The following is a 240466-nucleotide window of genomic DNA, read 5'->3' as shown; positions in this document are numbered from 1 at the left end:
TTTAGAAATTTAGAAAATTAAACAAATTATTCATAAACAATTTAAATTAACCTAATTAACCATATGAGGAATTATTAATAATTAAATGTAGAAAATCGACCAAATTATCAATAATTAATTTTAGCAAATTGAACAAATTAATAATTGATAATTAATAATTCTGCAAAAATTGAATGAAAAAAAGTGAATTTAATAATTGAATTGTAAATTAAAATGAATCATTAATAATTGTTAATTAGCTAATTACTGGAAAAAACAAAAGCAAAGAATGATAAAAAGTGCAAAAAGTAAAAAAGAATAAAAATTGAAATTTAAAACTTGAAAAATGCAATGAAAAAGTTGAAAAAAGAAATAAAGAAAGAAAAAAGCGCAAAAGAAATCCGGAAATAAAGGGAAAATAGAGCGAAAAAATTTGGAAAAAAAGGAAAAAAAAAATTTGCGCATCAATTAAAGTATTAAGATCAACGTTTAATTGACAAAACGTTTTCAAAGGCACAAATCGTGATCGTAAAATTTAAGCTACAATACAAAATTATAATTAGAATATCATCACAATATATAAACTCCAGTTATTTTCACAAACATTTTGTATTGGAAGATCAAAAATTACAACAATTGGAACATTTTCTTTTCTGTAATTATATGGAAAGTTTTTGTTTTTTGGTTTCTTTCATTTTTTTGTTTCCCTCACTATTCTATCATTCTCTCACTCTATCCTCGCTCCTCTCTCTCTCTCACACATTCTCTCTCCCTCTCTTCTTCTCTTTTCCTCTCTCTCTCTCCCTTAACTCCCTTTTCAATCATTTTTCTTTCACGACAAATTTATTTTCATTATTTTTCTACTTTTAAAAAAAAGGAACTTTTTTCAATTTTTTTTTCTTCAGGTCACATCGAGCAGTATGTTCAGTTTTCTCTTCTCTTGGCATTAAACTTCTTCAAAGCAGGTTGGATAAGCGCGATATCGCGTCAAAGGTAGAAACTGCGCGTAACAACAAACAATTAATAATAATAATAATAGTAATAATTTCTAATAATAAGAATAATTCTACTATAATTCGAATTTGAGGCGTAAAAAAAAATAATCACAGAATATCGAATCACAATCGAAACTACGATTGTGACTCGACAAGGAAACACAGCTTTGTCTCTTTTTTTTATGAAAAAATCATGGAGTGAAAATAAAAAAAAATTTGAAGAAATTTCCGCTCGCATGTAAAATTATTTTTTAGGGGGTTTAAGAAAAAAAAAATTGTCCTCGGCACGCAAAGTGATGGAGCGGCGAGAGTTTAGTTTCTTGTACAATTGAGTGAAAAAAAAACCTTTTCTTTCGATTTGTCGTCGTCAATGGAGATTCTCGGTTGGTTTTCATTGAGAATCGAATTAAAAGAAATGTATATAGATACGTAATATATGGTATATAAAATTGTTGGTGTGATTATATATAAAATATATTTGTATTTATATACATGGGGGGGGGGGGTAGTAAAAAAAATTGGATTGTAGCGGTAGATCGCGATTTGTTAGACCACGGTGCCCTCGCGCTCCTTCTCTTGCTGCCGGACAGCGACGGCGGCCTCTACGAGAAGATAGAGACACTTGAATTTGTCCTTGTCTTCCTCGGGTGGTGTTGGAGGCGGCGTTTCGTCGCTGTGAGGACTACATGCGTGAGTGCTATACACCTCAGTTTCCTGTTGAACGTCCGGAGTTGCTGCAAGATGTTGTCTCGGCGCACTCCAATAGGCGGCTTCGCTCACAGTCGATTGGTCCTCGTCCCTGTGTTGACGCAAATTTTTTTTTTATTTTCTTTTCGGTTTAAAAACTGTTTTTTCTTCAAATCGACATTTTTCGATTTTTTTTCTTCTATTCTTCTATTTTTATTATTTTCTATTTCTACTTCTTTTCCATTTTTTTCTATTTCTATTCTTTTTTATTTGAAAAATAAAACCGATTTCTATTTTTTTTTATTTAAAAAATAAAACCGATTTCTATATTTTTTTTATTTAGAAAAAATAAAACCGATTTTTAATCTTTTTTAGTTAAAAAATTAAACCGATTTCTATTCTTTTTTATTTAAAAAAAATAAAACCGATTTCTATTTTTTTCTGCAAGTGAACTGCTTTTTTCATAAAAAAAATTCCCGGTCATGAATTAATTTTCCCGATCATAAAGAAAAAAACTCAAAAATTATTTTCAAGATTTCGATTCAATTATTTTTTTAGAAATTTTTACTAAAATTGTTCTCTAATTCAATTATTTTCAATATTTTATGAGAAAATTCCTTAAACATTCAATTATTTCAAAGAAAAGTTCACCAAAAACTATAATATTTCCAAAATTCACTTGTTTACAAGACAATTTCATAACATTTCGATTAGTTTGAAAATTTTTCAATTAAATATGCATTTAAAAATATAACTAATTGCAAAAAAATGTTACAAAAAACAAACTTATTCAGAATTTGTATTTAACATTTTTTTTAGATTTAACTTTTCTAAAATTTTAATTTTAAACTTTCTGAAATTCATTCCATATTAATAATATTAATTTAACATTCTAAAATATAAAAATAGTTGCTTATAAATTATTATAGGAAAACGAATTGCTATTAATGCAAAATACGGTTTTTTTAAAATTTATTTTCCAAGAAAAACAGAATTTTATTTATTTTAATGTCTCGTTTTATTCAGAATTAAAAAATTAATTTTTGCTTAGAATTTTATTAAAAGTTTTAAAAATAATTTAATTGTTTTGAAGAATTTTATGGAAATTTTCTGAAAATAATTAAATTTACTTGAGGATTTCAATTTAAATTGTATTAAAAATAATTAAATTCTTATAATATTGAATTGTTTCAAGGAATTTTATTAAAATAATAAAATTGAAAATAATTGCATTCTTGTGAAGAATTTTATTATATGTATTAAAATAATTGAATTCTTGCAAATTTTTTCGACGAATTTAATTAAAACTGTATTGAAAATAATTTAATATCGTGCGAAGAATTTTATTAAATTTAAGAATAGAATTGAATTATTTTTAAGAATTTTATGAAAATTTTGTGAAAATAATTAAATTCTTTTGAGGATTTCAATCTAAATTGTATAAAAATAATTAAATTCTTATAATGGAATTCTTTCGTGAAATTTTATTAAAATTATATTGAAAATAATTGAATTGTTTTAAAGTATTTTATTAAAGTGGAATTTTTTAAAATTTTGTTTCTGAGATTATTCAAAATTGAAGACGATTTTTGAATTGTAAAGTTCAATTATTGTCAGAAATAGAAAGAATTTAAAATTTTTGAATATTTTCATTTTTTAAAAGGCTGTTGCGTTTTTTCTTCTATTTAAAAAATAAAACCGATTTTTTCAATTTTCTTATAAAAATTTCGCAGTGTCTTTATTCGAAATCCCAGGGATTTACAATCTTTCATGTTTCACGCTAAAAATCGCGTTTTCGCGATTGAAATTTTAATTTTCGACAAAATTTTGAACTTAAGCGTCGTTTTTAAATTTCGATTTTTGTAATTAACGTTGTTTTTCTTAAAATATAAATTATAAATATTGCAAATGCAAATTAAAATACAAAATCTCGTGGAGAAAATCGTTCGACAAAGAAAAAATAATAAAAAATAATAATTTTCGAGTTTGTAAATTTGTAAATTGACAGAAAGGGTGATGATTGAAGCGCAAATTTTTAAATGATCATTACAATAAATTGCAAAGTTTGCTAAACGTTGCATTTATTTAAAAAAAAAAAAATTTTTAACTCAAAATAGAATTAAAAAACAGATAATTAAAAAAATATATAGAAAATTCATCAAAATAAAAAAAAAAAAAAAATAATAATAGAAATAAAAAAGTGAATAAAAATACAGAAAAGTAATAGAAATAAAGAAAAAAACGGAAAATTATAATAAAAATAAAAAAAGTTGTTAAAAATTATTTGGTTGTAAGTTTTTTTTTCCTGGTATAAAAACTGTTTTTTTTTAATTTCCTTTTTAAAAATGAATTATTTATGCAAAATGAATAACTCACCCTCGTCGGGCAGGATGAGCGATCGCTTCAGCATAACTCGGCTGATTGTTCTGCTCGACTTTGGTCTCAGAATACGGATAGACAATCACGCTGGACCATTGGGATGCTGGACGTTCCTCCTCGCTGTGGGAGCTGCTCTCGTAATCATTCGGACTATCCTCTTCACTTCTGTGATAATTCGATAAATCAATTGTTAATCATTAAAATTCATTTGCATTTTAATGGTAATTTTAATAATTAAATAGTAGATAAATAAAAAATAAATAATAATTAATAAGTAGAAAATTAAATTATTTGTTTAATTGATAAATAAGGGAAAAAAAATTAAATAAATAGAAAAATAAATTATTTGTTTATAATTGATAAATAAATAAAAAATGGGTAAATAAATAATTAAATAAATAGAAAAATAAATAATTTGTTTAATTGATAAATAAATAAAAAAATGGGTAAATAAATAAATTAAAAAATGGGAAAAAATGATTACTAACCGATAGATGAGACCAGTTGCATCTTCGTAATCATGATCGCGGCTACGTTTCGGAGCACTCATTCCAGCGAGAGGATCCCATTCAGGAGTGGCGCGAGGACTGAGACTCGAGGCTTGTTGATGACTTCCTCCTGGCATTTTTTTTCCTCGTCGCGAGATAGTGTATTGAAGAGGATCGTGTCCCTCTCTGCGAATCATTTCCGGCAAAATGCGTCTTCTTGCATTGATAAACCAATTGCATACCTGAAATTCAATTATTTATTTAGTTCATTGCAAAATCAAATCTAAACAATAATAATTAACAATTATTTCTATTTTTTTATTTTTTTAGCTCGTTTATACGAATAAATGAATAAATAAATAAATTTCTTAACATTTACAATAATTTTTTATTTATTTATTTATTTATACATATGAAATTAATTAATATTTCAATAAAATTTAATATTTTTTTTCCACCTAAACTAAAACTAAATACTTCTTTACCACTAAAAACTAGATCCTACTAAAATTATTTAATATTGTTTAATAAATTGTAAAAATTAATATAATCATTTTCTTACTTCTATAAGGCAACACTTTACAAAATAAATAGAAAATGCAAAAATTGTGAAAGTATTTCGAAAAATTTTTTTTTCGAACTAGAAAAAAACTATAAAATATAATGATTTCTAAATTAACAATAAATTATCAGAAAAAAAACAGTTCATAAAAATAAATTTTCAATATTTTTATTATTTTAATTTATATGAATTTTCTAATAATTGTTAATAATTATTAATACATTAAATAATTTCCATTCAAATAATATATAAATATAACAATAATACAAATTGTAAAATAATAATGAAAATAAACAAATAATGTCAAAAATAATATTAATAACAGTAGTAATTATAATTAATTATATTAAATATTAATAATATAATAATAATAATAATTATGATTATTATTATTATTAAATTATTTAATATCATTTATAACTTAGTACGATTGGGCATTAAAAGCCCGTGTATTTTGAATAAATAAATAAATAAATAATGTTTATTGCATCCTATTCAAGGAGAAAATTAAAAGAAAATGGTCGTTATTCCTCGAATTTGCATAAATGCTAAAAAGGAGAGTGGGGACAAAATTTAATGCAAAAGAAATTATTAGAATAAAGAAAGGATAGAAGTCGAGAATATAAATGACCTTTTGACACTTGCAACAGAAAACGACATGTATAATTATAAGTACAGTCGAACCTGGATAAGAGAGAACTGGATAAGCGAGAAACCTCTATAAGCGAGAGAAAATTGCCGGTCCCTTGAACTCTCGCTTATCCAGGTTCGACTGTATATTCTTGCTGGACCATGACGAAATTATTTGCTCCCAATGTTTATCACAAATTTTTATTTATATTTAATTTCAAGAGAACGTTTTCTTTGCCACAACAATATTCACATGTTTCTTATTTCGAGAGAAATTAATTTTTTAAAAAATTTTTTTCGTTTTTAAGTTAAAATTACAACAATTTTTATTTTAAAAATATATTTTTTAAATTATAATTACAGATTTCAAAGCTTAATATTACAATTTTTAAGTTTATTTTACAATTTTGAAGTTCAAATAAAAAATTTTTAAATAAAAACTACAATTTTTGAGTTAAAACTAAATTTTTTAGTTAAAATTAAATGTTTTAGATGAGACCACAATTTTTAAATGTACATAATTTACAACTTTTTTTAGTAAAAATTATTAATTTTAAGCTAAAATTACATGTTTTAAGTTGAAACAAAAATTTGTAAATGTAAATTACTATTTTTAAGTTAAATTTAAAATTTGTATGTTAAAAATATAATTTTTAAGTTAAAATTACCGATTTAAAGTTTCAATTAACATTTTTAAATTAAATTTACAATTTTAAAGCTGAAACTTAAATTAATAAATGAAATGTACAATATTTAAGTTAAAACTATATTTTTTAAGTTAAACACAACAATTTTAAAGATAAGGAGATTAATTTTAAACTTAAAATGTTTATTTTAATCTGTATGTACATGTTGTAAGTTAAAATTAATTTTTTTAAGTGTAATTTGCAATTTTTAAGTAAACTACAATATTTTTATGTTAAATCTACAATTTTTAAGTTAAAAAACATTTTTAAAATTTTAATTACAAATTTTATGGTAGAACTTAAAATTTTAAATTAAATCTACAATTTTCAATTTAAAAATACTTTTTTTAAATAAAAAACTTACAGATTTGAAGCTAAAATTACAATTTTGAAGTTAGATTTGCAAATTTTAAGTCAAATCTACAATTTTTAAGTTAAAAATACATTTTTAAATCCTAAAATGATAAATTTAAAGCTAACATTACAATTTTTAAGTCAAATTTACAATTTTTAAGTTAAAAATATATTTAAAAAATTTTAAATAATAAATTTTAACTTAAAATTACAATTTTTAAGTCAAATTTACAAATATTAAGTTAAAAAAATATTTTGAAAAATTTGAAATAACACATTTGAAGCTGAAGTTATAACTTTTAAGTCAAATTTGCAAATTTTAATGTAAAATTAAATTTTTAACTCAAATCTACAATTTTTAAGTTGAAAATACATTTAAATAATTTTCGACTGTTTGATAAATATTAAAGTTCAAAATAGAAAAAAATATATATTATAGAAAATTTTATACGAAAACAAAAGAGATATATATTATTATTATTCACCTTCGTTCTATCATCGTAATCATCCTCAGAGATAAAGGATAAAAACTTGGCTTTGCACAATGAGCAAATCCTTCCCTGCATTGGTAACAGATCCGACTTGTACCTCAATTTCCGATGGATCTTGTAAAGATCATAAGTTCTTCTCGAATGATGATTCAAAAAGAATGGATCCGAACACAACTTAGACATTTTCTTTTGTAATCTTTGTATTTTTAGAATATTATTTAATCTTTGGTTTCTTATACTATTACTTATTTTCTGCATTCTAAGAGCATTATTCATTTTTAGTTTTTTTTTGTATTTTTCAAAGTTTTTTGTTTAAAATTGTTTTTGTTTTTAAAAATGTCAAAGTATTAAAAATCACGATTTTGTTTATTTAAAAAATATATTTATTTATTTGATTTTAAAATTACACTTAAAAAAGTTTTTTTCTATTTCTCTTGTGTCTATTAGTTGGTTAACTGGCGAAATAAATTCTTCTTCACACTTTCATTAAGCGAGTCAAACAGCAACTAATGATTAACTTCGACAAAAGTTGTTATGACATAGAGAAGAACACTGATTTTTGGTTTTGGTATTCAATAATATTCACAAACACACACACACAGCGAGTATAGCGAGTATTATTTGAACAAAGAATGATAGAACAGTACTGAGGAATATTTTGCGAAAACATCTCTATTTAATGGCATCAAGGGCCAATCGCAGGGCGAGAATTTTTCCAGGTGGTAGGGACATTATTAAAATCAAAGGGTTCTCTTTACCTCCCACTATTTATTTCCCAAAAATTTTCTTGGCGGGGATGAATTTTCAATGACATCAAATGGCAATTAGGCCAAACCTACCGATTTTTCAAAGACACACCCCCCTTAAGAAAATTTATTTATTTATTTACTTTACTTAATTTATGCATTTGTTTATTTTATTTATTTCAGTTGTATGCAAGAAGAATAAATAAAAAGTAAACAAAACATTATAAAAAATAAAATGTTTCTGTTTCTTCAAAGCAGAAATTAGAAGTTTTATTATTATACATTTAACAATTATATACTTTTTCTTAAATAATTAAACAATTTAAATGAATAATTAAATGAGGATATGAAATAAACCATACAAAAAATAAACAAATAATAATAAAGAAAATAAACAAATAATAAAATAAATAATTAGTGCTAAATCATAACTAACAAATAGTAATTTTAGCTTATAACCAATCATGTTAGCTCAAAATTGTAGTTTTAACTCTAATACTGTAGATTTAAGTTAAAAATTTAAGTTTTACATTAAAATTTGTAAATTTGACTTAAAAATTATAATTTCAGCTTCAAATCTGTTATTTAAAATATTTTTTAAATATATTTTTAACTTAAAATTTGTAAATTTGACTTAAAAATTGTAATTTTAAATTCAAATCTATTATTTAAAATTTTTTAAATGTATTTTTAACTCAAAAATTGTAGATTTTACTTAAAATTTGTAAAGTTGACTTAAAAATTGTAATTCTAGGATCAAATCTGTATTTTTTTTTATTGAAAAAATATATTTTTAAATTAAAAATAGTAAATTTAATTTAAAATTATAAAAAGATAAATGGATACGAAATAATATAATTTCAAAAATAAGAAAATAATAAATAAATACTATTAAATAATAATTCTAAAGTCTGAAATAACTTTGAATTCTTTGAAAAAATTAATTTTGAAGACTAAAAGTTGAAGGGCTGGCTGCAATAAGGGGACGAACGCGAGACTTGGAAGGGATACTACCAGTCGGGTAGCAGTGACAAGCCTTGAGCCGCTCGCTGCTACCTGACTGGTATTATCCCTTTCAACTACGCGCTCGTCCCCTTATTGCAGCCAGCCCTTCAATTGTTATTAAATTTTAAATTCTTGAGTGATTTTAAAGTCTAAAAATTAAATTTAATTCTGAAATGAATTTTAAAACAACTTTTTGAAACAATAATTTGTGAAGTAACTTTAAAAAATAAAAGATTTTCAAAAAACTGTACTTTGTATCCTTAAATGATTTTAATGTTCAAAAATCACATTATTTTGTAAAATAACTAAAATGTCTAAAAAAATTTAATTATTTATCATTTAAAATTAATTTTAAAGTCTTAAACTGCATTGAATTGTCAAAAGGTCTGAAATAACTATAAACTTTAAAATGATTGTAGAGTGTAAAATAATTTTTACGCATCCTTAAATGATTTTAAAGTTTAAAATTACATTCAAATTTAAAGCTAGATTATTTAAAAATATAAATCAATGAAAAAGTTTAAAAAATTACTCTAAATTATAAAAGAACTTAAAATCTTAAAATTACTTTAAGTTTTAAGTATAAAATTACTGAAAATAGTAAAATGACTAAAGTATTGATATTTACTTTTGGAATTTAAAAAAAAATCTATAATTTGAAATTTGTTTAAGGTGCAAAATTACTTAAAAGTGCAATATTACTTTAGTTTAAAATTACTCTAAAGTCTAAAACTACTTAAAAGACTAAAATTACTTTAATTTGAAATTCCAAAAACTACTTTAGATTGAAATTACTTTCAAGATATTTTTACAAATATTTGAAATTACTTTGTGAAAAATAAAATTACTTTAAAGCTCAAAATTGTTTCAAGGCACGAAATTACTTTAAAGCACAAAATTACTTTAAAGCACAGAATTGCTTTAAGGCACGAAATTACTTTAAAGCACAAAATTGCTTTAAGGCACGAAATTACTTTGAAGTAAAAAATTATTTTAAAGCAAAACATTTCTTTAGAGTACAAAATTACTTTATATTGTTGAAACATTTAAAATCTTTTGAAAAATTAAAAAGCCCATAGAATTTTTTTTCATATTTCTTATTTCTCTTGAAACAAAAATATTTTTGAAAAAATTTCAAGAATTTAAAAAATTTTAAATCCAGTTCGCAAAACAGTAATTTTTAACAGTTTTATTTAAATATAATATACACTATGTTGCCTGTTTGCGCATTATTATAAATATACAGTAGTGCTCTCATCTCAATTCAACACCAGGTGCAGGTAATCTGTTTCAGGGGTTTTACCTAACCATTAAGTTGAACGGCGCCGCATGGATTAACTAATTTACTTATTCGTTACATTATTCTAATTCTAAAGGAACATTTTCCTACCTGTATTATATATTTTCAAGTCTTAAGGAGACGTTTATTGAGACAAGCAATAAATTTCCAGAATCAAAAGACTTAATTACATATTCTTTCAAAGTTTCAATTTTTTCAAGTCTGCAATTATTTTTAGTTCCGATTTGATTTCTTTTTCATGAATTTGGCTATTTTTCTTCTATTTCAATTTTTTCATTTCTATTTTTTCATTCTACTTTTTTTATTTATTCAGTTATTTATTTATTTCTACACTTAAGAGCATTTTTTGAAAATAATTTATCTACTTATTCAGGGTGATCGCTTTTTTCATAAAAAAAATATTCCTGGTCATGAATTATTTTTCCCGGTCATAAAGAAAAACTCTCAAAAATTATTATCAAAATTTTAATTCAATTATTTTCTAGAAATTTTAACTAAAATTCTTCTTTAATTCAATATTATTTTTAATATTTTTTGAGAAAGTTCCTTAAAATTCAATTATTTCAAAAAAAGTTCATCAAAAACTAAAATATTTTTAAAATTCACTTAATAACATCACTTTTTTGTTGTAATTAGTTCAAATATTTATTAATTCAAATTGAGATAATAAGTTTTGTGATAATATTATTGCAAAAGAAATTTATAAATTAATTTATTTTTCACTATTTTATATGTGGAAATTTTTCTATTTTAAAATATAACATTTTTAATAAAATTTTATATTATTTTTTTTACTTTTTTTATTTTTTTAACTTTATAATTTTGAATCTGCAATGTAAAATTTATTTTTTCCTTAGAATTTTATTAACATTTTTGAAAATAATTTTAGTGTTTTGAAGAATTTTTATGGATATTTTGTGAAAATAATTAAATTCTTTTGAGGAATTCAATAATTCAAATTGTATTGAAAATAATTAAATTCTTATAATTGATTTTTTTTAAATTTATTAAGATTATATTAAAAATAATTGAATTCGACGAATTTAATTAAAATTGTATTGAATATAATTGAATGTCGTGCGAAGATTGCTATTAAATTTTTTGAAAATAATTGAATTGTGTAAAGAATTTTATTAAAGTTGAATTTTTTAAAATTTTTTTAAGCGAAATTATTCAAAAATTGAAGATGATTTTTGAAAATAAAAAATTTTGTAATTTACATAATTATAATAAAGTAAATAGCAATTAAATTTTAATTAAAAATCTGTAAATTTAAATTATTGTTAGAAATGGAAAGAATTTATTTATTTATTTAAACACTGGAATTTAAAATTAAATTGAATATTTTTTTAAAGGCTGTTGCGTTGGTCAACAAAATTCACAATTTTCTTATGAATTCTAGAATTTTATTTATTTATTTACTTTTCCATTCCTTTGTTTTTATTTATTTAATTTTTTACTTCAGTTTGTTTATCAACTTTTTTTGCTATTTATTTATTTAGCTTTACATTATACAAAATTTGTTTATTTATTAATTATTTATTTATTTTTTATACTTATTATTTGACTATTTGTTTATTAATTAACATAATTAATTTATTATTTTCATATTAATTTTACAATATTTTTTTGATTATTTCCCGTGTAGAAATTGCCATATTTAGGCCATAACATGGCATGAAACACCTTCCCATGTTATGGCCTACACAATGATCAAAAGATCTGGCCCCTATTTGGGCCATGGTTAAATTTCTACACGGGTTAGGTCGTAAATATTTTACTGTTCGTTTATTTATTTGTATTTCTCCTTTTATTTATTTACCTAGTTATTTTACTATTTATTTATTGACCTACTTTTTTATTTATTTTCCTCCTTAATTAAAAATCACTTTTTATGTTTATTTAACCATTAGTTTGTTAATGTAATTATTAAAAAACTTTTTTTTTTAATTTTCTTTTATCTTTGATTATTAATTTATGGATTCAACTATAAATAAAAAAATAATAATTTACCTAATTGTTTCACTATTTGTTGAGTAGTTCACCTATTTAAAGAAAAGGAAACTATATAAAAGAATAAGAAAATAGATAAAAATTATAATAAAAGAAATGAAAAATAGAAAATAGAAGAAGAAGATTAAGAAAATATAATAATCATAAAAATCCCTTCTTGGAAATACCCAATAATAAACTTTTGAAGGAGACTGTAGGTCGAGATAATGATCTCTTTTATGACAATTGCGAATTGAAATTAGTAAATGCGTCTCTCTATTATGCAGACAAATTTTTGAAACAAGTGGGCGGGAAAGTGGCATCTTTTTCTTCGAAATCTACTTGTATATGTGTGGAGAAAAAGAGTAAAATGAGTTTTCATTGTACTTAATTTACAATTGAAGGTGTGTTTTAGAAAATTCCTTTTTTACCCTCAAAGATTTGTATGTACTCTCAATAGCCAATCATAAATAATATCAGTGGCTAGACATACCTTTTTGTTTCATTCTGACCATAAATAAAAAGGCATTGAATACATTTTGCTTGTACCTTATCTTCTGTAATACTTGACTTCCTTTTTAAAAATGAATAACTGTGTGTATTATATACCTGGTAGTCATTTTAAAGTCAACTTTGTTAAAAGTTCAGATTATGTAAGTTCTAAATATTGCCGCCTTTGGTTGGTAAATTTGTAAAAATTAATTTAATAAGAACATTTTTCAAAATTTGTGTTCCCTAAGAATTTTTAAAGAAATTTAATAAAGAAGAAGATTATTCTAAAGTAATTTTGTACTTTTAAATTAAGTGTGTGCTTTCAAGTAATTTCGCTCCTTAAAGCATTTTTATGCTTTAAAGTAATTTTATTCTTCACAAAGTAATTTCAATTTAAAGTAGTGTTTGAAATTCCAAATAACTTTTGCTTAAAAGAGTAATTTGAGATTAAGTTATTTTTAGAAATTTTAAATAATTTTTATAATTTAAAGTAATTATAATTTACAGTCAGGTCCCCATACTGTTAGATTCCAAACTGTTATGTCCTCAGTAGTGTTATGTTTTTGCATAACCTCCAAATTCAGAAGTGTTAGGTGACGTCACGTTACGTCACCAATTTTCAGGGCCGTATTCTTAAGCCCAAAGAAAAGGAGGCATATACTTCTAGGCCAAACTTGAGGTGTATATATTTACGTTCCTGAAAGGTGCGCAGTAGGCATACTTTGAGCACATAACAGAGCTGAGTCTGGAGGAGTGGGAAATTTCTGGAAATGTAACAGTATGGGGACCCGACTGTATTAAGTACCTAATATTAAACTTTAGATTAATTTTATTTTTCACAAAGTAATATCAAATATTAATGTAAAAATATTTCGAAAGTAATTTCAAATTAAAGTAGTTCTTGGAATTTCAAATAACTTTCACTTGAAAAAGTAATTTCAGATTAAAGTTATTTTTAGAAATTTTAAATGATTTTCATAATTTAAAGTAATTTTAGTCTTTCAAGTAATTTTAGATTTTTGAGTAATTATGTACTTTAAGGTAGTACGCTCGCAATCGCACTTTTCTATAGAATTTCATGAAATTTGAAATCAGAATAGTTAATAACAAGATCTATGTATTTGCAAAATATTAAAAAAATTGACCGTTTCTAAAACAAGATATTTAAGTTCAAAGTTTGTTATTTAACATGGTTAACCTATGAAAAGTGCATGTAAACGGCACATTTCTTCTAATAACTTCTAAAATTTTCTATAGATTGTTTTAAAAAACTAATATATTATAAATGAATGTTTGAGAAATTTATAACAAAAAGATTTAACAATATTAACCGTTTCAGTTAAAAGTTATAATTTAATATAATATTCTAATCTGACTAGTATACTTGTGTGTGAGTGTGTCTGTACATAGGGCTGACTATGTATTCAGTACAGTCCAAGCAAAAATATGCTACAGTAACTGCACCATACTATAGCATTTTATTAAAATTTACTTTTGAGAGTGACTGTCGCGAGCGTACTACCTTAAAGTAATTTTGTACCTAAAAGCAATTTTGTGCTTTCAAGTAATTTTATTTTTCACAAAGTAATTTATAATATTAATCTAAAAAGATCCAGAAAGTAATTTCAAATTAAAGTAGTTTTTGGAATTTCAAATAACTTTCACTTAAAAAAGTAATTTCAGATTAAAGTTATTTTTAGAAACTTTAAATGATTTTTATAATTTAAAGTAATTTTAGTCTTTTATGTATTTTTAGACTTTACAGTATTTTTATATTTTAAAGTAATTTCAGAATAAAGTTATTTTAGATTTTAAGTAATTTTTAGAAATTTTAAATGATTTAAAAATTTTACAGTAAATTTAGTCTCATAAGTAATTTTAGACTCCAGAGTAATTTTATACTTTAAAGTAATTTTAGACTTTAAAATAATTTATTTCTATTTTATAGTAATTTGGACATTAAAGTAATGTTGCACTTTTAAGTAACTTTGCACCTTGAACAAATTTCAAATTATAATTTTTTTTTTAAATTCCAAAAAGAAATAGGGTATAAGTGCGTCGCTACGCGTTCGTGAAATGTGTAATTATTTATCACTTAAGAAAATATTAATATTTAAAAAACATTGAAAAAATTATTTTGAACAATATTTGATACAATTATTGTCTAAAAAGATATACATTTAACATAAAATTACTTTAATTATTTAACTTTGAATTCTGCTTACCGCAGAATCTGAAACATACGTATGTGAAATGCATGTGCTACCCTACTTATAAAAATTCAAAAAAATTCGGTAATTTCATTTTTAAAATTACATACCTACTTAATTAAAAAATTAAATTCACATTTAAATAACAGTGGCGTGCAGTTTACAAAAAAAGTATATAATTATATTATTCTTTGTGACGTTGTGCAAAATGTATAAATTTACAACGTACTTATTTATAAATTTTTACCAAACTATTATGGTAATTAAAAACACAAAAATATTGTAAATTCTCCGCCAAATTAAATTTATCAGGAGAAAATTTAAATAAATTCCATTCGCCAATATTGCGAAATTTGAAAAATTAGTTTTTGAGGTTATCAAATATGCTTTTTCTCTTTATCCTGAAATAATAGTCTTAAAATGAAACTTAAATCGTATAGTTTAAGATCCATGTGCGCAAGACAACAACAAAAAATTTTTTTTGAACAAAGTGGGGGTGAAAAACCAAAAAAATTTTTTTTTTCTTATTATTGACATCGGATTTGTTTTTAATGTATTTTCGTTCGCTGAACACGATCCCGGGTCCAAAAATTTTGTAGAAAGTCAGAATTTTGAGAAAAGTGGGGGTAAGGACACAAAAAACGTGTTTTTCAGGCTTTTCAATACAATTTTTCTCTTTAAACTGAAGTGCTAGTCTAGTGTTGCCGCGATAATGGCGAGAGGCGAGACGAGACGAGAGAACTTTGACTCGAGACGAGACGAGACAGTATTTTTTTAATTATCGCTAAAACGATACAAGACGAGAGAGGTGTCACGAGAGACGAGAATTCTCGACGAGAATTACGAGAATTCTCGATGAGAATTTTTTTTAAATTGCAAAGTTTTATTCTGAAAATATATAGTTACGGTTAACATATATATATAAAATATGATAGATATATGTATACTAAAATCTTTTATTGTTTACGTTGCATTTAATAGTCTTTTTAAACAAAATATAAGAAATTATAAATATTTTATATAAATTATATTTTTTTTATACATAATATTTAGTAAATAAATTCTTTCTTAACTAAAAGTTGAAATTTAATTCTTTTTTCAGTGTTTTTTTTAATGAGCAATATTTAACGGAAAAATAAATTTAAAAAAATTGTGAAAAAAAAATTTGGGTTTGGATCATAAATTCAGTTTCTTTGCTTATTTTTAAATATTATTGTGAAAATGGGTTCTATATTTAGCTAAAAAAGTTAGCAACTTTTCTCTCTAAATCTGAATTAGTAGAATTCTACTAAGGAATAGTAAAATTTGACTAATTTTTAGTAGTTTTCATGGACGACTTTTCCCCTTTTAAATTAGTAGAATATTACTAATTCTTAGTAAAATTTTACTAATGTTTTAGTAGAAATTCACTAATTAAAAGTCACTCATTTCACTAAATGAATTAGTAAAACTGTTTTATCGACTATTAATAAAACAGTTCTACTAATTGTTAGTAGAAATCTACTAATCAATTAGTAAAATTCACTATTTGTTAGTAATATATTACTAAATCATTTGGTGGACGACTTTTCGCCATTTCATTAGTAACTTTCTACTAATTCAGATTTAGAGAGTTATATTTATCTTTTTAAAAATTATTTGATTTGAATCAAATAAGAAAGTATTCACTTGAACTTGAATGAAATAATTTTTATTTTACTGAAATAAATTATTTTTGAACCAATGAATTCAGAATTTGAAGCAAATAAAATTTATTTGATAATAAACAAAACAAGTAATCAGTTATTGGAGACAAAAACATTTTTTTAATGCAAAAAATAAAAAAAATTGCATTTTTGATTATTTGAAAATAAATTGTAACTATTATTCAGCTTAACATTTTTTATTCCAATATAGCTAAAATTTTAAACCAGACTAATACCTGAGAGACTACCAAGTCTCACCTTAATCGTCAAGTCATTTTTTCGTAATGTGCGAACAAAATTTTACAGACATATATGTATATCTAAGATAAATATTAACATTAAAAAAAATTAACACGTCAAATTTTTTACAATACTATACTTCTATAAAGAAAGCTGAAAAAGACGAGAGAAAACTAGAATGTGTAGCATTCTCGACGCTCGAGACGAGACGAGACGATAATGTGTAGCATTCTCGACACTCGAGACGAGACGAGACGATAATATGTAATATTTTCGAAACACGAGACGAGACGATAAATTGCCCTATAATAACGAGACAAGACGAGACAGTTAAAATTATCGCCTCGTCTCGTATCGCGGCAACACTATGCTAGTCTTAATATAAAAGTTGAAATATGCAATTTAAGATCAATGTGCGCAAGACAAAATAGAAGTTTTTGAAAAAAGTGGGGGTAAAGATCCAAAAAAATTATTTTTTTTTATTTTTGATATGGGAATCGTTTTCTGTGTATTTTTGTTCGCTGAACACGATTCCAAGTTTCGAAATTACCTTACACGTCATGATTTTAAGAAAAGTAAGACTAAATAAAATTATTTTTTGATAATTTTTCAATATGGGAACGGTTTTTAATGTATTTTTGTTCGCTAAACACGATCGCTGGTCCCAAAATTGCCTAACACGTCAGGATACTTTATTGAAAAATTATACCAAGAAGAAAAGTATTAAAAAATTCTACTTTAGAGTATTGTAAATTCAAAACTACTCGCAATTGTAAAGGAATTTCTACATTACCGACTGGTGATAATAATAATAATAATAATAAAATGATAATAATAATAATAACAGTAATAATTGAAATTTTTCCTTTTGTCTTTTATTTACCTGTAGAACTGTGAGATTTGCTTCTTGACTGAGGGTGAGTTTCTCACTATCACTGGGATAAGCGTTGTACCTGTGCTCATAGAGCCATCTTTTTAAAATTTTTACCGAATGTTTCGGTAAATTTCCTCGACGTTTTCGTACGGAATGCGTTCCCGAATGATGTAAAATTCCTGAGTGACCTTTGCCACGAATCGTCGACGAATCATGTTCAGCGTCTGATCCACTTTGATCGTCATCAGTGCTGCTCGACGATGGAAAGCGTTCCCTCGCTAAAACAAAATAAATGCATAATTCAATTAATTTCCATTTCTTAAACAATATACAAAAATTTCCTTTTTATTAGATTATTTTCAATTCATGGGTAATTTTATTAATGAATAATTAACTTAATCTACATTATTAATTAATATAGATTTGAAACTTTACTCTCCGCATTTTAGGTTATGTTTTCAAACATTGTAATGCTTCCCACTTCTTTTTTTAAATTGTAATGTTTGAAAACATAACCTAAAAAGAGGGAAGCAAAGTTCCAATGGTCAGTTATCGATATTTTTCGTTTTCATTACCGACCGAAGTACATAATTACCGACCGTCGATAATAAATTACTGTTATTTATATCACTATTTATTTCCATTTTTTTACTAATATCTACAATAAAGTAAATAACAAAAAAGACAAATTCAAATAATATCTGCAAAATTATGCAATATAGAAAAAAAGTAAAATTAATAATTCATAAATAAGCCGTTAAATTGCAAAAACCGGGAAATTTAAAGAAAATTGCAACTAATTTCCCATTATATCTTAATACAGTATAAATTTACATTTCCTTAAACGCTATGTATTGGAAATTTTCTTATATAAAAGATTATAGTTTGATTAATAATTAAAAATACGGAGGAACAAAAAAATTTATAATCGTTTAATATAGAAAATTTATATTTTTAATTTATTTACGATAATTCTGTATTTCTCTCATAATATTATAAACGGATAAAATGATTCAGCAATATTACCATTGATTGTTTATATCGAAGGTCTTAATTTTCTATCTCTTCGCCTGTAATGAAGTCTTGAGATAAATAACTTTGTAAACACATATATAATAAAAATAATAACACTACTAGTAATTATTAATAATTTATAAGAACAAAAAAATACAACAATAAATAAACAAATTAATTAATTAAAAACAATAGAAATAAAAAGTAAACAAATAAACTATAAAAATGAAATAAAAACTAAAATTATAATTTTTATACAATTATCATTATAATAAACAATAATTATTACACGGTGACCACTTTTTTCAAAAAAGAAAAATTTCCTAGTCTTTGAATTATTTTTCCCGGTATAATAAAAAAAAATTCTCAAAAATTATATTTTCAAGATTTCAATTCAATTATCTTCTAGAAATTTTAACTAAAATTTCTCTCTAATTCAATTATTTTTAATATTTTTTAAGAAAGTTTCTTAAAATTCAATGATTTCAAAAAAAGTTACCCAAAAACTAAAATATTTCTAAATCCAATTATGTTTACAAAACAATTTCATGACATTTGGAATAATTTGAAAATTCTTCAATTAAAAATAAATTAAAAAATATAACTATAATTTCATAAAAATGTGAGTAAAAATGTTTCAGAAAACTAAATTATTCAGAATTTATAATTTCAGTTTTTTTCAATTAAACTTTTCTAAAACTTTAATTTGAAACTTTTTAAAATTTTAAAAATTTATTTTTTAAGAAAAGCAGAATTACATTTATTTTAATGACTCGTTCTATTTAGAAGTTAAAAATTAATTTTTAGAAATTTCGTATCACTTTGGTTCTAATTTGTTCAAATATTTACTAATTCAAATTTAGAGAATAAGTTTTGTGATAATATTATTGCAAAAAAAAATTTATTAATTAATTTATTTTTCACTATTTTATAAGTGGAATTTTTTCTATTTTAAAATAGGTATAACATTTTTAATAAAATTTTACATTATTTTTTTCTACTTTTTGTATTTTTTTAACTGTATAATTTTGAATCTGAAATGTAAAATTTAATTTTTGTTTTGAATTTTATTAAAATTCTTTACAGGATTTCAATTTAAATTGTATTAAAAATAATTTAATTCTTATAATTGAATTGTTTCAAGGAATTTTATTAAAATAATTGAAAATAATTGAATTCTTCTGAAGAATTTAATTTTATATATATAAAAATAATTGAATTCATGACAATTATTCGACGAATTTTATTAAAATTGTATTGAAAAGAATTAAATCTCGTGCGAAGAATTTTATTAAATTTTTTTTTAAATAATTTAATTGTTTTGAAGAAGTTTATTAAAGTTGAATTTTTTAAAATTTTGGCTATCGAAGAAACATTTGAAAAGTTGAATGAAAAGAAAAATCTTCCGGAACTGGATTCGAACCCCGAACTTTTACCACAAAAGTTGAAAGCCCTACTCATTTTTTTTATTTGTTTATTGATACCAGATAAAATATACATGTTTATATACTCATCAGGCTATAACACAACTACTTTCAAAATTGACAATTTCGTTCCTTTTGCTCAAATATAATCGCATTATTGTAACTATATTGCGATTTTAATATTTCAAATCAAGGTCTAAAAAAATATTCTTCAAATATAAATTTAAAAACCTAATAAAACAAAAATAAAATTGAGAACAGTTTATTTCGAACAGAATCTAAAAAAAATAAAAAAGTGCCTGAGAAATGAAATAAAAATCGCTTTTTTTGTTTGACAGCTTTTCAGAAAAGTTTATGACAATCGCGTGTGCGAGTAACAATATTAGATGTTTATATATATATATATATATAAATATACACGCGAATAGATGCCAGTTAATTTGTTTTCATCGATCTATCGTCATTGACCACGTTCAATCGAGTATTTGGGTTAAAATTCGCGCTCAAATAGGTCGTTCAGGGCTCAAAGGGGAGAGGGGGCTACTTGACCCGACCGAGAAACAATCATGCCATAGACTACGAATCATCTCTTTCCATTTATGAATTCACAGAGCCGATAAAATACAAATAGAAATATTATCCAGTTTCCCGAAAATAATAAACAAACACTACGGGGAAAAAAATAATTTCCTCATTTTATTCTCATTTTAAATAATTTTAAACCATTGAAAATAGTATTTTTAAAAATGTTTCAATTGCTAATTAAGTCAATTGTTAATTAACAAAAAAATTAAATTGCAAAAGAAATTATTAATAACATTTCGAGAAAAATAACAAAGAAAAAAAAAAAATAAAAAGAACAGAAGAGTACTCATTAAAAATATATATGGAATAATATATTTATTTTCAGTTGTATTTTTAGTTGATTTCCTTTGTAGTAATATTATGTAATAATAAAAGATAGCAGAATTAATTTGCTTTAAAATAAACTAAGAATTTAGTAAAAAAAAAGAAAAAAAATTTTTATGAAGAATCGAATCCTAGCTTCGAATTTCAGCAGTCAGGTGCTTTAACAATCAAGGCCAGCGCCATAAATACAAAAAAAAATTTATATTCAATTTAAAACAGCAAAGATGAAAAAAAACGCCGGGTACTACAAATGACAATTTTTTTTGAATTATTATAAAAAATTAAATTTTATAAAATAGGAAATAAAAAAACAATATTTTTGAAATTAGAACAAAAAAATTAATCTTATTAAAAAAAACCTAATGAATTTAATCAAAAATCAATAATAAAAAAAATCCTCTGAGAAGAATCGAACCTCCGAAGTTTTAGTCAGGACACTAAATGACTGAGACCAACGCAACATTACAAATAAAAAAAAAAGTCCAAAAATTTTCAATTTACATCTAAAACACTCCAAAAAATGATGCAAAACACAAACCACGCAAGATACTAAAAACAACAACCTCTTCAAAGCGAAATTGTTGTCAAGAACATATAAATTAAATTGAGCGTGAAGTTTCATGATTTGTCGTGTCATGAAATAGAGAAAGAGAAGAGGAGAGAAAGACAAGAGGAAAATTGGCAAAATTCCCAAGTGTCATTACACTCTTGATGCGTTTCCGTATCACAGAATGAGGAATAAACCCCTCCCCCGTATTTATTTTTCACGCACCATAACGGAAATTCATTTCTAGAAAAGTAATTAAGCTGACTAAGTAAGAACGAGAAATTTTTCAAAAAGAAAATACAAATTTTTTTTTTGTAATTGGAAAAAAAGGGGGAGGGGGTAAAATTGTGATTAGTTTTCCCTGACCCCCCTCGACAGGTATTCGATACAATTGCAATGCGTTTATACGTAAGAGTAGATAATAATATTGAAGGAAGAAGAGAGATTCGCTCGTTCTGAAAATAAACGTGCCGGCAGCTGTCGTCTTTCCGTATTTAGCTTGGATATGTGGGACTGACTCAAGAGACTCAGAAAGACGTCACAGGTCATTTGACATTTAATACTCCACGTGCGTTCTCAACTCTCGTCCAGTTGATGGATTTCGCTATTTCATTGTGTAATCCTCAAAAAAAAAAAAAAAATAGTCAACCAAAATCAATTGCAAAATTTTTTTTCAAACTCAACACGAAGACAAAAATTTTTGACCCTAACACTCAAAATTTGTCTGAAAGAACCAAATTGATTGGTATTGAAGCGACCAAATTATTTAGTTTTTGACAACAAAATTTTTTTTGGGCAAAATAAATTATTCAGTTGAGAAAATAATAAACAAACTATCAATTCATTTTAATTTATATTCTCCACTATTTTTCTCATCGCCCTTAGGGAGCTTTCACAAATGATGTCACGCAATTTTTCGGGATTTTAGACACCCCCCCCCTCCGCCTGTCACGCAATTTCATGCAATTTCACATGTAAAAATACATTGTGTCACGTTTGGTAAAGACCCCCCTCCCCCCAAAAACGTGACATCATTTATGAACGCTCCCTTAGAGCAGAAGAAACAAAATTTTAGTGCTGTATTGATGGCCGCAAGGATTAAACCCTGATTTCGCAATTTTTAAGTTAGGGTTCGATTCCTAAGGGAAATTCCATGCTTAGATTTTTTTTCAACTATATTCTCACTAATTATTAATATTATTATTTATTTCTATTAATATTTAATATTTTAATTATAAATATCATTTATTTACTTAACTATTAAATTAACACTGAAATTTATTAAGTAAATTATTAAATTAATATTGTAAGTAAAAGTAAGTATCAAATTATTATTGTAATTCATTTAATAATTAGCAGGTAAAAAAACTACAAATTTATTTATTTAATCTACAACATTTTTCTCATCGCTTTTTATCTACTATTTATTTATTATTAAATTTTTATCAATTTAAAAATTTTTTTCATTTGGAAAAAATTTACCTCGCATAGGAATCGAAGCTTAGTCTTAAAATTACCTAGCACTTTGGAATTTTGAGAAAAGTGGGGGTAAAAAACCTAAACCGCTGCCAAGTTGTTCATTTTTATAATTTGGTCGTTTTCTATATTATGTATTTTTATTCGCTGAACACGATTCCAAGTTTTGAATTAGCCTAACACTTTTGGATTTTGAGAAAAATGGGGGTATAAAGTCCCAAAAAATAGAAGACTTTGAAAAAAGTGGGGAAAAAAAAAAATTACGTATTTTTTTGTTAGTAGGTTAATTGAGATAAATAACCGATAAGTACTTGTGGCATAATAAAAAAAATGTGTATGTCTGAAATGTGTCTCTATCTCTCTTTCTTTCTCTGTTATCGTTCTCGCCAAAAATTATCTCTCCTATATCGCAGGAATTATTCGCATTTTGTACGAAAAAGAAATGAATCGGCAAATAATGAAGAATCTATTTCCTGATATGTCGTTTATGCAATCATCATCACGATAACAAAATAAGTAGTTGAAAATGTCTTACTTTTTATTTCATACACAATTTGTCAATTTATTGGGAAAATGATTTTTTTCAGTTAAATTATTATTTTCAAAAATTCGTCTATGGGGCCATTCAAGTATTACGTAAGCATATTTTTCAGGTTTTTAGACCCCCCCCTCCCCCATGTAAGATTTTTTATATGCATTAGCGCCATTTTTTCTAATGGAAATAAGCAATAGCTAGACCCCCCCTCCCCCTTAAATGCTTACGTAATATTTGAATGGTCCCTATTTTTCCAAATTTAATTTAATATTTTGTCAAGAAGGTAAAATAATCTAAAATTTTTTTAAAAGTTTTAAACAATAACTTCAATAACTATAAGTAAATAGGCAAACAAAAATGTTATATTTGGTTAAAAGTTAAACAGGATTTTTGAATTTTGGTCTATACTATTTAAAAAAACGAACTTAATTTTAAAATTTAGGTTGAAGTACATGTTTTTTAAAAACATGTGACCGTGGACACCCTGCAAGAGGCAAACTTAACCTCAAAGTTACAAAAAATAAAAAAGAGAATAATTACTATACAGTTCTTTTTTTTGTATATAAAAAGCATGGAAAATTATTAGGAAAGAAAGCAATAATTAATTCCATTTCCACAGAGAAAGATTTCATCACAATGAAGCAGTTGATTATTCAAAATTGTAAATGTCGCCGTTTGAAAGCGTGAATGGCGGAAACCGAAACTGTTCGACAGCGAAGAATTTCCATTCGGCAGGTTCGGAGGTTAATGTAGAGAAAGAGATATTCCACCTTTTTTTCTGTCGAAGGTGAAGGCGGCAGGTAGCGGTTTTTATCGTAAAGCAGAGAAAAAAAATAGAAAAAGAAGAAAAAAAATATTGCAAAAACTTGAAACCGGTTCGACATATTCTGAATATTGATCTCTTTAGCAATAAAACGCAGTCAAAGACTACGATTATATTAATACAGAGACAAATGTTGCAGACATTTTTTCTTCTCTACTTCTCTTTCTTTTCTTTCTTTCTATATTTTTTACGTTTATTTTTTTTCTTTTTGTTGCTTCCTTTGTGTGTGTTTTACATTTCTGATAGTTATTGCTTTTTCATTCAAAGTGAGAAAGTTCCTAGCAATGCTAATAAGACAAAAGTCTTAAGGTCAACGAGTTTATATACTCTTCATGTGTTTTTTCATTTTCTTCTTCTTCTTCTTCTTTTCGCTCCCGACTTCTTAATCAAGTCACTTCACTTTTTTACTCAATTATTTCGTAATTTATAATCCACTTAATAGAATTTCAATTCTCTTTTTAATTTTACCGCTTTTATTTATTGTCGTTGAAATACAACTTTCGATTTTATTTTTTTTTTACTCTATATTTAATAAATTAATATTTACATACAAATTTTTTTCAATTGCTGCGACTATAATTATCGAATTGCTATTTTAATTTATTCAGTAAGTTATTAAATTACCATTGAAATTTATTTATTAAATTAATATTCAACTTTATTCATTATAATTGTTAATAAAAATAAATATTGTGAGCAGTAGAAGACAAAATTTTCAACCAATTGGCAAAACCTTAAATGCTGCGTCGATAGCCGCAGGGATTAAACCCTGACTTCGCAACTTTGAAGCTAGGGTTCGATTCTTAGGGGAAATTCCTTGCTTCAATTTTTTTCAACTATATTTCTACCAATATTTGATATTTTATTTATTATTATTTATTAGTAATAATTAGTTAACATGTAGTTCATAGAAATTGAAAAAATAACAGAATTTTCCGATCGAAGAATTCGCGTTTATTACGTTGACAGGAGAGGAAGCAAGAGAATGAGACGGCATTTATATAAATGTTAGAAAGAAGATGTCTGTCAGTTAATGATCGGAGTAAAACGAAGAGACGAGCCTTTGCGCACCGATTGGCTGATTGCACAACGGTACGCAATGTCTGAACTAAAAGTACTCCTTTTACATATACGACGTTTTTCATTCAGAGAATAAATTATGTCACGTGTGGGAAAAAATGTATATATGCCTATCTACGTCGTACAAAACGGAAACAAATCCACATTTTCCGCGACTATTAAAACGTTAAAATCATTCTTCACTATTTCCACACATAATTTCGAAACGTTAGAAAAAAATAATAAAACCAAAAAAAAAAATCATTTTTTTAATCAATTTTTTTGAATTTTAGTAATAAAAATAAATTTTTCTTTAATAAATAAATTTAAAAAAAATTCACGCAATTTCACATGTAAAAATATATTGTGCCACGTTTAGTAGAGACCCTCCCCCCCAAAAAAAAACGTGACATCATTTGTGAACGCTCCCTTATTAAGCACATAAATAATTTGGTTTTTTTTGGCAAAAACCTTTTTTTTAAATTTTATAATAATAATAATAATAATAAAAATAGGTGAAATGTGGGAAAAGAATTTGATTGAAAATAGAAAAGAAAAAAAAACAAATTGTAAATCATTCAGTTACATATATACAAATATATAATAGTCCATAATTGGAAAAGTGTCCTTGCTCCTAAAAAAAATTTTTTTCTAAACTAAAGCCTAAGTCTCTTTCGAGTTGCCAGATCGTGAATCAATTTAATAATGCAACCATTCGCTACGGCTCGTCTCTCCTGGCACTCCTGACAGACCTTGAGTCCTCATCTTGTACTCTAACTTTAAATTTACTCTCTCGCGCGCGCGGAGAAATCCCTCAATTCAATTTGCGTGGAATAGTGCCGACGAAAACCAGTCAATTCGACTAAATATTACAATTTATCACCACTCGTAAATGTTGTTATATTAATATCATCACAACGCATCTCGGATCACGAAAATAGGCGCTGATTTCGACATATGTAACTTTTAAACATCCCCCCTCCCTCCCCCACCCTTCTCCTTAATAAATTAATTACATTTTTTTTATTTTCTTTTTTTACATTTTTTTTAACTATAATCATTTCTATTCTATTTTATTATTAGGTAATATTTAAAAATATATTTAATTGAAAAAATGACTTTTAACCCCCCCTCCCCCTTAATACTCTTTGAATTTGAATTAGTAAAAATGTTTACTAATATGAATTATAGTGACTGACTTTTTGCTTTTGAATTTGGAAATTTTACTAATAAATTAGTAGAAATTACTATATATTATTTAGTAACAAATTAGTAAATTTTACTAATAAATTAGTAGATACTATTATTTATTATTTAGTAGCAAATTAATAAATTTTACTAATAAATTAGTAGAAATTACTATTTATTAGTATTTATGCTACGACGATAGCTGCAGGGATTAAACTCTGACTTCGCAATTTTGAAGCTAGGGTTCGATTCCTAGAGAAAATTCTTGCTTCAATTTTTTTTCTACTATATTTTTACTTGTTAAAAAAAACTATTTGTTTTTATAATATTTTTCATGTTTATATTTAATAATTATAATTATTAGGGTAAGTCCGGGGGAGGTGGCCATAGTTTTTTTAAAGTACTGTAAAAATTAAAAAAAAACGATTTATGTCTAAACTTTTATTGATAATTAAACATTGAACACTTAACTTTAAAGCAATGAAAAATAAAATAAAATATTTTCATAGGAACAATCTCAAAATTTACATTTTGTAAAAAGTGCATTTGGCCATTTCTCCCGGAATGTCCGGGTGAGATGGCCAATACTTATTAGTTTATTAAGCAACAAGAGGATAAAGGCAGCCATTTCTTTACATTTATTAGTAGTCACAAAAGGTTGAAGAATAACCCATAACAAGTGATATTTTTTTAACAAATTCTGTAAAATATTTCAACTGGCCATCTCCCCCGGACTTACCCTATTTATTGTTATTATTGTTATTATTAATAATATTTATTACTACTAATTCAATTCTTAAATAGAAAATTACTCTTAATAATAAAGAAATATTTTTTTTCAAATATTACTATGATAATTAACCAAAAACATAACCTAAAAACTCCCTCCACTTGAAATTTTTAAATTCATCTTATTTCTAATATAGAAAAAAAAATTTCAAATTAGAATTTTTTCACTCGAAAGTAAAAAATGGCAGGAATTTTATACTCAAATACAAATTTCTATAAATATAGTAACTTACATAGTGAAAGCGTTTCTTCAATATTGTATCACATATATGTATGTATATATACACCAATGTCATAGCTGTTATCAAACGGAAAATATGAATAATTATATCGATGACTTGACAAATTTTGAATAACTGATTCTATTAACTCGAGTCTCGAGATTTAATATATAAAACGGTTGGGCTTAGAACGTGAAAGAGGGGGGAGAAAATAGTAAAGTTTCATGCCAAAGAAAATAAACTCAGTGTTGATAGTAACATTAAAGTGCATAGTTCAAATAAAGATATCAATATTAAATCCAAATGTTTAATTATTCAATACTGTTAATGAGCTATTGCAGTATTAATTTCCCCCCCCCCACTCGTTAAAGGATTTTATTTTAAAAATAAATTATTTTTTTTACTTTACTCTTTAACGAGATAGTTAGTAAAATAAAAATATTTAACTTAATAATAATAATAATAATAATAATAATAATAATAATAATAATAATAATAATAATAATAATAATAATAATAATAAAATATTTAATAATAATAAAAATAATTAATAATAATAATGTATATCAAGAGGATTCGAACCCTCACTTCGAATATATACTGTGGGCACCTAACGATCTCAGCCATAGACGCGTAAATCCATTAAAAAAAATTTAATTCTTAATTTTTCCAATTATAAAGGCAAAAAAATGAAAAAACGTCTCAGAAAAAACTTGATTACAAAAATTACAAAGCGACAATTTACAAAAATTATTTATTCAGAAATTAAAAAATAATTAAAAGATGAAATTTCAATTCACGAGATGAAAAATATTAAACATTATCAGTAACACAATAATTAAGATATATACGTATATAAAAATATATAATATACATAAGAGATAAAATTATTACGATATCTGTGATAAAATATACACACATAACTCGCATGAAAAAAAGAATGAAATAATATTAACATACATGAGATAAAATATGAATAAAAACTAAAATTGACAATTAAGATAATTATAAATTAAAACTCAAGAGAAACGAGATAAAACTATTTTCTTTTTTCTAAATCAAATCAAGTTTCAAGTTGGAGATAGTTTTCTTTTTTTTTGTTTTATAAAAAAGAAATGAATTTTCAATACAAAATAATGCTGACCTATATAGAATTGAAGGGCTACATAAAATAAGGGGACGAACGCGTTGCTTGGAAGGGATATTACCAGTCGGGTAGCAGTGACAAGCCTTGAGCCGCTCACTGCTACCTGACTGGTATTATCCCTTTCAACCACGCGTTCCTCTCCTTATTTTATGTTGACCTTCAATTTACATTGGAGAAAATTGAGAAAAAATAAATTTGTAAAAAAGATTCGAATTAAAAAAAATTTAAAGTGAATAAAAAAACAAAAGAAAAAAAATATTGATCGACAAAAATCAAAATTCGAAAAAAATAGAACGAGAGAGATAGAAAATAGGTCAAAAGAAAGAAAAAATAAGTCAGAAATAAAAAAAAAGTGAAAAACAAAATCGGTAGCCAATTAAAATCCAAAGTCAAACAAAAAATCTAAAACAAAAAGAGTCGTTCCAAGAAAATAAAAATTTTGATGAGAGGTCAAAAGTAAGAGAAAATATGTCAATCGTAGGAGAAAAAAGGTCAAAAATATTAAAATCAAAAACAGGTCAAAATGTAGTGTAAAAGAAATCCAAAACACAAAAAATCGTTCAACGAAAAATAAAATTTTCAAAAGAAAATTTTAAAAGTAGAAGAAATTAGGTCAAAAATAAAAGAAAACAGGTCAAAAATGAAATAAAATAAGTCAAAACTAATATTAAAGTCAAAAACAAGTAAAAAATTAAAGATGAATAAAAAATATAAAAGAATAAAAGGTTGATTGACACAAATGAAAATTGTGATAAAATAGGTGAAAAATAAGCGATATCAGGCCAAAAAAAGTGAAAATTATAATCAAAAGTTGGTCAGAATTGAAAGTAAAAAAAAAGTAAAAAAAATAGGTCACAACAAGGTGAAAATAGGAAAAAACTAGAAGAAAATTGGTTATAAATAAAAAATAGGTCAAAAATAAAAAAGATGTTAAAATCCAATTTAAATAAAAAATTCCAATTAAAAATTAAAAAACAAAATAGTTCGATCACCAAAAATCAAAATTCTGATAAAATAGGTCAAGACTAGGTCAAAATAAAAAAAAAACAGGTCAAAATCCAATTTAAATTAAAAATTCCGATTAAAAATCCAAAAACAAAAAGGTCAAGAAAATAAAAATAGAAAAAAGTCGAAAATTCTTGAAAAGAAAAATATAAAATAATGCATTATACGATAAATGAAAAGGAAAAGACGAATGTTTGTTGGGTAAGAAAAGACGAAGTTAAGTATTTGTTTGGTCCCGCATATGTGTCTCAAGATAATGCACACATATATATATATATATATATACACACACTACATACTTGTAAAGCAATTGAACTCAGTTGACTTTAAAATCGCGTTGACTGGTTCGCATTCTGAACTGTGTCTAACGTTTCGTTCCGTCGCGTCGAGTCGCGTCGTGAGCGGGCAATAATTCTCAACAACTCAAGTTCACCTTCGAGAGAAACTCGACGATGCGAAAAACGAACGAGGACGATACGAACAGAAACAAGGATCGTGTGCGTGTATTCCTGCAATTATACCCTCAGGGCTGTTCAATATTCCTATAACAATTTTCCATACAAATATAAATCAACTTCTAAACTATCTCAAGGAATTTATCAAAATAGACTAATTAAAATTCTACGATAAAATGTTACACTATATATTTGAGAATATTAAATGAATATTTCAATTTGGAAAGAAAAATCTCGTCCCCTATTGAAGAATTGGAAAAATTTGTTCTTTTTTACTTTTAATAAATAATTATTTATTAATTAATAATTGACAAATTTAACTCGTCAGTTGATCTAATTATGTATTTAGCTAATCTTACATATATGTAACTACTCTCTACATTTGAATTAGGTGATAAAAAGTTGTTTCTACTATAATTTACTACTAAATAGAAATTTCTACTAATTTATTAGTAAAATTTATTAATTTTAAAAATTTTTAAAAAAATGTTTACTATTTTCAATTAGTGACTGATCTTTTGTTTTTGGTATAGTAAATTTTACTAATAAATAGTAATTTTTACTAACTTATTAATAAAATTTTATAATTCAAATGCAAAAATTAAAAATTAGTTTTAGTATCCCAGGTAGAAATATTGACGATAGGCTTTTAAGGATTTAGTCTGTAATTTGATATTAGTATATTATTATTATTATTACAAGAATAATTATAATTATTCTTGTTAACTAATATCAAATTACAGACTAAATACATATATGTATTCACATGAACTTGAAATGTGTTATATGGGATGGGGATGGCCATAGTTTTTTTAAAGATTGTAAAAATTTAAAAAAAGCGTTTTTTGTCTTAACTTTTATTGATAATTAAACATTGAACACTTAACTTTAAAATGACGAAAAATAAAATAAAATATTTTCATAGAAACAATCTTAAAATTTACATTTTTGAAAAAGTGCATTTGGGTATCTCTCCCGGAATGCCCGGGTGAGATGGCCACATATGTGCGGGAGAGATGGCCAATACTTATAATTTACTTATAATTTTTGGCTTTTAGCTTAAACTTAATTTTTAATCGTTCACATTTCCTCTTTTTCTGGTCACATTTTGAACATTTATCATGGGATTGAATGCAGTTTTCATGTAGCCAAAAATTTAAAATCCAATCTTTGAAAGTCACTTATGGCCATTTTACCCAATAATACATGACAGAAGTAATTAAAATTTTTGCAATTGAATTATTATTATTATCATAAAAGAATTGGTTAATTTCAAAAATTTTAATTTCAATGTTTAACATGTGTAACTATTTTTGACACTGCTACTGTAAAGAAATAAATAATTTTTTATGAAAATTTAATAAGTATTTATGCTTAAAATTTCTAAATTAAAAAAAAAATTTATACAGCAAATAATGATTAACATTTTGATTAGGCTTGGGATTAAGAAAAGGTTACCGATTTCTGAATTAAGGGGAGACCCCACCTTAATTTTGACCCCTTTAAAATAAAATTATTAAACGAGGTAATATTTTTTTTCTTGCATCATTTTTAACCTGAAAACATATAAGATGGTCAAAAATATTTAATTTTAATTTTTGAAGAGGTTAGAATTTTTTTCTTCTGACCTATTGCATATTATTGCAAATTCATGCGAGAAGTTGTTTAGAATGGTAAAATATGCATGGAAAAAAATTTTCGTTAAAAAATATTAAAAACTGTAAGAGAAGATCGATTTTTAATATTCAAATCTTTAAATTTTTCCGAAATTTCGGAAGTCCTGAACCTTTATTTTTTTCCAATTTGATGCTTTGAGTCGAAAAAACAGCGTTAAAATTGACGATTAGCTCATTTTCATGGTAAAAACTATTAAAATCATGGCCTTTTGCATTTATTTCGGTATATATAAAGTATACAATAAAAGCTTCGGACTATGATTTTTATGGAATTTACCACGAAAATGAGCTAAATGTCAATTTTAACAATGTTTTTTGAATAATAGCATCAAATTACGTAAATATACACAATTTGGAAAAAAATTAAAGATTTAAGGCTTTCGAAATTTCGGAAAAATTTAAAGATTTGAATATTAAAAATCGATCTTCTCTTACAGGTTTTAATATTTTTTAACGAAAATTTATATTTTATAATATAATATATAATATATATACATATATAATATAATATAATATTTTATAATTATATTCGTCAAAAGAAACGACATAGGAATAATTTTTTAATTCGCGAAATAAAGTTTTGGCAGGTGAGGTTATGTTCATTCTAGCACTGCGAGCAGAATGCGAGAAAGGCGCTAGACTACAAAAGTGTTTCAAATGCTCTCAGCGCCACTTAATTTTTCTACTAGGGTAATTAGTTATATTATAATGAAGTATGAATATTGTTTATTAAAGTTTTAATGTGTGCAATTTAAATATACTTTTTAGCAATAGACATAAACATGATCCTTGTTAGAGAAAAAAAAGAATGATTAGAGAGGTTAATTTAAAGCATTTGCATAGACCGCAAGTATACTATTTAGAAAGAATGTTCATTTTTTGTTATTTCTATTATTATTGTTATTATAAATGACAGACTTAAATCCATCATTGAACTGATCCCACAATCGTTAACTACAACTGACGAGCAACAATATTGCATATATATATATATATATTTCTATATTTATGCGCGTTATATGTATAATCGACTTGTATTCAATGCAAAACAAGGAGGCGCCGTGTGCGCAAGCAGATGTCAAGGAGGTTATTGCATTACGGCGAATGCTATACTACAATTTTAATAAACATTTTATTAATTTATTATTTTATTTATTATAATATAATAATATTTGACGCTCCACGGTGAAAGTGACCTTCTCAAAAAAAAAATGTTAGGTTATGTTTACAATCGTTTTACCGTCATGCCATTAGTGGAACTTTTTTTAATTTTACAAAATATGAAATTAAAATTTATTGAATATTTTGGATAAGGATTTAAACATCATTAGTTTGCACTAAAAAAAAGTTAATCGTCTTTATGTATTATCACTTTGAAGTTAACAAACATAACCTATAATTTTTTTGAGTTAGGTCTCTTCGGCCTCTTTCAGCGTGGAGCGTCACATATGTATTATTATATTATCCGTTTTTCGCCAATTTTTTTTTAAGGTAAGAATTTTTTTGAATGAAATAAAACATTTACACCATGTTGTTCATATATTTAACTGCAAATCATATTTTTTTAAGCGTTTATATAAAAAATCTTCCAAATTGGGAGCTATTGCATATATAGAGCTGCTCCGCCGGAGTTCATGACTGCCGTGCAGTCCTGAGCCCACAAATTTTGTCCGAAAGCAAAAAATCAAGTTTATTCACATTTTATAAATGATCCTCCGGAAAGTATAACCACACATAAAATTCTGACGCCCATTGAATTAGCATGGCGGTCAGAATTTTATGTGTGGTTATACTTTCCGGAGGCTCAAATATTTTATTATTAAGTGAACTAACTTTTAAGTGAAAATATTGAAAATTGAAAAATTGATACTACTTTTAAAAAATCTTCGATTTTTTGCCTACTTTTTTGCATTTTGGCATTTTTGAAAAAACATGGGGTGAGGCGGCCAACTATTTTAATAGTTAAAAAAACATAACTTAAAGTTAAAATTAGTGAAACATAACAAATAGTTATCCTTAACTTACTTTTATTTTGTTAGTAAACTTCAAAAATTTACATTTGAATAATATTATAAGGGGCCGTACACATAATACGTCACGCGAACAGGGGGAGGGGGGGGTCAAGACATTTGTGACGACCTATAGAAAAAATGGCGCTAATGTATGGGACAGTGTGTGACATGGGGGGAGGGGGGGGTCTAAAATGGTTAAAAATCGCGTGACGTATTATGTGTACGGCCCCTAATAATAACATTAATTAAATTCAATTTAACATTTTAAGGAAATATAAATTTGTTATTCTTAAAAAATGGTTTATAAAATTCAATGTTAAGTTTAAAATGTATTGGAGTAGGAAAAAAAGAGAAAACCTTTAGAAGAACCAATAAAATCTACACAAAAAGACGAAAAATTTAGTGTTGGCTGCCTAACCCCACGAGTACTTTTTTAAGAAAACATCCACAAAACCCGTAATATTAAAAATATTGCAATTCTATTAACACCATCGTCTTCAGCACTAAATTCTGCATTAAAAATCACTTTACAAGAATTTTATTCGTGTAACTCTATTAACTAAAATCACGAAAATAACTCTTAGAAAAGTTACATCCAAAAAGTCTGTTTTCATAAATGATACTGTCATTGCTAAACTGCTGCAGCAATAATGCCCATCTGTCAGCAACTAAAGTAAACTACCATAAGCAGTCTAAATTATCAATAGCGCACGATTTGGAAAAATTATGCAGAAATAAGAAGCAATTGGCTGCCTCACCTTGTTGGCTGCCTCGCCCCGTTCTCCTCTACTAAAAATTTTTCTTTCTTTTCAAGTTTAGTTCACTTAATAATAAATTTAATGACGAACAATTTCCAATTTTTCATTTTAAAATCGGTCAATAACTTTTTGAGCTACACTGCACGGCAATTTCAAAAATCCTGTTTAGAGAAAAACGCATTTGAAAAAAAGTATCAAAAAATTGATATTTATACAAAAAAAAAATTTTTAAAGTGATTACATTTTAATCGGTTATTTCAGTTAATCGGCATGTAAGTCTAATAATTTCTCTTTTCGTGCCTTTCTGCTCTCCTTAGTCTCAAAAGTGCTACGCCTATTTTACTAATCTACGGTAACCTGGAGCCTCAGCCTATTTGTGAATACTTTAACTAACAATTTATGCAAAAAAGAAAAAATCCATTTTTTCAGACGTCAAATGTGATTTCCCCCCTTAACTTCATTAAAATAATAAAAAATACTAAAATAAAATTATAAAATATATGTTTTACATATATACCTATATGTAAACAATAGTTAGTGTTCGAAAGAAATAAAAAAATTTTTTATTCCTTTTTACGACGCACTAAAATTGAAATAATTTTTAGTAAGAAAAAAAATCATTTGTCTTTGACTTTTACAACAACAACAGCTGCTGCTGCTGGTTCGTTCTTCAGGCAAGATGAGAAAGAAAAGAATGAAGAAACAAAACAAAAAGAAGAGAGGGACAGGTGTTCTTCGTTACAGAGAGTTAATTATGCGTCATGTGCCTTTTATACAAAAAAAAAACCGAAAAGAGAAACAAAAAAAAATCGTGCGAATCACTATATCTGCTGATAAATGCCAAAAAAATTCTTCTCTCATTAATTACCATCAGTGATAATCGAAAAATAATTTTGAACAGCAGGTAACAAATGAGAGATATACAATACAAAATAGAAGTATTTTGATATTTCAACCAATTTTTCTATGAGTGTATTTAAATTCATATTAATATTACTAAAACTATTATGTTTCAATAACATTTAATTTACGCTAACTTATTGTTGGCATTTAAATAAATTATTACTATTATATTTTTAATATTAATATTTAAATTACCATTAAAATAATTAAAGGATTATAAGAAAGAAAGGGCTAAACTAAGTCAGTCATATAAAGTTGGCACTACTTTCTTGAAAAATCAAAAATTTTACAAGAGTTCTGGGCACTTTACCAATAGTTCTAGAGTTCCTAACGATTATTTAAATAGCTAGATTTAAAAAAAAAACAAGAGTTCTGCAAAATTTCAAAAGTTATTAACAAATTAAAAAAAGTTATGAAAATAATATTTTGCGAGTTCTGAATAGAGTTCTGGCATCGTTGCGAAGAGTTCTATGAGTATTTCTCATGACCTTTTGTTTTAAATCCAAAATCAAAAAAGTTACAGGACTTTGAAGTTTTCAAGAAATTTCAAAATTTCAAAATTCAGAGTTCTGAGAGTTCTGATTAGAGTTCTGGCATCATTGCGAAGAATTCTAGAAGTAATTCTAATGACATTTTTCTCTAAGCCCAAAATCCAAAAAATTACAGGACTTTATAAATTTCTAAAATTTTAAAAATTTTAAAATTCAGAGTTCTGAGAGTTCTGTAAAGAGTTCTGACATCGTCATAAAGAGTTCTATAAGTATTTCTAATGACCTTTTGTTTTAAATCCAAAATCAAAAAAGTTACAGGACTTTGAAGTTTTCAAGAAATTTCAAAATTTTAAAATTCAGAGTTCTGAGAGTTCTGAAAAGAGTTGTAGCACCGTTATAAAGAGTTCTATAAATATTTCTAATGCTATTTTACTCTGAACGCAAAATACAAAGTTACAGGACTTTGAAGATTTCAAGAAATTTAAAAAATTCAGAATTCTGAAAGTTTAATAATATATATAATTTAATTATATATATTTATAAACTTACATATTATCATGTTTCTAGAAAATTGTTATTTTATTGTATTAATTAAAAAAATTGTTATATAAAATCCAATTTTTCAGAACTCTGAATTTTTAATTCCTAAAATTTTTGATTTTTCAAAAAAATAGTGCCAACTTTACATGACTGCTAAACTATGATCTACATAATTCTTTTCTATCCCTTTATATATAAAGAAAAAAGAAGACGATTGCGACCAGCATATATATTTATGAAGAAGGTTTTATATAGATATATAAAACAAATTCAATTCTAGGAATGTTTTAAGTGGGTCGTCGAAAATTTAATCGGATATAATATAGCCAAGAACCGCGACTAAATTCGTTGAGAATTCTAATGAACACCAAACCTAGACCCACACGATTATATTATATATTATAATGCATACAGATGTTCATCATTATAACAATGTTGGCATTTAACGATCTCTTAAATAATTTATCGGTCATCATAATTGATAGTTCTTGTAAATTTAAGCCAAAAAAAGAGAAAAAAATTCCCACAATGTATTTAAACAGAAAAAGGAGAGACGTAATTTTAAACTTGTCATCATACTATTTAATATGCTGTTGGAATGATCATCATAACTAATTATGTAAAAATCTTACGGAAATTGTTTGTAGTAATGATCATTAAGGAGGTTCTATCGCAAATAGAATTATTAAGAATTTAATGAAACTTGGACCACTGTTAGATAAAGGTTTGAAAAATATGTAGTTAAATTTTGGAGACTTGAGGGTACTTGTGCAAAAAGTTATAAGCGTTTTCGTTTTTTAACTTTTAACATTGAGTCTTATGGGAATTGAGTACTTTTTCATACATATTTATTTACAACGAAGTATTTAACATTAAGAAATTGATGAAACATTTTTTAATACGAAACAGATATCTAATGATTAAATATCTGTTAAAAAAAGTATCATTAGATATCTGTGAGAGTTGCAATAATTTAATTTGTAAAAATGTTTCATGTTTTATATAGTGTATTAAACAGCTGTCTGCAACATTGCACAGAATTTGCTACTTAAAACTAAATGTAAACAAGTCGTACCAACCTTTTGCAACACAAACATAAAGAAATGCGGTGTTGCCAGACGTTTCAAAGTACCAAACAAGTCAAATCACAAAATAATAGTTTCTGTTTTTATTAGTTAAATCAAGCAATACAACCTCCTTAATTTATAGACTTAGGGCTATTTATAAATAGCGCTTTTTTAATCTCTCCCCCACCCTTCATGATACTTCTGTAACGCATAGCCACATACGATGGAGCTAATTATTCTGCTAATAGTATCTTCTGCTAATATTACATTGCTAATAGTAACGTCTAACAATACCCTATAGTGTGATGTCAAACAATATTCTAAAGTAATGCTAAAGAATACTCCAATATAATGCTGCAAAATATCTGAAAGTAATGCTGAAGAATACTCCAAAATAATGCTGTAGAATATCATAAAGTAATACTAAAGGAAATCCAAAAGTAATGCTAATGTACATGACAAAATAATGCAAAACAATACTTGAAAGTAATGCTAGAGAATATTCTCAAGTAATGCTCAAGAATATACTAAAGTAATGCTGAGGAATATTCCAAAATAATGATAAATCATATCTTTAACTAATGCTAAATACGAACCTAAAGTAATGCTACACAAAATCACAAAGTAATACTAAATAATAATTCGAAATAATATTAAATAATATTCTAACGTAATACGAAACAGTATTCTGAAGCAATGCTAAACAAGAACCTGAAGCATTGCTAGACAATATTCTGACGCAATGCTAAACAATATCTTAAAGAAATGCTAAAAAATATCCTTTTATGCTAAATAATATTCTAAATTAATCATGAATAATATCATAAAGTAAAAACAAAACTATAACCTAAAGTAATGATAGAGAACACTTCAAAATAATGCTACATAATACTTCAAAATATTACTGAACAATGTACCAAAGAAATACTAAAGAATATCCTAAAGTAATGCTGAAGTATATCATAAATTAATTGTTAATAATAACCTAAACTGATTATTTTAGGCAGTTTTAATAACTAAACATTATTTTAGGCTATTAGTGTTAGATAGCATTTAAAATTATTTTAAGCTATATACTTCAGCATATATATATATATTTAACATCACTTTGGGGTATTATTCAACAATTATTTGGAGTATTATTCAGCACTACTTTCGGATATCAGTTAGCATTACTCTGGAGTATTAGTCAGCACTACTTTGAGGCATCAATTACCACTAATTCAGGGGTCTTTGTTCCAAATTTTCAAAAACTAACAATTTTTCTAAATAAATAAAATCAAATTGTTCTAAACTTTATAAAAAACAAACATAAATATTTCCAACTTGTGCTATAAAATTTTATAGTTACACAATAACTAATAACATTTGTTAATGCATCCAATTGCCAATAAACCCACACGATAATTACACTTCAACCTTTTTCACGTTTTTTCCGACTTTTTTAAAACTTTTTTCACTTTTCGATTTAAATATGGATAATATTTTAAATATAAACATTATACACCCAGACAGAGAGAGAGAGAGAGAGAGGGACGAAGCTTTTGACATAAACATTTTCGTTTTAAATCACTTTTCTCTAATGGCAAGTCGTGACTCGAAAGCAATTTAAATAAATGATCCATCGTCGCACTAAAAAAGTAAAAATATACTTTAGTCTCAGTATTATAAATATAAATACAATATTTCAATGGTCATAAGAAATGTCAACAAACTTGACGTCTTTTAATTTTACCAAAAAAAGTGGAGTATTAAAATTTGATGTTTATTTGACGATTGCAGAGAGAAAAAGAAATATATATTCTTTTTCATTTTTGTCACTCTTGCGGTTATTTGAGATAGGTTTTCCGCTTCTTAACGTGATCCAAAGGCCAACGGAAGTTCAGACGGACCTTTGTTCTCCATCGCTATAAGGTTCATTTAACGATCTCCTTTTCTTTTTTTATAGGTCATCGTTACATGTATATTCTTTATTTTTAAATCTTCCGATCTCGAGAATTTTTATTTTAAAAATTATTTTATTATTTTTGGTAACAATAGTATTTCAATAAGTCTACTTTATTTATTTTTTAATTTAATATATTTTTAATGAGAATAAGATTTTGCTAAAATTGATTGTATGCTGAATTTTCAATTAAAAAAAAATTTTTTTTTTTTTATATTGGAGAGAAAATTTCTATATGGCGGAAAGTTTTTATCGTTTTCATTTATAGATATATACATATTTTTCTCAATGAAATTGTTGTGTCGCGGTGGGAAAAACGTGCTCGATACGCACGAGTCTGCCTTGTGGAAAGACATGTGGACCCCGTATACAGAAATCCAGCCGCTCGCCACGTGGTTGCTAAATGTTAACTGCTGTTGGTTTAAAAGAATAGAGAAAAGATTCTGTTCAATTTTTTTTTTTTACTGTCAAAATTCTCTTTCGTTGTTTGTGTTTTTCTTTAAAAATTCCTTTTTCTTCTTTGCTTTCTTTTATAATTTAAGTTGACTATTTGCTAAAACAGAGTTTTACTGCAGATATTAAATTGAGACAAAAAAAAAAGAATCAAAAGTCTTGCTTCGCAACACTTTTGATTCTTTTTTTGTCTCAATTTTATATCTGCAGAAAAATGCTGCTTCGCAAGTATTTTGATGCGTTTTTTGTCTCAATTTAATATCCTTAGAGACACAGATTTTGTACAAAGAATTTCGAACAGGATGAAGTTATTTTTACTATGTACTTTTATTGAATTTTTTTTGTCATTAGTGCTGTCACTATATCAAATCTTTTACTACTAAAGAATGCATAAAAAATACGTCGAGAAATTCGATGAGTCCTCCAAAGGAATATATAAATACAATTCTAAACAATATCATAAAATAATGCTAAACAATATTCTTAAATGTCATTAAAGAGGGAATAAATTTTAAGCGTGTCATCACAATTTAATGCTGTAACAACTTCATCACTAATTATCTAAATACTTAAGGAAGTTGTTGGAGAAATAGTAATTAATTTATAGACATGGTAGCACAATTATATGGCAATATAATTCAAAGTAATTTCAAGTGATCTATAAAACAAATGTTTGATCAATCTTTTATTTTTTTTACAATGTCCTTAAAATAGCAAATTAGGGCAACATAAGTAGTATACTAAAATTACAAATATAAATTTATAATGTACAACTTCTGCTAATATTTGTAACACTGATGTCATTTAAAGCACAAACAATGCGCACAAACAATTCCAGAAATACTAATGTTGCAGAATTTCCTAAAGTAATGCTGAAGAATTTTCTAAAGTAATGCTAAATAATACTTGAAAGAAATGCTGGAGAATATTTCAAGTAATGCTGAAGAATATCTTAAAGTAATGCAATAGAACACTACAAAATAATGTTAAACAATACTTGAAAATAATGCTGCAGAATATTCTAAAGCAATGCTGAAGAATATACTAAAGTAATGCTGAGGAATATCCCAAAATAATGATAAATCATATCTTTAACTAATGCTAAATACGAACCTAAAGTAATGCTAAATAATATCTAAAACTAATGCTAAATACGAACCTAAATAATGTTTCACAAAATCCCAAAGTAATACTAAATAATAATTCGAAATAATATTAAATAATATTCTAACGTAATACGAAACAGTATTCTAAAGCAATGCTAAACAAGAACCTGAAGCATTGCTAGACAATATTCTGACGCAATGCTAAACAATATCTTAAAGAAATGGTAAAAAATATCCTAAATTTATGCTAAATAATATTCTAAATTAATAATGCATAATATCATAAAGTAAAAACAAAACTATAACCTAAAGTAATGATAGAGAACACTTCAAAATAATGCTACATAATACTTCAAAATATTACTGAACAATGTACCAAAGAAATACTAAAGAATATCCTAAAGTAATGCTGAAGAATATCATAAATTAATGTTAAAAAGTATCCTAAACTAATGCTAAATAGTATCCTAAATTAATGCTAAATTCGAAACTAGATTAATGCTATTACACAAAATCACAAAGACTTGTTAAATAACACTCTGAAGTAATGCTAAATAACATTCCAAAGTATTGTTCTAAATTAATACCAAATATGATCCTAAAGTAAAAAGAAAACCTAATTGTAATATTTAGTTATTTCTAACAAATTCAGATCTATAGACAGAACTATGTGTATAAAAGAAATTTATAACAAGTTTTCAAAAAAAAATTTTCAAAACTATTCAAAATGGTTCAAAATTGCTCGAAATAATCTCAAATTGACACAAGTTACATGTGAAAAAAAGTAGGTCACAAACAAAAATCATCGACTCAAATATAATAAAAGGCGGGAATTTACGAGAAGATTCGTGGACAATGTATATTCTAAGGGTAAACAACCCTCGGCTTTAAGAGAAGAAAAAGAAAAAAGAGAAAGAAAGGAAGGGGATTGACAGCTGCAGAGAACATGCTTTGGCTATACCTGCGGCGAAAGATTCAAGTATATATAGCTATATATATTTCCGAACAACACTCTCATCTCTCTCTGGATATATATGTTGCATGCTTCACAATGTAAAGTATAGAGATAATGACATTTGAAACAATAAAAGTCAACGAGTACGATTCACTTGATAAGTGGAATTACACTAAATGATGACAATCATATGAGCATTATTATTTCAACTGCTGCTAGCTGCTACGTACCTGTACGATCGCCATTCATTCTCTGCTCCAGATGCATTTCTGCTAATTGACGACTGTCACTCGCCGATTGATTACGCTCTTCCGGTTCCACAATCATTTTTCTTTCGGCAAATTTTAATCGTTTTTCGTCGAATTTTGTTTATTTCAGGTCTATTTTAATTTTTTACTTTTCGTTTTTTTATTTACTTTTTTTCATTAGTAGTCTTCTTCTTTAGTGGATTTTTTCTTTTTTAGTCTTCTTCTTTAGCAGGTTTTTTTAGTAAACTTCTGCTTTAATAGGTTTTTCCTTAAGACGTTCGCCTCTTTTTTATCTCTATTCTTTAAGATGTTCACTGATATTTAAAGCATTTTAAAAATAGGCTTTGTTTTAGGTAGTTTGGTGTATTTATTATGAATACTATTCCTCAAGATAGTACTCTTTAAAGATTTATCATTCCTTAGGAGCCTCTTAAGAAGACCAATTATTCTTGATTCTTAAGTTTTTCAGAAGTCAAAGTGGTCACTTTTATTTTAAAGTCACTGTTTTTGAAGGAAGTTATTATTTTTAAAAAAGTGGATGCTATTTTTAAAGATGGTTACTACTTTTAAAGGTGGTTACTATTCTTAAAGATGGTTACTATTTTTAGTAACGAGCAGTCACTGTTTCTAGTAATCAGAATCTTTAAAGGCAATCACTATTTTCAAAGGTGGTCACAATTTTTAAAGATGATCACTATTTTTTAGATAGTGGCTATTTTTCAAAGTAGTCACTATTTTCGATGTTCTTTACTCTTACGGATGTTTATCACTTTTTTCGACGTTCACTTCTAGTTTGAATATTCACTTTGTCCAAAGTATTAACACTTCCTCGAGACGATCGCTGCTCAAGGTGACCAGTATTTTAACACAATTTTTTATGACACTTTCCTTTTAACAACACTTTCTGAAGACACTTTTTAAAATCACTACTTTTAAATGCTGCTTTAAAAAACTTTTCGGAACAAACAAAAACTTTTTTCTTTGATTTAAAGATGTGACGATCTAAAGATTTGATGATCTACAGATGTAGTGATCCAAAGATGTAATGTTCCAAAGTTTTAATGATCCAAATTTGTAATAATCCAAAGATACAATAGTCCAAAGATGTAATGTTCCAAAGTTTTAATGATCCAAATTTGTAATAATTCAAAGATACAATAATCCAAAAATGTAATGTTCCAAAGTTTTAATGATCAAAATTTGTAATAATCCAAAAATGTAACGTTCCAAAAGCATAAGATGTGTCTCACAACATTTCCGAAATGTTGTCTGGCTCTTAATGTCCACTACTACTGCCACAAACTACTCTTCTATTTCCACTAATTCCGGTACCACTTAGAACACTGAATTTCGAACTAACGAATGTCAATTCCTTTTGCTACCAATTTCGATGACAAAATTGATGGATCACACGGATCGACTTTGAAAAACAATTCCTTTAGCCTCAAGTCGTACAGCAAAGATCGTCGACAATAGTCGCAGACTGTCACTGTCGGGAATGACAAGAAAATTCAATAGCACTCGTCAACTGTCACTCCACTTCCAACTGGTTGCATTTCGTCAAAAAAAGAAGAAAACTAGACACAAGATCTTCTACAACGACCAAAAATATACCTAGAGTATTGTCGACAAACATCTTTACAACGTTTGTACTTTCCTCCTCGAAAATACACCAAATACATCCTTGTCATTTCTTATCGTTGTCATTTCACACTCGACTTTTCGATACATTCCCAAAAAATTAGAATTACGTCCAATTGACATAATTCTCCAAATATTCTTTCAGTTCTCCTTCTTCTATTTTACCAAAGAACTTTTATTCACTCCGTGCGCCACGAGGAACATGACATTTCACGCACACTCGAACAAAACACAAAATCTTTTTGTTTCGTATTCCTCCTGTGATGATAAATAACACATTGAACCTTGTCTACGAGGATTATGCGGAAGCATTGAGATTTTTTTTGATTTTAGATAAAGCATTGGAGTTGTATGGGGAGGAATTTGATTTGATTGGAGATTAAGGGAAAAAAACTTTTTTTATATAATTTTTTCTTTGGGAAATTTTGAGTTTGAGGAAAATTTTGAGTATGAGAAGAGAGTGGAGATGTGATTTTTTTTAATAGAGAAAAAGAGAGCGCGTATATTTGCAAGAATACAAAACAGATGCCAGAGCAAGACTGAGAAGGAATTGCTCTCTACGAAAAGTTTCAACACGCCAACGCCGGCTTGACAGCCCGGGGTCTCGAGGCAACTCGACGAGAGACCCTCTTTTACCCGCTTTGTACCAAGACATCTATCCCCAACACTTGGCCTCCATACCGGTTGGCGGGAAAACGTATCTTATGACAGCTGCCGCCGGCCGGCCGGTCTCGCCCTTCTTTGCGAGCTTCTTGTTCTTCTTTGCTTCCTCTTCTTCTTCTTCTTCTTCATTCTTTCTTCTTTTTCTTCTTCTGCTTTTGCTACTTTTGCTATTTTTGCTACTTTTACTTATTTTTTCACCTTTTTCTTTTCTAGCTTTTGTTTATCTATATCCATTTTTTGTCTACCTTTTGCCTTTTATTACTTCTTGTTTATCTACCCTTTTCTCTTTTACTACCTTTCTCTTTTGACTACCGCTTATTCTTTTAGTATCTTTCTGCGTTTATTACCTTTTCTTCTTTTACATCCTCTCTCCTTTTACTACCGTTTCTTCATATCTTCTAACTTCTAAGATTTAACTTTATTTGTTTTCTACCTTTTCTTCCTATTCAGCTTTGTTTTTTTTCATTTACTATAGCATTAGAATTTTTCGACCTCTTTGTCGGCTAGAAAGTACCAGGAAACTAAAGCTATGCTGAATAATAACCAAAAGTAATGTCAAGCAATATAGTATAAAGTAATGCTAAATAATACTGACAATTAACCTAAAGAAAATCATATAATAATTGTAAAAAAATATTTGAATACAAAACCAAACAGTAGTCTAAAGCAAAATTATCAAAACAATAACTTGAAAAGTACTCCAAAATATTGCTGAATTATAGCCCAAATACGAATATAAAGTAATGGTACACAATATACCACCCAAAGGTGACGCTTTACAATATCCCAAAGTAATGCTAAAGAATACTCTAAGATAATGCTATACAATACTTCAAAATAATACTAAAGAATTAAAGAAATATTGTAGAATATCCTAAAGTAATGCTAAATACGAACCTAAATATTAATGATACAGTAATCATATATACCGAAAGTATACCGAAAATAATGCTGAAGAATAATATTCTAAAGTAATGCTGAAGAATATCCTAAAGTTAAGCTAAACAGTACTTGAAAATAATGCTACAGAATATCTTAAAATAATGCTTAAGAATACTACAAAACAATGCTGCAGAATATCCTACAGTAATGCTGAAAAATATTCGAAAATAATGCTGAAGAATGTCCTAAAGTAATGCTGAATCATATCCTAGAGTAATGTTGAAGATTATCTTAAATTAATGCTAAATAATATCCAGAACTAATGCTAAATACAAAGTTCAAGTAATGCTGCACAAAATCGTAAAGTGATGATAAATAATATTCAATAATAATGCTAAAAATTTTTTTATTTAATTCTAAATACTGTATTTGAAGATAGTGGTAAATAACACTCTGGAATGATGCTCAGCGAACACCAAAAGTAATGATAAACAATATTCACAAATAATACCGAAAAATTTTTTTACGTAATTCTAATTACTGTCTAAAAATAATGCTATACATAATATTCCAAAGTAATACTAAAAAAATATCCAATAATAATGCTAAAAACATCTTTAAACAATTCTGAATACTGTCTAAAAATAATGCTGAACATCTTCTTAAAGTAATGCTAAATTAATTTCTAAAGAAATGCTAAATAAATTCCTAAAATAATGGTAATTACTTACAAAGTAATGCTGAACAATATTCTAAAGTATATATGATGCTAAACAATATCCTAAAGTGATTTCTATATACCTTTTCCCTTTTTTTGCAGCATCAGAATTTTCCCGTCCTCTTTGTCGCATAGAAAGTATACCGAGATCAATTTCTGCATACTTTTTATTGTCTCGTTATCGACAAGTCGTTGATTGAAAGTTAGGACAAGATGATTGGAGGATGTGTGGCGTTTGTTTTAATCATGTGGCAACTGTGCTTCAATGATATTACGATTGACAGTAACTTCCGCAGATTAAGGGGCAGATTATTCTAGTTTCGGATTATTGAAATAGGGGGACGAATCGAGAGTTAGACTAGGTAAAAGGTAAAGGGAATTTACATTTTACGACGTTTAGCTTTAGGTAAAAAAGGTGACAATTAGTGTGCAGTAAAAAAGTCTATACAATCTTTCTTTATTTTTAGGCTGATCTTAGCTTTCTTCTATATTACTGGAAAAACAACCTTAAGGCAAATGTCAACACAACACTTTTTTCAGTAGTAGGTAAATTATTACCAGAATGAGTTGCACTTTTGTCAGTATTATTGTACTATTAGTCATATTATGATATTAGTTACACTTTTACTAGTAGTAGTTGTATTATTACCAATATTACTTACGAAATAGACTCGACACCAAAAATATGTTGTTTAACTCACCTGAAACAAAAAGAGAAGAAAATTTATTAGAATTGTCAAAAAAATTTAAATGAAAGTAAATAATAATTTAAATTAAATAATTCTTTTACAATTTCAATTAAATAATAACAAAGATTTATATATATATATATATATATATATATATATATATATATATATATAAATCTTGCACAAAATAAAATTTTAAGGAATGAGGAATAAAAACGAACAGATTCTATATTTAGAAAGCTAAAAGAAATTCTATTTTTAAACTTGAGAAGAAAATGCAGTAAAATTCTATTTTTTTGAAGAAGAAAAAAGAAGATGATTGAGAGTGAGAGTGAAGAGAAGAAAATAAATTAATAAAGAGGGAAAGAAACAAAGTGCTAAGTCGAGAGATGCGATATCTGTTAAACCGCACACACTTCGTTGAAAAGATAAAAGACCTATCGTTCGTTAAACCGCAGACTTTTGATCTTCACTTGATTACTGTTTAAAGTGGTTTTTCACACCGATATATGGATATGAATAAATTTCAAAAGCTATATGTATTTAAAGGATCGTAAATGTCGTGTCACAAGGAACTGTAATTTAGAATTTGATTTGACTTCTGTAAAGTATGGAAGATGTAGGTAAATGCGCTTGCACTTAAAATTCGAGGTTGCATTCTTTTAATGATGGTTGCAAAGGTTGTCTTTGTAATCATAAGTTTGCAAACTTTGTCTTTGTGTACATGTTGGTGGTTCTTTAGATGTGGTGGTAAAAACCAAAGAAGGAGGGAAAGTAAAAATTTGTTGCTGAATTTTCTATTCAACTAATTTCAATTCCTAAGAGGAAGTTTACAGATGCTTTGGAAAATATGAACCTGAGAAGTAATGCTACACAAAATCCCAAAGTAATGCTAAAAAACAGTCCAAAATAATACTGCAGAATATCCTAATGTAATGCTGGAGAATAACCTAAAGCAATGCTGAAGAATATCCCTAAAGTAATGCTGAAAAATAATAAAAACATTAATCCTAAATAAAACTCCAAAATTATGATAAACAGTAGGGGAGAGTCGGGTAAGTTCGCACAAAAAAAGTTTAAATAAAAAAAATAAGTTACACAATGTTAGTTTGTAAGCAAACAAAGCATTTTATACTAAAAAGACAACCTTTTTGAAAATAAAATGAGATAGTTGTTTGAATCAGTTACTAGTAAAAACGATGAAACTGAAGTTACCAACGTTTGTTCGACGAAAAATATAATACGTAACAATTTCTATTTCCCCGCCTCAGATCCAATTTTTTTCCACATTTATTAAAAATACTAATGTCAGGAATCATAAGAAATTATTTTCAAGTGGAACCAGGTCGGGGAGGGCAACGATTTTGATTTTTTGTCGCGGATTTTTCGAAAAATCCGTGCCAAAAATAAAAAATTTAGGGGTTAGGTTGCCATATTTATTCATTTCGCGCCGGATAAGGAAGGGATTTCTCAAGATGGTCCCTCTGTTATAAACTCATTTTCCCTCCAAGAGAAATGGCACGAATAACTGTCAATGGTGTATTTGAACATTTAGATTGTTATCCAATAGCTAACTCTCAAATATCAACGATTTGTCCCTCCAGATGTTTTTTAATTTTTGAAAATAATTGAATTTATGAAAAGAATTTTCCAACTCTTGAAAATAATTTTATTCTCGTGATTAATATTGTTATTTATTAAAATAATTGAATTTTGCAAAGAATTTTATTAAAATTCTTGAAAACAATTGAATTTCTGGGAAGAATTTTGATATTTATTTAGATAATAATTGATTTCTTTCTAAGAATTGCGTTAAAATTTTGGAAATAATATTAAATACAATATTAAAAAATTCAACAAATTTCAACAGAATTAAAATTAAAATTGTATTAAAAATAATTTGAAATTCTGCGATGAGTTTTATTATTTATATGAAAATAATTGAATTATTGAGAAGAAATTAATAAAAAATTATAAATATAATTGAATTACTGCGAAATTTTAATTATTTATGTAAATAATAAAAAGGTTTGCTTAGAATTTTATTAAGATTTTTTTAAATTATTGAATTCTTTTGGAAAATTTTATTAAAATAGTAGATATTTAAAATCATTATAAATTGAGGAAAATTTTTGAAAATAATTAAAATTTTCCCAAAAATTTCATTAAAATTTTGAAAATAATTTTATTATTCATAGGTAAAGAATACTTGAAATTTTGACGAGAATTTTTAATAATTTTTTAACATAATTGAATTTGTGTGAAGAACTTTATTACTTTTGAAAATAATTGAATTTCCGCAATTATTATATTTTTAACTTCTTCAAAATTCAATTTTTTTTTTAGTGTTTTTAACTAAAATTCTTCTATAAGTCCATAATTTTTAATAATTCTTTAAATATGTATTAAACAATGTAACTAATTTCAGAAGAATTTGAATTAGTAAAATTTTTTAAAAAACTAAGTTCTTTAAAATTATTAATTAAATTCATTCAAAATTGAGTTTTCTTATGAATTTTAAAAATTCAATTTTTTCCAGTACTTTTACTAAAAATCCCTGACTTTTCCCTGAATTCTCTGACCTATGTCAACCCTGATCCTAAAATAATGCTGCAGAATATCCTAAAGTTATCCTATAAACTAATGCTAAATACAAAGTTCAAGTAATGCTGCACAAAATCTTAAAGTGATGATAAAACTATTAATACTAAGTAGTATCCTCAAACAATGCTTATAAAAATCTAATAATTCAAAATACTGTCTTAAAAAATACGAATCAGTATTACAATTACAATGTAATGCTGAACAGTATTTTAAAGTATTCGAGGCTAAACTATATTACAAAGTGATGATTTAGTACTGAATTTACATCTTCTAATACTAACAGAAACTGAAAGGAATTTTAGTATCTTATGGCTTTTTTTGCCATTCAGTCAAAAACGGTTTTAGTCAAAAGTGGTCTTTGGAACTGGTTATCGATTGTGTTGCAAGAAAATTGTTAATATTTTCTATATTTAAAGTTTGCGCCCATTTATATTTATTCGTTTAAGAATTCGAATTCCTTGTATGTAAAACAATTTCTGTACGAGACAGCTTGGAAATAAACACACTTGTAAAGCATCCATATAATGCCCTCGATGTAGAGAATTTTAATCGACTTCCGTTAACCCGACACAAGTTTATTAATGCCGTGAAACTTGACAATAAATTAAAAAAAGCCACGATTGCATAAATGTATAGTTGATAAAATTGAAATTAGTCCAAGAGTTCAAGAATAAAATACAAAAGAAGAAAGGAAAATAGAAAACATTTATTACTGAATAGTCCCTTTATCTAAAACTAAATTCCTTTTTGTTTCACTCCATACATACCATAAGGTGTGCGCATATATAATAATAATATCCAAGAGGCATAATATCACCACTTGTGTTAGAAAAGTATTGACTAAACATTTCGGTCAATAATTTTCCTCCCCTATACATCTTGTATGTACACAATACTCTAATATTCTAAATTTTCTACATAATTTAAAAAAAAAATTTTATTGTCCACTCACTACTTATTTAAATATATTCTCTATTTCTTCTTTTTGCCAAAAAGAACCCAAAAATTATGATAATTCACGCGAGACCTTTCACTCCTCACTTGTAAAATTTCCAAGAAAACAAACCTGTCTATTTTTCTTCACGTCCCTTTTTCTACGAAAATAAAAAATTCAAGGGTTTCAACACCTTTTAATATGTATATAAACGGAACGAAAATGGAATAAATCTTAAAGATATTATCTTTCAGGTAAACTTTGTACTAAATAGAGAGAAATATTTATCTCGTAGATTATGGCGAAACAGTAGGGAACTTTAAAAATAATAATGTTTTACGATTTCGACCTCTCTGTTCTAAAGGAAGTAGTTTATGATGAAAAATATGTCATTGAGAGAGAGGCAGGAGAGAGAATATTGAAAAAGTTTTTATATTACTCATTTTTAAATGGTTAATAGCAGTTTCCCTCTGGTTAGTACTCAATTTTTTTTCTTTCTTCTTTTTGCTCTCTTTCTTTTGGATTACATATAGAGCTTTTTTGCGAAATTTGGCAAAAGTATGAATAGAGCATATAAATTGTCATTGGGGAATTCCTCGAAAAAATGGAATTTTTCCTCACAATTCTCAACAAGATTTATTCTCATTTTTATAGTAAAAAGTACTATATACAGGGTTGCCACAAAAATTTAATTTTGTTTTTCCCTAACTTTTTCCTGATTTCCAAACAAAATTTTGACTTTCTCCCTGACCCTAAAGAATATTCTGACTCACTTTAAAAATTATTAGCAGATTTTATTAATTCTCAAAATAATTGAATTCTTGTGATGAATATTGTTATTTATGGAAATAATTGAATTATACAATGAATTTTATAAAAATTCCTGAATATAATTGAATTTCGGCGAAGAATATTGCTATTTATAAAAATAATTAAAATGTTGGAGAGACCTTTTTTAAAATTTTTGAAAGTAATTGAATTTCTGGAAAGAATTTTAATATTTATTAAGATAGTTGAATTCTTTCAAAGAATTGCGTTAAAATTTTTAAAATTGAAATTAATTTCAACAGAATTGAAATGAAAATTTTTCAAAAAAAATACTTCGTTAAATGATTTATATAAGTAATAACTTTATGGCAGTTGTTCAATAGAATTAAGTTATTTAAAATAAATTATTGTTAGAAATAAAAAAAAAAATTTAAGGTTTTTTTGGAATTCGTGGTAATTTTATTTATAGTTTATGAGGCAAACGAAAAAAACACCAAAATTTAGAATTTTCTTATAAATTCTAAACGTTTAATTTTCTCCAGTACTTTTAATAAAAATCCCTGACTTCTTACTTATTTCCCTGACCTGTGACAACTCTGTAATAAATATTATCCTTTTGAAATTATTATTTAGAAAAATAGAAAAATTTACAAGTTCGAATATTTTTATTCGTCGCGTGAATCCGAGTGGTAAAAAGAAGGAGATTTAAAGAGATGATGATAGTAATGTGTATATATATATAGTAGAGGAAAGTTTCACATGTCTTGAACTATATAGTGCGTAGAATCTTTGTGACAACAATTTTCGCTAATTTTACCGAGACAAACGGGATTCCGTCCGTACTTGTCATAGTCGCGAGAGTAAGACTTGTATGTCATCGCGTCTCCGTTGACTCGGTAAGAAAATGTTGTCACGCGTTCCTTTTATTTTCCTCCTTCCTTATTCTTCGAGTGTTTTTCTTCTTTTCATTTCGCTTCATTCTTTCTCTTTTCTTTTTTTTTTTTTTACTTTTTTCACTATTACATTCTCATGGTATACGATTTACTTTTTGCAATTTAATCAAACTATAAATATATATTGTTTAATTTCATTTAGACAAACTGTAAATATTTAATTCAATTTAATATATACAAATAACTATTTTGATTAATATTTTTCTTTTATTTCTTGTTCCTTTATTTTATTTATTATTTTTTTTTTTGCATCAAACATTTGTTTGGTTCAATTAGAAATTTACCTCGAATGCAAAATTTGATTAAAAAATAATTTTTTTCTAAGTGTAGGTACTTGAATTTCTTTTTCTTGAAGAAAAATTCAAGTACACTCGGCAACAGATTTATATTATACATTTTCTAGCGTATACACCGCATACGATAGATCACAAATACTACAGAACAACAATTAATTACGAAAAAAATCAATTGTACCGGCGCGATAGATGAAAGAAATCGATAATAATCCAACATCATGTATGTAGTAATAATAAATGGAAAATGAAAATGACAGGTTTGCCTTGGCCGCAGAAATTAGGCGCCATCGAAAGATATAGTTCTATTTGTTCAAGTATATTATGTGCATTTGATAACGAAGATGGTGTGGAAGCGAAGGGGAAGGGGAGCGAAGAGAGAAGAAAGAATAACGAAAGAACAAAAATAACTATATGTATGTATGTATACTTATAAGAAATGATGAAGAGATGTGAAGAAGAGAGAGGAAGGAGAGGGAATGATAGAAGAAGGAAAAAAAAGAGGGAGTTTAACTGAAAGAGATTACGCAACCAACACGCTTACATAATCACACACAAGCGTCTCCTTGGTTCCCCCCTCTGCAATTATACAAGAATTCTCCCTCCCCTTCTTTCTGAGGATATTGTACAGTTGTCAGTGACATTTACGACCTCGTTTTGCAGTATTTGTCAAAACACTGACAACATTCTCTTCTTCTGGTCTGTCAAAATCGTGACAGATATTTTTGGTTAAAAAGAATTTTTCGAATTTGTAATAACTACCACTATTGCTAACTAATTATTGATAACTATTACCAACACTGATTACTACCATCACTGTTAACTACCATAACTGATAACTATTATTATTGATAACAACCACTATTGATTGTATAATCAATAATAATTATTCTTGAACAATTAACTACCTTCACTGCTAACTACCATTAATGATAACTATCGTCATTTGCACTATTGCTAACTACAATAATTATTACTACCATTATTGATAACTAGGTTCTTTGAAGAAGATCCTAAAATAATGCTGCAGAATATCCTAAACTAATGTTAAAGAATACATTAAAATAATGCTGCAAAATATCCTAAAGTAATGCTGAAGAATGTCCTAATGTAATGTTGAAGAATATCATAAATTAATGTTAAATAATATCCTAAGCCAATGCTGCAGAATATCATAAAGTAATGCTGAAGAATATCATAATGTAATGTTGAAGAATATCATAAATTAATGCTAAATAATATCCTAAACTAATGCTGCAGAATATCCTAAAGTAAATAATAATGTAAAATAAATAATCCTAATGCTAAATAATATTCAATAATAATATAACAATAATAACTAACTATAACTATTATAACTACGAAATTGCAGGTATACAGAATCATTGACGCCACGATAAAAGTAAACTTGGAACAAATACTGATTTCAAGATTTTGTATCAACTGTAACATGATGCTGCAACTAGTCATGAGCTTAATTTTTGCCAACCAGAAGCAAATTTTGGTTGACAAAAAACAATCCTCGATAAAAAAAAATAGGAAGCATAAAAAAAGAAGCATAGAAAAACAACGAGCATAAATAATAAGCAGCATTAAAAAATAAGAAGCATAGAAAAATAAAGAAATAATGAGCATGAATAATAGAAGCGTATAAAATAATGAGCATAAAATAATAAGCATAAACAATAAAAAGCACACGGAGAAAAGATTTCTGTTAATGATTACAATAGTCGAACAGTACTGCTCGGATATGTGACCACTTTTCGTAATGCCTAAAGTAGCTTCGTTGTAACAATTCTGTAAGTCGAACGTACTCATTAAAAATTTATTTGAAATAAATACGAACTAAATATGAGTTAGCACAAAGTCTATGTGACTGATTACAATAGTTTACGTTAAAAGGAAATCTTGGATTCTATCCACATTTGCAGCAATCTAAGGGAATCAGTGATACAGTCTGTAGTAGTCTTTACAACAGGACTATTGTAAAATAAGGTGATCGCGGCTGCCTTGCCTTCTTATTTTACTATAGTTCTTCGTAAAGACTACTATTGCTATATTTCTGATTACAAATGACTGTTGTAAAGTTAAAAAAGAAAATTTTCAACTAAAATAAAATTTTTTTGTAATTCATGACTTCTAATCATGTATTGCACATTAATTTCACTCTTCCAAGACTACCCACTTCAAGATTAATTATATTATCAAACTAGACAATTTCACTAAACCCTAAGTACATAAATCTAACTTAAATACTAAACGCATAACATAATACCCAACGGGAAGTTGCCAATGTTAACGATTGGTTCAATAATGGGCCATGCTTGGTGCCCAATGGTTTTTTCTTGGCAAAACAATTGGCAACCATCATTGGACCACCAATGGTTTAAACTTGGGATGATCACGCTACTGCCAATGATCGGTAGCCAAGCATCGGGCCAATATTAGTTGCCAAGGAATTGCCAAGGAGACAAAATCGATTTTCAAAAGCTTGATTTTTTATTGGCAGCCAACAAAAAACCAAGGTTTTAAAAATTGGTTTTTTTTAATTATTAATTAAAATTTATTTTTAAAAAATATATTTTTCAAAAATTTATTTTTTAAAAATATATATTTTTTTAAATTAATAGAACATATTAATTTAATTTGTCACCTCTGGTAAAACAAAGATGAAAGACTGATAAATTCCCTCACTTTATATCTTACAGTGGAGGGATAACTGTGAATGTCTTTGCGAGAGAGGAGCAGGTACTTATATAGAGCCAGTGAGAAAGGTCACAAGCGAGAACAAATCACTAGCATGCACTCTGGCGGCGCTTGTCGGAACTGTTTTCTGGCGCGCATGCATATCCTGACGTTATCGACACAGCGCTTGGCAACCAACGTTGCGCCACTTCCGACAAGCGCCGCCAGAGTGCATGCTAGTGATTTCTTCTCGCTTGTGACCTGTTTCACTGGCTCTATATAAGTACCTGCTCCTCTCTCGCAAAGACATTCACAGTTATCCCTCCACTGTAAGATATAAAGTGAGGGAATTTATCAGTCTTTCATCTTTGTTTTACCAGAGGTGACAAATTAAATTAATATGTTCTATTAATTTAAAAAAATATATATTTTTGAAAAATATATTTTTTTAAAATTAATTTTTGAAAAATATATTTTTTAAAAATAAATTTTAATTAATAATTAAAAAAATAAATTTTCAAAACCTTGTTTTTTTGTTGGCTGCCAATAAAAAATTAAGCTTTTGAAAATCGATTTTGTTTTCTTGGCAATTCCTTGGCAACTAATATTGGCCCGATGCTTGGCTACCGATCATTGGCAGTAGCGTGATCATCCCAAGTTTAAACCATTGGTGGTCCAATGATGGTTGCCATTAATGTTCCAATAATGGAACGGAGTTCGCCAAGCATGGCCCATTATTGAACCAATCGTTTACTTCCCATTGGGTAACGATCGCTATTTACACATATTTATACATGACTTAAACTTCCTTATATACTAACTGCTATGAAAGTTCACCGCTTGCGAGAAAGACTTATACACTTTAAATGTAAAAAAATCACTTCGTTCTCAATAATTAATACAATTATTGTTCATTGTTAGTCTTTAATATTGTAAGGTCTATTTTTTATTACATTTTCATAGTGAAATTTTTTTTTTCTAACACACGCACCGAAGGTACAAGATTTCTTGCCTGTATAAATTGTTACATAACTTACGCAAGTTACGTAAATAACAAAAGTAAGTCACACAAATAAGTAAGTTAACTTACGTAAATTACGTAAGTTACGTAAATATAAGTTACGTAAATAATGTATGATACGTAAAAATATAAGTTACGTAAATAATGTAAGTTACGTAAATAACGTAAGTTGCACTTACGTAAATAACTTAAGTTACGTAATGGACGAATTATTGTAAATTGCACTAATTAGGTAACTTACGTACTTTACGCAAGTCATGAATTACAAAAAAATTTTATTTTAGTTGAAAATTTTCTTTTTTAACTTTACAACAGTCATTTGTAATCAGAAATATAGCAATAGTAGTCTTTACGAAGAACTATAGTAAAATAAGAAGACAAGGCAGCCGCGGTCACCTTATTTTACAATAGTCCTGTTGTAAAGGCTACTACAGTCTGTATCACTGATTTCCTTAGACCGCTACAAATGTGAACAGAATCCAAGATTTCCTTTTAACGTAGACTATTGTAATTATAACAAGTCTCTGCGTGAATGCCTACAGTACTCTTTCTGAACCTGTACATCTAAACTATTAATGATTTCAAAAAATAAATTTCAACACGATTAATACAGTGTTTGGATTCATTAAAGTAACTATAGTAATCGCTCCTACTAAATTCTTAATAAATTACATAGTTTTCGTATTCATTACCAAAAGTGGTCACATATCCGAGCTGTAATATAGACTATTGTAATCATTACGCAAGAAATTTTCTCCGTGCATAAACAATAAGATGCATAAAAGAATAAGAAACAAAGTAATAATATAAGGAGCATAAAATAATAAGAAGCATTGTACATAGACACCTAACCAAAAGGAACCCAACTTTTCAGAAAGCATCTATAAATAAACTCATGGTTTGAAAATTTAATCTTCCACTATCAGCAGAATGTTTGCCTTATCGGTTAGTACTTCATAAGATAACTAGCATCCGTATGGTTATATATATACGGATGCTAACAATCTACTAGAACAAAAACTAAATATAATGAAAGAAAAAAAACCCTTTCATGTATTTTTTCTATTCTTTATCCTCCTTCTCCTCTCTTTGTTCCTTTTTCTCCATTTTTCATATAGAACAATAAAAAGAAATGTTGACCTCCTTTTTTCATGGCAAATCATCGTTACGGATAGTTGGTGTTCTCGCGAAACGTCATGGCCAATATAGAAAACAAGTGGCTTCCGCTTTATCCTGAGGCGTAGGCGTTTCATTCATAAAACTCTCTAGTCCAACCATATGCGAGAGAGATCGAACCGCTGCGTGTACTTTATGTATACAAATGTGTATGTGTGCTATAATGTGCCTCGTGAGTAAACGATTCTAGGATACGTCTTACGTTTGAGTACAATAAGTACGTTTAGATCCATTTTTCACTGAATTTAAACCTTGAGATTTATTCACCCAAGGGAATTATTCTCCCAAGGTGAAAATTAAGTTTTAAGTTCTAATTGTTGACTGAATCTAGTTCCTATAGCTGAAAGATAGGCTACTTTTCAAAAATGATACTTTTTTCAAGATCATTTTAATTTTAAGATGTAAAATTGTTTGTTTGTTTCTATGGGTGAGTTCTTCAAAGAATATCAAATTGAGACGACAATAAACGAATCAAAAATTTTGCAACATTTTTGATTCGTTTTTTAACTCAATTTGATATCCTTTGAAGAACTGTGTGTATGTAGTGTTTACTTGTATGATCGTATATGTGACCTGGACAGTGAAAAGGGACCTTACGTGCGAAAACAAGTTTTCGAAAAAACAGCAGTTAAAGTTTAACTTAGAGAAACCCTTGTAACTTTTTTAAATATTAATATTTTTCAATCAATTTAGGCTTATTTTCTTCACCATGGATCACAGTATCAAAATAAAAAACATACAAGTAGTGAAATTTTTTTTAATAATTGTTTATATAAATTAATAACAAACTCCCCAAATATAAGAAAAATAATCAAAAAGTTTTCTAAATAGCAACAATAAGTATAAATAAGTGACACATGTTTGTAAGGGTTTTCGAGGCCACTGATTACGAATATGATGTTAAATTGACAATTTGACAATTGTCAACTTCTCTAAAAAGTGGTCGTTTTTATAAAAAAGACAGTAGTAAGCTTTTTGAGGTCGTTGATTACGAATATGATATCAAATTTGAATTTTAACTGTTGACAGTTGTCAAAGAAACTGTCAACTTTTCAAAATAATAAAAAATTATCGTCTTCGTTATTTTAATTTGTATAATAACAAAAAATTAATTTTTTTCGTATTTTTACTCTTGTTTCTTTTGACTTTAAAAAAAATTTTAACACTTCTAATCAACTTATGACTTTTTGGTTTTCACCATCTTAAAGAGCGTTTCAAACTCTATCCGAATCAACAAAAAAGTAAAAAATGATTTTTTGACACATAAGGTCCTTTTTCATAGACCAGGTCACATATAGTGTTTACTTGTATGTTAGTATATATAGTATTTGCTTGTACGTTCGTAGGTATGTATATATACTCTCTCGGCAAGGACATTACACTGAGGCCATTAAGAGAGAGAGACTGTTAATCGCCGATGGCGCTTTGAAAATGCCTCTCGCGTTTACGTCCGCCTCTATGACTTTCAAGCAAGAAAAGCCAGCCTGTCAATATTCTTTAAATATCAAACTAATCCCTTCCCTCTCCTACTCTCCCATCTGAATTGAGATTTTTTTCTTTAGAAAAATTGTAATTTTTCCATGGCTTATGACAAACTTGTTAACTGCGAGACTTCATCCGTACTTCACAGCTAATTTAACCGCATTAGCATTCAGGTAATTCAGTAAAATTATTACTGTTATTGCTTTGATGTGTACTAATTTTACTGGAGCATCTACTATGGTTTGCCCAATAATAGTGCATGTTGTACTATTATTGCCTCGAAGTACCAATTTTAGTGGAGCAATATGCAGTATAATAGTATATGTTGTATTATTAATAGTTCAGTAGTGATAATATTGGGTATATTTGCTTAATAATGTGATAATTTTACTGGAGAAACATATGGGCAAATCCACGGAGTTAGTCGACATTTACTTATAAAAATGAAAATTTTTAAATTGAAAGCACACCACTCATTTAGGTACGGTTCATTTTTTTCAAAATTTATTTTGGAACAATTATCTTATTATCTTATTATTATTATCTTATTATATTATTATCTTATTATTATTATTATTATCTTATTATTTATTATTATTATTATTATTATTCTTATTATCTTATTATTATTATCTTATTATCTTATTATCTTATTATCTTTTCAATTATCTTCTTGCGTGATTCATTTTAATTTAATGCCGTGCAAAATAAAAATAAAAAACGAAAATATGAGTTTTTTCAGAAAATACAATTAAAAATGTGTATTTCTTTCTTCTTTTGTTTTCTATATTAATATGTGAAAAACATGAATAATTTTATTATTTCTGTTTATTATTCATTATAATTATTTATTTGTGTAAGACAATTAATATTAAAATATATTTATGATTAATATAATAATTTATTAATAACATCATTTTGGCATCTATTTTTTAATTCTGTTAGTTAAATTATCTTAATTTTGACGAAAGTCAAAATAAAAAATAACAGATGAAAAGTTATTCAATTTTTCACATTGACTGATACGTTCATAATGAACTAAATGAATAAATAATGTAAAATTTTATTGTAATTCTTAATTTTCTGTCATTATAAATTAGAGATAAAATTTGGCATTTGAATATAAGAATTATAAAAATGCTTTCTAATAATCACGCACGTTTTCAATTTATTTTATTTCAATCTGTAGATGTGCTCCTAGAAAGAGGCTAAGTTTAGAGTTGTTCACGCTCAAGTCTAAGGTGATAGTTATTGTAATATTTTCTTTAATTCTAAGGGCACATTATTTTAAAATACTCAGATTTATTCGTCTGTTTAAAACGAATAAGTGCGGTTGTCAAAAATTTTAATTGAACAATCGCCACGAAATTTATAATACAAATTTTCCATAAATTTTGTTATTAAAAAATAATGAGTAACGCTATTTTCAAGTATTACAATTTCTTTATAATTAAGAGCACATCTTTTTTTTATCTTTCAATACATTCTACAAAAAGTGAAGTTCAATTCACCATCGTTTAGAATTGTTTCGTTGTATGCCAAAAAAGTTATGCCCATAAAAACAGAAACTTGTACCTAGGGTAACACTGCAAATTTCATGATTTAGATTAATTTACTCTGTTTTATTATTTATATAAGGCAAGTAGGCTAACATTTATTTAATTTTCTTAGTTCAATAGATTCTTAGATCTTCTCTAAAGTAGTAAAAACATGAAAATAATCAGTAGAATACTTTGAAAATATAAAGATTTGCCAGTAACATGAAATCGAACGGTTCGGTGGATTTACCCATATACCCTAGTAGAAATTTGTCATGGAGCTACTCGATTGTTCAAGTTACTGGACAGTTTTTGTCACGGACGCTGATTCTAGACGGACTGGTAAATAACTGTAAAGTTACTGACCAACGCTCTTCGTCAAAGATTCAAGTTGAATTTGATACCGTGTTTCACATGTGCACTGTAAAAAAATTTTTCTGTAGATTTACAGTTTTTTACAGGAATTTGTAAAATACCACCTTTGAAAGTAGCGAATTTACAATCCCTTTAATAAAATAATACTACTTTCAGCGTGTCAATTTTACAATTTTCTGTAAATTTACTACTATGAAAGTAAGTAATAATCAGTAATAATTTTGTCCTTTTATTACCTACTTTCATAGTAGTAAATTTACAGAAAATTGTAAAATTGACGCGCTGAAAGTAGTAATTTTACTAAAGGGATTGAAATTCGCTACTTTTAAAGATGTTATTTTACAAATTCCTGTTAAAAACTGTGAATCTACAGAGAATTTTTTTTACAGTGTGTATGATATGATTTTAATTTGAGGTTAACTTTAAAGTGCAATCGAGACACAATGTGTGTCATAACGGATATAATAGAAATAATGTGAGTGATTATTAAATTAAGTGTTATTCAAATAATTAAAAATTCCGAAAACGTGCTGTGTGAAAAGTTGTAACAAGAAGAAAGATAAACACAGCACTATGACTATTACTTTTTGTTAACTTTTAATACACTTCATGCTACAGTTTCCACATTTTTTTGGTTTAAAAACTTTTTTTTTAATAACTAAAAGATGTTTGAAAATATAAACACTTATATTTCATATAGTATTTGTATAGAATATATTTTCTTGTGTTTACGTGTGTAGCTGCGCAGAAGTCCGTGTGGTCTATTGCGGCGAAAACTTTTTTTGAAAGTAAACCCCCACTACCGATGTTTTACCTCCTGTCTCTAGTCTTCTTGACCAATGCTTAAAATCTCTACACGGAAAAAGTATCGGCACGTTAGATGTACAGGTTGTGTCAAATTTTCTTCTACATTTATTTTGCACGCCATCTGTGCCAGTTTGGCGTATCTGACGTGCATTATGTACGTCTGATATCTCGAAATGGCACCTCAGACGTGCAAAATGAAATGTACTGCTGTTGACACTGTCCTCGGCGCATCTAATGTCCAGGAATTTTTTCCGTGTAGTTACGGCACTGAACTGAAACATATGTGCAGTGGTTATTAATTCTCAGTATCCATTGCGTTGAACGGCCGAGTGCGTTAAGCGCACCGACTTTAGTCCAGCTGGACCCAGGTTCGCTCCCCGTTACCCCCCAAGATTTTTTCGGTGAAATTGCGTTATCGTTTTAAGGTTTATATAGATTATAATTGTTTATACTAATAAAAAATATTTGTTTCAGTGTTATTGTTAATAATAGTGCATTAAAAAAATGGAAGTTGTTTGAAAACAGTAAATATTTAGGATATTCGAATTTAGAATTTTTTTTAATTGAATTAAAAATCAAAAAGTAATGTAGAAAATTACATGTAATAATTTACTATTTACATTATTTTTATATAATAATTCAACTAATTAATTAAAAATATAAAATATTATATAATTTTTTATTCTATTCCATTTATTATATGTATATATTATAATGGATACAGAAATTTTCCAAAAATATTTTTTATTGAATTTCTTTGGTGCTAAATAGAAATTTTATATTAATTGCATGAAATAAATGTGTTAACTACAGTAAATCTTAATATTAAACAAATTTTCAGTATTTTAAAAGAATTAATTTGTCTTGTTTTTCTACAGAACCGTTGACCAGAATTTATAAAGTTGGGCTAGATAATAACGGGACGCATGAATATTCCCCACATTGAACTTGCAACAATTTTTGTGTATCGAAATAAAAAACTTAAAATATCTACTTATTAGAACTGCAATAATTCGAGTTTTCTTTTAAACAAATTTTTGTCACAAGAAATTAGTATTTGAAGAAATATTTATTAACTAATTTTTTCATTTGACTAAATTTTAATTTATAAAAATATCCATGTAGGGAAATATGAAAGAATAGAACATTTAGTTGTTCAGAGTTTTTTTTTAGTATGTATTTTAAAAAATAAAAATTTTGCTTAAATAAAATTTTAAGTGCATAAAAGTTTATTTAAAATGATTATAACCTAAAAAATTTGTCAATTATCAGAATTTTTATATCGTAGTATTTCTATATTATCGAATTTTTATGTAACTAAACTAATTAACCTTTTTTAACGTATGACCCATCATTTGAAAGGTATTTCCAAGCTCTATAACTTTCAATAACAACTTTTTCCCCTAAAAATTAACCGGAAGCAACGAGCATCGAAAAACCATGTTTTCCAAACTTTGGCGATTGTTTACACTGTTTTTCGCACCCGGAAATCGAGAGCAAACTGTGGGGCTCTTATAAGGAGCCCCCAAACTACCAGAAACCGTTGAGACTTTGTTGTTTGTATTTTTGGGCAGTTTTTGCACTCACCGACTGGCCTAATTCTACTATTTAGTTTTGGACAACACTGCTTCCTCTACAGCTAAAGCAGTTAATTCTCCAGAAAATTATTACATTTAGTCACTATATTTTAGAACATGTTACTCTTCATATCTTTGGAGCATACTTCTGCTACTATTTCTACTGTTTTTTACAATTCAGTCACTTTCAGTTAAACTCAATACTTTCCTCCTTAGCAAAAAAATCTTCAAATAGAACACATCTACAAATGTCACTATTTACCATTCTCCCTAAAAAAATAGAGCAATAGTTAAAAGAGCAATTAAAAGTAGAAACAAACCAAAAAAAAAGAATCCCAGTCACATTAGTCAATTAGAGAAGTGTAAATAGATTCCTTTTCACATATTTTCACAGTTTTACCAATTTTGGTGTGCGTCAATATATTATAAATAAACATATACTCGCACGATATATTCTTAATTAGGAAAAGAATTTACCGTTTAAAACTGGTTCCTCACGAGTCAAGGTAATCGAATCGATTACATAATCTATACCGCGTGTGGATACTCTCACATATCTATAGTTATAATAGTTAAATTTAAATCCTAATTCGAATGCAAGGACTCTTCCTTTGTGGTCCTCAACTTTCTTGAGGGTCAATTCTTCTCTTCTCTTTCACTGTCGTTTAAAAATATACATGTATTTTGTACATAAAAAAAGATCAAATCAAGAAAAAAATAACCAATTAAAAAAATGGAACAAAGGATTATAGTATTCATATAATTTTACGGCTAGTTGAAGATTATTAACAAGAGAGAGAGGGAAAAAATAACAACAAAACAAAATTGAAAAGTCAGAGACAAATTATGAAAAAAATACAAATTTACGAACGCTGACAGTAATTTTTCAATTAAAAAAAACTCTTTTCATGACAATTATTTTACAAAGTATTTTTCATAGTGATTTCTTGTTTTAAATAGGTACTAATTACTAATTATTATTAATTATATGAAGTGTTTCCAACTAATAAATACTATTAATTAATTTCTACTAATTATAAAGTAACACTGGCTATTAAATGCGGCTAATTATGAATTACTGCTAATTAATAATTGTTACTAATTATTAATTCTTACTAATTAGTAATTACTATGTCCTACTAATTAAAAATGATTATTAAAGGGGCTGTCCATAAATTACGTAAGACATTTTTTTTGGAAAATTTGACCCCCCCCCTCCCCCTTGTAAGATATTTTACATACCCCAAATATAAAGCATCCCAAAGTGTTCAGCTATGAAAGTTCTAATACTATAGTGTGTCACATATTATTCTATAAAGGAGTACTACACTGACTGCATAAATCATTTTTCCATTTTTCTCCGTGTACATATAAACTTGGCAGTGTAAATCGAAAACAGGTAAACTTAACATAATATTCCATTTTCCTTGCTAAAAGCTCTTTAAAATTTATTAAAATATTTTAAAAATAAGATTATTTGTCATATATAAATAAAGGAAAACTATAAAAATACCAAAATTAATAACATATTTTGCTAAAATCGCGAGGTGGCTTTTTCCCCCCACCAGGTGGTACAAAAAAGCCACTTGCAGTGCTTTCGTAAAACTCTTATAACTTAGTCCTTTCATGGAATAAAAAATATTTCCGTCAAGAATATTCAAGCTTATAATAACTAAACTTTCAATGCCAATTGGAAATTTGAGAAAAAAATATTAAATTCAGATTTTATAGCGTCAAATGTAAAAATGTGTCTTTTTCACCCCATTCTATTTTATTCAGAATTTTTAATTAAAATTTTTTAAAATTCAATTTTTCTAAAACTTTAATAATTTAAAACTTTTTGAAATTCAATCTATATTATAATATTAGTTATATTAATTCAAAATTCTAAAATATAAAAATAGTTGATCGTAAATTATTGCAGAAAAACGAATCGATATTACTCAAAATACAGTTTTTTATTTTTTAATGTCTCGTTCTATTTAAAATTAAAAAATTAATTTCTAGAAATTTCGTATCACATTAGTTCTAATTATTTCAAATATTTACTAATTCAAATTTAGTGAATAAGCTTTGTGATAATATTATTGCAAAAAAAATTTATAAATTAATTTATTTTTCACTATTTTTAATGTGAAATTTTTTCTATTTTAAAATATAACATTTTTAATAACTGAGCTGTTCGCTCGAATAACGGCTTAAGTCGATTTAAGCCGTTTTTCAAAAGACGCTTACCATCGTATTAATCAACATCTAAATTATAATATTTGATTGAAATTGTTTAAACCAAAACCTATTAAGTTAAATAATAATGCTTTAAATGACTCATAATTTATAAATGAATGTTAATTTTAAGATTTTCCAAAATCCCTCAAAAACACTTAAGCCGTTTTTTGAGCGAACGGCTCAACTAATTGTATTAATTTTTAAATTACTTTTTGGCATTTTTGTAACTTTTTAAAATTTTGAATCTGAAATATGTAATTTAATGTTTGCTTAAAATTGTATTAAAAATTTTTTTAAAATAATTTTAAAATAATTAATGGAAATTTTATGAAAATAATTAAATTCTTATGAGGATGTCAATTTAAATTGTATTGAAAATAATTAAATTCCTATAAAATTGAATATTTTATGCTAAAATTTTGACGCGGATAAAAACAATTTTTTGGTTTTTTTTGCAATCTTTTAAGAATAAACTTGAAGAAAATGTCAAAACATGATTTTAGAAAGAAAAAGAAAATTTTTAGTTTTGAAAAAAAAAATAAAAAAGAGGAAGGAAAATTGTTGGCATTTTTAAAATAAGTCAAATATAGTGATACTATATTACTATACATCGTGCGAATTGCGGATTTTTGCATACTCATCCTTGAATCGTGTTCCATTGAGTAAGCAGAAGATGAGACTTTACGCGATATCTTTTTTCTTCCTTTTTTTTATTCAAGAACGCCGACTTAACGAGCTCTATTATTTATATTTCTCTGAGACAAAAGTCAATTGTCAATTATTTATTTTTTAACTATTAATTAACTATTTACTTTTAATAACTATTGTTTTCCAATTTTATGGAGAGTATATAAGCATATAAATATATATATAATCTCGTTAATATTCAAATAAATAAATGAATATCCGAACAAAGAAGCGCGCTTTTTATTTTATAAATATTCATTCTAGATGCATATTATATATTAATTATTACTTTTATAATAAATAATAATTAATATATAATATGCATCTAACTAGTTATTAATTAGTCATAAATTTTAGTTAATTAGTAAATTAACAAGTATTTAGTCATTAATTATAATTATAATAATTATCATAATACAGTGAGTTCCCGCGTGTCGTTCAATTCTCGAAAATTTTCAAGATCATAAAACTCACGAGTCGTTCAACACATAAGCCACGCCTCCAGGTCGATTTCAGGGACGTGTAAAGCATTATAGTCCGGGAGCTAGCGACCAAAACAACTATCTCATTTTATACCGGCTGAAAATTTGAGTATAGATTACTGAAGACATGTAAATAACAGAAACCCACGTCTGGCAGGCCGACGCTGGGGCAAGGAGCGGCGGCAGGGGGGCGAATAGGTGAAAAATAATGTAAAATTTTCTCATTTCATACCGATTAAAACCTTTATAACTCGAAAGTTTACATCTACACGAGTGTAAAACTGTACGTCTGTCAGTTCCGGGGTGGGGCAAAGTTCGTCTGGCAAAGGGTTAAACACGTAAAAAATCTAAAAAATTTTTCTCATTTCAAACCGATTAAAACCTTTAGAAATCGAAAGTTTACATTCAAACAAGTGTAAAAATTCACGTCTGGCTGTCGTGGGGTGGGGCAAAGTACGTCTGGCAGCCCTTCGAAGATGTAGATTTTTACATTTGTTTAAATGTAAGCTTTCGATATATGATGGTTTTAATCGGTATGAAATGAGAAAAAAATTTCGATTTTTTTTACGTGTTTGACCCTTTGCCAGACGTACTTTGCCCCACCCCAGAACTGCCAGACGCACATGTTTACACTCGTGTAGGTGTAAACTTTCAAGTTATAAAGGTTTTAATTGGTATGAAATGAGAAAATTTTACATTATTTTTCACCTATTCGCCCCCCTGCCGCCGCCCCTTGCCCCAGCGCCGGCCTGCCAGACGTGGGTTTCTGTTATTTACATGTCTTCAGTAATCTATACTCAAATTTTCAGCCGGTATGAAATGAGATAGTTGTTTTGGTCGCTAGCTTCCGGACTATTATTGTCGGCCCGAAGAAAAGACAAAGCCCGAAGCTTTGTTCCGTTTAAATTGTACAGCACTGAGTACTGGCGCGCGCATACTAAGAATTGAACGACTCGTGAATCGAATACTGATCAGCTGTTGAACGACTCGCGAGAACTCACTATAATTATAATTTTAATAATTACTCTCTAAATCTGAATCAGTTGGAAATAACTAATTTATTAGTAAAATCGTGAGTGACTTTTTGCTTCAGCAATTCGTAAAAAAAGAAACTTCTTATTACTGGAAAATTATTAAGTAATAGTAAATAAACAACTAAAAAAATAGTTAAAATTCACTAATTGAATCAGTAACGAAACATTTAAGTTATTTTGACATAACCTAAAAATCACTTAAGAATGAACATTTTTATGGTATATACCTTTTCATAAAGGTTGCCACTTGTCAGGGTACTCGTGTATAAATATATATATGATATGTCTTATCGAAAAATACAAACGTTCATATGCGAGAGGAACTCTAAATTAAAATTAATATTATGATCTAGCAACAAGCCCTCGACACCACGACTGATAAGATAACTCTGAACTTCTTATACGACTTGTATCAAGAGACTTGTCATTATTTCGTGTCACAAGAATTTCTGCAAAAACCTCTTTATATGCTGTGTATATACGCACCAGTATGCATTACATTTAACTGACACATTTTGCCATTAAACAAAATAGTACATTTCGCCTACAACTCGTTTCAAAAACGCCATCAGTTCACACTTATTACGAAATATACTATTTTATATACTGAGCATCGATGCCAACATTCAGGAACTTAATTGCATTGTAGAATCAACTTAAACGTCTTAAATTTTTAGGTTATTTTCTTCTTTTAATATATGAATTTTATTGTGAGTTAGTCACAGTTTTGAGTTTATTTTCGCCTTTTAAAATTAATTATATTGTGAAATTACAAATTTGAGGTTATTATCGTCTTTTTAAAATTAATCATATGTAAAAACACAGAATTTTGAGGTTATGTTCGCCCTACGACGATATTAATTCTAGGAAAATGGAGAGAAGAAAAAAGATTTATTTGACCTAATTTTTGAGGTTATGTTTGACTCTTGACCAAAATTTACACTCAATAATTAAAAGAAGCAGAGATGAAGAGTTATTTTTTACAACAGAAGTATAAAAAGAGCAAGGCTTCGGAGATAAAATTGAATTTTTACTCGGGCCAATAAGTAAAATTTGATTATTTATAAAAGCAATAATTCTTCTCCTTTTCACAATTAATATACTTATGGGCAAATTAAACGTCAGACTCTCAACTTTATTTTAGTGTGCATTAAAATTTTGTTTAGAATAGTTTTAATGTGTAAAAATATCATTAATCATCGTGAGGTAATTTTAACCTAAAACTGAAGACAAAGTTTTAACATTTTTATCATATATAAAACGGAGGTCTAAGAAATTTTAAAAAGCACATAATGATAGAAAAAACATTGCACTTTCTGACACTATTTTTAAAAAATTTCTAAGGGTTTCAAAAAAAGCATAAAAATTTAGTTTTCTTATATAAGACCTATTGGAGACATGCTAAAAAGGCTTCGGAGATGAAATTATTTTAGCTATTGCATAAATTCAGTAAAATAAAATTGTTTAATTTCTTTTTTTTAATGATAAGTATAAGTGCTAAATTTTTACTATGAAAATGGTTAACAAATAAAATCATCCATATATACATATAGATAAATATCTATACAAATGTATATATAGGAAAGAAAAAAATTCCTTTTCAAACAGCTATTCAACTCTTTTGTTCTATCCAGATTCTCTTACATACCAATCCAATCATATGGAATCCAATTTTTGACAAAGACATTGATGCTATCGAGAAGATTCAAAACAGATTTCTGAAATATTTGGTTTTCAAAAGAACTGGAATGTACCCATTAACAGGCTCTGACTATATTGAACTTTGCAAAAAATTTAACTTCTTAACAGTTGCCGAACATCGTTTTTTATCTCAATCAACATTACTATTTAAATTAATTAATAATAATATAGATTGTTCAAAATTACTAGCACTAATATATTTCAGAGTTCCTCGTGAGTCTTCCAGATATTATCAACCTTTCACAGTACCTATGCCTAATTCGGCAATTGGTTTTTCTGCCCCTATCTATAATATGTGCAACGCCATAAATGTAATGTGTGTTCATCACAACATAGATCTAGATTTCTCTTACTTGTCCTTACTCTCATATAAAGATAAATTCACAGAGTATATTGTATCTACGAGATAATTTCAATTTAACATAACATAATAATGTTTTCTTTTTTCGTTATGATTTATATTCCTCGATTCTATTGTAATTCGCAGTTGTTTTATAACAACGTCATTATAAGGTTATGCGTCTTCGATACCAAAATAGTTATACCCAATGGGAAATTTACAACTGGCGTAGTATAACATTTAAAAATTAAATAATAAACAATTACAGTAAGTGTGCATTAGATTTTCATATTTTAGTACCTAACGATTGGAATCTAGAAATATCGCAAACCTATGAAAATAAACAAAATTGCTGACGAGGGGAATCGAACCTACGACCTACGGACTAACAGACTAACGCTCTAACCACTATGCTAACGACACATGTGCACAGTAAATTATTAATATCTCAGTATCATTCAGACATACAATTATTGAGTCAAAGATGAGAAAAAAATAGGGATACGTTAGAAATAATAAATAGAAATAAAATAAATTTTTTATTCATAGTAAGAAGTATAATAGTATTTTAATAGGAACCAAATTATTATTGAGATTAAAGTTTAAATTTTGTTTATAATTTTAATTTGTTTAAATAATTTATTATTTACAAAATTAGACAATTATTTTAAATTATTATTATTAAATTTAATAAAAAGAAAAAATGAACAACTGAAAAGTAAAATATTAATTTTTTGCAATAAATTTATATTTATAAACATTTATAAACTTTTTTTATAATTTTTTTCAAGTTTATGTCAAAAAAGCAATGTTGGCAAAGAGCGTTGTGAACAATTTTTCAATACTCAGCCAGCACTTGCTGCCGTGGCTTGTCCAAGTTTTGGCGAAACAAAAATTCTGTACTGCGCCAGCACTAATTGTCGAGGCTCGGCTAGACTACGCCAAACAATCGTCTGAGTATTAAGCCATTGGTGAACATCGGCACTACACTGGCATTTCCCATTAGGTATAAGTTTATTTCTCAATTTTTGTTTTTTTTCTTTCTAATTATATAAGTAAATTACAAAGTTTTGTTTTCCTTTTAGTTCTTATTACACTTAAGTAACCTTACAACTTTTGTAATTTTTTTTCTGTATTGCCCTTTGATGGTTTTTACCGTGGGCTTGTTAATCATGCAAATAAAAAAAAAAATTTGTCCTGCTCCATTATATAGATTTTGCTTATTACACAGTATTTTTCTTCGGCAAATAATATATATTTCGCTTATATAATTCATTTTATGATTTTAAAAAATACTAATATGTAAATATGACTATAAATCTTTTGTACAATAATAAATTATTATGAGTAATTTAATTCCAATAAAAAAAATTATAAAGAAGAGAGAAGCTATCAATAATCCGAATCAAATTTATACAAACAAATTAAATATCTTAAATAAATCTCTATAAGCTCTTAGATTTCATATGTATCGACAGCACAGCTGCCCGAATACAGAAACCTGCTTAATCTGAAAAATGTTTTCGAAATTAATTAATAATTTCAAAATGATCAAAGAATCCAGAAAAAAACGGTAGCATGGTGGGATACGAGCCCACGACCTTTCTATTGCCGGTAGACTGCTCTGACCACTGAGCTACATGCACCCCGAGATTCTCCGAATTCCTTGACATATACTATCCCTTCCTACGTTATTTTAATGATAACGCAGGAAGTTTCTTAAAGATGGTAAGCCTAGTATTTCAATTCATAGGCAACTATAATTATAGAAAGTGAATTTATCATTCGGCAGTTAAATATTAAGAAGAGAGAAGCTATCAATAGCTATCTCTTCTTAATATTTAACTGCCGAATGATAAATTCACTTTCTATAATTAAAAAAAATTATAATTTTTTTTAGATAGATCTTAAACCTTTATAAATGTTTTTATTATTAAACAACCAACTTAAAACACTGTATTATTGAAAATACAATTAATATTTTTAAATTTGACAAAAAGTTTCTAAACATATGTAGGGGAGAGTGGGGCAAAGGCGCTAGGTTTACATTTATCGATGTATATTTTTTAAATTAAGCAATTAATTTATGCGGTCTTTGTTTTTCATTATTTTAAAACTAATCAACAAGAAATTTTAATAGTTGTTATTTAGTATATTATAATTATAAATACATTATTTAATGAAATTTAAAAACAATGCAAAAAATGCCTTTGCCCCACACGCTGGGGCAGCGACGTTTTCGCTTATATTTCTAAAAGAAAGCATTTATGGCCTTAAAAAAATTAACAAGTGACATTTATTAGTATAATATTTACGAAACATAAGGTTAACAACATATTATTAAAAGAATTAAACTATTTAAATAAAAAATAAAAACTTTTAATGATTTTAACCTTATATTGTGAATTAATACATAGAAACTTAGAATCCCAAGTGCGAAAACCAACGCGGCCCAACACTGGCCCAGTATTGGCAAAGCTGGCATCGAGACTTGGCAGACAATATTGGCCCGACTTTGCGCCGACTCTTGTGGTGTTAACCGCGGTTGGACGTCGGCAGCCAGATCTCGGCAGACATTACTGTCCCAATATTGGCACCAAATCTCGGCAGACATTAATGGCCCATTATTGGCAGCCAGATCTCAGCAGACATTAATGGCCCAATATTGGCTGCCATTACTCCCCCAGTGTTGACAAAATTAGAAAAAAATAAAAATAATTTTTTTTTATTCAATTAACTAATTAATTTATAACATTTATACGGCTTATTTCCCTAATTTAAACGCAAACTTACAAATATTTGAAAAATTCTTACCTCTCGCGGGGATCGATACCTGAACCTGACGCTCCACAGCCTAACACTCTGACCACTCTGCTACTCTGACTTGAAGTCGAGGAAGCAAAAGGGTTCTTATAAGCTACACTACACTGGCCAATACTGTGCCATTATTCGGCCGAGCTACGTCCCAATATTGGCAATTATAATTTGCCATCATAGATACAAAATGATAGACATTAATGTGCCATTCTTGGGCCAAGCTACATCCCAATTCTGGCAATTATAATTTGCCATGAAAGATACAAATTTTTTGCCATTAAAGTGCCAATAATGAGCCATTAATGAGCCGATCTTCGTCACATCACTGGCAATTGAATTTTGACATTAAAGATTGATCAACTTTGCCGTGAATGTGCCATTATTGATCCAAGCAACGCCCCAATTCTGGCAATTATATTTTGCCATCAAAGATACAAAATGTTTGCCATTAAAGTGCCAACAATGAGCCATTAATGGACCGATCTTCGTCACATCACTGGCAATTGAATTTTGCCATTAAAGATTGATCAACTTTGCCGTGAATGTGCCGTTATTGGGACAAGCTACGCCCCAATACTGTCAATTATAATTTGCCATGAAAGATACAAATTTTTTGCCATTAAAGTGCCAATAATGAGCCGATCTTCGTCACAACACTGGCAGTTGTCTTTTACCATTAAAGATTGATCAACTTTGTCGTGAATGTGCCATTATTGGGCCAAGCAACGCCCCAATTCTGGCAATTATATTTTGCCATTAAAGATACAAAATTTTTGCCATTAAAGTGCCATTAATGTGCCTTTAATAGGCCAATCTTTGTCACATCATTGGCGATTGAATTTAAAAAAATTTTAATATCATAATTCATGGTATATTTTTAACATTTAATTATTATCTGAAAATTTGACTAGAATCCATTTTGAAATCAATTTTTACTACAAAATTCTACGAGAATTTAATTATTTAAATGCAAAAATAAATAATTTATTGAATAACTAAATGTTTCTTAAAATTGAATTATGAGAATTAAATTTTAAAAAACATTCATTTATTCAATAAATTTTCTTAAGGAAATAATTTGCATCATTTCTATTTCTTAATTACAATTGCTTTAAGAAAAATTCAAAGATTTTTAAAAAATGAAGGAAAAAAATGTTTATAAATTCTATTTGTCAATTGCAAATATTAATTGAAAGTGAAATTGAAAATTTCTTAATTTTTAGATAATAAAGGAAAAATTTTACTCAAAAAAAGGTTTCTGTAATATTTATTTACGAATTTCTTTAATTGTAAAATTATATGAAAACATTAATAACTTCTTTTTTAAATTAATACTTAATTAAACTTTTTCAAAAAAATTAATTCTTTAAAATTGACAGTTAAAAATATAGAAAATTCAAAGTTTCAAATATTTTAATTTGAATCCTTTTCAAGCTTATTCAATTATTTAAATACAAAATAAATAATTTATTGAATACCTGAATGTTTCTTAAATTTCAATTCTTATAAAAAATTATAGGGTAAATGCACTAGTAGTCGGACACTTAAGGATACAATCTTAAATTATGCTTTTTTTCTTGAAATAGCAAATATCTACTGTGTTTATAAGCACATTATCAATTAAATGAGTTCTTCAGGATTAAAAATCGTGTAAATTTGTTACAAATACTTGAGTATTTAATAAAATATAAACATTTTAATGAAAAATTACGAATGCTTTAGTAGTCGGACACTTTTTCCCTTTGTTTCTATAGTCGGACATCTGTCAGATATTTTGGATTTATAAAGTAAAACAGATAATTTTTTAATTGCTATCGGCTGGAAAATGGAATTAAACCATATTAGAAGTTATTAATATAATATTTAAATCGTATAAGTTTTAAAATTTATGATTAATTATCAACAAAACTTTGTGCCACTCATCGCGCTACTCGAAAATGGTTGTATCTATAGTCGGACACCATGATTTTTAAAGCATTAAATAAAATATTTCTTGTTTAATTATTTTCGAAAATAACACTATTTTAATAAAATATAAACTTCACACATTCGTCTAGTATACTTTTTAAAGTAATTATCACAATGCATTATTATTTATTTGCGAAAAAACACGAAAGTGTCCGACTACTAGTACTGTCCGACAATACCCGCACTTACCCTACCAAATTAAAATGGCATTAATGTGCCTTTAATGGGCCGATCTTCGTCACATCACTGGCAATTGAATTTTCCTATTAAAGATTGATCAACTTTGACAATAACGTGCCGTTATTGGGCCAAGCTACGCCCCAATACTGGCAATTATAATTTGCCATCAAAGATACAAAATGTTTGCCATTAAAGTGCCACTAATGTGCCATTAATGGGCCGATCTTCGTGACATCACTGGCAATTGAATTTTGCCATTAAAGATTGATCAACTTTGCCAATATTATGCCGTTACTGAGCCAAGCTACTCCCCAATACTGGTAATTATAATTTGCCATGAACGATACAAATTTTTTGCCATTAAAGTGCCAATAATGAGCCATTACTGGGCCGATGGTCGGCACATCACTGGCAATTGTCTTTTGACATTAAACATTGATAAACTTTGCCATGAATGTGCCGTTATTGGGCCGAGAGCTGGCCCAGTCTTAAAAAATTTGAAATTTTGACCATCGGCACCATCATTGGCCCAGTAATGGGACGTTTTGGTTACCAATAATGGCCCAGTAACTACTGCCAATTCTCGGCAGACATTACTGCACCAATGATGGGCCGTTTTTGCAGTCTTGGCATTTCGCACTTGGGAATATTCAATTGTTTTTAACCAAATTATGTTCGATATTGCCTTTGCCCCACATAACAAACTTTTTTTTTACTTTAAATTTAAAATATTTAGATACAAAATTTAAATTTAATTTTAAATTTAAATGTAAATTTAATTTATTTACATGTTACGTTCTTAAAAATTAAATACTTAAACTTATGTTTTAAAAAATAAAAGTTTGTTCAGTAAAATTATTATTTTATTTTTGCAAAACAATTTTTTTGTTATATTTATTAAAATATTTGATATTCTTAGGTTTTTCTTTTTTTAATCAATTAGTCTGATTGCATTGCAACTTAATTTTTAATACCAATTGGAATCGACAGAAAATAAAGGAGATATTTTAAAAAACGTCTTTGCCCCACTCTTCCCTGTAATAAATAGTCACGTTAAATAAATATTACTTTTGATTTTTAATCAAACAATTTATATAACCAAAAGTTAGTTTTTAATTTTTTTAAGAAGCTTAAAGAATAATAAAATTAGATACGAAAAATTCGAAACGTTAAAAAGTTGTAATTTAATAAACATCCGCTATTAGTAATTATTATAATATATTATAATCATGCATCCAATAAAAAATTTAATTCACTTGGCGGGCTTTTTAAAATCTACGAAATTCACCAAAAAGACCAACATTCTTGAATTATGTCAATTTTTTTTTACTTTTTTTTGGAAAAAAGTAGCATTTAGTAGCTTTTTGACAAAATAAGTAGCAAAAAGTAGGCTTGACCAAAAAAAAATAGAAACGTGTGTCATTTCGAAGCCTGCGATAATAATTCTTTTTTTTACTGTATATACAAAAGTTATGACAAGCTATGATCATGATAGTTTATTTGAAAACGCTAAATATTTTTCTATATTCTTTACAAATAACAATATTATATGAATATTATTATTAATTTTTTTAAACAAAATAATAATAATATATTAATAATAACTATGTTTAATTTTTTACGAAACTTGGCTTTTGGGTACGTTAATACTTATTAATTAAGGGTTCAAATAAAATTTTTAAATAATTATAATAATAATAAAATAGTAATAAGACTATAAAAATATAATAATAATTTATAATCCTTTTCCAACGGGAAGTTGCCAATGGTATTGGCAATTGGTTCAATAGTGGGCCATGCTTGGTGCCCAATGGTTATTTCTTGGCAAAACAATTGACAAACATCATTAGACCACCATTGGTTTTAACGTGGGATGATCACCCTACTTTCAATGATCGGTAGCCAAACATCGGGCCAATATTAGTTGCCAAGGAATTGCCAAGGAAACAAAATCGATTTTCAAAAGCTTGATTTTTTATTGGCAGCCAACAAAAAACCAAGGTATTGAAAATTGATTTTTTTAATTATTAATTAAAATATATTTTTCAAAAATATATATTTTTTTAAATTAATAGAACATATTAATTTAATTTTTTACCTCTGGTAAGACAAAGGTGAAAGACTGATAAAAATTCCCTCACCGTATATCTCACAGTGGAGGGATGTCTGTGAATGCCTTTGCGGGAGAGGAGCAGGTACTTATAGAGCCAGTGAGCGCACTCTGGCGGCGCTTGTCTGAAGTCAAGTGGCGCAACGTTGGTTGCCAAGCGCTGTGTCGATAATGTCAGGATATGCATGCGCGCCAGAAAACAGTTCCGACAAGCGCCGCCAGAGTGCATGCTAGTGATTTCTTCTCGCTTGTGACCTGTTTCACTGACTCTATAAGTACCTGCTCCTCTCTCGCAAAGACATTCACAGTCATCCCTTCACTGTGAGATATACGGTGAGGGAATTTTTATCAGTCTTTCACCTTTGTTTTACCCAAGAAGACTAGAGACAGGAGGTAAAACTTCGGTAGTGGGGGTATGGCAATGCTGAGTCGCTCAGCTGATGTATGGTCAGGCGTTTACTTTTAAAAAAGTTTTCGCCGCAATAGACCACATGGACTTCTGCGCATCTAAACACGTAAACACGGGAATAGTACATTGTACAACTAGTGGCGAAAGTGTGATTTTTCGAGAGTGAAGTTTGCTGCTCTCGCTACGCTCGAGCCGCAAACTTCACTCTCGAAAAATCATTCTTTCACCACGAGTTGTGCACTACGTTTTCTCCAACGCCTTGCGAGGAAAGGTTTCTTCGTGAGTTTCGTATAATTTTAATTTAACGTGTGCTTATGTTTAATATAATAAAAGACGAATGTTTTGAGTGGGGAAGAAGTTAGATACAAAATAAATCTCGGTCAAAGAACAAAAAAAAAGAATAAATTCATGATTTACTTTCGCCACGCCAAATTTACTTTCGCCACGCTAAAAATTACTTTCGCTACGCTGAATTTACTTTCGCCACGCTCTTCAGAGCAGTTGAGAAAAGTTCTACTTTCGCCACACTTTTCTACCAAGAAAAGTACTCCTTTCAGAGCAAGTGTTGGAGAAAATATATTCTACACAAATACAATATGAAATATAAGTGTTTATATTTACAAACATCTTTTAGTTATTAAAAAAAAAGTTTTGAAAACAAAAAAATGTGTAAACTGTAGCATGAAGTGCATTAAAAGTTAACAAAAAGTAATAGTCATATAGTGATGTGTTTATCTTTCTTCTTGTTACAACTTTCCACACAGCACGTTTTCGGAATTTTTAACTATTTGAATAACACTTAATTTAATAATCACTCACATTATTTCTATATATCCGTTATGACAAACATTGTCAATTGTGTCTCGATTGCACTGATTGCACTTTAAAGTTAACCTCAAATTAAAATCATATCATACACATATGTAAAACATATGGTATACAAGAATTTGAATGTGTGAGTGATGTGCAGAAGCACCGCGCCGGCGACTTTTCGAAACGAAAAACTCCTGGTTAAAGAAAGGTTCTTGACTCATCCCCACTACCGAAGTTTCACCTCCTGTCTCTTGCCTTCTTGGTTTTACCAAAGGTGAAAAAATTAAATTAATGTGTTCTATTAATTAAAAAAAATAAATTTTTGAAAAATATATTTTTTAAAAATAAATTTTAATTAATAATTAAAAAAAATAAATTTTCAAAACCTTGGTTTTTTGTTGGCTGCCAATAAAAAATCAAGCTTTTGAAAATCAATTTTGTTTCCTTGGCAATTCCTTGGCAATTAATATTGGCCCGATGCTTGGCTACCGATCATTGGCAGTAGCGTGATCATCCCAAGCTAAAACCAATGGTGGTCCAATGATGGTTGCCATTAATGTTCCAATAATGGAACGGAGTTCGCCAAGCATGGCCCATTATTGAAACAATCGTTTACTTTCCATTGGGTTCCATTGCATAAGAATAATATAAATAATTTATAGTGAAATAGTGTAAACAAATATAAAAAAGTTTTAAAAAAGAAAAAAGTTAGTACACCAAATAAATAATAGTAATAAATTTATTAAGTGCTTTTTTTAAATTTATGATATTTAGTATATAAATAAAGGCGCGAGTTGAAGTAGAAAAAATAATAAAAATAAAAAAAAGAAGTAAAGATTTTTGCAGAAATCAAATATATATCCCAGTTAAATATTGAGTTAAGCCACTGATCGCGTTTTAATCTGTGGCTTTTATCGTGAGACCTTTTGCGATAGGGCTCTACTTCCGGTTGATTACACAAGTAACTTGGTGTAGTCATCAGCGCAAAGAAAGAGAAAGAAAAAGAAAGATTTAAAAAAAGGTGTGTATCTCTAAATTGACATATCAATATTATTACTACTTTTTTTATTAGTAATATTATTTATTATTACTATTTTTATTACTACTATTATTTATTTTTACTATTTTTGTTATTATTATTATTATTTTATTATTTTTGTTATTATAATTATTTTATTATTATTATTATTATTACTTATAATCATTTTCTTAATTATTATTATATAACGGTTATGAATGTTAATATTATTGTTATTTTTCTTATTATTATTAATATTATTATTAACCAGCTAAAATATCGAGCGCGTCTAGTTCTCGTAGGAATCGAACTCGAAACCTGCAGCACTGTAGACTTGGACACAAGTCACTATCCTAAGGACACATAAGCACTTCTAGTTGCTAATTTCAATTGCAATAGTTATTTAACAATAAATGTCTATTAACAATTATAATTCTTTTATAAAATAAAACAAAATTCAATTTTTTTGAATTGTTTCTTTAACACGAAACAAAAAACAGAAAGTTACTCAGTATTCTTCGACAATATTCAAAGTACAAAAATTTAATAAAAATATGAATAGTAAACTATGGTTAATGGTAGATAACTATGGTCAATGTTTAATAGTATTTAACTATGGTTAATAGTATTTAACTACAGTTAATGGTAATTAACTATGGTTACTGGTAGCTAACTGTGGTCACTGGTTAATAGTATTTAACTATAGTTAATGGTAGCTAACTATGGTCACTGGTAGCTACCCAATGGGAAGTAAACGATTGGTTCAATAATGGGCCATGCTTGGCGAACTCCGTTCCATTATTGGAACATTAATGGCAACCATCATTGGACCACCAATGGTTTAAACTTGGGATGATCACGCTACTGCCAATGATCGGTAGCCAAGCATCGGGTCAATATTAGTTGCCAAGGAATTGCCAAGAAAACAAAATCGATTTTTAAAAGCTTGATTTTTTATTGGCAGCCAACAAAAAACCAAGGTTTTGAAAATTGATTTTTTTTAATTATTAATTAAAATTTATTTCCAAAAAATATATTTTTCAAAAATTAATTTTAAAAAAATATATTTTTCAAAAATATATATTTTTTTAAATTAATAGAACATATTAATTTAATTTGTCACCTCTGGTAAAACAAAGATGAAAGACTGATAAATTCCCTCACTTTATATCTTACAGTGGAGGGATAACTGTGAATGTCTTTGCGAGAGAGGAGCAGGTACTTATATAGAGCCAGTGAAACAGGTCACAAGCGAGAACAAATCACTAGCATGCACTCTGGCGGCGCTTGTCGGAAGTGGCGCAACGTTGGTTGCCAAGCGCTGTGTCGATAACGTCAGGATATGCATGCGCGCCAGAAAACAGTTCCGACAAGCGCCGCCAGAGTGCATGCTAGTGATTTCTTCTCGCTTGTGACCTGTTTCACTGGCTCTATATAAGTACCTGCTCCTCTCTCGCAAAGACATTCACAGTTATCCCTCCACTGTAAAATATAAAGTGAGGGAATTTATCAGTCTTTCATCTTTGTTTTACCAGAGGTGACAAATTAAATTAATATGTTCTATTAATTTAAAAAAATATATTTTTTTAAAATAATTTTTTGAAAAATATATTTTTTTAAAATAAATTTTAATTAATAATTAAGAAAAATCAATTTTCAAAACCTTTGTTTTTTGTTGGCTGCCAATAAAAAATCAAGCTTTTGAAAATCGATTTTGTTTCCTTGGCAATTCCTTGGCAACTAATATTGGCCCGATGCTTGGCTACCGATCATTGGCAGTAGCGTGATCATCCCAAGTTTAAACCATTGGTGGTCCAATGATGGTTGCCAATTGTTTTGCCAAGAAAAAACCATTGGGCACCAAGCATGGCCCATTATTGAACCAATCGTTAACATTGGCAACTTCCCGTTGGGTAACTATGGTCACTGGTAAATAGTTTTTAACTACAGTTAATGGTCAATGGTTAATAGTATTTAAATATAGTCAACACTGAGAAAACTGGAGAGTCAAATTCAGAGGTTCAAAAAGTGTATGTTTCCTTTGCTTATGAAGAGAGTTAAATAGTTCTTCTAAAATAAATTTTGAATTGGTAATGGAAATCTACTTATATATTCTCTCCCATTATATCTGAGGGTTAAAAGTTGCGCAGAAAATGTGTACGATCTGATGCGCGCGAAATTATTTTTCTGACATTTTATGTATTTAATTTAGGGGTTAGGTTGCCATATTTATTCATTTCGCGCCGGATAAGGAAGGGATTTCTCAAGATGGTTAATTTGTCTCTCTGTTATAAACTCATTTTCCCTCCAAGAGAAATGGCACGAATATCTGTCAATGGTGTATTTGAACATTTAGATTGTTATCCAATAGCTAACTCTCAAATATCAACAATTTGTCCCTCCAGATGTTTAGTCCAATACTCCAGTTTTCTCAGTGAATAGTTGTTAACTATGGTTAATGATAGATAAGTGTGGTTAATGGTTGCCATATATATATAATAATATATATATATATAATAAATAAAATATAAATTCTCAATCAACGAAAAGTCAAAATAAAAATCCCGTTTGCAATCACGGGGTCTGTATTAAAAAATTGTAATTGTGCAACACCTGCTGGAAAAGAGCTACTTTTCTTTAACATAAATGCAGCACAAAGTGGTTAATTTCTGCACATTTAAAAGTGTGCAGGAAAGTGTACTTTCCTGCACACTTTTGATTACTTTTCCGCACACTGTGCAGGAAAATGTACTTTCCTGTACACTTTTCTGTAAACAGTATAATATACACTATAATCAACATAAATACTATATTTATTGATTAGAAAAGTATAAAAATTACTTTTTTCGGTAAACAGGTGTTGCACAAAGTATTGTGTGCAACACGTACGAAAGAAGATTTTCCAACTTCGTGCAAATTACTGCCCTCGCTTCGCTCGGAGAAGCAAACTTTGCACTCGTCGGAAAACAGCTTCTTTCTGTACTTGTTGCATAATATACTATTTCACAAATGTTTATTCCTGATGAGCTATTTTTTCCTTTATTTTGTTTTTGGTCCCGGAGCTAGAATTGAATTTAGATGAAAGAAATGAGTTAGAACTGTTTGCTGATTGGTCAAGGAGTGTAATGAGTGTCGGCATGTGTCAGTGCTGGGAATAGAACTGTAACTGTCTTAGGGGCAATGGAGCGTCGTTTTCGTGCATCGGCGTTGGCGGCGCGGCGTCGGAACGCTTCAGAGCGCCGCATCACAATGTTCTTCAGAAAGAGAGGAAGAGAGAGAATTGCAAAAGCGCAGTAGCCAAAAGGTATTCGCAATGAGGAGGAAGAAGAGTTGCGTTTGGTCTAATTTTGGTTACGGTTATGAATAATCGCGTTCAACGTAACCGGTTTCTTGTTGTTTCGTCTCGAGACGCGCGACGACGAAGACGTCGTAGTCGTCATCGTGGTAATATTAACTTTCCTTAAAGTCAACTATTTCACCATTATTCTTTTCTATTTTTTTAATTACATTTTCGAACAAAACACCTTTTTTTCTTATCTTAATTTTAGACCTTTTCTAAGGAAAATTTTGAGAATTTTAAAAAATTGTTCTTTTTTCTCGAAATTCAAAAAGTAGAAAATAAATAATACAGAATAAAATTAAAAATGTAAATTTAAATATAATAATAATAAATTTATTTTAATATTAATAATAATAATAATAATAATAATAATAATAATAATAATAATAATTAAAAAATACTAATAATATGGTAGACTAGTTAGAGTCACTTATGACATGAAAGAGAAAAATGTGCTAAGTGTAGAAAGGTTTGAAGACTAATACACAACTTAAGGAAGAATCCGACGAACAATCGGACCAAACGTTAATCCAACTCCAATAATTTAGTATTTTTAATAAAAAAAACAAATCAAATTAAAAAAATTCATATAGAAGAATAAAGAATTTTTTTTATTTTTACTTTTAAAATAGGTACGAAATTTTTGCATTAGACTATAACTTTTGTTTATAATTTTGTTTATAATTGCTATTTTTATTTACTTATAAAATAGTGTGAAAGAAAAGAAAACAAATCAAAACAAAATGTTTCTTATCGCAATTATCAATATTCTATTACTTTTTTATTTATTTTCCATATCTTCAAAGTATCTCAAACTTTTCTTTTCTTTTTTTTATTTGCACATTCAAAACTATCCATCAAGTTTTTGATAAAAATAAAAGAACTTTTTGATTAAATTGACAAAATGTAATTTTTGGTTTACATAATTTATTAAATTTCAATTAATTTTTATAATTAATTGATAACTTAATTCGAATTAATAATTATTATTATATTATTTATTACAAATATTAATATTATTATTTAGAAAATAAACTAATTTTAACCTAGTTAAAAAATAGAATTCAAGTTCAGAGAATAGATGTTTGGTATATAATTATAATAGTGCCGATAGTGAAACAGCAATTTCGCAGATATAGGCACATCTATACATACATCTCTGTTTATCAATTCGTAACTTGTCGCTCACATGTGAGATTCCAGACGCATGTGGAACAGGTTCGAATGAAGAGCGAGGAGGTATTCCTAAGTTTACAACTTCACACGTGCTAAACTCTAGACTTATAGGTGAAACTATTTATTCTTTTTTTTTCATTTTGCAATATTTGTTGTTTGTTTTTACAGGGTGACCGCTTTTTTTCATTAATAGTATATTATGTGGAAAGCACGTAAAGCAATACTTTTTAGGTGAGGATGTAATTTTCAGTATATGAGCTGTCGTTAGTACGACGTAGGTGAGACGAAGGCGTGCCAAGTCGAGCCGAAGTCACAGACAGCGAGTATTGAAATCATCCAAACCTAAGAATTGCTACGTGGCGAGCCGCATATGCTATTTTTTTCGCCATTGACATGAAAAAGTGAAACATTTTGAAAATGTACTATACTGTACTGTACTATATAATACTGGACTATACTGTAATATACTGTACTGAAAAGTACTGCACTATACTCTATTATATAGTACTGTACTATACTGTACTGAAAAGTACTGCGCTATACTATACTATTTAGTACTGTACTATACCGTCTAAGCATAACAGCAACTAACTATCCCTACCCCATCCTCCTCTAATATTGAAAATATCATATTTTAACCAAATATTTAAGGAAAAGTATTATTAATAATAAATTAGTAAAATTAATCAACAAAAATTAATAATTCTTTTTAATATTATTACTATTATTATTGTTATAATCATTATTATTTTGAATTAATTTATTATTATTATTATTATTATTATTATATACAGTAACGAGAGGGCGTGTTTATCAAGTAGGTGTGATGCTGTAGTTCCGGTTGTAAGTCACCGTCCTTTAGGGACAAACGGGTAAGGAAGGGGAGGGGGTACACACAGGATTGAACAACCTGTTGCTGACTGGAATGCAGCTTCTGTTTCACAAGTGATTTGGTTTTAAAGAGACATAAAATATCTTTTGGCATTAAATTTCAAACGTACTTATTGAAAAAAATCTCTTTTTTCTAAAGAAAAGAAAAATTTCCATCTCTCAAATTTTTTTTCTATTTTAAACTAAAAGAAGAAAGAAAGAAATTTCAATGTATAGTAAATATCATCATAGGATCGAAAAATATACGAAATACAAAGTTGGAAAAAAAATTCACTTTAGAAAGAAGAAAAAAATTGAAAATAATCAAGTGGTTATGTATATGTACGTGCTTGGCTTCGAACCCGGGTTCGATTCTTTCCAAATGGGAAATTTTTTTTTCTCTAAATTCCCAAGTAAATTTACTTTATGCACAAACTCGAAAAGTAAGTTAGGGGCCGTCCGTATATTACGTAACGCTAATTTTTGAAAATTTCGACCCACCCCCCCTCCCCCCAAAAAGTGTTACGTAATATATGGACGATCCCTTAAGGTGATTCTACAATGGAACTAACTGTTATTATAGGGCGAATATAACGTCAAAATTAAAAAAATTTAGGTTGACTCTAGAATGGAAATAACTTATACGTTGAATATAACCTCAAAATTCAGGAAAAGGGTGATTTTACCATGGAAATAACTGTTATCAAAGGGGGAATATAACCTCGAAGTTTATAACATTTAGGGTGATTCTACAATGGAAATAACTGTTATAAGGCGAATATAACCTCAAAATTCAGAAAAATGGTAATTTTACAATGAAAATAACTGTTATCAAAGGAGGAATGTAACGTCGAAATTTAGAAAATTTAGGGTGATTCTACAATGTAAATAACTTTTATGAAAGGGCAAATATTAATTAAAAGGGAAAAATTATTTATTCCCCTGAAACGCTAAATGATCAGAGAAGAGGGAGGGAAGGGGTAAAAAGAAAAAAAATACAACTGTCAGTTAATGCAGTACTAGTATAAGGTAATGTTAGTTCGTTGATCTAAGTTTGAAGACGCGCGTCGTATGTTTTAAAGTAGAATCTAATATCTAAGTTTAGCCCATGTCGCGCGCGTATATTCGAAAGAGAGAAGCATTGCACTCTCGAGAGTACTGTCATTTTGTTTATTCTCCTTTTGCATCGTCGGTAACCGCGACCTGCATTACGCACTTGCATTCGTATGTGGCGCTCTCTCCCCACTCTCTTTCTCTCTCTCGCAAGTACAATAACACCGGGACAAAAATAGTTCCAAGTTAGTTATATAAAGAAACATAAATATGTGCAATGCAAATGTTACTACACGGCAGAGAGAAAGAGAGAGGGAGATCGAATTTTTTTTCAAAATTGAAACGGTAAAAATAAAAATTGTATTCTTTAAATTTATTAGGATAACTATTCAATAAATGGCTCATTTCATTTAAAATGTAAAATCTATGTCTCTTGGTAAAAAAAAAAGTTTTTTGCTAGCAAATGAATATTGTTTGGTTTATTTGATTAATATCTAACATACTCTAATCCTTTATCCTTTACACGGAAAAAAAAAGTTCCCAGATATTTCAGGAATTATTTCCTAACTCTTGGATACGTGGTAACAGCTCTGAACTAGCGTCGAACATTCAATGGTAATCAATGAATGTTTGAAAGAAATTCGGGAACTGTATTAGAAAACGCTGTAAATAGTCCAATAGTCTTTTTTTCATTTCTTTCTCATGTAAAGTCCATGGCACTGGCCGCAACTGTTTCTGAAATTTTCGGGAACTCGTCAAGGAATCTTGGTGCGCAGAAACTGTGCGCACCAGTCTCAACGTCAGTAAGACTTGCGTGCCTTATATATTTATTTTATGCTGAGGTATTTAACGCTCCTGTTTAGCTCACGTGGATAAGACGCCGGACTTCTATTCTTCGGGTACGCGAGTTCTGTTCCAGCCGCCGTCGATTTTTCTCTCATATGGTTTTTTCTATTTCAGAAACTTAATAAAAAATAAAAATTGTATGTGATCTTCAAGGATAAATGTGTGTGTGTGTGTGTGCGGACGTGTCAAGGAGGGGAAGTGGGAGGGGGGAAGCAGAATCCATTTTTTCTTGCATTCGCCTAACTTTTCGATTTTCTTGAACAGTTCCCGACTTTTTCAAGAACAGTATCCAAGAGTTAAGAACGAAGTTCCCGAATAATCTTCGAACTTTTTTTTCCGTGTAGCGCTATTTGATTCTACACTAAAAACCACTACGAAAACATACATAATTTTTTAAAAAAGACCTATTGGTGTAAAAATGTTATAAACAATTAGCCTGCATTCATACTGTATGAGGTATAAGGATCGTTTTTGAAGTTAAAGATTTTTTTAAACAAAATTAGCTTAATCAGGAGAGTTTTTGACGTTAAAAATTTTTTAAACAAAATTTTTACCTCAAAAACTATTTATGTATAAGTGGAAATAAATAAGTAAAATGTCTTCCGAGCGAGCGAGGAATATGACGCTATAGTATTTATTAATTCAAATTTAGAGAATAAGTTTTGTGATAATATTACTGTAAAGAAAATTTATAAATCAATTTATTTTTCACTATTTTATATGTGAAATTTTTTTCTATTTTTAATAACATTTTATATTAATTTTTATATTACATTTTGTAATTTTTGTAACTTTTCATAATTTTGAATCTGAAATACATAATTTAATTTTTGCTTAGAATTTTATTAAAATTTTTGAAAATAATTTAATTGTTTTGAATAATTTAATGACAATTTTGTAAAAAAAAATTAAGTCTTTTGAGGATTTCAATTTAAATTGTCTTTGAAAATAAATTTTTTTAAAAATAATTTATTAAAATCATTACCTTCCGTATGTGTAAGATCTGGTGAGTGTGGTCTATTTTCGCAGTGTTCACGTGAAACACAATCAATTGTTGCATCTGTTAATCGTGCATCCATTAAATTCGATTGTCCATTGATAGTGAATGAGTCAATGTGCAACACTTCTCCTGTAAAAAAAAGATGCAACTACATTCAATTCAAATCACATACATTCGTTACTTATTATAGTGAAGGAGAATAAAACGAAAACTTTCGGACAAATAGTTTTTAAAAATTAGTTTACTCCAACGTTTCGAAATCTAAATGATTTCCTCTTCAGGGAGTCTATAAAAATATAAAATAATATACAAAAAATATAAGATAATATACGAATGCTAAGCTTAATTTTTTTGATTGACGAATGTTAAGTATATATTTTTTTGTATATTACACTGAAAGAATTTTGGGCAGGCTGCAGGCTTTACATAAGTGCCGCTGGAGCTCGCAGTTAACCTTAAAAAGGCGAGAATCTACTCCCGAAAGGTAAGCAGCAACTCCTCAGGGGCAGCTGCTCACCTTTCGGGAGTAGATGCTCGCTTTTTTGAGGTGAGCTGCGAGCCCTGCGCAAGGGGCACTAATTTCGGAAATGAAAGCCAGCATAGCCTGTCTAAAATTCTTTCAGTGTATTTTATTTTATTTTTTGTATATTAATTTATATTTTTTTGTATATTATTTGCATATTATTTTTATATTTTATGTTGTATATTATTTATACTTTTTGTATATTATCTTATATTTTTTGTATATTATTTTATATTTTTATAGACTCCCTGAAGAGGAAATCATTTAGATTTCGAAACGTTGGAGTAAACTAATTTTTAAAAACTATTTGTCCGAAAGTTTTCGTTTTTTTCTCCACTATAATTGCTATTTCTCGGACATAAAAGATTGATTAATAATTCGTTACTTATAAAAAATTTTCTTTCTAGTAAACTTTCTGTTCATTACAATAATACAATTTTCGAAATAAATTTAAATAAAAATTTTAATTTGTACCATAAAGTTTATTGAATTTTTAAATCAAAATTGTAAATTAATTTAGAAGCCATTAAAAAACACAACGCTTTCAGGAGAGAGAGGCGGGAGGTAAATTGTTACTATCAGAAGAAAAGGAGAAAGGGAAGGGGTAAAATTCCAAAAAAAAACTTAGGTATTTTTTAAATGAACCTCTTTTAAAAAAATTAAATTTAATATCAAAATTGAATATTGAATTTAAAAATAAAAATTTTAAATCCAATGTAGAATCAGAATTTTCACATTAAATATGAAGACCAAAATTAAAAAATTAAATCAAAAAATCGCGACATAAAAAATATGAGGCAAAAATAAAAATTAAAAACACCATCTCGTTTTCTATTCTTTCCATTTTTTTTTCTTACATTTTATGTACATATATATGTATTCTCTCTTCGTAAGCGTTTTCATAATGTGTAGTTTTGTCGCGCAATAAAAAAAAAGATGCGAGTGCAGACAAACAAACGGAAATGCATTCTAAAAGCGGTTTCCTGCAGTAAAGATTTTTTTACCATAAGAAGGTCATCATATAATCCACTTTTTTTTACCTACAGTTGACAGCTTCGAAGGGGTTATAGTTGAGGCTTTCAGCAAAATATTATATATGTCTTTCGAGTTTTTTTGCGCGGTTTTTTTGGCATCTCTCTTTATTGTCAATACACACTCGGTTCATAAAAAAGATATCATAACTAAAATTTCCCCCCGAAATAAGTAAACAAAATTTATTTATTTATTTTCGATAATACATACTATTTATGAACTAAAAACATAAATTATAATTTATAATATAAAAATGATAATTACAATAATTAATTCTATAAATTCTAATTCTATTAATTAATAAAAATAATTAATAATTCATGTTATAAATTGTAATATTATTAATTATAATTATAATTGTTATTTAAAATGGATTTTAAATTTCCATCCAGTTATGTATTATATTATAAATATAATTTATATTTTTTTATATTATAAATATAAAAATTTACATATTTTTCTTCGATATCGCAAGAACGGGGGATCGAACCCTAGACCTTGAGAGCGCAAGACGGATACACACACCGCACAGCCTGCAAAATGACCAAGTACCAATGTTTTTATTTTGTCAACCGCAATATTGTATACGACATTTCAAATTTTAAACACTGGCCTCATATTCGTATTGAGCTGTCTCAAAACCCACGAGTAACAAATTTTATATAAATCCAATTCAGTTTTACGTTTGTCAAAAACCATGAGAACTCCGTAGGAGGAAACAAATTTTCTTGATGATGCTAAAGAGGAATTGACTTTTACGTTTGTCAAAAAGTATGAGAACTTCAGGTAGGGCTGCGCACGTGACGAGAAAAGACGATATTCTTAAGAGTCTCGTCTCGGTCTCGTTAAACTTAAAAATTTGTAATCTCGTCTCGGTCTCAGTATCATCTCGGTCTCGAGAAAAATTTGTAAAGAATTTAAAATAATTAATATTTAAAGAGTAATCATTTAATAAACATAAAAATTTATAAATTACATGTTAATATTAACAAGGTAAGGATTAAATAATTTATAATTCTGCTTTTAAGTCAGATGAAGCCCAAGAATTATTATTTTTTAACTTTACTAAAAAAATTTACGTCCCTGAAGTTGGTATCGACGCTCATCGTCGAAAATTATTATTTGAGAGATTTAAAGATTCAATTGTCACTAATAATTACAGCTCTTATTTACCCAAGAAGTTGAAAAATTTTGAAAAGTACATTTTTAATCTACAACATTTGTAAAAATTGTTTAATTCTTTTCGGTTTCATGAAATAAATGGTCTTCGACGCTCAGCGTCGACAACATCTTTCCAGGAACCTCAAAGTTTTGTATTTTTGGATTAGTTAAAATATAAGAAATAACTTCGTTTTTGTTTAGAAATTTGTAAAAATAGAAATTAACGAGCAGTCATTATGAAATACATTTCTGATTTAGGAAAATTCTAGATTAATTTAAATCTTAGTAGTGACTATATCGATGAAAATTCGCGACGAGACTAATACAATTCTCGATCTCGCCTCGAATTTTTTTCTGTCATCTCGTCTCGAGATGCAAGGAACATTACTTCTGCAACTCGAAAAAAAATTTAAACTAAAAAAAAAAATCGTAATAATAATAATATAATATGCAAATAGAAATTTTGAAATTTGAAAAAATTGAATTTTCAAAATTTTGAAACTACTGTAGTTTTTGGCGAAAATGTCTGGCTAACGAACTTAGCCTTCATTTTTACACCAACTTTAAGTGTGTTAAATTTAGAAACGATCAGATAAGTTTTACAAAAGTTATCGTGCGCACAAAATTTTGTGTCTACAGACAGACAGACAGACACAGGGACACACATACCTACAGACGGACGTAAATGCCGGACCATGTTTTTTTTGGTTCAGGGTACCTTAAAACGTAAAGATTTCATAAAATTAGCAAAAGTCAAAATTCGCATAAAACTAATTTAATACCTTCTCATGTGATGAGAATGTAAAAAATTATACTAAAACAGAGAAAAGAAAATAGAAAGAAACTATTTTAGCGATTAACGTTTATATTCAAAACAATTAGAATAAAATGATTACAAACACTAATTGGGAATAGGACTATTAGAGGTCATTTTCCACGGAGACTACTTTTTTTATTATATTAGTACAACGATTCTAAACGTACTGTCTGATTTTGGTCATAACGATTTAAATCAATTCTAGAGAGTGTTGAGAACATTTGCACTCTCATTAGCCTGAACGTGTCAATTGGTTTCTTTGAAAGTATTCGACTCGGCCTAATTATTATTACAACATGAACAAATAGTATAGAAGAAAAGATCAAAGAAAGAAATAACAAAAATAACAAATTTCGATAATAGAGTCTTATTAACTTCTTTTTGTTTTGATTTCATTAAAACTTAAGAAAAAATATTGAGAAAAAAATTCAAAGAAATATAAGAAAAATAATAATATAAAAATAAATAAATAGGTATATATGCTAATAAACATATAAAATAATAAAATAAAATCTAGACAAAAGAGTAAAAATTCTTTGATAGGTTTAATTTGATTATATTTAATTAAAATAATTATATTAGTTTTTTCAGTATTAGGGGCATTCCATTTCAAGCCTTTTCACCGACAAAAAACAAACGCACGGAGAGCGATTTTCTAATAAATTTTATTATTTAAAAATTTAATTACCTATTTATAGTATATTATGCACTGATTCGAAAGAATCACACCTTGTGTGTTTCCATCATTCAATCATTCGAGCGGGGTTGAATTTAATTTTTAATATTTTAAGCAGCACACGGAGAGAAAAAAAAGTAAACGGCTCTACCTGTCGGTAGAGCGGTTGCGTTAAATGCGAAACAGCCGTTCAACTTGAGGTTAAGCACGCTGCTTACCCTCAAGGGGAGAACGGTTCTCCTTTTTGGGGAAAGCGGGTACACTTTTTGGAAAGTAAGCGGCTCTATTTGTGTGGAGAAGAGAACCGATACTCCTCAAAAAGTATAACCGTTCGACGTTTGCGGCGCTACTGCTGTGCTTTATAAAGGGAAAACAGCTCTCTTTTTTTCTCTCCGTGCATAATTACTATACTTTGGACAGTTTTAAGTTTATCTATAATTTGAATTAATTTTATTAAAAATAAAGTATTATTCTTGTGTTTATACATTGAGAGAAATTTCCAATAAAAATTACTGTGCTTGTCACCTGAAAGTATGTGCAAAATGTTTTTACTGAACTATTTGTATCGGAAGAATAGAAATATTGACTTGCGCACAATTTTATTTCATATGGAAAACAGTTTAATTTCCAAAATGGCCTCGGAATATTTCTTTGAAAGCACCTTAAAAATTGCTGAACCAGGACTTTTTAATTTGGTCCAAAGCAAAATATATTAACCGTACCATGAAATAGTCATGCGCAGGTTAATAAAATAGACTGCCTGCATAAAGTCAAGTTGAAGAAGGCCGATGATACCCGAAGTATCACGAACATCAATTTAATATTGCTACGATTGTTACTATCGTACTTTCCTCACCTGTCGGCAAGGTAAATTTTTGCAAAGTTTTCATCGTTTTTATGTTTTAATTTATTGTGATATAAAGATATATTGAAAATGAAATAATTGAAATAATTTTTCCTGTCCATGATTTCACTTAACCTAAAAATTTTCAAATCAAACTTGTGTGCCTTGTACATGCAATACGTTTACGGGAATTTCAACTTAACCTCAAATATTGATTTGATAATATGATATACATGGAATATAATAATCGCGTCACATGTAAAACAAATAAATATTAACAGTAATTAATTAACAAACATTATTTAATTTATGTTAATTCATTACATGAATTGTAAAAAAAGAATGTAACATACACAAATAGCTTATGTCAAATTATTTTTCTGTGTTTTTTCTTTGCTGAGGTAGCACAGTAATTTTTGTAGTTAAAGAGACAGCAAATATTTTCGTTTTTTTAAGTATAAACTGTGTTGGTTAATGGTACATTCTACTTTGCCAACAAAACGAACCTATTTTATACGGAAGCACAGTAATTTTTTCCATAATTTCCTTACAAAAATTAACAGAAATTTCTCTCCGTGTACATTTATTGAAAATAATAAAATATATTCAAATTAATAACTATAGCAACAATAAATAATAAATAAAGGTAAAAAAAATTTCAAATTGAAGTAATGCAAGTAAGCTTCACAATTATATTTAATATACGTTATTTCATTGAGTAAATAATATATCATTTACGTTCAACTTGGGGGAAAATATTCTCAATTATGCTTCACACTTACATATTTATTAAAATACCTCAAGAACAAACATTCTATTAATAATGTCAAAACGGACGTAAGTTCTTTTTTAGAACCAATAAGAATATTCAAAAAATATTTTAATACAAATTCTTTCAGTTCATTTCTAAAAGTGGTGTAAGGTGTTTCTGCATAATGAAGTTTACTGGCATTTACTTTTTAAGTTTCATTTTTTGGAAAGAAATATTAACATTGTCTTCAACAAGTAATTACTTTGATGGATTGATAAAGTATCTGAACGAAGCATCTAAATTGCATTAGGTACTGTTTATCTTGGACGATTCAGTGAACAATACGGATCCAATAATGAATTCTCTCATGACAACAGTGAATTCGCCTTTCCCGTCTTTCAGTAACCGATACAATGACATGAAATACAACAATCTTGACAAATTGTACAAGAAGTTACTTAGACGACCAAGAAGAACAACACTATTTATTTTACAATGCAGAGATAAGTTTGCCTTTACTGAATTTAACAAATTTTTTAAATTTAATAATTTTTGATGCAATTATCAAAACTAAGATGTCTAGTATTAAACTCTTTTGCAACGACTCAACATGTTATCAACAAAACATTGCACAATTTATGGAGAAATGACTATTTGGACGTTACTTTCTTGTCATACAACTATCAACAATTACAAACAAGAATTGAACAAAGTTCTCCAGTGTTATCAGTGTTTAATCAATTGAACCTATTTCTCAAAAAATTTACCTCTGAAGTGGTATCAAAATTTCAATGATTTCCAAATAAACTTCTTGATATGAATGGTCACAAATTGAACTTTTTCTGCTAACCAGACAATGATTCATCGGAATACGAATATAAACTTGCAACGAAATTTCTTAACATTTTAGCACATTGTATGAATTTTGAACCCAATCTAATATAATGTTGTTACAACCTTAGGGCAGAATAAATGTGACGCGATCTGAAGAAAGGGACCTTAGAAGCAAATCACTTTAAGGTTATGTTAGTTGTACTATTTTGTTGATTGAAAGTTTATTTTTACTTATTGCAAATTAAAATCAGTGTTTATTAAATAATTTAGTTGTAATGAAGACTTAAATATCAATGATTTATATTAACAGTTGATCCTTTGTTTGTATTTTCATTTTAAAAATTGCAAACATAACCTATAATTTTTTGCTTCTAAGGTCCCTTTCTTCAGATCGCGTAATAAATGTTGACAAAAATAATGGGGATCGAAGACGAATCAGTTCAAAATTCGTAGATGACATAATGAAAATAAATTCAGAGATTTAGATACAATATAACTTTTTTACTGACAGATTAGCTCAGTCGGATAGATGCCTCGCTTGGCGGTCGTTTAAGGACCAAGGGTATAAGTACCCTTGGTTCGCGCCTATTTGGCTTGGTATTTTTCCGGCACGTGAGACAATCTGAACGGGAGGTTTGACGTCGAGGTATAATGATGTGCTCCGTCGATTATTGTCCGGTACACACCATTAGAACTCGACTGTCGATAAACCGGTTGTACTCAGGAGAGGTTTTCTATAGTTTCCCTCTCCACTGGCGAGAAAACCCATTAGACGGGTGGTCCAGGCAAATGCGAGTACTCCTAATTTTCAAGTCGCTCTGTAGGCGCAAAACTTAGTATTAGGAAATGTATAATAAGAAATATTTGTAAAGTGAAATTGTAAGAGAAACACTTGTATAGCCAAGTATGTAAGGCTGAAGACAGGTGTATAAACCAATAAATAAAAAAATATAATTTTGTTATTAATTGTGAGGACTGTAATTATAATTATCTCTCAATTCGAATTTTTAAACTACTTAGTCTACAAGCTGTTGTTCCCAAAGAAGCAAAACCTATCAATGATATTGTAATTTCAACAGAACTCTTTTACATGATGTTGGCAACAATTGGTATGATTAGCATCATACGACTGATGGCATACTTTTTAAAATTTAGAAGAAGTACATGGCAAACGTTAAATATCAGTCAAATTGTAATAGGGATGTTCAGTCCCAAAGTACCTGATAATTTAGGAGAAAGAATAATATTTGGCTCACTATTGATTGCACGCATTGTATATTCAAGTTACTTTTATTCAGCAATTTTCGACATTGGTTTACGAGCACCTGAAGAAATCTCATCTCTTACGGAACTTATCCAATCATCATTAACGCTAATGATAACAATGAATCTGCAATCTGTATTACCAAACAGTGAAAGTTTTGATATTCGACGCTGGTTAAAAAAATCATCTCAGTATCCAACCAGACAAGAAGATTATTGTTTGAAAACTTTGGCCGAAAATCGGCACCATGCTATAGCGCCACCAAATTTTTCTACTAGGGTGTTAAGTTTGGAAATTTACATTGTTAAGGGGACATTCCAGTTCAAAACAGACAAAAAGAAGGCTTTTTTAGTATATGGGTGATTCTCCGCGTAGCGCACAATTCAATGTCCCTCATGTTTTTTAAGAAATCAGTTTCATATATTCTAATAAATTCAACGTGGATAACTTATTTCCATCATAACAAATAGAAGTCTATATAGTCGTTTTCATTTAAAAGTTTATAATTTTACTTAAAAATCTGTTTTAAGGTGCCAAAACGTCATGGTGTAATCAGTCCCCACTACCATTTCATATATAAAATGTTATTTTTTTGGTAAAATATAATAATAAATATAATGAATATTGACATTTTCTTATTGTCTAAATTAGTAGAATTGAGAGAAACAAAACACTTATGGAAAACAAAATTTATTTTTAAATATCTTTGTAGATATTTCTTGTCCCCCGTTTTCGCGTCATGGTATCATCACTTTGTAAAATTGCCTAATTTACCTAAAAAATCAAATCGAAAAATTACTGAACATTAATAAAAAGCATTAATAAACTCTTCTAAGTAAATTACTAAAAAAGAAATTAATAGAAAAATTTATTTTTCTGTTTTATATGTGTTACAAGCATGAAAGTTGCATAGGGAATCACAGAATCGTCATGGTCGAATCATAATATATTTGCAATAAAATGAATAATTATTTAAATTTTACCTTAAAACAAGTTTAGTAGTATAAAGGAAGTGAAAACAAAAGACGTGGAAAAAAAAGAATTTTTGAAATCGATAATAATTTGCTTAAAAAATTAGTTTTTCTTGTGCGTCATGGTCGAATCAGACCGTCATGGTGTAATCAACTTTATTCTATATATCGACTTTTACTTAATTTGAAAAAAAAATTTCAAAAACTGTAAAATCCAAATTGTGCGCTAGGGTAACTGTACCAATTGTCGAGGGTTTTAGGCAACATGTGACTTTGACATTTTTTTTCTCGGAAGTAAATGCACTTTAAAATTTGATTTTTGTATATTTGGACGAAGGATCTAATAATGTTTAATATTCATATTTATTTTTTTAATATAAACTAAATTGTTAAGCAAAAAATATATTTAAAAGTCAATCGAACAAAAGCACCATTTGTCGATGGTCTTGTGCTAATTTCTCGAGGGTCTGTTCCAATTGTCGAGGGTATGACATTTTTAAACATATAACCCAATATAACCTAACAATTAACCTGTACAGATATTAGAAAATCGAGTAGATATTTATTTTTTCGATAAAAATATTATAGAACATTACCAGAAAACAAATATATTTATTTAACTATAATTGAATAATTTATAATATCGATATAAAACATTTTTATAGTAGATGATACAGGACAGAAAATTATTTAACTGTTTTTTAAACTTTTATAAATATAAGTTAATTAAATTTAATCAATTTTGTTAATCAGACATTAATTGAAAAAATAAATTAATTTAAGTCACATTAAATTTGTAAACGAATAAAATAAACTTTTATTACGAACTGTAAATATAATGGTTAATTATAATTAAACTATAGTACAAAATTTTTTAGTTTTAAATAATGCATTTTTTTATTAATTTTTTTTCGGTCTTCCTCGTTTTTTTGGTTGATTATTTTCTGTTGGTTGTAAATTTTTGGAGCATTTTTTTTCTTTTTCTCTGTACCTATAAATGTTTGGCATTTATGTTTGACGTTTAGTAAATAAACACTTAACCATCGATAAATGGTGCATCAGCGAAAAAAGTGACTACACCAATTCTCGAGTCATTACCTCGAAAAATGGAACTGTCAAAAAAAAGGAACCAAATACCGATGATTTGCTTTTAAAAAATATTAAATATTTTTTTTAACAAAAAAACATGCATACAAAATTAATTTAGTTCGTGTACAAAATTATAATAATAATTTTGTACACAAAAAGTCATTATAAATACGTTTAATTTTCATTTCTAAAAATCTGTTTTAATCAGCCTGAAGTATTAAGAAAATGGAGATTCGTGTAAATTTCACAGCAGTGAATTATAATATTAATTAAATAATTATTTTAGTAGAATCGCTACGAAATTTGTATATATAAATATACAGTTGAAAATACAAAGATTATTTAGAAATTTTTTTTGTTCTTAAATATTATATATTATACTATTTATCTAAAAAAGAAAATTATTATCCTCGACAATTGGAGCACCCTCGGCAATTGGTGCAGTTACCCTACGCGGAGAAAATCACCCATATATTATTAAAGTAACTATGACATTTATTTAAAAAATTTTTTTTACATGTAATAAATAATTTATTTAAGAATTTGTAAAAAAAATTTTTTTTCATTTTTATTTCAAAATGGCGGCGATATACGCCATTTTCGAAAATGCCCTTTTTGGTGGTAAGATCGATTCCAAACTTTCTAAAACAGATAAAACCAAAAACGAAGTGACATTCTCTTCGTTAGATATTTCTTTAGGTGTGGAACCTCAAAAAAGTGGAATTTTCTTTCCCCCCCTCTTTTTTAGAGTACTTTTTCCCCAAAATATGCAAAAAAAAGGTGCTTTTATTCAGAATTGCTCTTATAAAAAAGAGGGCAGTTGGAAATTTTCCAGTTTTTGAGGTTCCACTTATAGGCATGATGACGCTGAATCAAAAGCCGTTTGATTTTTTAGAATCGCTTCAGAAGAACTCGAGATATCACTCTTACCAGATCAAAAAAGGACATTTTGAGAAAAACGCATTTAAAGATTTGTTCATAAGTTTCGTAATTTTTTTTTTAAAAATCATCGAATTTGCTTGAAAATCGTTACTCGGGGGTTTTTGAGGTCGCTAATTACGAATATGGAATTAGATTTTTAAAATTCAAAATGGCGGATCCAATATGGCGGACATTTTTTTTCAAAATCATTGGATTTGCTTGAAAATCGTTACGGGGGGGTTTTTGGGGTCGCTGATTACGAATATGACATCATTTTTTCAAAATTAAAAATGGCGGATGCAATATGGTGGACAAAAAAAAATTAAAATAAAAAAATTTTCTTTTCCGCCATATTAGATCCACCATTTTGAATTTTGAAAATTTGATATCTAATTTGTGATCAGCAACACCAAATACATTTTTGTTTGTCTTTTTTAAAAAATGCTAATGAAAAAACATTTAAATCATTCGATTGCTTATCCGCATACAAAAACATCTTTGCCATGGCGAAGAATAAGGATGTATAACTTTTGTTTTACTTCGAATTTTGCAATAATATTTTAGGAGAGTATTCTTGACACTATAAGAAATCAGAAAATAAAAACAAAAAAAAATCGATTTTTTTTTGACATTTTGAACTGGAATGTCCCCTTAAGTTCCTGGAAACATGATATGTCTCAGGAACTGATACTAAACTAACACGTGCCAAGAGATAAAAAAATCTTTCTCCTAAGCTACACTGAGAGACCTTTGGGTCAGCAGCAGACTTTCGATAGGTTCCTACTGACCATTTTGGTGGAAAGCTATAAGACTATACTTTTGGGTTCCTGCGGTACAATTTTGGGCGCGTAACAGTCCAAAAGCTTTTAAGCTGCAAACCAAAGGCGGCATCCCCACTACTTTGGTGAGCTGCTGACCAACATTTTGGACAGTCACACACCCAAAATTGTACCGCAGCGTACCAAAACTGAAGTGGAGCCGCTGTCACATACGTTGTTCCGGTACAGTCCCAAAGGTCTCTCAGTGTACAAGTAATCTTATTGGTTCTCACGAATGGCGGGATAATTTAAAAAGTTTGAATCTCATAATCTACACGGAAAAAATTTTGTGTGACGAGCCGTTCCAAGTAGACCGAAAATTTACGAATGCGATACGACTTTAGTTTGAAGGAGCTGCATTTCCAACTCGGGCGTGCTGAGCGCCCAAGATGCGGCTATTGCAGTCTCAAGGTTTTGAGTCTCAAATCTTGGGTGTTCAGCGCCACCGACATGGGAACGTAGATTTCCCGAATTGAGAACGCAGCACATCCAAACTATAGTTCCTCCACTTTCTGACGATTGGGATTGCACGGTACTCAACATTTTTTCAGTGTAAGTATTTCTTATATAATTGTTACATTCTTATTCATTTATCGATTAATAATTTTGAATTGAGATTATTACTAATTATTTTGTATGTATATATGTGCATAATTAAACACAAGAATGGAGTGGAAAAAAATGATTTTTTTTTAAAAAATTGTTATTATCCACCTTCTAAAAAAAACCATTTCAAGATTAATATAGAGTTAGCAACACGAGACTAATAGTGGTAAAGTAAAGTGTTTTTGGGTGTCTCTAAATATACACCACGTGACACAGAAGCATCGCAACGACACCGTAGAGTCGCGCTACCGGGTTTGAAATCTCGTTTTTCCTATTCCTATTCCCGAGCTACGAGACCATTTTTTTTATTCTTTCTCTCTTTTCCCTTCTTTCCCTTTATTTTAAAGGGAATTTTAATTTAAATTCTCCCTCTCTTATATTTTTCACTTTCAAATTATAGTTAAAGGGATTTGTGTGTAAATTTGACGCGCAGGGGAAAAAAGAGTATTGAAATTTTCGACGCGGCTGCAGTCGCTCATTCGTCTACGAATTCAAACAACTTCTATTTGCCGACATAAAGAGAAAGAGAGAGATGTCTGTGTTATTTTTAAAATCGATCTAATTTCGTCCCGCCAATCGGGCGTTCGGCCGTCAACGCTAATGACACGACGGAAGCGTTAACAGAGTCTTTGGCGACATTTTTTTTTCTTCTTCTTCTTCTTTTTTCATCATTTGACCCGAGGGGAATCTCGTCGATCACGTCGTCAACTCTGTCAACAGGCCATTTGACTTTTTCCTTTTCTTTTTCATTTCATTAACATTATAGTTCGAGTGAAATTCAATATATTTTTACGTTTTAATTTTTTTTGTATAAAGATTACAAAAAAGGTTTCTAAAAAAATTGGGTTTAAAAACAGTTTAATTTTTTACTTACAGGCAATGATTTTGAGCTTAAAAAAATTATAACCGGTACTTTGATTGGAATCCTCAATTGCCAATAGACAATAGTTGGTCCAATATCGGACCAATATTGGTTGCCAAGTTGGCAGCCTATTGACTCAATATTGGACCAATATTGGCTGGTGCTTGGGATATAACGGGTTCGCCAAGAATCGGTTGTTAATATTGGTCCAATATTGGCCGAATATTGTCAACCAAGAGAAAAAATTTTTTTCATTAAATAATAATAATATTAACCAATCTTTTATGTCCGAGAAATAGTAATTATAGTGAAGGAGAATAATAATAAATTAATGTTTATAATTTTTGTTTAATATATTTATTTAATTATTTATTTTTAATATAAATAATAAATTATTTATATTTTATAAATTATAATTGCTTTTAAAATGCAGCAACTATTAAGAAATAACATTCTGCAAAAAAATTCTATTATTGAAAAATCAATGACAGGCGAGAGATATCCGCGTCATTAAATAGATTCACAGATATACTCTGCTCTCGCGACGAATCTCTCGATACTTATATGTGGACGTCCACATGAAAAGGGCCCATTTTGGCACTATTGGAGTTATCTATATGGGCGTAATCCTGGCAAAATTTGGAGAATTTTGAGTGGTCTTAGAACTTTTTTGGTTGAAAATTCGCTGAGTTACGGAATTTCAAAGTTTAGAACGCCAAAAACCTCATTTCGAGAAAAACGGAATTAAAGATTGCGATACCAACTAATTGTTGTATCTCTGGTTCTTCTTGGAAGTTATTCAGATAAGAATTGTTTCCAGATCAGGACACCTTGAAGATAAAAAACCAACAGGTTTTAAATTTTTAGAACCACCCCCTCCCCTTAATTAATTAATTAATTTAAAAACCGACAATATGGGCCCTTTTCTAAAAAGGACAGTTTTTCTATTAAAAACCCATTTTTTTACAAGATAAATGATTAGGTACAATTTTATTGTGTCATTTGAAGAAAAAGAATAGATATTAAACTTATTTAAAAATTTTTGACAGTCTCTATTATGAAAAAATTGACGCAATATTAAAATTTTTATTTCGACAATTACGAAAAAAAGATTCTAACATCAATATCTCTGGTTCCTCTGGAAAGTTATTCAGATAAGAATTGTTTACAGTCCAGGGTACCTAAAAGATAAAAAACCAATAAGTTTTAAATTTTTAAAACCTTCCCCCCTCTTGATTTTGAAAAATTTCGTACTTAAGTACGAGAAACCGACAATATGGGCCCTTTTCTAAAAAGGACAGTTTTTCTATTAAAAAACCATTTTTTTACAGGATTAATGATTAGGTACAATTTTATTGTGTCATTTGAAGAAAAAGAGTAGATATTAAACTTATTTAAATTTTTTTAACAGTCTCTATTACGAAAAATTTCACGAAATATCGAATTTTTCATTTCTATGACTACAAAAACAAGGACTCTAACATCAATATCTCTGGTTCTTCTGAGAAGTTATTCAGATAAGAATTGTTTACAGTCCAGGACACCTTAGAGATGAAAAATCAAGAGGTTTTAAATTTTTCTATACCTCCATTTTTAAAATACGGATTACTTTTGCAAATGACCGACAAAATGGGCCCTTTTCATTTTTCTAAAGAACCAATGAAATCAAACAGTTAAAGTATCGATAAATTAATGAAAACCGCATGATTCGACTTGTCAAAAAATGTAGATTGATAATAAAAAATAAAAAAAAAATTAAGAATTTGCTCAAAAATTACTAAATTGCGATTATCTCGAAAACTAGAACCGACAATATGGGCCCTTTTCATGTGGACGTCCACATATACACAGTCGCCGTGTCAGTTACGAGAAAGGTTACAGCGTCCCTCTTGCGGACTTTTTATGATTTATTTAACTTCACACTAAAAAAAAAGTTTTACTTTCAGCCTCTTTTTGAGGCTGAATTTAAGGTGTAAACGGAGTCAGCCTCGTTAAACAAGGACAGACTTATGTGAAATACATGGGCTGAATTTAAGGTGTAAACGGAGTCAGACTTTTTTTTTCCTGTGTTATGGGCATTTGGTCAGACAAATTCTCAGTTTCCTGGTACGCATTTAAAAAAAAATATTTTATGTTTTTATACTTTTGTTGTTCTAGGTGTCGTAGAACCTTATTCCCTGTTGGCCAGTATTCTGAATTTTGTTATTAAGCCTTGTTTTTCAATTTTGTAGACGAAAAATGACCAAATTCTCAGTTTCCCGGCACTTTCTGACAGAACACACATGAGCTTAAGATGTAAAATTTACAATTTTTATTTTTTTGACTGGACACTTTTAGCTAACTTTAATAATACTTTTAACTTGAATTTAACCTACTTTTTAAAACCTGAACGTTAAAAAAAAATGCTGTGCCAAAAATTTCTTCATTTTCTTCCTTCGTTTGTAGAACTACGCATTTAATGACGCGGACATATCTCGCCTATCATTGATTAAACAAATAAATATATTAAACAAAAATTATAAACATTAATTTATTATTATTTAATTAAACAAATTATTTAAAAAATAAAATTTTTTTCTCTTGGTTGCCAATATTGGACCAATATTAACAACCGATGCTTGGCGAACCCGTTACATCCCAAGCATCAGCCAATATTGGATTGGTGAGAAATTTCTCACTGAGAAGTGTAGCTAAAATAATTAAAATATCGATACCTGCAATTTTTTTTTTAATAACTTGAGTTTAAATAATTCCAATTTCTATATTTTTAACACAAATGTTTTTAATTTCAATTGCAACAATTTCGATTTAACTAATTATTAAGGCGAGGCAAAACAATCTTTTTTGTACACTAAAAATTATAAAAAATGAAAATATTTCTCAATTTCTGAGTAGAATGTCCTTTTGACTAAAGCAAAAATAGTAATTAACCTATCCTCGTGAGTCTCTTTAGAGCGGAAACTGGGTCAGTAAGTGTCATTAGTATTTCCGCGGAAGATGCGCACGAGAACGATGAGTCAGTAATGTAAGCGAGAAAATGAGACGAGGGTAAGTCTGGCTAGCTTTAGGGCTTACTGGCTATTTAGCTCGCTCAAGTTTAGTCGAGCTTGCATACTCAAAATTCCCCTCTCTTCATTAACACACAAACGCAAATATACATTTAAAAAAAAAGTATTTCTACACATTAGGAAAATAGTGTATAAAAAAATTTTTATTTTTATTTAAGACATTTCTTAAAAATTAAATTAATAAATTAAATTAATTTTTTTTTTTTTTAATTAATTAAATTAATAATAAAATTTAATTTACAAAAATATATGAATAATAAAATTAAATTTATAAAAAACATTCGACATAGTGGGATTAATAGAAACGTGGGTCGACAAAGAGAAATGGAAGAAAATTGAAAAATTTAATTTATAAAAATAAATGTATAATAAAATTTAATTTATAAAAATAAATTAATAATAAAATTTTATTTATAAAAATAAATTAATAAAATTTAATTAATGAATAAAAAAATGAATAAATGAAATAAATAAAGAACGAAAGTAAATCTTTTTATAAAGACAGTCGAAAATAACGGGGGAGAGGGGAGCGACTCGGAGATTCTTGATCGGTCAAACCACAAATTTAGCTGGCCTTTCGGCTCGTCACATGCATTCGTAGACTATTATTATCTTGATTTAAGTTTGACTAATAGAAATAGTTAGAAATGTACAAAAAAACTGCTTTTTTAGCACTAATAATACATAAATTTCTAAAAACAAATCTAAAATCCACCACTTTCTATTTCAGTATTAAGAAAGTATAATAATTTAAAAAATATAAACATTATAAGTAGTACTAATAAGTATAAAAAAATAAAACTAAGTAAAATTCAGATATTTTTGCTTTTTAGATTCACTTTTAGGTGAGTTTCTAGAATTTACACTTAAGGCACACTAGTGACAATAAGCTAACAGCAGCGCCACTAACAATGGCGCGAAATTCAAAACGTAAAACGGCAATTTTATCAAATAAGTCAATAAAAACTATTTGTTATATGTAAATGTTACACCGAAAAAAATCTCGATGGTATTATTAACTATATGACCCTATAGTTAATCTTAACCTAGTAAAAGTAATAAGGATTCCTAATCATTATGGTTAGGATCGCTAGGTTGATTCAACAAATTCAAGCCTGGCAAAAACAACCCTGCAAATCCTATTCAAATTGACTAGGATTTTAGTAATTTTGCCTATTTCCATAATGCGCACGCGTCTGCTTCCCAGTGAGAAATTTCTCACCGGTCCAATATCGGTCCAATATTGGGAGCCAAGAGACCGATCATCGGTCCAATAAAGGCTCCCAATATTGGACCAATATGGGCTGATGCTTGGGATGTAACGGCATCGCCAATCATCGGTTGTCAATATTGGTCCAATATTGGCCGAATATTGGCAACCAAGAGAAAAAAATTTTTTTAAATAAATTTTTTTTAATTAAATAAAAATAATAAAAAATTAATGTTTATAATTTTTGTTTAATATATTTATTTGTTTAATTATTTATTTTTAATAATTCATGTAAATAATAAATAATTTATTATTTATAAATTATAATTATTTAAAAATGCAGCAGCTATTAGAAAATAGCATTCTGCAAAAAAATTCTATCATTGAAAAATCAATGATAGGCGAGAGAAATCCGCGTCTTTAAATAGATTCGCAGATGATAGACAAGAGATATCCGCGTCATTAAACGGATTCGCAGATATACTCTGGTCTCGCGACGAATCTCTCGATACTTATATACACTGGAGTCGCCGTGTCAGTTGCGAGAACGGTTACAGCGTCCCTCTTTCGGCGGAGATAAGAATTGTCACGTAAACTGCGGGTATAATAAGGCGGTCGGTAAAGCGATTTAGCAGTTTACGTGACAATTCTTATCTCCGCCGAAAGAGGGACGCTGTAACCGTTCTCGCAACTGACACGGCGACTCCAGTGTATATAAGTATCGAGAAATTCGTCGCGAGACCAGAGTATATCTGCGAATCCGTTTAATGACGCGGATATCTCTTGTCTATCATCTGCGAATCTATTTAAAGACGCGGATTTCTCTCGCCTATCATTGATTTTTCAATGATAGAATTTTTTTGCAGAATGCTATTTCCTAATAGCTACTGCATTTTTAAATAATTATAATTTATAAATAATAAGTTATTTATTATTTACATGAATTATTAAAAATAAATAATTAAACAAATAAATATATTAAACAAAAATTATAAACATTAATTTTTTATTATTATTATTTAATTAAAAAAAATTTATTTAAAAAAATTTTTTTCTCTTGGTTGCCAATATTCGGCCAATATTGGACCAATATTGACAACCGATGATTGGCGATGCCGTTACATCCCAAGCATCAGCCCATATTGGTCCAATATTGGGAGTCAATCGGCGCCCAGCACGGCAACCAATATTGGACCGATATTGGACCGATTAAAGTCTATTGGCAATTTCTCACTGGGTTCTGTTCTGACAGTGTTTACCTCTATATCTTTCGCGTCATTTATCGTGATTTCGTAAAACGATTTTTTATCATTACTCGCGTCTATTTTTTGTACGTATAAAATGGAGTTCTTACATACATCAAAATTGCTGGTTTCTCGGAACCTCTGGAAATATAGATAGTCCACGTTTTAGAAAGTAAACTATTTAATTATATTAGTCAATTCTTTCAGACTTTTTTGGTTAGGTTTCAATATAAATCGTCGAAATTTTTACGCACGCGTGGTGACAACATTTTTACTATTTTAATCGCGCAGTGTGTTTGAAAATTTATCTTTGCAATAATTTGTGTATTTAAATTTATTTTCATTTGAATGGCATAAATAATTAAAAATAAATAGTTTTTGACAAGTGTATAAAATTGTGTACTCGAAATGTATAAAACATCATCTGATTAAGTATTGTATTTTGACTCGAAAATCTAGTGTCTATTAAAAAATTAAAATACCAAGTCGTGTTTAGTGTAGTGGTTATCGTTCCGGGTTTCAAAGTGCGTATTCGTTAGGTTCAGGTGCACGGAAAAAATAAATTCTGTAAGAATTCCTGAATTTGTTCCATAATTGAGGATTTGTGCAAAGTTCCAGAAATTTTTAGAAATTCAATGTAAGTATATCTGAATCGTTCCGAACTAATTACGAAACGGTTTTTGTGAGACTTTCAAAATCAGCATTGTAAATAAATTCCTGGAGAAATACAGGACTGGTCTATAATATTATCGAAATTTTGTCGTAGAAATTATATTTCTTCTAAAATAGTATTTACAAGCGTCTAATCAAGGAGAACTCCAGTTTAAATTTCATAATAATTCCCGAACTTCATCGAAAGAAAAGATGTGCCGACCCCGTTTCTCACAAGCGCTGAATAAAAGTAAAGTCTAGTATATAAGAGACTTCCCAGGTCCCTACAACCAGCGTGCGATTCAATGCGTCGTGTATTTGCGTTTATTTGCGTATAAATTATGTGTGCGTTAGAATATATGTAGGTAGCTATAAGTGTATTATGTATGTATGTGTGTGTGTGTATCCTCCTCAACCAATCACAGTTCGCCTTGCTTGACGAATGTCGATCAAGTATATACGTGTATACACAACTTCTTTTTTTATTTTCTTTGCTACGGAATTGTTCCGGAACTATTCTGTAGCCCTTATAAGAGCTTCTTCATATATGAAGCGACCCTCTGAATTTTTCCCGAACTCATCGGAAGTTCTACCGTCCAGACTATCTGAAATACTCAGCCGCTACATTTCGTAAAAACTATCACATAAATACCGAGTTCTTACCATATAATTCCTGAATATCTATTTTGAAAGTTCGACATATCTTCCAAATAACAGCTCTATAATAATTACCGACTTTTGCTCATATCCTTAATTTCGGAACGAATTCAGGAACTATTTCCGAATTATTTTTTTCCGTGTGTTCGCGTCCCCCCTGCGTCAAATATTTATTTTATAAGTTTAAATTAATTCCAAGGTATATAAATGCAAAGTAAAATATAAATATGTTTAATAAAATAATTAATTATTTTTTTTAATTATATTTACTTTTTTTTTATTGGATAATAAGAATTTGATTAAGAATTTCAAATATTTATGATACACAGTGTAAATCTAATATTATTATCCTAGTCAATTTGACTATTTTTTCCTGATTACATCGACTAATTTTCCTGGTCACTTTAACTATGCTTGAATCTTATTACTTTGACCAGGATTCTATAGTTGGTTCCTCTCGTAACTAGGAAACCTAGTCAATTCCTGGTATACGGGTCCTAGGCATTATTTTCGGTGTAAAAATTACTATAGTAAAAATAAAATAATAATATTATTATAACAATATACTAATATAATAATAATAATAATAAAATCAATATAAATCTAAAAATTTAAAAATAGCTTCTCATTATTTGAAGAGAGCATAAAATAATTTTAAACAATGAAAAACTAATGTAACCGGTTATATACAGCACACCGAAAAAAATGCCTAGGACCCGTATACCAGGAATTGACTAGGTTTCCTAGTTACGAGAGGAGCCAACTATAGAATCCTGGTCAAAGTAATAAGATTCAAGCATAGTTAAAGTGACCAGGAAAATTAGTAGATGCAATCAGGAAAAAATAGTCAAATTGACTAGGATAATAATATTAGATTTACACTGTGTATCATAATTATTTGAAATTCTTAATCAAATTCTTATTATCCAATAAAAGAGAGAAACTAATTAAAAGAAAAAAATTAATTATTTTATTAAACATATTTATATTTTACTTTGCATTTATATACCTTGGAATTAATTTAAACTTATGAAATAAATATTTGACGCAGGGGGGACGCGAACACCTGAACCTATAACGAATACGCACTTTGAAACCCGGAACGATAACCACTACACTAAACACGATTAAGATTAACTATAGGGTCATAGTTAATAATACCATCGAGATTTTTTTCGGTGCAGAGAATATATCAAAATAAAAAGAAAAATTATATTTATTATTATAATTATTGGAAAAACGAAATTATTGTCAAAATAATATGTGAAATTTCATCTTTCTCGTTTCATATATACATAATATAAGGCGCATATCTCAATTTTGCAACTCACACCCCGTCCAAAATTATTTTAACCGCTTAACACATAAGCTAAAATATGTGCGACACTAATCCTTCCTCATAACTCGTTATATTTCACATTGTTTCTTTATCCTTAATTTAGCACACACGAAGCCACCCACGAAACATTATATTATTACTGAAGAAACTTTTGTCGCATTCCTATAAACTTATGATTTTCTTAAAAAAAAATTTATATATACAATTTATTTTTTTTTAAATTTAATTCATGAATTAAAGTCATTTTTTTCCATTAGTTTTACTTAGAGAAAGTTATTAATTAAGGATTGAAAATTGTTAAATAATTATCACTAATATATTAAAAATGTTAAGTGTTAGTTAATTAACAACGTTAACAATTTCAGTCGTCAAATTTAATAATTAATTAATTATAATTAAAAAAAATAGTTAATAATTAGTGATAATTAATTAATTATAATTAAAAAATAATGAATAATTATAGTAATAACTAATTAATAACAAGCAGTATAACAATTACACCGAAAAAAATCTCGATGGTATTATTAACTATGACTCTATAGTTAATCTTAACCTAGTAAAAGTAATAAGGATTCCTAATCATTATGGTTAGGATCGCTAGGTTGATTCAACAAATTCAAGCCTGGCAAAAACAACCCTGCAAATCCTAGTCAAATTGACTAGGATTTTAGTAATTTTGCCTATTTCCATAATGCGCACGCGTCTGCTTCTGTTCTGACAGTGTTTACCTCTATATCTTTCGCGTCATTTATCGTGATTTCGTAAAACGATTTTTTATCATTACTCGCGTCTATTTTTTGTACATAAAATGGAGTTCTTACATACATCAAAATTGCTGGTTTCTCGACGGATTAGCTCAGTCGGATAGATGCCTCGCTTGGCGGTCGTTTAAGGACCAAGGGTATAAGTACCCTTGGTTCGCGCCCATTTGGCTTGGTATTTTTCCGGCACGTGAGATTATTGTCCGGTACCCACCATTAGAACTCGACTGTGGATAAACCGGTTGTATTCAGGAGAGAGGTTTTCTACAGTTTCCCTCTTCTCTGGCGAGAAACCCCATTGACGGGTGGTCCAGGCGAATGCGAGTACTCCTAATAAAGTCGGCTGTAGACGCAAAATTAGGTTAATATATAGAATTTTCAGATGTAGAATGGTTATGCTTAATCCAAAAAAAGTATTTCTCGGGGACTCTTGTCGAAGTGGGTAAGGCCAATAGGGCAGGAGTATAAACAATAAAAAAAAAAAAAAATTGCTGGTTTCTCGGAACCTCTGGAAATATAGATAGTCCATGTTTTAGAAAGTAAACTATTTAATTATGTGACGTATAAATTTAACTAATTTTATTTTAAGTTAAAAAGTTCTGCTTACGTCAGGCAAAATCTGACGCTTTCAACAAAATAATAATATGAAATTTAAGTTAATAAATTTCGCCGTCAGGCGCCAATTAATTTTGAAGCTCAATTAATAAACTACTCGACTCTTTAACAACAACTCAACAAACAACAACACCTCTGAGACGCTCTCAATCGTCAGAGGAAATTCTGCACGGAGAGACCCACATTCGTAAAAATTACTAAAAATGGTTGCAATGACCGGAAATAAGGGGACTTTTAGCATAATGTGCTACAGAATTAGATAAATTTACAAAAGAAATAGATAAATTTGCTACATTGAAATAGCAAGTTTTAATATTTTGTGTAAGAGTTGTAAATGTAGCAAAAATTGATTATAGTTTTCTCTAATTTAATTAGACAAAATCTGACAAATGAAAACATTTTCCACTAAAACCTTCTATCCACTGTAGTAATTTTTGGTGAGCAAGTGTGGCTAGCGAGTGCAGTCATATGGCGCCTGCATTTCTATTGGTTGCTAACTTCGTCAATCTCCGTAAATGAACCGATGCCATCCGATCATTGACAGTGACTATGTTTCGCGTATGTAAAATAAATTTGGATATTATCTACAATAATTAAATATAAAGTGAAACGTAGGTCGTTCGGTATCTCAGAAATTGACCATTATAAATTAATAAACTTTGCATTTATTCCTGTCCCAAGAACTATGTCTTATAATAAGTTGTTAAAAGTAAACTGCTTTCTCGTAAGTGCTGTTAATTTTCATCATTCAATATATAAGGAAACAAAGATGTATACTTTCAGTGAAATTCGTTGTCGTGCGTGCAGTTGTGTATTAGTGTATTAATTAACCGCGTCTATATATATAAGTGAAATAAACATGTGTGTGTCTTCAAATATATAAGTGTGTGTGTGTCTGTGTATGTAAAAATCCTTCCAGTTTCAGTTTGTCTCCATTAGTCAAGAATTGACGGGAAACCGGCGACAAAAATCCGTATTTTTTCTTTCACTCTTTCTTTCTGCATTTACAAACGACTGTAGTAATTTTACGTACACAATGCTTCTGAGTTTACTACAGTTGTTTGGAACTATTGGACGAAATAGTAAGAAACTTTGCTAATTTGGTGAACATTTGTCGGGATTAGTGACTTAGTGTAGAAAATAGTAAAAAATACAAAAAGTCCCCTTATTTCCGGTGGTTGCAATGTGAAAATAGTAAATTCTAGTGTGATTTTATACAAAAATTAGTAATCTCGGTCTCTCCGTGTGCCTGAACAAGTTGGCAAGCAGAAATGCCAACGACGAGACACGACTGGTACAATACTGGCCCGATACTGACTCACCCAACGACGCTCGTTGATTTCTCTCTTTCCTAATTCCGGCACGCTCCTTCCAAAGGATTCCTTAATTGAGGGAAGAGAAATAATCCAACACACAATTGATCCACTTTCACAATCTCTACTTTTATTCACAAAACTATAACTTCTTCTCTCGACAACAAGTTTTCTGACAACACACTTCTCTGACAATTCGACCCTCTATTGCCTTTCTACACGTCTCGTGGAGCAACTCTCTACACACGTCGTAGATCACTCTCCTACATCACTCGTAGGCCAACTAACTACTCAAAAAATGTCGGCGAAAAACTCTTGACACCTGTTTCTCGCTTTTCCTACACGTGCTCGGCTTCTTCTTCTCTCTCGTTCCGCTGGCTCTCCTCTCTCTATCTCTTTCTAATAGACAGCGGCTCTGCCCTCTAGTACTTTCTCTCCTACTAACTAGCCGCGCGACACACATTCACCACTGATAGTGGGTCACACGGCAGTTCCGACTTTCTAAATTACCATACCAATTAACGATCATGGTTCAGGGATAATTCCGACAGATGACATGACGATTCAGAATTTCGACAAAATAAAAAACGACAATTCACATCGTCACAATTATATTAGTCAATTCTTTCAGACTTTTTTGGTTAGGTTTCAATATAAATCGTCGAAATTTTTACGCACGTGGTGACAACATTTTTACTATTTTAATCGCGCAGTGTGTTTGAAAATTTACCTTTGCAATAATTTGTGTATTTAAATTTATTTTCATTTAAATGGCATAAATAATTAAAAATAAATAGTTTTTGACAAGTGTATAAAATTGTGTACTCGAAATGTATAAAACATCATCTGATTAAGTATTGTATTTTGACTCGAAAATCTAGTGTCTATTAAAAAATTAAAATACCAAGTCGTGTTTAGTGTAGTGGTTATCGTTCCGGGTTTCAAAGTGCGTATTCGTTAGGTTCAGGTGTTCGCGTCCCCCCTGCGTCAAATATTTACTTCATAAGTTTAAATTAATTCCAAGGAATATAAATACAAAGTCAAATATAAATATGTTCAAATACAATAATTAATTTTTTCTGTTTTCTTTCAATTAGTTTTTCTCTTTTATTTGATAATAAGAATTTGATTAGCAATTTCAAATAATTATGATACACAGTGTAAATCTAATATTATTCTCGTTGTCAATTTGACTATTTTTTCCTGATTACATCGACTAATTTTCCTGGTCACTTTAACTATGCTTGAATCTTATTACTTTGACCAGGATTCTATAGTTGGTTCCTCTCGTAACTAGGAAACCTAGCCAATTCCTGGTATACAGGTCCTAGGCATTTTTTTCGGTGTATTATCAACAAATTTAACAAAATTAACTAAACAAATTGAAGATCGATTAATTATTAATTAATTAATAAAAATTGACAATTGTGATAATTAATATAAATAAACAATTGTTATTTGTGCGATTGAGAAATTATAAATATTATCATAATTAATCAAAAATGAACAAAATTATTATAATTAATTAAAACAATTATAAAATTAGGTGAACAATATTCTTCAATTTCGTGCAAAAATTCGCCAATAATACTCTCAAGCAGATTTAATAGGTTTTTTTTTGTAGATTTTCAAAAATATTTTTTTAATTATTATATTTTATATGTAAAATAATAGTATTATTTTTTAATCGTGGTTCTTTTTTTGAACTGCTTTCGTTCTAATCTGCGTATATATCACTGAGATAAAAAATGGTTCAATTTATTTCAAATTTTATTATAAAAATTATTTTAAAAAAATATTTTTTTAATTATTATAAATAATACCTATGTAATTAAAAAAAATTTTGAAAATCTCAAAAAAAATTCAATTAAATCCGCTTGCGAGTAACATTGGCGAATATTTGCATGAAATTGAAGAAAATTGTTCACCTAATTTTATAATCGAGTCAGGGTATTAAATCACGGTCTATATAGTTGTGGCTCAATGATGTAATTCATTCATGACGCCCGGCGATACGTTTTCTCATTCACACAATGTTTGTAATTTTCTCTCTTTTCCTCTCACTAAATATTAAAAGCTCTCGACACTTTTTGCCAATTCAATATCATTTTAAATTTATTCGTCAGAAAAAAAAATATTTTTTTCTGTTTGTTTACTCACAGGGAATAGTAAAAAAATTGTTTTTTCCCATTCAACATTTTTCTGACACAATGTCTATTTTTTCCGTATTAAAACAAATTAATAAAAATAAATGAAAAAGAATATAGAATAAACTAATTTTGTTATTTATAAAATTTCATTTTTTTAAATCGAGGTTCCTAAAGTTGTCGTCGACTTCTAACCTTAGAATAGATTTAATGCACCATTCTTCTTTTCAGTAAGTATATACGCAGAATATAATGAAAGCTGTTCAAAAAAGAACCATGATTAGTAAATGACAATAATAAAGAGAATAAAAAACCATTAAATTTTTATATGAGACGTGAAGCAAACATATGGTTCGAGAGGTTATCAAGTGTAGCCTACATCATCGACATTTCGTTCGATTATGTGGGACGTATGAATATTCCCCACATGGAACTTGCAACAATTTCTGTGGTATCGAAATAAAAAACTTAAAATTTCTACTTATTTATCAGAACTGCAATAATTCGAGTTTTCTTTTAAACAAATTCTTATCACAAGAAATTAGTATTTGAAGAAATATTTATTAAATATATTTTTTATTTGACTGTATTTCAATTTATAAAAATATCCATGAAGGAAAATATGAAAGAATAGAACATTTAGTTTTTCAGAGTTTTTTACAGTATCACAGAAAAAAACTATACTCAAAATGAGTATCATATGACCCGTGTAGAAATTGACATATTTAGGCCATAACATGGCATGAAAAACCTTCCCAGATCGGGCCCAAGTCTGTCCAGACTTGGGCCCGATCTGGGAAGGTGTTTCATGCCATGTTATGGCCTACATAATGATCAAAAGATCTGGCCCCTATTTGGGCCATGGTTAAATTTCTACACGGGGATACTCATTTTGAAGTGCAACAAAAATGATAGGGGAGAGTGGGGCAAAATGGGGTAGGCGGGTCAAATGGGGTACCTCTGTTTTTCCATGATAGGTACTTTTAATTTTTTTATCCTCGACATATATCATTCATGTTGATAAGAAACTGTTATTAATTATGAAGACACTCCAAAGAAAATTTTTTTTTGAAAGTTATACAACTTTTAAGTTTTAAGCAAAAAAAATATGAATTTTTTTCAAAATTAAAGTGCTTACCAAACTTTTTGGGATAATGCATTTAATTTGGCAAGTGTGGGATCTTTTTCAGTACTTATTCTAGAGTAATTTCCAATAGAATAGATTGTTTAATTGTTTACAATAACTTGTAAACATTGCATTTTGTTTTAATATGCAGTGTGGGGCAGAATGGGGTACCTAAGTGTGGGGCATGCCGGAAGCTACGCCGCTTCATTAAAACTATTTAAAAACATTATATTATCCATATTTAAAGGTTTCCTGCAGAAGAATCAATATTTTTGTTTGGAAATTTATACTATCGATGTTTCATTATCGATATATTGCAATATGGATGTTTTTTTGTTAAATTCCAATAAATATTACTTGTTTTTTCATAGTAATAAAGAATCCTACTTTTTGTTTGTATTTATAATCTCACACAACAAGAATTTAATGAATTTTGAAAAAATATTCCATGTTTTGTATAGTTATTTGATGACACCCCATTTTGCCCCACGGGTGGGGATTAATGGGATTTTAGCACTTTCTCAAAAAATACGATATAAGTTCTTTCAAAAATTTTTTTCTCCGCTATTATCATAATTTCCTCAAAGCTAAGTGTACAAAGAAGAATTCTGAAGTTTAGCTGAATCGATTTATTCGTTTGGTTCTCTGTAAACAGCCAATTTCAAAAAGGTACCCCATTTTGCCCCACTCTCCCCACCCCTTCGACTCATTCTGAGTTTCTGGGGAAAAGACTCAAAATGAGTAAAATCGGGATCATTTTGAGTTTATGAAAAAATTACAATAACATTGGAATAACTGGGAATAATTCATAAAAATATGAATTGAAATAATTGTTTATAATGAATAAACACTTTGCACTTGTCAAAACATTAATACTTGAAGTCGATTTATCGCATTTATGAGAAATGAAAAACGAATTTTTAGGTTAGACATTTGTGAATTGACTGACAGGGATGGCAACCATGTAAACACGAAACATGCGAAACACAAAAAAAGTAACGGCGCAACGCGCAGCAGACATTTTCTACAGTTGTTGCCAACATAACACACACAAAAAACTAGAACCTGACATTTTTTTCATTTTGAGTCACTTGAAGTTGTCGATTACTCATTTCGAGACCGACTTCCAAATGTGTTGCAACAAAAGTGAGTCGAGTTTTTTTCTGTGTATGTATTTTGAAAAATAAAAATTTTGCTTAAATGAAATTTTAAATACATAAAAATTTATATAAAGGGATTATAACCTTAATGATTTGTCAATTATCAGAATTCGTATATCGCACACGGAAAGACTTTGTGTTTCAAAATTTAACATGATCATGTCAAACAGGGGAAAACGATGTTTTTATGTTATTTAATCGTATTAACGTATCAACTATTAATATGGTTTATTATACTAAAGATTGGCACGGCCCATACTAATTTTTTGTATTACCTTGTTAAAAGCTGATACGTTCGTACGATTAAATAACATAAAAACATCGTTTTCCCCTGTTTCAAATGCATCATATTAAAGTTTAAAATGAATTCTATTAATTTTTGAAACAAAAAGTTTTTCAGTGCAGCATTTCTATATTATCGAATTTTTATGTAACGTATAATATAATGCACTTGAATTATAGCCTGACAGAATTTAAATTTAACCATATTTTGGTGTACAACCATTAATATATAGTTGAAATTATATTTAAAGTAATTTTCATTTAACCAAATTTTTATTTAACCATATTTGTAGGCAACCTAATTTTCGTATAAGTGAATATCCAAAACACCGAATTTATAAAAGATTGAATTTTTAAAACGTCGAATTTCTAAAGCACTAAACTTTCACAGTGTCAAATTTTCATTTGTCCTAACTTTTTGTCACTATAGAGTTTACTATCTATATTGTTAGTCGGTAAGGTAGATCGAAATTGCGCGCGAAATTTGATTTAACATATGATTTCAAATTTCCCGCACAATTTAAATCAACCATATCAATAAGAATTATAGAGAGGAAACTCTTGTGGCAAAAAAAGTTAGGACAAATGAAAATTCGACATTCTAAAAGTTTAATGCTTTAGAAATTCGACGTTTTGAAAATTCTATGTTTTGTAAATTTGGTACTTTGGAAATTCACTCATACGAAAATTCGGTTAACTACAGATATGGTTAAATACAAATTATTTTAAATATAATTTCAACTAAATATAAATAGTTGTACATCAAAATTATGTTAAATATAAATTCTGTGATATTATAACTCGATTACATAATATAACGATATAAAAATTCTGATAATTGGCAAATTTTTTAGGTTATAATCCTTTTATATGAACTTTTATGTACTTAAAATTTTATTTAAGCAAAATTTTTATTTTTTAAAATACATAGATAGGTACTATAAAAAACTCTGAACAACTAAATGTTCTTTTCTTTCATATTTCCCTACATGGATATTTTTATAAATTAAAATACAGTCAAATGAAAAAAGTAGTTAATAAATATTTCTTCAAATACTAATTTCTTGTGATAAAAATTTGTTTAAAAGAAAACTCGAATTATTGCAGTTCTGATAAGTAGATATTTTAAGTTTTTTATTTCGATACCACAAAAATTGTTGCAAGTTCAATGTGGGGAATATTCATGCGTCCCGATTATGTATTGGTAGTAATAGAAAGAAATCAAGATTGGCGAATTTTTTTGTTTTCATATTATTATGAATATTACTATTATTTTATTATTATCATTATTATAATTAGTATTACTACTATGATTATTGTTATTATTATTATTAGGGCACATCCATAAACTACATGTTTAAATAAAAAGCCTTATAGATCTGCATTAAAACGACAATTTAAATTATTCTCACAATAACATTTTTTTGGATTTTATTAATTATAAAAAAGTTTCTGAGGAATAAAATGGTGGTTCGATTTTTCCACTTGAGAACGCGAAGGTCGCTACTATAGGTGGCGAGGAATCTGATTTTATTAACTCTTTGCCGTACATAAGTTTTCCCCACCTCAGAAACAAGCAGTTTGACAGTTGAATCACGTGGACAATATCAGGGCCGGATGTTAGTTTGATTTTGAGGTTATGTTTACATAGGATATTTATGTTTGATAAAAGTCTTTAACAATCAAATTTACCATTTTTAAATTGTAATAAATTGCAAATATACATTTGCACTTTACACAAAAAATCGTATTTTTAGTGATCAATTAGTATAATTAAATATAATTTATTGTAAAATATAAATGGGTTCCAATTTTAAGAAGGTACGATCCTGCAAGTTTAGACACTTACATACTCACACATAACTAACTTATCAACACAAGCATAAACGCCTCTTCTCATTGGCTGTTCCCCCAAAAAGGACTCTAGACGACATTTCGTAACATATCAACGGCAAAGAGTTAAATCAACAGATTTATTCAAATTTTTTTAAATAATTGAATTTCTCAGAATTTTTTAAAACTTTTTGAAAATTATTAAATTCCAGCGAGAAATTTCATTTAAAAAATTGAAAACAAATAAAATCTGTCGAAGAATTTTATCAAATTTTTGTTTAAATAATTGAATTCCTGTGAAAAATTTTATTTTTGAAAATAATTGAATTCTTGGGAAGAATTTTATTAAAATTTATTAAACAATTGAATTGTATCGAAGATTTTTACAAACATTTTCGACAATAATTGTATTCCTAGGAAGAATATTATATTTTACGAAAATAATTATATTCTACGATCAATTTTATTATAATTTTTTAAATTTATAAAGCATTTTATCAATATTTTTTAAAATAATTGAATTCTCGAGAAAAATTTGATTATATTTATGAAAATAATTGATTTCTTGAGAAGAATTTTATTCAAATTTTTTAAATAATTGAATTCCCATGAAAAATGTATTATTTCACGGAAAGAAAGGAATAGTTGACACATCCAGATACATGGATATCACAGCCATATTATATTGAAAAATACGGGATATCCATAGTTAAGGTTGCTGCATCCATATTCTATGGCTGGCTGTATATTGTTGGAGCAGCAAAAGATCTATGGTTGGGTGATCCATAGTAATGGAAATGGGAAACAAAAAATTTGAATCACTCAATTAATTAAATTCCATGTCACTTGAGATATTTTATACACATTTTTGTTAATTGATACACACCACTTATTGAATAACCGCATATTAACGAAATAAATTATTAACCGATGGGGGGGAGACACGAACCCTAGACCTAACGCATACTAAACACTAACGCTATCCACTTCACTATACACACAACTACAATATCTGAGCATATAATATTCCTTATATATACTCTACACATATTTCATGAAAATGAATTTACATAAACACTAATAGACAATAACGATAATAAATAATAAACAATTATAACACTATTTATACACAATAAACTCACAACGTGATTATATAGACGTGACAGGAAACCGACGCGACGGACAAATTGAGACGACCATTTTTAAATGGATGCCATGATAATGAATTGCGCGCAACATGTATCGAAATTTTGAACTAACTATGGATCTCCCAACCAAAGTTTATATGGATGAGGCAGCCATATGTGAAAATCCATAGCATGAATTGTAAGCCCAACCATGCCTATGGATGTCACATCCATATTTGATTCAACAATATAATATGGCTCCCTCATCCATTGAATATGGAATGTGCTTCCATTCTGAAAGTTGTCTCTTCCATTGAATTGGATAACACAACAATATTCTGCTCAACAATATTTTTATGGATATCTCTTCATGAAACTGAAGTTACCAACGTTGATTCAACGAAAAACTTTTAAAAAAAAATTTTCTCAGGATACAAATTTTTCTTGTTTACTTTTAACCCAAGTAAACCCTCTAAACCCTAAAATAAAAAACATGGGAAAAATAGTGATTTTTAATTTTTTTGTCGAATTTTTTTAAAAATCACGCAATTTCAATTAAATTAATAATTCCTCGCATTGGTAGTCATTTTTTTCTTTTGATAATTGATTTTTCTGGCATTAGACGTTATTTTAAAAAGATTTCAAGTAATTCTAAGTCGGGGAAACCCAGGTAGAAATTGACGACCGGGATGGTACCGGCCCGGTACAAACGGCGGATTATAATTGCCGGGGCGGTACCGGCATAAGACCGTATTTTTTACCGTCTCGGTACCGGCAAATTGCCGGATGATAACTGCGGCAGGTATCCGGCATACGTACCGGGCCGGTACCGAATAATCCACCGGGGCGGTACTGGCCCGGTTATTGTTGGAAGGTATTTGGTGCCGGTTTATTACCGGCTGCACAACCGGCTAGGTACTGGTCCAGTACCGGCATAAGTCTGTTCATTCCACAGGCGCAGTACCGGTAAATTGCCGGATGATAACTTCGGTAGGTATCCGGCAACCGTACCGGGCCGGCACTAATAAATATCTGACGCAGTACCGGGCCGGCACTAAAAAACAACCGGTGTGGTACCGGGCCGGTTAAAAAAATTATATTTCAGTCTGATTAATTGTTTAATTATTATTATTATTATCAATGTTATTATTAATTATAAATTGGAAACAGTAAATATATTAAATGCTGAAACAGAGAAACATAAACAATTATAGAAAAATCTGAAGACTCGAGGAATTGAACTCAGGACCCTGAGGCTGCAAAGTCGACACCACATCCGTTAACCTAATAACCTGCATATGGAAAGTAAATGCAAAGTGAGCTTATAAAGTCCAACCGACATTCCACCTGGCAGCAGTACCGGGCCGGCACTAATATTCAACCGGTACGGTACCGGGCCAGTATTTGTATTTTTTAATTTATTTTAATTCAATTTAAATTATTATAAATAAATAAAAATAATAATTATAAATAATAATAACCGCCCTATTCACCGGCTAGATACCGGGCCGGCACCAATAAACAACCTACCCGGTATTAATATAATTTCCGGCATAACTAACTAATTAATTTATTATTAATAATTAAATTAATAAATTAATTTTCAAATTTTTTTCTCTTCTTTAATTCTTTTTCTGCTAGTTTAACATTAGCTGGGCCGGTACGAATATTATCACCGGCAAATCTTCTTCGGCAGTATAAAACAGAGCAAATAACAGTACCGGGCCGGTGCTGGGCCGGTAAAAAAATTATCACCGGCAAATCTTCTTCGGCGGTATATAAACAGAAGTAAATTATAGTACCGGGCCGGTGCTGGGCCAGATATTTTTAATCAACCGGCCCGGTACACACTACCAGTACCGGTACAAATCCACATTTACCACCGGGCCGGTACCGGCATAAGTCTGACCTTACAACCGGTTCGGTACCATGCCGGTCGTTAGTGCTGGCACACCTCCAACTTTTCTGCCTGGGAAGCAGTGATTTTGGTTTCTTGTCACGGATTTTTGGAAAATGCGAGAATTTTAATTAATTTAATAATTCCTCGTCTCGGTAGTTACTTTTTTCTTGTGATAATTGTTTATTTTAATATTAGACACTATTTAAAAGAAATTTTAAGTGATTCCAAGTCGGGGAAAACAGTGATTTTTAATTTTTTTGTGTCACGAATTTTCCAAAAATTTCAAAATTTCAAATTAATTAATGTTTCCTCGCCTCGGTAGTCATTTTTTTCTTTAGATAATTGTTTATTTTGGCATTTGACGTTATTTTTAAAAAATTTCAAGTCATTAGAAGTCGGGGAAAGCAGTGATTTTTATTTTTTTTTGTCGAATTTTTTCCAAAAATCACGAAATTTTAAGTAAATTAATAATTCCTTGCCTCGGTAGTCGTTCTTTTCTTTTGATAATTGTTTATTCTACTGTCGTGTGTCATTTAAAAAAAATGTTAAGTGGCTCCAAGTCGGGGAAAGCAGTGATTTTGATTTTTTTAAATGAAATTTCGTAATTTTTTGAAAAAATTCGACAAAAAAAATCAAAATCACTGCTTTCCCCGACTTGGAATGACTTGAAATTTTTTTAAAATAACGTCCAATGCCAGAATAAACAATTATCAAAAGAAAAAAATGGCTACTGAGACGAGGAAGCATAAATTAATTTGAAATTTCGATATTTTCGGAAAATTCGTGACACAAAAAAATTAAAAATCACTGTTTTCCCCGACTTGGAATCACTTAAAATTTTTTTTAAATAGCGTCTAATATTAAAATAAATAATAATCAAAAGAAAAAAGTAACTACCGAATCGAAAAATTATTAAATTACTTGAAATTCTCGAATTTTCCAAAAAACCGTGACAAAAAAACCAAAATTATTGTTTTCCCCGATTTGGAATCTTTTGAAATTTTTTTTAAATAGCGTCTAATATTAAAATAAACAATTTTCAAAAGAAACAAACGATTACCGAGCCGAAAAATTATTAATTTACTTAAAATTTCGTGATTTTTGGAAAAAATTCGAAAAAAAATAAAAATCACTGCTTTCCCCGACTTGGAATCACTTAAAATTTCTTTTAAATAGTGTCTAATATTAAAGTAAACAATATTATCAAAAGAAAAATATAACTACCGAGGCGAGGAATTATTAAATGAAGTAAAATTCTCGGATTTTCCAAAAGTCTGTGACAAAAAAACCAAAATCACTGCTTTTCCCGACTTGGAATTACTTGAAATCTTTTTAAAATAACGTCTAATGTTAAATTAAACAATTATCAAAAGAAAAAAATGACTACCGATGCGAGGAATTATTAGTTTAATTGAAATTGCGTGATTTTTGAAAAAAATTCGACAAAAAATTAAAAATCACTACTTTCCCCACGTTTTCTTTATTTTAGGGTTTGAAGGGTTTACTTGGGTTAAAAGTAGACAAGAAAAATTTGTATCCGGAGAAAATTTTTTTTTTAAGTTTTTCGTTGAATCAACGTTGGTAATTTCAGTTTCATTCTTTTCCAGACCTTTTTTTCCGTGTTGTGAAAATAATTGAATTCTTAAGAAGAAATTTATTGAAAATAATTGAATTGTATAGGAAAATTTTATTAACGCCTTGACCCTATTGGATTCTTTTGGAAAATTTTATTAAAATAGTAGATATTAAAAATAATTGAAATGAGGAAAATTTTTGAAAATTATTGAAATTTTGCCAAGAATTTTATTAAATTTTTTGAAAATAATTGAATTTTGGAAAAGAATTACATTTATTATTTATAAAGATAATTGAAATTTTGAAGTAAAATTAATCATTAACTAAAATTGCAACTCAAACATAAATGAAAAATAAAAAAATTGTTGAAATATTGTGTACAGACTATCGAGAAATGCTGTTGAGGTGAAACAATTTAAAAAGACAGATAGTCCAGACAATGTAAAAGCAATCCACAGAATCGAGTTGCAAATCGAATTCGTATAACCAAGTCCTTATCGTAAATTTGAGCTTATTTTACTTGCAAATTCCAAACTTGGCGATCTGAAAGTTCAAGTCGATTCGTAGATGTATAACTATTTCCCACATAGATATATATTTATATATATATATAGTATATGGAATTCCATTGTTAAAGAATGTTTGCGAGAACAAGAACCATTACCACTACCATTGATTGGAACTATACCATCGATTATAACTACCAAATATTGTAATTATCAAATATACCCAAGCAAAAATTTCTGTCAAATGCCAGTATTCACAACAGGCGCAGTATTGCACCAGTACTGGAAGGCCAGCAGTTGGCTTGCCAGTACTGGTTCAGTACTAGCTTCAATAAAATTTCTGTACTACGCCAGTACTCCCCTTTAAGACTGGTATGCCAGTACTATGCCAGTATTGCGGAAGCAACACTGGCAAACCAGTACTACGCCAGTACTGTGCCAGTATTGCTAACACGGTAAACTGACAATAGTCAGTTAGGAACTAATTAATGGAAATTTATGCAGTAATTTATGGAAATTTTTGCAATAATTCATCAAAATATGTTCCACATAAGTTACAATTAAAAATTTTTATTTTTGCAATTTATGGAAATTTTTGCAGTAATTTATGGAAATTTGTGGACGTCCACATGAAAAGGCCCCATATTGTCGGTTCTAGTTTTCGAGATAATCGCAATTTAGTAATTTTGGAGCAAAATCTTAATTTTTTTTTTATTTTTTATTATCAATCTACATGTTTTTACAAGTCGAATCATGAGGTTTTCATTAATTTATTGATAATTTAACTGTTTGATTTCACTGGTTCTTTAGAAAAATGAAAAGGGCCCATTTTGTCGGTCATTTGCAAAAGTGTGGAAAAATTTAAAACCTCTTGATTTTTCATCTTTAAGGTGTCCTGGACTGTAAACAATTCTTATCTGAATAACTTCCCAGAAGAACCAGAGATAGTGGTGTTAGAGTCTCTTTTTTGTAATTGTCAAAATGAAAATTTGGATATTGCGTCAATTTTTTCATAATAGAGACTGTCAAAAATTTTTAAATAAGTTTAATATCTATATTCTTTTTCTTTAAATGACACAATGAAATTGTACCTAATCAATAATCTTGTAAAAAAATGGTTTTTTAATAGAAAAACTGTCCTTGTTAGAAAAGAGCCCATCCCAACGGGAAATGCTAGTGTAGTGCCGATGTTCACCACTAGCTTAGTACTCAGACGATTGTTCGGCGTAGTCTAGCCGAGCCTCGACAATTAGTGCTGGCGCAGTACAGAATTTATGTTTCGCCAAAGCTTGGGCAAGCCACGGCGGCAAGTGCTGGCTGAGTATAGAAAAATTGTTCACAACGCTCTTTGCCAAGATTGCTTTTTTGACATAAACTTGAAAAAAATTATAAAAAAAGTTTATGAATGTTTATAAATATAAATTTATTGAAAAAAATTAATACTTTACTTTTCAGTTGTTCATTTTTTATTTTTATTAAATTCAATAATAACAATTTAACATAATTGTCTAATTTTGTAAATAATAAATTATTTAAACAAATTAAAATTATAAACAAAATTTAAACTTTAATCTCAATAATAATTTGGTTCCTATTAAAATACTATTATACTTCTTACTGTGAATAAAAAATTATATTAAAAAATTACCACGTAATTTAAGAATTACGTAAAATGTTAAATGCAATAAGTAAAGTAATTTAATTTAATTATTAAAAATTTAGTTTAATTTATTTTATTTTATTATTTCTAACGTATCCCTATTTTTTTCTCATCTTTGACTCAATAATGGGGTTCCACACAGCCAAACTTGACCAGTAAAGTGCAGAACCACTATAAGATTTTATGGCGCAAAATTTTAAATGTGATTTGTTGCATAATATTAATTAAACAATATAAATGGTTTTTGTTCATGTAAATGAAGAATAAAATCATTAGATCAGAAATATTGGTTATAATAAAATACGGAAAACTATTTAAAGATGTTAAGAGATTCAAAATTAAAATGTGTTTACAATATTTTTAATGACAGGCAACATAACCTCAATTTTTTTTATCTATACTTTTACGATACTGTGACTTGCAAAACCGTCTTTTTTCCTGTGACACAAATTCTTCACCCAAGTAATTCAATTTTTAACTTTTCACAATTCCACAAAAAGTATTTATTTACTTCGTTTATTTGTTTGTAAAACAAATATGACTTTTCGCGAAATCAAAAATTAAGCGCTAGACAAATCTTGCTATGGTGCTGCCATCTGAGATTAGCTTTACGTATAGTGAACCCCATTGTATGTCTGAATGATACTGAGATGTTAATACTTTACTGTACACATGTGTCGTTAGCATAGTGGTTAGAGCGTCAGTCTGTTAGTCCGTAGGTTCGATTCCCCTCGTCAGCAATTTTGTTTATTTTCATAGGTTTGCGATATTTCTAGATTCCAATCGTTAGGTACTAAAATATGAAAATCTAATGCACACTTACTGTAATTGTTTCTTATTTAATTTTTAAATGCTATAAACAATTTTTTTTCTACTTCATTTACTATATCCATTGTTAGTCTCCATCTTTAATACAATTTCTTTAAGAAGAGAAATATTTTATGAATAATAACTAATTAATAATATTATTTACCATTTTGTTGTTAAATTATTTATAATTATTAATTTAATAATAATTAATAACAATACGGCATTTATTGCGGCAATTGTCTGAGCCAGCACTGGTCCAGTGCTGCGTCAGCGCTGCCTGGCAGTACTTCGCCAGTGTTACACAGCGTTATCATCCCAGAGTTATGCCAGTGCTGTCTGTCAGCGTAGCTGCCAGTACTGCCAGTGCTGGCGCAGTACTCCGCCAGTTGTAAATTTCCCATTGGGATATTGTCAGTTTCTCGTAATTTCCAAATCAAAAGGGGGGGGGGGTGGTTTTAAAAATTTTAAACCTATTGGTTTTTAATCTTTTAGGTACCTTGGACTGTAAACAATTCTTATCTGAATAACTTCCCAGAAGAACCAGAGATATTGATGTTAGAGTATTTTTTTCCGTAATTGTCGAAATGAAAATTTGGATATTGCGGCAATTTTTTCATAATAGAGACTGTCAAAAATTTTTAAATAAGTTTAATATCTATTCTTTTTCTTCAAATTACACAATGAAATTGTACCTAATCATTAATCTTGTAAAAAATGGTTTTTTAATAGAAAAACTGTTCTTTTTAGAAAAGGGCCCATATTGTCGGTTTTTCGTATTTTCAAAATTAAGGGGAGGGAGTGGTTTTAAAATTTAAAACCTGTTGGTTTTTTATCTTCCAGGTGTCCTGATCTGGAAACAATTCTTATCTGAATAACTTCCAAGAAGAACCAGAGATACAACAATTAGTTGGTACCTATCGCAATCTTAAATTCCGTTTTTCTCGAAATGAGGTTTTTGGCGTTTTAAACTTTGAAATTCCGTATAAACTCAGCGAATTTGTAACCAAAAAATTTCAAAGACCATTCAAAATTTTCAAAATTTTGCCAGGAATACGCCCATATAGATAACTCCAATTTATGCGGTAATCTATAAACATTTTGACGATAGTTTATAAAACTATGTAAAACACAAACGAGAACTAAAAAAATTAACATCGGTAATTTATGGTAATTTATGGAAATTTTTGCGGTAATTTATGGAAATTTATGAGATAATTTATAAAAATGTTGACGATAAATTTTTAACTAAAAAATTTAACGTTGGTAATTTATGGTAATTTATGGAAATTTATGCGATAATTTATTAACATTTTGACGATAGTTTATTAAAATATGTAAAACACAAATTAGACCTAGAAAATTTAACGTCGGTAATTTATGGTAATTTATGGATATTTTAGAGGTAATTTATGGAAATTTATTAGGTAATTTACTAATTTGATTTTTTTGAATTTAGTTCAATTAAATAATTAAATAACTAAATTACACAGTTAAACGCTCTTTATTAATTGTAAGTGTAAAAGGTGTCGAAAATTAAAATTTATTGTAGTGGTTAGAGTGTTAGGCAAGAAGTCCGTAGGTCGTGGGTTCGATTCCTCGCAGTGACAAATTTTATTTCGTTATAGGTTTGCGTTTATTCTGCGTTGTAAACATTAATTTGATTAAAAGTTAAAAGTTGGGGATTATTACATGTTTGTAAATATAAATTAATTTTTTTTTATTATATTAACATTGAATTTAAATAAATTTTCCACTAGATTGGAAAATAGACGGTCTGGTCTGATTCACGCCAGCGGCAGAAGATTTTTCTACACAGGTACTAAACCAGTACTGAACCAGTACTGCGCCAGTAACATCAAACCAGTACTGAAAAGCGTTATAATTTCGGTCAAATGCCAGTACTGGTTCAACCATGGCGGCCAGTACTCAGCCAGTACTGGCGCAGTACTGCGCCAGTTGTCAATTTTTGCTTGGGTATGGGCAAATCCACGGAATTGGTCGATATTCACTTATAAAAATGAAAATTTTTAAATTGAAAGCACACCTCTTATTTATGATTCATTTTTTTCAAAATTTATTTTTGAACAATTATCTTCTTGCGTAATTAATTTTAATTGAATGCTATGCGAGATAAAAGCCAAAAACGAAAATCTGAGTTTTTTCTGAAAATATAATTAAAAATATGTATTTCTGTCTTCTTTAGTTTTCTATATATATTTTTGTAATATGTGCAAAAGAAAAGTTTTTAAAAATAATTGAAATTTTGCCAAGAATTTTATTAAAATTTTTGAAAATAATTGAATTTTGGAGAAGAATTTAATTATTTCTAAAAATAATTGAAATTTTGCCGAGAATTTAAAAAAATTTTTGAACATAATTGAATGTTTGAGAAGAATTTTATTATACTTTTGAAAATAATTGAATTTCTTCAATCATTTGTAATTTCTATAAAATTCTCCAAATTATATCGTAGAATTTACGAACTTTTCGTCTTTTCTTAATCAAATTACGGACTTTACGGACCTTTTTTTTTTTAAAAAAAACGGACTTTTACGGACTTCAAGCAAATTTACGGATTTTTACGAAATTTATGGACCTAGTTCGAGCCCTACAAAAACTATATAGATAAATATAGAGATAAAGTTTCTTTCTTTGTTTATAGTAATTCGAAGTTTAAAAAACAGAAATTTTTTATTCACATGTGAGAATTTTAGACAGACTGACAGCTGCAGATCTCATTTAAATATGACTCCTTGCATGGGGGCATTTCTTCTCGAGGTGTTAAACAAAAAAAAAGTTGCAAGAATTTTGTTCTATAATTCCATCGCTCTAGGGGTCAGACAAAATATTTTCTCTTCCTCACACGAGAGCAAATTTTCAATTTTCTTATTATCATTTCAATAACAATTTATTTTTATTTTTTACTATTTTAATCATAAAATCAAAAAAAAATTTCTATTCATTGAAATTTCTTTCACGGAAAATTTTTTCCAAACAAATATATATATTATATTTATATTATTATATATGTATATAAAAAAATATAAAAGTGAATATTCTTTCGAAAAATGATAATAAACATTTTTATATAAACAATAATTTTAATTTTATATAATATCTCGAATTATTTTCAAGTCATTCAAATAAAGGTTCTTCTCTTGTTTACAATAGAAAATATATGAATTCTGTCAAAACTAAATATATCTTGAAAATTAATGAGAATGTATTAAAAGAATAAATCAAAATGAAAATTTTCAAATTCAATGACATATCTATCATTATCAATATTATATCAGATGTTTCACAATAGTCGCTAAATTCTCTAACAATTGTTTAACACTATTAATAGTCGATATAAAATATAACAAAGTTTAATCTTCAATATTTTAGATTTGGTATCTTAATTTTTTTTCTTTTCGATAAAAATACAATTTCTCAAGTCATCATATTTAGTAATATAATTTTTATTTTAAATATATTCACAGTTTTCTTGAAAGTGTCAAATCGACACTAAAAGTATCAAATTGATGACAAAAATTTATATTATTAAATCAATTTTTGATTTGGTCCTCATTTTTGGTATCAATTCGTTGCAATTTAATACTTTTCAGTTAACGTGTTTACATTTTTTTTATAAGGCGATGACTCGAAGTGATCTCCTTCTTCATGTTTTGTAATAATTTAAATTACCATAAAGTTTTTTTAAAAAAAGTTAATTATTTACAAAAATCCTAATAAAATCCTTCGCCACAATTCAATTATTTTTACAAGTAGTAAAACTTCTAAAAAAAATTCAATTATTTAAAAAAATGTATTAGAATTCGTTGCAAGAATTCAATTATTTTCATAAATAATAAAAAATTAGGGGAGACTGGGGTAAACCCGCTCACTTTTTTTCAGATCGGCTAAAATCTAGGAAATTATTCTCTAAATCCAAGTTAATTTATATCATTTGAAAGCTTATGATTTCTACTAAAAAAATTAAAAAGAGTTTTTGATTTATATTTTTTAGTTTTACTTAGAGAAACTTTTTAATAAACATATACCAAATTTCGAAATCACAATTTTCCAGGGTAAACCCGCTCACTTTATCTTTTCAAGACGGAACAGTTTTATTTTTTAAATATTAAAGTTCGTCTTATTCCCGTCTTAAGTATGATTTATTATTGATAATTTATGAGTTATATAAACAATTCTATAAACAACAAATTGGTTTAATAAATAATGAACATAGATTTCATGAATTACAATTATGGATTTAAATAGTGTTATATTTTATTAAGAGAAAGTGAAATGTAGTTACAATTTTGGTTTTAATAAGTCATAAATTGTGTTATTGTTGAAATATAATACGTGAAATTATTTTATTCTAAATTTTAAATTTAAAACTAAGTGAGCGGCTTTACCCCGACTTCACGTGAGCGACTTTACCCCGAGTGTATTCCTCACATTTCAGAATAAATTTAATTAAATCTTTTTAAAATAAGACAAAACTATATATGTACTTCGAAGAAGGACATCCAATAGCAACAAAAAAAATTTGCCAGATAAATTAAGACTCAAAAATAATGATCGAAAAACTTAAAAATCCAAAATACGTTTTTTTTCTGACACCTCTAAAAACATTTGATCGTCTCTGATTCTATGTTGAGTTCATGAAACTAAACGAAAGTTCGTTAATATAAGTTGAATGTCAAGTACTATTCACAGTACCAATATCTTCATCTTAAGTTGAGTTCATGGCGTAAAATCGCTAGTGAGCGGGTTTACCCTGTGAGCGGGTTTACCCCAGTCTCCCCTAAATATTTGAACGTTCAAGTGAACGAAACATTTTTTTAGTATATAAATATTTTCAGTAGGTACTCATTATGAAATAAAAATGGAAAACATAAATTAAAAATGTTGACATCAATTCTTTTCGCTTCCTCGTGAGCAAGTTTTGTAGTCGTTTAATTTACAAAATTTTTAAAAATTCTTTTAACAAATTTTCTTCTATATGGGACTATGTTTAATATATAAGACCCTGAACAATTGTCCGGATGTGTGTGTGTGTGTGTGGATCCCGATTTTTGTGAACACGATAACTCGAAGAGGTTTTAACGAATTTGGCTAAAATTTACCAGGTATATTTATCATAAAAATATCTCGAAATAGATTGATAGACTTTAAAAAATTCTCAGAAAAAAATTTTTTTTTTTACTTTTTTCTAAAAAAAAAATTTTTTCAAAAAAATTTTTTTAAGTTGCTTACCACAATTAAAGCTGAAAAATTCGCATTTTTATCAAAAAATGAGTTCTTTCCTCAAAATTATGTTGCTGTATAAGAAAATCTTACTCATTTATTTATAAAATATTATTCTTTGCACTAAGACGGATCGAATGATTAAAATAAAGTATATATTCTATATTGAAAATTATAGAATCAATTACAATTAAAGTTGAAAAATTCACTTTTTTACTAAAAATTTTTTTGTTTATTTAGATTCATATTACTGTATAAGAGAATTTTATTCTTTCTATTATGACGAATGAACTTTATTTTATAAATGTTAAATTGTATTAAAAATGATTTAAAAATGAAATATACTTATCGTTAACGCTTCCTCCACGAGGAAGCAAATTTTTTTTGCTGATCATAAAGAGGAAGCAAAATGTTCATGTAATGAACATCTGGATTCACAACTTGTTTAATACGTGATCCAATATTATTTATTTATTATTTATCATGAATTTTAAGAAGAAATAAACAAATTTTGTTCAATTGAACGTTCAGAACTTTAAGGAAATTAAATAATAAATCGATTATTCCGTAATACATTTTTAAATCAATTTTTATTAGAAAATTCTAGAAAAATTCAACTATTTAAATTAAAAAGTAAATAATTTATTGAATAATTGAATGTTTGTTAAAATTGAATTCTCATAAAGAATTTTATCAACAAATTTTTAAATAATTAAATTCTTTTGACAAATTTTAATAAAAATTTTAAGATAATAATTACATTTTTCGAAGAATTCAATTAAAATTGTATATAAAAAATAATTAAAATTCTGTGATGAGTTTTATTATTTATGAAAATAATTCAAATTTTCCCAAGAATTTTATTAAAATTTTTCTAAAATAATTGAATTTCGGAGAAGAATTTAATTATTTATATTTATAAAGATACCTACTTGAAATTTTGATAAGAATTTTTTTTTAATTTTTAAACATAATTGAATTTCTGCGAAGAATTTTATTATACTTTTGAAAATAATTTAATTCTTCCAACGAATTTTATTCAAGTTTATAAAAATAACTGAATTTCTGTGAAGAATTTTATTATTTATATAAATAATTGAATTCTTGCAACGAATTTTATTTAAGTTTATAAAAATAATTGAATTTCGGTGAAGAATTTTATTATTTAAAAAATAATTGAATTCTTGAAAAGAAGTTTGTTAAATTTTTTTTAAATAATTGAATTCTTACTATGAATTTTATAACAATCTTTTTAAATAATTGATATTTTTCGAAAAATTGTATGAAATTTTGTATTTTAAATAATTGAATTCCTGTGAAAGTTTTTTACTTATGAAAATAATTGAATTATTTCGAAGAAATTTATTTAAAAATTTGTAAATAATTGAATTCCTGTGAAATTTTGCCAAGAATTTTATTAAAATATTTAAAAATAATTGAATTTCGAAGAAGAATTTTATTATTTATAAAGATAATTGAAATTTTGACGAGAATTTTAAAAAAAATTTTGGATTTTTGATATTCTATTGTTCAAAAATTTTACAAAACTATTCGTCTACTGATGACAGCGAAAACTACGAAACAGTGTATTTTTTGTGTGTGCTTGTGTGTGCTTGTTTTTAGGTTAGAATGGTAAGAAATTGGAAGAGAAAAACCATGAACTTCATGAGAAAAACTTCTCCAATTAACATGTATGTGAAGTTGGCCCCCCACTTTCAAAAAAATTAAATTTTCTTTAGAGTTCCTCTACAATAGTTCTAGAGTTCCTGATAGTTTTTAGAAATAGTTCCGGCGATTAAATGGTAAAAAATAGGTTTTTTCATAATGGGGGGCCAACTTCACGCAGCCCCCCACTATTGCAAAAATGGATTTATAATTAGAGTTCTGGGTAGTTTTAAGAGAGTTCTAGAGTTCCCTACAGTTTATTTAAATAGTTCTGATAATCCAAAGTAAAAAATAAAAATTGAAAAACGCGATAATTTTTCGAAAATTCAATTATGTTCCATTAAAAGAGTTCTGATCAGAGTTCTGTAAGCCACCCAGCGAGTTCAACAAAAAACTCTTATAACAATTTTTTCAAAACCCAAAAACTACTGAACTACAGGACTTTGAATTAAAAAAAAATTATCATAAATTGAGAGTTCCATGAGTTCTGATCAGAGTTCTGTTAGCCCCCGATAGTGTTCGACGAAAAACCTTTATAACAATTTTTTCAAAACCCAAGAACTAATGAACTACGAGACTTTGAAGTTTAAAAAAACATTTAATTTTTTATATATTGAGAGTTCCATGAGTTCTAATCAGAGTTCTGGCATCGTCATAAAGAGTTCTATAAGTATTTCTAATAACATTTTGTTTTAAATCCAAAATCAAAAAAGATACGGGACTTTGAAATTTTCTAAAATTTTCAAAATTATAAAATTCAGAGTTCTAAGAGTTCTGATTAGAATTCTGGCATCGTCATAAAGAGTTCTATAATTATTTCTAATGACATTTTGTTTTAAATCTAAAATCAAAAAAGTTACAGGACTTTGAAATTTTCAAAAAATTTCAAAATTTTAAAGTTCAGAGTTCTGATTAGAGTTTTAGCATCATTGCGAAGAGTTCTAGAGGTAATTCTAATGACATTTTTTTCTAAATCCAAAATCAAAAAAATTACAAGACTTTGAAATTTTCTAAAATTTTCAAAAATTAAAAATTTAGAGTTCTGAGAGTTCTGGCATCATTGCGAATAGTTCTAGAAGTAATGCTCATGACATTTTTCTCTATACCAAAAATCCAATAAGTTACAGGACTTTGAAAATTACAAAAAAATCAAAAAAGTTATAGGACTTTGAAATTTTCAAAAAATTTCAAAATTTTATAATTCAGAGTTCTGAGAGTTCTGATTAGAGTTTTGGCATCATTGCGAAGAGTTCTAGAAGTAATTCTAATAACATTTTTCTCTAAGCACAAAATCCAAAAAATTACAGGATTGGAAAATTTTCAAAAATGTTAGAAATTAAAAATTCAGAGTTCTGAAAAGTTGGATTTTATATAACAATTTTTTTAATTAATACAATAAAATAACAATTTTTTAAAAACATGAGAATATGTAAATTTATAAATATATATCATTAAATTAATTAATTCAAACATTTTTTAACCCCTTGACTGTGGATGACGTGTATACACGTCATGAAAAAAACTGGCCCAAACAGTGGATGACGTGTATACACGTCATGGCACAAACAAGAAAACATCTTAACATATATTCGCAAAAACTTTTACTCGGGGGTTTTTGGGGTAGCTGATCACATTTCTGAAGTCAGATTTTCAAAATAAATAATTTTTCATCCAAAATGGCCGCCAAAAATTTTCAAAAATTTTAAAAGTCGATAAATTCTTTTAAAAATTCTAACTCGGGGGTTTTTGGGATTGCTGATCACATTTCTAAAGTCAGATTTTCAAAATAAATAATTTTTCATCCAAAATGGCCGCCAAAAATTTTGAAAAATTTTAAAAGTCGACAAATTCTTTTGAAAATTCTTACTCGGGGGTTTTTGGGGTCGCTGATAACGATTCTGAAGTCATATTTTTAAAATACATAATTTTAGAATACATAATCAGATTTTCAAAATAAATAATTTTTTATTTAAAATGGCTGCCAAAAATTTTGAAAATTTTCAAAAGTGGATAAATTCTATTAAAAATTCTTACTCGGAGGTTTTTAGGGTCGCTGATAACGATTCTGAAGTCATATTTTTAGAATACATAATTTTTCATCCAGAATGGCCGCCAAAAATTTTGAAAAATTTTAAAAGTCGATAAATTCTTTTAAAAATTCTTACTCGGGGGTTTTTGGGATTGCTGATCACATTTATGAAGTCAGATTTTCAAAATAAATAATTTTTCATCCAAAATGGCCGCCAACAATTTTGAAAAATTTTAAAAGTCGACAAATTCTTTTGAAAACTCTTACTCGGGGGTTTTTGGGGTCGCTGATCACGATTCTGAAGTCAGATTTTCAAAATTAATAATTTTTCATCCAAAATGGCCGCCAAAAATTTTGAAAAATGTTAAAAGTGGATAAATTCTTTTTATAATTTTTACCATTTAAACTTTGAAAAACTAATAACATATTCGTAATCAGCGACCCCAAAAACCCCCGAGTTACGAATTTTAAGCGAATCAAATGAATTTTTCAAAATCGTGTCCGCCATATTGGATCCGCCATTTTGAATTTTTTTTAAACTAACACCGCTATCGTAATCAGCGACCCCAAAAACCCCTTAGTACCTAGTGTCATGAAAATTTATTCACAAGAAGGTCTTACACATTTTGGGACCATTTTGTTATATTTTAGCTACACACTGAAGGGGTTAATAAATTTTTTGAATTTGTAGACCTAAGTGAGTTTTTGCATTATAGTGTGTTTATAAAGCTAAAAAAATGGAAGCGGTGTTTTGGTTTTATTACGTCATTTTTAAAATGTAACTTTTAATTCTAAGGGTGAACAAAAAAGAATGTTCCTAAACAGTATTGGTCAATAGGAAACGTTAGAATTGTAACAAAAAGATGTATTGTTCCATTAAATATAAAATACATTTTGTTCACTTCCAAAATAATAATTTTTTAAAAAATGTAGTTAAATTTTTAACATTTTTATTTGTTAACCCTATTCGCCTTATCATTTTTCAAGACATATTTATAAAAAATATTGTTCACATTAACAAAGCAAAATCCAATTATACTATTAACTAAATAAAATAAGATAAAGCAATAATTTTAACGTGAAAAAAATTTATTTATAAATAGTTAACTGAGCTAAGGAATATTAAAGACCAGACAACAACAACGACATAAAAGATCGACTAAAGGAAATATTTCGAAATTTAAAAAAAATTATAAATACTGTACTTTTTGGCATTTAAGTATCTATCAAAACTTCATTAGGATTATTTGAAGATCTCTTTATGCCAATGTCAGAACCGTACTCTCTAAATTTGAATCAGCGAAAAGTCGCTGATTCACCAGCCCAGAGTATGCAGCTGATTAAATAGGGTATATACACTGATGAAACAGCGTATATGCACTGATTTTCCAGCGTATATACGCTGTTTCATCAGCTGCATACTCTGGGCTGGTGAATCAGCGACTTTTCGCTGATTCAAATTTAGAGAGTAATTAGAACTTTTAGAACACTGAATTTTAAAACCTTGAAAATTTGAGTATAGGCTTGTGACTATTTGGATTTTGTGCTTAGAGAAAAATGTCATTCAAATTACTTCTAGTGCCAACTTTACATGACTAACTTCAAAGTCTCGTAGTTCAGTAATTTTTGTGTTTTAAAAAATTGTTATGAAGGTTTTTTGTCCAATACTATCGGGGGCTAACAGAACTCTGATCAGAACTCATGGAACTCTCAATTTATGATAATTTTTTTTTTAATTCAAAGTCCTGTAGTTTAGTAGTTTTTGGGTTTTGAAAAAATTGTTATGAAGGTTTTTTGTCGAACACTATCGGGGGCTAACAGAACTCTAATCAGAACTCATAGAACTCTCAATATATAAAAAGTCAAATTTTTTTTGAAACTTCAAAGTCTTGTAGTTCAGTAGTTTTTGGGTTTTGAAAAACTTGTTATTAAGGTTTTTTGTCGAACACTATCGGAGGCTAACAGAACTCTGAGCAGAACTTTTTTTTCGTAACATTTTAATTTTTTTGAAAAATTCTCGAATTTTCAATTATTTTTTTATGATTTTGGATTATGAGAACTATTGAAATAAACTGTAGGGAACTCTAGAACTCTCTTATAGCTACTCAAAACTCTAATAATAAATCCATTTTTTCAATAGTGGGGGACTGCGTGAAGTTGGCCCCCTATTATGGAAAAACTTATTTTTTACTATTTAATCGCCGGAACTATTTCTAAAAACTATCAGGAACTCTAGAACTATTGTAGAGGAAGTCAGAACTCTAAAGAAAATTTAATTTTTTTGAAAGTGGGGGGCCAACTTCACATACATCCAATTAACAAATTAATTTTTATATTTTTTTTAGTATTATATCATTAATAGCTGCTGGAATAGTTTCGCCCCTCGTTTTTTCGACATAAAAAAAAAGAGTTTCGTAAAATCGCTGTAGTTCGGAACAGAATCGAGTTACAGTAAAATAATACATGGCAAAATTGTAGCTCAGAAGTCAAGTTTGCAAACGGTCTTTACGGTATTACGTAAGCATATTTTTCAGGTTTTTAGACCCCCCCCCCATGTAAGATTTTTTATATGCATTAGCGCTATTTTTCTAATGGAAATAAGCAATAGCTAGACCTCCCCTCCCCCTTAAATGCTTACGTAATACTTGAATGGTCCCCAAGAGATAAAAAGTAAAAAAAATTAAATGAACGAAAGAAAATAATAGAAATCAAAGATAACATTTCGGTTTTGAATGGCAAGTATTATACTTGGCTCTTCCTTGTCGCTTTAAAGGTCCGTTCAAAATTAGATTATATAAAGTCACGGTATTCGTTTAGAAGCAACGTGTCTCGGATTACTTCATTTTTAACATGACATTTCGATTCACTAAACAATTTATTTATATAAATTGCTGGTAAAAATTAAAAGTTACTTTTGATGTTTCAATTTCAATTAAAAAAAAATTGAAAAATGGGAATAAAAATTTAACAATTTATAAGTTACGTTCTTTTTTAAATAATGGTAATTTTTCCGGAATGGGACCATTCAAGTATTACGTAAGCATTTAAGGGTGAGGGGGGTCTGCTATTGCTTATTTCCATTAGAAAAAATGGCGCTAATGCATATAAAAAATCTTACATGGGGGAGGGGGGGTCTAAAATCCTGAAAAATATGCTTACGTAATACTTAAATGGCCCCAATTTAGAAAAAATATTTGAAAACCCAATTGAGGAGCTGGATCGAAGAACCGGCTCTTCGCTCGAACTCACGCAGAAGATAGTCCCTTCGTCAGTTATGTCATGAAAATTTAAAACTCAAAAAAAAAATATTTAAAAATTATGACGTTGTAGAGGAGAAAAAAATACATCTTTTTTCTATTTACAATTTTTTTCTAGAATGCAAGTTATTAATACTAAAAAATAAAAACTAAAAAATTTTTTTCTGAAAAATTAATTACCTTTTGATAAATATATCGTCATTTCTCAGTCAAATATTAATGAAATGAACCGATTTTTTTTAGGCTTGCACAATATACCTTACCGAAGCCCACAGGCCAAAGTAAAGTCCAAAAAAACAAATTGTTTATTAATTATTAATTTTGAAAGTTGTTATTTACAACAACAGGAATTTCAATTTTCAACGAGAAAAAGTATGCGACGAAATTTCACATTATGAAAACTTCTCGCGAGAAAGTTTTTCCTTTATTATTCAGGAAGTTTTTCCAAAAAGAATTAAACCGATTCGATGAGAAATAAAGAAAATAAAAGAAAAATAGCGAAACAGTATTTTCGTTCGCAGCGAAAACCCTGTTCGGCAGCCATGTTTGTCATATGACTTGTAACGTACGCACGCACACATTTCTACTTTACACAGCAGCGTGAGTGTGTGAGCGTGCGTAAGCTACGAGTCATATGATAAACATGGCTGCCGAACAGGGTTTTCGCTGCGAACGAAAATACTGTTTCGCTATTTTTCTTTTATTTTCTTTATTTCTCATCGAATCGGTTTAATTCTTTTTGGAAAAACTTCCTGAATAATAAAGGAAAAACTTTCTCGCGAGAAGTTTTCATAATGTGAAATTTCGTCGCATACTTTTTCTCGTTGAAAATTGAAATTCCTGTTGTTGTAAATAACAACTTTCAAAATTAATAATTAATAAACAATTTGTTTTTTTGGACTTTACTTTGGCCTGTGGGCTTCGGTAAGGTATATTGTGCAAGCCTAAAAAAAATCGGTTCATTTCATTAATATTTGACTGAGAAATGACGATATATTTATCAAAAGGTAATTAATTTTTCAGAAAAAAATTTTTTAGTTTTTATTTTTTAGTATTAATAACTGGCATTCTAGAAAAAAATTGTAAATAGAAAAAAGATGTATTTTTTTCTCCTCTACAACGTCATAATTTTTAAATATTTTTTTTTTGAGTTTTAAATTTTCATGACATAACTGACGAAGGGACTATCTTCTGCGTGAGTTCGAGCGAAGAGCCGGTTCTTCGATCCAGCTCCTCAATTCCAAAAAAAGGAAAAAAAGTAAGGAAAATATTAGTGTGAAAAGGCCAAAAAGAAAATTCAGTTACGAATAGAGAAAACTACACGCAGAAAAATAGTTGGATACAGTATACTATGTGTTGGATACCCCAGCTATTTTAGATAGTGTCTGGAGCGCGATCTATTTAGTTGGACAGGACAACCAATTTAATTGGATTCTTAGATGTTGGATGTACTATCCAATTCTGTTGGATAGGGGAGCCAATTTATTTTGTGAACTGTCTATTTTTTTTGTTATCACTACTTTCAAGTTGGATAATGCAATTATTTTTTAATAGTGAAATAACCATTTATATAGGTCTGTGAAGCTGGCCGAACCACTTTCATAAAAATGAATTTAAATTATACCATTAATTAGTGCTCAATTAGTGCTATTTTTGTACCATATTGCCCAATTTAGTGCTCAATGTTTATTTAAAAAAAACAATGATTCTGCTGAGTGAACGTTCCGCTGGCCGGACCATAACGAAAAACGCTTTAAAAACGCCAACAGAATATTTATAAATAGCCTATTATTTAGTGCTCAATTAGTGCTCAAAGATTAACAAAATAAAAAATTTTTTTTATTAATTATTTATTTAAAAAAAAAAATTTTTCGAATGAGTGAGTAATCCGCTAGCCAGACCATAACGAAAAACGCACTAAAAACACCAACAAAATATTTATCGATAGCCTATTATTTAGTGCTCAATTAGTGCTCAAAGATTAACAAAATAAAAAATTTTTTAATTAATTATTTATTTAAAAAAAAAAATTTTTCGATTGAGTGAGTAATCCGCCAACCGCACCATTACGACAGACACGTCAAAAACAACAACAAAATATTTATCAATAGCCTAAAATTTAGTGCTCAATTAGTGCTTAAATATTAACACAATAAAAAATTGTTTATTAATTATTTATTTATAAAAAACATTTCTTTGAAAGAGTGAACACCTTAAAAATGTTTTAAATTCGTTTTATAATTCGTTTTCTTAGCCTATAATTTAGTGCTCAAATAGTGTTCGCAGATTAACAAAATAAAAATTTTTTTTTATTAATTATTTATTTAAAAGAAAAACTTATTCAAATGAGTGAGCGATCCGCTGGCCGGACATAACGAAAAACACGCTAAAAACGCCAACAGAATATTTACAATTAGCCTATTATTTAGTGCTCAATTAGTGCTCAAAAATTAACAAAATAAAAATTTTTTTTATTAATTATTTATTTAAAAGAAAAACTTATTCAAATGAGTGAGCGATCCGCTGGCCAGACATAACGAAAAACACGCTAAAAACGCCAACAGAATATTTACAATTAGCCTATTATTTAGTGCTCAATTAGTGCTCAAAGATTAACAAAATAAAAAATTGTTTATTAATTATTTATTTATAAAAAACATTTCTTTAATAGTTCTAGAGTTCCTGATAGTTTTTAGAAATAGTTCTGGCGATTAAATAGTAAAAAATAAGTTTTTCCATAATAGGGGGCCAACTTCACGCAGTCCCCCACTATTGAAAAAGTGGATTTATAATTAGAGTTTTGAGTGGTTTTAATAGGGTTCTAGAGTTCCCTACATTTTATTCGAATAGTTCTGATAATTCGAAGTCATAAAAAAATAATTGAAAACACGAGAATTTTTCAAAAAATCTATAATGTTACGTTACAAGAGTTCTGATTAGAGTTCCGTTAGCCCCCCATCTAGATCGATAAAAAACTCTTATAACAATTTTTTCAAAACCTAAAAACTACAAAACTACAAGACTTTCATGTTTTAAAAGAAATTTTTTTTTTCAATTGAAAGTTCTATGAGTTCTAATCAGATTTCTGTGAGCCCCCAATACTGTTCGATAAAATAACTATAATAACAATTTTCTTAAGACCCAAAAACTACTGAATTACAAGACTTTAAAGTTTAAAAAAATTCATTTTTTTGTTAAATTTAGAGTTCTAAGAGTTCTGATGAGAGTTCTGCGAGCCCCCAATAGTGTTCGATAAAAACCCTGAAACCAATTTTTTCAAAACCTACCCGGAGAAAAAGGAATTGTTAAATCTACTAATTAATGTTAATATAGAACTAGCAAATCGATTTGTTGTTGAAACAGTTTTTTTGTTCTCCTAACAAATCAAAATTGTTGTGATAACAATTTATTTGTTTGTAGAACAAAAAAAATTGTTGCAACAACAAATCAGATTTGCTAGTTCTATATTAACAATTAATTAGTAGATTTAACAATTCCTTTTTCTCCGTGTAAAAACTATTAAACTACAAGACTTTTATGTTTCAAAAGAAATTTTTTTTTTTTTAAATTGAAAGTTCTATGAGTTCTAATCAGAGTTTTGTGAACCCCAATAGTGTTTGATAAAAAACCCTAATAAGAATTTTTTCAAAACCTAAAAACTACTGAACTACAAGACATTGAAGATTCAAAAAAATTTGTTTTTTTTAAATTAAGATTTCTTGTAGTTCTGATCAGAGTTCTGTGAGCCACCCATGGAGTTCGAGAAAAAACCCTAATAACAATTTTCTCAAAACCCAAAAACTACTGAATTACAAGACTTTAACCGTTTAACGCCCAAATGTGCTGTTTTCCGACTTGAACTTTAACTTCGTACAACTATTAAAAGAAAGCTAAAAAAATTTCAAAAGTACCATTTCCTACTATTTTCGGGGTCGCTTTTTCAAATGGCGTTGTCAAAATTTTCAAAAAATTAAATTAACCCCCTCTTTTAATGAAATTTTCCAAAAACTGCAAGATTTTTGGATGAAATTTTTTTTTATTTCAATTTTCATTGTTATATCGGTATCTACATATCGTCTGAGATATAAAAACCGTATTCCCGATAGCTGTACTTTAAAAATGTGCAGTAGTTTTTTTGTCTTTTTTTCATTTTTTATTAAAAATTGCGCCCGAACGCTAAATTTTTTTTTATAACACATACAAATTTTTTTTTCTTAATTTGCTTAAATTCACTTGAAATCTGTTACTCGGGGGTTTATGGGGTCGCTAATTACGAATCTGATTTTAGTTTTGAAAAATTGAAAATGGCGGATTAAATATGGCGGACAATTTTTTTAAAAATTTACCAAATTCGCCTGAAACTTGTTACTCGGTTGTTTTCAGGGTCGCTGATTACGAATATGATGTTAGTTTTTAAAAATCCAAAATAGCGACCAAAAAAATAAAAATCATTCAGATTGGCTTAAAAATTGGTACTCGGGGGTTTTTGGGGTCGCTGATTACGAATATGATGTTAGTTTTTAAAAAGAGAAAATGTCGGATCAAAAATGGCGACCGAAATATAAAAATCATTCTGATTAGCTTAAAAATTGGTACTCGGGGGTTTTTGGGGTCGCTGATTACGAATATGATGTTAATTTTTAAAAATCTAAAATTTTGGATCTAATATGCAACAGATATTCAAATGACTGAAGGTGACCAGGACTTAGAATAAGTTTTGGTAGATGTTACATCCCAAGATAAAACTTTTTTTAATTTAACCCTCAATAAATAAAATAAAATCTGCACTTTACCTCCCTTTTATTATACGCTTTCCAAAATTGACCCAAATAACAATTTTCAAGCCAATCCGGATGATTTTTTTTGTCCGACATATTAGATCCGAAATTTTAGATTTTTAAAAACTAACATCATATTCGTAATCAGCGACCCTGAAAACCCCCGAGTAACAAGTTTCAGGCGAATTTGGTAATTTTTAAAAAAAATCGTCCGCCATATTGAATCCGCCATTTTGAATTTTTTAAAACTAACATCAGATTCGTAATTAGCGACCCCATAAACCCGCGAGTAACAAATTTCAAGTGAATTTTAAGAAAATTTAGAAAAAAAAATTTGTATGTGTAATAAAAAAAAATTTAGCGTTCGGGCGCCATTTTTTAATAAAAGAATGAAAAAAAAGAAAAAAAACTACTGCACATTTTTAAAGTACAGCTATCGGGAATACGGTTTTTATACCTTAGACGATATGTAGATACTGATATAACAATGAAAATTGCAATAAAAAAAAAATTTCATCCAAAAATCTTGCATTTTTTGGAAAATTTCATTAAAAGAGGGGGTTAATTTCATTTTTTGAAAATTTTGACAACGCCATTTGAAAAAGCGACCCCGAAAATAGTAGGAAATGGTACTTTTGAAATTTTTTTAGCTTTCTTTTAATAGTTGTACGAAGTTAAAGTTCAAGTCGGAAAACAGCACATTTGGGCGTTAAAGGGTTAAGGTTTGAAATGAATTTGTTTTTGAATAATTGAATAAGTTCAAACACTCAGTCATGTAAAGTTGGCACTACTTTTTAAAAAAATCAAAATTTTAACAAGAGTTCTGGGCACTTTAGCAATAGTTCTCGAGTTCTATAACTATTTTTATTTAAATAGTTCTGATGATTGACAAAAAAAGCGACAATGAAAAAACTTGGTGTTAACTTTGCATAGAACTATTATTTATGCAAAAAAGAGTTTTGTCCTCATATTCTGAAAGAGAATAAAGAGTTCTACAGTTCTCTACCAAAAGAACAAGAGTTCTTCAAAATTTCGAAAGTTATTAACAAATTAACCCCTTGGCTGTCAACGAGATTTCCACTGTTCGGGACAAAAGTGTGTTGAAATAATTTTTAATGGATTTTTATGAAACTTGGTACCTTAAGGTTTCTAGGGTCGCTGATTACGAATCTGAGATCAGTTTTTCGAAATTCAAAATGACGGATCCAAGATGGCGTAATTTTTTTCAAAATTCATCGAATTTGCTTGAAACTGGTTACTCGGGGGTTTTAAGGGTCACTGATCACGATTCTGACATTAGTTTTTTAAAATTCAAAATGACGGATCCAATATGTCGGAAAATTTTTTTAATTGGTCAAATTCGTTTGAAAATGGTTACTTGAGGGTTTTCAGGATCGCTATTAACGAATCTGACATTAGTTTTCTAAAATTCAAAATGGCGGATCCAATATGGCGGACAACGAAATAAAAAATTGATCAGATTGACTTGAAACTGAATACTTGGGGATTTTCAGAGTCGCTGATTACACTGAGAAAACTGGAGTATTGGACTAAACATCTGGAGGGACAAATCGTTGATATTTGAGAGTTAGCTATTGGATAACAATCCAAATGTTCAAATACACCATTGACAGATATTCGTGCCATTTCTTTTGGAGGGAAAATGAGTTTATAACAGAGGGACAAATTAACCATCTTGAGTCAGAAAAATAATTTCGCGCGCATCAGATCGTACACATTTTCTGCGCAACTTTTAACCCTCAGATATAATGGGAGAGAATATACAAGTAGATTTCCATTATCAATTCAAAATTTATTTTAGAAGGACTATTTAACTCTCTTCATAAGCATAGGAAACATACACTTTTTGAACCTCTGAATTTGACTCTCCAGTTTTCTCAGTGTACGAATCTGAAATCAGTTTTTCAAAATTCAAAATATCTGATTCAATATGGCGGAAAATATTTTAAAATTTATTGAATTTGTTTGAAACTGATTAATCTGACATCAGTATGATAATTTTTGGTAAAATCAAATGTCGTTAAATACCCTGACATTAGCTGGTGAATTTAATTTTTATAGTTTATTAAAATTTTTATATATTTTTTTAATTTTATATTTTTATACAGGGGAGGATGGGGCAAGGATAGTAAGTTTTTGCTTATGCTCAAAAATCGAGTAATTCATGGTATATTCGCATTTTAACACCAAAAGATGATAGTAAAAATTGGAAGTCAATCTGTCACCATTTGCGAAGTTAGGAGTTTATTTTTGAAAAAAGTCTATTTTGCTAAAATGTCAACGTTTTGTTTATCATATTGTTTTCTATATTAGAGTTTCAGAATATTTATTTACGTAAGTGTTTTCCGGAGTGGAATTTCGTTCCTTAAAATTTAGAAAAAACTGAAATATTGGCTCAAGGGGCAAGGATATAGTTAGAGATAATACGGCACGGTAGAATCCTGTTAATGCCATTTCAAATTTTAAAAAAGTGTATAATTGTTCTTTTTAGGTTGATATACACAATGGTGCGTAATTATATAGTAATATGGAAAACAAAGCTTATTGACCAAGCAATTGGTAATTGTCTGAAAAATTGGGGTTCACAAAACTCTGATTAGAACTCATAGAACTTTCAATTTAAAAAAAAAAAAATTTCTTTTGAAACATAAAAGTCTTGTAGTTTAATAGTTTTTACACGGAGAAAAAGGAATTGTTAAATCTACTAATTAATTGTTAATATAGAACTAGCAAATCTGATTTGTTGTTGCAACAATTTTTTTTGTTCTACAAACAAATAAATTGTTATCACAACAATTTTGATTTGTTAGGAGAACAAAAAAACTGTTTCAACAACAAATCGATTTGCTAGTTCTATATTAACATTAATTAGTAGATTTAACAATTCCTTTTTCTCCGGGTAGGTTTTGAAAAAATTGGTTTCAGGGTTTTTATCGAACACTATTGGGGGCTCGCAGAACTCTCATCAGAACTCTTAGAACTCTAAATTTAACAAAAAAATGAATTTTTTTAAACTTTAAAGTCTTGTAATTCAGTAGTTTTTGGGTCTTAAGAAAATTGTTATTATAGTTATTTTATCGAACAGTATTGGGGGCTCACAGAAATCTGATTAGAACTCATAGAACTTTCAATTGAAAAAAAAAATTTCTTTTAAAACATGAAAGTCTTGTAGTTTTGTAGTTTTTAGGTTTTGAAAAAATTGTTATAAGAGTTTTTTATCGATCTAGATGGGGGGCTAACGGAACTCTAATCAGAACTCTTGTAACGTAACATTATAGATTTTTTGAAAAATTCTCGTGTTTTCAATTATTTTTTTATGACTTCGAATTATCAGAACTATTCGAATAAAATGTAGGGAACTCTAGAACCCTATTAAAACCACTCAAAACTCTAATTATAAATCCACTTTTTCAATAGTGGGGGACTGCGTGAAGTTGGCCCCCTATTATGGAAAAACTTATTTTTTACTATTTAATCGCCAGAACTATTTCTAAAAACTATCAGGAACTCTAGAACTATTAAAGAAATGTTTTTTATAAATAAATAATTAATAAACAATTTTTTATTTTGTTAATCTTTGAGCACTAATTGAGCACTAAATAATAGGCTAATTGTAAATATTCTGTTGGCGTTTTTAGCGTGTTTTTCGTTATGTCTGGCCAGCGGATCGCTCACTCATTTGAATAAGTTTTTCTTTTAAATAAATAATTAATAAAAAAAAATTTTTATTTTGTTAATTTTTGAGCACTAATTGAGCACTAAATAATAGGCTAATTGTAAATATTCTGTTGGCGTTTTTAGCGTGTTTTTCGTTATGTCCGGCCAGCGGATCGCTCACTCATTTGAATAAGTTTTTCTTTTAAATAAATAATTAATAAAAAAAAATTTTTATTTTGTTAATCTGCGAACACTATTTGAGCACTAAATTATAGGCTAAGAAAACGAATTATAAAACGAATTTAAAACATTTTTAAGGTGTTCACTCTTTCAAAGAAATGTTTTTTATAAATAAATAATTAATAAACAATTTTTTATTGTGTTAATATTTAAGCACTAATTGAGCACTAAATTTTAGGCTATTGATAAATATTTTGTTGTTGTTTTTGACGTGTCTGTCGTAATGGTGCGGTTGGCGGATTACTCACTCAATCGAAAAATTTTTTTTTTTAAATAAATAATTAATTAAAAAATTTTTTATTTTGTTAATCTTTGAGCACTAATTGAGCACTAAATAATAGGCTATCGATAAATATTTTGTTGGTGTTTTTAGTGCGTTTTTCGTTATGGTCTGGCTAGCGGATTACTCACTCATTCGAAAAATTTTTTTTTTAAATAAATAATTAATAAAAAAATTTTTTATTTTGTTAATCTTTGAGCACTAATTGAGCACTAAATAATAGGCTATTTATAAATATTCTGTTGGCGTTTTTAAAGCGTTTTTCGTTATGGTCCGGCCAGCGGAACGTTCACTCAGCAGAACCATTGTTTTTTTTAAATAAACATTGAGCACTAAATTCGGCAATATGGTACAAAAATAGCACTAATTGAGCACTAATTAATGGTATAATTTAAATTCATTTTTATGAAAGTGGTTCGGCCAGCTTCACAGACCTCATTTATATTTTACATATTTAAAAAAATTTACACATGAATATTAATAAAATTATTTGTTTATTTAATTTTACTAATTTAATTCTTATTGAATGTTTTAGATGTAATTAAGATTTAAATATCATTAGTTATCACTGAAAATTAATTCTCTTTATGATTTTTTACTTTAAAATTAACAAACATAACCTAAAAATGTTTTCCGCGTTAGGTATTCCTCATCGTGGAGCGGTTGTTCCTCATCACAAATAAATCAATTTATTAAAATCATATTTTCTTTAAGAGATAATAGTGTTTCATAATCTATAAGATTCTCTGTAAAAGCGAAGACAGAATTTTACAAACTTTGATTTCAATTAGGCTACTTTATTACTTGACACTTTCACTTTCACTCAATCATTTTCGTTTAACAATGCTATTAAATGTTCACAGTTTGTTGGCGCGATTATTTTCAAAAAATTTATCGTGTTTTCGTCCATTATAGTATTTTTGTCTTGACAGTTCACGTTCACGCACGAAATTGTCGGAATCGAGTCGCAACTTCTTGACAGCGCATGCGCATCATAGGAATCGGAACTTACAAATTTCAGTTGTCTGCTACATCCAACTAGTTGGAAACCGTATCCAACTAAATAGATATAATGACTAATCATAAGTATAAATTTAAAATTGTCACAGGAACCAACGCCGTTTGTTCATATATGATTTTACATAGATATAACAGCTAATTTCCTTCTATCCAATAAAAATTGGATGTATTATCCAACCTTTTTTTTGCGTGTATAACTATAAAGATGAAATAGTATATTAAGCAACAAGAGGAGAAAGGCAGCCATTTCTTTACGGTGATTTTTGTGACACGAGTGGAGGTCGAGGGCGCCGTAGGCGCCCCGAGACCGGAACGAGTGTCACAAAAATCATCGTAAAGTAATTGGCTGCCTTTATTCTCGTGTTACTTACGATATTTTTTATTCCTAATGCACAAAAGCGGCGATTTCAGTTAGCAGACGACAGGGAGTAAAAGTCATTCACTTGTTCGATTTGTATGAAAATGGCGGCCGATTTCTCCCTTGGGCAAGAAAAATGCATGTGAACAGCTAATTTTCTTGCCCTTGGGAGAACACGGCCGCCATTTTCATACGGTCGAAGAAATGAATGACTTTCCTCCCTGTCGGCTGCTATCAGAAAGCGCCGTTTTTGTGCATGTGGGATAAAAAATGATTTTTTTTTAAAGAAATTTAGTTTTTGAGAGTGGAAATTGTAGAATTAAAAGGAATGAATATTATAATAGGCAAGAAAATTCTCTTCGAGGAAAAAAAACTTGAACAAGAAATGAATGCATAAGTTAAAACGACCTAATTGCATTCTCATGGTAATATACCTAGTAATTCACCTTTTAGCGCCATAGATGCCTTTTCTGTCCGAGAACATATCATCTATTGACTATATATTTCATAACGATGCGCGTCTCATTGTTATCGTTCACAGGTATTTACATTTTCAAAAAAAAATGATTTTTCCTGACAGAAAAAATTTTTAAAAAGACAACATCAGAAATTTATAATGTACAAAAAGTAGGGAACTATAAACAAAATTTTTTTTTGAATATCGAGAAACTTCAACATTTAGATAATTAAGGGTGTTTCCACAATATTATCCGCGTGTGAATAGAATTTCTAAATATTTCACCAAGTGGCGAAAATAATTTTTTAATATATTTAGCCAAATGGCGAAAACAATTTTTAAATATTTCACAAAATAGCGAAAACAATTTCCCCACACTACCGGTCAAAATATTGAGAGACCACCCATTTTCAGGTGATAGAAAAACATTTTAAAACATAAAATGTATGAAAACTAAAAAATTTTTATTTTTTGAAAGATGATAAAATTTTGAAAAGAACAAGATCTTTTAGAAGTCATTTGGCCAATATTTTATTTAGATATTTTTTAAAAATCGTCATTTTTAATTTTTTTACAAAAATTGGAATAACTTCTAAAATAATGAACGCTTTTTAATGATCTTAGGCTTATTTTAAAGGTCATTTGCTACACTATAAGAATTACTTATAGGCATTAACGTGTAATTTTTTTCTTAGAAAATGCAGGCCGTCAAATTTGGACCAAAAAAATTGAAAAAATTTGGAACAATTTTTCTGTACTAAAAACTATTTTAGAAATTATATAAAACATTAAATGGTGTAGATTTTTCAAGAAAATTTAGGGTGATTTGGGGTGATGTGAAACATGGGGGGATGTGCAACACCGCCGATTTCTGATCTACAGTTCGATATTGAACAGAGCCAAGTATTGCCATTTGTTTGTGTCCTCAGTAGCTTGTTTTTGATATAAAACTCGCGAGACAGCTCGCAGCTAGATTTGCTGTACGAATGTTGACGTAAATTTCTCGAGAAGGAAATATTTCTCGCGCTTTACGTTTCTAGTCGTTTCGTGAAGGGTTTTAATTTATTTTATATAAATAAGAATGTGTTTATTGTTGCTTTTTTAAGTGTTTTTAAATATCTTTTTATATTTTGTGTTTCCATTGCATTGAATTGCGTACAAATCATTTTTTGCAAAATATCATATTTGGGGTGATGTGCAACACTTTTTTTTGGGGTGGACGTAACTATACTTTTTACGTGACATAACTGCGATTCACATGATGAATAAAAAATGCTTAGTTATTTTCCTTTAATTATATTCCTTATTCAGTCATGAATAAATAAAAAATTAAAGAAAAAAAATTTTTTTTTTCTTTGGTGAAATCTCCATTTTTTAGAGGTCAACTGTACTTTAGTAAATTTTTTTTTGGCAGATTTCGATTAGTTTGCATTGAAAATGCCTGAAATTAATAATTAAAGAGATTTTCATCGATATTTATGCATTACATACCTGAATTTTACTGGTGTTGCACATCACCCCAACTTTTTTGGAAAATGCAAAAACAGACGTTTTTGAAAAAGCGAAAAACTTGTAGGAAAAATTTAAAATTCTGAAAATCTAATAATGCAGAAATATTCTATTATAATGCCTCTAAGTCATTCAATTTTGAAATATTTAAAAATTTAATTATTTGACATGTTTTTCGTCCAACGAAAAAAAACGTTGCACATCACCCCACATCACCCTAATTAAAAAAATACGTTTGAATTTTAAAAATCATTTTTCTATTAATAAGAATGTTTCAAATTTAAAAAATTTTTTTGGTTCAAGTTTGACGGCCTGCATTTTGTAAGAAAAAAATTACACGTTAATGCCTATAAGTAATTCTTATAGTGTAACACTGTAACAAATGACCTTTAAAATAAGTCTAAGATCATTAAAAAGCGTTCATTATTTTAGAAGTTATTCAAATTTTTGTAAAACATTGAAAATGACGATTTTTTAAAAATATCTAAATGAATTATTAGCCAAACGACTTCTGAAATATCTTGTTCTTTTCAAAATTTTATCATCTTTCAAAAAATGAACAGAAAAAAATTTTAGTTTTAATAAATTTTATGTTTTAAAACGATTTTCATTCGCCTGAAAATGGGTGGTCTCTCAATTTTGACCGGTAGTGTAGATATTTCACAAAAAGGCGAAAATAATTTCTAAAAAATATTTAACCAAATGGCGAAAATAATTTCTAAATTTTCAGCCAAATGGTGAAAATAATTAACCAAATGGTCCATAGAATTTCTGAATATTTCACCAAATAGCGAATAGAATTTCTAAATATTTAACCAAATGGCGAAAATAATTTCTAAATATTTAACCAATTGGCAAAAATAATTTCTAAATATTTAAATGGCAAAAATAGTTTCTAAATATACCATCAAATGGCCAATTGAATTTCTAGTCAAGAGGGGAACATAACCTAAAAATTAAAGTCATTCATGGTCATTCTACAACGGTATTTTCATTAAATAGCGAATTTAACCTCTAATAAATAAAATATAACCTCAAAATACAAATAAAAAGACGACAATAAATCTTAAAATTGAAATAATTCAGCGATAAGAAAAAAAAGGAGAAAAAAAGTATTGAAAAATAGCCGTTTTTCTATTGCGAATATAAATGCTACGATTGACAAACATTTTTTGTTTCATAAAATAAGCATTTAGTTCTTTTTGCAATAAATTTTTGCATTTTCTTATTTTGCAACATTTTTTGCATTTTCTTTTGCATATTTTTTTTTTTTTTTTGTGAAACACAAAGTTTAAGGACAATTTGTCCTCGGGCGATAAAAGAATTTTTCTTTAAAACATTATACATGTATAATATATATAATATTTATACGTAAAGTGTGACGTAACGAGAGAATAGCTTCCTGGAAGTTTATTGTTAGACGCGAACAGACAGAGGCACCTGTTATCACTATTTTATCCTCATTTTCATCTGTCGAATGTCAATAATAAAAAAATTGTATTTTTCTTTTCTTTTTTAGAATATATCAGGCAATTTTGAAGAGATGCAATATCAAGGCGAACATATTATCGATATACCGTTATGAGAGCGAAACTATATCATTAAAAAAAAGGAAGAAGAAAATATTTTTAGATAATAAATATTATGTATCTTTTCATTTAGCATTTTCGCATGTTTAAAGAAAAACATTTTATATTGAATCGAGAAAACTATTTTTATTTCACAGTAAAAAGAAAAAAATAAAGACAAAAAATAAATAAAAAGTTAGAAAAGAAAACGTTATATTAAATTGAGAAAAGTATTTTCTTTAATAGAAATTAAATTAAATTACTGTTTTTAGTAGAAAAGGAAAAAAATAAAAAACAAAAACATTCGAGAAAAAAATAAAAAGCATTAGTTGGGACTCATGGTCTAGTGGTTAGCGCTCTCGACTCGTATTAACGGAAACTCGATGGTTCGAATCCTGTCTGTGGTCGATTTTTTTCGCGATGACAATTCGTTCAAATTTGAAACGAAAATTTTCAAATTTTACGAAAAATATTGAACAGAAAACTTTTTAAGAAGTAAATAAAAAAATTATGCAATGGAAAAGTACACGGAAAAAAATAGTGTGCTAAAAACACATGAGCGAAACTGTTGTGTATATTAACGCACACTACCATGCGTGATTTGCTTGGAAAATCCATCCTATTTTCGCATGGTGCCTTAGCGAAAGCCACATGAGCCATGGCTTTTACTACAACACTATGCGAAAATAGGATGGATTCCAAGCAAATCACGGTGCATGGTAGTGTGCGTGCAATATGCGCAACAGTTCGCTATGTGTGTTTTTAGCACTGTAGATATTAAAATAAAAAATTAAAAGCATTTGATAAAAATTAAAGATATATAAAAAGCATTCAAATGAAAAAACAAGAAACTTTAAAAAAATAAATAAAAAGCATTCGAAAAATAAAAATACAATAAAAAGACTTTAAAAAGTAAAAAGCATTCAAATAAAAAAAACAAGAAACTTTCAAAAAATAAATAAAAAACCAGGGTGTCTAGTATTTTCGTTCAACAAAATTCCCGGTTATTTCCCGGATTTTCCCGGTTTTTTTTCTCATCAAATTTAAATTTAAATTTAAATTTGATTTCGAAAATAAATAAATCTTTAAATTTTTTTAATTTTTCAAAAATAATCTTGTCTCTTTATAATTATAATTGAAAATTTGATTTTTTAATTTTATTAAAATTATATTGATAATAATTCAATTTCTGAAAAAAATTTCACTATTTATAAAAACAATTGAATCCTTCCAAAGAGTGCTATTATTTATGAAAATAATTTAATTCTTGTGAAGAATTTTATTAAAATTTTTGAAAATAATAATCATTAATAATTAATTATTTACTTAATAAGTAATAAACATTTAATCAGAAATTTAAAATTATAAAAATTTAAGAGAAGTTTAATAATATTTTTAGAAGCAAAAAATTGATTTAAAACTGTAAGAGGGACTTTAAATTTTAAAAATTAAATTATAATTACGGTCACTAACTTCCCTTGATTATTTTCGAAAAATTTAAATAAAATTCTTTAAAAGAATTCAATTATTTTTCAAAAAATGTAAACAAATTTCAATTATTTAAAAAAATTTCAATTATTTGTTTAGAAAAATTCAATTATCTTGAAACAATAGAATTAAAAAATTACAACAATCTTATTTTGCAGAATTTAAAAAAAAATTTGCGAAAGTTCAATTTTACACTGAAAAAAAAAGTTCATTGAATCAAGTAAATGCATTTTCTTGACCTAATTTATTTGAAACAAACCCATATTTTCTTATTGGAAGAAATTTATTTTCTTGTGTCAAGTAATTTTGAGCATTGATCAAAGTTATTGAAATAAGAAAATATGGGTTTGACATAAGTAAATATCTTACTGTTTCAAACGAACTGTTTTACATGCGCCAAGTCTCGAAAAAGTATTGAATCAAGAATATCATGTTCTCACGTCAAGTAATTTACCTTGAGTCATTTGGTATCTTGAGTCAAATAATTTTTTTATTTCCTTTAAAGCAACTATTTATTTCATCCAACACCCATAGTCTTGAGCCAAGAAAATGGGAAGATTAATACAAGTTAATAATTGTTTCAACTCAATTAAAAATTATTTTGTTTCAAAGAAATATTAATTAATCTAAGCATTTCTTTTACTTGAAGCATTTCTATATTCTCATGTTTCAAAATCATTAATTTCTTGCGAGAATGTTATATTTTCTGGAATGAAATATTTTATTTATTCAATTTAATTAAGTGTAAGATCTTGAATTAAATCATTCTTTTGTTTCCTTTAAAAAAGTTTTTACTTAATTCAACGCTCATATAATCCTGATTCAAGAAAATACGAAGGTTAATATAAGTAAATATTTGTTTCAAGTTGATTAAAAATTACATTCAATTAATCCCATATTTATTTGAAGAAAGAAATTCATTTTCTTGTGTCAAGCAATTATTAGCATTGAACAGAATTCTTGAATTAACAATCTAGTATTTAGCAGAACTCAATATGTAATTATTTCAACCAAATATTTTACTTTTCCGAAGTACCAAAAAGTATTGAATCTAGAATATCATGTTCTTAAGCGAAATAATAAAGTATTGTGTGGAGAATTCATGTTTCTTGAATCGAATCATTTTATTTATTTGCTTTGAAACTTTTTTTTACTTAACACAATGCCGGTGTTCTTGATCCAAGAAAATATTTTTCTTCAAATGTATATGCAACTTAAATATCAGTTTTTGAAAACTGTCCATTGAGGCTAGGATGGCATAGTGGTAGCGTGACGGCTTCTGGTGCGTGCAACCCAAGTTCAATTCCTCCGACCGTGGAAAATTTTCTTTCAAGGTATATTTGTTGTATTTGTGTTAAGTAATAATTAAATGTAAATATATATGTAAGATAACAATTATTTAATTATTTAAATAAAAAATATAAATGTTAATTAATTAAATAATAAAAATGTTTGACCTAAGTATTAGAAAAGATGGGATGGGGGTAAAGGGGGGGGGGGGTAATTTAAGTAAATAATTTACTTGTATTGAGAAAGTATTTTTTTGATTGAAATCTATAAATTTTCTCAAATCAAGAAAATATTTTCTTGATTTGATACATAAATGATTTTGAATTAATATATTCTGCATTTCTTACATGCTACTTCATTTCTTGATCGAATTCCATATTTTCTTGGATCAAGAATATCTGCGTTCTCTCACAAAATAAATGTTTTCTTCATTTAAATCTTGAATTACTTGAACGAATGTTACAAGAAATTGAATGAATCAAATAAAATAATTCAATTATCTATATATATTCTGAGAACAAGAAAATATTTTATTCATTTAATACATTTTATATTTCGTACAAGTCGATTAACTTCTTGGTCGAATTCCATATTTTCTTGGATCAAGAATATCTGTTCTTCTCACAAAATAAATGTTTTCTTCATTTAAATCTTGAATTACTTGAACGAACGTTACAAAAAATTGAATGAATCAAATAAAATAATTCAATTAACTATATATGGGGCATTCCACGCCAAGTCGGACACCTTTTGACTTTTGCATCTCCGATTTTTTTCAAATATTTTTTTTCTTTTAGTGCTGGTTGAAAGGAACTTCCATGATTTTTTTCAAATTTTTTCATGAAGTAATTTAAGAGATCTGGGTTTTTGAAAAATCACGTTTTTTACATAAATTTTTTTTTTAAATGCTTATAACTCGGACAAAAATTGATCAAATTGGACGTTCGATATATGAAAATTTTTGTTTTTACACGTAGTTTTTGATAAAAATATTAAAAAAATTTTTTTTTTAATTTACCAAAAAAATTTTAAATTTTAAAAATAAAATTTAATTTTTAAGAATGTATGTATCGATCGATTTTTTTCAAAATTTTTTGTAAGAAACTGGTACTAAATTAAGAATTTTTAATCCTTGTCTGATTGTGGGCAAACGATGGGATCTATTTATTTTGAAATTTTTAATTTTTGTAAAACGGTAGGTAGCCAAATGCCTAACTTGCAATTTGATCAAATCACTTTTTTAAACAGTAAGAAGGTTAAGTTCGGAGAGACTCAGTCTGAAAACAGTTTTGGTTTGAAAAATTTGCATGATTTGGTCAAATGTCAAGTTACGCATTTGGCTACCTACCGTTTCCACTGCGTATACAAAAATTAAAAATTACAAAATAAATAGATCCCATCGTTTGCCCACAATCAGACAAGGATTAAAAATTCTTAATTTAGTACCAGTTTCTTACAAAAAATTTTGAAAAAAATCGATCGATACATACATTCTTAAAAATTAAATTTTATTTTTAAAATTTAAAATTTTTTTGGTAAATTAAAAAAAAATTTTTTTAAATATTTTTATCAAAAACTACGTGTAAAAACAAAAATTTTCATATATCGAACGTCCAATTTGATCAATTTTTGTCCGAGTTATAAGCATTTAAAAAAAAAATTTATGTAAAAAACGTGATTTTTCAAAAACCCAGATCTCTTAAATTACTTCATGAAAAAATTTGAAAAAAATCATGGAAGTTCCTTTCAACCAGCACTAAAAGAAAAAAAATATTTGAAAAAAATCGGAGATGCAAAAGTCAAAAGGTGTCCGACTTGGCGTGGAATGCCCCATATATTCTTAGAACAAGAAAATATTTTATTCATTTAATACATTTCATACTTCGTATAAGAAGACTAACTTCTTGGTCGAATTCCATATTTTCTTGGATCAAGAATATATGTTCTTCTCCCAAATATCCTATGTCAAGAAAATCGTTTTCTTGAATCAATACTTTAATAGTCTTGGCCGTATTCAATCCCACGATTTGCTTCAACCAAGAAAAATTTTCTTGGTTCAATACTTTTTTTTTCAGTGTATTAAACAATTTTAAGTATGTATATTTTTTTAAATTAACTAATAAAAATTTTAATTATTAATCTTCGCAGTAAGAAACATGAATACATTAGAATTTAACTCTTTATAATATTCAATTATTAATCGATTATTAAATTCAAATACTTTGAAAATTCTATTTGTTAAAAACTTTCTAATGAAATTCTTTAACAAATTTAATTACATATTTTCAGTCGAATTGATTTTTTACTATCAAATTAATTATTTTTAACTAACTTAAATTTAGAGAATAGTATAAATATATACCTATAAAAATTGAAATAAAAAGTGATTTTTTAAAAACAAATTAAAATAATAAAACTTTTTTAATTTTGATAAAAAAATTCCCGGTTTGGTATAAAATTCCCGGCTAATTCCCGGTTTTTCCCGGTCAAATAAAATTCCCGGAATTCCCGGTTAGTAGACACCCTGAAAAAACATTCGAAAAAATAAAAATACAATAAAAAGAATTTAAAAAGTAAAAAGCATTCAAAAAACCAAATAAAAAATAAACAAAATTCAAAAAACTAATTTCCATAATTAAAAATATAAAATATTCGAAAAAGAATGAATAAAAAGCAATCGAAAAATTAATTTCCGGTAATTAAAAATAAAAAGCATTTAAATAAACAAAAATAAAGAGCATTAAAAAAGAAATAGTGAATAAAAAGCATTCAAAATATTAATTTCCATAATTACATAATAAAAATTCCTTTATGTAAAATTATTATATTTTCGAAAAATTAATATTCGAAAAGATATAATCAAATTTGTGAAAATAATCCTGTAATATTAGATACGAGAGGTCCCCATTGATAACAACTACTGATAACATTAAAGCAGAGGCTGTTTTGCAAGTTTGAACATACTTTGATCTCCTGTTTTGCCTACGTAATAAGAAGTGTAAGTTTGCCGACAGTGAAAAAGAGTAAGAGAGAGAGACAGAAAAAAGGGGCGATAAGCAACAGTGAGAGGGAGAGAGAGAGAGAGAAAATGTAAAAATTTTTTTACGTAAGAATAAGAGATAAAGTTGGTGCAAAGAGTCATCAGACCGCAATAGCTAAAGAAGTTTAATGCCTAATGACAATTACAGCACTTTGATATGGTGTCAATTTAATTTTTATTTATTTCTTTTTTTTTTTTGCTAGGTATATTTATAACCACAATCTAATAATAAATAACTTACGAGATTAATCATTTTTTTCGAGAAAGTTTCTATCTATTTCGATCAATTATTTTTTAAACAAATTTTTCCTTCTTTTTTTTCTTATTTCCTATTTTTCCTTTCTCTCCTTTTCTAAAATCTAAATTCTTTTATTTACTTCTTGAATTCAATACTTTTTTAAAATAATATATTGTTTCATGAATTAATTTTTATCGCAGAAAAAAATCTACTGCAGACAGGATTCGAACCCTTGAATTTCCGCTAATACAAGTCGAGAACACTAACCATTGCGCCAGAGTCCCAGCAACAAAATTGACAACTTTTATTTGCTTTCCTGCAATTTATAATCTAACGCTTTAAGGGCATTTGAACCTTGATGACGTCACACATGCTTTGCACAATCTGTAACGTCATCAAGGTTCAAATGCCCTTAATTCAGAAATAAATTTTGAATTCACAGATTTTCCACTTCCGACAACAAATAAAAAATGTTTTTAATGGTGGATTCCACGTCAGTTCAACACACTTATTTTCATGACTTGTTGGGATTTGGCTGTAGTTTTGTAAATTTATTACTTTTATAGTGATAAACAACTCCAAATATTTTTTATAAATTTTGAAAATTACCAAAAATATGTCATTTTCAAAATTTTTGTCTTTTTTTTGAAAGTGCTATAACTTTGGTTCTAATTAACCGATTTTGGATTTTAAAAAAAGGATTTCTTTGGTTTTAAGTATATTTTAAGTTAAAATTAATATAAACAAAATAAATTCAAAAATTTTTTTTTTTAAATTTTGAAAAATTAAAAATCTGTTTTTGAAAAAACATCATCTTTGATTTTTTTCAAAATGTTACTAAATGTTAGGGCAAATGTGCTTTACATGTCCTGTAAGTTTTATCTTGGGATCTCAAAGGGATTCGGAGTAAAAAAATAAAACGTAACCACAAATTACGAACATATGGGGCAAAATTCCTCAACTGCCCAGGTAAAACAATGAATTTTCTCTAATCTTTTCTAAAATGTTACTATTATTAGTAGAAGTGTAAATATTAATTTTTTTTAATTTAATAAAATATTTTTTGAGTTATGGAGTTTCAAAATTTTGATTTTTTTGAAAATATCTTTTTTTCGATTTAATATATTGATAAGTAAAATTAATTAAATTTAAAGTATGAATAGTGATTTTTGAAGGGCTTTTCACGGGCTATAAGCTGGTGACCTTTTTTCTATGAGCCATGTAAAAATCAGAGTGGGACCATGAGAATTTTTGAGGAAAATAATAATTTATCATTATTTTACATAGAAAATGATGATTTATAATTAATTTCTTTAAAAAGTTCCATGGTCCCACTCTGATTTTTACATGGCTCATATGAAAAAAAGGTAAGCTTTCGATTGGGATAGGTTACAAAAAAATGAAAAACACCAATTTTGAGATACAGTAGAACTTGGTTAATACGATTCTGTAGGGACCGCACTAAGAATGCGTTTTATGCGGGAAAACGTATTAGGTGGGATATAAAATGTATGTCTTTAATTGCAGGGACCACCATAAATGAGCGTCTTAAGCGGAAAATCGTATTAAACGGGATCGTATTAACCGGGTTCTACTGTATATTGAAATTAAGAATTTGACCTTGAATTTCAAGGTCAAATTGACAGAAAACAACTTTTTTTCATCACCAGCTTATAGCCCGCGAAAAGCCCTTCAAAAATCACTATTCATACTTTAAATTTAATTAATTTTACTTATCAATATATTAAATCGAAAAAAAAATATTTTCAAAAAAATCAAAATTTTGAAACTCCATAACTCAAAAAATATTTTATTAAATTAAAAAAAATTAATATTTACATTTCTACTAATAATAGTAACGTTTTAGAAAAGATTAGAGAAAATTCATTGTTTTACCTGGGCAGTTGAGGAATTTTGCCCCATATGTTCGTAATTTGTGGTTACGTTTTATTTTTTTACTCCGAATCCCTTTGAGATCCCAAGATAAAACTTACAGGACATGTAAAGCACATTTGCCCTAACATTTAGTAACATTTTGAAAAAAATCAAAGATGATGTTTTTTCAAAAACAGATTTTTAATTTTTCAAAATTTCAAAAAAAAAATGTTTTAATTTTTTTTTTTATATTAATTTTAACTTAAAATATACTTAAAACCAAAGAAATCCTTTTTTTAAAATCAAAAATCGGTTATTTAAAACCAAAGTTATAGCACTTTAAAAAAAAAAGACAAAAATTTTGAAAATGCCATATTTTTGGTAATTTTCAAAATTTTGAAAAAATATTTGGTGGAGTTGTTTATATGGGTGAATCTCTCAAAAAGGACAAATGACACGTTCAAGACATTTTTCTAAAAAATATTTAAAATTAATAAAAATAATGGCCGCCATATGATACTATTTAACACGATTTAATCAGGTCATATGAGAAAAAAAAATAAAAATTTTATATTATCTGAAATATCCATATTCATATGGTGCAAAAACTCCATTCCGTTACCGGTCACAAATATAAAAATTAAAGATAAACAAACATGTTAGGGGAGCAATACAGAGGTAAACAGTATTTAGAATACTAGTGTGATTGAAGATCAGTGCGAATTAGGATGAAAGAAAAGAAAATATTCCGTATAAATGAGATTTTCAGTTGAGTAGTCGGCATCGACAGAAAGAAAACTCCATTCCGTTACCGCAGTAAATTCTAAATTTTTATAAGTAAATTATAAATATTATTATTAATTTATAAAATATTCCTTTATTTAAATAAAAGATAGCAAATACTATTGATTGTTTGTTAATAAAATTTTAACTTTTTACATTAGAATCAATATATTTCGGAGCTATCGAAATTAAAAAAACTCCATTCCGTTACCGCTAGTGGCTTTTCTTTTTTTTTTGATAAGTAAATGAAAATTTTTATTAATAATTCTTTGAATAATTTTTTATTTTTATAAAACTTAACGACATTTAACGTTTTAATTCAAAGTTTAGAAAATTTTTTAATATATAAGCAATCAATTTAAGCGTCGTCCAAGGGAGCAAAAACTCCATTCCGTAACCGACAGTACTTTTTTCGTTTTTTGCTAAATAAATGATAAATAAACTTCTTTTCCAGAATTAGGCAGTGTGGTGATACAAACAGAAAACCAACTTGTTCTCAGTTTGTTGGTAATTTTAAAACGCTTGTTATTAATAATTTAAGTAAATTTCATTCAGAAGGCGCGAATTGTATTGATGATGGTAGTAGTTTTGCTCTTTCGTGGCAAAATTATTTTGATTCTGGAGACTCTCATATTCAAAATTGCACTAGACCATCTTATACAATGCCAACTCAAACCCTAAAATTCAATTATTGTCAATCCGATCCTATTCCTGAAAAAGGCACGATAACAATATCCACAGATTTCATTGTCAAAAATATGGTAACAAAATTGCCAACATTAAATTCATGCGAACAGTGTAAAAGTGCATTAGATCAACTGGCCTTTTCACCTTCTAATTCCACGAAAAGAAACACATCAAAATTAGAAGGAATTTATTTAGATGTAAAATCGATCTTGAGAAGAGTTTTTAGTCCTGTTCTGCATTCTCAAAAAATTGTAGAAAACACTTTACTATTCTTGAGTAAAGAAATTAACGGCGAAATATTTCAATGTAGATTGCACAGGTCTGAGACACTTAATTTATTTCTTAAATTATCTGTTGAGCAGTACATTCAATCGATATCATCTTTTCTTAATTCCGTTTTAAAAGGTAAAATTAGTTTAAATGGTTGCATAGAACAGAAAACAAATCAAGTAGTAGTGAGAGCACATGCAAAAGGAAACTTTTCTTTAAAAAGTAATGCTACTTTTTCCTCCCTAAGCAAATCTTAAATTAAAGTCGCTTTTCATAACTGGTTTTTCGTTATTCATATAACTATGATTATATTTTAAATTGATTATTGTAAAATATTCAGAAATTTTATTTTGTACTATATTGTAATATATTCCTTGAAATAGAAATTATTATTAATAATAATTATAATTGTTAATTTGTATTTAGACAAGTTTTTATATTAAATATAAAAATTATTATCGTAAATGAATTTTGTGTATTCCTATTCCACATTATTTTATAAAATGCAGAAAAATTTAAAAAAATAATTACTATTTATTAAATTAATTATTTAAATTTAAAAAAGAAATTATTGTTATTACTTAAACTTAGTAATATTCTAATAATTATGATATTAATATAATTAATAATATTTAAAACATTAATTCTTTTTACAGGAAAATATGAAAGTTTACGGATAATGATTATAGAATTAATGAATTTTAATAATTTCTAAAAATTAATTATAATAAAATAATATAAAATATAATTATAACTCTACCTGAATTCAATTATTTTCTACAATATTTTCAAATAAACTATATTTCTAAATCAATTATTTTAAATGATTTTTCGAAAGTTCTTCTAAAATTCAATTATTTAAATACAAAAACTCTATTTTTTATAATAATTGTAACTGTCCGTGTTGTCTAAAAAAGTAAATTTTTATAAATTTTTAACCACTTTATTCGAAAATAAGAAATTGAATCAAAAAATTTTCATAAAATAATATGTATTTGATATTTTCAAAAATTGTAACAAAATAAAGAACAAAAAGTTTTGAACGTTCAAATGAACGAAATATTTTTTGTTAAAAATATTTTCATAGATTATTGATTACAATTCAAATTAAAAACTCAAATTTTACATTTAGAAACATTATAATTAATTTGCTTAATAGTGACGCAAAATTATAGTAATAAAAATTTAATTTGAAGAAGAAATAAATAAATTTCGTTCATTTGAACGTTCAAAACTTTAACCTCCTACAAAATACATGAAAAAAATTAATCATTTCGAATTAAATTTTATTGAAAATTTCAATTATTCAAAAATATATTTATTATACAGATAGGTTATTTTTCGTACTTAAAAAATGAATTTAATTTGCATTTATTTTTATTAAAAAATGTGGTACTTTGTTGCAATATTTCGAAGAAAAGTCGCAATTTTTGAAAATAAGTCGAAAAAAAGTCTCAATTTCCTTAATTTCTCTGACAAAAAATTTTTTTTCTGTCATTTCCCTGACTTTACTGACATGTGGACACCCTGAATGATAGTATATTTTTAATATTATTATTATTTTCGATATTCTTATTTATTATTGTAATTCTTAGTAATGTTATTTTGAAGTAGTTCGTTTATGAAAATTGTAAAGTATAATAAGTAAAAAATTAAAAATAATAAATACAATTATTATTATTATTGTTCTACACAATTATAATTTTCAGTGCGAATTATTATTATTATCATAATTATTATTATTATGAAAAGTAAAAAATTGATACGGTCAAAAGTGAGAAAATTATGGGCGCTAAATTTTTTTTCCAAAGACATAAAACGTGAGATTATGAGAGAGGCTTTTAAAAGTGACCCTTAAAGGGAGATAAGAAATAATCATATCGCGATAAATAAGTTTATTTTACAGTTTTGAAAAAATCACTATATATTCTGATAAAAAAAGTATTTCTTAAAAAAATATTTCACTGTCAAAAATTTTCCTGTTTAAACAATCCTTTCTAAACTGTGCTTTACAAATATCTATAGATCTTATTTATTTTTTCCAAAAATCTCTATGTTAGACAATATTTATGTTAACAAATAGAGAAAGAAATTATAATTTTTCAATTGAAATTTTATTGACTCAACAAAAAATATTTGTTGAATATCAAATTAATATTATTGATAAATATATATAAATTAATATTGTAGTTGATAAATAGCAAGAAATGAAAATACGAAATACCTAATATAGAAAATTTAGAAAATAATAAATTATAAAAAATAATACTAGAAATTATTAAGGCAAAAAAAATTAAGTAATGAAAAAAATTATGATAAATAATGAATGTATAAAAGAAAATTATTTTCGTTTCGGTAAAAACTTGCTCCTGTCATTTTCACAATTGTAAAAATCACGAAAAGTAATAATAAAAAAATCATCTGAATTTAAAAACTAAAGAGAAATATTTTTAATTACTAATAAAAAACAAGTTTATTTACAGAATTGAACTATAATTGAAATGATTGAAATATAATGTCAACGAGAAACGAATATTCCCAACACGTGCATGACAAAAAATTTGAGGTTATTTTCCCATCTTGAATTTAAATCCCCACAGTTCGAATATGTCAATATTTTTCTGAAATTGCTGTCAAAATTATCCCTTACTCATTAAATTTTGTCTCTCATTCTCAAAAATTTACCTCCCCACCACTACTTACTGAAACAAAAACGAAAATTCGGTTACAGAACAAAGAAAAATGGCAAATTCTTTTGTTCTCCGATACGTCAAAAAAAAAAAAAAAACAAAAGAAAAAAACACGAAATTCCTCCCATTAAAATATGAAAAAAATGTCGAAAAAAATATTCCAAATATTTAATTTGACAGAAAGTGTTTAATTTGACAGTTAATGGAGAGGAAAATAAAATTTTAAACCAACCACGTGCTTCATTCTTTTGTACACTTCTAATGGAAATATAACGCCGGAAATTCACTTTTCCTTTCTGGGAAAATGTGATGGTAAAAATTCACCGGAGGGAAAGAAAAGATTTTTTTTTGCTATTTTTTTTGTTGCAGTCATTGACGAAAGAATGGCAATAACAAAAAAATATGACAACTGACAAGGGAGATTTGAGAGTTTCCTTGAAACGAGTTATGTAGACCCCGTATATATACATTATATACTGAATATCTCGGGTCCCGCGCCGCTTTTGCGGTAATCAACCACGTGCATTTCAGAGTGAAAAAAATAAATGCAGCGACAAAATTGACAGCGACAAAAATGAAAATAATGAATACAAAATTTAATAAATTACTCACCATTAAGTTGTTCCATTTTTTAATGATTCTGTGAAGAATTATTGTCCCTGGACCAAAAGTTTTTGTTTACTCTTCGCACACACATGCACACTCACACACAATAAACACGAAGACAATCACACCGAGAGAGACTCTTCTGAGAGAGCTGTCAAAATGTTTTTTCCAAATATGTCACTCTTTTTTCAGTCAATAATTAATAATACATACTCCCGCCAGCGGGTAATTAAACACTTGTTTTAATATAAATTTTCGATAAATTATTTACCCGCGATTTGCGCGTCCAGCGTCTCAAAGAAAAAAAAAAATTTCGTATACCGGCGTTTCAAAACCGCGCGACGAAATAATGTCCGTATTTTCCGTTGGTTACGATCAATGCTCGGAGTATAATTGTTTCGATTTTTTATTGTATTAAATTTAACCGTTTAATGATTCACGAATTTTTGACACAATTTTTTTCACACTTACACTTAGTGATAAGTACACAATAACTTTTTTTTCGATGATAATTTATTTCAACGCAATGATATTGTCGCTAAAGCGTCTTGAAATTGACAGTCGGCGACGATGACAGACAGGTGCGCCTTCGTTTTCGTACTAAATGAACCGGCTCCCCACCGATCCCCTCGCGCCATCTTTTACCGAATTTGCAAATTGGCGACATCTGCCAATGGAAAGGTGAAACTTGTAAAAATTATAATATTCGCGGATAAAATTGAATTTTAGGTATTTTTTTTTTATCAAAAAACAATTAAATTCAAACTAATTAGATAATTGATTAATATAAATTATTCATTTTTCGTGAATTCGATGGATTTAGACAATCGCGAAGCAAGATTACTCCCGTATTTTACCGTGTTTATTTGTTTTGCATTTGTATCTCGACTCGAATATTACTATTTTTACTTTTTGATATTATTTTAACGGATAATTGATAATTTAATCGACGAATTTGAGCAACTTTGTCAGTTTGGCGAAAATGCGGTGAAACGATACATAGAGTGAAATTATCCGCACTTTGCAGCAGGTTCAGTAGTACCAACTGTGTGGAAACTGGAAAGCGAAATAGCGCGAAATTCGAATGATTTAATTTACAAAAAAGAAGTTTATACCATTTTTTAAAATAGAAGTTCATTAATAATCGAATAATAAATTTGTTTTAAAATCTATTTTTTTATATTTACAAGCAGAATTTTATTTTAATTTACTCTTTTTTTTTGTCTTCGACATCTGTCGGCAACTCGGAGTGATGTCAAAATACAAAATTACAGACACCAACAACGAAATTTGGTGACGTTTTATTTATTTTATATTAATTCGCTTTAATAGTGAATATAGTGATCATCATTTTGTTAATAGTGACTTTTAAATTTAATCGCGAAATAACTACAATGAAAGATATAATGTTACCAATCGAACGAAATTCAAAATGTGAAAATTGCGATCAGACCAGACGTGATTTTTAGGTTAGGAATCATCGTCTCTCTAGAATTTGGTGAGTTTTAAACACTTTTTAAAACAAATTAAACAAAGGATTATTAAGTAATTATTTACTTTACTTGACTATTAATGTTCTTTGACAATTTCTTTTTTTTTACCGACAAATTGCCGGTGTGGAAGTAAAAAATATTTCACGCGCATTGAATTTATTCTTTTCGGGGTTAATATTTATTTATTTAATTTCAAATTACACGCACATTTTACAAATGATTGCAAAAATTCAAATATTTTCAAAATTATAATAAAATTCTTCTCCGAAATTCAATTATTTTCAAAATAAATTTGAATTTTTAATTAAATTTTTGTCATTTCAATTATTTTTATAAATAATAAAATTCTTCTCCGAAATTCAATTATTTTCAAAAATAAATTTGAATTTTAATAAAATTCTTGGCAAAATTTCAATTATTTTCAAAAATTTTCCTCTATTCAATAATGATTTTCTATTTTAATAAAGTTTTCCAAAAGAATTTAATTAATTAAGAAAAATTTTAACAAAATTCTAAATAAATAAATAAATTTTCCAAAACTAAAAACAATTATTTTCCTTCCAAATAAAAATAAATTTTTCAGAACAGAAACGATTTTTTTCGCTAAGAATTTATTTTCTCACCAAAAAAATAAATAAATTTTTCAAAAATAAAAAGGAATTTTTTTCCCTACGAATTTATTTTCTTTCTAAATAAAGAAATAAATCAATTTTTCCATAACTAAACAGATTTTCTATTCAAAATTTAAAAAGAATTATTATTTTTCCCAAAAATTTACTTTCTTCTTTTTTAAGTAAATAAAAATAAATCAATTTTCCAACTTAAATATTTTTTTTACTAAGAAGTTTATTATTTTAAAGATCTTAGATTTTTGAAAAATTTTAATAATTTAAATTCTTCTAAAATTAGTTGAATTTTTTAATTCTTAAATTTTCACGCATTTCTTCCAAGGAATTCAATTATCTTGATAAATAACGAAATTCTTCACAGAAATTCAATTACTTTGCCAAAATTCAATTATTTTCAAAAATTTTAATAAAATTCTTGTCAAAATTTCAATTATTTTAAAAAATTATTAGAATGAAAATAAATTCCTAGGGAAAATACTTCTCTCTAGATTTGAAAAATAATTCTATTAATTTTTGGAAAATTTATTTATTTAAGCATTTATTTATTTAGAAAGAAAATAAATTTATAGAGTGAAAATTTTTTTTTAAATTTGGAAAAAAATTGATTTTTGTTTTCGAAAATTTATTTTTATTTAGAAAGAAAATTAATTTTTAGAAAGAAAAATTCTTTTTAAATGTAGAAAGAATTCAATTATTTCATAAATACTGAAATTCTTTTTAGGAATTCAATTATTTTTTAAACAGCTTTAAATTGAATTCTTCGAAAAATGCAATTATTCTTGAAAATTTTATTGAAATTCGTCAAAAGAATTTAATATTAAAAAATATTCCGTAAATTATTTATTTTTGTATTTGAATAATTGAATTCTCGTAGAATTCTCTAATAAAAATGGATTTAAAATTGTATTTCAGTTAAATTCAATTATTTTCAGGAAATTCAATAAAATTCTTTGCAAAATTAAATTATTTTCATAAATTACGATATTTACCATAAGAATTCAATTATTTTTAAAAGTGTTCAAAATTTTTCGCAGAAATTTTAAGTATTTTTAGAAAAATTTAATAAAATTTTTCTAATAAATTCAATTATTTTCATAAATAATAAAATTTTTCATTGCAATTCAATTATTTAAAAAATTTCAATAAAATTCTTCATTAGAATTTAATTATTTCATAAATAATGAAATTCTTTTTAGGAATTCAATTATTTTTAATACAATTTTAAATTGAATTCTTCGAAAAATGACATTATTCTGGAAAATTTTATTAAAATTCGTCGAAATAATTTTTGTATTTAATTAATTGCATTCTCGTAGAATTTTCTAATAAAAATTGATTTAAAAATTGAATTACAGTTAAAATTTTAAATAATAATTGAATATTAAAAGCATTATAACGTGAATTTTTTAGAAATAATTGAATCTTGGAAACGTTTCAAATTAAAATATTTAAAAATTTGAATTTTTCATACTTTTAACTAAAAATTCTGTACAATTAATTTTTTTTTAAAAGTTTAATTGAATTTTTTTAAAATTATTTCAAGTTTTTTTTCTAATATGTATTTAATTGAAAAATTTACGAATAATCGAAATTTCCCGAAAAATTGAATATTGAATATTTTTTTAAACAAATGAATTTGAAAATTCTCAAGAAGAACTTTTTGGAAAATTATTAAAAATAATTGATTTAAAAACGAAGTTATTGATATTTTCGAATAATTTTACAATTATTGAAATTGGATTTTATTTTCAAATAAAATATTAAATTTACAAATTATAATTATACCATTTTCTATAGAAGTTAAACTAATTTACTTTTTTTTCATTCTATTATAGAGAGAAAAAAAGAGATTTTATTTTCTTTTTTTAAACTATTATTTAGTAAGCATCTTCTACTGGTCCAGGAGCATGAAATATTTCTCTTTCACCAGCTTTTAATTGTCTCGCTCGTTCGTTTCGCATTAATACTACTCGCATATTTTGCTTATTTCGAAAGATGCATTCACGTAAATCGTCCATATAATCTATACATTTCTTATTAGCATGATGCTTGCCATAAGCCTCTAAACAATCGGCGGCATTTAATTCAAATTTTATACATCGCTCATTGTCTTGCGTTGAATTCAATCCACCCCAGAGTGCATCAAAAGTTCCCGATAACCATGGATTTAACGTCATATTTTCACCTGTAAAAATTAATTTTTCATAACTATAAAACATGAAGATATCGATAACTCCCGAGTCTTCGACTCGAAGTGATCGATTTCTTCATGTTTTATAATAATTATTATTAAAGATAATTCAAGCATTTTTAACTACAATTCTTCTTTAAATCGATTATTTTTAATAATTTTCGAAAATGTTCTTTGACAATTTTCAAATCCATTTGTTTACAATATTCAATTTTACGGAATTTCAATTATTCGTAAATTCTTCAATTAAATGAATATTAGAATAAATAATAAAAAGTTCAATTAAACTTAAAAAAAAAATTAATTTCAAAATTCAATTATATTTCCAAAAATTCATGGTATAATGATTTTAATAATCAATTATTATCTAAAATTTTAACTGAAATTCATGTTTAAATCAATTTTTTATCAGAAAATTCTACGAGAATTCAATTACTTAAATACAAACATAGATAATTTATAGAATAATTGAATGTTTTTTAAAATTCAATTCCCATAAAAAATGTTATCAACAAATTTTTAAATAATTGAATTCTTTCGACGAATTTTAATAAAATTTTTAAGAATAATTACTACATTTTTCGAGGAATTCGATTAAAATTATTGTATTAAAAATAATTGAATTTCTACAATAATTTGTAACTGTTCCAAAATTAATTTTTTTTTCGTGTTTTTAACTAAAATTCTTCTATAAATGCATTATTTTTAATAATTTTTGCAAAAATTCTTTGAGAATTTTCAAATTCATTTGTTTATGATTTACAATCTATAATTTCAAAAAAAGAAAAAAAGAAGATCAGCAATTAAACTTTCTCAAAAATATTAATTCCACAGAAAAAGTTAGTTAAAAAAATGAAGAATTAAGATTATCAAAAATTTCAAATTCAAACCATTTCAAAATTCAATTATTTTTAAAAATTCACGCTCTAATGCTTATAATATTCAATTATAATCTAAAATTTTAACTGAAATCCATTTTAAAATAAATTTTTATTAGAAAATTCTATTAGAATTCAATTATTTAAAATTTAAATACCTACAAAAAACCATTTATTGAATAATTGCACATATTTCTTAAAATTGAATTCATTTGACGAATTTTAATAAAATTTTTAAGAATAATTACATTTTTTGATAATTTCGATTAAAATTGTAATAAAAATAATTGAAATTTTGGAATGAGTTTTATTATTTATGAAAATAATTGCATTCCTAAAAAGAATGTTATTATTTACGAAAATAATTGAATGATTGCAAAGAAATTTTATTATTTATGAAAATAATTGAATGATTGCGAAGAAATTTATAAATAAAATTTGTAAATAATTGAATTCCTGTGAAATTTTCATTATTTTATGAAAATAATTATAGGTTTGCGTAGAATATTATTAAATTTTTCTTAAATAATTGAAATTTTCCCAATAATTTTATTAAAATTTTTGAAAATAATTGAATTTTGGAGAAGAATTTTATTATTTTTGAAAATAATTAAATTACTTAGTAGTTTCTTTCTATGATTATTTAATTACTCCAACTTTTTGGTTGAAAATAATTATTTTTTCAATCAGTAAAATTTATATTGTTAATTAAAAGGATTAGAAAGCAACGAAAACAATTTGATCAATTTGATATTATAACGAAACATAACCTATATTTCTATTTTTCGTGTTATGTAACATAAGAGTGTGTTTTAAGGGTGAATTTACCTTTTGGCAAAATGTTAATGATTTAGTAAAAGTTCATAAATACCTGATAATTGAACTAAAGTAATTAGAATATTATTTTCTTTGCTAAAATTCTGTTTATAATGACCAAAAATAAACAATGTTTTTTTGTGAATATTTTTTTAGACTTAGACTAAAAATCTTCCTCTAGCGATCAATATTTGCACTATTTTCCAGTGCTGCCAATGGAAAGAAGAGAAAATTTAAAAAAAGATAAATTTCTCTTTTATTTTTTAACAATTTGATAATTAATAATAAACAAAAATTTATTCTATTCAAAAACAACTTGATTTAATTAAAAATAAATTTTTCACAACAAAAAAGATTTTATTCGATAGGATTTTATTTCTTTTTTCAAATAAATTAGTAAATAAATAAATTTTCCAAAAGTATGTACCAAAATAGAATTTATTCCCTTACAAATTTATTTTTCTTTTTAAATAAATAAATACATTTTTCACAACTGAAAAGAGAAATTTTTTCCAAGTGTATAAACAAAATTATTTAAAATAATAATATTTATGTTTTTTTTTCTTTTTCTTTCTGAATAAAAAAATAAATAAATTTTCCAAAGCTAAAAACAATTACATTTTGCTTAGGAATTGATTTTCTTTCCAAATAAATAAATATAAATATTTCAAAAATAAAAAGAATTTTTTTTCCTAGAAAATTTTCTTTCTAAATAAATAAACAAATTTTTTCATAATTAAAAAGATTTTTTTACAAAATTTATTAAAAAGAATTATTTTTCTCATAAATTTATTTTTTTTTCTTCCTCAAAATGAATAAATAAATTTTCCACAAATTAACCATTTTTTTTACTAAGAAATTTATTAATATCTTTCTTTCTTTCGTAAACGAATTTTCCACAATTAAACAGATCTTTTTTCTTAGAAATTTTCTTTCCTTCTTTCTAAATAAATAAAAAAAATTTGCAAACTAAACAAAAATTTTTTCCAAAATTTAAAAAGTACAATAGAACCTCGGTTATCCGAGTTTTCGATCATCCGAGACACTATACTTCCCCACATTACCTCGGACAATCGAGGTTCTACTGTATTATTTTTGACAACTAAAAAGAATTTTTTTTCTTACACTGCCTTTGGGTCAGCAGCAGACTTTCGATAGGCTACTACTGACCATTTTGGTGGTACGCTACAGGACTATACTTTTGGGTTGCTGCGGTACAATTTTGGGCGCGTGACAGTCCAAAAGTTGTTTAGCTGCAACTACTTCGGTGAGCTGCTCACCAACATTTGGGACTGTCACGCGCCCAAAATTTTACCGCAGCGCACCAAAACCATAGTGGAGCTGCTGTCACATACGTTGTTCCGCTACAGTCCCAAAGGTCTCGCAGTGTAAAAATTTATTTTCTTTCTAAATAAATAAATTTTCCAAATCTAAAGAGAATTTTTTCCCCTAGAATTTCATTTTTTTCTAAATAAATAAATTTTTCAAATCTAAAGAGATTTTTTCCTCAAGAAATTTATTTTTTTTATAAATAAATAAATTATTTTCTTGTGGAAAAAATTCTTTTTAGTTTTGAAAAATTGATTTATATACGTATTTAGCTATTTAGAAAAAAAATAAATTCCAAGGGAGAACATTTTTTGTTTAAATTTGACAAAATATAGATTTTGGGTTTTGGAAACTAATTCTTTTTAAATTTGTAAAAAAATTCTTTTTACTTTTTGGTACATTTATTAATTTTTTATTTATTATTAAAGAAAATAGCAAAATTCTTCGACAAAATACAATTATTTTCAAAAATGAAAATAAATTCCTAGGGAAAATAGGGTCAGTTGGGGTAAATCCGGACAGGGGGTAAATGCGGACAAGAGGGTTTGGAGCTTAATTTACAAATTAAAAATTAAGTTCGACGTCAATATTTCCAGCTCAGATCACCTACAAGAGATTCTGAGTATTGCCAAGTTTTTATCTTGACAATTGGCAACAGGATAATTAAAGTTGTCGCTTAATGCAAAAAAAAGTTGACATCAATTTTCAGACTGGTTCAGTATTTCATCTCGCATTTGAAAAGTAACAAACTTAAAAATCATACAAAACATTGTTATTATTCCTTTTGACTCCCGAAAGAGAAATTGACTTGGATTTTTGATTGTTGTCAATTTATTTAATAATGACAAGCTGTCCGAATTTACCCCAAAAATTCGAAAACTTGAGGTAAATCCGGACAGAGCTTCTATTACATTTTAAAAAGTAGAGAGTATAAGAGAGAATGAAAGAGCGGTAGAGAGAGTAAGTGACTTCAAATTCGTAATCAGCGACCCCAAAAACCCCCGAGTTACAATTTTCAAGCAAATCCGACCAATTTTTAAAAATGTCCGCCATATTGGATCCGGCATTTTGATTTTTCAAAATCTGACTTTGGATTCGTATTCAACGACCCCAAAAATCCCCAAGTAGCGAGATCCAAGCAAATTTGCTTAAATTAAATCAATTAAATTAATCAATTTATTAGAAAAATTTTACGTTTATCCGACATATAGGATCCGCCATTTTGAATTTTCAAAATCTGACTTCGGATTCTTATTCAGCAACCCCAAAAACATTTCTTTACTACATTTAATTAAAATGCATTGAATTTTGTTAAACTTATTTAAGTTTTTCATTACTACTTATTTTGAATGGTTGATTCCTTAACATTTGTGATACTATAACTTTTAACTAATTTAACTTTTATACATCTACTATGAATTTTTTTCAAGTTTTTCCATCCCTTAATACAGTAGTATACTTTAGGTAACTTTTTTTAAAACCTTTTTTAGAAACTAAGCTGTCCGGATCTACCCCAAATTTTAGGAAATTTTCTAAAATAAATAAATAAATAAATCGTGGGGTGAATCCGGACAGTTAGTTTTATGCGATTAAAGCTTATCAAAATTTTTTTATGCTCCATAAAATTAATCTAGGGAACACAAGGAAGAAATTAATGTAATAGAAAATCGGAAGTGTTGCCTTTTATAATAAAAAACTTACGTCATTTGTGAAAAAAAGGTATTTTGTCCAGATTCACCCCAACTGACCCTAATTATTTTTAGATTAGAAAAATAATTTTTTTTAAATTTGTCAAAATATTGTTTTCGGTTTTGGAAAGTTTTATTTATTTAGAAAGAAAATAAATTCCTATGAAGAAAAATTCTTTTTAAATTTTGAAAAAATGTTATTTTTGGTTTTGGAAAATAATTCTTTTTAAATTTATAAAAAAGAATTCTGTTTAGTTTTGGAAAATTTGTCAATTTTCTATTTATTTATAAAGAAAATAAATTACTAGAGAAAATGATTACTTTTTTCTTTATTTTAAAGAATATAATCTAAAAACCTTTTTTGATTCAGAAAGTTTTCATTTCAATTTACAAAAAATTTCTTTTACGATTTGAAAATATTAGGTATCTTTAAAATTAAAAATATTTTAGGTTTAAAGAAATTTGTAAGAAGTAAAAAAGAATTTTTTCTTTTCAACTCATAGAAAATTAGACATAATTTTTGAAATTCTACTTTTATTATTTATCTCTCATAGTAAAAAATCAGCAATTTCCTCATGCATTTTCTCAAATGACATTAAATTTCTCGCTTTATTTAACATAAACGATGGAATATCTTTAACATCCTTAAAATTAACAACAATCAAACGACAGCCATAACAGAGATTATTTTTCAAAATTACCAAAATATTTTCATTTTTCTCCCCACAATTTCTTTTACCACTACTGCAATTGCAATTATTTTCCGAATTTCCAATTCTCTCGTCATTTGTTTCACAATTTCCAATAAAATTTTCACTATTCGGCTCAATTTTTTCGCTGTGGGGTTCAACAACGTTTGTCGAAACAAATTCAGAGTAATTAATCGCTTGTAGTGCGGAAATATCACCATTAATCGTTGTATCAAGCGGTGAATTACATAAAATACAGTATTTTTCAAATTTCTCATCAGAAATTAATGTACAAAGTTTTTCGCCCGTTCGCAATACGGTCGACACTGTTGAATGTGATTCCTTATCCATTTCATTGACAAATTGATCAATTAACGTTTGTATTGATTTTAAATTTTGATTCGTAGTTTTAGGAAATTCGAGTGGACTTTGAATTTTGTGAAAACGTTGATAGTAATCAATTTCCAAATTTGTAAAGGCGCGCATTGGTCGTAAAATCATTATGTCCGAAATGCGTGTATCAGCGAAACCAACGTCCAATGAAAGATGTGCTCCACGACCCATTGTGATATTTGATAAAATTGATATTGAAAGAGAAGTTGCTGTCTCGGCGGTAAATATTTTATTGCAATTGAGATGACGTGCGGCGCGTATTAAAAGTCTCGTGCGTAATTTTACCAGGAGATCATTTTTCGCTGACTGCTCCGAAAGTTTTAAGAAAGTATTTTTTGTTTCTTCTTCTTCTTTTGCATTTTCTTCCCCTGGAGAGTCAATAGGGAAAATTTTCAAATCTGATTCCGAGAGTGATTCATTTATTTTTGTCGTAAATCCAGAAAAATCGAAAGTTTTTAACTGATTTGCAATTTTTTCCACTGTCGTTCTTTGTTCATCGTGAGTTTTCTCTTCTAAAATTCCCTCTGTAAATAAAACATTTTGTTTCGATAAGTAATCAAATTATTTGTTTACTATTTTATTTTTATGTATTTAATTTTTATTTATTTCAATATTTCCATTTTTTGTCCTTTTGTTTCAATATTTTTCTAAATAAATATGTAATATTTCATTTTTATTCATCGAATATTTTATTTAATACCTATTTCTTTCGTTTTTTCGATTTTAAAAATTTTTATTTTTATTTAAATCTTTTTTTAAATAAATAATAAAAAAGACAATTAGTAAAATTAAATAATATTGAAATGAGATTTAATTCTTTTTTTTTTTGTAATTCCTTTCTTTAAGTTTTAATTTAATATTCGAGTCATTTTGAAAAAAATAATGAAAAGGAATAATAGGAAAATAAAATATTAAATTTAATTCGTTTTTTAAAAATTCAATTAAAAATTTAAATCCTTTTCTATAGATCCTTTACTTTTAGAAAAAAATTAATAAATAAATTGGCTAATTAATTTCGTTTTACCGTCAATGTAAAGAACTTTCGATTTGAAAATAAGTCGTTTGTGGGCAGATTCATGCATTCCAGCGTGAATTAAATGTAAAAGAACTGACGATGCTGCACTTCCAGAATGTGCAACGAGAATATTATCATTGGGACGGATAATTTTCGATTTTCCAAGTGTTGCACGAAACTTGTGTGTCGATGAGGCGAGGAAACAATTTTTACAATATGCATCTTTGCCCCGTAAAACAATCACTGTCTCATTTTCCTCGCATTTTTTACATTTTGAAACGTCCCTGAAAAAAAAGAATTCGATTATTATCAAAGCACAAAAAACAGAACATTTTCTATTCTTTTAATAATTTTCAATATTTAATTTAATAATTTAGTAATTAAACATTCATAATTCATAATTAATGGTAATTTTATAATTAATTTTTAATTTCCTTGGTATTTTTTATACTTCTTCTATACTTGTTTATTATTATTCAAAAATTTTAATAAAATTTGTCGCAAGAGTTTCATTATTCTCATGAATAATAAAATTCTTTGGAGCAATTCAATTATTTTAATAAAATTTCTTGAAAGAATACAATTATATTTAAAAATATTATTCAAATTCAATTATTTTTAAGAGTTTAAATAAAAATTTAATTATTTTCAAGAATTCTGATAAAAAATTCTTCGAATCAATTCAATTATTTTTATAAATTGTAAAAGTTTTTAATAAAATTATTTGTAAATTTCAATTATTTCAAAAATTTTCAATTAAAATCACTTCAAAAAATTACATTATTTTTAGACCATGTCTATATACGGCCAGTTAACTGGCAGAATAAGGTGGTTTAATTATTTGGCCAGTGACTAGAAATAAGGGAAAAGCTGGCAGAATAAGATGATTAAATAATTCTGCCAGTGCACTGTCAGAATAAGGAGGTTTTACTATTTGGCCATTGTATTAATAAAGCGCCCATCAGGTATAAATATATGTTGAATGGTTGTTTGTTTATTTAACATTTTAACCAATCTTGTACAAATTTTTTAAAAAAATTCCAAAACCGGTAAATTGGTTCTGCTTTAAGTGTGACATAAACTAAACTTATTAAGAAATTTTTGTTGAAATTTATATTATAATTAATATTATAAAAATAATAAATATATAGGGGAAAGAGCTCCAAGATAGACATTTCGTTTAAAATTTTTGTATAAAGTAGGAGCACCTTATGCTTTTTGTTATTTTTGTTGTTAGTATAAAAGAAGTTCTTGATGCACATTTGAAGGAAAAAAAGCAATTTGTTTTTATTCTGCACACATTTCCTAAAATTTGTGTCTCACGAAGTTTTCTTATAATTTCTTCCTAAATCGGTAAAGTTATTTAAATTATAGCTTTTCAATAGGCCAAAAAATACCTAATATATTGTCAGAGTGGTCACAAGTTTCAGATTATCAATTTTCCTGACAATTTACTGACATTAAAATTATATTCCCTGACAAATTTTTTTTTACAGGAAAATATGAAAGTTTACGGAAAATGAGTAAAATTTATGAATTTTAATGATTTCAAAAAATAACAATTATAACCCTTTCTGAATTCAATTATTTTCTATAATTTACTACCAAACTTCATCTCTACATCAATTATTTTAAATAATTTTTCGAAAGTTCTATTAGAATTCAATTATTCAAATACAAAAAGTAAATTTTTTATAATAATTGTAATTGTCCATGTTTTTTTCTTAAGTTATTAAAGTATAATATTTTCTAAAAATTATAACAAAGAAATTCTCACAATTAATTTTTTAAAAATATTTTAAAATAATTTTTGAAAGATAATGGTTTTTTAGTTATATACAATTGAGGCCTTGGATCCAATATATAACTCGCCCGACGCTCGAAGGCACGCGCTAATACCAGTCGGGTAGCAGTGAGTGGCCCAGAGGCGCTCACTGCTCACTGACTGGCATATGGCAGTTGCGCGTTCCTCCGAGCGTCGGGCGAGTTATTGGATCCAAGGCCTCAATTGAAACATTTCCAAACAATTGGAATTTGGTAAAATCTTCTAAAAATAATTGAAGTTTTGAAAAAAGTATCTAAATAAAAATAATCGAAATTTTGAAGAATTTTATTTATAAATATGACCATTATTTCTTAGAAATTTAAACAAAATCTAAAACAGTAAATTTTTATCAATTTTTATTTATTTTGTTCGAAAATAATGAATCTTAAAAAATTATGATAAAACAATTCGAAGAATTAATTTTTAATAATATTTTAATGTAATATTTCGAAAATAATTGAATTTCTTAAAAGAATTTTTGTATAATTTTAAAAAAAACTAATTAATTTCTTATGGAATTTTAATTAAACATTTTGAACATGATTTTTTTCTCCAAAATGTTAAAAATAATTCTAAAATGTTATTACTTTTTGTATATATCATATCTGAATTTTCAGAAATATGTACTTAATTGAAAATATTGAATTTTAAAAAATTAGAAGCTATTTTTCGTTAATTTTCATTTTTAAATTTACATTTAGGGTCAGAATTTCTCAAACGGATCACCTAAAACTAAAAAATTTTCTTTTTGAACCAAAATAGTTTTTTTTTACGCTTAATATGGCTAAGAAGAATCCCTGATAATATTAAGCCAAAAAAAATTTGTTGTAAAAGTTATTAACAGTTGAATTTTTTAGTACTGCTAAATTAACAAATTTTTTTCTCGAGTTCCAGTTGACGGATTTTAAAATTAAAATATGAGTTTTTTTCGTCTTGAATTGCACTATTTGAATATATTTTTTGTTTTTAAATTTTTTTATTTTTTATAATTTTTTATATAATTTGTTTATAAAATGATAATAAACAAATATGTTCTTCACGTCCTAACAAAAAAATTTAAATTGTATTCTATTCCTTAAATGTCTCCGAGTGTAAAACTGTTTCGAAAAAAAATGAGCCTCAATTAGAAAAAAAGTTATTAATTAAAAACTGCAGCTGTGTAGAGCTTTACATGACGTTAAACTCGCCCCGCGCACATTGGCATTTTTTACAATTTACTGTTCAAAATTGTCTGTAACCTACAAATTTTATCGGATTTTCACGGGCTTGGTCTTAAATTAAAGGGGATAAAATTTCTAAGAGATCCCACTAAACCAACTTTTGAATTTTAAATTGTTTATATTTTTTTTGTTACTCAAAGTTAACAATTTACAATATTTTTAGAAAAAATCATGTTTATTTGACGGAAATACGTTTTCATACTTATTGATCAAACGATTAATAGAATTATTACATTATCAAAAATATTTTAAGGGGTGAAAAAATATTTGGAACAAAGAACTCTTAGTGTGATGGTACCAATTTATACGCGTTAACCGAGCTAAGAACGAAATGAGGACCGCAAAAACTGTTCGAGTTTCGTGTTAACCGGGTTTCGTGTTAACCGAGGAAGTCTCTATACATAGTTTATATGCATCTCTGCCGGGACCGCAATTTTTGTTCGTGTTAAGAGAGAATTCGTGTTAACCGAGTACGTGTTAACAAGGGTTCACTGTATTAATTACCAATTATTATTAACAACCATATGAACAATAATATAGTTATCAATAATCAAGTAGAGCTTTACATGACTTTAAACTAGTTAAAATAGGAAAAATAATTTTTTTTTGCAGAAATAAGCCATTTATTTGTTTAAAAAGTAAATAATTTGTTTACAGCAAATGTAATTGTTTGTGCTAATAAATTTGTAAAGTTTTTGAAAGATTGTACATATTATATAAACATTTTATGTTTAAAAAAAGCCTAAAATGTTTACAAATGTAAAGAAACTTGATTATAGTTCATAGCAATTGTCAATAACAATAATAATTTTTAAATTTTAAAACATTTTTTACTAAAATCGACATAGATTACTTAAATAAACATAAATTCGTCTGCAAAAAAAAATTTTTTTATAAAAAAGAACCAAAGTTATCTATTTGTTAATTAACATTGTTTGCAACAATTTAAATAAATTGTATTATGCATTATTATTTGTCTGATGGTCATGCTGGACTAATTTAAATTGATTCCAATCATCTGCAATGAAAAAATACAAAAATAAACACGATTTTTTCTAAAAATATTGTAAATTGTTAACTTTAAGTAACAAAAAAATATAAACAATTTAAAATTCAAAAATTGGTTTAGTGGGATCTCTTAGAAATTTTATCCCCTTTAATTTAAGACCAAGCCCATGAAAATCCGATAAAATTTGTAGGTTACAGACAATTTTGAACAGTAAATTGTAAAAAATGCCAATGTGCGCGGGTCGAGTTTAACGTCATGTAAAGCTGTACACAGCTGCAGTTTTTAATTAATAAATTTTTTTCTATTTGAGGCTCATTTTTTTTCGAAACGGTTTTACACTCGGAGACATTTAAGGAATAGAATAACAATTTAAATTTTTTTGTTAGGACGTGAAGAACATATTTGTTTATTAACATTTTATAAACAAATTATATAAAAAATTATAAAAAATAAAAAAATTTAAAAACAAAAAATATATTCAAATAGTGCAATTCAAGACGAATAGAACCCATATTTTAATTTTAAAATCCGTCAACTGGAACTCGAGAAAAAAAATTTGTTAATTTAGCAGTACTAAAAAATTCAATTGTTAATAACTTTTAAAAAAAATTTTTTTGGCTTAATATTATCAGGGATTCTTCTTAGCCATATTAAGCGTCAAAAAAAACTATTTTGGTTCAAAAAGAAAATTTTTTAGTTTTAGGTGATCCGTTTGAGAAATTCTGACCCTTTAAAGAATTTTCATTAAAATGATAATTCAATTATTTATAAATCGAAAAATGACTCAATTTTCTTAATTTACCCACCAAGAAAATTTGTTTTCTGTCATTTCCCTGATTTTACTTTTTCACCTTTTGCACCCTTTTTGTTAAATTGTCTCTACTTCATATATTTAGTTGTTTTTTTAATTTATCAAAATGTCAGCTTGCCCGTATATTGGAATATTAAAAACTGTTTATTTTGACTGGACAAATAGAGTCCCTTTTTTATTTGGCCTGATTTAGATATTAATTGTATATTTTTTTAGATACACTGGCCAAATAAGAAAACTAACTAGAATAGTTAAACCACCTTATTTTGACAGTTAACTGGCCGAATAGACACTCCGTTATTTTTACGGAAATTTAATGAAATTCTTCTTCTTCTTCTTCTTCAACAAAAAATGTAATTATTTACAAAAAATCTAATAAAATTGTTTAAAAGAATTTCATTTTCTAAGAATAATCTTAATATAATTTAATAGGATTCTTCATAAAATCCAATTATTTTCGAAATTTTCAGTAAAAATTAATAAAAAAATACTTTATTATTTTCAAGAATATTGAAATAAATTCTTCAAAACAATTCGGTTATTTTAAAGAATTTTAATAAAAATCTTTCCAAGAATTAAATTATTTTCAATACGATTTTAATTACATTTTTTCGAAGGAATTCAATAATTCAAAATTTTCTAAGAATTCAATTAAAATTGTATTGAAAATAAATTAAATCCTAAAAAGAATTTTATTATTTATATAACAATAATTGAATTTTTTTACGAAGATTTTTATTATTTAGAATAAATTGACTATTTGCAAAGAATTTTATTACAATTATTGAAAATTATTAAAAAAAACTTCATTATTTTCGAGAATATTGAAAAATAAATTCTTCAAAACAATTTAACGATTAATAATATAAATTTTTTGTTTATCTATATAAATATTTCTTTCCATTTTTGACTATTTTTCTTTTTTGTAAATTCGGTAAATTCGTATACATTTGCATATTTTGTTTATTTTTGTCTATTTATATTTATTTGCATTTTATATTCGTATATTTTTTTGCACATTTAAATATTTTTCTATATTTAGTTTCACTTTTATTCACAAATTTTCTCTAAATGTAATAATTAACAAAAAAGCAAAGAAAAAAAGTCGGAAAAATGACATTTTCCATATGTATATAAGTTATAATTTATCGAAAATAATTACACATACAAATTTGTTTTCGATATTATGGGATTTCTTTCCTCAATTCCACAATCGTCGTCATTTACACTGCACATATTATTCAATCACTTTAAATAAATAATTAACTATAATAGTTAATAAAAAAAGAGAATATTTTCACTAGTCTCGTGTTGTTTTGACGTTTTGAGGTTATGTTCGTCTAGCCAGGCTCGTAATCACGTGTTTAAAAACACGTGTCAATCCCCCTGTCACTCAATTTTAACGATTTCATCATTTAACTATATACTAAAAGTGTTCTAAAATTTACATTTCTACAAATGTTTATTTAATAAACCTTGAAATTTTTCCGTTAATTTTAAAAAAGAAAATGAAAAAAAATTTTCGCCAAAAGAAAAATTAATTTTTTAATATTATAAATTTTTTCCCATTATATTTTTTTGTGTTTATTTTATTTTCGTATTTTAATTAATCGAAACGAAATTCTAAATGAGGAAAAATAGAAATAAAAAGGAAATGAAGTAATAGATAAGTGAAAAAGAATTAAAGAAAGAATTGAAAAATATAATATAGAATAAAAAAGTGAAATACAATAAGAAGAAAAGAAATTAAAAGTAGAAATAAAAAGAAATAGAAATCGAGAAAATAGAAAATTGAAATGTAGAATATTTATAGAAAAATAGGGAAAAAATAGAGTCGCAGTGATTCGAATATCGCGGGCTACGAATTGGACCAATAAGAAAGCAGGCGTAGTTGATGATCGTTCCGCAAGCGGCGCTCACTTCACACTTTACCTCGAGCTCGCCCGAGCTCAGTCGCCATTTTGTTTTTCGTGCCCACTAAACTTGTATGCGTGTATACACACGTGAAATAACGATACATACACGTGAATTTTTGACGTTCCATACACACGCGCGCAAGACCCTGGCTTTCCTACATACATATATACAAACATCCAAATCAAACCTGTGGGCAGACAAGATTCATATACGTATACATAAACAAACACATAGAAGTGATTCCTTTTTTTCAATATATAGTAGTAGTAGTAGTAATATATAGTTTGATAGTGTGTTGGGGCAGTAGTTGTGTGGCAGTGTGGGACTGCAGATGACAATGATGGCTGCCACCAGCGAAGAACGGAGTGTTATGGATCCATCGCGAACGAATTCAGTGCAAAATCAATCTGTGGACCGTTTAAAGATGCTCTATCCAATGGTGAACGAGGATGAAACACCATTGCCACGTTCATGGAGTCCAAAGGACAAGTACAACTACATTGGACTATCGCAAAATAATCTTCGCGTTCATTACAAAGGTAAGTGCGAGCGAGTGCGAGAGAGAGAAGAAAAATGGTTTCGAATTCGTTCTCCACAATAGTGCGATGCATCATTTGACCTTATACAATTTATTTTTACATTAAACTGATAATTGTCATTTGATAATAATCATTTAAATGTAATGTCACTTTTCTGATTTCGCAATTTTTATTCTATCTTATCAGCCATATAATATCGATTGAAAATGGCAGAGCTCTCTTTTTTTCGTGTGCATGTCAGCGACCTAAACAGACCTAAACAAAGGAATCAGCTGATCGTCGAGGAAGTTTTGTGCTTTATTTCATTCCCCCCCCCCCCCCCATGAATCGTGTAATGTGATTTTAATTTTTAATTCGAGATGAATATTTTCAAGTGAAGCTTTTTTCTTTTCTTTTTGAGAGGAAAAAAAATGTTTTGAAAGCTAGTTTATGTGAGTGAGTGTGTGTGTTGTGTGTTGAAAAAGAAAAGTTGGAAAAAGTAGCGCGTATTGGCACACGTACAATGTCAATGACAGCTGTTTTGTCGAAAAGTGTATATACGCATGGTCAGAAGATTCTTTTGATTGTGTAGGTGTGTGTATAGGAAAAAAGATAAGATTGCCTTTGGTTGTGTTTGTTTTCCTTTTTCTATTGCATCCCAAGAGAATAAGAGAGAGAGAGCGAGCGAGCTTTGTAATCTGACATGGCGTAAGATTTCTATAACACGATGCATTGTCAAGAAAAAGGAACTAAACTAGTGGCTTGGTGTTGAAATAATCAAACGTTCTTCTCAAGAGAACGATATGTTTATTTCCTTTTCTTTACCACTCCGTTATTTCCAGACTTGGCAGAAATTTTTCTTTTTTCATTTCTTTTTCGAATTTTCCAATTTTTTCCCTCCCAATTATTTTAGTTCAGTGCTTTTCACTGGATTTAAAAAAAAAATTTTTTTAAGTTTTAATTATTTCTTTCTTATTCTCTTCTTTTATTTTTGATTTATTTTATTAGTCGCTGCGGTCCATTCCTTTTTTATTATTTTAATTATTTCTTTCTTTATTCCATTCTTTTATTTTTGATTTTAAATTTGTTTAGTCGCAAAGGTCAATTTTTTATTTTTTAAATCATTTCTTTCTTTATTCTATTCTTTTATTTTTGATTTTAAATTTATTTAGTAGCAACGGTCCATTCCGTTTTTATTTAATTGTAATTTTTTTTTATTTATTTTCTTTCTTTTTTCTTCTTTACAATAACTGCGTTTCTTTTTTTGTTAATAAGTGCGTGTCTAATTATTCTGAATTAAGTATTTAAAAAGGTGACAAAGGTTTAGTTTTTTTTTTTTTTTTTTAAGAGAATATTGAGTTTTTTCGTTGAGGTTAAATAGAATTTTTCTTAAGTTTTATTCATTGAATTTCATTGAATTTCCTTTTATTTCATTTCAATCATAATTCGGTCTTCATAAATTCAAAAGAAACTCCTCGTTTCAGAAATTCATTAAAATTTTTCATATTTAATTTGTAATATGTATTTATTAAATTAAATAAACTTTTAATTCAATTTAACTCTAAATTAACGGTGTAATCATTTCTTTAGAATAGTTTTTATACAAATATTTTTATTTTTTATATTTATATCTTACATAATAATTATTGTTTATTTAGGGTCATTTGGGGTAAATGTAAACAGTAGATGTTTCAGCTAAATTTACAAATTAAAAAATAAGTACGACGTCAATATTAATTTTTACCTCAGCTCACGTACAAGATGTTCTGAGTATTGCCAATATTTTATTTTGACAATTGGCAATGCCATAGTGTAAGTTATTTTTTAATGCAAAAAAGATTGAAAATCAAAATTTTACTGTTTCAATATTTTGTCTCGCATTTGCATAAAAATAAATTTTAAAATCAAACAAAAATATGTAATTCTTCCTTATTAATGCCGTAACAAAAATTGACTTTGACTTTTGATTTTCGTCAATATAGTTAATAAATAATTAAGTGTTTACATTTACCCCGAGAATTCGAAAACTCGGGGTAAATGTAAACAGAACTTGAACTACATTTTAAAAGAAAATAATTGAATAAATTTGCTTCTATTTCACAATTTCATTAATTTGGCAATGTAAAATTACATAGAAAAGGAAATTAGGTCCTCTTTGAAAAGAAAAATTTGAAAAAAAAAATTTTTTTTTTTTGAAAATTTGATCAATTTTTAAAAATATTTTTAGGTTCATCCGCCATTTTGAAAATTTAAAATTTGACGTCAAATTCGTATTCAGCGACCTCAAAAACCCCCTAGTAGCCAGATTCGAGCAAATTTGATCAATTTTTAAAAATATTATTTTTAGGTTCATCCGCCATATTGGATCCACCATTTTGAAATTTAAAAATTCGATTTTAGATTCTTATTCAGCAAAATAAAAAAAAAACTTCTCTTTACCAAGTTGAATAAAAATCTATTAAAATTTGTTCAAGTTATTCAAGTTTTTACATTACTAATTTTGTAATGGTTGATTGTTTATTTTATATGATACATTATCAGTCAACTGGTTGATTTACTATACATCTACGAAGAATTTTTATCAGTTTTTCCATCCCTTAAAACAGTAGTATACTTGAAATAACTTGTTTCTTAAACCTCGCTTAACTACAGTGGTGTTAACATTTACCCCGAATTTTAGGAAAATTTAAAAATCTCGGGGTAAATGTAAACAGTCAGCTTTAGGCGATTCAGGTGCATGAATATTTTTTGGAACCTCATAAAATTTTTCTAGAGAACTCTAGTAACAAGTTCATGCAAAAAAAATCCGTCCGTTTTACCTTTTAACAAAAAAAACTAATGTTTTTGGTGCAAAATAGATATTCCGTTTACATTTACCCCAATTGACCCTTATTAGGATTTATATTATTTTGATTAATTTCTAATTATTTTTTTGAAATATTACTAATTAAATACTAAATAAAAATTCTAATTAAATTATTTTAATTAATAATTAGGCACAATTTAATAATTTTAATAAATAATTTATTTTACTTTTAACACATTCAAAGAAGAGAAAAATAATTATTAAATAAATGTTATCAAATAATTATAATAATTATTATTATCATTATTATTATTTTTTTTCTTATAATTATTTTTATTGTTTTTTTCTTGTTATTATTCTCATTATTATTTTTATCATATTGATACAAATAAATAAAATTTGACAACTGTTAAACTTTTTCCTTTAGAGTAAATTTTTGACCTTCATTTGTTCAGGGCTTGGCAGAATAGAAGCATTAGATGCAGCACGCCAATTAAAATTTTGCATTCTCATTGAAATGACTGTGGATTATTTAAATTACGCCAAAGGAATGTTTATTTATTGAAAATATATATAATTTTATTTTTATGTAAATATATAATTTTTTGTATTTAATTATTATTATTAGTATTATTTGTTTTATAATTTTATAATTAGTGAGTCAAGAAATTGAAATTTTTGTAATTATTCTTATAACCTATAAAAAAAAGTCAAAGCTTTTTATTCCATTTTTAAATATTTTTTACCATTGAAAATATTGCTTAAATTTAGTAATTTGATTATAAAAATTAATTATTATTAAATTAATTATAAATTTTGAATTATAATCTTTTTTTTCTAAATTAGTTCAGTTCATTCATTTTAATAATATTTTTATGCAAATGGCATATTATAAAACAAGTTGTTCATTTTATGAACATTTAGCTTCCTCAATATAATATATACCAATTGCTTAATTTTTTATTACAGAATAATTATTTTAAAGTAAAAATTTCAAAAAATACAAAATTTGAATTTTTTGTGAAAAATATAAATAATAGCGATTAATTTTATAAATTTTGATAAAATGAATACTTTATATACATCAATCGATTCGTTTTTAAATCAGAAATGTAATTTTGACAAGAATTAATTGAAATTTCGATATAGGAAAAAGTTATTTCAAAAAATACAAAAATTTTTTTTTTAATTTTAAAAAAATTGTCAGAATTCTGTCAGATTTTAGGTATTAATGACTGCAATGAACCTATAAAATTTCAGGACAATCCATTAAAACGTGTCTGAGATAATTTGTACACAATATTTTGTGACATACACACACAGACACACGTACATCTGGACATTTGCTCAGAATTTAATATACATATATTCTAGATAAAAATGAGTCCATATAACCATCTTTTAGAAAATTGAAAATCGTCACGAATGCAAAGCTTCCTTATAAGGAAGCAAAAATTAATTAAATTAATTGAAATCGAAAAATTAGCGAAATTAATGAACTAAAAAATGTTTCCTAATTTTATTTAGTTAATGTTAATAGTATAATAATAATAATAATTATTATAACAACAATAACTATAATATATAAATAATAATAAATAAAAAATTAATTTTTATGTGAAACAAATTGCGATTTTAATAATTAATTATTTCATTTATTTCATTAAAAATTTTTCATTACTTTTTTTTCTTTTTTTAATGTACACGGAGAAAAATATAAAGTAACTTTTACTACTTTTATAGTAAAACATTTCTGGTAACTTTTATTACTTTCGGAGTAAATTTTTCTACGTTCGAAGTAAATTTTACTAATTTTTTACAAATATGTTCTTTGAACGTAGTAAAATTTGCTTCGAACGTAGCAAAATTTACTCCGAAAGTATTAACTACTTTGCGCTGAAGTTTCTGACAGTTTAGGTTTTAATGCAATATTCAAAATTTCCTGATAGAGAAATAAAAATAAGGCAAAAATAAAATACATGTATTAAAAGAAAGGGGAAAAAGTATAAGAAAACTCATTTTGAAAAGAGACGATTAAATTTTATTAAATCTGCTTGCGTCTTACATTTTGGCTTATAAACGCAGTAGCATTTCATTAGTGATTCACATTCTGGATGTATTTTAAAATTCTGATTTTTGGAGCGAGAGTTACTTTTATGAGATTGTTCGGAATATATTTTTGAAAAAAAATAAATAAATACACGACACGTGTTTTCATAAAACATTAAGAAATTTTATTATGCATTTGATTTGAGAATTAGTTTCAATACTTTGAAAAAGTAAATATTTTGAAGATAAACTTTTTTTTCTGTTTATTTATTTATCTTTCGATGTTTATTTTTTATTTGTTAATTATTTTGGTTTATTTATTATTTGATTATTTATTTATTATTCATTTTATTTATTAGGGTAGAGTGGGGTAAAAAAGCCACATTTTTACTTTTGATGCTGTAAAATCTGTATTTAAAATTTTTTCTCAAATTTCCAATTGTTATTGAAAGTTTAGTTATTAAGCTTGAAAATTTTTGACGGAAATATTTTTTATCTCATGAAAGGACTAAGTTATAAGAGTTTTACGAAAGCACTGCAAGTGGCTTTTTTGCACCACCTGGTGGGGTGAAAAAGCCACCCTACGATTTTAGCAAAACATGTTATCAATTTAGGTATTTTTATAGTTTTCCTTTATTTATATGACAAATAGTCTTATTTGAAAAATATTTTAATAATTATGAAAGAGTTTTTAGCAAGCAAAATTGAAAATTATATTAAGTTTACCTGTTTTCGATTTGCACTGCCAATTTTTCGTACCTTTTTTAGAAGTTCTCTTTAAGTTTTACCACAGATAACATATGTCGTTGCAACCGTTTATTCATTGTTTATTTTTTAAATGCACTTTGAACTACTTTTTCGTCGTGTTTAATTTATTTTATTAAATAAACACGAGAAATTTTGTAAAATAAGAAGGTTAGTTTAAATAGAAAACAAGTGAATTTCACAAAATATTCAATGGATTTTTTGCCCTGGCTTTTTTACACCCAAGTCCAGTTATTAAAAAAAGCAAAAATAAATTGTTAATTCAGTTCAATTTCTAAAAATTAACATTGTATACGTTTTCGGTATACTTTTCTCCTTATGTACAAACATTTATTTTTATTATTCGTTCACTTAATCAGATTGTAATATGCTTGAAAAGTTCACCAAAATGTTTTCAAAAAAGCAACAAAAAATTAAAATTACAATAAAAACAATATTAATCTAAGTACAACATTCAAATTAGATTCAAAAGTTGCGTATTACCTAATAGTATTTATATTCTAAACAGCTGATAAATCGGCTTAATAGTTTTTAAATAAAACTCAAATGGCTTTTTTACACCATGGCTTTTTTACCCCACTCTACCCTATTGTTATTATTTGACTCATTTCTAATTATTTGATTTATATTTTTAATTTGTTTATTATTTTTTATTATTTATTATTTTTTTTATTTACTTATTATTTACTTAATTATTTGTTTCATTCATTTCATTTTTATTTTTTATTGTTCACTATTTGTTACTTATTTTTTATTTATTTACAAGATTGAATGTGACGATATAATTTCGAAATAAAATATTTCTTATTGTTTTAATTACACTGAAGGACAATTTAAATTATGTACTTTGAAATTAGTCTTTTGATAATAATTATATTTAAGACAACTCATTTTAAAAGGATATTGTTGTCAGAGGAGCTATTATTTTGTGATTGCCATCAGAACATCTCAGTTTTCTATTTTCTTAATGATTTGAACGCTTAAATTCGAAAGGAAAATTCTTTTCTTTTTAAATATTTTTGAAAATTATCAAGCAAAAAAAATAATTCTAGTTAAACATTTAATTAATTAGGAATTAATTTTATAATATACGAAATATTTTTGTTATACAAAAATTCAAATTAAAAAAAGTAAAAAAAGTCGTTCATTTTAACGTCCGAGACGATAACAACGGTAGTTTTCTTACTTTTATTATTGTATAATAAATATGTTATAAATTAATTTTAAGACAACTGCAAATTATTAATTATTAAATGTCAGCTTCTGTTATTTACAAAAAATAAATTAAGTTTCATTGTTTGTTTTAAAGAATAATCTTATAAATGAAATAGAAGGACACGGTAGCCGTGATTGTTAAGCGCTTAGTTTATTTGGATTAGCTGTTAGGGGTTCGACTCCGTTCATCGGGTCAATTTATTTAAATGAAAATTTAAAAATTAATTAATTACTTTTAGATGTATTGCAAAATTATAAATAAATAAAATGAATAATTAATAAAAAATTAAATGAATAATTAATAAAAAAATAAATTGAATAAGAAATAAAATAAATGAAAAAATTTTGAGTTATAAATAAACAAAAATGTAGTACAAACAAATGAAAAAAAATTTCTCGTAAGTTCGCGTGCTTAATGAAATGCCGCCCCACTTCCTTTTTTTTATTCTGCCAGGAAAAAAGTAAATAAAAATTTATTTACCCTTTAAAAAAATTATTGTCTTCATAAATATTTTAAGGGATTTTAATTTGAAAGTCATTTATCTAAAAATTATTTATTGGTTGTTTGAGAAAAAAAGGAGAAACGAAAAAAATGGTTGTATATAAAATACTGTCGCTTATGAATTAATGTGTGTGTGCCTGTATCGTGAACGGATGAAGGCATATAGTAATTTTCTCTAATCGATTTAAAATCAATATAATTATAAATTTTTTTCTAGTTACGAGAAGAATTTTTAGAATTTCGTATAGTATATTATATTTAAAATATTCTGCAAGGTTAGATTTTTTCGATTGATTTTTTGAGCTTTGTGTTTGTCAAGGTTGATATTTTTCAGAATGGAGAATTTATATATATATCTCACTGACAATATAATTTGAAAGTTTCTTTTTACTTTCTTTAAAGTTATCTTGAATTTTTGTTTTTTATTTTTTATTTTAAATTTTGTTTATATTTTTTAACATTGTTTTTTATTATTTTTATTTTATTTATGGAAGATATTTTTATTATTATTATTATTGTTATATTATTGTTATTAATATTAATTATTAATAAACGTAATCCTAAAATTTTTAGCTTTCTAATATCTAAAAGTTATTAATTAACTTTTTAATTGTGAAATTTTCATTTAAAAAATTTGACCCGATGGACGGAATCAAACCTCTAACCGCCTAATCCTAATAGCCTTTATTATCACTTAACGATCACGGCTACCGCGTCCTTCTATTCCATTTATACTTTATTCTTTAAAATTAACAATACGAAGCTTATAATTTATTTTGTTTATAAATAACTAAATTTTGTTTTTAATTTATTATTTAACGTAGTCTTAAAAATTTATAACTATTAATTAATAAATAATAGGTATACTATTAATATTTCAATTAATTTATCAAAATATTAATATTAATAATAATTTTGATATTATAATATTAAATAGTATTGTTGTTTAATTAATTGTTATTATTTATTTCTCTAAATTTTATTGGCAATTAAATAGCGCATGATTTTATCTGAACAAAAAATTTTTGTTTATTTTTTGCTCTCTTCTTTTTCTCTTCATGGGAACAAATGTAAACAAATCATGAGAGTACATTTTCACCATCAGACGCTTATGCATATAAATGGTTTTATTAAAAAAAAATTGCCCTTTTGCTTGATGAATGCGCGAATATTGCTTTGAAAGTTTACGTTTATTTTAGAGTCAAAGAATAATTTTGTTGCAAAATTGCTGAAAAGTAAACATTCAATTTTCTTATCTTAGGCATTCAAAGTTATTCCATTTTTAATGTCGAGAGTTGTTGAAAATTTATTTTTCTTTTCTTAAGGGGCGAGGGTATAGTTAATTCTGTGAAAAATGGCATGTTTTCGTGGTTTTTTTTGGCGCTCTGGACAAAGTCAGTGTACTGGACAAATTTTACATTTATAGTACATCATTTAAAGATAATTTAGTCAAAATTTGAAAGCTATGTATATGATGAGAAGGAACTGATTGGCACGCGATTTCCGAAGGCGCCTTCAAAAAAACCATTTTGCGGTGTTCACTGTAAGTCGAAGCTGGATCATCCGTCAGTTTTGCTCGGATCTGCTTCAAATTTTCACACAATACTCGTGAAATATAGCAGATTAACCCTTAAACCGCACCCTGGGTGTGCGACACCCATATTCTAGCTTTTTACTCTAATATTTCGGTTAAATTCGTAAAAATTGAACATATCTGTTGATATTGGACGGTACATTTTGTACTTAAATTTATGTTTCGTGAGTGACATTAGTCTGCCAAGTGTCTTTGTGTATTTGATAACTTTATGAAGTTGTCGGCGAAAAATTTCTGCTTGTCTGACACCCAGTTTTTGCTTTAAGGTAATTTCAGTAGTTTTAAAAAACTCTTTTTTAATTATTAAAATTAAATAAATCATTATGAAACTTATTTTCCTTCAAAATAGATGTACTGAGCTATATAAGATAATTTTTCCAAAAGATAATATCCTATTCCAGCTTGGAGAACACACTTAAAAGTCCCCGGGTGTCGCACACCCAGTGTCCGGTTTAAGGATGGATTCGGCAGTGTGCGGTTTAAGGGTTAAAATAAAAAAATAAAAAAAAAAGCTAAAATACTATACCCTCCCCTTAACTAATTAATTAAATTGGAACATTATACAATTTTTCTTTCGGCAAACAAAAATAATTATACAAAACTATAATTAGAAATTCGTTTAAAAATAACTTATTTAAAAAATTAAATTAAATAAATCATCTTAGGTATGATTTTAAAAGTAGTATTTTCATTAGTTTTTTAGTACTTAGTTTTTCAAAAATACTAATTTTAGTATAAAGTAGTAATTATATATATAAATTATATAATATTTGATTAATGATTAATATAAAGTAGTAATTATAGATATAAATTAAATAATATTAGAATAATAATTAATAAGTTTATTATTATTAAAAAATAAATAGAATAAATTTTAGAAAGTACTAAAAATTAATAATATTATTATTATTAATTATATATTATAACTAATAATATAAGTCTTTACCCTCAGCGGGATTCGAACGTATAACAAATTTACGCATTTTAATGCCTTAACGACTATGACCAACATGCGTTCAACTAATAATATAAGTTTTTAAAATAATAATTAGTTATTTAAAGAAGATTTTAAACTACTAATTTAATTAATATTTTTAGTACTTATTTTTAGTGTAAGTTAGCAATTGTGATTTAAAAAATACTAATTAATTAGGTACTAAAAAATATAATTAAATATTAAATCACAAATTTAGAAGTACTAATTTATTAATTAGATATAACTTTTTAATTAGATATAAAAATTGGAAAAATAATAAAATACTAATTTAATTAACTGTATTAAAAAATCCTGCAGTTAAAAAATTAGTTACAAATTATAAATTAAGAAAATTAGAGAATAGAAAAAAATGTTTAGCAATTAATTATGATCTTATAGAAAAATTTTTATGAATTGATAAAAGAAAACTTTCAATAATTAATAACCGTGGAATGATAGTTTGTTGACCTCCTGATTATAGATTCCTTCTTTTAAAATGTTTTTCTTTAGTTCTTTTTCTTTTTCTTTTTCAATGGTGGGGTAAAGGGGATAAAGTGTAGAAGCAGGGGTGGAAGTGGAAGTCACAAAGTTAACTAGGTAAACTTTAAGTGAATTAATTAAATTAAAATGAAATCGGTGGTGGGTATTCAGGGGCACGACCATGGAATTGATGTAGTTCTTAACTGACCCGCGAATCGTTATTTCTTGCTCGTGGCGCGTGCGAGTCTCGATCGATTCAAAATGAGTATATTATATATATACACACACAGTCGTTAAATATAATTCACTAAAATGAGAGAGTACGAATAAGTTTATGTATATATGTACTCGCATGAATCGCCAATCTAATATTATGGTATACACAATAATAATAACGGCGAGAGTCAGCCACACAATTTTTGTTTTTGTTGTTATTGTTACTCGTTTGTTGCAATAGAAAGAACCTTTTACATTCGTGTTACACTGATTTTAATTATTATTATTATAATTTTTGTTATTATTATATTATTATTATTACTATTATTATTATTATTATTATTATTATTTTTTTTTTTTTTTGCTTAGGGACTTTTGGGAAATCTGCCTACAGATACCTTGGATTCCGCACTCCAAGGTTATGTGGGGTTGGTATAATAAAAACAAAAAGAAATTTATAAAAAAAATAAATGAAATAATAAATTTAATAAACTGGCGACCTACTGCCAGCCCGACCCACTAAAACCCTTAACCCTTCTTTTGGAGCCCTTTACCCTCCCTCGGAACTGTCATAAGACTTTAGCCTTCCCCGTGTAGAAATCACCATGCTATGCCTAAAATGATTATTGGCCCTAGCTTGGAGCTAACTTGGCAACCCCTTTTTATATATCCTGGGCTGGTCCTAACTTGGTACTAGCTAGGAGATCCAGTTATGACTTAGAAAAATTTTTAGGAAAATAAAGTGTCAAAATTGATACATGAAAAACATGTAAAAATTGATAAATATTCTCAATTAATATTTATAAAATTAATTGATAATCATATTTGTTTAAACAATTTATTTTTTGACATAAATCAGAAAATTATACAAATACTATAAAATAAAGTTAATTTATTAATTTATTAATTCAGCAATTGTTTAAACAAATAATTGTTATTTACTAACTTTTTACACAATCAACCTAGAAACTAGCAGTTTTTTCTAATTTTGCAATAAGTAAATACTCAGATTAGTTAATTGCAAAATTTTAAAAGACTACAAGTGTCTAGACGCTTTATTGTCTTAAGAATTAATAAATAACAAGAATTTTTTGTTTAAACAAATGCTGAATTGTTAAAATTATAAATTATCTTCATATTTCACTACTCAAGTGTAATAATCGCGAAGTTAGATAAAGAACTGCAAATTTTTAAGCAATTTGTTACAAAAGTTAATAAAACAGCAAAATTTATTTATTTATTTATTTAAACAGATACAGACTGCAATATAATTATCATTATAGGAAAATATATTTCTAATTTCGTTCGCTGATTTTAAGTTTCGTTTAAGTTGGTGCTAAACACTAAGAGATATTGCAATTCGAATGTGGGCTGACCCACCTAGGTCCAACCCAGGACCTACCTGGGCTTCCTAGTTTCATTAGCAAAAATTTCTAAGTCCAAGTCTAAAAATGAACAAAAAGTTTTGAACGTTCAAATGAACGAAATATTTTTTGTTAAAAATATTTTCATAGATTATTGATTACAATTCAAATTAAAAACTCAAATTTTACATTTAGAAACATTATGATTAATTTGCTTAATAGTGACGCAAAATTATAGTAATAAAAATTTAATTTGAAGAAGAAATAAATAAATTTCGTTCATTTGAACGTTCAAAACTTTAACCTCCTGTCTAAAAAATTTTTTGCAACAAAAAATTAATGCTTAAAATGATTTAGAATAATGAAAAACGTGTTTTTAACATAAATTTTTTTGACATTTTTTTAAAAAGTGGATCACCCGCTTAATTAATTAGGAAAAATTTCCAAGTCCAAAAGACGAATATTTTTTTTAGACCAAGAAATTAATGTTAAAAATGATTGAGAACAATGAAAAACCTGTTTTTAACGAAAATGTACAGATATTTTTTTTCTTGATATAATATAAAAATATTAATTTTTGAATTTTTATATTTGGATATTATTTTATTATTATTGTTGTTGTTAAACTATTTTTTTTATTTATTATCGTGTATTAGTGTCAATAATTACTATATTGAATCATCAAAAGCAAGTCCACAAGTCACTGACAATAAAAATTTTGATCTCAACTTGTTTCAGTAGCATAGTGGTTAGGGCGTTAGTCTCGTAGTCCGTAGGTCGTAGGTTCGATTCCCGCGTGCGTTATATTTTATTTACTTCTTAGGTTTGCGTTTATTCCGATTTTTCTGCATTGTATTCGTATAAGTATGCAATTTAATGATTATATATACTGTACACGGAAAAAATAAGTTCAGCAGATTTTACGAAACTAATTTCGCACTAGCGGATATTTAAGATTCCTTGACGAAGTTTTTCAAAAACCCAGAAACTTTCACTACTTTAAGCAGAACAATTTTCGAGAAACTGCAACCAGTGTTGTAATTTATAAAACAAGCTTGAATGTAGAAATGTTTCGTATTTTCTGGTGAACATTTTATCAGAAAATGGTAAAAATGTTTCGTGCAATCTAAAAACGCGTGGTTTGAGTTTTCACTTCGCTTTCTATCGTGAATCCTCGAACACAGAGTTTCGTAAAATTCTATACGGGGTGTACCAAAAGTCGCGTTATAAATAGATATGTTGAAGCTTGTCTCGTCGCGTCGGTATTTGTCTGCTGTATATAGAGATAATATGTGGAAGGAAAAAGAGAACTGCTTTACCTGCCGGTAACATTTGGATAATTGTTTTCTTTTACATATTTCACATTTCATTGTTCCAAATTCGTAACATTTTTTATGTGCTTTTGTAATCCAAACTTTTAATTATTATTAATTTCTTTTAATTTACATTCCAATAAATTTTATAGTTTATCATAATATTTACCGATGACAATATATATATTAATTTCTCAAGTTTTAACTGTTATTACTTCAAATTTTAGACAATTTAATATAAACATTTTTTGAGTTTGAATTTAATTTTGAAAATTTTTTGTCAATTTATTTATAATTTAAAATTAAGAATAAAATTATTTTCTAAAAATTGAAAAATTTTATAGAGATTTTATAACTAATTATAATCAAAAAATGTTATTTTAAAAACCATAAAATATTTTGTATAACTTTTAAAAAAATGATTTTTTTAAAAATTAATATTCAGTATATTGACATTTCTCACAAGCGCAGTTTTAATCTCCTCAGTTAGTATATAAAGAAACTCAATTCTTTCATCTACAAGTGCGAGTTATATTGTATGTGCGTTGCGTCAGAATTCGTTTATATGTATGCGTATTTCCGTTAAGTTAGTGTCAGAATAAAATAAGCCAATCCAAGCGAACCATTGCGTTGTAGAGTGCAGTCACATGTGTCGAACCAATCATCTATCTCCTATAGAAGACGAGAAAAAATGGTCTTGAGAGCTCATTGGTACATTAAGAAATTCTTTTTTCTGCTTTATTCGTTTTTTTCTCCGTGAATATTTTTTTCCGTGGCGCATGCGCTTCAGGCTAAACATTTTACAAAACTCTTGAATTAGAACGTCCAACCGATCATTTGTGAATTCCATAGAATTTTTTTTGAGTTTTCGAGAAACGCAGTCATCATATATTACTATTGATTCTGTTTTATCTTATACTAAACTCCTCTCCGTATCCGCTATTCCAAAATTAGTTTCGTAAAATGTACTAAATTAATTTTTTCCGTGTAAAATAATTTAATTAACAAATTTCTAATTTTTTTATAATTTTTAATGTATATATTAGAGGAATATATATTAATCTCTACATATACTAACATTATTTATGAATTCGCTTTTGGTCATCATTTAATTGAAAAAAATAATAATTAATTAAAACTAATACTTATTATTAATAATTTAGGTTATTTCTTTAGCAAATATTATAAACTAATTAAAATTATATAATAAAATATATAAATAAACTGGTCATAACTAGGCTCCCAAGTTAGGACCAGGCTAGAATCGCATCACCAGCCATTGTTGGTCCAACCTACACTGCCAACCTAGGACCAAGCTATTAACAGGGCAAAATAGGTAGGACCTGGCTAGGACCAATTTTCATTTTCGACACGGGTCCGAGAGTGGCGCTCTAACTCTATCGCTAATGCGACTTTCTGCTTTACTCTGCGGTTATCCTGCGTTAATAGTTAAAAATTTAAAACTATTTGAATATAAAAGCGGAATTAACAGCACAACAATAATAAAAAAAAACAAATGTTTAATTGAATAAATAAATTAGACCTGATTTGCGGGTCAGTTAAATAAGTTAGTTTAAATATTTAAATTAATTACTACTCTTATTCACTCTCTAAATTTGAATTAGCGACTGACTTTTTGCTTTTGAATTAGTAAGTTTTACTAATGAATATAGTAATTTCTACTAATTCATTATAGTAAAATTTACTAATTTAAAAGCAAAAAGTCACTCTCTAAATCTGAATTAGTAGAAGTTACTAATGAAATGACGAAAAGTCGTCCACCAAATATTTTAGTAGGGACATTTTTCAAAAACAGGTGTTTTTTAAAAATAAACTCCTAACTTTGCAAATGGTGGCAGAATTTTTACAAAATTTTTACTATCATCTTTTGGTGCACTGAGAGAAGACCGAGACGTAATAGTTCCCGCTAGACGTCGCTATGAGCTTCTCTGCTTGTCGTGTTTGAGTTGTTCCAAATCGGGTGCTGAGACTCCCCGATCCAGTGAAACATTGTTTTCGCATGTGAGAAAGCAACTGGTGGCAAAAACTGAAAGTTCTGCGTAATCTCGCTTCAGGACGTTCCACGTTTCGCATCGGGGCTTGAGACATCCCGATTCGAGGGTTCACATAAAAACATTCAAAAGTACAACTCAAGGCTCGCACGGGACGTATTAGTTCCCGGACTTCTCTCAGTGTGTTAAGACGCGAAAATATCATGAATGACGCGCTAATTTGAACAAGCCGTTTAAGCAATAAATCAAATTTTTTGAAATTAGTTAAATTTTTTAATATATATTTAATTAATTATTAAAAATAATGGATTTCTAGAAGAATTTTAGTTAAAAACACAAAAAAATTGAATTTTGGAGAAGTTACAAATAATTGGAGAAATTCAATTATTTTCAAAAGTAAAGAAATTTTTCGCAAAAATTCAATTATGTTCAAAAATTAAAAAAAAATTCTCATCAAAATTTCAATTATCTTTATAAATAATAAAATTCTTCTCCGAAATTCAATTATTTTCAAAAAATTTTAATAAAATTCTCGGCAAAATTTCAATTATTTTCAAAAATTTTACTCAATTCCAAAATAGAATTCAATTATTTAAAAAAAATGTTGGTAAAATTCTACTACACAAACATTTAATTATTTTCATAAATAATAAAATAAAATTTTCTTTGAAAATTCAATTATTTTTATAAATAATATTTTTTTTTTTGGAAATTCAATTATTTTCATATATAATAAAATTCATCTCAGAATTTCGAATTAAAATTCGTCGAAATATTTTTCATTATTTAAAAATTTTTTGATAAAATTCTTCATAAAGAATTCAATTATTAAAAAAAAATTCGAAATTCAATTAGGGGTCGTCCATAAACCACGTAGCCCTATTTTTTTGGAATTTTGACCCCCCCCCCTCCCCCTCAAGAGGCTACGTGGTTTATGGATGGCCCCTTATTTTCAATATCTACTATTTTATAATAAAAAATTTTCCAAAAGAATTCATTTATAAAATAAATTTTTAATAAAATTCTTCTCAAATATGTATTATTGTATTGAATTTCTATTTTAAAATTAATAAATTTTTCACAGGAATTACTACATAATTAGAATTTGGATAGTATTATCATTATCAGTTTATTATTATTAATATATATATTATTATTAATATTATTCTTATTCTTATTATTGTTAAATTATTATTATTAGGGTCAGTTGGAGTAAATCCGGACAAAATACCTATTTTTCACAAATGACGTAAGTTTCTTATTATAAAAGGCAATACTTCCGGTTTTATATTGCATTAATTTCTTCCTTGTGTTCCCTAGATTATTTTTATGGAGCATAAAAAATTTTGATAAGTTTTAATCGCATAAAACTAACTGTCCAGATTTACCCCACGATTTAGAAAATTTCCTAAAATTTGGGGTAAATCCGGACAGCTTAGTTTCTAAGAAAAGTTTTTTAAAAAAATTATTTTAAGTATACTACTGTATTAAGGGATGGAACAACTTGAAAATAAATAAATTGATTTAATTTAAGAAAATTTGCTTGGATCTCTCGCTTAAAAATTGTTACTCGGGGGTTTTTGGGGTCCCTGATTACGAATTTCAAGTCCCTCACTCTCCTCCTCTTACTCTATCTCACTCTCTCTATCGTCCTTTCACTCTCTCTTACATTCTCTACTTTTGAAAATGTAATAGAAGCTCTGTCCGGATTTACCCAAAATTTTCAAATTCTTGGGGTAAACTCGGACAGCTTGTTATTATTAACTCAATTGACAAAAATAAAAAATGACAATTTTTTGTATGATTTTTAAGTTTGTTACTTTTCAAATGCGAGATGAAATACTGAACCAGTCTGAAAATTGATGTCAACTTTTTTTGCATTAAGCGACAACTTTAATTATCCTGCTGCCAATTGTCAAGATAAAAACTTGGCAATACTCAGAATCTCTTGTAGGTGATCTGAGCTGGAAATATTGACGTCGAACTTAATTTTTATAATTTGTAAATTAAGCTCCAAACCCTCTTGTCCGCATTTACCCCAACTGATCCTATTATTATTAATTTAATTAATAAACCCCCATTTTTTATAGTTTTAATATATGTTCAATTATTATTAATTATTATTATTACACATTCAATGCGTTTTAGTGCAACTATCAGAATACAGGAATATTGTATGCAGTAAAATATAATTCGTATTAGTGAATCCGCAACGACACGCGACAGGTAGAAAACTTTCCCCTCTAGGTGTGCGTGAAACATTACGCATTTGCCAGGAAAAAAGAAATTCAATATACCGTCGGTTTATATGTCTAGTTTTTATTACATATATTGTACACACCTTTAGTAGTAATGAAGGCAAAAATAATAACAATAATAAACTTCAAATGGAATTGGAAAATATAATTTTTAGTTTTATATTTTTTCTTCTTTTTAATTTTGTCACCTTCTTTTAAAAAAAATTTCATCTGCCCTTCAGAATATTTTTTTTTAATTTTATGTAAAATTTTATATTCGGTGATTATATTTAAAAATTTCATAAACTTATTTAGAACTTTTTGATGATATAAAAATAATTAAAGAAAACTGTGTTAACAAAAAGCAAATAATAATAATAATTATTCTTCATGATTAATTATTACCACACATCGCACACTGGGAAGTAATAAAAGATAAAATAATTTTGTTACTTAATTAACTAACGCGGTCTGTTTAATTATTATTATTATTTATTATTTATTATTATTATTAATTACGTAACAAGGGAAATTTAAAAAGTAATTTTTAAGACACACTGAAATTTATTTTGGTGACAAACATTTATTTACACTGTGTTGCAACAGGCAAAGTGTGTTTTGTCCTAAATGAAGCTTTACTTGTTGAAGTTGCAATTTATCCACTTGTGTCAATTGAACAACTCGAGTTTTGCTTTACAATCTTCAGTTAATGAATATTTATAATATATGCATATCAATTAAGTTCGAAATTTTGCAAAAATTAATTAATTACTAGCAAATATAATTATTATACATTCGAAGAAATTAATCTGTGTATATTAAAATATTAGAAATAAAAGAAAATGTTATTAAGAAGAAAAAAGAAAAAACAATTAGAATATTTAAAATGATTGTTAATACATAAAAAAAAAAATTTTAATAGCGTAAGTGTTACATTATTATTTTTATTAAAGTTATAAAATTATCTCTAAATTTTAATTGGTAAAAATGTTTAATATTTTGAAATAGTGACCGACTTTTTCCTTTTGAATTAGTAAATTTTACTAATAAATTAGTAGAAATTACTATTTTTAATATAATTATTAAATATTACCAAAAAATTAGTAGAAATTACTATAAGTAAAATACTGGCTTTTTGCTTTTTTATTTTTAAATTTGTAAAGTTTTCTAATAAATAGTAATTTCTACTAATTTATTAGTAAAATTTACTAATTCAAAAGCAAACAGTCAGTATTTTACTAAAAAATAGTAGTTTATACTAATTTATTAGTAAAATTTACTAATTCGAAAGAAAACAGTAATTTATTTTACTAATAAATAGTAATTTCTACTAATTTATTGGGAAAGTTTACTAATTCAAATTTAAAAGCAAAAAGTCAATATTTTACTAATAAATAATAATTTCTACTAATTTATTAGTAAAATTTACTAATAAAAAACAAAAAGTCAGTATTTCACTAATAAATAGTACCTAATTTCTACTAATTTTTTTGAAGTAAAATTTACTAATTCAAAAGCAAAAAGTCATTGACGAATTCAAATTAGTAAACATTTTTACTAATTCAGATTTAGAAAGATAAATAATAAAAATTAACACCTTCCTGTTTGATATACATTTATTTTCATGGCAAACAAGATAAATGAATGGATTTCTATATAACTAAAATTTTGCGAAATTAGATGGAAGCTTTCAGTGTTTTTCTTTTTTTTCCTCTTTTTTTTGTCTCGTCTCTCTCTCTCTCTCTCTATATAGGGAGGTCGGTGACTTAAGAGAAATCGATGAAACCGAACAGCCTCAAATAGGACCATATTCTGGAATATATTTTATATATATACATATATATTGAAACAGAGGATATTGCAACTGATAAAAAAACTTAAATTTACCTATAGATTACGATCGTTTTTCTTTCATTCAATTTCTTTTTATATTAAAACGTGACAAAAAAAAGTAGAAGAGAATCCTTGAATTTTCAAACCCACACGATTTATATATATATGTATATCGCATATGAATTTATGTGAGTATATTGGTATAAAGGTCGTGTAAAATTTTCTTTAACACGTCTAAGAGAATTATTATTGTGTTCTTTATTATTCCAGTGTGAAAAAAAAGAAACTGAGTTTTTGCAGAAAAATTGTTAACGTTTGCAGTTTTTTTACGTTTAGAAATTTCCGATATTTTTAAATTACAGTCTGAATTTATTATATATTTACATTTTTAACCCTTCGGTGAGCAACGGGGTCCGCTGGACCCGCTTGCCCGCCCAAGCTAGGGTTAATGATAATAATAAAAATAAAAACAATAATTTATTTATTTATTTGAAAATTAATGGGACTTTTGTACATTAAGTACTCTTAATTCTAATAGTTACAATTGTAATAATAAAAAAAATATAACTGAAAAAAACATAACCTGAGAGTACTGACTCCTGGTATTTACTTTGGTAGTGTTCCTCCAATAAGAGTTGTATACAGATTTTCCACTTGCCTCGAAAAATAATATAGAAAATATCATAAAATCATAAAAACTGTAAATTGCAATTACAAATCGTGGAAATAAAAAGGACTCTAATACTCTATACGCCCTGAGAAATTTTTATTTGTCTGTGAGACCCTTTTCTTTGGAGGCAAGAGGAAAGAAATATTTCCTTCTTGAGATAGCAATATCTGAACAATTTAATATTTCGGCGTATGTGGGTGATGTGGTTTTGATGAGACTTGGGATGTGAAAACGAAATGAGATAGCTAATGTTAGGAGGACACACACACAGTTTGAGGCGTATAAGTGAGGGAAAAGAGATTTGTGTGTGAATGTGGAGAGAACGAAATTTTTTGTTCGATAACATTTAGAAAAAGAAGATAAGAATCTTCTTTTTCTGAATCTTCAAAATTCTATACGAATTTTGTATTTTAAATTCACAATTAGCATACTCTACAATAACTCCAGTCCATAATTACTCCAATAGTAACGAAAATCAGAAGAAAAATATTAGGGATTTTTGAAAGTGTACCTCCAACAATAACGAAAATAAAAGAAAAACATTGGGGATTTTTGAAAGATAAGAATAAAATTATTTGTGGTGGTAGTTTAAACAGTATCCAAAAGAAGCCTTAGATTATGTTTTAGCTTTCGTTTCAAGTTTTGTTTCTGATTTTACTTCAGTTCTTGTTTTAGTTTTTCCATTAGCTTTTGCATCTGGTTTTGCAAAGAAAAAGCTGGTTCTACAGCTTTTGTTTTAGCCTTAGCTACAGATTTTGTTTCAGCTCTTGTTGTAGGTTTTACTCTAGGTATGGCTTCGACTTTAGCCTCAGCCTTTGTTTAAGCTTTTGCTTTAGGTTTGCTTCAGCTTTTGCTTCTAAAACAAAAGCTGAAGAAAAAGTCAAAACAAAAACCTAAAAAAGAGCCCTAATTCCTTTAGCATTGCATCTGGTTTTGCCTCCGCTTTTGCTTTAGCCTTAGCTTTTATTGTATGTTTTGCTCAGGCTTATGCTGCAATTCTTGTTTTAGCTTTTGTTTTAGGTTTTGCTTAAGTGCTTGCTTTAGTTTTTGTTTCAGGTTTTGCTTCTGGTTTTGCAAGAACTTCTAAAACAAAAGCTGTAGCAATAGTGGAAGCAAAACCTAAATCAAGAGCCTCAGATTTTTCTTTAATTTTTGTTTCAGTTTTTGATTCAGCATTTGCTTCAGCTCTTGCTTTAGGTTTTGCTGTAGCTCTTGTTTTAAGTTTTGCTGAAGGTTTTGCTTCAACTTTTGTTTTAGCCTCAGCCTTCGCTTCAGGATTGGTTTCTGGTTCCAATTTATCTCTTCTGTTTCAGCTTTTGCTTTAGCTTTTGTTTTAGGTTTTGCTTCAGCTCATGCTGTAACTTTTATTTTAGGTTTTGCTGTAGCTCTTGTTTTAGGGTTTGCTTTTACTTTTGCTTCAGCTATTGTTTTAGCCTCAGCTTTGATTTCGGGTTTTATTTCTGGTTATACTTCAGCTTTTGTTTTACACGCAGAAAAATTCGATTGAAAATTTTAGAGTTCAGCAGTAGTAATTTAGATTTCATTCCCAAACTTGTCTACCTTTGCGGCTCCAGGATAACAAACAGGGAAATGAATCGTAAAAGGTTTAAAGCACGTCAGTAAGCTTAAAATGTTTTCGTTCTTATGCACACTTATACGCGAAACAAAGCAGACTGAACACATTGATAGGCGCTTCTGGGCGGAGTCCAAGACAAGTCTAGTGCCGAGTCCCATACTGACTATAATGTGAGCAGATCTTCTAGTGACCTACATTATTATTTTTATTTGTCAAAATATTTATTTTTATTGGAATATTCAATTTGAAACTAAATATGAAATGTAAAAATGAAACAAATGAAAATATTAGAATACTTTGAATTATACAAAACTTCTCACTGGGATTTTTATTATTCTTTAGATATTTAAACGTCGAATCTCTTTAAAAATTAAGTACAAGTCCTTTGCCGTTTTTACTAAAATTATTTGTTTTAAAACGTTTAAAGAAAGAGATTATATTTAAATATCTACAGTTTAAATAAAAATCCCAATGCGAATATTTTTAAAATTCAAAGTATTCTCTATTTTTTTACATATTATTTCATTTTAGACTTTGCATTTAGTTGCCTAAATTGAACATTACAATAAAATATAATAACAATTAGGCATTGCATAACCGGCTAAAAACAAAATAAACACACACCTAACCTCAAAATGAGATCAAACATTTCACATAGATATTCTTCTACATTCATTTGTAACACTAGAACTTTATCACAAAACTGCACTCACTATTATATTTAAAATTAAAATTTTTATTAATTGAAACAAGTTATACGGCACGACGCACACTACGAACGAAGAAACTGAACAAACGCGGGCGCAGGCGCGCCACAGAGTTTCGCATTCCTAAAAACTGTTTGGGAATGAATCTAAGGACTCTCGCACAGAACAGTCCCCGTTTAAGTGAACGTTGATACAAAGTTTGTAACAATTGAGTAGCTGAATTAAAATAAATGCAAATAATAATAATTGTACCTAATTCTTTTCACCTTTGAATTAATTACGGAATTTGATTGCACTTGTTGAAAGAAGACTATTAGCGTTTATTAAGATACACGGAAAAAAAAGTTCACGAATCTCTCGTGAACTAGTATATCACTTTTGGATGGGACACAAAATTTCAAAATTTTCATTCACTTTTGATTAGAAATGGCGAACGTCAACGAAAAACTGAAACAAAGTTAATGAATTTTTGATAAACTGTGTTAAGGATGAGTAGTTCGTCAAAAGTAGAGGTACAAGTTCACGAAAAAATCGTGAACTCGCGAGTTTCAGTAGTATGCGCAGTTCGTAATGCGCATCAAATATGGCTGATCAAGCATTCATCATTCAGTCGGTGTCATCGATGTTTACATTCGGGCAAATTCTTTGATGAAAGCTATTATTTAGAAACAGTGTTTTTTATTATTTAGTGAATATTTTTGTGTGGTAATTTCTTTTGTGAAACAAATAATTCATAAAATAAGTTAAAGGTTACGACAAGGGACTTTTTCTACTTTGCACGGTCTGAGTTTTACAGCAGACAAAGCTATAATCGTGTCGTTTGCAGAAGTACTGTGTATATAGATTTAGCCGTGGCGGTTAGTTGTTAGAAATATTATGTTATAGGGTATAGGGTACTAGGTTCGAATCCCGTGAAGCGAATTACGAATTTTAATGGCGATAAAATTGTGTATTCTGTGTAGTTGGGTGCGTATAGGCGTCAAGTTATCAAATTAAGTGAAATACTATAAAAAAGTAGTGTCTGGAAATTATTTTTTCTTGTTTTTAGCATTTTTTAAAAGTTCACGAATTTTTCGTTAACTTTGACGAAAAGTTCAGAAACCGTACTATGTTTCTAGTGAAGGAGTTGATGAAATTTTGACGAACTGCAGTTCTTCAAACACATGTGTTTGTTGATTTTCAAGAATTTTGTGTCCCATCCAAAAGTAATATACTAGTTCACGAGAGATTCGTGAACTTTTTTTTCCGTGTATTTAGCATTGATCTTAATTGAAAATCGTTACTAAACTATGAACAAAAAGTTTTGAACGTTCAAATGAACGAAATATTTTTTGTTAAAAATATTTTCATAGATTATTGATTACAATTCAAATTAAAAACTCAAATTTTACATTTAGAAACATTATAATTAATTTGCTTAATAGTGACGCAAAATTATAGTAATAAAAATTTAATTTGAAGAAGAAATAAATAAATTTCGTTCATTTGAACGTTCAAAACTTTAACCTCCTACTAAACTACTTTGGGATAGAGAACCAAAATTTAATATTTCTTCCTACGATAATACAAATCATTCAAATTGTTTTATATTCAGTCCGAAATCTGAATTTTCATTTTTCTCTGTGTAGGTTTTGTTTCAGCTCTTTTTTTAGCTTTTGCATCTGGTTTTACTTCAACTCTTACTTTAGCTTTTGCTTCAGCTGTTGCTATAACTCTTGTTTTAGCTTTTGCTCTAGGCTCTGCTTCGAGTTTTGCTTCAGCTTTTGTTTCAGCTTTAGCCTCAGATTTTGCTTCTGTTTCCCCTTCAGCTCTTGTTTCATCTTCTGTTTTAGGTTTTGGTTTAGCTTCAGCTTCAGCTTTTTAAGTAGTCGATATCCAACAGATGCTTTCAAGTGGTAATTGTGATGCAGTAGCAAAGTAGTTAAAGAAGATAAAAATTTGCATATTGGGTGAGAAAGGACAATGTTAGAAATAAACTAGATGAGTAGGATAACAAAAGCTTTCAGGAGATTTATAAAAAAAATACAACTGAAGCACTAAAAGAACAATGAAAAATAGCGGAAGGAGGAAAGATTTATTACGACCGTAGAAAGGATAACGCGGAAATAATTAATTGTAGAGACAACATGAAGAAAGAATGATTAAGAAAACTTGAAATTTAGAAACTAATAGTAAAAAGATAATTCTGATAATAATTTGTAATAATAGTAAAAATAATTTGTAATAGTGAAAATAATTTGTAAATCTAGAAAACAATAGTTTCGAAAGTAATAGTTCAGAACACAATATTTGATAAAATAATAATATTAACAAAACTTTTCTCTCAAAAAGATGAAGTACCGAAATATTTACAGAAGGTAAAGAAGAAAAGCTAATAACTCGTCGTAGAATTTCATAAATTAGGAATAGTTTACAAAAAATTCACCTACACCCCAAAATCAATAACACACCCCACGGTACATTAATTTTCCCTCCAAGAAACACCCATTTACATCAAGTCCCATTTTTCCATAACTTTATTATATCAGACAATTAAAATCAAAAAAAAAAGCTTGACCTCTTTTTTTTAAATTCTCACTTTTTATCGATTCTCTTATGGCACATAAGAAAAACCTTCTTTAATGACTTTTGATATTATCAAATTATTACAATATTAAAACTCTCTTTTTTTCCATTTCGATAAAGTAATGAGACATAATTACATCAACAGAGAGGGAAATTGAAAGTTTGCAAAAAATAAATAATATTGAACACATTTTGTGTGCAATTTCGTGGCATCGCATCGTCAGAGCGAATCGACCTACTGACCTATATTCCCTAGCTCTCTGTCTCCGCGTGTGCACCTGTAAGTCACCATTTAACATGATTTTACGAATCCACGTGAATGTTAAATTATCATTAATCATTTTTTTTTGTATTTTGTTGTTGACGTCTGTTTTTCTTTGTTTATTTTTCATATTATGTCAAAAACAAGAGATAAGGAAATATGTATTAAGGGAATTATTCTTAGATGTAAATTTTGCTTTTTTTGAGTTAAGAAAGAATAAAGTGGACTTGAGAATGTAGGTGTATCTTATCGGAGCATTATATATTTACAAACTTGGATCTGCATTACGATGAAAATCACTGATAAGGCACATGCGTGTATGACCTATCGCTATATGGAAGAAATTGGTCGATTATACGCATCCTTAGGGACGAAAAATCAATTTTATAATTATTTAGAATTGCTTCACCTGCTTCGCGATGTTAATTTTTTAGGTTAATTGTTTCTTAGGTTCGATTTTTGATTCTTTCTTTTTATTTCTTGCTCTTTATTTCTTTTTTTTCTCTCTCTCTTTTTTTCTTCTTTGATTTTTTATTTTTGTTCGTTCATTACAGGAAAAAAGTTCAGTTTAAATTTTTCTCCTGCTCATCGCTTTTTGCAGAAAGCAACTTTTTGAAAGAAATTTTTCATTTTTGGTTGAGAGTTCTCAAAAATGTATTTTTCCTTTAATCCGAAAAGTAGGTCAATTAAAAGTTCAAAAGGCTTGAGAGTTTTTTTACGCTTTTGCTAGCCTTCAAAAATTCTCAAGTCTTTCGGATGTGGAGAATTTTAGATTTTTAGGGAATTAGAATTATGCGATTTTGGGAGGAAAATGTTTCGTTTTTTTTTAATTTGTGAGAAATGTTAATAGTTGGTGATTAATATTGCATAAGAAATATTATTCCATTCAGCTTTATATTATGATGCTGAAGAACCCAGTTATTAGCACCCATTTCATTTTTAAAAATTTTATGTTGGTATTGAAACAAAAATGAAGCTGAAATTTGCCCACCCACTTAATTTTGGAAATTAAATTTTAAAGTTGAGTAATTTTTTATGAAGCTGAAACTTGCAGCCAGTTATCAGCACCTATTTTGGAAATTAAATTTTCAAGTTAAGTAATTTTTTATGAAGCTGAAACTTGCAGCCAGTTGTCAGCACCCACTTAATTTTTCAAAATTTGATGTTAATTTTAAAGAAAAAAAATATTTAACTTCAAAATTTAATTTGCAACAATTAACTGCTGACAATTTTAGCTTCATCAGCTTTATTATTATTAGGAGTTTTTTTTACCTCCGGAAGGCGGTTTTTTGGTTAAAGAAGAGGACTTCTTCCGCCTTCCGGAGGTAAAAAGCTAAAGACAACTTGTAGATGTTTCGTTAAAAACCACAGATTTCGGGGTATCCCTAAGGATCCTAGGAATCCTGTCAGAAATTACACCGAGAGGTTATTTAGCAATTTGGAGATTTTAGATTTAATTTAGATTCAAAATTTGATTTAGTGATATTTAGAAATGAGAGCATTAAGTTCAGTCTTCTTTTAGGTACAGATTTAATTCGGTCTTCAACTTTGCGTTAGGATTCCGTTAGGATTCTGTTTTGATTTCTTTTGGATTGGCTGGAATTCAGGAGAATTTACTACCTTCTCTTCTTTGGGGTTTGTCGCAGTTTATCATACAAAACACTCTGGCACAGCTGAAAGAAATCCTACAGATTTCGAATTGAAAAGCAAAAATCCGATACTGGACCGTCAGACTCCAAACTTCGTTGATGAAGTTCCTCTATTCGTCGTTGAGCAAATCTTCAGTGTCATTCGTCTTTTTCCATCAGTATTTCTTTCGGATTCTTGCGAAAATCCTCGTAGGCATCCTCTGGGTGTTTCTAAACGAAATAACAGGCAAAAGAACTTCTAAAGAGTTGTTCAAACTGAAAAACCCCTGAAGAATTCTTCAAACAGAAGAACTTTCATAGAGTTATTTAAAGTCAAAGAGAAAACCTTCTACAAAATTCTTCAAATAGACAGATTTCTTATAGAATATTATTTAGGATATTCGCAGATTGTTTGGCTTCTTCGTATCAGAAATGCAAAGCTGATGTGTCCTTTGAGTTAGAAACTTTGCTTATTATAGGTCGTCGATGGCATTTTCTTAGTGACACAACACACGAAAGTAGTTTTGTATGTCCTGGATCCTGCATTCTATTGACTTCTTCTTGGTAAAAATCCCAAATGCTGGGTTTTGGTCACGGAACTTCTTTTGATACGACTACTATAGGTTGACTAAATTTCTAACCGCTTTGGTGAACTCCATAGTAATTGCTCTAATTCTTATCTGAATGTGTTCTTTTCCATGGACCTGCACTCCTTAAACTTAAAGTGGTTGGCGTCTGGGTTTTTTACCTTCTTTACAATTTATCTTTGAACGTCTTCAAATATTTGATAATTATCGTTCAGACGTCGCAAGACTTTAGCATTTTGTGAAACTATTTTTGAACCTCTGTTAGCTAAAAGCAATGGCCAATGCTTTTGCCTTGGACAGCCTTCTTCATCTTCTTTCGTTTTCCCTTCAACTTCTTATTCTTTCGGTTTAGTTTTTCCTTCAGCTCTTGCTTTATATTTTGCTTCTGGTTTTGCTAAAACTTTTTAAAACAAAAGCTGTTGCAAAACTTGAAACAAGAGCATTAGATTTTGCTTATATGCTTTCGTTTCAGGTTTTGTTTCTAAGGTTTTACTTCAGCTCTTGTTTTAGCTTTTCCTTTAGCTTTTGCATCTGATTTTGCTTCAGCTTTTACTTTAGCCTTAGCTATAGTTTTTGTTTCAGCTCTTGTATGTTTTGCTCCAGGTATTGCTTCAGTCTTTGTTTTAAGCTTATGCTCTAGGTTTTTGCTTAGGGACCATTCAAGTATTACGTAAGCATTTTGCTTCTGGTTTTGCTAAGACTTCTAAAACAGAAACTGAATCAATAGTCGAAGCAAAACTTAAAACAGTAGCCTTAGATTTTACTTTAGTTGTTTTAGTTTTTTTTATTTTAGGTTTTAATTCAGCTTTTGCAGTAGCTTCTGTTTTAGGTTCTGCTTAATGCTTTGCTTCGAATTTTGCTTCAGCATTTGTTTTTGGTTCCACTCTTCAGCTCTTGTTTTAGTTTCTGTCTCAGGTTTTGCTTTAGGTTCTGCTTCAGCTTTTGGTTTAGCCTTAGCTTTTGTTTTAGGTTTTGCTTCAGCCTTTGCTGCCGAAATCAGAATAAAAATTCCGCTATTTCTCCTAACGTTCTTTGATAATATTCCAAGTACTTGTATGTAACACAAGAAGCAAGTTGTCGAGTATGCGAACTGTAAATATAAAGTGTTTATTTCCACACACACAAAGAACGGTAAATGTTAGATAAAAGAGTGCAAAAGAGGTAAACGAGATGTGAAAGAGAGAGTGAGTAAAGTAAACCAAAATGATTGAGAGAAGTAAAAGAGAATGAGTGAAAGAAGAAGAAAAGAAAAGAGTAAGGGTGAGAAAGGGTAAAAGAGTAAAGGAGTAAAGAAGAAGTAATAAAAAGATGGCAAGAGATGTAACGAATGATTTGTAATTGATTCAGGTTACGGGAAGACACACAAAGACGCTGCCAGTGTACGTACGACGCATCCAATACCAGCGGCATGTGGATTGTATTACTTCGAGGTGAAGATTGTGAGCAAAGGCCGTGACGGTTACATGGGAATTGGCCTCTCAGCACATGGTGTTAATGTGAATCGACTCCCGGGTTGGGACAAACACTCGTACGGCTATCATGGCGATGATGGGAACAGTTTCTGCGCCTCGGGCACAGGCCAACCATATGGGCCTACATTTACCACCGGTGACGTTATTGGATGTGGAGTTAATCTCGTCGACAACACCGCTTTTTACACAAAGAACGGACACCATCTCGGCATTGCATTCACAGATTTACCCGTAAGATGTTTATTATTATCACTAGCAATACTTTACTTATAAGATTATTATCACTATCGATATTATAGATCAATGATTAAATCTCTAACCGACCAATCGTGAGCAGTACTGGCTTTAATTAACTTTTAATCAGAGTTGGTGAAATTGGTTCTAATTGTAGTAATTGATAGTGATAATAATAATTACTACCAATTACTGCAATTATTACTACTACTAACTGTACAAAATTCTTCCTCTACTTTCAGGTTTCAGCAGACTTTTGACTAAAACCATTTACATTGGTACCATTTTTGACTGCGATTTTTAGTGTTGCCCTACGATTTTCGATCTGAAATTTTGAACAAAGTCAGGGTGGCCACATGTCAGTAAAGTCAGGGTAATGGCAGGAAAACAAAATTTTTGTCAGTAAAGTCAGAAATGACAGGAAAAGAAATTTTTTGCCAGAGAAATTATTTTTGAATTACTTTTTAAAGATATATGTATTTAAATTTTTCAAATATGTCTGTATAATAAATATATTTTTGAATAATTGAAATTTTCTAAAATTTAATTGAAAATAATTAATTTTTTTCATGTATTTTGTTACAATTTTGGAAAATCCACTTTTGAAGAATTTCTATTGCAAATTTTGAAAATAATTGAATTATCAAAAATTTTAATGAAAAATCTTTAAATGTAAAATTTAGAAATAAAAATTAATGAAAATTAGCTTCTAATTTTTTAAAATTCAATATTTTTAATTACATATTACCGAAAATTCAAATGCACACAAAAAATAATATTTTAGAAAGTATTTTTAACGTTTTGGAGAATAAAATCACGTTAAAAAGTTTTAATTAAAATGCATCGCAAAAAATAATTATTTAAATTATAGATACAAAAATTCTTTTAAGAAATTCAATTATTTTCAAAAAATTACATTAAAATATTTTTAAAAACTAATTCTTGAAATTGTTTTATCAAAATTTTTTGATTCAATTATCTTTCAACAAAGTTAATAAAAATTTATAAAAATTTAGTTTTTTAAACTTATTAAAAAATTATAAATATTTATAATTAAAATTCTTTAAAAATTTGATTATCTTTGTTTATATTTTTCAAAAATTCAATTATTTTTTAAAGATTTAACCAAATTTCAATTGTTTGAAAATTTTTCAATTGTACATATATAATTAAAAAACTATTAACTTTCAAAAATTATTGAAAAATATTTTTAAATGTAAGGATTTCTTTATTATAATTTTTTGAAATTATTCTACCTTAATAACTTAAGAAAAAACACGAACAGTTACAATTATTATAAAAAATTGAGTTTTTGTATTTAAGGAATTGAATTATAGAAGAACTTTCAAAAAATTATTTGAAATAATTAATTTAGAAATTAAGTTTAGTTGAAAATTGTAGAAAATAATTGAATTCACGTAGGTTATAATTATAATTTTTAGAAATTATTAAAATTCATAAATTTTACTCATTATACGAAAACTATCATATTTTCCTGTAAAAAGAATTTTGTCAGGGAAAATAATTTTAATGTCAGTAAATTGTCAGGGAAATTGATAAACTGAAAATTGTGACCACCCTGCTAAAGCATTTAATCAAAATAAGAATTGAATTTTATTTTTTTTCACTTCTTACCTGAAAGGAGAGGAAAAAACAAATGCTCAACGTGTATCATGATTAGAAGTCTTAAAATTAACGTCATTTAGTTTTGAACCTAAAAATAGGGTAGTTTTCAACAATTTTGGTTTTAAGATGTAAACGGTTTCAGACTTTGCATTTTTTGTCTATTTTTTTACTAATTTGTATGTTACTCTAGTTTTTTTCCTCTGATGATGATAAAAATAATCAGTTACATGATTAAAAATGGAGATTTTCATCATTAAACAGTATCATTATCATCATGAAACTAATAGATTACTATTAGTTTAATAATGATAATATTTCCGAATATCTATTGATGTTACTAAATTAATTTGTCAAGAACTACAGTTGTTTGTATTAATTGATCCTCTTTCTGCATTTTCGCTCCAAAAATTAGAAACAGTCAGAAAATTTTTGCTTCTCATGTCCTTTTTATCAGAGTGGGTCACAGTTAAAAGTTATCATTTTAAGAGTTATAATGATGATAATTATGGTAATATTTATTATCTTGATTTGGATAATATTTACGATTATCTTGATGATGATGAGGACAAAATTTACAATTTTCTTGATTATGATAACAATGTTTACGAATATCTTGAAGAGGATGATGACCACAGGTCAGGGAAGTCAGAGAATTCAGGGAAAAGTCAAGGAAAGTAAAATTGGTCAGGGAAATCAGGGAAAAATCAGGGATTTTTAGTAAAAGTACTGGAAAAAATTAAATTTTTTAAATTCATAAGAAAACTCTGAATATTGATGTTTTTTTTTCTCTCGTAAACTATGAAATTACAACGAATTTTAATACAAAACCTTCCATTTTTTTCTATAACTTACAATAATTTATTTTCAAATAACTTAATTTTTCAAGACCTATCATAAAATTATGACTTATAAATTATTTAATGAATAATTTTTACAATTTTCATAAATACTAGATTGATAGAAGAGTTTTAGTTAAAAGTACTAAAAAAATTGAATTTTAGAAAGGTTACAAATGATTCCAGAAATTCAATTATTTTCAAAAGTTATAAAAATTCTTCGCAGAATTTCAATTATGTTCAAAAATTTTTTAAAAATTCTTGTCAAAATTTCAATTATCTTTATAAATAATAGACTTCTTCTTCAAAATTCAATTATTTTTAAAAATTTTAATAAAATTCTTGGCAAAAGTTCACAGGAATTCAATTATTTACATACAAAATTTTTAATAAATCTCTTCGAAATAATTCAATTATTTTCATAAGTAATCAAATTTCCACAGGAATTCTATTATTTAAAATACAAAATTTCATAAAATTTTTTGAAAAATACTAATTATTTAAAAAGATTTTTATAAAATTCATCGCAAAAATTCAATTATTTAAAAAAAATTTAACAAAGTTCTTTTCAAGAATTAAATTATTAAAAAAAATTTAATAAAATTCGTTGCAAGAATTCAATTATTTACCTATATAAATAATAAAATTCTTCACAGAAATTCAGTTATTGTTATTAAGTTGAATAAAATACGTTGGAAGAATTAAATTATTTTCAAAAGTAATAAAATTCTTCGCAGAAATTCAATTCTGTTTAAAAATTTTTAAAAAATTCTTATCAAAATTTCATGTATCTTTATGAATAATAAAATTCTTCTTCGAAATTCAATTATTTTAGAAAAAATTTAATAAAATTCTTAGGAAAATTTGAATTATTTTCATAAATAATAAAACTCATCGCAGGATTTCAATTATTTTTGATACAATTTGAATCGAATTCCTCGAAAAATGTAATTATTCTTAAAAAATTTATTATTTTTAAGACAAATTTTATTAAATTTGTCAAAAGAATTCAATTATTTAAAAATTTGTTTATAAAATTCTTTATGAGAATTTAATTTTAACAAACATTGAATTATTCAATAAATTATTTATTTTTTAATTTAAATAATTGAATTCTTCTTAACTGAATTCTTGTAACGAATTTTATTACATTTTTTTAAATAATTGAATTTTTTGAGAAATTTTACTACTTGTAAAAATAATTGAATTCTGGCGAAGGATAAGGATTTTATTAGGATTTTTGTAAATAATTAACTTTTTTTTGAAAAAATTCTTTAGATTATTTAAATTATTACAAAACATGAAGAAGGCGATCGCCTTTTACATGTTTTGTAATAATATTTTTATAAGTTGTTGAATTTCAAAAAGGTTTAAATTTGAATATTTTGAAGAATTTTAATTCCTACGGAAAAATAATAATGATTAAATATTTATTTAAAAAATAAGTTATTGATGTTTTCAAATAATTTTACTTTTGTAGAAATTTGTAAATAAATGTAATAGAACATTTTTTTGAGCATCTACTAATTTTTAGAGTGAATCAGAATATTCTTTAGGATCAGGGAAAAAGAGAAAATTTTGTCTGGAAATCAGGGAAAAGTCAGGGAAAAATAAAATTAAATATTTGTGGCAACCCTGTATTTGGGATTATCTTGATGATTATCAGGAGGAAAACCGATAAAATTAGACATTTAAATAGAAATTCCCTTGAATAAGTTTATTTATTTTGCTTTCTTTTTTGCAGCCAAATCTTTATCCAACAGTTGGACTACAAACGCCAGGAGAAGTTGTTGATGCCAATTTTGGACAGCAACCATTTGTTTTTGATATTGGGGACATGATGAATGAACTCCGAGTTCGAACGAGATTACAGATTATTAATTATCCCACGCCAGATCATGGCCAGGGACACTGGCAAGCAGTTCTTCACAAGTATGATCTTCAATTTTTTTTAAATACTTTGTTCTTTCGATTTTAATTGAATTAAAATTCCGTTTATTCGAATTTTAAATCAACTTTATTAGTTTTTGACTAAAAATTTGATTTGCTTGAATTTCAAATTAATTTCTTTCAGAGAATAAAATTCAATTCAATTTTCAGAATGGTGTCTACGTACCTTGTCCATCATGGATATTGCGCAACCGCTGAAGCTTTTGCCAGCAGTACAGGACAAGTGTTCGAAGAGGATTTAAATTCAATAAAAAATAGACAAAGTGAGATTTTTTTCTAATTATTATTGTCACTCTGTAAATAATAATTATTTAGAGTTAGTAAAATAGTAAAATTTTTGTTATAGCTTTGTTAATAATTGTTCCGTTTGTTTGTTTTTGGTAGAAATATTAAAATTAGTCCTGGCAGGACGAATGGGTGAGGCGATAGAATTAACGAGTCGATTATATCCGGGCCTATTGGAACGGGACCCAAATCTTTTGTTTGCGCTCAAATGTCGTCAATTTGTTGAAATGGTTAATGGCAGTGATTCTGAAGTTTATTTGAGTAACAGCGAAAACCAAACGAGCGTCATACAATCCACCAAAGCCTATACAAAATCCTCGACGAACGGTAACGTTGAGGATATGAATCTTAATAATGCAATTAATGGTGCGTCCGAGCAACAACAATTTATTAATGGCCAAATTGAGGATGACGTTGAAATGGAGGAGAATACTGTTATTAATGGAGTGAAAAACACCAATGGCTATCAGAATGGGAACCAAAATACAAATGGCTATAAATGCCAAAATGGCGAGGACGTCGATATGGGTAAATTTCTCTCATTTTCATTTCTACATTTTATTTTTCATTAGTTCTTCTTGAATTTTTTTCTAATTAATTAATCAATTAATTTCTAATTCTAATTAAAAATTAAATTACATACTTTAGATTCAAAATTAGAAAAAGTTATACAAAAATTACAAAAAATGATATAAAATGTTATTAAAAATGTTATATTTTAAAGTAGAAAAAATTTTACATATAAAAACTATTTTCATATTCTAGAATATTAAATTGATATTATTAATATAGATTATATTTCAAAAAGTTTTAAACTAAAGTTTTAGGAAAGTTGAATTTTAAAAAGTTTTAATTTAAAATTCTGAATAAATTAGTTTTTTGAAACATTTTTATTCACATTTTTTTGAAATTATAGTTATATATAAGAATTTTAGAAATATTTTAGTTTTTGGGGGAACTTTTTTTAAATAATTGAATTTTTAGGGAACTTTCTCATAAAATATTGAAAATTTTGGAAATAATTTTTGACAGTTTTTCTTTATGACCGGGAATTTCTTTTTATGAAAAAGGCGGTCACCTTTAGTAAAAATTAAATACAGTGTAAATAAAAATATAGTAAAAATTAAACACAATATGAATTAAAATATAATAAAAATTAAATACAATGTTAAATTAAAATATAGTAAAAATTAAATCCAGCATAATTTAAAAAATAGTATAAATTAAAATAAAAAATTGTTTAAAAATAATAAAAATGTAATAAAAAAATCATAATTTTTTTGTGTATTCTCGTAGAAATCGACACTACAAATCACAATCAACATCAAAATGGAAATTGCGGAATGAATGTTGATTGTTCGATGACTAAGAGCTCAAAGAAACAATTGTGCGGTGGCAATAAACAGGCCATCGAGAAAATGTTGGAATTCGGTAGACAATTGTACGCACAGTCGTTATTATTGAGGCAGCAGCATGGCAAAAATGAGGCGAATAAAAAAATGATTCAGGACGCCTTCAGTCTTCTTGCTTATTCAAATCCTTGGAATTCACCAGTTGGCTGGCAACTTGATCCACAACAGAGGGAAACAGTTTGTGCAAGGCTCAATTCTGCCATATTAGGTATTTTTTTTTTTTGTTAATTATTATAATTTAAATATTTTTTTTACAAAAATTCGTCGAAAGAATTCAGTTATTATCTTCGTAAATAATAAAATTAATATCTATTCGAAAAATGTTAATTAAATTCTTTGAAGTAATTGAATTCTTTTTAAGAATTTAAAAATTCTATGCAAGAAGTAAATTATTTCATATTCGAAATTAAAAAAGTTGAAAGAAAATTAAAATATAATTGTTTTTAAGAAAATGAAGTGTAAAAATTGATTTGAAAGAAAAATGTGATTAAAATTTGGAAAAATTGTAAAATGAATGTTTTCTTCGTAGAATCGAGTAATTTGCCACGACGACCGCCATTAGAAGTCGCAGTATCACACGCAAGGGAGTTGGTGCGTTTAATGTCGAACGCAGGTCTCGGAGCATGCAGCTTCGCAGTTGTAGACAATATTATTCAATATTGACGGTGCCTCCCCCTGCTGCCACGAGCGCCCCTTCAACCTGCCCGAGTGTGGTGAGTGCCCTCGTATTTAACTGATGGAAAAAAGTGCCTCACGATCGGTGGACCCGGCCAACAACGAACGATTTTTCATGCCGTCGGAGCGCTGTGATTCCTATTTAAAAAAATAATACAAACAAAAACTACAAAACATACAACAACAACAACAACAACAACAAAATAACAACAATATCGTGACCCGTTCGGCTCTTGATCGTGCACAATGTCCTCGTTAATCACTTTGACGTTTTTAGACAAAACAAAAAATAATAATTATAAATAATAATAATAATTCGTGTACGATTTCGGGAACACCGAACTGCAAAATATCACAAAATTTCCGTTTTGAATTCTCACTCTTAGATAATGAAAAATAATATTCAAAAAAATGGAACACACCGAAGGGAAAGAAGAAAAGAAAGAAAGGAATGAATTAAAGGAAAATAGTTGTTGAAATTAAAGAATAATGAAGATTTGGGAAAAATGGATAGGAAAAATAAAATTATGAAGAGATAATAATAGAATTAAAAGAGAAAAAAATGAATGAGAAATGATATGAATTTAGTATTTCAAATCACGTTAATGTACGTAAAAAAAAATTTGGAGTTTTTTTCGTTTTGTTCCCAATTTAGATGAAGAAATTTTTCAAAAAGGATTTTTTTGATTAATTTCAAAGATTTTATTTCATTGATTCTCATTTCTTTTTTCACTGGGCGATGTTGTCGCGTTTTTTTTCTACTCTACTGGATTTTGTTTGATAGAAAAATCGATAAACAACAAACTCGATCTCAACAAACACGCTCTTGACCTGCCAATTGTTAAAGAGGAAAAATAATAATTTATCAATTCTTTTTCTTTGATTTTTTGTTTAAAGTGTTTATTTCCAAGAAATAAAAAAGAAAGAAGAAGTTCGAAAGTGAAGTGGAAGAGAAAAATTCAAGATATTTTTGTTTTAAACAAAAAAAATAATAATTGAAGCTGCCCTTTATAAACAACGAGCCGTGTTCAAATTTGGACGTTACGTCAAATTCTCTCATTCCCAAATTCGCGTAAGTTTTTCCACTTTTTTTCTCCTTTTCTTTGATTTAAGAAAAAATACAAAAATTATGAAAATTTGTAAAATTTTGTTACATAAGTTAAGTTTAGTAATACAAAATCAATCGTTTTTTAAGGTAATGGAAAAATTGTTTCTTTTTATAAAACGAAATTTTTTTGAATTCTTAAGAAATTTTATTTAAAAGGAAATTTTTTTTTAAAACGAAAATTTCTTTAAGGCACAAAAAAAATTTGCAGAGCAAAGAATTTAATTTTGTAGACCACAATTTAATTTCAATGATTTTAATTTAAGTAGAAAGGATTTTTTTGTAAAACTACTAAAAGCATTTTTCACAGTATTTTATTTTTGCTTTAAAGTAAAATAAATTCATAAGAATTTTAATTTAAATTAAATTTTTTTACTCTATATAATATTTCGATTAAAATTATAAATAAATTAAATGGAAAGAAATCCTTTAAATGAAACTGATTTGTTTTAAAGTAAAAATAGTTTTTGTTTACAATCAAAAGAAAAATTTTCTTTTAGAAAATAAAAATTAATTAAGGCAAAAAAAACTGAAAAGCAAGTGTTCTTTTTTGTTTTAACATTTTTCAATCTAAATTTAAGTGTTTTATGAATAAATTGAAAATTTCCTTAATGAAAAAATTTCGTTTTAAATGAAAAAAGTAAAATGAAAATTCTATTTTCAAACTTCATTTAAAATTTCAAGATTTATTTTTTAGAAAATTAAAATTTTTTATCGCTTTTGCAATGTTGATCTTGTGGCGTTTATAAAATTTTCATTTATTTTCTATTCTCTACAATTAAGATTTTTTTCAAAAATTTTATAGATTTTTAATCCAATATTGTTTTTAGACTAAAAAAAATTTTTTGTGTGATATGTGTACTTTGAAATATTAATAATTAGACAAAATTTTCTCTTCAATATTTTAATTCGCATTTTAAATGAAAAAAAATTAATTAGTAAATATTTATTGTTGATTTTGTTATTGACTAATTAACAATTATTAATGATTAATTACTAATTAATAATGAACGAATAATTGTTAATTAATTAATAACGAAAACTATTGTAAGTTGATTAATAGTCAAAACTACTGTTAATTAATTAACAACGAAAAGTATTGTTAATTAATTAACAATGAAAAATATTAATTAATTAATAATAAAAAAAATTGTTAATTGATCAATAACGAAAAAACTTTTTAATTGATTAGTAATGAATAATGTTGTTAATTAATTAATAAAGAAGAATTTTGTTAATTAATTCATAATGAAAATCATTGATAATTATTTAATAGTAAAAAATTTGTCAATTAATTAACAAAAAATGGTTATTAATAATAAAAATTTGTTAATTAATCGATAATGAAAATCATTTTTAATTATTTGATAGTAAGAATTTTGTCAATTAATTAATAAAAAATCGTTAATTAATAATAATAATTTTTGTTAATTAACTGAATAATTGTTAATTTAAAATTGATTTTTTACGATTACTTTGTCAATAATTAATTAGTCATTAATTAATTTATCGTTAATTAATTAGCCAGTAATTAATTGACCATTTTAATTATTATTAATTATGAAGTTAACTAAGAATTAATTAGGTGAATAAAATGTAATAAAATTGGATTAAAAATTTTTATAAAAATAAATTGATTTAGTAAGTAACGCAAAAATTGGATTTAATCGGTTTTATATTAGAAAAATAGTTTAAGTTTAACAAAAATGAATTAATATTATTAAACGAAATTAATTTGTTAAAATTGATTTGAGATTTGGATCGAAATGAGAAAAAATTTTTATATGCTTATTTTGATTGTTAAGCTTTTTTAAAATTCTTAATAATTTTTATCTTTGATTAGTATTCTCGGCTCAATTTTATCCTCTTTTTTTTCTTTTTTTTTGCTATTTCGCAATGAAAAAGAAAAAAACGATAATTTCTTTCTTTTGGGATTAAGAGAACGCCATGCTCGTTTTTAGAGACGGATGAGGTCTTTACGTTATTAAAATATTATATCGAAATAATTACAGAGAATGAGAAATTATGAAAACTTAACTAAAGAACGATCTTGTACCCTACATTAAGTAATTGTTTTTTATATGCGACATAGTATATTATATTATATATTATTAAAAAGAAAAACAATAAAAAAAGAATGGAAATCGTATGCAGCTAGAAGTAAGCGTGCGTTTAAAAAATACAATAATTTTTAGTATTAAAAAAAGAGGAAAAAAAATATTGAAAAAAGAAAATACAAATTAAATGTAGGTTTTTGTTCAGAATTGGAAGAAAGAAATTTTTTTTTGATTTTAGCGTTACAAGGGGTTTTTTTTCTGAAAAATTTTTTTTCATTCAAAATTAAAAAAATTATTTGTGGAAAATGAATTTTTTTGAAATTTGTGTCTTTATTATAAAATACTGGCAAATTTGAATTTTTTTTGTTATTGATTTTGTTATTATTCATCATTTTTTTTGTCATTATTGTCATCATCGTGTTTTCTTGTCACGAAACAAACAAAAAAAAAACAAAAAACACACACGTAGACACATCTTTTTCCAATATCAGTGATTCTAGAATTTTTCCTTCCTTCTCCTCCTACTACTACTACTATTCCTACTCCTACTCCTACTCCTTGACTCAACATTTCTGATGAGATATTTCTCGTAACGCATATCTATGTAATAAATTATTATAATATATTGTAACGCGCCAATCTAACATAATTTTAATTTTTTTTTCGTTTTTATTATCGCTGCTTACAGAAAAATATATACAAACATTTATAATATTTGTTTAATATATGTTGTTCGCATTTAGTTTTTCATTGTTCCTGGCCAAAAATAAGCACTTTTTCCTGCTTCCTATTATTATATAGATGCGTATTTATAATATATACAAATTAGTCTCGAATCTTTTTTTTTAATATTTTTTTCTACTGTGAGACTTTTTTTTTATTGATTGACAATTATAGTTTGGCCTCATTATTTTTGAAAAAAGTTTCATGATTGAAATTAAATAAAAATAGAATTTTTTTTTTTAATTAGATAAACTGTTTCTTAATTTGTTAATTAACATTTGTTTTTTAATTTTTTATTGCATACAAAATTTTTCTACTTTTTTTAAATTAGATGCTTTTACTTGCCATTTTTTAAATTTTGTCATATATGGAATGTTTTTTGCTTTTTTATTTTATTTTTTATTTATTTCTATTTATTTCTTTTATTTTTTATTATTTTATTTTTTTTAATTTTTATGTTTCATTTTTAATTGTTATTATTATTACTATTTTACTATTTTTTATTATTGTTTTATTTTTATTTGATTATTCACTCTTTATTTTAATTTTTTTCGCATTTAATTTTTTTAATTCTAATTTTTATTTATTTATATTATATTTCATTTATTATTATAATTTATTATTTTTTGTATTAAGGGGTCTGCCCGTATAAGAATCTTAAATAAAATAAAATAAAATTTATTTATATTGTTTATTTCTTTTCCCTGTTATTTATTTAAATAATTTTCTTTCTTTATTTTTTTTTATTTTATAACATTGACGAGACAATTTTTATTTAAATCTTTTTTTTTAATTTCACTTTCATTTAGTTTCGTAATTCTTATTGTTAATTAATTTCCAATTCATTTTTGTTTATTTTTATTTACTTATTACTTCTTTAAAAACTAAATTTCTTTTATTTTTTGTAATTTTATTTTCGTTTTTTACTCTATTTTCTACTTGTCTTGTCTTGTCGCATTTTTTTTGTTAATAAATAAATAAATAAATAAATAAATAGATAGATTTTTATTTCATATTATTTTCACTTTATTATAAGAAAGAATGAAACTAAATTATTTCATTCTTTTTTACAAAAAGTAAAAAATATTTTCTTTATTTTTCATGATATAATTAAATTATTTATTTATTTAGAGATGGGACAAACTCTTTAATCTATTAATTAAAACAAAAAAAAAACTTCACTCATGAATCGTCCTGATGAGGGGAATCATACATACATTTTTTTCATTATTTTTTGATAAATAAAAAAATAGTAAATAAATTTAAAAACAAAAATAAGATGATAAAAAATAATAATGCTCTCTCTCTCTCTCTCTCTCTCTCTCTCTCTATCGCTCTTTGAAAAAAATTTCGTATATATAGTGGGCTGCAAATTCTAATAAATAAAAGTACGTCTTTTATAATCTCGCAAAAAAATGGCTTGCAATTCCATCGAGCGGGTTTTTTTTCGAATTACATAAATGTTACGTAGTTCGTTAATTATTCGTGACAATGAATTCGTATTGCCTCGTCTCTTCCCGTTTTACGTATTTATATATATATAAATTTTTTAAACATCACACAATAATTATTTATGTACAAAAATATATATAGTCAATTATTATTCTCAGTTACGAGAAATAAACAATTGTAGAAAGTACATAATTATGTAGTTTCTGAAAAAACTATTTTTTTCTCTAAATAGTAGTTAAAAAAATAGTTTTCAATGCATTTTTACACTTCTTCAAATTTTTAATTGTTTTTTTAAATTAATTTTCATTTTTTTATAAATAGTAAATTTAAATATATATTTTATTAATATTAATGTACAGTTTTTAATAATTCTACATCAATTTTTAATTAACTTAAAGTAATTTTCAACTATTTTGAAATAGTTTTCAATTATTATTACATAATTTTCAATTATTTTATTTACAATAATTAGCAAAAAATTTTACATTATTTTTAAATAGTTTTACATAATTTTAAATTACTGTGAAAGTTTTCAATTATTTTTACATTATTTTCAAATAATTTGCAATTAACAATACATAATTTAATTTTTTTACTTAAATTTTAAATTATTTTACATAAATTTTTAAATCTTTAAAATGTAATCTTTTTACATAATTGACATTTATTTATAATATTTTTGTTTATTTGTGGAAATTTTGTACAATTTTGTAACTAATTTTTTTCGAGATCTTTTTCTCTAAAAACAGTTGCACAAAAAAGCAAAAACTACTATTTATTTTTAAAAAATAGTCTTATAAACTTATATTAACTATAACATTAAAAGTAATTTTTATTACGATAACAATCATCACTTCTTGATTTTTTAAAAATCATCTTTTTTGATAAATAAAAATGCATCTTGTAGTTTTTTTTATTAAAAATAAAAAAAAATTAGTTGCATATCACTGTAAAATTCATATTTTTTTAAAAATTATTTTTGTTTCAGATAACTTTGCATTTTTCTGAGGAATTCTGATTTCCTGTGATATTCGACCACTCAAGATTTTTCTCAAAAAAATTTCAAGTTATCAAATAATAGAAAAAAAACAAACAAAAGTTTTCTCCATTCTATCGAAAATAAAAACAAAATAAACAAAAAATCACATTTGAAAAAATTGGATATTTTTTTAATATAAAATATAAACAAAGTTTAAGAAAATGAAAAATTAATAATTATAATAAGAATGCAAAATAAAATGGGAGGGGACAAAACTTGGTATCGAATCTGTGTCTCGATTAATTTGCAACAAGAAAAATAATTTTAAAAAAAGTAAAAGAAAAAATAATTGTTTATCGTGACTGTGTGCGTCGTTAAAAACAACGGCTCATAGTGTGGTCCAAAAGTCGATTAAATAAAAAAACAAACAAAAATTCTAATAATTAACAAACAAACAAAAAGTGGAAAAAAATCCTGTGCCCTTTTTTCGGCGAAGGAAAAACACGTGATAAAAAGCCATAACGAACTAAACATAATAATAAAAAATAATTTCTGTATGTGATATCTTTTAGCGAGTAGTGAAAAAAAGTAAAAAACGACGATTGAATAGACAATCCTAGAAGTTCTTAAGATATAAGCTCATGTTCTTCATTTTTGAAAAAAGGAAAAAAAATATTGAATTATAATAATTAATAATTAATTAATTAATAATAATTATTATTATAATATTGATAGTAATGGAATTTAAATCATCATCTCATAAAACAAGGCATTCTCAGTTTTTGTGAGAATGCAAAAAAAATATCAAAATTTTTCATTCACTTTTTATTTTTTTATTCACTTTTTCATTCTTTTCATTGAAATATTTTTTTTTATAATTTCGTTTTCCTCTTTTGCTAAAATTTCCCTTTTTCCGGAACAAACTTTTTTTTTAATTTAAAAAAATGTTTAATTAACGAAACTAATTTTTAATTACCGCAAAAGATAATTAAAAATTATTACCCATTGCTAATATTGGAATTTATTTTTAATTAGTATCACCTGGAGTAAATTTTTAATATATCAAATTTTTATTCTCAAGGGAGAATATCGATTAGCTTTTGAAAAAAATTGTTTTTTCAAAGACAAAAGTGTTTGAAAGAAAAAAACAATTTATTTAAAAGAAAAAGACAAATTTTTCGAGGTAAAATTTTTATTTTTCTAATTATGTGATTAAATTTTTTGATTTCGAGTTAGAAAAATTTTATTAATATTAATAATAATAATAATAATTAATAACTAATATTACTTTTACCAATAAATAGTCATTTCTACTAATTTATTAGTAAAATTTACTAATTAAAAAGCAAAAATTCAGTCACTAATTCAAATTAGTAGATTTTTTGCTTTTGATTTAGTAAATTTTACTAATAAATTAGTAAAAATGTCTATTAATTAGTAAATTTTATATTTCACTATTAAATTAGTAAAAGTTACTATTTATTAGTAAATTTTTAATTTTACTAATAAATTAGTAAGACTTACTATTTATTAGTAAAAATTACTATATTTTCACTGATTTATTAGTAAAATTTACTAATTCAAAAGCAAAATTTCAGTCACTAATTCAAATTAGTAAACATTTTTACTAATTCAAATTTGGAAAGTAGTTTTATAATGATTAATTTATTATTTACTAATCAATTTGATTAATCTTTTTTTAAATGAAACCAAGTTTGAAATTAGTGACAGAAACTAATTACAATTTTTTTTATTTTCGTTTAATTTTCGATTTTATTTTAAATTACCCTCATTTTTAATTTTTACTATAAAATTTTCATTTTCTATACTAAATTCTCATATTATATTTCTATATTAAAATTTTCAGTTTTTTTACTAAAATTTTCAAATTTTAACTAATATTTTCAAAAGAATATTTTCAATTTTAACTAAAATGGTTTTTTTATAGAAAAAAAAGAAAGGAAAATATTCTAATTCTAGAACTAAGTTTCCCGTTGACCAGTTTCCTAATATAAATAATATTTCTAAAATTAAGAATTTTCGATTTATGAAAAAGAGAAAAAATTGCAAAATTTTTTTCTTGCAACGATTGAACGCATTTGTTGCGTTATTCGTATCTATATAAATTATAGTTGTGAAGGCAAAAAATAAGAGACAAAAAAAAAATAATGAAAGCTCCAAAAATGTAGACTTCTGGACTAAGCTATTGCCAACGGATACTACAATTTAAATTAATGAATTAATTATATTAATTAATAATTAATTAATAATAATAATTACACATACATATAAATTTTTGCAATACTCGAATATTAATTGTACAATGTGTAAATATTTATAATGAGGTGTAAAACATGATTTCTTCGATACGAAACTAAAAAAAATCCGTACATACATATATATATTTTTAATTATATATAAATGAAAAAGAGTAAAAACAAAAAATGTAAAATGTTTCGAAAATTTTTTTCAGTTTTCGTTTCTTTTAAAACTAGAAAATATATATATATATATATATATATATATATATATATATATATATATATATATAATCTTGTGAAAAAAATAGTGGTTTTTTTCTGAAAATTTGGAAAAGGAAATCGAATAATATAAAAAATTTCTGCAAATCTATATAATGGATTTATATTTTAAGAAAATAAACATGTGTGAAATTTTTAAACAAATAATAGGTATATATAAATATAAATATTAGAAAGAATTTATTATAGGATTCGTATAAAAATAAGTTTCGATATAGTTGTAATTTTCATTTCTTAAAAAAGAAAAAAAAAGATGCGATTGCACTTTAACGAGAGTGTGTAAATAAACAAAACAAAAAAATTTCTGTGTGAGGTTATAATAACGTCGATAATAGCTGTTTAGAAAGAAGAAAAAATAATTAAAATCGATAGACCTTGTAGTTTGTGTTTTACTAATTTATTTTTAAAATATTTTTCTTTATTTTTAGATTATTCAGTTTTCCGAATTTATTTTTGTGAATTCGTTATGCGACGGAACTTCATTTTTTTATTATACCTCTAAGTATAAATCATTTTTTTCTGAGTTAATTAATATTTTATATTTTTCTTTTTACAAGTATTTTTTTAATTATATATTGTTAAGGATTTAAATTTTAGGCGCGAAATATATCAATTTTCTGTTTAACAAAAAATCGGAAGTGTGTGAATAGACGATCGAATATAATTCAGTTCGTCTTGAGCGTTGTGACCAGAAACGTTGATCGGTAGAATGTGCGTGTGCGATATACGATTCAGAAATCTGTTCGATCTAATTATTGACTATATTTCATTTTGCGATTCTAAAGTTTATATTTTCAACTCAGTAATTAACATTATTCTTAATTAAATCAAATTAAACATTTTAATCAGTTTGTTCCATGACGTCATAACCCAACCCGAAATTCTAGTATTCCTTTTTGCTAAATTAAAAGAAATCCTTTAACAATTCCAAAGTGAGATGCATGCCTTAATTTTCTGACTATTACGAGATCGGAATAGTGAAAAATGTAGTTAATTATGAAAATTTTGGTCAAGTCCATTTTTATTTGCGCGTCATGTCATATATATATTCCCATTTGTGATTGTCCAAAAACGATAAGAGCGATTTATAACGAACCAACCAGAGGAACGTGAAACTTGGACCATTGAACGGAGCGTGAAACGAGTACAAAAACAAACATGGCCGACAACAACGTTGATGACAAAGGTGTGGAACACGACGAAAACAATAAGGATCATGACGATTATTTATCTACAAGTGAGCACGAGGAGGACGATAATGGTCACCCAGGACATGGTAAAAACAATAAGCAGACCGGCGAACCAAAGATTCAGGAGACACCGAAAAGTAATTGTAGGAGAGTCCAGAATAGAGTCGAAGTCGGTATGAACGCGCTGATATTAACGCGCTCGTCCATATGGAATACATAGGACGAGCGCATTGTATCAGCGCGTTCATACCGACTTCGACTCTATTCTGGACTCTCCTTGAAGTCGGTTCTACAATGGGCACGTCGGACGTGGACGTCTGACGTGCCGTGCTGACGTCACCCATTTGAATAGCATGGGTGACGTCAGCACGGCACGTCAGACGACCACGTCCGACGTGCCCATTGTAGAACCGACTTGAGGGTTCACGTGCAATAAGGGGACGCGCAGGCTATTCGTTGTCCTCTTGCGCAGCCGCAGAATCGCTATACGCGGGGACTTTCACTTCCATGCGTATCCCCTTATTGCACGTGAACCCTCAATTAAGAAAACAATAATGGTCAAACTAACCGCAGTGATCGAGACTTAAACGGAGGATTATTTTTAAACAATGGAACGGGTGACATTTTAAACTCAACGGAAGTTATTAATTTATAAATTAGAGAAAATCGCGAAAGAGACGCGATGTTTCATTCAGTTTCACAAAAATTTGCCAATATACAAGTAAATAATTTTCCAGGTAACGCAGCAGCGGCACCTTCGTATCACATTATGCTAGATTTAAGCGATTTAAGCTGAAATATTATTGACTTTGATGGGGAGCATCAAAATCGCATCTCAGCGAGCGAGTGAATTCGAAATCTTGTCAACATGAAATAACTCCACAATTGGCCCGACAGTTTCACTCTGGAAACAGCGAGATCACACTTGAAAGGAGGAGCCTTTTTCTGGTATAAGACGAGAGCCAAAGAAATAAGTTCTTGGGACGAATTCAAATACAATTTCAAGAAGACATTCGTAAAGTCGGAAAGTAAAACGACTAGATGGAAGAAAATGTCAGAGAGATCCCAACGTAAGGAAGAATCGACGACTGCCTATTTTCATGAAAAAGTTGTAATGATCGTGATTTTTAATTGCCAAAAGAATAGCACGCCGGATGGAGTCCGGGTACTTAGTTTAGTTTAATTTAGCAAATTAGTCTTTAAATCTTTATCAAAACATTATTTAAGTTAAGGACCGTTATATACCAAGATTTAGAGTAAGGTGTAGTCATTAATAAGGCATTAATTAAACATTCGTAAGAAAGTATATTTTAATAACAAATAAAAGAATAACAAAATATCATAAACAAAATAAATCGTAGAAATACTAGTAATAAAATATCGTTCGCTAGTTTATCATCCGAGAATAGTGACTCATTTTAGTTTACCGTTTCACTATTGAACGTTTCACTTATTACATATTTACCGAGTTTTACATTACATTACGTTACTTAATTTTACTAACGAGTTACGCTTTACTAGATTTAATTATTCCCGAAGCTAGTCATGAATTTACTTCCCGATTTTCATATTGAACGATTACGTAGGTTGTGCACTCTAGTAGGGACGATTTCGCAATATTTCACTAGGGAGAAATCGTGTCAATGAAGAGCCAGTACGCTCGCTGAGGGTGGAGTCCCATGACAGCGTTTTGCGTTGCGTCGTAATGGGAGAGAAAAAGACGCAAATATACGTTTGCTGCATTCTCTCTTATTACAACGCAACGCAAAACGCTGCCATGGGACTGCGGCCTGACCCTCTTATCCAATAGGAAAATATACCGAAATAATTAAATCTCTGTTCAAGCTTCATCTTCCCCCAAGATGTACCTTGGGTTGAAGAATCTACCTAGTGCATCAACTCTGTGGAGGTCGAGTTGCACCTCTTCACCACAGGGTTGGTTCACAATGGCGAGAAAGGAGCGACGGAGTAACAAGGGGTGTTACTACTGCTCAGTTGCACCTGAGTCTCGAGTACAACTCCCTCTAGGAAGTAGAGCAAGCTAGCAGCCCCAGTTGCACCTGAGATACTGCCTGCTCGCTCCAGGTAGAGAGAAAGAATTAGTGCAAGCTAGCAGCCCCAGTTGCACCTGAGATACCGCCTGCTTGCACCAGGTAGAAAGGAAGGAGAGAAAAGAAGGAGAGAGTTGTCGTCGATCTTCCTCGGAGCAAGCCCCGAGTCAGTTCGACGGCGAACTGAGGAAATTGTCCGTGCGAGCAAAGTATATAGAAGTCTGGTCGCTATCCAGGTAAGTCTCGCGGTGGGGAGCGTGACGTTGCCGCGACGCGCGGTGTGTGCGCGCTGGCTACTCTCTTCGCGACTAGCAGGCTGAACGTGCTGTAGTATATATAGATATACTGTTTGTACGAAATATAATTTCTCACGTTAGATTTTAAATGCTATCGTTACAAAGTGAAATTGTGCTACGACATTAATTTGAACTTCGAAGATGTGAAAGAACAAATGTTGATTGGACTTTGGTCACAAGACCTTTGTCCATCTCTAGCATCGAAAAAACACAGTGATATAGACGACCTACTCCACGATTTGATAAATCTCGAAAGAATCTCGAGTCAACGCACGGATAGAATTCGAAATACTAAGGAAACCAACGTCACCAAGAAACCGTCGAGTTCCTCGACACCAGTGACACCCCTAGAAGTGAAGCAAAAACATGGATTAAAAAATCTAAACCCTGATCGCCGTCCCCCATTAAAAAGTGACACGGGAGAAGGCAAAGGTCATACCCAGAGACACTGTACGGTAGTTGACCAGAATAGAAAACCCGAAATGCGTTATTTTGATACCAATCGAGATTCATCTAATTGATATTTTCGGAAAATCCGCAAAACTTTATAAATGACATACAAGAAGACACGTGCTGTTCTTGACACCCGCAAACTAAACAGTCAAACCGAAAGGATTCATTTCCCATTACCCAACCTTGACGATCAGCTGTCACTGTTGTGTAACGCAAAGATATTTATTACACTCGATCTTGCTAACGGTTATCTCCAAGTGCCAATAGCCAAAGTGGACAGACACAAAACGGCATACATAACCCTAGACGAGACTGGTGAATTCACGAGAATGATCTTCGGACTAATGAATGCAATATTCTACTTTTCTAAGTTAATGAAAAAAGTGTTAGAACCATTGAGAGATTATTGGATCATATTTTACTTGGACGATATACTTATTGCTGGAACAGACTGGATCGACTTTCGACAGAAACTTATTTTATTGTTGGAAGCTTTGTTGAACGCAAATTTAACGATTAATCTCACGAAATATGCTTTTCTTAAGAAAGAAGTAAAATATCTCGGATTTATGATTTCACAAGGAAAGATTGAACCAACCAGCTCGATGATAAAAGGGATTGTCGATTACCCGACTCCAACTGACATTCATAGTCTACGCCGATTCCTGAGGAGATTTGTCTACATATTCGCCGAAGTTGCAGATCCGTTGTACGCGTTACTGAAAGAGAAAAATTCATTTGTATGGACGGAGAAATGTGAAGAAGCTTTCATCGATCTGAAACAACGTTTATCTTCGAAACCAGTTATCCAAATATTCGACCTTCACGCAAAAACCGAACTCCACACAGATACGAGCTCAAGAGAACTAGCAGCGATTTTACTCCAAAAATGTCAAGACGGAAAATATCACCCAGCGTACGCAATTATTAAACGTACAAATGAAGCGGAGAAAAATTATCATTCCAGTAAATTGGAATTACTCGCAATCGTATGGGCTGTTTCTCGATTTCGATCTATGTTGATTAATATTCATTTTAAAATTGTGACTGATTGCTAAGCATTGATGTTTTTAAGTACGCAGAAAACTAAGAATCCGCAGATTATCAGATGGTCGAATCTGTTTAGTGAATTCAATTTTGACATCGAACATCGCGCAGGAGATAAAATGACACACGTCGATGCCTTGAGCCGAGCAGTAACTGAACCCGAAGAAGACGAATATGACAGTGAAGACCGATTACGAGGAATATTTTCAATAGTGAGTGTTGACGACGAGATAGTTATGTATCAATATAGTGATGAAATTTTAAAACGAAAACGCGAAATCTTATTAAAACCGATTAGTGAACGAACGAACAATGAGAAAAACGATGTGTGAGAATATGTTTGTGAAAGTGGAATTTTATATAAACGCAAAGAAAAAAAAATGTTATATGTGATTCCCGAAAAGATGCGCAAGAGCATTGCCGTGAGATTTCACGACTTACAAAGTCATACCGGACTTGAAAGAACTTTATCGAAAATTCGCGAATATTATTTCTTTCCGAACATAGGACGGTATTTAAAATTTCACATTCGCAGTTGTTTACATTGCCTTTTAATTAAAGCAAAAACCGGTCGACAAGCAGGAACGTTACACCCGATTCCAACCGCCAGACGTCCTTTTGCATTAGTACATTTGGATCACGAAGGACCTTTTGTGACGACACCGCCAGACAATAAATACGTATTTGTCGCGACCGATAACTTAACGCGTTATTCAGTGATTCAAGCAGTAAAGAATACGAAAGCAACCAACGTAGTGCGAATCCTTGAAGATTTTATTCTAAATTTTAGAGCACCGATGCGATTCGTGACAAATCGTGGAACCTGTTTCACATCTGATCTTTTCAGAGAATTTTGTTCGAAACATGGGATTCAATATACCCTCAATTCACCACGTCATCACCAAGCCAACGGCATGGTTGAAAGGATAAATGCAACTCTTATCCCAGCGATGCAAGCGAACATTCAACATCCAGAAGAACATTGGGACTTACGTCTTAAAAAAATTCATCGAGATCTCAACGCATCTCCAAACCAGACGACAGGACTGAGCCCTTTCGAAATGGTCTATGGTTACGTCAATAGACACGATGAAGGAGAAATTCGATCATTGACTGTAGAAAATGACGAACGCTACACTAACCCAGAATTACTTCAAGAAGAAGCTCGAAAGAAAATTGTCGAAGAACAAAAAAATTATACACAGCGCTTTGATAAAAATCAATTAAAAAACGTCACTGACAATGTAGTCGACATTGTGGCAATGAAGGACGCTATTATTGCTACTGGCGAATCAACTACACTGAAAAAAATTCTGTGTGGCTGCCACATGTGTGGTGATGGCGCTACATTCTCTTGCCTCGATTGCTCTGCCCTTCGGTTTTCGGGTGCGTCATCGAATCTCGAGAGCAGGTAGCCTTCCCGAACAGACGGGAGGCTGTCAGCCCGCAGTCCCATGGCAGTGTTTTGCGTTGCGTTGTAATGAGAGAGAATGCAGCAAACGTATATTTGCGTCTTTTTCTCTCCCATTAAGACGCAACGCAAAACGCTGCCATGGGACTCCACCCTCATACCGATATCTCGAGATTGGTGCAACCTCGTATTGAGCACGCGGTATTCTCTCGCGGTGAGGTAGTGTTCCCTTGAAAGCTAATCTTCCTTCCGAAATCGGGATAGTACTTACCATCGGATCTGTGTGGTAGCGACATTCGTAGGTAAGGTAGCGACACAGAATTTTTTTCAGTGGAAGTTCCAAAAATATATCAATTTCCTATTTAACGAAAAATCGAAAGTGTGTGAATAGACGATCGAATATAATTCAGTTCGTCTTGAGCGTTGTGACGAGAAACGTTGATTGGTAGAACGTGCGTGTGCGATATACGATTCAGAAATCTGTTCGATCTAATTATTGATTATATTTCATTTTGCCAAAGGTGGGCACCGTTAACCTAAAAATTAACGTCGTTAATCGTTAATTCGTTAAGTGAAAAAGTTAACTTCGTTAATACACGGAGAGAAAAATCAAGCGTTTGTAGTAAGACATGGTCTATACTTAAAAAGTACGGCGCTGTTTATACTCGATTTGTAGAAATCTATGCTAAAAGAGTATAGGTCTCTACTAAAAGAGTATAGGTCCCTACTCTTTTAGCATAGATTTCTACAAATCGAGTATAAACAGTGCCGTGCTTTTTAAGTATAGACCATGTCTTACTACAAACGCTTGATTTTTCTCTCCGTGTAGTTAATCCGTTTACGAACAAGAAAATTAACGGAAGTTAACGTTAACCGTTAAAGTTAACATAAATTTAAAAAAATTCGTAATTGCATTCTAATGTACAAAAAAACAAATGTTCTTTTTCATTAATTTTTATTTTTTTACATCAAATCTAAGAGACACATGTTTAGTTTCATAAACAACTAAAGTTTCGACAAAATATTTTTATTATGATACCCTGCTAAAAATAAAATCAGGAATAATAAGAAAACGTCAGAAAATTTGATGTTTTGTGACTACTTTAACGTTTTCTGAAGCTTTTGGTTAATTCTGACTAAAGGGTTTTTTATGCTCCTGTTGAATCCTGATTATTATGGATTGTGATTATTTCTCATTGAATTCATCTTTTTTATTTTTAGCCCCCACCAAAATATAGTGGGTAAATGTAAAGTACCGTTAAAACTTCAAATTTGTGCGTATCCCTTTTTTCACAATAGAATCGTGGGTTTTTTGTTATGAGCTTCGGGGGTCTCCAACCTGATTTTTATTGCTCAAAAGTTTTGCAATTTTAACATTCAAGTGAAATCAATATAAATTCAGAATCTAAAAATCTCCACGATTACAAATATCTAAAATTTATTATAAAAACATTTTTTAAGGAAACTGTAACGTATCTCGAAAACCGTAATTGATAAATAAAAAAGAATATCATTTTTGAATTTAAGTTCTAAAGGATATTCAATGGGTTAGTGGAAAAAAGGACACCTCGAATTTTGGTTAAAAAAGAGAACACCTCGCTTTTTAGTTGAAGAAAAGGACACCTCGAAAATATTAATTTTAAATGCATTTTTGTTTGACGATAATATGTGTAATTTAATTGATTTATGAGATTCTGTGCTCAAAAAACTATGAAGATAATATGTTCTTGAATCTTCTATTACAAAAACTCAAAAAACAATTACATTACACATAGTATCGCCAAACGAGAATTGATATAAAATTAATATTTTCGAGGTGTCCTTTTCTTCAACTAAAATGCGAGGTGTCCTCTTTTTCAACCAAAATTCGAGGTGTCCTTTTTTTCCACTAACCCAGCGTATTGTATAAATAATAAGAACATAACGTTAGAATTCTAAGTCGATGAAAAACAAGTATAATGTTTAAATAAATATAAACGTAAACAAATAAAAAGATTTTCCTTCAATTTTATGACTGTCAGTTGACCTTTTTCCAGGTAAAAGAGGGTGTCGACTTTGTATAAAAAACCTGACTACTTTTGAATTTTTATGCTTAAACATATGACTTAAGTCTGATGTTCTGTGGCTGCAATCATAACAAAAGCAGTTTAAAATCATCAGAGATTCTGACTAAATTTCTGTCGCTTTGTGACTTTATTTTTAGTAGGGTAATTAAAATTAAAAAAAAAGAAATTTAACGGACCTTAGTTAACGAAAGAGAAATGTAACGGAAGTTAACAAGTCCGTTAACTGTTTTTAAAATTAACTTAAAAGTTAAATCGTTAACGAAAAAATTAACGAAGTTAATTAACGATTAACGGATTAACGCTTTTCTGCCCACCTTTGCATTTTGCGATTCTAAAGTTTATATTTTCAACTCAGTAATTAACGTTATTCTTAATTAAATCAAATTAAACATTTTAATCAGTTTGTTTCATGACGTCATAACCCAACCTGAAATTCTAGTATTCCTTTTTGCTAAATTAAGAGAAATCCTTTAACATTATATACCCTAATTTTTTTAAAACAACATTTTTCAGTTTTCATTTATTTCTTTTGAAGAGAGAAAAAGAGGAAGATTTTTCTTCCTGGAAGAATTTCAACCATTTTCCCGGGCAGTGCTTTTGGATTTTTTACCTAAATTTGTTGCCATATTAAAGAAGATCGTCTGCAGAAAAGTGGGATATTATTATTCAAGGTAATTAGATACTTTCAAAAATCATTCAAAATTTGAAATTTTTTTTTTTGAATTTTATTTCATTTTAAGTAATTTTAATTAATTTAATTCATGGTTTAATTTTAATAATGTTAATTATTTGTTTTATTCTTCATTTATTTTAATTAACTATTAACATTTTTTTATTTCAAATCATTTTTATGGATTTCATTTGTTTATAAATATTTCTTGTTCAATAATAATTTTAGAATTTTTAATTTTATTTTTACATAATTTTTAATTCTTGTTACATATTAAATATTTTAAAACAATTTTCAATTATTTAAATAATTTCAAATATTTCTACATAGATTTTTAATTATTTCAATAAAAATATCAAACGTTTCCACATAATTTTTAAGTATTTTGATATAGTTTACAATTAGTCTTACGTAATTTTTAATTATTTTTGTATCATTTTCAATTTTTAGTAATTATGTAACATAATTAGCTAATTTTTTTAAATAACCAAATATTTAAAAATATAATTTTCAATTATTTAGAAAATTTCAAATATTTTTTCCTAATTTTGAAATTTTTCTACATAATTTTAAATTATTTTTTATCCCACATGCACAAAAATGGCGCTTTTAGATAGCTGACGACAGGGAGTAAAGTCACTCATTTGTTCGACCATATGAAAATGGCGTCCATTTTCTCCCATGTGCAAACATAACCTCTGATCCCATGCGTTATTTTTGCCCAAGGGAGAAAACGGCCGCCATTTTCATATAAGTCGAACAAGTGACTGACTTTTATTCCCTGTCGTCTGCTATCTGAAATCGACACTTTTGTGCATTAGGAATAAAAAATATCGTAAGTAACACGGGAATAAAGGCAGCCAATTTCTTTACGATGATTTTTGTGACACGAGTGGAGGTCTTGGGGCGCCCTCGACCTCCACTCGTGTCACAAAAATCACCGTAAACAAATGGCTGCCTTTATACCCTTGTTGCCTAATATACTATTTTCCACATAAATTTTCAATTATTTTACATAATTTAAATTATTTTTTAATATTGATAAAAAACAGGATTATACTGGATTAATAGTGATTTATTTTTTCATTGGATAATAAATCAGACTATTAATCAACCCTACTAAAAAAATGACAAAACATCAGAAAAATAATCAGAATTTCTGGTGTTTTTGAGCAGTTTTTCTTACAATTGCAGCTCAAAAACATGAAAAAGACATAGAACCCTTCAAAATACTGCCAAGAGTCATGAAAACTTTTATGACTGACACTGAATTTTTTTATAGCATAGCAAAAAATCTTTTTTACAGTCAGTTCCCGCAATATGAATATTTTGCTATCTGACGAATTTCGTCAACTGACTCTTTATGGGCTTAAATCGGTTTCGCTACCTGACCCACCGTACTTTCACTTTTGACGCGCGCTCAGTGCCGAAAGAGCCTCCTAGTTTTTCGTGGTTACTCGTAGTGACAAGGCGGCATAAAAAATTTGTTTAGAGCCAAAAAAAGTTAAAATTTGCTAGGACTACGTCCTACGTCCCTGAAATTGCTAGAATCTCGGTGGAGGAGGAGCGCTTGACGGGATGGTCATATACCGAATAAGCCACCCAAGAAGTATATACGCAGGAGAGCAAACTTCGTTCCAATTGTATAGAGAGTTACGGGCTGTTTTACGGGAACAAGGATGGCGTGGAGTGAGTTGCGCTAGAAATGAATTTTGGGTTCTGCACATACTAATGACATATATCAGCTGATGTAGCAGACAGCTTCCCAGTAAACGAAAACTAATTGAAATGAATTAAAAAGAATTCACAAAGAGCTTTCGTGAATCCCGCTTTGTGACAAATACGAATTGGAGCCATGATGCAATTTTCCTGAATTCGTGAAACTGTATTGAACTTCCGAACCTTCTATCCGTACCAATTCACTGGACAAGTTTTGAGCCTTTAATTTTTTTCAATTCGTTAGCACGAATTCAATGCATTCCTTGGCCATTTCTTTCGAATGCGAATTCGTTTGGACAAATTGGTACATATTGAATTAAATTCAATTGAATATACAAAGAGCTTGAGTGAATCCCGCTTTGTGACAAATACGAATTGGAGCCTACCAAAAATGTTAATTCGTTTCAATTCATTTGAATTAGTTTTTTTTTACTGGGTTGCGTGCGCAGAGCCCAAATTCACTTTTGGCGCAACTCATTTCACGCCAACCCTGTTCCCGTAAAACGGCCCCACCACAAACCTATAGTTGCTTCTCCAAGGCTATTCAAGTTGGGTGGGGGAAAATTCAAGATGGATGCTAACTGGTGCACAAACATTGTATAGAAAGTGTATGGGATAGAGTCTAATTTTTTAAATATCTCGCTTAAACGAAATTTTTAACCATAAGTTTATTAGGATTTTATGTTTCATTTTTAAAGAACTATTTTTTGCAATAATAAAATCAATAAAAAAATAAAATCGATTTTTATTATTGCAAAAAATAGTTCTTTAAAAATAAAACATAAAATCCTAATAAACTTATGGTTAAAAATTTCGTTTAAGCGAGATATTTAAAAAATTAGACTCTATCCCATACACTTTCTATACAATAATGTTGGTGCACCAGTTAGCATCCATCTTGAATTTTCCCCCACCGAACTTGAATAGCCTTATATAGTCTTCTTGAAGCCACCAAGGAAACATTCGAGACTTTAGTCAGGTTACGGGAACTCACTGTACATAACTCGATGAAAATTTAAAACCATTTTAAATATTTTTTAATAATTCAAAATGTTTTTACATCATTTTCAATTATTTTTACGTCATTTTTAATTTTTGCAATGAATTTCAATTATTTTTCTATGATTTTTAATTATTCAAAAAAATTTCAAATAATTTTATGTAATTAAGAATTATTTTTTAATAATTCAAAATATTTTTATCACAGAAAATAACACGCAACAAATTTAACCGTCATAGGTGGCGCCACATTCTATGTCGTTTAACATTGGTTAATTTAACACGCAACAAAAATCACACCAACTTTTTTCTAGTGTAAATTATTGTTAAATATTTTTTTCATAATTTCAATAATTTTACAAAAATTTTCAATTATTGTAAATTTTTTTACAATAATTGATTACAATAATTGTATTTAATGATAAATACAATACAAACACAAATATTTATATATAATTTTTAATTATTTAAAATAATTAAAATTATTTTATAATAATTTCTAATATTTTTACTTAAATTTTCAATTATTTTTGTCATAATCAAATATTTGTCCATAATTTTCAATTTTTCAATGATTTTCAATTATTATTTTATAATTCTTAATTATTTAACAAAGTTTCAAATATTTTTATAATTATGAGAATTGTTTTTTAATAATATAAAATATTTTAACGTAAATTTTTTAATTGTTTTTAAGTAATTTTCAATTATTTTTACGTAAACAAATATATTTTTATATAATTTTCAATTATTATTAGCAAATTCTTTATAATTATTGTTAAATTTATTCATGTATTATATTTATATTTTTTAATTTATTATC

General features: G+C 27.5%; 4 protein-coding genes across 7 annotated transcripts; 1 reads left to right on the top strand and 3 right to left on the bottom strand.

The window, feature by feature from the left end:
• Nucleotides 1-447: 447 nt before the first annotated feature.
• Nucleotides 448-165214, bottom strand: LOC122499212 (homeobox protein TGIF2-like). Of its 3 annotated transcripts, XM_043607399.1 has the most exons (6): nt 164624-165214; nt 87403-87546; nt 17805-18073; nt 4529-4770; nt 4038-4205; nt 448-1773 (listed from the first exon to the last, which is right to left on the bottom strand). In XM_043607399.1, the coding sequence occupies exons 1-6, from the start codon at nt 164637-164639 to the stop codon at nt 1521-1523; spliced, it is 1092 nt and encodes a 363-aa protein (XP_043463334.1). In that variant the 5' UTR covers nt 164640-165214; the 3' UTR covers nt 448-1520. The 3 variants fall into 3 exon arrangements, with proteins under 3 accessions (XP_043463334.1, XP_043463343.1, XP_043463352.1); XM_043607408.1 differs by lacking the exons at nt 87403-87546; nt 164624-165214 and adding an exon at nt 42524-44725; XM_043607417.1 differs by lacking the exons at nt 17805-18073; nt 87403-87546; nt 164624-165214 and adding an exon at nt 7246-7889.
• A 688-nt stretch (nt 165215-165902) lies between these two features.
• LOC122499183 (ran-binding protein 9) lies at nt 165903-219983 on the top strand. 2 transcript variants are annotated; one of them, XM_043607365.1, is made up of 8 exons: nt 165903-166115; nt 182828-183059; nt 211743-212098; nt 216308-216495; nt 216664-216776; nt 216898-217326; nt 218095-218418; nt 218740-219983. In XM_043607365.1, exons 2-8 carry the CDS (start codon nt 182852-182854, stop codon nt 218871-218873), a joined length of 1752 nt encoding a protein of 583 aa, XP_043463300.1. In that variant the 5' UTR covers nt 165903-166115; nt 182828-182851; the 3' UTR covers nt 218874-219983. The 2 variants fall into 2 exon arrangements, with proteins under 2 accessions (XP_043463300.1, XP_043463290.1); XM_043607355.1 differs by having other exon boundaries at nt 182812-183059.
• Nucleotides 168438-170824, bottom strand: LOC122499204. The gene is made up of 2 exons (XM_043607388.1): nt 170680-170824; nt 168438-168924 (listed from the first exon to the last, which is right to left on the bottom strand). The coding sequence occupies exon 2, from the start codon at nt 168914-168916 to the stop codon at nt 168617-168619; it is 300 nt and encodes a 99-aa protein (XP_043463323.1). The 5' UTR covers nt 168917-168924; nt 170680-170824; the 3' UTR covers nt 168438-168616.
• LOC122499194 (cytoplasmic tRNA 2-thiolation protein 2) lies at nt 174159-181960 on the bottom strand. Its single transcript, XM_043607376.1, has 3 exons — nt 181772-181960; nt 175748-176022; nt 174159-175247 (listed from the first exon to the last, which is right to left on the bottom strand). Exons 1-3 carry the CDS (start codon nt 181837-181839, stop codon nt 174190-174192), a joined length of 1401 nt encoding a protein of 466 aa, XP_043463311.1. The 5' UTR covers nt 181840-181960; the 3' UTR covers nt 174159-174189.
• Nucleotides 219984-240466: the final 20483 nt, after the last annotated feature.

This window comes from Leptopilina heterotoma, unplaced genomic scaffold, assembly GCF_015476425.1.
Source record: "Leptopilina heterotoma isolate Lh14 unplaced genomic scaffold, ASM1547642v1 Lhet_100, whole genome shotgun sequence".
Lineage (NCBI taxonomy): Eukaryota > Metazoa > Arthropoda > Insecta > Hymenoptera > Figitidae > Leptopilina > Leptopilina heterotoma.
Note: the sequence above shows the minus strand (reverse complement) of the source record. Positions and strands in the feature narration are given on the sequence as shown.

Coding starts and splice junctions, on each gene's coding strand:
- LOC122499212 (XM_043607399.1), bottom strand. Junction 4,771..17,804: donor CAAATCTCACAGTTCTACAG/GTAAATAAAAGA, acceptor ATTGAATTTCAG/GTATGCAATTGGTTTATCAA. Junction 4,206..4,528: donor GCAACTGGTCTCATCTATCG/GTTAGTAATCAT, acceptor GAATTATCACAG/AAGTGAAGAGGATAGTCCGA.
- LOC122499204 (XM_043607388.1), bottom strand. CDS start 168,916: ATGACGTTAAATCCATGGTTATCGGGAACTTTTGATGCACTCTGGGGT.
- LOC122499194 (XM_043607376.1), bottom strand. CDS start 181,839: ATGTGCAGTGTAAATGACGACGATTGTGGAATTGAGGAAAGAAATCCC. Junction 176,023..181,771: donor ATAATATCGAAAACAAATTT/GTATGTGTAATT, acceptor CTTTTTTTTCAG/GGACGTTTCAAAATGTAAAA. Junction 175,248..175,747: donor GAAAGTTCTTTACATTGACG/GTAAAACGAAAT, acceptor TTTTATTTACAG/AGGGAATTTTAGAAGAGAAA.
- LOC122499183 (XM_043607365.1), top strand. CDS start 182,852: ATGACAATGATGGCTGCCACCAGCGAAGAACGGAGTGTTATGGATCCA. Junction 183,060..211,742: donor TCTTCGCGTTCATTACAAAG/GTAAGTGCGAGC, acceptor TAATTGATTCAG/GTTACGGGAAGACACACAAA. Junction 216,496..216,663: donor TGGCAAGCAGTTCTTCACAA/GTATGATCTTCA, acceptor TTCAATTTTCAG/AATGGTGTCTACGTACCTTG.